Raw genomic sequence first — 288,358 nt, 5'->3', positions numbered from 1 at the left:
TTTAGTTTGTTTTCTTGTCCTTTCCTCTGTAATTTAGAATTATTTGATTTGTTATTCAGAATGGTGAATTAATGGTCATCAGGTTAGTCTGGTAAATAACATATCTGTTTGACTTTTTATAATGAAGCATTTACATGTGGTCACCTAAAGTCTTCTCGTCCTGCTCCCAAGATCCAAGCCTGTAGCTAAGTCTACCCCAGTCCACTGTCCCTGGTAGGCTGGTGCCAGAACCAGCCACCAACACGGCTGCGGAAATTGGGGAGGGACCGTTCATAGAGGCCTCACAGACCTATTTAGCCTGGCCCCAAACCTCTAAATATAATGAGAACATGTCATACAGACATTAATAAATGTAAACAATGGTATTTAAGTTCCAACCCAGGAACTTCTACTTGACCACTCTTTTCACTCTAGGGGATGTTTTAATATCTGCACTACCTAAACATGTACTGTGTTTTACCCTGAGAATATTTTAGTCCTATGATTTAGGTCGTGAATTTATGTTCAGTCTCAGGAAGGGTTTTTATAAACTGGGTAGATACATGGAAATAGAGTCACACATTAGTGAATGAGATCATTGCTAGCTATTTATTTCATGGTAGAACTGAATAATTTAAGTAGATTTCTTAGATTCAGAGCTAGTATAAATTTTTAAGATCCAGAGCTATGAGTTCAAGTATTACCTTCCAGACACCGAGGAGCTGATATTCTAAGACTTATTCTACTATAAAAATAAAGCACATGGGTGCATGCGCCTACATATGTACATAACACAAAGAGGGTTCAATTATGAACAAACGTCCTTAATCGTTATTTCACTAGAGGGCTCACTTTCCTTATAGAAAGTGATCTTGGTTTCCATAAGAAAAGAAAAGAAAAGAAAAGAAAAGAAAAGAAAAGAAAAAAAGTCCTCAGATTAAGAAGACTATATCCTCCCAAAAGATAAGGCTGCCTTTTTTAAGATTGACAAACACTTTAAGGGCAACCCATTCCTGTAAGTCAGAGGAAAACACAGATGGACAGTGATCATCAGACTGCCATAGAAAAACTGCATATGAGAATACTTTGATCATGTCTATCTCCAAATCTCCAAAGTTTATAAAAATTTTTTCTGTTAGGTAACAGAGGACACTAAATTGAAATTAATTGAAACAAAGAAGTGAACTGGGGGTCTAAATAAATGGGCCCCAAACTATACCTAACACTGGAGTTCCACTCGTACTTTGAAGATTTGCTCCCAGGGGCACCTGGGGGGCTCAGCTAAGTGTCTGACTTCACCTCAGGTCATGATCTCATGGTTCGTGAGTTAAAGCCCTTCATCAGGCTCTGATGTTGGCCCAGAGCCCACTATGGATCCTCTGTCTCCCTTTCTCTCTGCCCTTCCTGACTCGTTCTCTCTCTCTCTCTCTCTCTCTCAAAATAAACAATTAAATAAACTGTAAAAGAAAAAAAAAAAAAAAGATTTGCTCCCAAACACCCCTTGTGGTGTATTCCCAGGGTCACAGAAGATGGGGACCCCTACGTGCAGCCAGAGGATGAGGACTATGAAAATGACTCTGTCCGGCAGCTGGAGAACGAGCTCAAAATGGAAGAGTACCTGAAGCAGAAGCTGCAGGATGAAACCTACCAGGTATGGGGAGCCAGGCCCAGCCCCCAACCCCCGGGCCCTCACCCCTCGGTGGCTGGGTCTTTGACATGACTCAGAAAATCCCCACCCACTCCTTTCTTCCACCTTCCCTCTCCAGAATATTCTGCGTGCATTTCTTACTCCACATATTCTAAACAGTAAGAACTGTAAATGCTGAGAGCTACAGCTCACCATTAATTCTTAGAAATTCTGACCCGAAAACTGAAAAAGACCTCATTGCCTTAGTGGAAATGCATGGGGATGGATGGAAACAATCCATCTTCCTCCAAGATCGCTGGGAAAGATGTTTTTTCTCATGGATTAAAAAAAAAAAAACAGGGCACAGGGCACCCGGAAACTGAATAAGCATAAATATATTTCCTCCCTTGAATCGTTTGCCCTCAGCTTCCCCCACTGCCCACCTCATGTCAAAATAAATATGTGGGAGAGTATCAAATCTCATGGAGAAATGTGGTGGGGGGGAGAACTGTAGGCTCCATGTTCAGCAGGGTGTGGATGGGCAGATTTTCATATATACTGGGGTATACTATTAATCCACCTGAGAATTTACTGGACATAACACATGCAATTGGGAATAAGTGTTGATTAGTAAGTCATCCTAAAAGGGATGCGTTTTCCCCATGGAGTAGTTCTACTGCAGTGTTTGTCTTGCTTGAATATTTCTCCTCCCTGTAATTCACAGGTGTTTCCTTGAGGCTGTGGGAGTTCAGGGATGTTTGCGTGGTTGAGACCTACTGCCTCCCCCCCAGGTCCCCTTGGGATAGTTCTTCATGTCAGGCTTTCTGTCCATTAAGCAGACGAGCCTCTTCCACACTCTTAGATGAGCAGCGTCCCCCTCTTAGTCTGTTAATGAAGGAAAGAGAAGCAGAGAGGGGGCGCCTAGGTGACTCAGTCGGTTGGGCGTCCAGCTTTGGCTCAGGTCATGATCTCACGGTCTGTGGGTTCGAGCCCCATGTCAGGCTCTATGCTGACAGCTTGGAGCCTGGAGCCTGCTTCAGATTCTGTGTCTCCCTCTCTCTCTCTGCCCTACCCCTACTCATGCTCTGTCTCTTTCTGTCTCAAAAATCAAAATAAACATTAAAATTTTTTTAAAAAGAGAGAGGCAGAAAGAACAGATTACCTCTACTTCTTGTATGTTTATGGATTGTTTTGAAATATTTTCCCAAGAAGAATGTAGCAAGAGAAAAACTGGAGCCTACCAACCCCACCCCAATAGTATCAAATAAAGTTTGGCGCCTTTGAAATGTTCCATTAGCCTTTTCAGTTTAACAACGTTTTAGAAGCAACTAAAATGTAGGCTTAGTCATAAAAAAAAAAAGAAAAAGAAAAAAAAGAAAAAAAAATCAATGATTGTGTATGTAAAGCCATGAGTCAATGTTACAGAAACAGAAACGGTCAAATTTGCCTGAAGGGGAGACCCAGGGAGAATGCTCTCACTTTGCCACTTCTATGACCCGTCCACGGAGGGAAATTAGCCTGGATGAAGAAGCTGCCAGGGTGTCTCTGGGAACTCTGAAGGATGGCATTCCTACACGTATTTCATTTGGCTCTGCTGCACAGAGGGAGAGAGGGATGTGGTTAAATAATCAATGTTCTGGTTGATGCTGTTCAAGGTGCCTGTTAGGCCTCCCTCTTTGAGCCCATATCAGTTTCTGGATTTGGGTGACAATGGTAACTGAAATTCTAGATTTTTTTAAAAGGGAGACAGTCGTTTCATATAAAATATTAGATTTTTATTTACATTAATGAATTAGGAACTTAACCTTGTAGGAGTAAAATGAAGGGAAATTCTATTAATGGCTTAAGATCCAACTGGAGTTTTCGCCGGTTAATCTTAAGCTCTTTCTCTCCTTTCCTTTCCATGCCCAGTGGCTTCCAGGGAAAGGCAAAGAAAAGGTGTAGGAGGACATAGTAGGCCCGTGGGTTCCCACTCAAAACGCATGCCCTAGAGAACGTTGAAGTGGTTTTCCTTGACTACTCTGTGAGCACATGCTTGCTTGAGGGGTCGGAATGCTGTTTTCGTTCGTTGGACTCTCTCTGTCTTTCTGCATGGCTTCCAACCAAATAATTCACCAGCTTGACCGCGTCACAGACTTGACATGTCACCTTTCTTGTTTGTGTCCTTTGTCACCCGCAGGTCAGCTTGCAAGGTTGAATACAATATCCTTTTATCACTCTCCTCTCAAGTAAGTACCGTCTTATTTAGGAGGAAACGTGGCCACTGTATACTGAACTCCAATGACTTGTAACCTAAATGCACAATCACTCTCTCTTAGGTGTTTCTGTGTTCTGTGTGATAAAATATCCTCCTTCCCTGCTGATGTCAAAGAATCATCCTGGCCTGTGGAGCATTACATTATAATCCAGTGGAGATTTGGCAGACAATCTTGGGAATTGACTTTTTACTCTATTAATTAGGAAAATTGGCACAGAGACTTCTGTAACACCAGAGATGCCCCCGAAATCTTCTATGGCTATGAAGCCTCATCACCAATCCACTAACAGCATCTGAGTTTGCAGCCTCTCTGTCCCTTGAGAAGGAAAAGTCCAGGCTTGCTCATCACGTCCAGAGATGATGGGTCAGCTTCTTATCATGCTGTATTCAAGACCCAAAGATCAAATGTGTGTACTTTAACAAGTAAAGGCAAAACCATGTATTATTTAAAAAAAAAAAAAAAAAAAAAAAAGCAAAACAGAGAGGAGAAATTCTGCAGCCTTATATTTTTGGAATAGTTGATCAGATTCACTGTGGAATTCAGCAAGATACAGCTTAATTTAAAATATCATATACATGGCATGTGGTTCCCCACCCCCGAGGACCTACCTACATACATGGGAAATCCTCAGCAATGTGTTTAATATAGAGAGAATAGCACTGGATTGGCAGGACCACTTGAGTGTAGCCATCTGAAGCTTAGACTCTGGACCCTAATAGACCTGATTTCAAATACGGATTCCGCCAAATCACAGCAGCATAACCTTGACAGATTATTAAACCTCTGTGAACCTCTGTTCCCTCTGCACAACATATATCACGCTACTCACCTCACAGTGGAGTTGTCTTCACCGGGGTGTAGCTTTTAAAGAGTTTAACATGGTGCCAGACACACCATAATTTATTATGAGCACACACATACGTGCCTGGAACTATGCTTAGTGCTTTACAAGCAGTTTCATCCTGGGGAGCTGCTATTTTGTAAGTGTATGGGAACCTCCGGGACTCAGAACCAGCTTGCTCTCTGTATTTTTATAAACAAAGCTAGGACTCAGCTATGTGCACATAATTTTATACACCTTTGGCCACACTGTCTCATAAGTCTAGCTGCTTTCTCTGGCTCCAGCCAGTGGCCCTTTAGCTGTACCCCATACGGTTCAGAGTAAATGCACCTCTCACAGTCTCTGGCTGGCAGGGCCCCGGGGACTTGTATCTACCCGAGTGATATAGTCTTTCCCACCCATAGATTTCATAAGTCTATCCGACAGATGGTAGTAAAGTCCACTCTGGCTGCTAAATTTAAAAAGGAATATATAGCTCTTAAATGACAAATCAACTTGAAAAGAATACATCCTAACTCACGCATTACTGACTGACCCGTCTCAGTCCTCAGGTTAGGATTAAGCAAGTAGAAATCGTGACATAGCTGCTGTTAGGGAATATACTTTAGGAGCTTTGAGGCCTTTTTGGTGTGAAAAGAAGGATCTGACTGTCTGCATTCCAGTCTACCTCCCTTGGATTTGAGAACGCCACACCACATGCTCTCCTGATTCATTATGACCACGGTGAAAAAATTCCCAGGAGCTGTTTCTGAAAATATCTATTCCGGTTATAACAAATCTAGTCCCAAAGGAGCAAGCCTCTCCTTTAGCAGCATTTTCTGTCTCTTAGTGCCAGCGATTGGATCGTTTTTATTCCGCACATTATTTAAACATCAGTAACTAGTTCTTAGAAAAATATTTTTCTTAAAAACTAGTGAAATGTCTTGACATAAACTCAGATAAGAAGTGGCATTTGGGTCTTCTACCTAAAAGCCAAAGATCTCAGTTCGCTAAAAGTTCTCAGGCCTTTTTTTTTTTTCATCTTTTGTTGTCAATCTGGCGGTGAAAAATTGAAACAGTCGTGGCCTCTGCCATTTCCTGCCTCCCCAGCGGGCATTCCACAGGACTCTAAACATGAACCAGCCTGTCACTAAATCAGCTCCTTAGGCCAAATTTACTTAAAATCTTCTGGATCAGTCCAGAAGCCAGTGACTTTTCATCTTTGTGGCTAGTTCTAGCCTAGTATAATTTTTCTTGAGGCAGCCAAGAAATACAGCTGAAATCTTGGAACCGTTTATGCTATTGAAATCGATTTGTCTGGGCTTTCTGATTGTGCTGCAAGACCAGAAATTATCCCAAAGCCGTGCCTTTCTTACCCAAGAGTCCTGAAGCCAGCTTCATTGCTGAAAGTTCATTAGGGGTCCACCAAGGCACAGCCCTACATGGGTACGGGGCAGAGGGTGGGACGCCAAAGAAATAAACGACCCATCCTCTGCTCAAAAAGAGCTTCAGTCCTGTTTGAGGATAAGAATGCACTCATCAATACTAACAGGGGTGAATAGAGCGAACCTTGCTTTCCAACGAGCCTCTTTGGAAGAAACAGTGTATGTAATGTCTAACACTAAATTTAAGAATCCACCAAAACACCATTTGGGCAGACTCAGATCTTGGATTGGGCCCTTTTGCCTCCCTCTGGCCACATGATACCCCGCTCTCCTTGGCCAGCCACATCCTAACTTCAGAAACCGGGGGCTTGGACAATCGAAAGTGGGTATTTTTTTTCTAATTATGATGTCATTCTGATGGTAGGTTAGGGGTCGCATCTGCTGGCCGGCTGAGGACAACACAAATATTCCTGTTTGTGTGGCTTCAACCCTCCAGATGCCTCCAGTGCCCGTGAAGCAAGAGACTCAACACAGAGGATTCCTGTCCTCACTGCAGCAATAGCAGTAGCCCATAGTGTCCCCGGACGTTGGTTTCGGATTGTCAGAGGAAGGGAGGACAGAGAGAGAGTGTGTGAATACGTGTGTGTTGGGGGAGGCGGGTGGGGGGAATCTTAAGCTTCATAACCCTGATTTAGAGGACAGTTTTCGTCTTAAAAAAAGAAAAAAATCACACGTTCCTTATTCCCAGGCAAGCTATAGTCAGACAGATGATGAAGGTAACAGGAAAGCTGGTGGTGAAGGAGAGCCCCGCACCCACCCACACAGAGGAGAAGACGCGGCCTGGCAGCAGCCTCATTGGAGACAGAGGAGCCGCCCGCACAGCAGCTCCTGACAGACCCCCCCACCCCTAGAGACGCGTTCTGCCAACCGGAGCGCAGCGAACTTTTCGTTCTAAGATTCCTAGTTCTTAGGTGTGTGTTTTGAGAAGGGAAAAAAAAAAAAAAGACTTCTGACGTCTGTTCGAAGCTAACTTTTCAACCACATCTTCTGTAACATGGCTGACCCCTGGTTAACAACAAACAAAACAAACCAACCACCACAAGGACAACAAAAAAACAGAACTACAGCCACACACGCGCACAGATGTATCCCACAGGCTGAAAACCCACGCTGCTGTTACTCACGATGGCAGTGTTAACAAGCATTTTCAACCTTTGCACATGATATTGAACCTGTTCCGTTTACAATGACAATATTAATACTGTGTACAGCTGGAAGTTTGATTTCTGAATTCTTTGAGATTTTAGCGAAACAGTTTATTATACACTGTACATTTTTTTTTTCCACCACGGTTGGGAAAAAAACAACCACTTGCAATTATTCACTAACCCCGAAGGATTTGGTACCTGAGTGTCCAGACTCAGAGCCCGGAAGCCAAGAAGGGTCCTTGGCCCGCACGATCCGCATTTGTCTCTAAGTCTCTGTGAGCAGTGACTTGAACCAATCACACCAGGATAATCCAGTCTTCGGGGCTTCTTTCCAGCTTGGGGTTGTTTTCTTTCAAGATACTCTAACAAATCAGCCATAGAATTTAGTGTAAATATTTTTTTTCCAAATAGTTATCATACTCAAAAAAAAAAAAAAAAGGCAACATTCAAATTATATAGAATCTAGTTTTTAAAATCAGCACAGATCTTCTTAAAAACTGTGAACTATGTTTTGAAATACTCGTTACTAAAGCTGTTTATAAACCACAGGTGCCATAAGATCCCCAAACGGACTAAAGTTCTCTCAACTCTTCCACGGGCTCGTTCCTCTTGTTTTAGCTTTAGGGAGCATGTCTAACCGCACCGCTCATCCACAGGTTCCCCTATCAGGCCGTTTGGAGCCCTTCAGCTTTAAATGTACAGGCTTAAAGTGCGCTTCCAAATGCTCACTCTCCTTTTATTTCTGAATGTTTATTGCCTTAGCTGGCTTACCTGGTGTTCTGCATGCAGCCTTCTGTGGTCATGTGCGAGGAAACAGGCTCTTCTAAGCTGAGTTGGGATTTTGCACTCAGTGAAAAGCCAGTGTGCAAAAGAACTGTCGAAGAAGGAAGAATGAAAGCCTCTGTTGACGGTCCTTTATGAGGGCCCTCGTTGGGGAGCGCTTAACGACCTCCCTTAGGGATTCTGGGGAAATGAAAAAATAATCCACTTGTTTCAAGATTTGATGAGACGAAAATCCTGCTACATATTGAATAGGTTATACTTAAGTTGGCAACTTCTCTGGCATTCCTGTCTCCTTTAAAAGAAGGAAGAGAACATCCGTTTAGAGCAGTGGCTCTCGAAGTGTGTTCCCTGGATCAGCAGCATCAGCATCACTTGGGAATTTATTTAGAAATGCAAATTCTTAAGCCCCAACCCAGGCCTGCTGAATCACAAACTCTGCATATTGGGCCCAACCAGATGTGCTCTAATAAGCCGTCCAGGTGACCCCTGATGCACGCTAAAGTTTGAGAACCACTGCTTTAGGGTAAAGTTGCATAACAAAATCTCTAACAAGGCCTTATTCAGAATAAGCGAGAAAGGCTCTGAGTCAACCTCAAAGCTTCAGCAATTCGATTTTGCTTCCGGGGCTGGCAAAAACCTTCTCCCCCACCCCAGGTAGTCGATAGTTGGTCTGTGCCCAGCTGAGAAGAGACATCAGGACACCTTCCAGGTCCCTCTCCAGAGGGCTCTCAGCTGTTCCCGTCCCTGCATTTGGTCACAAACCATCTCCTTGGCTGCCCTTTGGAACAAAATCGCTTGCCTTGGGGACCGTAAAGCTCTCCGCCGGCATTACTAAGAAGCCCGTTCTGTCCGTTGATGTACTCCATCATACTTTCCCCAGAGAACCAGCCTGACAAATGTCCCTGAAAACAGGCTGACACCAAAGTGGCGCAACTGCACGGTTGTCAGATTTCTTTGCACAGATGGGTTTTGTTCTGGGTTTCGTTGGTTTATCGTAACGTTCATCTCCTTTCCACTGCCCATCGTCTGTGAAACCGTACCTCTCTAGATGGAGCAGGTGACCCCTCGTGCCTCATACTCGGTACTTAAAACCACTACATCCCAGCTACCTACATTGCTGTCAGCTCTCAATCATAGCCAGGTAGTTCTTGAACTCGGAACTCTGATCCTGCAAGTGGCACTCAGCCACCGACTGGACCGAGCTGACCTCTGTTGTCACTTTGTGTTTCTCCATCAAAATATCTGTCTAAGGTATGAACTATTGGGCTGATAGCCTTCCCCCTTGTCATAGCTTTCATTGCCAACTCCATCACACGGTTGTCGATAGCGTCGTACAAAGCCATTGCAAGGACTCTGCAAACTGCCACCAATGACCAGTTCCTGACTAACCAGCCACCTTTTCTTTCTCTTAGCACCACGTCAGCACTGAGACCAGACTCAAGCACCCCTGTCCTGTAACCGAGACAAAATGGCGTGTATTGTTTTGGGTTTTTGTGTTTCTTGGCGGGTTTCTTTCCCTGGCTCTCCAAATTTACCTTTGGGACCTGTTCTAAGTGCAAACCCAGCAGGTTTCGCCTGTCCTGTCCATTAGCTACAATTATATCTCGCAGGGGTTGTTTCTTTCTTGTTCCACAACAAATTGCACATCCATCTCCGTCGGGGATGATGGCCTATTAATGAGCACTGGTCTAACACAGCCAACCTCCCTCCTCCACTGCACCATGTGAATGGAGGGAGGGAGGATGGAGGGCAGAATCTACTGTATGAGATTTCAGGAATCAGTTGTGGTTGGTCAGGACGCAAGTCGGGGTAAGTTCGGTTGGTCAGAGGGAGATGTGCTGGAGATTGGGAAAAATGGATTCTCGAATGATCTCTATAAGGCAGGGAAGGTTCATTTGTAAGTAGTAATGTGAACTGAATTGCATAAGAGTGTGGCCTTTGTTGTGATATACTATGTATTTTCTTATATGCATGAGCCAAACTGTTGCATCATAATTTAGCACTGATGTCTGCTTTTATTTTGGTCATCCTTGTCCACCCTTATTAGTTCTGGGCTGTTAACTGTAGATAGACCTTGTAAATACGGCAACCTTTGGTTGCTGCAGTCACCTTGGTTTGATTCCGCCCAAGGAGCCACAAACAAGAACTCCACTGTGTCCTCAGAAGAAAGGGCATTTTTACTTTTGAACCAAAAAGAGGGGGAAAAAATCAGAAACGTTACATCTGGAGGCTAATTAACTGCAAGACATTTTTAATTATGACTACTGTAATTTGACACCATTTGAAATAACCAATTCAGAGACACTAAAGCTTTCACACTATTCATTGGTATTGTAACAAAACTACTACTGTATGGGTTTTTTTGTATTGCTGTTAAGTATTGTTTTGTGTGTGTGCGTGTGTGTGTTGGAACCTCCTGGGGACATGTTATATTTTGAAGTGATTAAACTATTTAATTGTGTGTCTATATTTTGGAATGGAATTATTTCTTCATTAAAAAATGTTTTTAAAAACACTATATCCGTGTATTTTATACCTTTGTTTCAATGAAAACTTTCTGGAGTCTGTCTGTTGACAGAAGAAAGACAAGTCAGCACTTGCAGCAGGAAGCGGGACCTGTCAGTTGAGTATTAAACAACTAGAGCAAAATTTCTCACCTTTCCCTGCCTTTGGAGACACAATTTTTTTTGAAGAGGGAAAACCTTGTTGTACTCCATAGGGGATGAGTGTGAGAACAGGAATAGCTAACATACAGCTTGCTTTCTATCTGACACGGTTACAAGCAGTTTATGTTACTTGACCCGATCCTTTGAATCACAGCATCTAGCCAGGTACTTGGCAGTTATAAGCTCCACAATTATTTGTTGAATGAATGAATAAGTGAATTCGTGGCTTTTGTTTGGTGTGTGCTAGAGCTGGTGAGGAAGGAGAATCGGCACCTCCTGGAGGTCAGTGTGCTGAGAGCAACAGGAATCAAATGAAGAGTTCCAAAGAGCAGACAGAAACTCAGGGTCCGCAGAGGTAATCACCCCCTACATTCTCGCCTCTCTCCGGGGAACCTCTGGATTCCCATGCAATGTTGGGTTGTGTGTTTTGTTTGCTCAAGGAGCCGATTCCTTTGCAGAGCCAATAGCAGAATCTGTGAGTCTGGCTCCAACACTTCATGAATGGCATTTTTGGGAACTCTGAGCTGGAATGTTGCTGAAAGTCTGTGCTCACAGAGTCTGGGGTTGATTTACAGTTCATGAAAATGCTATAAACACTCCAGAGGCACTAGAGAAAGAAACCAAGAGGCTCTGCTCTACATCAAGTGCCGGGGCAAACCCTGACCTGATACGACCACTAGTGGGAGCTCAGACACCCCATCCCATTTGGAGGTGAGAGACCAACGCATGTCCATGGGTGTCTTTCCAAGTCTCTTTCAGCTGCATCTTAATGTCTCATCCTCTCATCTCCTAGGAGCCACATGTAGCTCTGATCCCTACCTCAGCATTTCCTAAATTTATCTAATTGCCAAAGTCACTTGAAGAATCCATTTACCAGACTTAGCAGGTCTAGCCTGGGGCCAGGGAATCTGTATTTTTTAACAAGTGCCTCTGGTAATATAGTCTGACAGATTTTAAGAACTACTCTCCTCTTGCTACTCAAAATGTGGTCCAACGACCAACAGCATTGGCATCACCTGAGAGCTAGTTTCAAATGCAGAAGCCCGGGCTCTAAACCGGACCTACTGAATTAGAGTCAGCATCTCCTCAAGAGCCCCAGGGAATCTGTGTGCACTTTAAAATTTAGGAGGCACTTGACCTGGAGATCAGCTTTAATCCTAGCCTTCTAGGATTAGGTTCAGTTGGGTCCTCGGGGCATAGAATGACAAGCCAGGAGTCCTCCTTAAACTAAGTGTCATGCTTCTTGAACGTACAGTGTTTTGATTTAGTAAGTCTGGGATGGGGACTGAGATCTGCATTTCAAATAATTTCTCAGGTGATGCTGATACAGGTCTGAGGGCCACACTTTGAGGTGCAAGGCTATGGGTTTCTTTTTTTTTTTTTAATTTATTTGTTGTTTTTTTTTTTTAATTTACATCCAAATTAGTTAGCATATAGTGCAACAATGATTTCAGGAGTAGATTCCTTAGTGCCCCATACCCATTTAGTCCATCCCCCCTCCCACAACCCCTCCAGTAACCCTCAGCCCTCAGTTTGTTCTCTGTATTTGTGAGTCTCTTATGTTTTGTCCACCTCCCTGTTTTTATATTATTTTTGTTTCCCTTCCCTTATGTTCATCTATTTTGTCTCTTAAAGTCCTCATATGAGTGAAGTCATATGATTTTTGTCTTTCTCTGACTGACTAATTTCACTTAGGATAATACCCTCCAGTTCCATCCAGGTAGTTGCAAATGGCAAGATTTCATTCTTTTTGATTGCCGAGTAATACTCCATTGTATATATATGTATATATACCACATCTTCTTTATCCATTCATCCATCAATGGACGTTTGGGCTTTTTCCATACTTTGGCTATTGTTGATAGTGCTTCTATAAACATGGGGGTGCATGTGTCCCTTTGAAACAGCACACCTGTATCCCTTGGATAAATGCCTAGTAGTGCAATTGCTGGGTCATAGGGTAGTTCTACTTTTCATTTTTTGAGCAACCTCCATACTGTTTTCCAGAGTGGCTGCACCAGCTTGCATTCCCACCAACAATGCAAAAGAGATCCTCTTTTTCCACATCCTTGCCAACATCTGTTGTTGCCGGAGTTGTTAATTTTAGCCATTCTGATAGGTGTGAGGTCGTATCTCATTGTGGTTTTGATTTCTATTTTCCTGATGATGAGTGATGTTGAGCATTTTTTCATGTGTCAGTTGGCCATCTGGATGTCTTCCTTGGAGAAGTGTCTGTTCATGTCTTTTGCCCATTTCTTCACTGGATTCCTTTTTGGATGTTGAGTTTGGTAAGTTCTTTATAGATTTTGGATACTAATCCTTTATCTGATATGTCATTTGCAAATATCTTCTCCCATCCTGTCGGTTGCCTTTTAGTTTTGCTGATTGTTTCCTTCGCTGTGGAGAAGCTTTTTATTTTGATGAGGTCCCAGTAGTTCGTGTTTGCTTTTGTTTCCCTTGCCTCAGGAGAAGTGTTGACTAAGAAGTTGCTGCGGCCAAGATCAAAGAGGTTTTTGCCTGCTTTCTCCTTGAGGATTTTGATGGGTTCCTGTCTTACATTGAGGTCTTTCATCCATTTTGAGTTTATTTTTGTGTATGGTGTAAGAAAGTGATCCAGGTTCATTCTTCTGCATGTCGCTGTCCAGTTTTCCCAGCACCACTTGCTGCAGAGACTGTGTTTATTCTGTGGATATTCTTTCCTGCTTTGTCAAAGATTAGTTGGCCATAGGTTTGTGGGTCCATTTCTGGGTTCTCTATTCTGTTCCATTGATCTGAATGTCTGTTCTTGTGCCAGTACCATCCTGTCTTGATGATTACAGCTTTGTAGAATAGCTTGAAGTCTGGGATTGTGATGCCTCCTGCTTTGGTTTTCTTTTTCAAGGTTGCTTTGGCTATTCGGGGTCTTTTCTGGTTCCATACAAATTTTAGGATTGTTTGTTCTAGCTCTGTGAAGCATGCTGATGTTATTTTGATAGGGATTGCATTGGATATGTAGATTGCTTTGGGTAGAATCGACATTTTAACAATATTTTTTCTTCCTATCCAGGAGCATGGAATCTTTTTCCATTTTTTTTGTGTCTTCTTCAATTTCTTTCATAAGCTTTGTAGAGTTTTCAGTGTATAGATTTTTCACCTCTTTGGTTAGATTTATTCCTAGGTACTTTATGGGTTTTGGTGCATATGGGTTTCTTTTAAGGTAAATTCTAGGGACCTTGTTACTGGTAAGTCAGATTTGTGCATTTCTATACACAGCAGGAAAGATACTCAAGTCTAAGGACATGAACATAATGGAAGCTCAGTTGGTTGGATCCCCATGGGTAACACCGCAGCAGTTAAACTATACAGTGAGTACTGGAAGCAGCTGCATTTAAGTATTCTATCAAAGAAGAATCTTTTGCTCCAAGAATTGAGGCCTTTGTCTCCATGATACAAAAAATCACCAGGGAGTAGGACTCCATGGTCCTAGTGGTCCGAGAAGGGCGGATTTGCAAAGTTGGGATAGGGCCACGTGTGGTGAGAAGAAGCTGGCAAAGTTTCAGATTCATTATTCCATCAGAGCACATCAGCTACTGAGACACGCAACACCCAGGAAGAGGTTCTCTGGGCACCTTGGAAACCTAGACTGGGACTCTGATGCCATGGACTATGCTGGGGCACTATGTTGTGATGGAGCCACCTCCGCTTTTGAGAACCCAAAGATACATAAACAAGTATGTTCATGCAGCCTTATCTATAATATTAGAAGATAATAGACACTAACAGAGGAACACTTAAACTACTTATGGCAAAATATGGTAGGCTGGAATACTAAGAAGCCATAAAAACTGATGATGAAGATACATATTTATCACCAAGGAAGATGTTTACATAAGTCCGGCCAAAAGCCAGGTTATAAAATAGTGTAAGAATGATCCTGGTTTGATAAATATTTGAGTGCTGGTGCATGGAAAAATATACATCAAAATGTTGATGATCTAAATCATGGGATTGTGGGTGATATTTTTATTTCCTTCATCAGGCTATTCTATCTTTTCCAGGTTTCATGCCATAAATAGAGTAAATGGGAGAATGGCTGGATGGATAAGAAACACCAGGGTTGGACAGTTTCTTCAATTCAGTAACAAGGCTACTTGAGTTAGCCAACATCTTTGAAGGGCATGTCTAACAGTGAGAATTTTTCTATGCCTTCAGTAAACAGAGGATTCTCTTTTTGCCTGAAGAGATGCTCAATAACATTAGTATGCCACAGAGCATTGGAAAATAAGTGTATGCTTGCTTTAAAGAAAACCTAATAAAAATATCAGAGGCTTATGAGTCAAGTTAAATAATGACAGTTCATCCTCTTCCCAGTGCTAATTGGTTCAGTAATAGGTAGAAACAAAGCAAGTGAACCAGTAATGTTCCCCATGTCTGGTTCTCCTGTCTCATGTGTAAAATGGGGCTAAATCACACTGGTGGTTGTCTCCTTTGCTTTCCAGTCTCCTAATTGTGCTCCTGAGGAGGAGGGCTGCTAAGGATAAATCTTGGGCAAGAACATCTGTTGGAACACAGATGGCAGTAGGTAAATGGTTTCTCTGGCATTCCATTTTTCTGGAAGTTTCTTTGTAGCTGCTCTTTCTTGAGAACAGATACTCTCTGAAAATATCTGGGAAGGGCCAATTAGACCAGCTCTCCAGCTTGAGGTGGCTCAATCAAGTGGCTCATTGCATGTGTGTCGAATTGAATTAATCATATTCAAAGAATCTCTTTGCTGGTTCTTGACTCCTGTGTTCTCAGTGAAATCTTGAGAAACACTGAGTGGAAACTCGTGTTTGTTTTTCCTCTCAGGGCCTTAGGGGATTAGTTGTGTGGCATAATAAATGGACAGTTTGACTCTGATTTCCATCTCCACACTCCCTTATGGTCAGCTCCCTACCTTCTCTCACTTGGGGAGATCAATCCACAAAGACAACACTGAAAACTTAGAGACTATGTTAGGCACTCGATAACAACCAAGTTAAGATAGAAAGCATTTCCTTATTGACCCTTCAAAATGGCTTTTTTTTTAATTGTTATTTTTGGAAAAGGACCATTTTATTGATTTTAGGACTTTGCCTCAGTTATATTTCTGAGAAAGAAAGGCTAAATTATAAAACGCTTCTCCTGGTCTCTGGATGTGTAAAAATAAAGTTTAAAAAATGGCTCTCCCATTTTATGGCACTATGTATCTATTTGACACTATCTGTTGGTAGCTTTGAGCGCCAAATTTAAGGAAACAATACATGTAAAACACCGAGCCCGATTCCTGAGCATGCTGGAAGGTCAGCTTACATCAGTTCCTTTCCCTTTGTCCCTTGTGAAGTTTACAATTCTCGTTGTAAATGGGGGTGGTAGTTTTAGTTTTCAGAACACTCACGCAAAAATAAATTTAGCTTAAAAACAAATATAAGGAAATCTAAGACTAGAAATTAAAATATTGTTATACTAGAGGGATTTAGTGATCCTATAAACACTAAATTCTGAGGCCCTCCAGCTGGCTTTCCCCACTCAACACACAGAACACTGGCAGCCAGGAATTTACTCTTCAGATAAAAGATGAAAGAGCCCTCTCTGGGAAATCTGACTAACCCCACTCCTGCCCCCAAAAAAGCCCTAACAATACTGACATGGGGCCAACCAGAGTACCCTACAGAAAAGGTCATATGCTAAGACTACCAATTAGCTCCTTATGAGCAGATAACCAAGTATAACCAGGCACTTGAGAAAAAGCCTTTACCATGAGTGATAGAGACCAAAACAGGAAAAAATAGCACCTTAGAGGAAGAATGGACTATCATAAGGAAATTAAATAATGTCATGCTAACTGCTAAAACAATCAAACCCATATAGAATGATGATTATGTATAGCAAAATGCCCAAAAGGGAAATTCCTGATACGTGGGTGGCTTTCCTCCAAATACTGATTTAGGGATCCTGGCTCCTTCCAACCTTTTGAAAATTTGTCATTTGTATTCTATTTTGTAGTGGGTTTCCAATACCGTGTAATGTCCATGCTGACAAAACCTGGATCTATTCATTTATACCTAGAAAATAAATGAGAAAATCAGGAAGATTATTATTACCAAGTTGTTCAAAAAAAGGAAAAGCAATCATAGTATACCACATAGTTCAACTTTCAATCTCACCTTTAAATAGCATACATACAATAATAACGTAAGCACAAAATAACAATCAGCTAAAATCACGCATAATCATTTTGGGAAGACGTGTACATGTGCGTTGTGGAGGGGGAGAGCTAACTTCTCGTTTTCCATAGTGGGGAAGTCATAGATGATCCCTAAAACATAACAAGAATATATACAAACATATTATTTAGAGGTAAATACCAAAAGAATAAAAAAATATGAAATTAGTTGTTTCCAAGAAAAGGAATTTAGAAAGTGACAAACTTTTAGACCAAGTGAGCATAATTTTGATTTCTTAAAAGAAAAAATGGTAAGCAATACTTTAAGGTGTTAACAGTGATTGTCCTTGGATGATGGATTTTTGGACAAACTTTTAAAATATTTTTCTTCCATCTGTATTTCCTGCATAATCTAAAATAAACATGGACTACTTTTATGGTTGAAATATTAGATAAAGTTTAAAAGTAATGTGTTTTTCTATCTGAAAAGGAGTTTTCATGGCATTAATTTGCTCTTCTAATTGATGGAAAACTTGCATACATTTGACACTTTTGTAAACATACCAGATATGACCCTCTTCCACTTACTTTCTTAACTACCTTGTTGTTTTCTTTTTCTTAACAACAAAATAAATGTCTCTCTAGGAAGGGTTGCAATTTTTAGGACCATTTCAAGGCAAATTTGACCAGTAGTAAGAATACACAGAGAGAGAGAGAATAAGAGTGCATGCACAAGCGGGGGAGGGGTAGAGAGAGGGAGAGAAAGAATCCCAGGCAAGGCTCAATCCCACCAACCATGATATCAAAACCTGAGCCAAAATCAAGGGTCTGACGCCTAACTGACTGAGCCACCCAGATGCCCCTCTTTGCCACAATTTATAAGAATCTCAAGGTCAAAAATCTATATACTTTCTCTCCTTCCCTTCCTCTTAGCCTTTTTTCCTCCCAAATTCCATATATTGGGGAAAAATAACTAACATTTGTATAATCCTTTACACCTTTCAAAAAGCCTGTGTCATCTACATTTAATCCCCACAATACCCATTTCAGGAGTGCTTAGTCATCCAGAAGTATAACCTAGAGAGTTGTCTTTGTTGTGAAAACATCTGCAGCCAAGGTCAATATGGGGGAGAAGACTGGGCATTCAATCAAACAAAAAACAGAAGGGACACACAAGAAATTTCCTACTATGATAAGATGATATGCTTCTCAGAAGAGTTTCAGAAAGCAGGCTTCTCTCCCTTGATCCAAGGCTAAGCAGACTGCAACTCACCTCTGCTAGATCTGGCACCAGCCAAGACTAAGAATCACCCAAGGAGTTGTGCTCAGTTCCTTGGCTTTGGTTTAATTCCTGCAGCTCTCTCTGGTTACCCTAGCAACACATATTAAGCCTAGAGGTTTTTTTGTTTAAAATATTATTTGAGGTAGTAAAGCAGAACTGGGAGGGTAGGAAAGGTGAAAGGAGATTTTAGGACCAAATTTTTCTAAGACTTCAGACTGAAGTAAGGCTATAAAATACACCAAGAACCACTCCCCACCCATGAAACATTTCCCTAAGACTTCACCGGCCAAAGTCAGGAGTAATGGGGCAGGTCTGGTTGTAGAATATTGAAGAAGCCTAGGGCAAGAATCTTTTCCCTGGTTCACAGCCAATTTGGTAACAATGGTCCTCTGAAACACAAAATCCTTTCGAGTCTTTTCAAAAATACTGCCTTCAGAGGGGTTAGTATATGAGAAAAGAGCAGTATTTCCCCTGTATTGTAAAGAGAGCCAGGAAGCCTCCTTGATGGAGAGAGATACAAATATTTTTACCAGGATAATAAGAACAGTATAATTTTACCAGAAAACCTAAACCAAGGCTAGAACAGATACTGAAAACTGCCTGTAAAACTTAGCTTCCTAGCTCCCACTGTCCACCACAAGCATCATACTTGTTCAACGGCAGAGACATGTTTTTCCAGCCATTGTAAAGGTCTCTGTATTATGAACACTGGGCGGTGCCAGGGACAGTCTTTCCTTTTTTTCCGAAAAAGCACAAAGTCATTCTTCACGTGACCAATTCGCATAATGCTAAATTGCAAGTCTGTGATGGTGAGGAGTATAAAGCTAACAGGATTTATTCCAAGACCATAGCTCTGTCCTGGCCTGGCCTGATGAAGGAGCAAAGCTTTGTAAATAATTGCTCGTATACTTATTTGCCTTACCGGACTCTATGCCTGTGGTGAGCAGGGTCCACCCTCACTTACATCACTTACCCCAATGCCTGGTGCTAAGGGGTTGAGCAATAAATATAGAAGAAATAAAGAAAGCAGGGAGAACACACCATTCCTCAGGCTACTCTTCTAAATATGTAGTCATGGCCAAGATTTTTCATGGAAGCTTTGGAAGAGATGAAAATCTATCTGGAATAGACTCTGGTAAGCAGGAGGTTGAGGAGATGCCCCCGGGTGCCGCAAAGCTAGGAAGTGGTGTTGCTTATTCTCAGATGTGGAGATGCTGATTTGTGCCCTGACCTCCAGACTGCAAAAATCCCTGAGAGCAGAGCCACGACTTTTCTCAGAAGGGGATTAGGCAGTTTGCCTGAGACTGACCCAGTTTTAGCACAGAAAGTCCGGAGCCCGGAGGAATGCCTCAGTCCCCATCAAGTCAAGCAACTGGTTGCCCCAGAAAGCATGTGAAGAGACACTCAAGCACCCAGGCAGGTAACAGATCTCAGGTGAATTCTGCATCAGAAAGCAAGATATCACTCTACAGTGGGACATTGGGAGAACAGAAAATGCTTAATCTACCATGAACATGTCTTTTCAGTCAAAAGTTTAACTTTTTGCAGGACTATATTCTGATGTCCTGCCAAGACCGTATTAGCTGCAGAATTCCCTTGGGGTAACTAAAATGACTTGTGGGTTCACTGTGGGGTTATCTGAGATAGCCTATAGATAAGAATTGTTTACACATCTAGATGCTAAAGAGAGTCTGCCGTTGTGAATTTTGGCATAATATTGAGCTTTAAAAAAAGCGACTGACTATATTAAGCAATTTGTTCTTGAGGCTACCTCAGAGGTTTTGAGTAGGTCATTAATTTCCACTCCCGTTTTTTTTTGAAGAGAGGACATTATTTTGTTCATCTAAGAGCAAATCAAATTTGTTAGACCTGAGCTCAGAGAGAGTAGCTAAGACTCAGCCCTATTTTCTCCATTTTGTTCTTCCACCCCGTGCACATTCTCTCCAATATGTCAATGGGGTGTTGGAACAGTCTGGAAACAAACATATAAGCTTGGACTCTACAGACGGAACATCTATACAGACCTTTCCATTTATTAAATAAGATACATGCTATAAAGGTTTGTGTTCTCAACGAAGAAAAAAAAAAGCCAGCTTGATATTTCTGGAATAGTTACTAACATTTAGTGGGATTTATATATGGCATGATAGAATTGCCCCTATCCTGCAATTTCTGGAGGAAGCTTGTTCTGACATATTTTCTTTTTTGTGCTCTAAATATTTCGAGGTTTAAAATACGTAACAAGCAAATTTGACAACCCAGAAAAACTACAGAACACGCCACAAATTACACAAAAGGTCCCCAAGATTTCCTGGGTAAGATGCTTCAGCAGTTGCCGAAAGAGTTCACCTCTGGATGAACTTGCATCTCTACCAGTAGTTCATTACTCATTCAGTTGAATAGTAACTGCCAATGAAGAAATAGTAACTGCCAAAAAAATACGTAGTAACTGCTAGAGATTTAGACAAGTACAAACTGGTCATACATTAGTTTTACTCAGTTTGTTGTTCCAAATTGCATGTATTCCTTGAAAGCAAAAAAAAAAAAATCAAAAATCTTGAATATTTTTATACTAGACGTAATATTCTCCTAATGTTATCAGTACACACCCATTGTAGCAACCAAAGGCCATTGTAATCAATGTTGACATGGAACACACTGTATTCTTTGTTTATAAGTTATCAACAAACTTGGCCCTTTTGGAGTTTTGTGTTTTAATTCCACTTTTTTTTTTTTTCCTGAAAGAGACAATATACAAGTGCAAGGAAGAGGGTTTGAAGTTTATATATGGATGCTAGACTAGTGATTGGAAAATTACTAGGATCCGTAAATTACATACATATGGACATGGGAGCTATTGCAATGGGGAGGGGGCAAATATATGACAACTCCTCCCTGACTATACAGAGGTAGGAAAGCATGAATTAAAACACGAGAAATGCCGGGAGAGAGCAAAAAATGTTTTGGAGTAATCATGTTTATTCTCTCTGAAAAGGTACATCTCTAGTGAGTTGCTTGTAACCATAACCTAAATCCTTGTATTTCCCATGAATCAGCTTTTACTGAACAAATGTAAGAGGATAAATGATTACCATTCCCCTTCCAGGAACATCTGCTTCCAAAGGAATTTTGGCAGAGTTTACAAGTGATGTCAGACTGCCAGGCACAAAGATTACAATCTGGTTAATTCTTGCCCTGGCATTCCTACCTCCAGGGGAGCCTTGTTTAAATCCATGCAAACCAGAGTTTGAAAATGGATTACTATACATTCTCACTGGAAAACAAACAAAAGCTTGGAAACAGGAAGTGCTTAGAATTTCAGTTTTACTGAGTCTCTTAAATATTTATATTCAGCATTCCACAAAATATCATTTTATAAAGATGTTTGGGAAAATAAAATCCCAATGAGAAATACTTCCAGTCCTGTTGTTCACCATCAACGAGTATTTATTGAATAACTATCTTCTTCAAGATCTAAGGAGTCACCAGGTCCTTTCTTTATAGACCAAGGCTGTTATTCACAGAATAACTATACTTTAGCCATCTAGTGGGCTGATCTGAATTTCATAGGATCCTACAGTTACTTTCTTCAGCTTTCACTGGGTCTTCTGAAATGTGGTTAAAAAAGGATTTTGACTAGTTTCTCTAGGCCAGGAGCTCCAACACCACTTTGGCTGAGATGATTCATTATTGTGAACATTTTTAATGGGGATGAAAGGAAATGACTTTTGGGTTTGGTTGTAATCTACAAAACAAAGGAAAGGCAACTCCTTTGAATGTAAGCTTTGACAGATAAGAAAGATACCCTAAATTAATTCAAGACAGGATTATGTGAAAATATCCACTGAAGTCAAGTGACAATCAGATTTTAACAGCCAAAATAAAGTGGCTGGGTGTGGGGATGGTGGGGGAGGGGGGGAGGGGGAAGGATGTAGGGGTGGGGGCAGGCAGGTAGAGAGGAATGTACTCTGTGGGGCACACAGGAAGCAGCAATGACTCTTGCCAACATTTGTTCAGGTCAGAACTGAGTTGAAGAACAAGAATGTGCCTTATAGATTGTTCAAAAGATGGCACGTTATCATTTTATTGTATTTTAATGATTGAATCATTTTTTTAATATTTATTTTTGAGAGAGAGAGAAAGAGAGAGAGGGGCAGAGAGAGAAAGTGAGAGAGCATCCCAAGCAGCCTCCGCAGTGTCAGTGCAGAGCGCAATGCAAGGTTCAAACTCACGAACTCAGATCATGATCTGAGCCAAAATCAGGAGTCAGACACTTAACCGACTGAGCCACCCAGGTGCCCCTCAACTGTTGAATTATTATGTTTGGGCTCTCTGTCAACATTTCATGAAGTCAGTTGATACAATGAAAAATAATGTGGCTTTAGTAATCAGGAGATTGGGTCAGTAGACTGGCTCATTAGACCCCAGGCTAATCTCTTAACTTCTCATTCTCAACATTGAGAGTGCAGATACCTATTTTAAGTTCTTTACAGATTTATTGTGATGATCAAATAAAGTAATATAATAAAATATGAATGTAGCTATGTAGTAATTTGAAGTAATATGAATGAAGAGCATTGTGAAAAACCATAATTCACCATTCGAAAAGAAAGTATGATTATCCCACACATCAGTTCTGGCAGTTTATCTTAGTTAACTTTTACATTCAGAGAACTCCCTGTCATCAATTCCCTTCACCTCTTCTATGAAGTCAGCAGCACTGGATTATTTTAACGAATGAGGATATTCTTACATTGATCACCGTAGAAAAATGGGTCTGCTCTGTAGACACCAATTAACAGGGAAGTGACCCTTGCCTGTTGCCAGGTTACCAGAAGCTCTCAGTCACCCTGCCTTCAAGTTCTCATTCACTCTAGCAGTTAAAGGTTACAGGATGCCATCAGTTTCCTCTGATGTTCAAGATTAGCTTAACTTTGTTTCCCCTAGACCAGAGGCCTGATGGTACTCTTAACCAAGAAGCTGAAACGAACTATGCAATGATTATACTCCCCCTTCTCCTGCAACTTGACAGGAACTGCCCAACTAGAACCACAAAGAGTGCGAGCACGAGCACAGGAAAATCTGACCCAATGGCAAAGGAATGTCGTCCCCCTCCTCCAAGTAAATACAAATGTGTATCTAGTTATCAAAGAACTGTCCAGGAGGGTTAGCAGGCTCTGGTGTTAAGGAGCCCGCTGACTTGTCACTCAGCAGCCCCAATGGCTCAGACAGGAACTCCAAGGACATATGAATAGAAATGATAGCCGGATTTTGGGGTTTGTTTTTTTAAGAGTGAGATATTGGAAGCTGGCTCCCATTCCGTGGCTATGGGCCTTCCTTTAAATACAAACAGCAGCGAGAGCCGAGAATGACTGCCATACGTGAATGCCAAATAAACACAAAATGACAAGCACAGATTTTTGGCTTTATATTAAAGCTTGGTTTTTCAACAACCCCTTTTGTTGCCTCTAAAGACAATGGTCGCAGTGTTTCTGAGCCAGATCCTGGGCTTCCGAGCATAGCCTTCCTTGCCGCACCCGAACCCAGTTCACTCCACAAGCAGGGCGCGTGTCCCCTTTGGGTTTGAAAACAAGCCATCTCTCCCCTCCTGGCTGGCTGTTCTCGAAGTACTTGTTTATTGAAACTACTGAGGAGTGGTATATGAAACTGGGAATTTGCAGGCCAAGCCCAGGGTAGTCTGATGAGGGATGTGCTGGTGATTTCTACTGGGTTGGGAAACAGTAGCTTAAATTGAGAGCTGTACAATGTGAGTCCCCCCCGACAGAGTAGCTGGAGAGAGTTGAGGATTCACACATTTGGTTCATTCATTATAGGTTTAGTGTTTTCTTTTCTTTTCTTTTTTTAATGTTTATTTATTTTTGAAGGAGAGAGAGAGAGGGAGAGAGAATGAGTGGGGGAGGGGCAGAGAGAAAGGGAGACACAGAATCCAAAGCAGGCTCCAGGCTCTGAGCTGTCAGCACAGAGCCCGACGCAGGGCTTGAACTCACGAGCCATGAGGTCACAACCTGAGCCAAAGTCGGACACTTCACTGACTGAGCCACCTAGGCTCCCCTAGGTTTAGTGTTTTCTAGTTAGTGTTTATCATTTGTCTTTATGTCACTGAGGGGTAACAATAATTGATTTAACTGGGTAGAACTGGTGGGCTTTCTACTCTCCTTCTCACGTAGCAGTTAAAACAGTTCCAGAATTCTCTTACGTGGCTGAATAAATATCTCAGATGTTTACACAGGTACGTGTCTAAGTGCAGACTTGTGACCCACCCCAGTAAGCCCCCATCTGGTCGTGTATGTCAATTCCTCCCCAGACATTGCCTTTTTGAGACTTCACAAGTTCTGCTGTATGAGCATTTCAGCACTGGAATACATATTTTTTTACTCTTTCCCATAATCTCACAAAGGGTTTTTTATATTTTGTTTTGCTTTGCTCTTTGCTGATTTTTTTAACCCCCAAGGAGAAGGATTGGATTCAAAATTGTGCACTGATATTTTTAATGATTATTTCCATAACGTAAGTAATTTCTCCTTCTAATCCTTTGCTTCGATAAGCTTAGTAAGTTCTGAAGAGGAATGATTTAAGCATAAATACAGTGGCACTCACTACCAGTTTTCTGTCGCCTCCAAGTCTGTGACAAAAATGACTTAATGGACTCCACGCCAAATGTGGCACCTTCACATTTTGTCTTTGTGAAAAAGTGATGGTTACAGCCCCTGACAGTTCCTCCTATCTCCATAGTTCTTTGCCTTTCACAGTACCCTCCAATAACCATTATCAGGCTTGGTCACCAGAGCCATCCTTATGAGGGGATTGTCATCATCTCCATTTTATACAGGAGAACACGGAATCTTAGAAAAACGAGATTTACCAACAGCCATGCTATCTATACACGGGGCAGAATTGTGATCCAAGCCCACATCTCCTTATTACGAAGTCAATGATCACTTAGGTGGCGAACGCTATATGAGTAACAGGAAAAAGAAATAGTACAATGTTTGTAAACCACCTGGTAGAGCTGGACATATTATTGCTTATGGAGGCTCAGGGAGGAACGCGTTTCTTCTTCAAACAGCCACGTTCTGCCGAACGTGGCTTCTTACCCGTTCACGGTATGAGACTTGAATCACTCTGAGAATTATCTGAACAGGTCATGCTCAGTGTACCTTCTATTTATTTATTCATGCTTTTAGTCGCTCACTCACTTTTCTACGCATTTGCTTATTTCTTCATCTACTTATTTATATTGGGAAAATGTTGCTTTCTCTCTTACTTGCACTATTGGCCTCGGTAAACTTGGTAAAATCGTCTAACATTTAAAGAATAAGAAACAAGAATTGCAGGCCACTTCTCAAGCATGTTGTGAAGGATAACTAACGAAAATTAATGTGATGCTTAGCAGTACATTGTTCTAAGCAGTTTTAAGGACATCTATAGCTGGTTTCAATGAAACGTGTTTGTCCCTTTCATATTAACCCATTTCCAACGCAAATTTCAATAGGTCTAAAGAAGCTAAACGCACTCTAAAGAAGACATTGTTTATAATTCTCCTACTTTCAACATTTGTGGTAGAATCAAAATAATTCATTTCACAAATGCAAAGAATCATATTCATCAAAAATACGTTGAAATTTTAAAAATGGTACTTCTATATAACTAGAAGTCAGTTTACTACATCCTTAAATGAAGGCTTTCATGATGGAGATCATTTAGTATCAGAAGTTTTGAGGGGCGCCTGGGTGGCTCAGTCGGTTAAGCGTCCGACTTCGGCTCAGGTCACGATCTCGCGGTCCTCGAGTTTGAGCCCCGCGTCGGGCTCTGGGCTGATGGCTCAGAGCCTGGAGCCTGCTTCCGATTCTGTGTTTCCCTTTCTCTCTGCCCCTCCCCCGTTCATGCTGTGTCTCTCTCTGTCTCAAAAATAAATAAACGTTAAAAAAAAAAATTAAAAAAATTAAAAAAATTTTAAAAAAAGAAGTTTTGAATATTCATACATTAAGTTCATGAAGACCAAGAGAAAACAGAAGCTGATATTAATAAAAGATATTTATTCTTTGCTGACACATTCTCTCCTTTTGTTGTTTGCACACAAACTAAATTCTGAATCTGGTGGAATTCAATGAAAGCTGAAGTTTCTACATGAGTCCAATGAACTCTGGACCAGAAGCTTCATTGAAGGCCAAATTCTTCTTCCGTGTACATTTAAAAAGTACTCTATTCATTGTTCCCTAGACAGTGTTTTCTGAACAAAAGAGAACAGCAGGCCCCAAACCACAGCCATGAGCTAGGATTCCTCAGATTTAATTTGTTCAAAGGCCTGAGCGGGGTCAAGTAATCATCTGTAGATAAACTTCACATTGGATAAAACGCCAATTTTCAAAACAAAATACCAAGAGAGGATGAGAGAAAAAAATCTGAATGCTGGCTAGACTTGTCATCATCGATGGCATAGATTTAATACATCTTTGGGCCTAGAAAACTTCAGTGAGTCAACAACATTTTCCTTAGTTGTGGCTTATAATTAACAAGGTGAGGTGACAATTTAGGATTCAAGCAATCACACCAATAATCTGAAGAAGAAAGGAACTGATGAGGCCATTACTTTCATTTGTATTAAAATTCTTCTTTTCCTAAATGCATTCTTTCAGACTAAGCCTAATTTTGTTTACTTCTAGGACTCTCCATTTTGCACTTATTAAAGAAAATTTATTATAAAAGTGCAACCAAAGAATAAAGGATAATCTTAAGGAGAACAGCATTCATTTAGGAGATGCTAGGAATATCACTTAAGTATCATTTTGAGGAGAAAAAAAAACCCCAGAGAATCAACATGTGTCTCTTCCAAAATTGTTCTCACGGATCTAATATGTAAATCCAGGCTTTTTGTGTCTTTTGTATTAATAATACTCACTCCAAAAAGGAAAAATAGACCCCCATGTAACTTCTTTTTTTCCCCACAGTAACCTAAATCCTAGTAAAATTGAATTAAACTTTTCTGTAAATAGTTTGAAAAAACAAGGGGGGGGGCTGTGGCGGTGGTCAGCTATGAGGCAAACTTCCCGATGTTCCCTACCGGGCACTTGTATTTGAACCTGTGCCTCCAGCAGTTTCCTATTATCTTTCTTTCTTTTCTTAGAAATTCTCTTCAGAAATCCCTTCAGATTCCCTCCCCTCCCTGCCATCTCCCATTTGCTCGGGAGCCCAACCTGTCAGCCTCTGCTGGTGCTCTGAGCTGCTCAGTCAAGTCCTATTGGTTCATGAGTTTTTTAAGCAAAATACTGGGAGAAACTGTTAGAGGTTTTGTTGTTGTTTTCCTTTAAGCTCAATAAGACAAAAAAATTTTTCTCCCAGTAGCCATATAGAAATAAAAGAATTAGGGGCGCCTGGGTGGCTCAGTCGGTTAAGCGGCCGACTTCGGCTCAGGTCACGATCTCGCGGTCTGTGAGTTCGAGCCCCGCGTCGGGCTCTGGGCTGATGGCTCAGAGCCTGGAGCCTGCTTCCGATTCTGTGTCTCCCGCTCTCTCTGACCCTCCCCCGTTCATGCTCTGTCTCTCTCTGTCTCAAAAATAAATAAATGTTAAAAAAAAAAAAATTAAAAAAAAAAGAAAGAAGAGAATTAAACTGATATTTTAAAAAAGGAAGAAAACTATGATCTTTTCATTGTATTCCCTTTCCTGGATACCACTCCCAGCAAAAGAATCTCAAATCTTAATCTCAAAATCTCTTGTGCTACCTCACCTAGGGTTTTGTAGTCCTTCTGTCACAGAGCTTCTTCCACCGGTTTCCTGGGGCTTCTTCAACGGCAGAAAGCATTCCTTTGATCAGAATTTGGGTTCAACTACCAGCTGGATGCACATTCCCAACTCCCCAGTGCTTTGCTTTACAGCCCAAACTGACCCCACTGCCCAAAGAAGGAAGCAAGGATGTCAGAGCAAGTCCTGGCTCTGTTTGCAGCAGAGAGAGTGCTTTCTGGTATCTCACACTGGAACCCTGAAAGATCTCCCCAGAGGGAAATATATCTACACACACGCATGTGCACATGCGCACACACACACGCACACACACACACAAATGACTAAGACTAGAATAGTTTAAAGAGAATTAGGAACTCTAAGGAATTATGTTAAGGAAGTATCATTCCAAAAAAGCATAAGCAAGAGCTAACTTTGGTTAAGTGAGTGACTTAAATCTTGATCCTACTCTCTTTTTACTGTATCCTCCTTCTGAGTGGAGCTGGCGTGCAGGGGTGCAAGGTCATTTGGTTCCAGGAGTCCCAAACAGACCAGGCTCTGCCACTCGCCTTCTCTGACAAAATCCAAAGGCAGAGAAAGGGGTGGTGGTGACCCAAGAAAGGAACTTGTTTCAGCGAGGCCAATATGGGGAAGACAGCAGACTAGCGTCTCAAAGACCGTCTCCAAAGTGCCGAAAATACTTACAGGTTTATATAAGGAAAATGTGGGGCAAGGGTGAGTGGGCAGTGAAGGTCAAGTCCATCATGGTCTTTGGACTCCATCATGGGCAGGGTCTTGCTGGGCTCCTGGCAGTCCTTATGCCAGGAGGGGGCATTGCTGGTTCCCAGCAGGGGGTGCTTTCCCCTCAGGGTCTTCCACCTCAGCCAAGAGACAAGCTGGAAAGACCCAACTAGAAAGTTTGAAGTCAAAATGGAGGCAGGCAGAGTCCTCTTTCATGAGCACTTGACTCCACACAGTTAACTTCATGGGCATGTTTTTTAATGTTTTTTTTTTTTTTAATTTTTTTTTGACATTTATTTATTTTTGAGACAGAGAGAGACAGAGCATGAATGGGGGAGGGTCAGAGAGAGGGAGACACAGAATCTGAAACAGGCTCCAGGCTCTGAGCTTTCAGCACAGAGCCTGACGCGGGGCTCAAACCCACGGACCGTGAGATCATGACCTGAGTCGAAGTCGGCCGCTTAACCGACTGAGCCACCCAGGCGCCCCATTTTAATGTTTATTTTTGAGGGAGAGAGAGAAAGAGAGAGCTGGGGACGGTCAGAGAGAGAGAGAGAGAGAGGGAGGATCCAAAGCAGGCTCTGATATCAGAGCAGAGCCCAATGCAGGGCTCTAACTCACGAACCATGAGATCATGACCTGAGCCAAAGACAGAAGCTTAATCGAATGAACCACCCAGGCGCCCCTCCATACAGTTAACTTCAGTGCCCATCTTTGATCTTAGCTTCATTTTAAATCTTCTCAGGTTTTTGGCCCTAAGTTTGCCTCGACCCTCTCTGACTTGGCCTGCACTTCTGTCCCAACAAACTCCCTGCACTCCGTGCTTCCATTTCTAACCTCACAGACACCCCCACACACCAGGGCCCAACAGGCTCTGCCTCAGTCTCCCCATCCTTTTGGGGATGCCCATCACCCATGACCCTTCTGGATGCAAAGGGAAAACTTTGCCTCATACAACAAAGAGAAGATGTGGCTTTTTACTTAAAAGAACCTATAAGGGGCGCCCGCGTGGCTCAGTTGGTTGAGCATCTTGCTTCAGCTCAGGTCGTGATCTCACAGTTCATGAGTTTGAGCCCTGCATCGGGCTCGCTGCTGTCAGCACAGAGCCCACTTCAGATCCTCTGTCCCCCTCTCTCTCTGTCTTACCCTGCTTACTCTCTAAATAAATAAATAAATAAAAGAACCTATAACCGCAGAAGAATGAGGGGGCGAGGAGTAACTGCTAACATGTCTCTGTATAGGAATGGACAGGGTATTTCTTGAAGTTGCCCCAGGGCACCACATTTGCTTTCTCTGCTGTACTCTGCGTACCCATCCATCCTCTATGCTGTTAAGACGTCCCCAAGTCACCAAATCTACCACGGAAAACCCACTGCCAAGTATTTCAAGTTAAAAGGAAAATCTCCAACTTCGTTTTCTGGTATCTGGTTGAAGACAGCACACTTCTCTGCTGTGTGCAAGAGAGAGCTGCAAACTGCTGATATGGACACCGAGTGGCCAACAGGGAAACTATTTTTAAAAATGACAAGCCACTTGTGGGAGTTTTGGCATCATTTCCTCCAATGACTGGTAATTATTTAAGGAAAAAAACATTAGAAATAGTACTAACCAAAAACCTGGTAACAATGAATTCTTAATCATTACCCATGAATGGGGTCATCAGCCCCTGGATAATGAAATCTAACACTTTTGTTAGAATGGGGACTTTTTTCTTTCTTTTTCTTTCTTTTTTTTTTTTAGAAAAGACTAATTAGACTTTAGAATGGGTCTATCCTTACAATGCAGCCGTCTTCTTAGAGAAAAACACATGAGTGTGTTGTTACAGGAGGAGAACTTTGACCTGGGAAGGGTGTTTAGGCATTCTCCCAGACAAGCTGTTGACTTCCACATAAAATTGGCAAAGGAGAGAGCCATCTGGGATAAAATGTTATGCACATTATTGGTGTCTCACTCTTAGAAGTGCATTTCAGTCTTGTACCACAAAAAAAAAACATGATATTATGCAGCTAATAGAGGCCATTTCTTATTAAATCACAGATGGATAAGGAGCCCAGGATAAGTAAATTAGTTTTACCTATTTCAAAAATCTGAACCATTACTTTAAAAATTTTTTTTAATGTTTATTTTTTTGAGAGAGAGAGAGAGACAGAGCATGAGCAGGGAGGGGCAAAGAGAGAGGGAGACACAAAATCTGAAGCGGCCTCCAGGCTCTGAGCTGTCAGCAAAGAGCCTGATGTGGGGCTCAAATGCACGAACCACAAAATCATGACCTGAGCTGAAGTCGGATGCTTACCGACTGAGCCACCCAGGCGCCCCAGAAACATTATTTTTTAAATGAGCATTTGGTACAACTATCTGCTTACTTAGTTTTAGAGTTTCCTATAAAATGCATCCTCTGCTCCTAGATCCCATGGTGCCTTGTGCAATGGGGACCATCAGTACACTTAGCAAGGGGTTATCTGGGTTCTACTCATCTCACTATGGGATACTGTGCAAGACACTTCATATTCCCAGATGTATTAGTTAAAATAAGACTACCTGTGTCACAAACACCAAAACGTCATTGGTAGTAAAATATGGTTACTTGCTCATGATGGTTCAATGTAGATATTACTAGTAAGCTAGTAATAATCACTAGGAATCCTTCCCATGGTGATTGAGGGATCCAGTCTCTTCCTGCTTTAAAACTACTCCTCTCACGAGAGCATCAAAGTCCTCAGCTTCTTGGCTGATGGAAAGGGAAAGAGAATATGGGAAAGTCCTACCCACTTCGTGATAGTCTGGCCCAAAAGGGACACATCCTCACTTCCCCTCTTATCCAACTTCAAGAATGGGTCATACAGCCATGCAGACTTAAGGACAGGAACCAGGGACTGAGAAATACCATTCAGCCTCAGAGGGCATGAATTTGGGGTGCATAGCTATAAACATTTTTGCCATACCAAACCTCCCCTTTTTCGTGTGTGAAATGGTAATAACAATTTCTAACCCGGCACCTGACAGAAACGCTGTGGGAAAAACAATAATAAATGTTAGCATGCAGGGCGGCTGGGTGGCTCAGTTGGTTAAGCGTCAGACTCTTGATTTCAGCTCAGATCATAATCTTGCAGTTTGTGGGATCCAGCCCCTTGTGGGGCCACAAGTTGAGCTCTGTGCTGTCAGCTTGGAGCCTGCTTGGGATTCTTTCTCTCCCCCTCTCCTCCCCTCCCCTGCACTCTCTCTCTCCCTCTCTCTCTCTCTCTCTCTCAAAATAAATAAATGAAAACTTAAAAAAAAATGTTAACAAGCTTTGAAAATAGTTCCAGAGAATCATAGCCCCACAAAAGATTATTTTACCTACTATCTGTGAACTTATTTGTGCTTTCCAGTATTTCAAGATTCAAGTCTACCTTCAACGGATAGAGTTATAAAAGTGCACGCTTTTGTCTCCGCGTCCATTGCCCTCGCCCTCACCCTCTGGCAGCTTCTGACATAGTCCATCCCTGAATCCACGAGACAATGTGCTTTCTTGGCGTCCATATCCTGGCATTCTCCTGGTCTCCCCACTTCTTCACTGCCCCTTCCCAGTCCAGCCTGATGAGTTCTCAACCTTCACCCAAACGCTTCTCATCGAAACACCTCGAGATTCTGCCCTGGCCCTTACTATGTTTTACTCCTTCCTTTCTCTCACTTCCTGTTGGTAAATCTTACTGGCCTTACCACACCTTCCCCAAAAATGAAAGGTCTTCTCTGTGTCCACTTCTATCTATGTGCTGTCTCCCTAATACCAGCCACCATCGTATCTCACCCCGATTGCTACAGAAATTTCTTAACTTGTTCAAGTAATCCCACACTTGCACCTTATAATCCATTTGCCCCAGAGCAGCAAGAGTAATCTTTTTAGGACATGCATACACAGGAAAGCAGAGGTATGAGGTGGAGAGTGGGACCAAATGCTGACTGAGTCAGTTGAGCCTTTGACTCTGGCCTTGCCCGAAACGTGATCTGCCCCTGGACTGGCTGCTCAGAAGAGCCCAAACTCCCTCTGTTTTTGCTAGTTTGAGTTAGAGTTAGAATGTGCTCTTTCCTCTGCCCAGGATGCCCCCCTCCTCTCTTTTCCCAAGATTAAGTCCTGTCCCCACTAGGTCTCAGTTTAAATGTCACCTCCTCTTAGATACCTTTCCCAAACATCCTGCTTGAAGATCTTCTCTTAAAATCTGCTTTTCCATTTCTTAGTCCATTGTTGGTTTTTGTGGGGGTTTTTTAGGGGTGGGGGTACGAGGCATCTTTACTGCCTCATCACACGTAATATAACTTGTACCATTTCACTTTTTTCATGTTTACTTCTTTTTTTTTAAGTTTGTTTATTTACTTTGAGAGAGAGCGTGCGCAAGCTGGGGAGAGGCAGAGAAAGAGAGAGAGAGACAGAAGGAGAGAGTCCCAAGCAGGGTCCACGCTGGGAGCCTAATGCGGGGCTCGAACTCATGAACCATGAGATCATGACCTGAGCTGAAATCTAGAGCAGGACGCTTAACCGACTGAGCCACCCGGGCACCCTATCCCCCATTTGAGAGAAGCAAGGGATAAGGTAGTCTCTGGCTCCATTGCACCCACAGGGCCTGAGATATGGCCTGATCACATAGCACCCACCCACTATTTATTAAATAAATGAATACGTCTCTTTTCCTAATCGCACTATGTCTTTGGTGAATAATCTATGCTGCTTAAGAGAGGAAAAAAGAGGAGTTGGCATATGACTTTTAGGCCTAGAAATGACTTTACTAGATTAAAAACTCCTTAAGGAATGCTTTGCTGTGTTGTCATTTTCTGTGCACCCCAAATATCTTGCACAATGCCTTACTTATAACATGTGTACGATAATGTAAATTTTTGCTCCCAATTATAGTGCCAATTAAAGCAGCAAAGAAGCCAGGCAGTGCTGAACTGACAGTAAGTAACACACCCAAAGCTGTCATCCTTCCTTTCACAACTTACTATGAGAATGAATGGGGCTGGGCTGGCACAGGGGGAAGAAATATCCCAGGCAAGTGGGTGAGAGCACTGTAAATATTTATTGAGTGTATCATACGTTGCTGTAGTAAACAAATTCCAGAAATAGAGACAGAAAATCTAAAACCCTCCGTCAGTGAGCCAGATGAGTAGAACCCGCAGCACCTGAATCAAAATCTGCGAAGTCAGTTACGAGTCCCACACTTAAAGTTTCCAGGTGTCGAAAGTAAACTTCCAATAATTTATGACAGTGTTACCCAGCCCTCTTCTCCTCTTCTTCTGATTGTCCTCTGTCTCCCCACGAGGCCACAGAGCTGGGTCTCAGCAGGGGAGGAGGGTCAAGGGCTGTAACACAGGAACTATGAGATTTGAGTCAGAACACAAAATGTGAGTGTCCAGCTGTCTTGGTCAAGTCATGTAATCTCACGAGATTACCTCGTCTGTTTCCTCGTCTATAATATAGGAATTAACAACACTCATTCTCTGTGCCTCACAAACCGTTTCTATAATATACTAATGAAAGTACATTGCGAGTAACTTGTTCTGCAAATGTCCCGCAAGACGAGCAAACATTTCTAATAAATTTTAACTTGGTAAGTGAGCGAGGTCTGGCAATGCGAGTAGTACGTGATGCCGAACGTCACATGATCACAACTGAGCCAATGGTTATTCTCTCTCTCTCTCCCTCTCTCTCTGCGGGATTGTGGGTGATCGGCTCCCATACCCGGATGCTCTGTCTCAGGCCACCGTGTTTGGCAGAAATCAGTGATTCCTCTGCTGCCTTATTTCCAGTTACATTAAACACAGTATATGACAAGAGTTTATTAATACTGCACTGTGGTCAACATCCGTGAGAGCATATACAGTGGCCTCCATGCAGAAAATGATTCCACTGAGACAATAGATAGCAGTGATTCCGTTAGTGATAGTGAAAGTCATCCTACACAACCCTCCTCTCCCATCTGCCTCACACCAGCCATGAAGATTTTCAAAGGTAAGTGCATATTAATTTGTTTGTGTCTTTATGTTTTGTATTTTCTTTATTATTTTGTATTATATTACAGTATTGTAATCATTTTTATATGAATATTTTGGGGTCTGTGGAATGAATCATCTGAGTGTCCATTATTTTTTATGGGGAAATCTGCTTTGATATTTAAGTGCTTTGGATTACAAGCATGTTTCTGGAACAAATTATGCTCGCAAACCAAGGTTTTATTATGCTTTGTAAATTGTGCAACTATTATCAAAATTCAGTTGCTACACATAATCTGTTATTTTTATTATCTTTTATGAAGTTTTTATCTTAATTGCAAATAGTTAGCATGCTGTGTGATATTAGTTTCAGGTAGAGAGTATAGTGATTCAGCACATCCATACATCACCTGGTACTTGTCAAGACAAGTGCACTGCTTAATCCCCATCACCTAATTCACCCATCCCCCACCCACCTCCCCTCTGATAATCATCGGTTTGTTCTCTGCAGTTAAGAGTCTGTTTCTTGGTTTCTTTCTCTCTCTCTCTTTTTTTTCCTTTGCTCGTTTGTTTTGTTTCTTAAATTCCACATATGAGTGAAATCATAGGATATTTGTCTTTCGCTGATTGAGTTGTTTCCCTTAGCCTTATACCCTCTAGCTCCAGCCATGTTGTTGCAAATGGCAAGATTTCGTCCATTTTAATGGCTAAATAATATTGCATATAGGTGTGCCACATCTTCTTTATTCATTCATCTATCAAAGGACACTCAGGCTGCTTCCATAATTTGGCTATAGTAAATAATGCTGCAAAAAACATAGGAGGGCATGTATCCCTTTGAATTAGTGTTTTTGTATTTTGGGGGGTAGATACCCAGTAGTGTGATTACTGGATCCTAGAGTAGTTCTATTTTTAACTTTTTGAGGAACCCCCATACTGTTTGCCACGGTGGCTGCACCAGTATGCATTCCCACCAACAGCACACAAGCGTTCCTTTTTTCTCCACATCTTTGCCAATGCTGCTGTTTCTTGTTTTTTTGATTTTCACCACTCTGACCGGTGTGGGATGATATCTCCTAGATTTTATTTGCATTTCTCTGACGATTAGTGATGCTGAGCATCTTTTCATGTGTCTGTTGGTCATCTGTCTTCTTTGGAGAAATGTCTCTTCATGTCTTCTGCCCATTTTTAATTGGATTATTTGTCATTTTTATTGTTATTCATACAAACCCATACTCTGTTACAGAGCTCCCTAATTACTTACATTCACTACAAAGATAAAATTGACATAATTATAGAGTTCTTTATAGACACTTAAGGGCTATTGAAAAAAATACACGATCCAACCACTTGTGCTAAAAGCACTTTCAGAAAAGAATTCCAGATATTCACTAAACCTACCCAGAAATCCAGACTCTGTTTTTTTGTTTTTTTGTTTTTTAACGTTTGCCTGAAAACATGCAGTCTCTTTAAACTGTTATCGCACAGAGACTCATGAAAAAATTGATAGATATCTGGACAATGCAGCCCACACTCCCCCTCTGAATAGTAGGGACAGTAGGTAGCTTATGTAAAGTCCTCATTCCCCAACCTTAAGCCAAAACCAAAATTCAAGTTGTGGGTAGTAAAGGATCCTCAGAAAAAGGTGTTCCCTCCAGCCTCCCAACCAATCATAGTAGATCAAGGAGTAAAAGACTTTCTGACAGAAAAGTGCTCAGAGAAATGAGCCCTGCACTAGCCCAGCTTGTCCTCTAGCCTAGGACACTGTGAAGAGAGTAGAGGACCACATCTCCATTCAAGAGAAGACTGTGTGCTATTCAGGTTAAGTATAGGGCTCTAGAGTCAACTGGTAACCATGCAGCATTGTGACATGCGCAATTGACTTAACCTCTCTGTGCCTTAGTTTCCTTGTCTGTAAAATGGAGATAGTGGAAGAACTCTCAAAAGGACATTGAGATGAATTAATAAGGTAAAATTTGTACAGAGTTAACAGCATTCCTGGTACACAGCAGAGGCTCAATAAATGCCCATTTCCACTAATATTACCAAATGGAGGGATAAAGATGTGTTTTTTTATTTCCCTCTTAGAACTTAGGGTCACAAAACTTTAATGCTACTCAAGTTGACATTACAATAAGAAATGTTGAGAAGTTATTTCCTGAGATAATCCTTTTGCCTGAAAGGATCCATCAGTGACCCTGAATTTAACCTGTTGCAATAAAAATAAGTCAAAGTTTCAACGGATTCAATTATCTGAAGGCTCTAACTTATAAAGAAAACCTTCAGTTGCATTATTTATTTCTATCTGATTAAACAGTATATAATCCTAATGTAAACTATTAATCCTAGTGAAGCACCAATGAGCACTTTTGTTTTGCTATTAGGTTTTAAGCTTCTACAGCATTGCCCTTAAGTTACATAAAGAGGTCTAATGTCTCCTTATCATGAAAAAATTAGATCCTTGGACCCTTGCTAAGATCCCGAGGCCATTTCTGTCCATGTCCCCAGTGGTCTGAAATAGCGTTTTCTAGGCACCAAGGGGAATTTTCCTTGAAAAAAAAAAAATCCTTTAATGCTCTTGTATCGCTTTCCCCCTTGGGTCACATCTGAATATTCAGGCCAAAGGAAACATCTGATTAAAACTTGCTTTGAAGATGAAGCCTAGAAATTTTAAATAAATTTTCAGAGTCATTCTCAAGCTTAAGAATCTTTTACGTTTTAACTGTAAAAAAATTTTTTTTTCTAATTTCTTATTTAGCGTTCTCTCTCAATCATAAGAAACAAAAAAACCTCATATAATTTTAGTCATTTATTCACTGATTTGTTCATTCAATTATTCAACCATTCATCATACATTTATTTTTAAAAAAAAAAATTGTTTTAACCTTTATTTATTTTTGAGACAGAGAGAGACAGAGCATGAACAGGGGAGGGTCAGAGAGAGGGAGACACAGAATCTGAAACAGGCTCCAGGCTCTGAGCTGTCAGCACAGAGCCCGACGCGGGGCTCGAACTCACGGACCGCAAGATCATGACCTGAGCCAAAGTCGGCCGCTTAACCGACTGAGCCACCCAGGCGCCCCTCATCATACATTTATTGATGTTACAGACAATGTACAAGCTTGGGGAATATAAAACTGAACAAGACACAGCCCTTGTAACATATGTGACGATCCAGACACAACAAATACTTACAGTATCGTGTTATAAGTTTTTAGCTAAAGATATGTACCAAGTGATAAGGAAGCTCAGAAGAAGGAATGACCATTTGTTTCTCTAGGAGCTGAGAAAGGTATCACAAAGTAGGGAGATGAGGTGGGTATTCACAATGAGTAGAAGTCAGAAAGGTAGAAATTAGGGAGAAAGTCATCAGTTACAAGTGAGTTACAAGTGGAATAATTACATGAGTTAACATCTAGAAAGGATTTAGACCACTGCTTGGTACACAGCAAGTGCCATTGTGATGTTAACTGGTATTAGTATTCCCATCGTCACCATCATCATCTAGACAATAGGAGTCACTGGAGTGCATATCAGCTCCAGTCTGGGATAGTTGGTGACTGCCTGGGCTGACATCATGTTGCCCTCGATGCGTTCATATTTAATAAATATGACCTACTGCAGTCTAGCACACTTTCTTTGTCCAGATAAAATATTGGGCCCTAAGTAAAGTCTTTGTAATATGGGAAGGGTTTAGATAGAAGAGATTATGATGAAAACCTATATTTAATGCACAAGCAAAGGAATTGAAGAATGGAGGTCAACATGCTTGGGAGTTTTGTCCCAGGAAATCTGATGGCAATAGCAATGGAATGTCAGATTTTGGCTGTTTCGTAGTCAGCATAGAGTTAGCTGTGCTGTAAAACCAACAGCAATGAGCTCTCCGTGGGTTAACACATAGCAAGTCTGACATGAGTTTACAGGCTCTCAGGGCAGCTCCCTTCAAAGTGGCAATTTGGGGACTCAGTCTAATTCCCCGTTACAACTATTCCATCCAGAACACATGGCTTCTGGGTCACCACAATAGGGGAGAGAGACCTGGAGAGTCACACACCTGTTAATAAATGCTTTGACTTAGAAGTGCCCCACATCAATTCTACTTCTACTCCCAACTCATTGACCATAACTAGTCATATGACCTTATTTAACTAGTACGAGGTATTAGGGAATTTGTGGGAGTACATAGGTGTTTGGAGAACAGAGACTCTGCACAATTAACCACAATGACTTGGCTATATTATAATTTTTTTAATTTTTTTAATTTTTAATTTTTTTTTGCAGAGGTGGAGATTGGGGAGAACATTGCTGTTTTTTCCCTTATGAATGCTTTCTGTTTGATTCACTCTTCTCAGTAAGCTGAAAAATAATTTATTTTTTTTAATTGTGCATCTTAAAATTTAGTACTTAGGTGTTGAATAAAAAAATGAATGGATTGATAGACCCATTAGACAGAGCCAGTACAGATTATCCATGTTTTTGCAAAACAGCCCAGAAGTCTACCAGCACTTTCTTCTGGTGATGAAACTGATTTCATTATTAGATAGGTAGGTAAATTCATTTCATTATTTGAGGAATTACCTGAGGGAACAATCAAACTGACTCATTCTTTCATTCTTTACAAAAACGAGTCAGTACTGTATGTCTCTACACTGTACGTTAAACTACCTAACGCATCACTTACCATTTTATCTACACACGTATTTTCTTTTGTCTTTATTTCTGTCTCATTAAAAGTCTTACTTTTGCCCTAAAGATGTTTTATAATAAGGAAAAAAGAAATAAAGCTTACATTATTTCTTCTATATATTATTACCTTGATTTATCATTCCTGCTTCTGTAAAAGCTGAATTCATCTTAAAGGAAAATATTTAATTCAGCTATTTTTAAGGCAAAAATAACACTCTTCCACTTTAAATATTTTCTTAAAGTATCTTCAAATATTTTTGTTGTTGTTCGATTATTTCTCTGCTGAAAAAAAAAAAACACTTGAGAAATGCTCTTCTCCTTGTCTTCACTGTCTCCATTTGGCTGATATTGTGATCATGTCATTGCATGTGATCATGTCTTTATAACCTTTATACAGCGTCTCAGTTGACAAAGAAAAACAACCCTTCTCTTAATTCTAACAAAGACATATATAGCACGATTCCTGACATATAGTATTTATTCAAATATGTCCAAGTTCTAATTCTCCAGACTCTCCAGTAATGATACCCAATCAGAGATTCTGAAAAATCCTGATTGATGTAAATGAAGTACATTCCATTATTCTTATCCATAATTCATCAAATTATATGCCCAGATGGGTCACCATCACCTCCATAAAAATGACAAATGATTTCAAGTCCTAATGGAAATAGATGTATTGATTTCAAAATTCCATCAAAGCATTTTTCTTAGAAACATAATCAATAGTGCTGTTGGTGAACAGCTCACTCCAATAAAAACAGTATGTTGCGATTAATTCAGGCCTTGAATTCCACTTTTCAACAATAATAGTGAAATCAGGATAATTCATGATGTTCTCCCTAGCCAAAGTCCTCTAGGCCAACAGTCATCAAACATGCTATCAGAGCAGATTGGTGTGCAACGATCAAGCATGAGGCATGCTGCAATGTATTTGCTGCAAACAGTAAAGTATCAACGTTTTTAAATTATTTTCTTTTTTTAGATACAATACAGAGTAAATTCAAGCATGTCCTTATGTCTTTCTTCTTCATTTCCTTTGCATATGTGAGAACTGTGTATAACCACGGCTTATCCTGAATAGCAATCCAGTTTACCGCGATGCCAGTAAATGTTAATAGTTGTAGCAATTAGTCAAGTGAAAAAATACTGAGAATTTCTTCAATATCTGGGTATTTCCATGGGAATCTATCACACATGTGAGTGTCATGGATATCACAAGAGAGAAGGGGTTTGGAATCATTGCTCTGGGCAAGCCTTGGTGAATATTCCTGAAACTCATTTTCTGCTACATTTGTTCTAAAGCAAACACAAATTTTCTCTTGGCTGTAATTCTGTGGTATAAACTTTCCATATTCAGCCACTTAATAATTCATATCTAAGATACGAAGAATAAGTTGATAGTTTTTCTGTCACCTTTACTGAAACCATTTTTTAAAAAATAATTCAAGTTCTTTTACTAATATACATCCCATTCACCCCCTTGAAGCAAAGCAACTCAATGCCCTCTACCAACAACTCAAACATTTGTATCCACTTCAAATAGCAAACAGAAAAAGAGACAGAATTTTAATTCAAATGTATCAATTGAATGACTTCAAGAAATATTATCCCAAATGCTCATTTATGACCATTATGTCATCAAACTGAAACCACAGGGGCATTGTGAAAAGGCAGTGACATAAATAACACATTGCTTATGAACTACAGCACTCTTCTGCAGAAGTTCTAGGAATTCAGAGTTCCCCTAAAAACAAACAAACAAAACTCACGATGATATTTCTTAAACCAATAATAAACTCTGGCATCTAATATTGTGCAATATCCCTTAGCAAGCTCCTGTAACTGGCAAATGTAGTTTGACCATATATTTAAAATACTGTTCTCCATTTTGTTCACACTTCCAGTCCACAAGTCAGAGAAAATGGCTAATTTAATATGAAATACATGACCATGTAATTCATATGCAGTTCTCTAAAGAGCCCCCAACTGCTTTCAAACAATGTGTATGGAAAAACTAAACAAGCAAACAAAAACAAACAAACAAAAAACATTTAGGCAGTTTTAAACTGTCTTAAAGCAAACAAGTCTCTAGTTACAAATAAGTATTCTCTAGATGGTGTTTAAATAAATGTTGAAGAATAAAAAGAATTCCCAACACATCTGAAACCACTTATATCTCCTATTTCATAAACGAAGCACTGATAAACCAATGTGAAATTTATTTGAGTTAAAATAAAGAACACTCCCAAGAAGAGTATTCATCCAGAGTGAATATTTATAGAAAAGCTCCATTCCTCAAAAAATCTATGTGTTTATAATGTCAAGTGTTGCCAGAATCCATAAGTTTAAGGCTATCACATGAAAGTTTTCTAACAACCTTGCTTGGGAGAAGAATACTGGCTTACAAAAAAATGCCCAAGGATTATAAAAAAATACTTTAGAAAAGCTAATAAATAAGGATGTTAAAAATTCACCCCAAATTCTTTCCTTCTGACAAATTGTGTTCTTAAATGATCCTTGTGAGATTTCTAAAATACTTTAATAATAGCAAAGATCTCTTTTTTTTCTACCTAACACATTTATAAATTATAACCACTTACTTATTATGTTTTATGACCATTCAAACTTTAAATAGATTCTAATTATAATCAAAAGTACGAGGATGTGTAATAATTTAAATAAATGAATAACAAATGCAACTTCTAGAAATATTGATATTACAATTTTAATGACAATTATGCTAATTATGATATAAAACTTTACACAGGACAAATATAAGAGCAATCGTCCCAACTGCTGGTCTTAAAAACATAAGGCGACATAGAATAGAGTAGCTGTTTTCATACTGGTTTTGGCGAGCAATTGTATATGATTTGTGTCTCTGGCCCTTGGCACCATCTAGAATTCCCCTCCCAGCCAGCTGTTCCTAGCCACGTTGCCTCAGCCAAGCTCTTTTCTCTATGAAACATCCAGGATTGGGTGTGAAGCTTCCTCAAGGCTCCCAGGCCCCCTAGGCTTATCCTACCGGACCACTCATCACACTGAAACGTAATTTCTTCTTCATGTATTTCCACTGACTGAAAGATTCTTGATGGTAATGGCCATGTTTCATTTACTATGTGTCTCATGTTCCTATCACCTAAGAGATGCTTGGTAAATAATTGTCAATTACTGCTAAGTGGATCACCCCCAAAATACAATATAGGGAGAGGTACTTGAAAATTACATAAACAGTGTTTTAGTATCAAGAGCATGTACTTTTCACCTAAAAATGATACTTCTGCCACCACACATCCAATTTAGATGCTGGGCTAAGGGCTTCGAGTAAACAACATTATTTTGAGAATATTCTGCCTTTTTAAACAAGCTACATAATAGTTCCCACAAAATCTGCTTATGAACCCCCATGTTGGCTTAGTTGAAAATAATCACAAACTAGGGATGCCTGAGTGGCTCGGTCGATTAAGCATCTGACTCTTGATATCAGCTCAGGTCTTGATCTCAGAGTCATGAGTTCAAGCCCCATGATGGGCTCCACACCGGGCACAGAGCCTACTTAAAAAATGTTTAAGTAAATAATAAAGAAAAATTTTTTTAAAAAAGAAGCTATCAGTCCATGAACAGACATGAAGGAAATTCAAATGCATATTACTAAGCAAAAGAAGCCAATCTGAAAAGGCTGCATATTTGTATGATTCCAACTATATGACATTCTAGAAAGGTAAACCTCTGGAGACAGTGAAAAGATCAGTGGTTGCCAGGGGTTAAGTGGTCTGCGGGGAGAGAGATGAATAGACAGAGCACAGGGAATTTTTAGAGCAATGAAAATATTTTGTATAGTACTATAATAATGCATACATGTCATTTGTCCAAATGGACACATTTGTCCAAACCCACAGAATGTATAACACCAGGAGTGAACCCTAATGTAAGCTAAGGACTTTGGGTGACTATGATGTGTCAATGTAGTTTTATCAATTGCAATAAATCTACACTGTGATAGGGGATGTTGATAGAGGGGGAGGCTATGCATGTGTGGGGGGCAGGGAAAATCTGTACGTTCTACATAATTTTTCTGTGAACCTAAAACTGCTTTTAAAAAATCTATTTTTTTAAAGAAGGGAGGGGGACTCATAGGGGTTTTTATTTAAAAACATGAAGATGAAAGGTAGCTTAAGGTTCATAAAGTCCAAACCCCACATTCTATAGCCAAGCAGAGGGAGATCCAGGGAGAGTAGGGGCTTGTGCAAAATGAGACAAGACTCTAATGTGGGGAAAATGTTCCAAGCTTTGCTCTCATTTTCCCAAAAGTGGAAAAAGTGTATGTGTAAAACTGTGCATTGGGGTGCAGGCAAACAAGTCCAGCTTGCACATGTCTATACATGTGCATGTCTATACAAGATGAAGCAGTATCTTCATATTTTATACCAAAAGTAGATTTGGCCTGAACTGTCCAGGTAATTAAAGCCTTGTAATTTTTTTTTTCTTGAATCATCTAGACAATTGCCCCAATTCTCTGCTTCACTTTAACACGTGGACACCACTAGAAAGTACACATTTAAAATGCTCTGCCTTTTAGACAGACATGTCCTTCTTTAGAACCTATTAATATTTATGCTTCGATATTAAATCTCCAGAGTCTAATTAGGTGGCAGATGGAAGCCATGTCTGAAAAAGGAACATATTAAAATATAACCGACCCATCAGCAAACCAAACATAGAAAATCTTCTCTAAAATTTGTGAGTTGACTCTGAAGGGCAGTTCTGACCTGCTGAGTTAATAGCTGCCACTCAACTCCCTTGCCCGCCCTTTTTATCTTAACACATGTGGAAATTTCCCAAATTTGCCATACGGTCATTTATTCATTCTGTCACCTATACCAAAGACTAGCATGCCTATAAAAAGGCGGACAGAAAATACCTCGTCCATCTCCCATCCATCACCTACCCAAACATCCAGGAGAGATTATACTCTCTCCAATTTTTCATGTCATTTAATAAAAGCACTGGTGCATCTCAAATAGTAAAGAGCATCATTCAACCATCTTTGGGATGATGGTGAAACCCTGCCTCTAACCTCCCAACTCAGTATAATTTAATAATAGAGATCATGAATGCTTGGTGTCCCTTCATCGGAAAGTAAACACCTTGAGGGCTTTTATTCATTTTATTTCTGAAACATTTCAAGCCTGCAGATGAAAGTAGAAAAATATAGACTCCCATGTCCCTACCACCAAGATGAAACATGTTAACTTTTTGCTATATTAGTTTCAACGTCTATATCCAGCCATCTGCCTGAGCCCCTCTCATGTTTCCTCTTCTTCCACGGAAGTAGAAAGTAATGTTCATGTTCCCAGAAGTGAGGAGAAGGTGGAAGAGGAGGAGGAGGAGGAGGAGGAGGAGGAGGAGGAGGAGGAGGAAGAGGAGGAGAGAATGTTTTCGTATTTTCCAGATTTATTATAATTAGCTTACACTACTTTTGTGATAGGAAAAAAAATCATTTTTAAAATAAAAAATTTAAACTACAATATTACTTTTCATTTCAAGGAGTACAGATGGCAAACATTCTTGAGAAAATTGTTTTCCGTCACAGTGTGGAAAAGTCTGGGCAGACAGACCTGGTTCCCACCACCTGAACAGGGAGTGTGCAGACCCTGGGCTGTTCCTGCCATCCCTGAACACGCTTCCCTCCTCCAGTGGGTGGTGGCTGAGGCCCAGGAACCTCCTCCAGCCTCTTACCAGCCAGGTGCATGAAGCTGGTAGGAAGCACGCACTCCACACCAACACATATGGGCCACTGTTCCTTTGATCAGGAAAACAAGCCATTGGCAACCTTGGTGAGAACCACTTTAAAAAACTGAGAGGAGGAAAAGTAATCTTGTCAACAAATGGTACTAGAATAATTGGACAATCACAGGAAAAAAAAAAAAAAAAGACCTTAACCTAAACTTCACATCTTATAAAATTTCACTCAAAATAAACTATAGATCTAAAAACAAAATGTAAAACCCTCAAATGTTTAGATGAAAACATAGAGAAAAGCTTCATGACCGAAGGTAGGCGAAGAGTTTTTTGACATGTCACCTAGGTCATGTGGTCCCTATGATTACAAAATCAATAGGGGCGCCTGGGTGGCTCAGGCAGTTGAGTGTCTTAATTTCAGCTCAGGTCATGATCTTGCGGTTTGTAAGATCAAGCCCCAGGTGAAGCTCTGCACTGACAGTGAGAGCCTGCTTGGGATTTTCTCTTTCTCCCTCTCTCTGCCCCTCTCCTGCCCATGCTAAAATAAATAAATAAATGAATGTCCCCCTCAAAATAAATGAATAAGCTTTAAAAAAAATCAATAAATTGGATTTATCAAAGTTAAAAATGCTTGTTCTGAGAAAACCCTGTGAGGAGAATGAAAAGACAAGCCACAGGCTGGGAGAATATATTTGCAAATCATATGCCTACCAAAAGACTTGTATCTGAAATGTGTAAAGAAGTGTCTAAACTCAGCAGAAAATAAGCAAACAATCCAGCTGGAAAACAGACCAAAGATTTGAGCAGAGATTTTATCAGATGCTATAACAAATGTCAAGTAAGCACATGAAAAGATCTTCAATATTTTTAACCATTAGGGAAATGCAAACAAAAGCTATAAGGAGATACCTACTAGGTATCTAATACCTAATTAGGCCAGCTGAATTTTTTTTTTTAATGACAATACCAAGTGCTGGGGAGGATACAGACAACTCTGTACTATTTTTGCTACTTCTTGTGAGTCTTAAACTATTTCAAAATTAAAAAAAAAAATTTATAAAAGGTGGTGAGAGAGGAAGCCTGATTGCAGAATTGACCAGAGAAAGGGAGGGGAGGAAGTGGAGTAAATGACTGACGATCACTCTGGAAAATTATCTGACTGATTGTCTTCATAGAACATGGTCCTGAACAGTGGAATTTGTCTGGGCAGGCAAACCCCCAGGCAGGGAAACAGCAGCCTGTGTGGGCTTAGCACAGTGCTGAAAGGTGTGAACTCTGGGGCCAACTTCTCAATTGTGATACTGACTAGAACATTTACAAGTTGACCTTAAGAAACAAATGTGTGCCTCCATTTGTTCCTCATCTGAAAACAGGAAAATCCATTTTGAGTGTCATTTTGAAGATTAAATAGAAAACATTGCACACGTAGCATTATAGATGTCTCATCCTTGTTTACCTTTGTAATTGTGATTATCCTAATTCACCTATATTTTGCCCAGGATTGGCAACTCTCAAAGATCCTCATTCATTTGTTTCTTCCTCTCTACTCCCCATTTTCAAATCCTCTCTCATTACATCACAATCCCTATCCCCACCTGCCTTTACTACATACACTGCTGCTATTCTATATGATTTATACTTTTTAGTGTTTTTAAAATTTTTTTTCTAAACTCAAATGCATTGGATTTTTTCAAATGTAATGATCTAAAACTGACCTTTTAAAAATATTTGATTTTAAAATCCATTTTAAGCCAATTATATTACATCATTATATACCTGTGGGTGAATCCACATCAAATTGGTAGAATTAAAAACACGTTATAAATATAATGAAAGAAAAAATGTTTGCCTGAGATGATTACACTATGAGAAAACAGATTATATGATTGTGTGCTGACCTTTTCTGTAAGAGGTGAAATTATTTTCTTGGTCCATCAAGGAGTTACTCTTCTTATTAACAAAAAGCATTCCTTTTTTTTCCTCCAAGGCCCCAAACCCTCAGGACCCGTTAAGCATGATTTAAGTTGTCAGCAGATTAATTCAAACTTTCACCAATAAATTATTCATATTTTTTCCTCCAATAATGACTAATGGAATACGTAGGAAATGTGGAGTGTGTTCACATTTTGACAGTCATTTTTATTAGAACACTGAAAGCACATATTCTTAAACATTTATCACTAGGCTACATTAAAATTGGTAGCAGACAGAAGAAATGAGAGGAGACTCATTATCTAAATTCCTGAAGAACAGAATGATGTGGTTGTGACCTTTAATTAATATCATGCTCCACACACGGGGAAATCTGACAGATATGCCTTATATTGTATAAGCTGCAGCTAAGTGTTTATTAAATCAACAGTAAAAACCTAAGTACATAAGGTGCTCGATCACATGTATTTAAACTTTTTGATCTTTGACCGAGGGAAAACTACATTCTGAAGGACAGATACACTGAAGTATGCATAGAATATGAAATGTTGTACTTTTCCTCACACTTTGTAGAATTTCTTCATTACTACCTTCGCTGAAGTAAAAATAACTAGCTGTTCCAAAACATGGGCTGGTTTTGTGAAGTGATCTTTCACCATTTCAAGGCAGATGGCCCATGATCTCAACTGACCTAAAGCAGGCTACCACTGAGGACCAAACATGGGGGCCAACCGTTCAAGTAGAGCAACTCCGGGGAATATTAAAAGATATCTGGACAGGGGCGCCTGGGTGGCTCAGTCGGTTGAGCGTCCGACTTCGGCTCAGGTCATGATCTCACAGCTCGTGTGTTCGAGCCCTGCGTCAGGCTCTGTGCTGACAGCTCGGAGCCTGGAACCTGCTTCAGATTCTGTGCCTCCCTCTCTCTCTGCCCCAACCCACTCGCATTCTATCTCTGTCTCTCTCAAAAATAAATAAACATCAAAAAAATTTAAACAAACAAACAAAAAAAAGATATCTGGACAAAGTCTTTATTTTTCCCCTTAGATGAATCTACCATATTTCAAGGTTCGAGTGGGGGAAGGGGGTTGGAGGAATAAGTCAAAGGACTGCTCCTATGTCTGGCAAGCAAGCACAGTATGTTAACGAATGTCTAACTATCAGGTTATCTTGCAAATTAGATCCCTTTCCAATCTAAAAATGTGGTATTGAACAAGAAAGGGCTAGCTGGTAGAGACTCGTGTTTAAGTAAAAGCTTTTCCTTAAAGAAAAACTCATTTGGGACACCTCTGGATGATTCAGTCGGTTGAGTATCTGATTCTTGATTTCAGCTCAGGTTATGATCCCAGGGTCGTGGGATCGAGCCCTGAGTCAGGCTCCTTTCTCAGCATGGAGCCTGCTCAAGATTATTTTCTCTCTCTCCCTCTGCCCCTCTCTCCTGCTCACATGCTCTCTCTCTCTCTCTCTCTCTCTCTCTCTCTCAAATAAAATAAAAATAAAGAAATAAATTTTGATGAACTTTGAGTTCTCAAAGTACACACCAACATGTAAGTACTAAACAGTTTACATTGAATGCAATACATAGGGAGAAGATACTTTATCAAGGAGAATCTCAAAAGAAAAGTATCGTCCAAATATTTTGTTAGCAGGGACACTTTATACTTTATTTATATGTGTTATATCTATCCATATTTACCATATTAGAATTTAAAACAGAAATGTTCTTAAGTGTTTATTTAAAATAACAACAGTAAATCCATTACATGTTAACATAAATAATGTGTTTTTATGAAAAATAACTATATTTTCCAAGACAAAAAATATTTAGAGAGAAGAGTAGCATTGTTTCATCACTTTGCAAATCTCCTTAAGATTTGACTTGTAATAGAAAACATCTGGATTCTTAAAACTGCTCTTCATTCTATCTTTTGCAATATGTTGTTTTAGTCGAAGTATGGAAGAAAATTCTGCATCTCACAGATACGCATTTTAAAGGATTAATTTCAAAATCTTTTCGGATAATTATGGATATTTTTCTCTGATATTATGCCCAAATTTAGCAAGTGCTACTTTCTTAAACACTAGTTGCCAGGTGGAATATGAAACCATGTCAGTGAACATTTCTGCTGTTAAGATTAAAATCCGTTGGTCTATCTTGCCCTTTGAATATATAATATAATTTTGTAATATCATGCACTGCTCATTTGGAAAAAAATATTAGCTGAATTATGCAGATCTTCCAAATATTGACACATTTTATTTTGTGACACTTATGAAAATCAGATTTGTTAATATCACCACTGATCTCGTCAAAAAAGTATTGGAAAGTTGTCGTGCACTTAGTAGCAGATTCCAGTTTCCCAAAATTCTAATTTGCACTTGAAAGACTGGGTTTTTGCATTGTCAACAATGGCAAATGTCCACTATTTTTCTTAAGGTGACAGATTCACTCATTCATTTTTGAGAAACACGTATCTAAATAACTATATTTGTCCAATAGTCATTGTTTAAAGTAAAAGGGTATACCACCGAAAATGAAGAAGTATAGTTCAGTTCACAATTCAATCACAGGAGTGCTTTTCCTCAGGACAAACACAATTCTTCAATATGCAACAGAAATATTTTTTGTGTTTCCCAGCTGACCACATAAATGTGTTCTCAAGGGTCACAATTTAATAAAAGGAATCATTTTACTTCATTATTGATTGAGTGAAATCGATCATTCTTTTACTGGGAGTGTCCTTTGCACCATTGAAGCAAATGCCTACACATTGATAAAGGCAAACAATGCCTTGGTGTTGTTAGGGAAATGATTTTATCAAAGTGTTATGTTGTACACTTTGAAACTAATACAGTGTTACACCCCAATTTAAAAAAGTGGTTTTGACCTCACAGACTGAAAGGGTCTCGGGGACCCACAGTGGTCAGCAGACCACATTTGGAGAATCATGAACAGACGGAGAGTTTAAACTGATGGCATTGATGTGCGCAGATCTGTGCCCTGGAAAAACTCACAGGATAGACGGGCAAGGACCGGAAGACAGAAAATAAGGTAGGACTCAGGATTTGGTGTCCTGACTGACTGTCTACTATCGTCCTTGTACTCAACCCCAGGCCTGAAGTCTCTGATCTGCATGATCCACGTCTTCTAGTTCTTTGTTCCTAGGTGTTTCTTTTGGACAGCCATGGTAGTTGTAAAGGGCATGAACTTTCTAGGCAAACAGACCTGTGTTGGCATCCCACCCCTACCCATTATAGGCTTCCACTTTCCCATCCATGATATAAAGATAATACTAGGACTGAGATGATTGTGAGAATGAAATAAATTAAGATTCATAAAATGCTTAGCATAGTGCCCAGAATATCATAAGCATTCAGTAAAAGTTAAATATTATTATTACTGTAGCAGTTCTTTATGAGTGGTAAGTTAATGGCATGTATGGATCTACTCTCTTCCCTGAAGCCCTGAAAACAGCCAGCTTCCCTCTTTAGCCACATCTCGTATTCTGGATCTCACCATCTGGCCAACAATGCCGAACTGCTATATTGTATTTTCCGCTGTGAACCAAACCTCTCTGTCCACTGTGCCTCCACTCTGTCTCCTCTGCTTGTATGATACCAACTTCTCTAAGAAGCTTTTCCTCACCAGTCTCTGGTCCACGCTGAACAGGTATCACCTTCTTCTCACTCCCAATGTATATATTCCTATGGCTGCAGTGCCACATTGCTGTAACTAACTGTTCATTTACCACTTAGAAGGATGTGCTTGTAACCCCAGGACCAGTGACAATGGATGTGTATAACAGTCACTCAATAAATGTGCGTGGAATGAGGGAATGAATCAATTACCTATCAGCCAGGTTTAGAAATTGCTACTAGTATCTCGCATGAGAGGCAAAGCCCCCTGTGTATTCTCATCCCAAGTGTATTTGTAAGGTGAGCAGGCCACCTGCCACCATCCTTCTCTCTACATCTTCTCCTACCCTCCCATCCCCCAAACCTAGAAGAACGTCCTCCTACATCGGATTGCGGTGTTTGGACCATCAAACCCACACTTGCTACTGTGTCTACTGCCTCCAACCTTGCTCTGTCTCCCCTGTGACTGACAGGGGAGCTACTTCCCACCCGACTCCAGCCCACCCCATTTTACAAGGGCTGAGCTCTGCTCTCCTTCACCCCTACCTTGCTTCAAGCAAGATCCTTGGCATAGATCTCGACCTGAGCTGTCTCGCTCTTTCATCTCTTTACTTCCAAAGCTGAGTGTTCAGCCCCATGTTCTTTCTGATCAAATGTTCCACCATTCTGGACAACAGACCACAACACGTTATGGTCCTAGTTGGCATGGCATTTCCTTTGAGTGTTGGTAACTTTGTTCTCAGTTCCAGAGTCGTTGCTAGATTCACTTCCTATGTACATAGTTGGGGGTCCTTGACTCACAACACCTATCAAGGTGGCCCAGATAGCCTAACCTCCTGCTGAAGCCAAAGCCTTGCACTTGTCAACGGTGATAGAGCACAAGGCATCTGTTTAGCCCGATATGTACCAGCTTGTGGCAAACGCACATCAATAATGTCAGTGCAATATGAAGCTTAAGAGTATTTGGAGAGCACCTATCTCAAACTGGGGTGTGATGTACCCACATCAGTTGATTTGAAGATGTAAGTAGGGTCCAGAGTTTGATTCCTAGTGAAAACTGAAATACAGTGGTACTGCTTTTCACACCAACCAATGTACTCTAGTCTGAATAACAGATTCCTCAGATTAATAGTTTGGCTCGCTCCTGCCCCAAATGTGCTGATTGGCCCACTTTCATCTGATCATTCGTCAAGGCACAAATACAGATTATGGTCTGGGTTTTGTTTTGCCTCTTAACAAAAAATCATACCAGAAAGGTAACTGAAAGAAATGTTAGCTTTGCCTTCGAATTAGATTGAGCTTTGTTTATTGTTCTTTTGAAGGCATATTAACCATGACTCATTTGTTCTCTGCTTTCTAAGCAGTTCTATGGGTGATAACAGAGAGGATGAGCCTCAGACCTGGACTGTGTTCAGGAGACAGTTTGGGGGAAGTTGTCGTGACAGTGCAGAGAAGTTCCTCCAGGCTTGCTATGATGACACAGAGGGCTGGCAGGACTACTGACTCCCCAGTGATCTTTCTGATCTGAGAAAGTGGATAATGAAGCAGCTCTGTTCACTGACCACCATACAACCGGACCAGGACAGTCAACTTTAACCACAGCTAATGGCTCATATAAATTGGCTTCATGCTAACCAAGGATCTAGAAGAGATTCAGTTCATTTCATAGAGTTTATATTTGCCAAAGTATACTCAGTGCTCCTGAGTATTTGTAGGGATCTCCATCCCACATCTGTAGCCACTTAGAGACACTGTGAAGGGGAGGCTAGCTTCTTTCCACATGAGAAGCATGGCCTGCCTAAGCAGGCCTTCTTCAGGCTCTATCTAGCAGCCTTCATGTTTTAAAGGGCTACTCAAAAACCCTTCTCAGGGGTTCCCATTCACTTTTCTAACCAAGCACAGCCAACCATTTCTTTCAGCAGCTGGTGAAGTTTTGTTCAGCATCTAATTTTATGGTGGAGTCACTAGCCCCTCCTTTGAAGTCAGATGACCCTTCTTCTCTATAACATCTGAAGGATCCCCATTGTATTATAACTCACTGACTTGGGGTCTTCTCTCCTACTCTCACAAGCAACATGCAGGCAAAAACTGTGGAACTTGACTTCGTATTATCCACAGTGCCCAGCCGAATGCTTCACTCATAAAAGATACCAATAATAGATCCACATAACTGATGAATAGACAGACTTCAAACAATGGAAAACCTAATGCTTGATGGGTGGTAGTGAAAACTGCCAATTTTAGAAATCAAAAGAAAGGATTCTCCTTTTCCTACACACACACACACACACACACACACACACACTCATGCACGCACATAACACACATTTTCTATTGTCATTGCTATTGTTTAGTCAGAATATCTTACCACAATTGTGTGCCTGTACTATATCATCAGAATACGATGTATGTAATTCAAAAGTGGTTCAGACAAAAAAATTTTGTTTTAAGAAGTTTTCTGGGGGCGCCTGGGTGGCTCAGTCGGTTGGACGGCCGACTTCGGCTCAGGTCATGATCTCTCGGTCTGTGGGTTCGAGCCCCGCGTCGGGCTCTGTGCTGACAGCTCGGAGCCTGGAGCCTGTTTCGGATTCTGTCTCCCTCTCTCTGACCCTCCCCTGTTCATGCTCTGTCTCTCTCGTCTCAAAAATAAATAAACGTTAAAAAAAAAAAAAGTTTTCTGGACAATTGATGTCATGCTCCTCACTTTAGACTTTGGTGTTTATAAAATTTCAGATAACCAGAAGTTTCAACATGGTTATCACATTAACACAAGACCTTGTTCATGTATTATCAGCAATAATTTCCTTGAATCTCTACAAAATGTGTTCTTTATTTTAATGTTTTTTAATTTTTGAGAGAGAGAATGGTGCAGGAAAGTGTGTGCTCATGCGCAGGAGGGGGAGGGGCAAAAAGAAAGGGGGACAGGGGATCCAAAGTGGGCTCTGTGTTGTCAGCAGAGAGCCCGATGCAGAACTCAGGAACCTTGAGATCATGACCTGAGTGAAATCAGATGCTTAACCAACTGAGCCATCCAGGCGCCCCTACCAAATGTGTTCTTTAAAAAGGAAGGAAGGAAAGAAGGAAGGAAAGGAGAGAGGGAGGAGAGGGGAAGGAGGGAGGAAAAATGCAAGAAGGAGAAAAGAAAACTTAATCATACTAATTATTAAAATAAAACTTGTCTATTTCCATTGTTACAACCTCATCGTACCAGAAGAATCCCAACCTTCAAAGCTAGCTTGTTTACTTATTCTAAAATAAGTATATTAATGCCCAGCACTGCTAATTCTTCTCTAAACAAATCCCTGTCTGGCTATATGCACATGACTCATATTCTTTCCTTCCTCTAGTGATCCAAAAAACATGTTTATTCTATTCCTTCACATCTACATCTGGGAGTCTTATTAGCAAAAGTAAAAAATAAATAATTTAGCTCAAATAGCTCAGCTTAGCAAATCTGTCTTCCCTTATAAATTCACACTTACTCTCCAGCCCTCTGAAAATGCTTCATAGTTGTTTAAAAGGCTTTGGCAATTTTGGACATTCTAATTTGTTCAATAATCTTTAAATATTCTCATTTTATATAAACACCTAACACCAAATTGGAACAAAAACCTTAAGGGGTACCTGGGTGACTCAGTTGGAAAAGCATGCAACTCTTGATCTCAGGGTCATGAGTTCGAGCCCCACATTGAGTGTAGAGAATACTTAAATAAATACAACTTAAAAAAAAAAGTCTTAAGAAGTGGGAAACAATGGTATAAGGGATACCAAGAGTGCCCCATAAATATCCCCTTGATCTTACCACCTTGGTACATGCAGGCCAGACTTCAACACCCACCACCCAGCACCTGCGTTACCTTCCTTGGGGGCTTTTTCTAGCCACTTTGCAGCAGATCAAAAATGCCAGGGAATTAGCATGCTTCAGTAGGAACTGTCCACCAGTGCAGAAGGGAGGTAGTAAGTAAAATCCCAGACTCCTTAGCCAAGGGGGGTGAGATAATACTGAAAGGTGTGTTCTACATAGGCTCCCAGAGATCCCCCAGTGGATTAAGCCCAGCAGCCCACACTGGTGTCTGGCCAAACATACATTTTATGGACTGGCTTCCCTCCCTGTCTTACTGCCCAACTCTCCTATTTATATTTGCTTCACCTTCCCAAACAAACTTTTTGCACTCCAATCTGTTTCTCAGAGTCTACCTCTGTGAGAACCCAAATTAAGACACTCAGTGAGATAAGAAGTCCTGAAAAGAAGATCCTCAGGCTGGGACTCTAGAGTTGAGTGAGACCAACCAAAAGACCCCAAAGGCTCCATTACCGGTAGTAAGTAGAGTGGTAACAATCCCAGGCATGCTGTGGTAACCCCATTACTAAGACGCTCACCTGTGATAAACTGGAGCACAGTGCATGTGAAAGAGGATGTCTTGGATTATGCAGTATCTCCAGCATTTGGGAGACTTGAAGGTAACAGTAATCAAGTGTGATGAAATCAGCATGTTGGTGGTAAGTGTAACTGAAGCTCTAAGGAAAGAAAATGACCCGCACACTCACTCTCCTACCAATTCAGCCCCTATATTCCTTTTCCTGACGGTATTCTCTGACCACTGAAGCCACTTTGCCCTTCTGAGTAGTGGGCAGAAAGTGCTGGGAATTAATTACCTCCAGAAACGGCATGCAACATAGGAGCAACAGGAATTGGCATATAAATACCCCAGCTCCCTTACTTCTTGGATGAGATGACTCTGAGACACATGTTTCATGCTGGCTCCCAGCACTTCCTCATTCACCTTAAGCTCCAGTAGCCCGCAGTGATGACTGGCTTGATAATATACTTCTCATCGGTTGGCTTCCATCCCCATCTCACTTCCCAGTGTTTGTTTTACTGTAACTCTTGTTCTTGTCTCAAGGTCTACTTTGGGAGACACCCAAACTAAATCAAATGGTTTTATCCATCGTTAAGGTGACTTCAGTGTTGTAGCTGAAGAACCAGGTAAAGCCATGAGGAATGTGCAGAATCCAATCAGATAGCATTTAAATATTTATAAGAGTTTAGGCCCTGTCAGGTTAGAAAAATATTAAATAAATTCAAACCAGGATCAAGAGATGAGATTAGTTGAATCCTGTCAACTGGTAAAGCAATTGCAAGGAAGAAGAATCAGATTTTGCACAAACTGAGTCTTAGGGACTTGAGTGGGCTAAGAGTCTACTTTTTGTCAGGACCTAGTAAAGCCACTATACAGAGAACTCATGCTGCTCCAAGGCCTTGGCAGTGTCTTAGGACAGTAAACCTCCTTTGATCCAAATAAAATTACCAGCAGATATGCAACCTATCCATCTGAGAAGGTATTAAAAGAGTAACCCCAATTTACTAGGTACAAATTTCCCCCTTTGTTCCCCCCTCCCCCCTCGGGAAAAATTTAGATTAAAGGAGAGAGATGAAAAAGAAAATTAAATATATAATATTCTTATATTAAATGTTAGAAAAGCATATGCATAATTGGCATTAAGAGTATACTCATTAAGAGAATAAAAGATCAATTGAGTTCAAAATGGCAGTGTAGAAAGATCCTGAACTCACCTCCTCTCACGGACACAGTAAATCTATAGCTACATATGGAGCAATTCCCTCTGAAAAAGACATGAAAATTAGCTGGACAACTCCTCCACAGCAAAGGTTAAAAGGGTCACATCAAGACTGGTAGAAGAGGCAGAGATACAGTCTCAGCAAACCCCCCCCCCCCCTTTGGCATGGCTACACAATTGGGAGGGATCTCACACACAGAGAACTTCTTCCTGAGGAACAAGGGATTGGTATCCCACAACAGGCCCCACAACTTTTGGGACCTGAACAAGAGACACAAGTCCCCCAAATATCTGTCTTCAAAAACCAGCAAGGCTTACCTCTACAAGAACTAAAGGGGTATAGGGAACTGGGATTCTGCTCTTCAAGGACTCATACACAGATTTACTTGCCCCAGGACCCAGTGCAAAAGCAGCAGTTTCAAAAGCACCTAGACTATATGTGAAGGAGATTCACTCGTTAATCTTAAAGAATCTGCTGGAGGAATGGGGCAATTAGGACTCTGTCCAGGGGCAGAGGAGATAGTGGACACCATTTTTGTGCTCTCCCTCTATCTTGTTGGTGCTGAATTGCACTCTCCTACTGCTCCACTAAAGCCAGCAGGCATGCCCCATCCCTGCACTCCTATTTCCTTGCTAAAACCAACCAACATGCCTCTGTCTTGCACTCTTCTACTGACTCTCTAAAGCTAGCAGGCATGTGAAGTACACACAGGGGGTGCACCTTGATTGCCTGGCTCTGGTGGCATGGAGGGCTTATGTTCCTGGGCCTCACAGAACTGAAGGAATCAGAGAAACAGTTCTTGGCAGGTTACCACCCCCTTCCTCCCCCCGGGAATAGAGAGCAGACTGAACCACACCCCATCCTTCCTATGAAAAAGGCCTCTTTACTTGTCCCGGAGCTGCAGCTTCAGGAATAGGCTTCAAATTTTTCACACATCTAGAGACTACAGAGGTGCTCTCAGGAAACATAGGCCAGGAGATGCCATCTTTGTGCTCTCCCTTGGCCTCACTACGACTTACTGGTACCTCCCAGAAAGGAGCTTTTGCACTCATCTGGAGACCCAATGGTTTCAACTGTCACCCACATTTCCTAGTCTGGAGACCAGCAAGGTTTAGGGCGGTAGTCCCACAGGACTATATATATGCAGACTTTAAAAGATGCTGCCTGAGGGTCTGGCTTTCAATCAGCCTGAATCTAGGTACTGACTGAGATCCAGCCCTTCCCTTTGGAACACTAAAAGGTCTTGACACACCCTCAACAACAGGGAGCTATCAAGAATAAATCAGGCTGCTTAGACAATCACAAAGTTTCAGGAGACAACCAAGAGCTAGAACAAGGTTGAATGATAAGTTTCATCTCCTATCCAGGGCCACTCCCTTAAGACTGGGAGAGGTAACTGTTTTACCTAATATATAGGAACAACAGAGTCAAGCAAAGTGAAGAAACAGATGAATATGCTCCAAATGAAAGAAAAAGATAAAAAACTCAACAACAACAATAAAACTTGAAAGAAACTGAGGTAAGTTCCTTACCTGATAAAGAATTCAAACTAATAGTCATAAAGATGCCCACCAAACTTGGGAGGAGAATGGATGAACACAGTGAGAATTTCAACAGAGATAGAAATCATCAGAAAGTAACAGAAGTCACAGAGCTGAAGAATACAATAATGGAATTGAAAAATACACTGTAAGTGTTCACCAGCAGACTAGATGAAGTAGAAGAAAGGATCAGTGGGGTGCCTGAGTGGCTCAGTCAGTTAAGCATCTGACTTTGGCTCAGGTCATGATCTCACGAAATCATGAACCCTGAGCACAGGCTCTGTGCTGACAGCTTGGAGCCTGGAGCTTCCTTCAGATTCTGTGCCCCCCTCTCTCTCTCCCTCTCTCTCTCTATCTCTCTCTGCTCCTCCCCAGCTGACATTCTGTCTCCCTCTCTCTCTCTCAGAAATAAATAAAACATTAAAAAAAAAATTTTTTTTTAAGAAGAAAGGATCAGCAATCTAGAGGACAGGGCAGTGAAACTCACCCAATCAGAGCAGCCAAAGAAGAAAGGAATTTTTAAAAATGAATGTAGCTTATGTGGAATCTGAAACACACACATACACACCAACAAAACTCATAGACACAGAGAATAGATTGGTGGTTCCCAGAGCAGAAAGGCGTCTGGGGTGGGTGAAATGGGTAGAGGGTGTCAAGAGATACAAAATATGTATAAAATACATAAGTCATGGAGATGTAATGTATAGCATGATGAGTATAGTCAATAATATTGTATTGCATATTTGAAAGTTGCTAAGAGAGTAAATCTTAAAAGTTCTCATCATAAGAAAAAAAAAAGTTTTGTCCTATGGTGATGAGTCATAACGAGACTGATTGTGGTGATCATTTTACAATGTATACAATATTGAGCCATTACATTTTACACTAAAACTAATATAATGTTACATGTTGATTATATGTCAATTAAAAAAATATTTAAAAAATTAATTTAAAAAAGGAAAAGTCTGATGAATCTTGTGATTCCTGTTTGAAATGTATGATTAGGTAATTCACTTAGACTTGTAATTTCAAAGGGAAATACAAAAGAATTATGGGCTTATAAGCAATACTAAGATATTTAGAATAATATATATATAAATTATTCATGTTTATAAATATGATTTAATACATTTTAAAAATAATTTGAATGCCTGGGAAGGTATCTGTTCTGATACTTTAACTGCTTTTTAAAAATCAAATATATTAAATTTATATCTATTCCTTGAAATTAATTTTCAAAATAGAGATTTGTAAATAGAATAATTAGACTTACAAGTTTAAATTTTTTTAAGTTTATTTCTTTATTTTGAGAAAGAGAATGCATGCACGAGTGTGAGCACGAGCTGGGGAGGGGAAAAGAGACAGGGAGAGAGAGAATCCCAAGAAGGCTCCATGCTGTCAGCACGGAGTCTAATGTGAGGCTTGATTCCACAAAGCGTGAGACCATGACCTGAGCCGAGATCAAGAGTCGGATGCTTAACCGACTGAGACACCCAGGAGTCACACGTTTAAATTTAAATCTTAAGGAAAAACTAGATTTGGATTCACAACTTGAATAAATTAAGTATTAGTTTCTAAAAATCAAAGCAAGTACAAATAGTCTTTTCCAGAAACAAAAGCTGCCTCCAAGGACAACCAAAAGACTCACCTTTTAAAAAGCTAGAATGCAGTAAGCCTATGTTTAAAACCACCATGTTACTTCTTATCTTAAAAGGGGGCAGTCTGGTGGCCACAAGCCCTCTGGATTACCAGTTCTTCACAATGATTTGTGTTTTCAACCTTTTCACCTTCTTATCTGAATTGTATCTGTGTACTGCCTGGTGCTTTCTGAAATTATTTTCATCTTCTTCCTGTCAGAGCCAGAACTCTCAGAGATAGTAAAATGACCTTCAGTTGGATTTCGCAACTGTCTGTACAGTCACGGTAAGTAGTCATGCTGATGACCTTTATACCTCAACCATTCACAAGGTAAAGAGAATGGAGAACTTTGGATCTCCATTGCTTCTTTTCCCACCCCCTTTAAAATAATCAGAATCATGTCCTTGGTCTATCTTTCCATTATTACGATTGACTGAATAGTCACAATTATATGAGGTAAAAGTATCAATTTCTTTAAATAAATAAAGACTACTTTATGTTCAGGATTTGAGGTATTTGTCAAGATTTTCTCTTTGTTCTACTTTACTGACTTACCTAAAACATCGTCTTACCTTATTAAATGGAATCCTTCCTTTGGTGAATTTCCTAGAAATTTACAGGGCATATTCCAGCTAAATAAAATAAGTCACTACATTGTCCTATCTTACTAGGTAGTACTAAATAGCCATAGTTGTGTTTACATAAATGATCTTCTCGAAGAAAGTAAGAAAAATGCTTAGGCTTAAAATATGTTGGTTACGGGGCACCTGGGTGGCTCAGTCAGCTAAGCATTCAACTCTTGATTTCAGCTCAGGTCATGATCTCACGGTTTGTGGGTTCAGGCCCTGCATCAGGCTCTGTGCTGATAGCACAGAGCCTGCTTGGGATTCTCTCTCACCCTCTCTCTCCGCCCCTCCCCTGCTCCCGCTCTCTCACTGTCTGTCTCAAAGTAAGTAAATAAACTTAAAAAAATTTTTGCTGTTTACTGCCATGAATCAGTGAGGAAACTGAGATCACAAGACCCAAATATCCCATCTACCTGAGTCACTGCCGTTCTCTTATATAAAATGGAGGCAGCAAGCTGTTGATAATCCCCCATCTGCCCAAATCGGGGGGCTGCCAACCTCACCTGCAATCTCCCATCCCCAGAAATCCTATGATTTAAACTCAGAAATTTCGCTTTCACACTTACGGGTCCCCAAACCAGATCCTACTCCTTAATTTTCAACACATGGGCCCACCGACTTCTCCAGGAAATTAAAGACCACCCCTGCTCTCCTCCTGCTCTCCCCCTGCACAGCCATGCAGCCAACATGTTTTGAGCATCTGCTATGTGCCAGGTGGTATGCTAGAAAGAATATGCCCGAGAGAAAAGTAAGACATAGTCCCTGCCTTCCAGAAATGCGTCATATAGTGAAGAGGAGGATGTGGGAAAAAAATAACTAAAACAAAATATAGTAAGTGTAGCTGGATAAGATGGGACCATAATTCACAACAAGCAGAGATTTTTATAAACGGGAGTAGAAGGATAAGTTTTCCCTGAATTCATTCTACTTCCTGTATTCTAATTTGTCATTATTTCCCTGTTCATCGTCTATAACTTCTGCCTGATCCAGTTTAGGAAAATGTAAATGCAATATACAATCCAAACCATCTTAAAAATTCAAATTAATCTAATAAATTATAATAGTGCTTAAGACCTTAGTTCTTGGGATAGTTCGCTGCTCAATTATTTACAATATAGTGTGAGTTAGCACAAAATAAATAGGATCTTTTCAAGACAGGGGAATCACAATGGCCTCAGTTAAACAATGATCATTTTTAGTGAGGAATATACATGAGAACAGAAAGATAGTCATGAATTGATGACCTTAACCTTGAACCAGCGTTTGAAAAAACTCTAAAATTGTATTCTATCTTTGCTAATGACACAGATCATAACTTCAGGCAATAAAACTTCATTTATCAGCCTTTCCTTTCTAGTCCACTCAAAGTCCCACCTCTACCAACTACTCTGTGACACCAAGCAAGCCTCTTAAATATTAAAAAGATCACAATAACCTGCATAACTCACAGAAATATTACTGGAATCAAATCACATAATATATCTAAATTTTTTTTCAGGTTTTAAAAATACTATATATAAACAACATATGATATTGTTATTAATGTATTAGTCGTATGTTGGGATGCCTGTGTGGCTCAATTGGTTAAGCACCCGACTTCAGCTCAGATCATGATCTCCAGTTTGTGAGTTCGAGCCCCACATCAGGCTCGCTGCTGTCCACTTGGGCCTGCTTCAGATCCTCTGTCATCTTCTCTCTCTGCCCCTCCCCCACTCACATTCGCCCTCTCTCTCAAAAATAAATAAACATTTAAAACAATTTTAATGTATTAGTCATATGTACAAGAGCCTGAAATAGCATGATTGAGGGAATTGATTTTGAAACCATTTGAAACCAAAAGTAATACCAAACCGTAGAGTCCAAGAAAAAGAAAATAGACATTGCTGGGGCACTTAGGTGGCTCAGTCAGTTGAGCGTCCGACTTCAGCTCAGGTCATGGATCTCACGGTTCATGAGTTTGAGCCCGCATCAGGCTCTGTGCTGACAGCTCAAAGCCTGGAGCCTGCTTCCAATTCTGTGTCTCCCTGTTTCTCTCTCCCTCTCCGCGTCACATTGTCTCTTTCTCTCAAAAATAGATAAACGCTAAAAAAAAATTTTTTTTAAATAGACATTGAAAATGTATTGGAGTCTTCGAAAGGAGAAGATTTGCTCCTATTTTCAATATTGAGAACCAAGTGTTCTCTATCAGTCAAGTTTGTATCAGTCTTTAAATATTTAGTACAGCAGGGCCAGGTTCTAGGTTATTGATTTCTTCTTAGACCCTTCCAGAAATGTAGAGGCACCCAGGTCACCATATGATCCCAGGGGTATATGGCGCATCCCTCCAAGTATCCTGGTCAGTTGCATTCCATCTCTCTTAAAAAATAACTTTTATCCAGTTGAAACCATCATATTTTTTTATCAAGTCTAAAACATTACTGAACATAAGACACATCATTGTTTGTTTTTTTATTTTTTTAATGCTTTATTTATTTTTGAGAGACAGAGAGTAGGAAAGGGGCAGAGAGAGAGAAGGAGACACAGAATCCGAAGCAGGCTCCAGGCTCTGAGCTGTCAGCATAGAACCCGATGTGGGGCTCAAACCCACGAACCATGAGATCATGACCTGAGCAGAAGTCCAACACTTAATCAACTGAGCCACCCATGTGCCCCAGACATCACTGTTTTTTATATATGCTACAAAAGAAAGCTCTATTAAGTTATGACATGTCGTGACACATCCCAATTTCAGAGGTTTTAAAATGCAAAAACGTTTTCCTTAGAATCAATGAATATAGTAAATTGCTTCCTTATAAAAGTAATCCATATTTGTTGAAAAACTGGAAAAGACAACATATTCACAGAAACATGGTTGTACATAACAGAAGATTGAGATGAAATAAGTAGTTTGTGTAACTGAAAATTCAGAGGAAGGATGGAAGTTAGTGTTGGTTTAATTCAGGGACTGAAGGCCATCTCTGTTCTGCCTTCCATGGGGTCCATCTTGCAGTTGCCCAGCTGTACCCCACTCCACCCTGGAGTTATAGCTGCTGTCCTAGCATTCTGAGCAAGAATTCCAAAATTTACCTGCACTCCTGGGGCACTGAGGCCACCTCACCCCCCTGAACAGTGGTTGTTGGGAAGATGAAAATGTACATGAAAAGCTCATGGCCAGCCTGGGAAAGGACGTAACACCCTCCTGGAAAATCTGCCTATTTCTAGAAAGAAAGAGGGCTGGGAATTGCTTGAAAGCTGTGATGGGTAATCTGATGTGTCCTCTTGTCTAGGCTATGATGCTCAGTTGTTTGGCCAAACACTAGTCTAGATGTTCCCATGACAGTATTTTTCAGATGGGATTTAGATGGGATTAACCCTCCATAATGTGGGTGGGCTTCTTCCAATGAGTTGAAGGCTTCAAGAGAAATGACTGAGGTTTCCCAGAGAAGGAATTCCTCTCAAGACTGCAACATCAACTTTTACTTGAATATTCAGCCTACGGGCTAGCCCTCTGACTTGCCAGCCTCCACAACCATCCTACAATTGTGGGAGTCAATTCCATAAAATCTCTCTCTCTGTCTCCTCTCTGTCTCCCTGGCTGTCTCTATATCTATATATGGATATAGATCAAACTGAAAACTACAAAAATAGAAATTCCCTGTAATCCAGAAATACCGCCACTTTAAAATATTTCCTCCAATTTTATTTTCTTATTTACTTCCCTATGCATAGAAACATATGGAAACACTTTACTCAAATGACATCATACTGGATATACAAGAATCAAACTTTTGAATCTTGTTTTTTGTCCCTTAATATATTAAAGTATGATTTTTTCCATGCTCTTAAATATTTGAACATTTTTTTAGCAGTTACCAAATAATCCATCAAATAACTGAACTATAATATGTTGTATACTATGTTAACTATTTGACTATATCTGGGCTTTTTGATGATTTCATTGTATTCACAGCACTTTCTCCCCACATGTAAAGCCATCTAGGTGCTGTCTCTGGGATCTGAGGTCTCTAGAAGTCAGGATCAAAAGTGTTGCATTTAATGGCAGATGTACACTGAGTATTTCCAAACTCATCAAATTATATACATTAAATATGTACAGTTTTTTGCATGTCAAAAAAAAGTGTTGCACTTGGTTCCATTTGGTGCTGGCTAGAGTTTGTTACAAATAAAGAGCTTATTCCCAATTCAGAATTTAGCCAGAGTGAGTCTGACCTGGCATCAAAAAATACCACAATTCTGTAGATAACCACGAAAATCTATACCCACCATAAAGGTCCTTGTGGCAGTGATGTGGGCTCCTGGTCCCCGTTTCTGTATCATCATCACTATGAAGAGCATGCATCTGTTTGCAATTAACATAGCAATGTTTTTGACTTGTCCAAAATTTGTTTAATCCTCTAAGGTCCTCAAAAGAATGAAAATAAAGAAAATAAGAGGAGGAAGAAGACTTGTGAACGGGCCTTAGGGAATCTCAATGGGAGCATATTCTGCCCTCTGCATCTACTCGTTTACACTACGAATTATGAGATAAAACTAAACGTGCACTCATGAGTGGTGAACAGAATGGACGTTCTTGGAGAACAAAGAGACACATGGTAGCATGGCAAAACACATTAGTGTTTCTCAAAGCACAATTGACTGGGGAGTTTCAGGGCCTGACTCTCCTCCCACCACAGATCTCACTCCTCATCATTATCCTCACTGACAGGGGGCCTTGTCCGAATCCCCAGAGCCAATGACAGCTCCCAGCAGCTGGATTTCTCGGAGACAGTTAAGTGGCATTTTTTCCCAATTACTCTTCTCAGACTTTAGATGAGGAGAAAAACGTTTTGCGAAATGGTTATGGTAATGGCAAGAATGAGTTCGTGGATGTGGTTAAATGCAATTTTAGCAACACCTTGAAATGTACCATATGCTGAGAGCTTCTCTGGTACAGGCAGCTATTATCTTTAAGAAATTGATTTCTTGGTCTCATGTTCTATTATTTCAATATATTTTATAGATTTCTCTTTTATTTATTTCCTTTTTGCCATATTCTGGAAATAACTGTTCCTTATGAATGCTAGCTTTTAATTTTAAGACTAAACTTAAACCTTCCTACTTAAATGTTGCTGGGGGACTCCGTAAGATGTATTTGCAGTCTTAAGAAAACCTATAAGCTGAAAGAAGATTAAAAGATTTTTTTCTCCTAGATGCTGAAAAATTAAAATTTGTTGTGTATGAAAGTAACTGTCTCCTAATAAACTTATATTAAGCTGAATTTTTAATAAAATTAATGGAGTTGCTAAATTACAGAGAAATAATATAATATAATATAATATAATATAATATAGATTTTTAAAATGGAAAGATAATTCAATTGAGACATTTCTGATTCCATCCTGCTTATTTATGTATTCATTTGATTATTCAAAAATATTTCTTTATCATCTGTCATGTCCCAAACACAGTTCTACACACTAAAAATAGAAAAGTGAAACAAAATGGACAAAAATTCTTGCCCTCATGGGGCTTGCATTCTAGTGGGCAGAGACATGTCTTTGCACTAAAATTAATTCCATTTTAATAAAGGAGACAATGTATAAGTGCTTGAGATATTAAATAATGAGCTGCCACAAGACCATGCTGTAAGAAATTTCAAATTTTAAATAAATACTTATTTGGTATTAATTACAAAATCTTATTCATGAGATAAATGGTCAGAAATAGAATTGTATGGGTGCATCTGGGTGGCTCACCCAGTTAAGCGTCCGACTCTTGATTTCAGCTCAGGTCATGATCTCATGGTTGTGAGATCGAGACCTGACTCAGACTCCGCGCTGAGTGTGGAGCTTGCTTGAGACTCTCTCTCCTCTACCTCTCTTCCCGTTTCTGTTCTCCCTCTTTCAAAAACTAAAAAACTAAAACTAAAATTAAAAACAAATAGAATTATAAGGAGTCTGAAAATTAAACAGGTAAATTATCTGTAATTCTTAGTAAGTGCAAGGTAAGGAATTGGGGGAAATGGCATGGTATGAAAAGCATCCTTATAACTTAGCAAGAATATGCTTTGACAGGTCGGTCAATGAACAACACAGAGAGGACGGTGGCCATGGTTTCACAATGCTTGTGATTCCCAAAGAAGGGACATGTGTACAACAGAATCAGAAACATTCCCAATTGCTCTGATACAATAAGAAAAAATAGATGTCTGGCTTGAACAACAAGGTTTCCAGTGTGAAAAGATAGAATGTAGTATGAAAAAGAGTGACTATCTTATAACAAACTATAGTCTAGATAACATTTGAGAAAGAACCAAAACAGTACGCACAGAAAACCAGCAAAGGACAAGACACTTCTGGAGAGGTCCAGCAGAATGCAAAATTCATCTAAATGCCCAATTAAAATCCTAAGAGCGTCTGCTGAGGGATGCCTTCCCATTATGCATTGGTAAGCTGATTCTTAATTTTTTTTTCATTTTATTATAAATAATTATAAATGTGAAGCTGTTGTGTTAATTTGTCTTAGACGAAGGGGTGTATTTTAAGACCAGCACTTGTACGAAGGGCTGCAGATGGAGAAATTAAAGCTATTATAAACTCTGTATCTCTCAGCTCTCCTGAGCTTCAGAATTATATTTAAAACACCCTCTAGTCATCGCCGTGGAATCCCTTGGGCACCTCTGACTTAATGTGTCCTAAACTGAACTCTGTATCTTGTTCAATATCCCATTTCTTCATCTCAAGCAATGGTTTCTCCTTCTACCCAGACGGGCAAGCTGCAGACTTGCAAACCCTTCCCCGCCCCCAATGTTGTTCCCTCCCTCCCCTCCCCCACCACACACATCCCTTCCTACCGAAGACGGAAGGTTTTGGTGATCTCTCCTCTCCAGGTCCTCACCAGCTTTCCTCCAGATCAGGATACTAACCTTCTGAGTGAACTTCCAGAACAGCCTCCATGCCCCAGTGGTACCAACAAACCTGATCATAGGCACGTTTGCTCTGGCACCTTTTCTGGCTTGTTTCTGCCTCCGCACTCCTCTAAGTACGTTTCTTATTTCACACATGCATATTCATTTGTAAACAGCATAGATATACAACTGCTGCATTAATATACACATTAGAAAACATAAAACTGACATTTTAAAGGGTGAGGTAAAGATGAAATATACACTATTTTATATTCCATGTATTAATGATAGGCAAAATATTCTGTTATCACTAAAATGCTGTTTAGTGAGAATAATGTGGTTGAAAACACTTCATCATTTTTAGACAGTTTTACTGCCTTGTGATAAAGCAACTTGAAACCTGGTCCCAAGTGCACTTTATTTCCATGTTTGCTTTGATGGTTGGCTGTGCCACACAGCACATCTCACAGAGAACCACATGTACAAACACAGGAAGTAGATCATTGGATGAGCTTATGAAATTACGATACTCGTTTTTCAAAATCACCTACCAATTTTGCAAGGGCTTTTGTGAAAACCCACTAATGTTTGTATCATTCATGTTATCTTTAATCCTTTTAAGTCATTTATCCATCTTTTGAGTCTTAGATTAGTCAAACGAGACAATACACATAAATGCACTTACGCAAGCACACATAAACTACTACCAAATTGCAGTTTGCTTTGAGAACGAGTAAGGAGGTTAGGGACACCCCCTCAGTGTGGTGGATCCCAACCCCTCCCTCGCAATTCCTTGCACCTGGTAAGTCCCTCTGTCTGTCTGACTTGCAGATCAAGCAAGAGCACCAATGTCAATCCATATGCCGCTAAGTCCCTTCTCGTATTATAGATAGACATCCGAGTTTTCGCCCTTCCTTCTCACACCCAGCATATCACCTCACACAACTCTAGAGTGTTCTCACCCCACACGGAGGCCAGTGGCCAATATCTTACATCTAAACATCTCAGCTGGACACACCAGGCCTTCTCTTGTCTACCCCACTGACCTTTCCATTCCACACACCCTATTCTTCAGCCACATTAAACTCATCATTTGCTTTCACATTCCTTCTCTGGAATATATGCCCACAGACTCTGCCTTACCCCAAGCCATCCTCACCTGGTACACTCTTCTTCATCCTTCTAGACCCAACATAAATGAGAGCCCTTGTCTGACTTTCTTCCTGACTGTCCAGTGTTCTCTTAGCATTTTATTTATACCTTTTATTTTTTTTTAAGTTTATTTATTTATTTTAAAGAGAGTAGGGGAGGAGTACAGAGAAAGGGAGAGAGAATTCCAAGCAGGCTCAGTGCTGTCAGCACAGAGCCCACTGAAGGGCTCAAATCCACGAACCATGAGATCATGACCTGAGCTGAAATCAAGAGTCAGACACTTAACTGACTGAGCCACCCAGGTGCCATATTCATAACTTTTAATATGCCTCAAGCCACACTATGCACACGTCCATCGTTCCCTATACTCTAAGGCCCTTAAGACCAAAGACCATTTGGGGAAACATAGCACCTAACAGAGTGACTGCCCAGAGGAAGGCATCACAAAACTGTTGAATAAATTACAACTTAAAAAGGTTGAAGCAATTTTAAAATTAGAAAGGCCAAAGATGAGCAAATTTCTGCTGATGAATCAAAGACCATTAGAAATAAGATTCTAAAGAAATGCAAGGAATCAATTTCCTGATATTGTCACACTGGCTGACCAACTCATGGACAGGATATAGGGAAATGACAAAGAAAATAAAATTGTCACGCTAATGTTTAATAACCAAGGAATTCATTAAAAAAACGGCTATACTGTGTCCCAGGGGGTCCCAAAGTGAGTTGGCAGTGATCCCCTTGGTCTCTTAGGGGATCAAAGCATTTGGGGCTTCATGGAGCTACAACAGGAAACTTAAACAGATTTCATCTCTTGGTCTCAGAGACCAAACAGGTAAGTTTGAAGATAACTCCACCACATAAGAGATAATTACTAATCAACAAATTAATTTTATCTGCTGTCTTTTGTTTAAAATACTGAATCCAGAAAGAGTTGATCCTTCTACAACTGGTCTACATCTGTTCTAAACAGCATATAAAAATATTCATGTCCAACTTATTTTATTTTATATGAGGGATTTTTTCTTTCTTTTTTTAAAAAATTTTTGTAATTACGTTTGTTTGTTGTTTGTTTGGTTTTTTTGGTTTTTTTGTTTTTTGTTTTTTGGTTTTTTTTTTTTGAGACACAGAGTGAGACAGAGCGCGAGCAGGGGAGGGGCAGAGAGAGAAGGAGACACAGAATCCAAAGCAGCCTCCAGGCTCTGAGCAAGAGTTCAGCACAGAGCCCGACGCGGGCCTCAAACCCACAAACCATGAGATCATGACCTGAGCCAAAGTCCAACATTTAACCGACTGAGCCACCCAGGCACCCCTTCTATGAGGGATTTTTTTCAATCTGCTATAAAATCATGGACACCTCTAACACACAGTGTTGTACGAGTCGGGGTAACATTTTGTTCCTTTTGATCTACATTAAACATAGCCTATGATGTATACACCAATGTATATTATATAATGAGTGTATTTGTCCTTCTGGCATTTTGTATTATGTTATGGAGACACAGTTTTTGCTAGTGGACATAACTAGAAATTGGGACTTGGGTGAGTCATTTAAGCTCCTTCCTTAACTTTACCTGCAGAATACTTTCTAGCCAACTCACCAATATTTACTCAAAGCTCATGCAGTGCCTCGAAGGTGGCATTGTTTCTTATTTCAACATTTACTCTGTAACTAAACACTAGGGTCCTCACAAGGCAGCGATCCCTGCCAAGCTGTCATCTTGTGCCACCTTCACTACTCATCTTGATAAATGCCATCACATCTCAGTAATGAACACCTCCATCTCAGTCTTACATGGTCTAACTGATACATTTATAAGTGGTTCACTGTAGCATATCTCTTGAGGTTAAGATTTATACTTAAAGAGGTATTACAGTTCAGCAAGGGCTCCGAGCTAAAAATAAATCAGATAAAATGAGAAGGATTTAAGCAAACGGTTTAAAATATTCACTGATAAGCTCTGCTTCTCCTTTCTAATTCCTCATTTTCAACATTTGTGGAAACGTGTGATTGAGGCTCTCAGAATATTAGCTTTAGGAAGATGCTGACGTTATGTAAAAATACTTATTTGGGAACAGTTTTATGAGAGGCAAACGTTTTAAAGGAAGTGCCACTGATAGATGTGAGCAGAGACAACACACAATTGTTGTGATCCAAAGCACTGCTCAGTGCCCAGCAACACGTTATGATAACCCGTGTGTGTAGAGCATTCTAGAGCTTATAGCATTCATCAGTGCTTTATCTCTTTTATGCGTGTGAAGTGTGGGGAGATGAACAAAGCAAGTTGAGCTGATGTCAACTCTGCTCTCTGGAGAAAGAAGCCCCAAAGCTTATTGAAAGCCATGATTTTATTTTTCTCACACTGATATTTACTCACTAGGCTACACTTCAACATTCCTTTGAATATGTCAAAGGCATGATTCAGGCAATCGTAGGAGAAACATGGGACAATTTGATCCTGCTGAAATATTCCATTCTTCACACACACGTATTCAACCCTCAAGCAGAGAGTGACCATCAAGGTCAGCAAAAGTAGCAAATTTGCTTGTGTTGATGTAACCTTACTTATTTAATGGTTGATGTGCCGCCTAGGATATAATCAACATGGAAGATATCTCCGAGCCCCTGTGTCACAGAAGACTTTGGATGATCGATGCCTGGAGTAGACTGACCTTGGTTAAGTGATAAGGTGACCCTGACAGGCAGAGACACAAGTTTTTACTTTTAAGTGTCTCCCTACATAATTATATTGTATGATAACAAGAACAATAATGCTTTTCCAAAGACTCCTCACAGAACTTGGTACCTTCCTCAAACTGGCAATCTCTGCTCATCCTCTATTGTCACTACCCTATTTTCCATTTAATTTTATCCCCGAGCCCCCTGTGTTAAATGGATCCCTATGATAGATATTACTGCTGTTCACCAAGATGTCTACATTTCCATCTATTTCTAAGTACACACCCCTAAGTCACAGGAAGGAAGCGGGCTAGAGCGATGAGTCACCCTGAGAGCTGCCTGGAGATTTTGCGTGAGCAGGAAATTAACTTCCATTGTATTAAGCCACGGAGATTTTGGTGGTGTTTGTTACAGCAACATAATTTAGCCTACCCTGACTGATGCACTTTCTCACCAGCTCAAGTCACGTTGATCACCATTTATGCAGCAACCCATAGCTGTTTATGTGGCTGTTACACCAGTAAGCTGTGTTTATAGGATGAATCTGCCTCAGTCACTACTGAAGGCCAAGTCTCTGAGAAATAGCTGGGGGCAATAGGAAGGTACTGGAATGATCCCACAGTGTGTCCTACACCCTTGCCAGGTCCCTGAATTAACACTGAGGGCTTCTCAATGCAAATTACTATCTTGATTTATTCCTTAGGAGATATCAATTTTATGAGAAGAAGGAGTTTAATTTAGAACACACTGAAACTTCTAGGCTGGTGGGATAGTCAGTTGGAAATGCCTCACAGGTGATTGGTAATGCAGAAACGGGGCTGGGAAACAGGCTAAAAATGTGGGTACATACACTTGAAAGTTGAACATTAAGCATGAATAAAATTTCCAAAGGAAATGACAGAAAAAGTGAGAAAAATAAAAAGCAAACGCACACACACACACACGCACATGCACACACAAATGAGTCTTAGGAAACATTCATATTTAGGGCTAGAGAGAGAAGCAGCAAGCAAGAGAGACATGAGAACTCTGATGACAATACCCATTCATTTCGAGAGCTAAGAATACCGTATCTTCATTAATAAATTCATTTAAATTTAAATTTCAAGGTTTTTAATGAGGATAAAAAATGTACTACTCCTTAACAATCCATTTACTCTCTCAGATATTAAAATAGATTACCCATGTGACAGGCAGCTGGACATTATCTGTAATAAAAAGCAAATGATTTTTTAATTCAATGTCCCAGAACTAATTTATCAAGATTTAAAGTTTTACAGAAGAAACAGAACTTTTAAACATGTATGACTTGCTCTGCATTACAGTCCTCCATTTATTCAACAGGATTGTTCTTCTACACATCTGTCCGGGGCTCCACACTATGGGGTGCTGCGGTCATTCTAGGCTGGCTGCCTCCACTCCCACTGTACCTGCTGTTCCCCCTGTATGTTCAGCTTTGTGCCAGCTTTGCTCCTGCAAGGATGACCCCAAGAGTTAATTAGCTAACATTTTCTGAACCCTAGGTGCGTGTGCCAGGCACAAGGTACTTTTTTGTTTTACAGGTTTTTTTTCATTTAATCTTAAACCCTAGGAGGTGGATATTAGGAGTATTTCCGTTTTACAGCTTGGGGAGCTCAAATTGTTAAGAAAACTTGCCTAAGGTCACAGAGCTATTAAGTGATGCGGCAGGACTCAAACTAGGCAGGCCAATGCCAAAGTGAGTGTTCTAAGCCTTGCTAGAGCAAGCGTGTGATCCTCAAACCAGCAGCATTAACTTTACCTCGGAGTTTGCCAGGCATTCAGAGTATCAGTCCCAATTCCAGACCCAATCCATCAGAATGTGGTTTAAACAAGGCCCTGGGGTGATCTGTCTGCACATTAACGTTTGGGACTCACTGTGCTAAGTCACTCCACTATACAGACTTCACTTGAAAGGATGCTTCCAGAGCTGGAGGTAAACTTTCCCCTGAGTTCCAATAGGAGGGGGTGGGGAGGGGGGGAAGTAATGTATGTGTTCTCCAAGGGCAAAAGAAAGGATTCAGACAACAGGTTCTTTGAGTCTCAAACACTGGAGATCAGCGAAGGTCAGGAACACTTCCAAAAGCAGCAGATACTGAGCCGGGTCTTGAAGCCAGAACATTTTCTCAATTCATTTCATTAAAAACAAGTATTGTTCCAAATGGACCGGTGCCCACATCAATAATCTGGAGTTAGCTTCTCCAGCCTGGATTCCGTTTTCCAAATAGAATCCAAATATCAACAGCACCAAAAAGAAGATTTGAAACCTCAATAAAATGTGCCATGAATGCAGTTATCGTATTATTCGGTTTAGAATTGCCTGGTTTGATTAATAATGTTCATGACAAATTAGTTTGCCCCTTAGTATTAATTGTTCCCCAGGTAGGAGTACAAACACTTGGTATAAAAAAACGGAAGCACGCCCCCAGCTACAGGTACTTAATTCAGGTACTTAATACTACTACAGGTACTTTTCAAGACCCCTCTTCTCAGCAGTGCTGGCCTCCTCTTTCTTGGTGGGGCCCAACAGTCCTGCTCTTTTGGCTGGCACTTTATCCTAAGTGACCCGCTCTGGCTTCCAAGGGCCCCAACCTGAGCGCAACCTTCCAACCAGCCCGCCGACAGGTCACATCGGACCTGCCGCGACCTGTGCTCGGCTGGGGTCTCTACTCTCACTCCGCACCCCTGGAAAAGGGTGGCGCGGCCAGCTCTCCAGGGTGGACGAGCCGAGCGGCGGCGGTGGCAGAAGGCGAGTCACGTGCGGCAGTGGGGGCGGAGCGCACCCGGCCTGGTGGGTGGAGAAAACAAAGCCCCCAGCTGTCAGTAGAGGAAGGAGGCGAAAGCGCCGGAGCAGGTGAGTCAAGTGCATTTAAAGCGGTACCGCCCTGGCGCACCCCGACACCTCCTGCCCGGGCGCAGTCCCTCCCAGGCCAAGCGCTGGCCGCGCCTCCTCCCGCCGCCGGGGGGCTGCAGTCTGCGGGTCGCGGAGCCAGCGGGACCCCGGGGTCCCTGGTGCCCTGCAAGAAGTTGTGCAGGGGTCGGCCCCGCGGCCCGGGGATGTGCACCCGCCAGCGAGCGGCACCCCTTCTTCGTAGCCCCAGCGCTGCGCACCCGGGAAGAGGGGAGGGAGTCGGGCTGCCACGCTGGCAGAAGCAAAGTGGACTAGCTCTGGGGTGAGGGCCGGGACTGTCCAGGACGCGGACACTTGGCGCTGGTGCCGAGGGGGGTTTGGGGGTGCGCTCCCGCAGCGCGCAGACCTGGAGGCGCCAGAGTTGGGGCGCAGGGACCGAGAACCGAGGGAGCTGGCAGGGGCAGCGCACTTCGGGCAGACCAGGAAGTGCAGCTCGCTGGCGCCGGCCTGCTGGGGATCAAACGCTGGACCCCCGGCCCTGCCGCCGCCGCGGGTGCTTGCCCTCCGGCGGAAGCGAACCCCACAGCTCCCCATTCCAACTCCGGCTCCCGCTGGTGCTCCTGGCGCCCGGGACCTGGGAGCCAGGTCTGGGGAAATGAGAACGGGTTGTTATTCTGACCCCAACGGGTTCTTCTGCAGAGATCACCCTGGGCGCAGGGCGAGGGCTACTCGGCGACTCCTCACTCTGCTTCCGTAGGAAATTCTTCAGTCCACCCTTAGAAGGGTTGCGCGGAAGCCCAGAAATCCCACAAAGGGCAGGAAGGAGGGGTGGGCACAGAAAGACCTTCCCCTCTGAGTCTGGAGCGTTCGGTAATGCAGACTTTCAGATAGTGGATCTGGCCACCCCTTGAGTCACTTTGCCAGTGCCTTGCCAAGTGCCGCCTGGCGCAGAAGGCAGAGCTATAACCTCGGAGGAAGGGGCGCTGCAGCCATTTGATCAGGAGGAGCCTTTGTCTTAACCCCCAGTCCCCTTCTGCTAGTCTTCGCTGGGTCAGTAGCGCGTGGAGTAATTAATATTCCGAACATTAGCCATCCCTTCACTTTGGCACCAGCCGACACTGCTGTCCCCTCCCTGCGGGTTTTCGCCAGCACTTGCTCACGTCCTCTCTTCCAAAAACATGGAACGTGGTCCAGACCCGCTAAGCAAGAGGAAGTCACTAAACGCACTATAATGCAGTCACGTAAAATCAAGGGTTAAGTGTTCAAACCTGCACCCGCCCGCCAGCGAGGAGACGGAAGAACTTTCTCGATTAGCATAGTATCTACCCTGGGGCCGCGCTGAGAGGCGGCGGTTCGGTCCCAGCCCAAGTGAAGCGTGCAGTACCGTCTTGATTGTGCTTTGACGCAGCATCTGCTTCTAATCTGAGAGGACCCGAGGCTTACAGCTTTGCGGAGCAAGACTCTGTGGGATGAAACAGAGCAGAGATCAAAAGGTAACAAAAAAGAATAGCAACATTTGAGACGCTTCTCTTGAGCACTAAATGTAGCCAAGTTTTTGGTAAGCTAAGAGGGAAGATGGTCCTTGACTAGCCAGTATCTCTTCTGAAAATGCCCCCTTGCTTTGCTAGCGTTCTTTGTGGCTGCCAAACTAATTAAATTATCAGGGGCTGTGTGTCACTAGATCTCCAGGATGGTTTGGGAGGCCACCAGGTGGTCATTAGTGATGCTTAACTGGTAAGTTTCACTTGCATGGGAAGAGTGACCTTCTCCATGCAAAGGTTCCCAAACTTTGCTGTCTGTTAGAATTACCTGGGAAGCTTTGGAAAATCCTGATGTCCATATCTCATCCCAACCCATTTAAATCAGCCTGTTTGGAGATGAGATCCAAGCATCGGGTTTGTTATTTGTTTTATTCATCTTTAATCGCCAGGTAATCCCATTGTGGAGCAAAGTCTGAGCAACACTGACGCAAAGGAGTTCAGTGGCCAGCAGCTGCAAGGCTTGCAAGACAAGATGCCAGTTTAACTACTTGGGGTGGGGGCGGGGGAGAAGCTGGAACTGGAGTGCCGCCCACAGACGCCCTAGGGCGGGGACTGTCACCGGGCGGCTTGGCTGGCGGTGACACCTGCCACATCATCTTTCACCCCCTCTTGCCTTAGGTCCGGTTCCTATTGGAAAGATCGAAGTTCACTGTCAGTGTCTGGTTTCTGCATGGTTGTTAAGGAGCCGGTAGAAACTTTCATTCCCCGTGATGACTCACGTGCACAGGCAGTGGGGAAACCCAGCAGAAACTAACTGGGAGCAGCCTGGTGAGTCAGCAGACTTCAATCTAAGGCGGAGCCCCCGGGGAATAGGAAGTAATTACATCCAGTAGCTTTTTGACGCGCGCTATTCCACTCCTTTGAAAGCGTGTTTGAATATCTGATCAGGATATGTTTGCTCGTAGACGCTGGTTCCTTTTCCAGCACCCTGTTCCACTTGCTTCATTATAATGCGCTCTCCTGTTAGAGGAGGAAACACAAAACCAACTAGACATCTTGTAATTTCCTTGGTGGAAGACATATGCATATAAAAAAAAAACAACACCTGGAGAATGTGAACTGGTTTGGGTTATTTCAAATATGTGAAGTAGAGAGGATGAATTAGCAGTGCATAAGTTTTGAGTATAGAAAACTCAAATACTGTTTGATCACACGCTCAGTGGTGGATTAAAGGGTCTATTTAAATAGAAATGGTTATACCTAACATTTTGCATGAATATGTTTGCTATTAATGATTTCTTGCTTTAAAAAAAAATCCCTAAGACTCGACCCTTATAAGATAACTTGTTTCAAAACGTACACAGGTTAGGGGGCGCCTGGGTGGCTCAGTTTAGTGTCTCACCTGGGCTCAGGTCATGTTCGACAGCTCAGAGCCTGGAGCCTGCTTCAGATTCTGTGTCTCCGTCTCTCTGTTCCTCCCTAGCTCGCACTTTGCCCGTCTCTCTCAAAAATAAATAAACATTTAAAAAAAGTTTTCAATGTACATAGGTTATTAAGTATACTTATTTTTCTTTTTTAAATTATCATTATTATTATTTTTACACTTAGCTCCAAGTTAGTTAACATAGACTGTAATAATGATTTCAGGAATAGAATTTAGTGATTCATCACTCACATATAACACCCAGTGCTGATCCCAAAAAGTGGCCTCCTTAATGCCCCTTTTGCCCATTTGGCCTTTCCCACCCCCCCACCCCCGCCCCCCACAAAACCCCTCCAGCAACCCTCAGTTTGTTCTCTGTATTTAAGCCTCCTGTAGTTTGTCAATAAACTTATTTTTCTTATTTTTATTACTCTTAACTTCAATCTTTATACCACTCCTCTCTTCATTACCTTTTATATCACCATGACTGAGTCTACCTGCTTCCTTCCCCATTCTGTTTCTTTAAGGGGGAACAACAGTGCCTGGCACACAGCAAGCATTCAATATTATCAGCTACAGAACTTTGTTGGAATTTCTGCTAGCCCCTATGTACCCTGCTTGGTATTCTCTCCCAGGAGCCTTTCTGTTTGCAGCTCCCATAGCACAGAGCATAATACTTTTCGTGTTGTGAATGCTATTTGTGTATGCTGAACATTATCAAAAGGTGGGGAGAACATTTGAAAGCAGAGCATCCTGAGTACGTTCAGTTGTTATTTTCCGAGACGGACATTCTGGATATGTGGGAGCTAAAGGTCCGTCACAATTCTTAAGTGCTATGAAATGGTAGCTCATTTGTTCATTTACAGTTTTATATAAAAAAACCCTAGACTTCTGAGCATAACTAGTAACTGTTAGAATACTTAACTACACTCTCATGTGAAGATTCACTTCACAAAAGTTTGCTCTCTGCCCATTATGATGGAAAAATCACATCCAACTATCTGGATGCCTAAAGGAATTCATCAAGCTAGGAGAGTTCTTTCAGAGCATTGCAAGTTAATAGTTAACCAGCTTTTATTGTCATCGGCCTTGATTAAAACTAGCACAAGTGGGGCACCTGGATGACTCAGTCGGTTAAGTGACCAACTTCAGCTCAAGTCATGATCTCATGGCTCAAGAGTTTGAGCCTCGCATCAGGCTCTATGCTGACAGCTCAGAGCTTGGAGCCTGCTTCAGATTCTGTCTCTCTGCCCCTCCCCCACTCACACTCTGTCTCTCTCTTTCTCTCCTTCAAAAGTGAATAAACATTAATTTTTTTTTTTAAAATAGCACAAATATATTTAAATAGCCAGCATATTTTAAAATGAGAAGTTGGATATATTCTTTGACACATAACACCAGAAATAAGTGTTAATAAGAATTTCCAAAGGCCGAAGTGATGGAAATGAGCCCATTCTCATTTCATTTCTGTGTAGCTAAGAAAAGGCACTGGGGATACATTTCTGAAATTCCAGCCCCTTTCCTGGGAGTTGTAAGATATTGAAAGGCTGAAACGTAGTCTAGAAGAATGGGTCTAATCCAGATTAACGAGAAACTGTTCATCAGAGGATGGTGTAGACCTAGTTCTGTAATAATTACAAGTAAGCCAGAAGCGGTGACGTAGAAAGAAGGGGTATCACCTCAATTTTAGAAACTGAAGTTTTTGGGATAGATCAGAATCATTCAGGTTTTTTGTTTGTTTGGTTTTTTTTATACAGCCCTTTGGTCTCCTTAGTATATCAGGGCATAAACATAACTCTGGTAGAGAGGATTCCCATGCGCCAAAGAGCACAAATCCCAATATCAAATGATACTCTAAAGTGATGAGAAACCAGGGGTACCGACTCTATCATGTAGCTGTTTCTTGAATAGAGTGGAATATAATCTTGCTTGGAGGTTTTGGCTAGACAAGTTCAGTTCTAACACACATGATGATCTCACCAACTTTATTCTGAAGTAATCAACCTTTGGACTAGACCAACCCCCAAAATCTGAGCTATTGTTTGCTTCTTATCCAGATAACCAAAATAGGAAGTTTTAGAATCTTTGCCCAAATCATAGAAACATAAACTCTCTTGTTTGAAGGGCCCTTACAGGTTAATAATAATCATGCCATCCAACAAAAACTTAAACTTCCTGTATAGCTTCTTACTAAATAGTCCTTCAATTTACATGTCAATGTCTCCCTCGCAGCACATTACATCCACAGAGCATTGTCTGCACCCTCTGGAGACCACAAAGAATAAAATCCAACTATCTTACATATTTACCTGCAACCATCTTAGATGCTTACAGTGAATTTATTCTCCTTGATCAGGAAGATCTGGCTATAGTGTTTCAAATCTACTAACTGCACGATTTTTTTTTTTGCACCAAATTTGAAACCATAAACTTGAAGAGAAGCATTCAAAATTGTGATTTGTTACCCCAGAGTTACAGAAGATGATTATTGCTAAAGTTCCTTCCAACAAACCTAATAATCTACACCCTTCAAAAGTGACTCCTGACAAACTCCACGTAATGGCACTAGGCTTGTGTTGAGTTTGAAAGCCATGGCTCCGTGTGTTTTGGAGATCAGCAAAACTATGACCCACTGTCTGTGGTTGTATGTCCTGTGAACTAAAATTGGTTTCTGTGGCTTGCTTAATGGTTGAAAACATATCAAAAAAAAAAAAGAAAAGAAAAGAAAAGAAAAGAAAAATATGTTGGGACTCTTGAAAATTATACAAAATCCAAATTTCAGTGTTCAAAATAGTTTTACTGGGCTACAGCCATACTTATTCACTTATATTTTGTCTATGGCTATTTTAGTGCTACTGAAACATGGTAGTTTCACCAAAGACCATTCAGGCCACCAAGCCTAAAATATTTACTAAGTATTTAGGTACAAATTGGCACGCCCTTGATTTACTCTCATTCAACATACTTCGGTTCTGAATGAGAATTTGCTCACTTAGTCTTTTTTCATTTTTTTTTTTCCCTGTTAGAGAAGGCAAAAAAAGTTGTTTCCAAACATAGGTAACTCACTAAAAATAGTTTCGTTTCCTGTTTCCCTTTTGTGTGCATGTACTTTGCAAAACAGCAGTACTTTTCTAAAGCATATGTGAATTTTTGTGAATGGCGAACTATAAAACTTCTGAACCTTAACAGGCCCAAACAGGGCAGTGCTGACTTACGTTGAGCCAATGTCAGTGTTTCCAATGCTCCAGGAGATGGGAAAACACACCCTTGACAGTGAGCCCAGGGTGACACTTGCCTTAACTCTTTAGCAGTAGGAACTTCTTTTTCTCAAACCTGTGAGGGCATTTTTTGCTTATTTCATTGAGCGTATGAAGACATAATTTGAAGATGTATTCAGATTTGAAATTTTTCATTGACTGTCATTTTACACACTTAAAACATGATGTGGAAACTTGCCGGTTTTGAAAATCGCACTACTCCTCTAAAGTATACATTTAAAATAAATTGCTCTCTACTAACAAAGGCAAGGATCATTAAATAGTAAGCAGTTTTAGAGTGTCTGGGTGGCTCAGTCGGTTAAGCATCCGACTTCGGCTCAGGTCATGATCTCAAGGTTCGTAAGTTTGAGTCCTGCATGGGGCTCTGTGCTGACAGCTCAGAGCCTGGAGCCCGCTTCGGATCCTGTGTCTCCCTCTCTCTCTCTGCCTCTCCCCCACTCGTGCTCTGCCTCTCTCTCTCAAAAATAAACATTAAAAGAAATTTTTTAATAATAATAATGAGCAGATTTACAGTCACTTACATCCCTAGAAGCTGACATTATGCCATAGACAATTTAGTTTGAAACTTCCAAATTCAGAAACAGATCAGATCATGATCCAGAGATGAAAATTATTTGCCTTCTTCCCAAGGATAGCGAGATTACTATTAAGATTCTAGAAAGAATCTTTGAAAGAGCAATAACAACATTAATGAGACCTTGTCTTAATTTTTTACTTTAAGCGTTGCCTCATGAAATTTCCTTCAGTTAAGAGAACTTCCTCTTTCGTTAATGCCACCGACTGTTTGTAAATGAGTTTCACTTAGATTAATAGAGCAACTTCAAGGGTTATATATAACTCATCCTCTTCCTCCCTTCCAGAATCAGTACACCTGCAATTCAGAAACCAAAAAATGATAGTTTGGGCTTCTTTTTTTCACTACATCAAACAATGCATTGCAGATAATGTAAAGTTTGAGGAACCTGAGATCAGCTAAATAATTTCTAAAAACAAAACAAAACAAATTATAAGGGCATTTAACCCCATCCTAGGACTATTGGCAGTAATGGCATATAGATATCTAACTCCTGAGGGGACTCAACTTACTCTTGCTCATGATGGAGTATTTGGGGGGGAAAGATGAAGGGGGACAACTGAGGACAGATCGTGTAACCAGTTCAAGTTAAAAAGCAACTTTCCTCCCTTATCATAATGCAGATTTCATATTTTGCTAACAAGATTTTCTTTAATATAACTTGTGCCATACATATATCACATGTAGCTCTCCCCAGGAGAGTTCCAAAATTAAACACTATGGAGGGTTCTCAAAAAGTTAAAAATACAGCTACCTTATGATGCAGCACACTGCTGGGTATTTACCCAGAGGATACAAGAGTACTAAATCAAAGGGATATGCGCACCCCAATGTTTACAGCACCATTATTTACAATAGCAAGATATGGAAGCAGCCCAAGTGTCCATTGGGTGATGGATAAAGAAGATGTGGTACACACACACACACACACACACACACACACACACACACTACAATACTATTCAGCCATGAAAAAGAATGAAATCTTGCCATTTGCAATGACATGGATGGAGCTAGAGAGTATAATGCTAAGTGAAATAAGTCAGAGAAAGACAAATACCATAGGATTTCACTCATATGTGGAATTTAAGAAACAAGCAAGCAAAGGGAAAAAAATGAGAGACACGAAGCAAGAAACAGACTCTTTATTTTCAAGTTTAGTTATTTGTTTTGAGACAGAGAGAGAGCAAGCATGAGCAGAGGAGGGGCAGAGGGCAGGGGGAGAGGGAAAGAGAATCCCAAGAGGGTTCTGTGGGGCTTGTACTTGCAAACAACGAGATCATGACCAGAGCCGCGACCAGGGGACGCTCAACCTACTGAGCTACCCAGGCGACCGAGCAGACTCTTTCTTAAAACTTTCTTTAAAGTGTATTCATTTCAAGAGAGACAGATTGAGTGAGAGGGGGAGGGACAGAGAGAGAGGGAGAGAGAGAATCCCACACTGTCAGTGTGGAACCCAGTGAGGGGCTCAAACTCAGGAACCGGGAGATCATGACCTGAGCTGAAACCAAGAGTCAGACGTTTAATTGACTGAGCCACCCAGGCACCCCCCAGCGGACTCCTAACTATAGGGAACAATCTGATGGTTACCAGAGGGGAAGTGGGTAGGGGAATGGGCTACACAGTTGATGGGGGTTAAGGAATGCACTTGTTGTGATATGCACAGGGTGATGTATGAAAGTGTTGAATCCCTATATTATATACCTGGAATTAATATAACTCTGTATGTCAACTAACTGGAATTAAAATAAAAACTTGAATTAAAAAAAAATAGTTCTAAAATGAAGATTTACTGTATTTTTCCAGAGTAAGAAATTCGTAAGTTTCAATTGCTTGAACAGGGGCAGAACACTCAAGCATTTTGCTAACAGGTAAACCTTGGTTTTAACTTAGAATTAATTACAAACAATGTGGCAAGAACAACTATTGGTATTTGGAGTTAGTCAGAGAAGGTAAAATAAGCCAGAAAAAGCAGGTGGAAAATGAGGTGACTTCTTTCAGTTTTGCTAAAGCGTGCCAAACTTGTTATGGGATGCCATGCATGAAAGTGAAACCAGAGGACTCGATTATCCTCTTTATTTTTTCAAACATAATTTACTGTCAAGTTAGCTAACATACAGTGTATACAGTGTGCTCTTGGCTTCAGGAGTAGATTCCCACTTACATACAACACCCAGTGCTCATCCCAACAAGTGCCCTCCTCAATGCCCATCGCCCATTTTCCCCGTCTCACCCCTGCCTCCGCCCCATCAACCCTCAGTTTGTTCTCTGTATTCGAGAGTCTCTTATGGTTTGCCTCCCTCTCTGTATGCAACTATGTTTTCTGCTTCCCTTCCCTCATGGTCTTCCATTAAGTTTCTCAAGTTCCACATATGAGTGAAAACATATATCTGTCTTTCTCTGACTTATTTCACTTAGCATAATACCCTCCAGTTCCATCCACGTTGTTGCAAATGGCAAGATTTCACTCTTTCTCATTACCGAGTGGTATTCCATTGTGTATATAAACCACATCTTCTTTATCCATTCATCAGTTGATGGACATTTGGGCTCTTTCCATGATTTGACTATTGTTGAAAGCGCTGCTATCAACATTGGGGTACAAGTGCCCCTATGAATCAGCACTCCTGTATCCTTTGGATAAATTCCTAGTAGTGCTGTTGCTGAGTCATAGGGTAGTTCTATTTTTAATTTTTTGAGGAACCCCTACACTGTTTTCCAGAGCGGCTGCGCCAGTTTGCGTGCCCACGAGCAGTGCGAGAGTAGATTCCCTTCTTTAAAAGCTGGTAGAGGCTGCTTTCAAACAACTGATGAGCAGGAAGTGGAGCATCCCTGCAACCACCTTATGCATTCTTTCCTTCTTTCAATAATTTTAAAACCCAACCAGCTTGCCAGAATTTGATCCATTGCAAAGAACGTTTCATGATTCTAACCAAGAAACCAGTCTCCATTTTCCCACTGATCTTCAGTCTCCAAAAGAGTGGGAGCTAGAAGGAAAACCCTCCTGCTCTGCTCCCCCTGGTCCTTCCCCAAAAGGAAACTATTGACGGAAGATTTTTTTGCTAGTTTCCAGCTTGCCTTCTATCACAACTTTTTTCTCAAGTGGAGTCTTCTGGGCACAAATCTTCTAAAAGGAGTTTCCACAAATCAACAGCATAACAACCAAGTGCTGTATGTGTTACTGGCAAATCCGGAAAGCAGTTCTCGGTGCAGTTAGAGTATTGAAACAGCACTGTCAGGGGGTCTGTTCGTTCTCCACGCTACCTGTTCTCTCAGCATTTCAGGGTAAGTTAGAATTGGGGGGAACGGGCGTTTCTCTTGGGTTGCCAGGTGAAATACAGGATGGCTAATTAAATCGGAATTCTAGATAAGCAATGATTTTTTTTTTAGGTAAGTATGTCCCATATATTACATATATGTATTACATGGGGTATACTCATACCAAAAGAATTAGTCTTTTAGCTAAAATTCAAACTTAACTGAGCATCCCATTTTTTTGGTTGTTTGGAATTTTGTCTAGTGTTTCTCCTCTCTTTTTTGTTTTCTCCAAATTTGCAACCCTACTTTTATCCCATCATAAATTTCAAAATGCCTAGCTTTTCTGGTCTGTAACATATCTGATCTGAGACTCTATGTCCAAGGTAATACATTAAAATGTCTGCACTGCTTTCACCTACTAAAGAAAAAATCAAGCTATTATCTGCATTATTCTGCACAATGAGGGGAAATAAGTAGAAACTAGAACTAGAAAATTGGCCATCTTATTTTGTAAGCTATTGAAAGGTACCTTCTATTTTTTTACAGACCTTCTAATTCAATAGATACATTGATAGGTAGATTGTTAGCCTGACATTGCGAATAAAAGTTGATGATTTCTAGTGATTCCAAGGAAGTTCACTCCCAGGGGATTCCAAGGATGCCTTGTTAGTTGTGTGAGGTCCCGGGCCTGCAGCTTCAGTACTCCAGAGGAGTGTCTTAAAATGCAGGATTCGGGCTGACCCCAGACCTTGGCAACCAGTCCTTAGGTTAACAAGATCTGTAGGTGATTCACATGCACATGAAAGGTTGAGAAACCCTGAAACAGAGGATTCACTTTTTCACACGTAAAGTGGCCTTTTGATTTAATACCGTGTTGAAATAATCCTTAACAAAATTCCCTTTTAATTTTTTTTTTCAATGTTTTTTATTTTTTTTTTTTATTTTTGGGACAGAGAGAGACAGAGCATGAACGGGGGGAGGGGCAGAGAGAGAGGGAGACACAGAATCGGAAACAGGCTCCAGGCTCTGAGCCATCAGCCCAGAGCCTGACGCGGGGCTCGAACTCACGGACCGCGAGATCGTGACCTGGCTGAAGTCGGAGGCTTAACCGACTGCGCCACCCAGGCGCCCCAAAATTCCCTTTTAACACCTAAGAAGAAATAGTTTCTTTTGATCAAATATCTTTGATAGGCAATTATTATATTTCTGTTTTCTTATGAGAATCTTTTTTTTTTTTTTAATGTTTTATTTATTTTTGAGACAGGGCAAGACAGAGCATGAACAGGGGAGGGTCAGAGAGAGGGAGACACAGAATCTGAAACAGGCTCCAGGTTCTGAGCTGTCAACACAGAGCCCGACACGGGGCTCGAACTCACGGACCACGAGATCATGACCTGAGCCGAAGTCGGCCGCTTAACCGAATGAGCCACCCAGGCACCCCTCTTATGAGAATCCTAAATGACCATTTCTAATATTGTTTTGTAATCTACATATTTAACAAAATAAGACAAGTATAAGTATGAAAAAGACTCTCATGGGATGCCTGGCTGGTTCAGTCGGTAGAGCATATGATTCTCGATCTCAGGGTCATGAGTTCAAACCCCACACTATGGCAAGCTCCAAACTGGTCTGTGAAATTCTGAGTTTTAAAAACTCAGAGAAAACGTTCCATAGATTTTGATTCCTTTCACGTTCAAAATCCTCACATCCTTTGCCTGCCCACCTGTTTTTTGTTTTTGTTTTTTTTAAGAAGTTACAGTGGTCTGGAGGCACCCGGGTGGCTCCGTCGGTTAAGCATCTGACTTCTGCGCAGGTCATGATCTCGCAGTTCGTGAGTTTGAGCCCCGCAACAGGCTCTGCGCTGACAGCGTGGAGCCTGCTTGGAATTCTCCCTCTCTCCCCCTCTCTCTGCCCCTCCCCTGCTTGTGCTCTCTCTCTCTCAAGATAAATACATACATTTTTTTAAAAAGAAGTTACAGGGTTGTGTCACAGCAAAAATTCTGGAACTGCAGCAAGAACATCGGACGGCCTGAGGCTTAAAACTAGTTCTGCTGCTGACTGACTGGTTGTCTTTGGAGATGTGACTTACCATCCTTCATCAATGCCCCTCCAGTTAAGTTTTCTCATCTGTCAACTTGAGACACTAGAGCCCGGCATTGTCTCACAGGATTCTTGTAATTACAAATTACAAGAATTTGTAATACATTGTACACTACATTGTACACTACATTGTAAATATTACATATGTAGTTTCCTACAACACACCTAATTTGGGAGAAAGGTGATGTTAATTTTAAGAGTTCCATGTATGCGCTGGGAATGGAACCACAGAGCACGTATCTTAGAGACATATAGCTTTTGGCCATATATCCTTAGCAATCACAACCTTCCCTTCCGACCCTCAGGAACTTAAAAGTTCTCCCCCTTTCCTGTGACAGCAAGGTGCTCTGGGACACCAAGCAATGAATTCCTCACCGGGGTGCCACTCTTTGCTCTGTGAAGTCGAAAGATACAACGCTTGGTGTTTTTCTTCTGTCCAAATTCTATATAATTCCTCTCGCATTTTTTCCCCAGGTGAAATTTTATGGATGGACTATAAAAACACGCTTCAATGTTTTTAATTACTTGACTCCTTCTATAAAATATTATTCCTTCAAAAACACAGCTTTTTCTGTAGTGATCATAACCTTGTCACTACATAATCGTTGCCATCAGTCACTAAGTAACTGTGTATCTTACTTAGCCCATCACATAATCCCAGATTGGAGGAAGCCGTGTGGTCATTTTGTCAAAAGACACCCCACTACAGAATTCCCCTCACCAGCACGTGGAAGAGAAACGAATGTATCCTTCTGTGGTTGTTTTAATAAATGCCACACAAAATTCATGAGCGAGAGTTTGACAACGATGAGGAAGGGGCGTGAGGGGGACCATTCCCAATCTTACCACCTCTGTTCAACTATTAAAAATATTTTTTTCCCATTTTTGTGTAAAGCTTTTATTGACTGTATTCGCACTCAACAATGTTTCACATAAACCTCTCCCTTACCATGCTGAATGTTGCTCCCCACATCCAGCATGATCTTTCTAGCTTCAATGTCTCTGAATGTTTTTCTGCCCAAGGCGTCTTTCCTTGGTTAACTCAAGCTCAGCCTTTGTCTTATGTCAGGTGTTCATTCCTCGAGGTCCTTGCCACTCAGAGTGTGCTCCCCGGACCAGCGGCTGTGGCATCACCTGGAACATCTTATAAATGCTGAAGCTTGGGCTCCACCCCAGACATTCTCAATCGGAATCTGCACTGTAGTAAGATTCTCAGGTGTTCTGGATTAACATTTGAGAAAGGCTGTTCTGGAAAGCCTTTCCTAACCTCCTAGCCATTACCTCTCCCCACCTCCCACAGCCCCACCCATCCAGGATAGGTCAGGTGACTCATTGCAGTTTGCCTTTAATTCCCCACACATGGGCCTCCCCAGCACATAAATTGGTTGGCGGTCGGGATGGACTCGTATTCATCTTTACGTCCCCCAGGTCCGAGTGGAGCATAATTGATACGTAAGCATTCAATATTTGGAGTTGTTTTGTCATTTTCCGACCCCACTGCTTTGTAGATGAAAAGAGATAGGTGGAAGTTTTGTTTCCGTGCTGGGAAAGTGGGTATTTAGGTAGGACTCTCAGGGTCACTGGCTCATGTTTGGGAGTCTTTTGTTGCATAGTAAAGACTGTGGAAAACCTACTGGGGGTTGAGGGGGAGAGAAATGCTTCTCTTTCTGTGAATAATTCCAGAAAGGCCACTGTTGGAATTTCATCTTTTTTCGTTTAAGGCATTTAATATTTTTTAAACACCAACATCTCTGAGGGAACCTGCACTTTACATTTGGTCTAAGGTGTAGCAGGGGCAGATTCTGGTAAGCGTTTGGTAAGACCTAGAGATAATGGTTCTCTGATGGAGTATACTCGTAGGTGTTAGGAAAGGTAAATGGTGGAATGCTGCAAAACCATTTCTAATCCTGATAGATGTTACAATGTGTTTTATCATGAATCCTACCATAAGTCACTTTTCCATTAAAAAAAAAAAAACCTGGGGGCGCCTGGGTGGCTTGGTCAGTTAAGCGTCCGACTTCATCTCACGGTCCGTGAGTTGGAGCCCCGCGTCGGGCTCTGTGCTGACAGCTCAGAGCCTGGAGCCTGTTTCAGATTCTGTGTCTCCCTCTCTCTCTGCCCCTCCCCCACTCATGCTCTGTCTCTCTCTGTCTCAAAAATAAATAAGCGTTAAAAAAAAAATTTAAAAAAAAAAACCTGTTATCCAAAAAAAGTCTCATGATAGAACTCTTGTCCACCATCCTGCCTTTCCTCCAGCCCCACTTTCAAAGTGAACCCCTGACACCCTGAGGACTTTTTTTCTTTTTTCCAGATACTGGTTTTAAAACTGTAGACAAAGAGCAAGTACTTCTACAGTGATGTTTCTGAACTCCTACTAAAATGAAACAGCAGCTGAACAGGAGCTTTCTCTGTGTTCAGGAACCACTTGGTCCTTTCATTGTGGAAGGAACGTCTTGTGAACTCAAGGGTGAACAATCTGATGGAATGAGGCTTAGCCTGGGAGGCTGCTGTTTTGAATTAGCAGGAGACGGATGAGGGCTTTGGAATCAAGTTGTACCCAGAAACAAGAAATGTCTGTCCTGCAAGGCTATTGTTTGTCTTATTTGAAAGGAACCAGAGGCTCCTGGTACTGCTTACCAGCGGCTCTCACAATTAGCCCCATAGACCACGGGGAGTATAACTATATTGAAGAATGTGTGGCTTCTTTTCCCCTTTGGGAGCCTGTCGCTGTGCTGACCCATCACCATGGACACCAACTTGAGTGTGCATCTGAGTGTGGCTTCTCTTGTGGAAGAGTGTATTACATTGTTATTCTGTCCTAAACTGCTTATCTGCGTGTCTGATGATGCTATTCATCGTAATTTCGCCCAGACAGGGAACCTTGGGTGGGGTTTTTAAGAGTCATTTGACACCTTCAGAGTGTACCTTGTTGAGCAATCTGACGCAGGTGAGCCATGCAGGATGGGGAGAACAATTGTGTTCTGTACACTGTGACCTCAAGCCCAAGTCCTTTTGAGTCATATTTTCCCATGGGGTTTGTGGCCCCTCCCAAAGGAAAGAGACCTTTAACACTCAACTCGTATGAGGCTTTGTGGTTTGAGCGTTGCTCTTGGAATCTAAAAGCCACGTGTATTTTTTGGTTTTTCACATTTTGGGGAGTTTGTTTTTGAAAGTTAAGTAGTTAATAACTGTGTTATTGTTACTTTTGTATGGCGTGGGGAGACTTTCATACTTTGATTTCCCTATCTGAAAAAATTATCTTCTAAAGATCATGAACAGAGGCTCTAGAGCTTAAAAAACTAAGAGGAAGTTAAATTCCATTGATGAGGAATTAAAGTTTTAGAGAAAGAAGACACTCAAAGAGGAAGCAGTAATATCTACCAAAATCTTCAAAAGACAAATAAGCATGAGTTAGGAGTTAAGACCAAGAATGCTGGCCTCTCCTCTGCTTACACAATCTTTGCAAGTTAGGCACCACATCATTCTTACTGTTCTTATTAACAAGTCAACTTAAATTGATTGTGGGGGGACATGGGTTGTGTCCCAACTCTGCTTTAGGTGCAATGCAAACAACTCAATTCACCTGTGACCTCTAGCCTCCTCGATTAGGAGGGTATCTTCCCTTTCCCTCTGCTTCCCCCACAAGATATCCCAGCGCTCCAAAAGGTAGTTGTGAATCCATCTCTTAGAATGAACTATAATAGGAAATGTAATGGGAACTGTACTTCAGAGAACCCATGAGCTTTTCAAAACATGAGGAAAATAAATCATTTCAATAGCACGTTAGCACTGTGAATTATTTAAATTGCAACAGGGCAGAAGTAGTGGTAGGATTTAAGCTTCTGACGTATGAGGCCATTGTAGATCCAAATAGGAAAGTGGTGGGATTTCTGGCAGAGCAGGCACATTTTAAAGAGCATCCACTCAGATCGCCTGCTGAGCTCCCTTTTCCCCACACGCCTGGTTGTCAGTATTTGGTCCTCTCTCCCTCAGTGGGCCTGGGCTGAGCTATACACAGGTCGTAGATCTTACCCTGTTAGAGATCAGGGAAGACCTGGACAAGCGGGACTACTGATCCAGTCCAGCAGTGAGTTGTACTGAGCTGCCCCAAAGTACAGGCAGACACAAGAGGCCCTCCTCCTCCTGGCTCTCCAGCACCTTGTGCTCCTGGGAAGACCAGGGGGTGTGGTAGATCTCCCCATGGGGAGCAGAAAGGAAGCACCTTGTGGGATGGGGAGGAACCAAAAGGCAGAAAAACTAGCTTCTCTAGGAAGATTTGAAAAGATTTGAAAGAAAGAAGAATCTTAAAACCCTGCATTCAGTGCAGTCATGTCTGCTAAGCGTGAAATCCCTACAATGGCCTGATCTAACTAGCATTTGACCTAAAGCTAACAGGGAAAGTTCTACTTGTGATCAAAAGACAGCTTTGTGCTTTGCTTTTTTTTTTTTTTTTTTCCCTCCCTCCACTGCCAACCTTAATAGATCTGTGGTCAAGCCGTGGAACCTGCTGAGGTCACGGACTACAGAAGAGGCAGCACAAGAGGCTTCACCTATTGTGAGTGAGGGTCCTGCTCAAGGCCACACCCACAAGATCCCTTCAGATGGGCATTCTCTCCCATTCTTTCCAAGCCGTTGGTTTTTGCCATAATTGATTGTACTTCAACTTCCTGATCCTGTAACTAATATTCAGATCCAATTGACAAGGGAGATGTGGTTCAAACCCAATTATTTAATAGTGATGATGATCATGAGTGTTTCCCATTTACAGAGAAATTTGCAGTAAAGGATGCTTCTATGTAGCACAAACACTCTAAGTAGCTGCACTTGACATGAAACCATAAAAACTGGAGCCTGGAGTTTAAATGGTATATGCACAGTTCACATAAGGGGGAGAACCTCAGTCCCAGGGAATTTATTCCAGGTCCAGTGCCCTTTATACCAGGCGGATTTACAAAGGAGAGTTGGATTCTCCACGTAGCCCTCAAAGTTCCCTTTTGTTCATAAAGCTATTAAATTGTAACAGCCTCCTATTTCCCATGGAAAGATGAATGGGGTTTCAAAAAATGGGTTGATAAGTCCATTTTGGTATACAGCCCATCACCGATGAGGACTCTTACCATTCATGTCAGAATATTTGCTTCTTTTCCCTCAGTTTGAATATGCAAGTTAAAATTTAAAAAGGCGGGGGAGGGGGAGGTGCACCTGGGTGGATCAGTTGGTGAAGCATCTGACTTCAGGTCTTTTGGTTTGTGAGTTCAAGCCCCACATCAAGCTCTGTGCTGACAGTCAGAGCCGGGTGCCTGCTTCAGATTCTGTGTCTCCCTCTCTGCCAAAAATAAACATTAAAAGTTAGGAAAAAAAAAAAAAATGCAAGTGCACCTGGAGAAGTCATGACTTGTCCAGGAGTGTTGTTAGAAAGTGCTGGCAATCTCAAAACCTACTTTGAACCTGATTCTTTTAGGCAAAATGACAGTTCAAGTATACTAGAGTTACCAAAAGAGTTAGCTTCTGCAAACTTAAGTGTTTTTTTTTTTTTTTGCTCCCTTTTTGTTTTAGAGAGACTACTTAGCTCACCTGAGCATCCTCGTGTGTCTCAAGCACACTGGATGTATGTGCAGTAAATTCAGCTGAGTCCCTTCCCTATGCAAGGGAAGATAAACATGGCTTCATTGAGGGCACCAGTGTAACCAAAGCCAGAACCAGCCATTTGGGTCAGCAGGAGAAGAAATAACAAATGGTTGTGATTAGCACTCCCCAACGCATTTGCACAGATTAGTTAATTAGCTACACATCCTCTTGGAAAGCAGAGAACTTTCTCTAAGGACCTGAAACTCTTGATAAGTACGTGACCACTGGGGGATTAGGGATGTTGGGGGGGAGCAGTGGAGCAAGGAAAAATGTGTCCCAAGGATGGACTTTACCTCCTAAATTTTGCTTTGATCCATCTTTGGTGACAAGGTCTGAGCTATAAATGAGTTTACATCAGTTGGAATCGTCTGAGTGGATGGCCCATCTAAGTGCAGCCCCGATCAGCACATAGCAGATTGTGGGAAGAGCTCTGAGAACAGATTCTGTGCAACTCAGAGTGTGGTTCCTGGACCAGCAGCAGCATCTAGAAGTTTCTAGAAAGACAGAGTCTCAGACCCCACCCCAGGCCTATAGAATCATAATTTGAATTTTAAGATTCCTGGCTGACTCGAAATCTGAAAAGCACTGCCATAAAGGAACCTGAGCAGGAAAATACTTCTTTTTCTCTAATTTTCAGAATGAGGAAAACAATGGCCTTCAAATCCTACAGATCATCCAGGAAACAGCAGTCATACATTTTTCCTTTTTGTTCTTGACCCTCCCTGTCAATATGCTTGCATTCACAGCCTCATGGTATAGTTATGAGTGTGTCTATTAGCCCCTGGATGGCTGCACTGTAAATTTCTCACCCTTTAGAGCCCCGGCACCTAGCAGGGTGCCTAGGACATAAAAGGTGTGTAACATGATGTTCACGAGGTCCCAAGTCCTGGCCCTGCCACAAGCCTCCATGTAGCTGTAAGATGAAAATAAGAAATCACATCCCTCAGAATGTTACAGCGGAAGTAAATGAGCTGATTCAGGGAACACACTTAGGACCGCACCTGACACATAGAAGCCACACGTAAGCGGTAACTGTTCTCATGGGTTCAATAAATGTTACACAAATGAGTGATTAGGAACTGCATAAAAAAATTATGAAGATTAAAATGTGGTGCTCTGTTGCTCCAAAAATAGGAAATTGAATTTTAAAATGCAAAGAAAGCCTGAGCTAAGGGGAGAAAAAAGGAGAATGGGTCAGAACAGATTCATAGGAAGAGCATGTGATTTGAAACTCAGAAGACCAGAGTTTGGGTCCCAGCTCTATCCTTGATCAGCTGTGTGATTTCCTACAATAAGTTCCTGTGATTGATGACTCTTTTTAGGGGTTAAGCAAAAAAGGGTTTTGTATCTAACCGAGTAGGAGGACAGGGCCCACCTGGTTCCTGGTTGTATCCCTACATCTCAGCCCAGAGACGTTGCGTGATATTTTTGTTCAGTTGGATTGGAGCATGCCCTCTCAATGGGGACAAAAATCAGATATTACAGTGGTTTGTGGCCGTCTAAAGCTCTACCCTAACAGATAAAATCTATTCGGTAGTATTTAATTTCTTTGAGGTGGAGGGAGATGACCAGGAGGGAATGTCTAAAAACACCCCCTGGAAGGCAGAGAGTGAGGGGCACCATCTGGGGAAAAGCTGATTTAGAGGGCTCTGCAACTCCATAGCAGATGAGAGTTTCTAAGGAAGAAAAATCAAGGAGCAAAAGGCAGTAGCCAAAAGGCGAGCACAGTGAACCTGTGGAGAAAGAATTGAGATTTCAAGATCTGAGTGAGATGATGTCTGTGAAACATTTTTACAAAATGGAGAGCCATCCTCTTCCCCGGTGCTGCCTGCAGGGGTAGAAGCCAGCTCCTGGTCGGGACCACTGCCGCCCCCAGGCCTTTGGTGAAGCCCAAGTTTGGTAAAAAGAGGGCCAAGAAGTTCATCTGGCACCAGTCAGAACGAGGTGTCAAAATTAAGCACAGTTGGTGGAAATCCAGAGGCACTGACAATAGGGTACACAGAAGGTTCAAGGGCACGATCTTGTGCCCGACATTGACTACAGGAGCAACAAGAAAACCAAGCACACGCTCTCCAGTGCCTTCCACAAGTTTCTGGTCCACAACATCAAGAAGCTTGAAGTGCTGCTGATGTGCAACAAATCTTACTGTGTAGAGATTGCTCACAACGTCTCCTGCAAGCACCTCAGAGCCCTTGTGGAAAGAGCAGCCCAGCTGGCCATCAGTCCCCAATCCCAATGCCAGGCTGCCCAGTGAAGAAAATAACAGACTGCTTATGTGCATGTCGTATTCGTGTTAATAAACCAATAGACTACAAAAAACAGGAAGAGCTATAGACCTGCATAATTGTGGAAAGAAAAGTCTTCAGGAAACATTTCAAGTTGGGTATTTGGCCCAGATTTAGTTCTTAGAATAGATGGGGGTTTGTTTCCCTATGCTCCACAACCCACCCACCCAAGTTTGATCCCTGATAACATAATCAGTACTTCTGTTCTGGAGCGTCACTAGATTCCAGGTGAGTGGAATTCAGCCTAAATTTCCCCATTTAATGATTACTGATCCAGCCCCCAAATATTTTGTAAGTGGGTCTCTTCTAGAAAACCCCATAGTAGGACCCCCCACCAAAACAGTGTTGGTGGTGGTTACATGAGCGTTATAGGATGCACACCAGCACCAACAGAAAACCTGGGGGTAGAGGCTAAGCAAATAATCCTACGTATTTCAAGAAGTTTCCATCCACTTAACACTTCTAACAGACTGCTGAAAATGTTAGTTTGAAAATCTTCCCACACAACGCTACAAGTGGACAATGGCTATCCACCTTTTGAGAGAGGTCTTAGCAACCCTTCGTACCTGGTATCCTAACCTTCTTGCTATGACCAAAGTCTTATTAAATTTCCTGTTACCCTTTCAGTACTTCCACTTTGTTATTGTATTTCTTCTTTGGGTGGTCAAAAGAATAAGACCATAAAGACAGGACACATGTAAAGGGAGGATTTAGCTTCTATAACCCAAAGGCTAAATTAGGATGCTGGGCTCTTAAAATGAATCTGATCCCATTCACTGTGCTACTTTCTTTATTCACGAACATTCTGCTACGTGTTATTAGCAGTCAACTTGTGAGGAAAGGAGCCGTTCTTCCATTCCAACTATTTTCAAGGGTATCTGATTACAAACAGATAAGAGGATAGTGAAGTCATGTAATTATTAAGAACCTTTCACAGAATTAATACATATGGCATTTCTCATGTAGTTTCTCAGGTCTGTCTTTTTTATTTTACTTTCATGCCTTGAGCACTGTGAGTAGTCTATTCTAGAATAGAAAGGGCACTCTCAAATTATTTTAATCCTGGTTCGCATGGGAAGTAGCAGATGGATAAAGGAGGATTCTAAGAGGGGGTGAGGCTCCATTTGTATGAAAATAACTGAATTTCTATTTTATTATAGCTATGACTTAAGACCGTTTGGGGGGATTATATTTTATTTTTATAGAAGCCTAAATCACACGACCAAAAGAAGTTTTAACATCATTACCGTTCTTAATGTATTCCACCAAAATCCCTTTATCCGCCAGCTATAATTTTTCAAAAGCACTTAAATATACAATATGGGTCATTTTGTAGTCTGCCTTGCTTAAGGAGAGGAATGTGTTGTACCACACTCAGTGCCCAAGAGTCAGTGTAATTTGACCTCCTTTACTTGCCAGATAATCTCATTTGGTTTTGGTTTCCCTGGTGTGTGCTCAGTTCTGTGCTTCCCGGCAGTCATGCCTCTCGGTCCCCTGAGATAGTTGAACTGGGCGGGCTCTTGACCTCCTGCTGCTGCTCTGGGGAAGGCCCTGAGTCCAACCCACCCAACCGAGGCCAATAATTGAGGTGGTGCTTGGCGGAGGCAGGACTCTTCAGAAGGCTAATATGGAGTAGGATCAGCCTAAGGATTAATAGTCTGTGACTTTCTGTTAATGCTTACATTCTGCTTTATTCCTAGAAAGTTGTGGACCTCCCACACTAAAGCATGTGATTTATAACTGGAGTGATTCGATATCTCACAGCAGCACCAGGAGTTTGGAATTGAGGATACAGCTCATTCTGAAGGTCCAGAGATCACTTGGCCCTTCTCTGGAGGGGAAAACCTCGGTTCATGTCCCAGCAGTGTCCCCTTCCCAGAAAATACAGCCAGGAGCAACTGGAGAGGCTGTGACTCCCATCTCTTTTGTGCAGAGAATGCTTTAACCTTGCACTGATCAGAAGCCTCACTGGTTAGATACAGGGCACTGAAGAAAGAGTGAGATCTTTCAATGGTGGGGCATGATTGGAAAGTCTTTACAACCCCTTCTTGATTCTGAGACCTCTTAAGTGCCTATGGCTATATGGCCAGACATGGAAGCAGTCTCTAGAGGGGACTCTCAAGCTAGGACAGATGCTCTATGCCCCACACATGGGATGCCAGAATTCCAAGTTTCTTCAAAGAAAGAGGATTTGAAATTGCTAGAGGATGAAGGAAAATAGACTTTTATAGTAACTGAGAATGTGCTCTGTTAAAGAGTTTGGCTGTGTCGTGACTCTTACTCTAACAAAGACACCTGCTCTCTGCAGTTAAAACCAGCAGGCCAAGAGACCGCGGCTGGCTCATTTCTGAGAAGCTGCCTAGCGCTTAAAATAGGAAGAGTAGAAGTCAACGTGGTCTCTTCTAACGTAAAAGAAAACCCTGTAAGCTCATGCTTGTGTAGGGGTGGTTACAGTTGTGCTCTTCTGTAGTGTGACCCGGTTTAGAATACAGAACACCTACCTTGTCATCTACGAGAACCGTGGGAGATGAAATGCTAGTCCTGAGCCAATAAGGGTGGGAATTGGAAATTCTTGGATCGCCTGAACCTGAAGGTAGGAGAGATCGTTTCAAAAATGCAGAGCATAACAAACTACTTAGAAGTTAGTTCCGGTTTTGAGTGTATTTGTATCAACACTTTGACTTTAAATGAAAGTTTATTAAGGTTAATGTGAAAAAAGGGGATGATAGAGAACTCTAAGGTAGGCAAGAGTGAACTGTTCGCAGTGGTTTCTGCATGCTAGAACCGTGGGTGAGCTTTTTTCTTGGATCTGTGCGAAGTGGGACAAATTCCTAACCCCATCTTGCCCACTGTTTTGGGGCTTTTGTTCTTCTCTAAAAAGGTAAGAAAGTAAGAGAGCTTCCCCCTCAATTGTAATTACTGGCCAATCTTTTTTGAATTAAACTTTTTGTTTTTAGATCATTGTGCATTAACATGTACTTGTGAGGATTGATATGGAGCTCTCTCCCATATACCCTTTACTCTGTTCTCCCCCTCTGTGGTAACATCTTAATATTTTTATGTTGGTCATTTGGGGAGGGGGGAGGTGCAGAGAGCAAAAGGGAGAGAGAATCACAATCAGGTCCACACTGTCCATGCAGAGGCCAACAGGGGGCTCGATCCTATGACTGGGAGATGACAATTGGAGCCAAATCAAGAGTTGGACACTTAACTGACTGAGCCACCCAGTTGTCCCAACAACTTACAAACTTATAACATCACAACCAGGATATCGACACTAATACGTGTTGAAGATACAGAACATTTCTATCACAAGGATGCCTTATGTTGCCTCTTTATAATCACCCCCTCTTCCTGCCACTCCTGCTTCTCTTTCTCTACCCCACAACCATTAATCTGTGCTCCAATTCTATACTTATTTTGAGACTGTCAGATAAATGTAATCATACAGTATATGGCCTTTGGGGATTGCCTTTTTTTCACACAGGATAATTCTCTGGAAATTGGTCTAAGTTGTATGTATGAATTGTTCTTTTCTATTGCTAAGTAGCATTCCGTGGTAGGGATGTGCCACAGTTCGACTAACTGTTAACCTGTTGAAGGACGTCTGGGTTGTCTCTGGCTTTTGACTACTGCTAAAACCAAACAAAACCGCTGTAAACGTACATTTTAATTTGGAAAAATGCCTAGAGGTACAATTGGTGGATTGTATGGTAGTTGTGTGTTAAAACAAAAATGTTTGGCAGGGTAGCAGAACCCTTAGACATTCTTATAAGTGATGTGACTGCTCTCGTTTCTTCACATCTTCATCAGTATTTCAAGTTGTCACTATTTATTTTAGCCATTCTGCTATGTGTGTAGTGATATCTCATTACGGTTTTTAATTTTCACCCACATAGTGGCTAATGTTAAATATCATTTCATATACTTATTAACTATATATCCCCTTCAGATAAATGCCTGTTCACATCTTTTGCCCACTTTTCAACTGAATTGTTTTAATTGCTTTCAGAACTCTTTATTCTAGAAACTAGTCCTCTTGTGAGATCTATGGTTTGCAAATACTTTCTCCTAGTTTATACCTTGTATTTACATCCAATTCACAGGGACAAAAGTTTTTAATTTTGATGAAGTCCAGTGTATTTAACTTTACCTTTTATAGATTGTGTTTTGGGTATCAAGGCTAAGAACTCTTTGCCAGGCCCTAGGTCTCAAAGGTTTTCTATGTTTCTCATAGTTTTCTATTTTGTATTTATACTGTGCTCCATTTTTAATTTTTACATAAAGTATGAAATTTATGGATAAGAACTGCTTTGCTGCTGTCGCACATCACAGACACACCTTGCAAGGTTGTGCCTTACTGAGCACTTCTCTGCCACGAGCAGAGCAAAGACTGTCTGTGGCCTTCAAATCTATGGCGAAGGCCTGGTTTTACAGTGGCACATGCTATGGGTGAAAGGCTGAGCAGACACATGAGTCCGTCAGACTCTTGTCAGAAAGGGTCACTTTCTAGATGCATGATATGGACATCTATCCACCATCCTGGATATGGCACCACCACCCTGAGCCTCAGTTTCTTAATTGGTATTAAGATTTTGAAGATTAAATTAGATAAAATGTGTGAAATGATCGGTGCATAGTTTTCAGTAAATGATCCCATTCAAACTGACCCATTACAGCTGTTGGAAAATGAGCAATGGGTCATTGTCAGCAGAAAAAGACCAATTGTATATAGCCAATCCTGAATTTTCAAAGGGTGAATTATCTAGTTTATAGGTAAACTTGGAACTTTTGTACTCTTGCTTCCTAGCTGGGTGGCCAGTCCTTTCCCTGGTAACATAGTTAAATAAGGTAAATGAAAATCTTAGTGTAATTCAATTAATTGCTGGAAGATTGGAGGACTTAGGAAAATGACATGGATAGGAACAGATTTTTTTGTCTGATTTTTTTTTTTTTTATCAGCTATCGTTAGATTTATGGAAAGATGTGAAATACCTATGCAGTTAAACTCTGCTCTAAAATATTTAAAGAAATTCTACTTGTTCTCTTGGAAAGAAAAAATTGTTACCAGAGTTGGGTCCTCAAGACCATGTATATTAAATTTTCTGATTTTTTTTTTTAAACAAGCCAAATTTACAAATGCCTTTTAAGCTCCATTACTGAAGAGTATAACGTTGAAAAATCAGCTCCTACCTTTACTTCTCTCAGCACCTACTATCTTGTTTCTATTTTTTTTTTTCCTTGCACTGTCTTACCATCTCCATTTTGCCTTATAGAAAAGGTGTAAAGTGCCTCTTTTTTTTTTTTTTTTAAATCTCCTGGCAACATCTCTAGAACTGTGTCTAGGATTAATCACATTGCATCGGGTGTGCCACAAATACTTTATTTTTATGCAATTGACTTTTTAAAAAACCAAGTAGGCACCAAAGGCATTTGTATTTTCTGTTACAGGACCATTTCAGAAGAGCAGTGTGCAGGGTTAGGGCCTACGTGGAAGGCAACAGTCATTTCTGATGTGTTCCTTGGGGAGGTGGAAAGACCATTAAGGCTTGTGCACATATACATCTTGGGTCCTTTTCAGCAGCACCAGCTTGAGCCATAAACAGTCTCCCCAGTAACCATCCACTCCCCACCCTGACACTGGAGCCTCAAAATCTGGAATTGAGACACATTTCTTAGCCTCAAGAATTAGATCCGTCCTCCGTCAGTTTACTGTCTTTTCACGTAGCGAGAGCATGTTTGGAAGAGAAATAGCTAATTGACACAAATTATCATTTGTTGGTGTATATATTTTAAAGTTGGATCCTGGCATTGTTTAGAATGCCTAGCCTCTCAAAATCTTCTGACTAGGGGTACCTGGGTGACTCAGTAGGTAAAGCGTCTGACTTTGGTTCAGGTCACAATCTCAAGGTTAGTGAGTTCCAGCCCTGGATCGGGCTTTCTGCTGATAGCAGGGAGGCCCCTTCTGATCCTCTGTCTCCCTATCACTCTGTGCCACTCCCCCACTGTGTGTGTGTGTGTGTGTGTGTGTGTGTGTGTGCATGCATGTGCGCTTACATGCTGTCTCAAAAATGAATAAACTATTGAGGCACCTGGGTGGGTCAGTCGGTTAAAGATCAGGCTTCGGCTCAGGTCGGGAACTCGCTGTTTGTGGGTTCGAGCCCTGTGTAGGGCTCGTGGTGACAGCTCAGAGCCTGGAGTCTGCTTCAGATTCTGTGTCTCCCTCTCTGTTCCTTTCCTGCTGGCTCTGTCTGTCTCTCAAAAAGAAATTATTTTTTTTAATTTATTTAAAAAATTTTTAAACTATTAAAAAATATCTTCCGATTAGAAGAATAAGCCTGTGTTGATACTAGATCTAAAACCTGAAATAGGGATGCCTGGGTGGCTCAGTGGGTTAAGCATCTCCTGATCTCCGCTCAGGTCTTGATCCTCAGGGTGGTGAGTTCAAGCCCTGTGTTGGACTCTGTGCTGGGCATGGAGCGTACTCTGAAAAAAATAAACCCTGAAAATAAGCTGAAGTTTCAGGAAGTTTGATGTTGACCTTTGATACCCCATAGAGGCTCTGCTTCCTGCTAACACATGAATTCTCATTGCTTCAGACTATCACAGGGAAAGGTGAAAAGATAAGAAATTACTTTCATAAAATTGACATACTAAATACTCACAAACCATAATCAACCTAAAAATTAATCTAAAATAGAGACTGAGAACCCTATTGCTTGCCTAACTTAATCTCTCCCCTGTGGTAAAACCAACTGTGTTTTGTTATTGTGTGTGCGTTTCGATGTCCCTTTCCATAGCTAACTACACCCAATGAACTCAATTATAACTCTTTGCTCCCATGTTTTCATCCTATTAAACGTTCTTTTTCTCTTTCTTATTATCCCAGAATCCCACTTCTCAACGGTACGGTTCATCTCGACAGCCAGGGAGAGAGCCTGGATGCTCAAGGTAGGGTTTAAATATAAAATAGTGTGGGAATCCTTGTCTACTGATGGAATTGAAGTATTGGTGCCTTTGTAACAATTTATTTTCAAAATCCTATTTTACAGTTAAAGTATTCCAATAAACATTCTCCGTTAAAACATTATTTTTCAATCTATAATGTATCTCTCAAGTGTATCAAGGGCTAATTAACCGCTATCAGCAATTCCTCTAAAAATGGCCAAGCAAATTAAAGTTTACTTTTGGAGATATTGTTAGTGATAAGTGAAGGGAGAATATCAAGATGTAATCAAGTAATCTCAGGACATTCAGTATTATTTGTGAACAAATATTCTATTTCATTTATTTATAATCAAAATCAAGGCAAATTCTCAGACTTTACAATAGGGAGCGGAGAGGATTTGGGAAGGAGACAAAGACTCAAAGCCTCATTTTTTTTTTTTTTCAGTTTGGGGTTTGTGTTTGAGACCCTATCATTTGAACTTCACTTATCTCTCACTGATATTCTGAGTCTCTCTAATGCCTTCAAGGTTCACTCACCTCCAGCAGCTCCCTAGAACAAAGGAACAATTAACTGAAATTCCACCAGATGGCAATCTTTGGAAAGCCATCCACAGAGGTTTCAAAGCTGTGAGCTACTGTTGTTCAGAGAACAGTCTGAGTAAAACGTCCAAGACTTCACCAAAAATGCTCTAAACATCTTTAGTTTTATTTCTTTCCCCCAACACCAAAAATTTTTACCAAAAAAAAAAAAAAAAAAGTTTCAGTACTAAAAGCTCAAATCAATGGATAATATATTTGGTTTGGGGTGTCATTGTGATAAATGCTGTGATTAATGGTTATTTCTTAATTATTTGAGAAGAGAAAGCTTAAATACTAACAAAGGATAGCATTTTAAGGAGTTATCTTGGTATCAAACCAAGTGAAATTTGCAGGTATAAAATTCTTACTTGTAGTGATGTGAAATAATTTATTTAAATGAGATGAGTAAACTTTTTTCCTTTTGCTCTAATGAAAATGGAGATCCTGAACTCTGAGTGGTATCCAAGCAGCGGGGCTTTTCAAGGACCAGAGCTGGGACAGAAGGAAGTAGAAAGGCGTCTGAGGGCAATTAAAGTAGAAAGAATCAAGGAGACCAGGAGAGTCACCTGAGCTTGCTTCATACACCTAAAAGCAGACCTTGAGTGTTCTTTGAAACTTCTTTTGCTACCAGCCCTTATGGTAGAGGGCCCATGCGTCTGGGATAGTCCTGGTTTACTTCATTGTCTGGGAGCATGGTCTCATGAGCACCCCCTTTCACCCTCAAAAGTATCTGCATTTGGATGATAAATTCTATAGATGCCTATCTCCTAGACTGGTATGTTCAAAGAAAAAGTAATAGAAAAAGGTACTCCGATGCCTAAATGGGGTGTCTATTTATAAATGTCTTTATATCTAGGACTACAGGACAAATGCTCCCTTTTCTGTAAAGAGCCACATCATGAATATTTTCTGCCTGGTGGGCTATACGGTCTCTGTCACTACTATTCAACTCACAGTGTGAAAACCGCCATGGACAATACATAAATGGCTTAGCAATGTTCCAATAAAACGTTATTTATAGAAACATACAGTAGATGGCATTTGGCTGGCAAGCCATAGTTTATAGAACCTTGTGAGATAATAGTTCTCCACCATTTCCTATCTCCTTAACAAGAAGACCACTGTTCTTAATTCCTCTCCTTGCTCTTCATATCCCTTCTGGCTTGAAGCCTCCTTACTTAACCCTCTCAGAAACTAGTGTTAATAGTTGCTTGAGTGAGTCATCTCACTCACTTGTGTGGTTCCTGAGAATCCTTGACTGAGTCTAGCTGCTTGCTCCTTATCCAAATCTGTTTCTGCACTATGCCCAACAATGCCTGTACCTTCTACCTTATGACCCAGAATAGCTTCCCTAGTGAGGTCTCCTTTGAATCCTGGAGTTAAATCCTGGAGCATAGCTGTTTAGTAGACAATTCAATTTTATGCTTTGGTCCTCACTAAATAACTATCTATGGAAAATATAGCCACATTACAGAAAGATAAATGTTGATAATGCCAAACTTTTATTATAAAAATGATACATTTATAAGAAAGTTTGGAAAGAAGAAAATCACCCATAACAACACCATCCCAAAATAACCTCAGTTTTTTGCATATTTTATTTTCTCACAAGTATTCCTGTTTTTCTATATTGGATGTGAACTTTGTGTTTTACTTAGTGTTAGTCATAAGCTTCTTTGAAGATCTTCAGAACTATCCTTGGAACACTATTATATCAATTATACCGTAGTAGCCTCCAATTTTGTTGTTGGTTTGGTTCAGTCTAATTTGTATCTTTTTGTTGTTGTTGATTTCCTTAGTACAAAATCCTAGAAGTGGATTATTCAAAGATATGACCATTCTTAAGACTTTTAAACTAGTTTATCATATTTCTTCATGAAAGGTTTGGAGTCCTTAGCACACTGAGAGGACTAGCCTCACCACAACTTGATCAGAAAGAGCATGTAATTCAATAATACTTGAGTGTCTCCTCCTATATGTAAAAAAAACAGTGCTAGTTGCTTTGATATACATATAAAAATGATAAGCTTTTCCCACATTTATTGAGTGCCTGCTCTAAACTATATATTGTAGAGTTTCCATGGTGAGCAGAAGACAGCTCATGTCTCAGAGTCTGACCTTATTGGGAAGCTAAGATAGATAAATGTAATCTCTATAACTGTATACAAAATGAGATACACCATAGGAGAAATACCGAAAGATGTGTCGGGAGCCTGGGAGGGCAGGTGGAAGGAAAGGTTGGGGTTGGAGGGTAGAGGTGGCATCTGAGCTTAACCTTGGAGGTGAGTTGGATTGGGATACTCATGTTGGGGAAATTGGCCGTTCATACCATAAACATTTATGGATAGCTAACTATGTGCCAGGTGCTACACTAAAAGCTAAGGTTATAAGGGTAAATAAGATAGAGCTCTTAAAGGTTAGCATCTAATGGAATTGACTGTTTTTTTTAAAAAAAATACACTAAGTAGGATGGCTTGTCTAGCAGAGAATCCACTGGGGGTAGGGATAAAGCCAGGTCCTCTCTGGAAGTGGAGCTTTTACTTGACTCCTCTTCTGACAGTCTTCCTCATTAGTTTCCTTTTCATAATCTGCGGGAGATCTGCTTCTGTAAATTTGAAGGTTATTCTAGTTGGCTGACCCAACATTCCAATTAAAATTGGCCTAGGGGCTCCTGGGTGGCTCAGTCGGTTGAGTGGCCGACTTCGGCTCAGGTCATGATCTCGCAGTCTGTGAGTTCAAGTCCCGCGTCGGGCTCTGTGCTGACAGCTCGGAGCCTGGAGCCTGCTTCGGATTCTGTGTCTCCCTCTCTCTGCCCCTCCCCCGCTCATGCGCGCGCGCGCTCTCTCTCTCTCTCTCTCTCTCTCTCTCTCTCTGTCAAAAATAAATAAACATTAAAAAAATTTTTTTTTAATTGGCCTATACTTCTAGCCCCATCCCCACTCAGTCCTCAGTGAGTATATTCACTGAGAATACACTGAATACACTGAGCTAGGGCTGGGATCCCTGGCCCTCACCAGCTGAGGACTGGAGCAAATCACTAAGAATTAAAAGGGTTTCATTTACATCTTGTTCTTTAAACAGCTGGAAGGACCCTCAGTCTAATCCAACTCCCCCCATTTTAAAGATGAACGTTCTTGGGTGAGGAGAGTTAAGTGACAAACCTACCATTGGATGTTTGATGACCAAGTCCAGGCACCAGACCCTGACTTCTGACTCACTCACTGCTTGTTCTGTGCTCAGTGCTGCAATTTTCCCTGCCTACCATAGGGGTAATAAGAACTAAAAAGAGAATTAGCCCATGCATTTTTTTTTCTGCATGTAGAAGCAATATGTGTCCTATCCATTTCAGACCACTGCTAACAAACTTTAAATTCTAATTTTTACATTACATTTTTAATTTAAATTTTAAATTTTAATTTAATTAAACATTTAATTTACTTAGCTAAATTAAATTTTATTTTATTTATTTATTTTAACGTTTATTTTTGAGACAGAGAGCATGAACAGGGGAGGGTCAGAGAAAGAGGGAGACACAGAACCCGAAACAGACTCCAGGCTCTGAGCTGTCAGCACAGATCCTGACGCAGGGCTCGAACCCACAGACCGCGAGATCATGACCTGAGCCGAAGTCGGACGCTTAACCGACTGAGCCACTCAGGCGCCCCTAATTAGCTAAATTAAATTTTAAATTAAATTTTAAATTAAATTTTAAATTAAATTTTAAATTAAATTTTAAATTAAATTTTAAATTAAATCTTAAATTAAATCTTAAATTAAATCTTAAATTAAATCTTAAAACAGTGATGGATTAGTAGAGAGGGAAATGTGGAACAAATTCCTACATCTGCCATTTTCCTCCTTTAGCATCTGGACAAATAACTTGGCCACATGAGTTTTTACATCTTGAGTTTGTTGTAAGAACACTTGGAAGAAACGTAAGTGTGGATACATCATGGGCACTCAGCAAGTATTTTTCTTTCTCCTTCCCACCTAGAGCTACAGGTTCTTGACAGGGGTCCTTTTGTGTATTAATGAGGTTACCCTTTAAAAATCAGGACAATAAATGATGCAATGAGAATACACTTTATTTATTTATTTACTTACTTACTTACTTATTTATTTATTTATTTATTTATTTATTTATTTTAGAGAGCGAATGGGTGAGGGACAGAGAGAGAGGGAGACACAGAATCTGAAGCAGGGTCCAGGTTCTGAGCTGGCAGCACAGAGCCTGACGTGGGGCTCAAACTCAAAAACTACGAGATCATGACCTGAGCTGAAATCGGACGCTTAACCGACGGAGCCACCTGGGAGCCCCGAGAATACATTTATAAAAGTATCTGGTATAGAACTTAATATTCTCATTTCTGAATTTCACTTAATTATGCTTAAGGAGCAATTTAGAAGGTTTTATTCATGGTTCTTCACTCTTCAGTACTTATTTCATATGGTCTATGCACATGGTAGTAAGGCTAATTTTTAAAAATTGTATATTAAAGATTAAGCCTTGACCATGGCCCCATCACTGTTCAAGGGGCAGAGGGTACATTTTGGGCAAGAAATTTAGAGTCTCCACCCTGATGCAGCTATGGCCCAATGCAGAGAACAGTCACGGATCAGGCAGCCCCCGACAGGGTACTAAGCAGGGCCTCCTGCATAGGGAGAAGTGCAGGAGGCCACGGGAGCCCCCAGCAGCGACAACGAGACCACAACTGGAGCAGGGAGATGAGACGAGGCTTCCAAGAGGCAGGGACCTCTTCTCTAAGACCTGAAGGAAAAGGAGGAGGCAGCAGATGTTGAGAAGGGGACTAAAGGGAAGGGAGAGTTGTTCAGGTAAAAAGACTAGCAGCCTCTTCAGAAACTTGGAAAGAAAATAAGAGAAGCGTATGGCATATTGGCTAAGTTAAAAGAGGTTCAGTAGTGAGCAGCATCAGTAGTGAGAGATAGATGAAGATGGCCCGTGGCAGGCCAGCAAAGACCTTTGGGTTGGCTTTGTGTGTGTGTGTGTGTGTGTGTGTGTGTGTGTGTGTGTGTGTTTATTTTTGAGAGAGTGAGTGAGCCCACACCCACTAGTGGGGGAGGGGCAAAGAGGTGGGGGTACAGAGGATCTGAAGTGGATCTGTGCTGACAGCTGTGAGCCCAAAGTAGGGCTCCCGAATGGTGAGATCATGATCTGAGCCAACATCTGATGCTCAACTGACTGAGCCACCCAGGCACCCCTGGGTTGTATTCTGAAAGTGAAAGTAGAGAAAACTGCCAGTTTCATATCTTAAAATGGTCCCTCTGGCAGCTGGGGTAGCGAGGTGGGTGGATTTGAATATAACTTAGAAGGTGAGATAGACAGGATCGGGTAAGGAAGAAGTCAAGGGTTAACTCCTTGGACATGTGCATTGAGGGTTTGCTATGTGGTAAGCACTATTTCAGGGCGGAGAAGGAAAATAAGGTAAGAGCTCTAGGGAGGTGTTAGCATTTCATGTAGAGGGGACTTATGAAGAGAGGAGTGTTTCAGAGGAGCACAGACTGACCCTTGGAAACCCCATCAGGGGGTCCTGATGATGCCACAGTGAGAAACTGTCCCCTGGTGACCATGGAATTGAATGGGCTCCCTAGAAGCTCTGCCAGTGGCAGTGTTATGGTTGCCAGAGGGTGACAGCCAGGTGCCTGGTATAAGTGGGAGGTTTGATGGTATAACTTGCTGAGATAGAAAACACAGGACAACGGAACATTACTAGAGTGATGGCAAGAATCTGAAGCTTAGCATTGAACATGTTGCGTTTAGGGTGCCTGTGACATCTAAATGAATATACGTGGAGTTTGGGATCTGAACCCCCAGAAGAGAAATGAACCACAAATACAGCTTTGGGAGTCACTAACAGCTTTGGGAGCTGCAAGTAGAGCTAAAATTGCCCTAGTAGAGTAGAACCTTAAAGATAACCAGTATCGAGGTAGATCAAGAAAAAGAATACACCCATTCTCATAGCAGCATTATTGACAATAGGCAAAAGGTAGCAGCCGTCCAAGTGCCCGTTAACAGAGGAAGGGATAAACAAAGCACCGAATATACATAGAATGAGGTACTCATGTGCCTTAAAGGAAATGGCAGATGAACGTTAAGGTTGAAGGAAATGTCAGTCCCACAAAGAGAAATACTGTATAATTCCACTCATGAGTTACCTGGAATAAAATTCATAGAGGGGAGAAGTAGAATGGTGGTTTTCAAGGGCTGGGAGAGGGAGATAAAGGGGAGTTCCTTAATGGGTATAGAGTTTGTTTTATCACACGAAAAGCTTTCTGGAGTTGGATGCCGATGATGGTCACACACAACGTGAATGTACTTGACGTGACTGAACCGTACATTTCCGTGAAAATGGTGAAAATAGCGAAATTTCTGTACCATTTGTTCACTACAATGAGACAGATTAATCATGAGACAGAAACACAGGAGAAAGAGCATTTGAATATGTTGTCGTGGAAGCCTAAGGAAAATAGCATTTCAGGAATGAGCAAGTCCAAATGCTCTGCAAAGGTTAAGTAAGATAATGACTAAAAAGTGCCTACTGATTTTTAGCAACAAAGAGGTAGTTGGTGATCTTGATGAAGATAATTTCAGTGGCCTAGTCAAACTGGAATCCAGAATGCAAAAAGTGGAGTCAAGGGCAAGTGGAGAGGGCAGGTTTAGATAAGCCTTCAGATATTTGGCTACAGACATGAGAGAAAGGGGAATCTATGGGGAAGAAAAGTTGATTTAAGATAAAAGGGGGGGGGGTGCCCAGGTGGCTCAGTCAGTTCAGTGTCCGATTTTGGCTCAGGTCATGATCTCAAGGTTCATGGGTTCAAGCCCCACGTCAGGCTCTGTGCTGACAGCTCAGAGTCTGGAGCCTGTTTTGGACTCTGTCTCCCTCTCTCTGCCCCTCCCCCACTTGTACTCTGTCTCTCAAAAATAAAACATTAAAAATAATAAAAGGGACTGTAGAGTTCATTGCTGCTGGGAAGGAGCCAAGAGAAAGGGGCACATAAGGTCTGGTAGAGAGTGACCAGGCAAGTCGTTGAGAAGACAAGAGGCAACTGGCCAGGATATACCTCTTCACTGTTCACTTCACTCTTCAGCAAGCAAGAAACAGAATGAGAGGGCTACCTTGTAGGTGAATGTGTAGGTTTGGGGGCAGGAAACTTAAATCCTCCTCTAATGGCTTCAATACCCTCTGAAGTCAGAGGCAAGACCATCTGCTGAGGGAGGGGAAGGTGGAAGGGTCAGAGATCTAAAGAAACTGAAAGAATATTAAAATGTCTGGTGTATGAATAATGACAGAGTGCTGACGAGGAAGACAGAGGGATGATCCGGAAGCGGTGACACCCACTCAGGTTGGGAGACCATGAATTTATAGTCGTTCTTGTCTTCTAGGCAGAGCGCCTCCCCCCCTCTCCAAGAGGTCTTAGCAGGGCTCAGCAGTCCAGATGAAGCACATGTGCCTGAGCAAATGAAAACTTCCTAAAGGCTCCTTTGTGGCAGAAACGTGAAAATTTGATCATGAGGACACTACATGTATTTTATTTAAGTGGGCTAATGCTTTATTTAAAATGTTGTAGGTCCCGGGTGACTGGCTGCTAATGTTCTGGTTTATAACGGGTTCGAGGTGACTGCAGGGATGGTAGCTCATGAGGGCCCCCTGTTGACAAAGTAGATTATTAGGAACCAGCCTTAATTCACAACTGATTCGCGTAATTCAGAGTGAAGCTGAACAGTTGGGAGTTTGGTGTCCCCTCCCCGCCCCTTGCCCATCATAGATACTTGTAGCACCAGAGTCCACTACTCTATTGCACAGAAACAAAAAACTGCCAACTGCTTAGGAAACCTTTAACTGCTGTATGTCTTCATAAGGTATTTCTGCTTTAAAAAAAAAAATGCTAGTATGGTTACCATACAGTGTTCTATTAGTTTCAAGTGTGCAATATAGTGATTCAATAATCTTATCTGTGGCAATGGGGGTGGATCTAGAGATTTCAGCCTCTTGCACAGAGCACCAGGATTTGGTTAAGGATTTGGTACTCATCTTTGCTAGCAAAAACGTCACTAAAATTACTCTGAGGTTTACCTACCTTATCACTTTACAACTGGACTGTGGTATGTGGGAAAGAATGCTATTGATGTCTCATAGGCTGCTGCTGCCTGGAATGCTTGTGTCTATTGAGACCCCTAATCAAGTGTTTCTTCTACCCGCCCCCCCCCCACCATGAGTATCAGAGTTTATTTTTCCAGTCCAAAAGATGCAAAATAATGAATATGATGGGCACTAATCCCAGGACACCTCTTATTCCCACTGATAGCTTCAGAACTTTAGGGCAGAGTTCTAAATGTTCTGCAGTGATAATGTTCTATATCTGTGCCACCCGATTCAATAGCCATTAGCCACATGTGCCCACTGAGTGTTTGAAACGTGACTATGAACATTGCAAATGCATTTTCTTTATTCTTAATGAGCCCCATGTGGCCAGTAGCTACTGTATTGGGCGGCCAGCTCTAAAGGCCAGATTAGATAGAACTGAAATTTTAAACACAGCTTACAGATACAGCCAACCCAGGAAACTCATTCTGGTCTTTGATGCCCAAACAAGTCTGGCCTGGCCTCATTCTGCCATCAAGTTGGTTGTAGCCTGGAGTTTCTGGTATGTGTTCAGGGTAAATATGGCAGAAGGAGCAAGATGTGAAAACAACCTACAGCTAAGGTGGATTCACCTCCATTTTACCTAAACTGTCTAATACTTGAATACCAGAGTCCTGTGTACAAAGCGGGGGAAAAAAGATGGGTAGAGAACAAACTTGAATGGCTAATGTACAGAAGTACTGTGTTAGCAACTTCACACAGGATGTCTTGGGAATCTTTATACGTTCTGCATGAAATTTGTTTATGCTTTTTATAAGTGAGAAAATCGAGTTTCAGAGCTTACTAACTTGTCCAGGCCTCTAGCTTAGTAAGTAATAGAGGCAAGATTAGTACCCAAGCAAGTGTGAGTCCAAAGCTATTTCCACAAGCAGTATTCACAGCTAGATATACATGTTGGGAACTACCAGAGAAGCAGAAAACCTTCAGGGTAGGATTGGAAATGGAATAGAGGTAATAGGAAGCAAATGACTTTGTGTGTGTGTGTGTGTGTGTGTGTGTGTGTGTGTGTGTGTGTGTGTTTAATTCTGATTATCTCAAGCTGTATCCTATATTCCTTCTCCCCTGTCTGCTTGCCCTCCCTACCCTCCCCCACCATTTCAGTTATGTTGATTATAGGTGACCCTTCATGGAAATACAACTGTTAGTGCCATAGATGATGTACAGTTGATCATTTGAATTAAAATTACTCAAGAAACAGACCTACACCATCATCTTTTACCATCTAGGCAAAAGTCACTTGGTAATTAAGTATACTTATGGCATATCTTATGAGACGTAGATTATCTACACTCATTTAATCAAACATCTCCCACGGTTCCAATGTTGCCTGCCTTTCTTAAAGCTGATTTATTTATTTTTAGAGAGACAGAGACCGTGCAAGTGGGGGCAGGGGCATAGAGAAAGAGACAGGGAGAGAGAGAGAGAATCCTAAGCAGGCTCCATGCCATCAGCACAGAGCCTGATGTGGGGCTTGAACCCATGAAGCTGTGAGATCATGACCTGAGCCAAAACCAAGAGTCGGGCACTTAATGGACTGAGCCACCCAGGTGACCCCTGCCTTTCTTCTTCAGTGTCTTACATATATGATGTTCTACTTCTGTGGTCTTTCCAAAATTTCCATTATTGAAAATAATAGTAGAAATCCTGAAAAGCAAGTCACCTATAATCCTACCCTAATGATTTATTTTTCTCTTTTCCTTCTAGGTCTCATGTAATTTTACACAGTTGTAACAATACTATGTGCATACTTCAGTATACTGCCTTTTAATCTCCTTTTATGTTGCGAGCAGTTTTCCATGCTGCCCAACATATATTCATGATTATAGTGTTAAGGTCTATAGAATAGTCTATAGAATTAACCTACTATTATTATTCCAACCTGCCATTGTTTGACTTAAGTAGTCTATTTCAAAGCTAACTTTGGTAGGTTTTAAACTTATGAATCTTAACTGGTTAAATAATCCCCCTGACTGGAAGTCTTATGCCTGTGTGTTACCACATCCCCTGAGAATAATTCCTATACTAGGGAATTCCGGAGTGTGTATTACCTTGGATTTAAAATTTTTTCACGTGTAATTTTTCCCAAACATAATATTCTAAAGAAAAGGAGGTGATCCATTCTGTTTTAATTATCATTCCCATCCCAGACATTAAGGACTTAATTTATACTTCGTGAATTCTGCATAAGCTATGAAACTGGCTTGGCATGAGGTTGCTCAGCGACTTGTACTGGGGATGACAGATTTTCAGCCTTCCTTACCTCAAATATCATTCTGCTTAAAATGCATGCACTGACGTGTTTGCCTCTGTTCTAAAGTTAGTCATGTTTCAGTCTTCAGGAAAGCAGTTCAAATGAATCCGAGATTATCAGGTTAACAGCAAACTACGTTAGGGAACATGAACAGTAAAGGTCAGGATAAGCCTCAGTGTCTCCCTAGAGAACTACATTCTAGGTCATGAGGATTTTTTTATTTTCCAGTACTTCATGCTCCTGTTTTGGAGTATGGTGTTAGTCCTTCACTGGACCATGATGTTTCAAAGTGCTGATGTGTTCTGTTGTGATTTTCCCAGGCAATGACTAGGCTACATAATATCTACTTGGTAGAGTTTCTCTCACTCTCACAGGATTCTTGGGCTTCAAATTTATTTTTGCTCTTGGGGAGGGATACATTTCAAACTCGTGTGAGGTAATGCCACTCATACCACATGCTTTGGCTTACAAATTGGACTTCACCATTAGCATCCTTTTCTGGTGCCCAGCTTAGAGAAAAGCTTTGCTTCGTTTGTCAAAAAAAAAATAAAAAAAAAAAATATATATATATATGAATTGAGTGCTTGGAATGTTATATGATGACATTATTGCCTCCAACCCGGATAACAATTCTTCTAGAAAGGTGTCTTGAAGTAAGAATACCTAATCGCTATTGCCTCCTGCTCAAAACAAAACTTAAGAAATTGCCTAGCTCAGGCACACTCCTCGATTTTTAAAAAATTAACACCGGTATAATATTAGTTTCCAGTGTACAATTTAGTGACTCACCACTTCCATACAACACCCAGTGCTCGTCACAAGTACGCTCCTTAATGCCCGTCATCTATTTAACCCATGTCCCACCACCCTCCAGTCTGGTAACCATCAATTTGTTGTTCATAGTTAAGGGCTGTTTATTGGTTTGCCTGTCTACCCCACCCCCCTCACAATTGCTAGTTTTGTTTCATTTCTTAAATTCCATATGTGAGTGAAATCCTATGGTATTTTTTTCTGACTTATTTTGCTTATTAAAATACACTGGAGCTCCATCCATGTCATTGCGAATGGCAAGATTTCATTCATTTTTATGACTGAGTAATATTCCATTGTGTATATGTACCACATCTCCTTATCCATTAGTCAATGGACATTTTGGCTCTTTCCACAATTTTGCTATTGTAGATAATGCTGTAAACATTAGGGTGTATGTATCCCTTCAAATCAGTATTTTGTATTCTTTGGGTACATACCTGGTAGTGTAATTTGGATTGTAGGGTAGTTCTATTTTTAACTTTTTGAGGAAACTCCATATTGGTTTCCAGAGTGGCTATACCAGTTTGCATTCCCACCAACAGTGTAAGAGGGTTCTCATTTCTCCACATCCTCACCAACAGTTGTTGTTTCCTACGTTCTTGATTTTAGCCATTTTGACTGGTGTGAGGGGATATCTCACTGCAGTTTTGATTTGCATTTTCCTGATGAGTGATGTTGAACATCTTTTCATGTGTCTGTTGGCCATCTGTAGATCTTCTTTGGAAAAGTGTCTATTCTTGTCTTCTGCTCTTATCGTGTGTTTTGCACCTTATCAAAAATTCGATATCTTATTGTATGGGAAGATAACAAAACATGAAGCATTTGCTTTTAAATTTAATTCCACTTAGGTAAAATTATCTTGTATTTCAGGGTAAAAATGGCAGAGAATTCGGATTGAAAAAAATTGATATTGCTGGCACAAAGAACAATTTACTCAGATGGAACTCAATAAATGGTTTTATTTTTTTAATTAAAAAAATTTTTTTAATGTTTATTTTATTTTTTTAATTTTTTTTAACGTTTATTTATTTTTGAGACAGAGAGAGACAGAGCATGAACGGGGGAGGGGCAGAGAGAGAGGGAGACACAGAATCGGAAGCAGGCTCCAGGCTCTGAGCCATCAGCCCAGAGCCCAATGCAGGGCTGGAACTCACGGACCGCGAGATCGTGACCTGAGCTGAAGTCGGACGCTCAACCGACTGAGCCACCCAGGCGCCCCTTAATGTTTATTTTAGAGAAAGACTGAGCGTGAGTGGGGAAGGGGCAGAGAAAGAGAGAGACACAGTCTGAAGCAGGCTCCAGGTTCTAAGCTGTCAGCACAGAGCCCTACATGAGGCTCGAACCCATGAACTTTATGATCATGACCTGAGCTGAAGTTGGACGCTTAACCAACTGAGCCACCCACGCACCCCAATAAATGGTTTCAAATATAACTGAATTTTGGCTATCCTAGGATGGTCATAAAGGCTTCAGAAGAGATGGACTTTGAACTGAGCCTATACTTGTAAACCCAAATTTGTAAAAAAAAAAAAAAAAAAAAAAAAAAAAGGGGGGGGGGGGTTAGATGAGGAGCAAAAAGGCCATTCCAGGCAGCAGTCAGAAGGTATAAGGAACAGCAGAGACCTCTCAAGGAAGGTAGGAGGGAATGACTGACTCTTTAATGTGATTACTGGAGGATTAAGGAAGAAAGATGAACTACGATCAAACTGTGCTGAATCCCAAATATCAGACAAAGTCATTTAAACTTTGTATTTAAACTTTGCATTTTAGATAGTAAAACATACTGAACACATTGCAATTACCTGGAAGCGCTGAGTTCTAGAACACTCGTCTAAATCTAGATTTGTTTCCCTTCTCTCCAGATGATCAGTTGAAATAAAAATTTTATGAAGAAAAAAATTCATGGCAGTTCTGGAAATGGGAGTAAGGACCAGAAGTGGACAAACTTCTAGAACATGGAAAGGGGACAGGATTATACTGCTAGTTAAAAATGTTTAAAGACAAAAATATGGGGAAAGAACAGTTGAAATGATTCAAAGAATTTTTATAATCCAGATGAAATATTTCTAAGAATAGAAGAAAACAAAATTCAATCCTTGGCATGAAAAGTGTTGCATTCATCATATACTACCCATTTCCTTAAAAAAAAAATGGGGCACCTGGGTGGCTCAATCAGTTAAGCGTCCGACTCTGGTTCAGGTCATGATCTCATGGTTCATGTGTTACAGCCCCACATCCAGTTCACTGCTGTCAGCATGGAGCCCATGTCAGATCTTCTGTGCCCCTTTCTCTCTGTACCTCCCCTGCTCATGATCTCTTAAGAAAAAAAAAAAAATAAACATTGAAAAAATGAAAAAAAATCAAGAGGAGTCTTCGTGAATGTAAACAAAGAGTATTCCAGAGTATAAAGCAAAAAACAGGTGGAAAATAAAGAGTATCCAAAGGATGATCTAGACGTTCCAACATAGTTTAAGAAGAGTCTTTAAAGGAAAAAACAAAGACAGCAGAAAGAAAGGCCTAAAGATTGAGATGAAAAGAGGCCAGACCTTTACCCATCTTGGTGAGATTGCAGGATAAAGAAACTCTTAGGGCTTCTGGAGTGGAAAGCCAGACAATAAGAAGATTATCAACACGAGTATTTACCTGAATGGCATAAACTTTGGTACATAGTGTTGGAGGCTGGGACACCATAGAACCAGGCTTTCAAAGCACTGAGGGAATGGATTTTGGAACCATAATTCTGTACTCAGCCCAACTATCAAAGTATGAGAGCAAGGAGACCTTTTCTGACCTGAAGGCTTGAAAATTTTACCTCTCTTGCTTCTCAAACAACTTGAAGATCTAGTCCAGGAAAATAAGAGAGAAAAAACGTAGAGGATAACATAGCATCTAAAAACTATATACTAAATACTGGAAGAGTCCGATTATAACAAATACCAAGATGCCAGCAATAATATCAAGCAATTGGCCTAAATTAGTTCAATGAGGAAGGTCTTGCAGAAAAAAGTCAGATTCTACATAAATTGAGAGTTCAAATCTGAGTATTCTTTATTAGATAATGATGGAATAGGTTTCTTCTGTCAGGAAATAAAAACAGTTAAAATCGCTAAGAAAGACAAACTTTCTTAGATAGATCAAATACATAGATAGGGTAAAATTCAACTTTAATCTTCAAATGAGGCAAGCTTTTGAATAATTAATGGCCCCCAGAAAGATAATCCATTTGACTTTCATGGTTTTGTTAGAATATTCTTCTGATGGCAAGATTTAATGAGCTATTTCTTTCTCTATGAAAGGTGATACCATTTGATTTTGAAGAAAAGAACTGACAATCATAAGTGCCATCTACTAGACTTCAAATTTAGAAGCAATCTATAGTCAAAACAAGGAAGCCTTAAGTATAGTCATAGATTATAATGTAAATACAGAGGATAAAGGAGACATAATGGTAAAACCAAGAAAATGAAAAACAGAAAAGGTTGAGAAGAGACCTAAAATGGAGAGTCAATAGGTCACCTTCCTTGGAATAAGTCAAGAACTAGGATTTTAAGAATGTTGCTTAAAATTATAACGGTAATCCCTGGAATAATTCACAAGATTACCAATAACTGAAACAGGCAAGAAGCAATAGAAAGGTGTTGGATTTCTTTCATAGTAGAAAATACTGTGTTGATAAATCAAGAACAGAACATTCCTGAATTTTTAGGGCTACAATTGTAACCCCCCGGAGAATTAAAAACAAAAATAGTTCAAAAAGATTAACTATTTAAAATGGGACTCTAGGGGTAAGGGACAGTAGTAAGAGCTTTGTTTTTAATGTTACGCATTCTGTATGTCTTCAAACTGTTCTGCATATTCTATGAATTACAAACAGTCACATGCGTTAAATGGATTGAAAGGAGAGCACTGATAGACTCTTGGAAGTTTTCCACATTTGTCTGTATTTCAGATGACAGGATTATGGAAACAAAAATTGAGAGGCAACTGGAGTAGAATGGGTAGGATTTGGTGATTTGGTAGATAACTGAACAGCATGTTTTTTGTTTTTTGTTTTTTTTAAAGAATAAAACAAAGATGTATGATACTTCAGACTCTTTGACGTGCATAATCTAAACTGAAGCTACTGACAAAGTGATACCCAGATAGTATGCTTCTTTTCTAATTTACTGATGCCTTGGTGTTCCTTAGTAGTATTTCTGTGGGCTGGCCAAGATATGAAAATGTGGCCATTGTATTAAGTGATATTTGTCATTAGGTCAAATATTTTTTATTTAATCATAAATGTCAAATATATGACATTTGACACCATTGATCACAGGAAAGAATAACCAAGGTAGCACTTTTTTGGTCAAAACTTTCAGGTCAACGAAGAATTGATGCTTCAGGTTAACAGTGTGTATACAGGCTCTATCGTATCTTTCAATGATTTGACTTGTGGCTGGGGGGAAGTGCCCAGGTTTTATTGCATTAGGAACTCTCAAAGCTCCAGGGCTCTGAATATTTGAGTTTTCAGTGAGCTTCTAATCCTGCTCTGCTACCTTGAGCTGGGATTTTAGCAACTTCCCAGGCTTGATCCTATTTACTTGATCCTGTTTACTACAAGTTTTTTTTTTTTTTTTTTTTTTTTTAACACCTAACTTGAGGCTGGGAAGAATAGAGCTCTTTTGAAACCTCTTCCTTGACTTTGAACTCTCCAGGTCCTCCTCCCCATTCACAGCCTGCATCATTCCTCGCTCCTGGAGTATCTGTTGGAATTATTTGCTGAAGGCTTTGCTACGAAAATGCCACTTTTTTCATACTGCAATTAGAAGAAAGCATTTTACACAAATCTATTTCAGTTTTTAGAACTACAGAATTTGCTTTTCTTTAGCAAATGGAAACAATCTCGAGATCAGTAAAATTTACAAAATCTTTGGAACAGAATCCAAAGGTTCACTGAGCTTCCATTTCCCATTTTGCAGAGAATGATAATTATGTGTAAAATCACACAGAAAACTTGGTTCTCACAATTGCCTGACTGATATTCCAAGGGAATCCAAAAAAGATCTTTTCGGGAACCCATCTTTTCGGGAACCCTAATACTCAGGGATGGCAACAGCTCCCCTTGCTGGAGGGCATTCTGTTTTGCCAGGTAAAGTCAGTGTTTTTGTTTTGGTTTGTGGTTGGGTTCTTGGCTTCAATGTTGTGAATGGCTCAAGTGATGGTTTTAGATGAGGGAAGTCAATTACTATTTGTTTATTCGGAGGAGGGGGATTGGAGAAAATAAAATATGAAAAAAATTGTAAGAAAAGAAAAGAAGTAATCCAGGTTGAGTATACAGCCTCGAATAGGATTTATAGGAATAGGAAGCAACCCCCCAATAGGTTGTTATTGTCATCTTAGTGAAATAAAGGCTGCTCACCTTGATGAGCACTAGCAAAGCCACATTGCCTTTCTCGATGTGAATGTATCCTTTATAGAGTATTTGTACAAGGCATGACCTAAGTGTGGATTTGCAGCTGTTTCATAACCACTGTGAAGTTTGCTGGCTCGGCTCCACAGACTGTGTCCAAACTTCAGGAACTCTTCTCAAGTAATGTGAATGTGGGAGGAGGACCACTTGTGGAATGATTTACTTTACCCAGAGTCGAGTGTTTTGCGTGCAGAATGCGAGGCTGCTGTTCAGCAGGTTGTGTCCAAATGGAAGTAACGGCCAGAGACACTTATTTTGGACTTGACGTCCAGCCTTAGAACTTACCCTCTGCAGAACTTTGAACCTATGAATTAGCAATACTATGCTGCCTTATTTCTTCCAAGCAAGAATTGCCTATGGATTTAAAAATAATTTTTTTAATGTTTATTTTATGAGAGAGAGAGAGAGAGAGAGAGAAAGAAAGAGAAAGAGTTGGGGAGGGGCAGAGAGAGAGGGAGACACAGAATCCAAAGCAGGCTCCAGGCTCTAAGCTGTCAGCACACAGCCCGACACAGGGCTTAGGCTCACAGACTGTGAGATTACAACCTGAGCCGAAGTCAGACATTTAACCAACTGAGCCACCCAGGCACCCCAAGAATTGCCTATCAATTTTTAAGCTCATCGTTTAATTTGCTGAAAACAGAAATCCTGGCTTTCATGATGTAACCTGACTAGTCAGTGCAGTTGTGAAGATGAGATGGTGGTGGCTGAATGTTCCTGGCTTTCTCTCCTCGTCCTGAATGTCCTGGATGGACAGGGACTCTAAAGAGAGGACAACTCAGATACTGTTACACTCACATCATAATTCACTTGACCTGAGTTGCTATCCTCTTCCTCGCTTGATCCTGAGGCAAGCTGAAGTTATTTTCAAATGGTAGTCTAGAGGTCCAGCAGTCCCACTGAACATGGTCCAGTACAATGATCAGAAGGAAAAATCCATTTCTGCAAGGGCCTATGTGAAGGATTCAAAATAGAAATATTGGGGTGCCTGGGTGGCTTAGTCGGTTAAGCATCTGACTCTTGATCTCCACTCAGGTCTTGATTTCAGGGTTATGAGTTCAAGTCTTGAGTGTGCTCCACGCTGGGCACAGAGCCTATTTAAGAAACAAACAAAAAACAAATATTAACAGGCTCTTCTCTCGACTCATCTCTCTTCTCTCGATATGTAGAGAAGTCTTTTCCTAGGCTGACAGCAGAAGGCAGGACTAGCATTCCAGGGTAAGAGGTAAAACCAAATTAAATCCCACCCTTACTGTATATGGTGAGGGATATGTTTCTAAAGGCAGTTTGATTGTATAGGGCACGTCAGTGTCAAAAGCAAGACTTGGAACGTTTAACCTGAAAGTGATAGGAAACCAGTGAAGGCATTTGAAAAAGGAGGGATAAATGATATCTCTTATGGTGAGAGGTCAAAAGATATCTCTTATGGTGAGAGGTCTTATTTCTTGAGAAATAAGAGTAAGGAAGTAAGGAAACCTCTCAGGAGTCTCCTCATCTAGGCCTGAGGTAGGAGGTGTGCAGTAGGGTGTGAGGTAGAAGAAAAAGAGGGGCCTCCATGCCTCGGGTCTCACTGAAATGAACAGATACGGTGACAGAATCAGAGATGGGGATGGGAGGTGGAGATTGTGAGGAGTCAAAACTGAGTGCTGGGTATGGGTACAGTTCAAGCAGGAGAGGTGACAAGGAGGGGAGCCGAGTGAGGGAGCTGCTTCCTCATTGAATGCACCGAGCATCATGCAAACCAATGGCGCCAACCTAATTTCTGCTTCTGCCTCTGGCCTGCATATTCAGTGAGGGAAGGCAGCGATGACCGTGGACACCACACCACATTTTTATAAGGTGCTTCTGGAAACCTGAATGAAGATCTGATTTTTCGAGTTGCTCTCATGGCAACTCTCCCTCAGGAAAACCTGCTTGGTCAGCAGACCACGTCTATTTTCTGCTAATGTTTCTGTGGCTACCACATGGGGTCAGGTGTGTTCTCCCTCTCTCCTCAGAAATATTTGGCCTTTCTGCAGAAAAATCCATATCCTGCTAAGCCATTCAGTCATATCTATCCCCTCATGTTCTGTGTTGTGGTGAGTTAGAAACCTCTGTGTGGCTTTTCCTTCCCTTAGGGTTCCAGACATAAGGCAAAGGACAGGTTCTTTCTACTTGCAGATTCCCATTGGCTTGAGGCATGGCTGGGAATAGGAGGGAGGGCAGGATCCCTTCTCAGGGTAACTCATCAGCCTCCTACCTCAACAGTCTCCAGCTAGTCATGTGGTCTTGTGATTTATAGCATGAACTTTAAGTTCTGAGTCATTCAAGGATCTTAAGCCTTTAATACTTGAAAATCAGACTTCTGAGGCTCACAAATTTTTCTTCAGGTTATTTTCCATGCCAGGGGCTTTGAAGTCTATTTTGAAACTCAGTACTTGAGCACTGATTTTTTTTTTTCTTCTCTCAAATTCTTCAACAACCCTGTGAGGAAGAAATGGGGAGTAAGGAGGTCGAAAAAGATGTATGTGTGTCAGAATCTATTTTTCATAGACGGCTACCACACGTTTCTCTTACAGTGTGCTTTGACATCCTCCCATTTATGGTTCTGATGGAGTCTGTATCCCTCCTTGCAACTGGGTTACCAGCGAAGTATGATAGAAGTTACTCTTAGGGCTTCTAAGAGTAGATTCTGAAATCCCATCCTCTTCTGCCTGTTCTTTAGGGATGATCATGCTTGGAATCCAGCTCCATATTGTGAGGGAGCCCAAGCCGTGTGGAGAGGTGTGTGTGGGTGTTCCACAAGAGCTCCAGCTGAGGTCCCAACCAAAAGGCAACATCAACCATCAGTTGGGAGGCTGAGAAAGCCATTAAGATGTCTTCAGTAGTTGGCTACCTTCTTTTTTTTTTTTTTTTTTTTTAGTTGGCTACCTTCTAATTACAACTGCTTGAGAGATCATAAGTCACAACCTGCTACTTGTGTCCAGTCAGCCTGCAGAATAAAAGATAATGATTGCTGTTTTAACTCACTAAATTTTGGAGTGATCCTTTATGCAGCAATAGGGACTCAGTAGGGTGTTGCTGTTATCTATATTCCTGTGTAACAGGTGATCCCCCAACTCTTAAACTTAACCATTTTGTTATAGTTCATGGTTTTGTGGATCAGGGATTCAGGAAGGTCTTGGCTAGACAATTTATCTCTGATCCACATAGTGGATCACTATTAGCTGCGGTGGCTGGGACCTTTGGTCATGAGCCTTGGAACCACCATTCCCTATCGCTCCTTTTCTTTCCCTGCTCTCTTCCTCCCCATGATCTGTTCCTACAGGGCCTCTCCACATGGCTTATACTTCCCACAGCATGGTGATGAAGGATAATTAAGCTTCTTACAGGGCAGCTGGATTCCAAGAGACCAAGGCAGAAGCTGCTAGTGATTGTAAGGCTAGGAACTAGTTGGCATAATTTTTATGCCAATAAAATATACTGCTAAAAATCTATCCCTCAAAGCTTCCACAGGGCCTGCCTAGATTCGAGGAGAGGAGAAATAGATCAAACCTCTGAAGGGAAAAGCCTAAAAAAATGGTGACCTCAGCAGATAAAGCAAGAACCTAGCTTTATATCTCAAAGTGTTACTTTGTAAATCTTCGTATGCCCCATTTTATGGACGAGGAAGCTGAAAGTAGGGAAAGTAATTTGTCAAGATTACTCAATTTTGAAGGACCAGCATCTAGATTCAAATTTGAGTGGTCCATTAATCTTAACTATGACCTCTTTCAACATCTACTCCTTGCAAAAATAGTAACTATACAATGTATACTATATTTTCTTTTTTAAATTGAGATATAATTGACATATAACATTGTATTGGTTTTGTGTGTACAACATAATGATTCGATATCTGTATATATTGGAAATGATCACAAGAAATCTCGTTCATATCCATCACCACACATAGTTACAAATGGGTTTTTTTGTTTGTGAAAATGAGAACTTTTAAGGTCTACTCCCTCAACTTTGAAATGTACAGTATTACTATTGTCACCATGTTGTACATTATATTCTCAGGACTTACTTATTTTATAACTGGAAGTTTGTACCTTTGGGCTCCCTTCACCCATTCACCTAACTCTCACCCCTCACCTCTAGTAACCACCAATCTGTTCTCTGTATCTCTGACTTAGGGGGTTGTTTGGTTGGCTGGCTGGTTTAGATTCCACAAATAAGTAAGATCATTTGGTATTCCTCTGTATGACTTATTTCACTTTGCATAATGACCTCAGGGTCTATCCATGTCGTCCCAAATGGCAAGAGATCTTTGTTTTTTATGGCTGAATACTATTCCAATATGGGGGGAATTTTACCATGTTTTCTCTATCCATGCATGTGTCCTTATACATTAGGTTGCTTCTATGTCTTAGCCATTATAAACAATGCTGTTATGAATGTGGGGGTGCAGATATTTTTTTCATTTTCTTCCCATTAACAACCCAGAAGTAGAATTTCTGGATCATATGTTACTTGTATTTTTCACATTTCGAGGAAACTCCATACTACTTTCCTGAGTGGCTGTACCAATTTACATTCTCACCAACAATGGACAAGGATTACTTTAGTTCCACATCCTAGCCAACATTTATTTCTTGTCTTTTTGCTACTAGTCATTCTAATAGGTGTGAGGTGACACTTCATTGTAGTTTTGATTTGCATGTCCTTCATAATTAGTGACGTCGAGCACTTTTACAAGTACCTGTTGGCCATTTGTATATCATCTTTGGAAAATGCGTTGAGTTCCCTCCATTTTTTAAATCAGATTTTTTTTTTGCTATTTAGTTGTAGGAGTTCTTTATGTATTTTGGATATTAACCCCTTGTCAAATATGACTTGCAAATATTTTCTAATTTATGGGTTGCCTTTTCATTTTGTTGATGGTTTCCTTTGTTATACAGGAGGTTTTTAGTTTGATGTAGTTGTTTATTTTTGCTTTTGTTGACTTTGCTTTGGTGTCAAATCCAACAAATAATTTCCAGGACTGATACCAAGTAACTTTACCCCTATGTTTTCTTCCAGGGGGTTTAAGGTTTTAGGTCTTCTGTTTAAGTCTCTAATCTATTAGGCATTTTTCTGTATGATGTAGGGGTCCAGTTTCATTCTAACATATGTTGCTGTCCAGTTTTCCCAGCACCATTTATTGAAGATACTGTTCTTTCCCCATTATATATTCTTTGCCTCCTTTGTCATAAATTAATCCTATGTATTGGTTTACTTCTGGGCTCTCTATTCTGTTCCACTGATCTATGTGTCTGTTTTTGTGCCAGTACCATACTGTTTTGATTACTACTGTTTTGTATTCCAGTTTGACTTCAGGAAGTGTGATGCCTCCAGCTTTGTCCTTGAGATTGCTTTGTCTATTCTGGATCTTTTGTAGTTCCTTACAAAAGTTAGAATTGTCTGTTTTTATTTGTATGAAAAAAATGCCATTGGAACTTTTATAGGGATTGCATTGCATCTGTAGATTGCTTTGGATAGTATGAACATTTTAACAATATTATCCATGATAATGGAATATCTATTTGTGTCTTCAATTTTTTCATCAGTGTCTTATAGTTTTCAGGGTACAGGTCTTTCACCTACTTGGTTAAGTTTATACCTAGGTATTGTATTCTTTTTGATCTCATTATAAATGAGATTGCTTTCTTAATTTCTCTGATAGTTGATAAGTATCTAGAAATGCAACAGATTTCTGTACGCTGATTTTTGTACCCTGAAACTTCACTGAATTCATTTATTCTAACAGGTTTTTCATGGAGTCCTTGGGATTTTTCATATGTAATATCATGTCACAGGCAAATGGTGACAGTTTTACTTTTTTCTGATTTGGATGCCTTTTATTTCTTGCCGAACAATTTATACCATGTTTTCTCAATTCTAGAGTGCTATTTTCAATAAGGAGGCTGTTATCTCTGCCCTTCCCCAAGTACAAGGGTGCGCATGTGTGTACACACACACACACACACACACACACACACACACTGCGGCTTTAATTTTTTTTAAAGCTAGAGAAATATTCTAAATAGCTTGATCATAGGCCTAACTCTGAACCAATCCTTAGGGCCAGGAAGATGAAATATTGTAATTGTCAAACTCAGCTAGAATCACAAGGTTTGAAGGAATTGTTCCCACAAGGATGGAAAGACAAAAAATAATAAAAATTCACTAGCCATGCCATTGCTTCTTGTTTATAATGATCCCATTGCATTCTTAAAGGCTGATAGGATCTTCCCTGAAGACTGGAATTTAGGGGCTTGGGGGAAAGTATGAGAGGCAAGCTGTGGAGGAGATCTAATCTGAAGAATTGATTGGAGTTATATCAGCTGATTTTTAACTCATTGTGGCTTAGTGTTGAGACTAAGATCCTTTTGTATTTCCTAAGAATCTGATAACTTCATTTGGAAATTAAGTGGAAGCTAGCTGAAGATGACTCTTTGTTTTCTTGTGCTCTGCTGTGTAGTTGGACCCTTCAAGTTCATGTTCTGTAGATGTTCAGTGAATGTGAATTGAGGACATGAAGGTACTTGGCTTTATGAGCTCTTGGTTAAGCACAGTATAAGCTCTAATTAGAACACTTCTGATAGAAACTTAGTCTTCATGATTTCCAGTTGCATTCTTTTTTTTTTTTTTTTTTTTTTTAATGAACTAAGCTTCTTTAATTTTCTTCTTAAAAATTTTATTCGGATGAGGTCAGAAATTGGGGAATTTCTCTTCCATTACTCACACTGCTTCCCAGCTGCTGGCCTCATGTTCCCTTGACAAGCTGTAGAGGAGACATTCGTGAGCCACAGCTCGGCTGTCATGAACATCATACTTGACAGCGAAGCCCCACCCTCCCAGTGTCCCTGGTTGCTGCTGGTAGCCCAAGTTCTGGGTGCCTCTGAAATTTTGAAGGCCACCGGTGCCTGTTAGAACTATTGTCTCTTCACTGCACAATTACCCTGCCTCCTGGCTTCACAATTATATTAATGAGTCTCTTGACTCAGTTTGAGCTTTTTTTTTTAATTTTTTTTTTTACATTTATTTATTTTTGAGAGACAGAGCACAAGTGGGGAGGGGCGGAGAGAGAAGGAGACACAGAATCCGAAGCAGGCTCCAGGCTCTGAGCTGTCAGCACAGAGCCTGGCATGGGACTCGAACCCACAGAGCGTGAGAGCACGACCTGAGCCAAAGTTGGACACTCAACCAACTGAGCCACCCAGGCGCCCCTGAACTTCTTAATATCAAAGTCAGAAATAAAGCCAAATCGGTTAGTTGACTTTTGGGAGCCCTAGGGAAATCCTCTCTTGAAAGCTTCTGAGGACTTCTGGAAGATTATTTATTAATTGTACCTATAGGCTCATCATTTCTCTTGCCACACAGTTGAGCCTAAGATGCCTTTTGTCCCCTCAATTCAGCAAGATGTGCTTATGTAAACATGGAAATAAAATAGGGGAAAGAAATAAAGGAATTTCATGAATTTGGGCTCAGACACATTTCCATGAGAGCACTCAAATAGTCATGTCTACAGCTGGATGGTTGAATTATAATGATCTTGGCATAGTGAAAATGAAAGCAGATTTTAACTTCAGAAACAAGTACCAAAAAACAGTGCCTGTGGTTGTCTTTTCCCCTCCAGAAGATAGCAAAGAAATGGACATTGATAGTTGAGGTTTACTCAGGGGGGAAAAGTTAATTACTATCAATAAAGGGTAAGAAAATACTTTGTCTCTATTAATCATGTATATCGCTAACCCCAAATCCTGGTATCTCTTCCTACTACACCCTGCCCCACATTTCCTTAACCATAATTTTCAACTCCTATCCTTCCACTTCTTCCAACCTCTTCCCATGGATAGTGCTGTTCTGTAGAGTTTACCATCCCCTCCTGGCTGTCCCTGCCTTCAGCCTTTTTCTGGCTTTACTTCTTTGCCCCCTTGACCGAATTAATTGCCTTCAGGGTAGCAATCTACATTCTCTTGCCTCTGTGTTCTTCTGCTGTCTCATCCCTGCTACTCTCCAACCTTAGATTCTGCATTCTTACCCCCCCCCCCCACCACCACCAGGTTTTATCAGACTCCAGTGGAAAGCAGGCTGTTTTTAATGATTAAGAATGACTACTTTGACACCTGGCAGGTACATTCCTGCCCAGCTTTGCCACTTCCTGGCTGGTGATTAGGCTAAGTTATTTTTAACTAGTTACCTCCTCTAACGAGTGAGGTTTAAAGTTGCTCCTTCCTCATAAGCTTCTGAGGATTAAAGTACCTGTTCAATTAAAGACTAGCACTTGGTCCGTTAAATATTCAGTAAATGTTAGGCGTTGCTATTGCTAATCATTGCCATTGTTAGCATTCCACATCTGTGCCAGCAGACGCTGCTAACGCTGCTACAAATAAGTAGCTTCTAACTTTAGTTTTAAGTGCAAGTCTTTACAACGGCCATTCAAAGCCCTGTACATTCTGGTCCTTCTGTTACCTTTCTGAACTCCTCTCTTCTGACTATCCCCTCAACCACATAACATAGGCACTCACTCAAGTGAAAATTGCATGAGGGCAGGAAATTTCACCTAGTTTTGTTAATTTCTGTATTTCCAAAACCTATAATTGTTCCTAGTGCATAGTAGGTGCTCTATAAATATTTGTTGAATGAATGAGCCCTGATCACTGCCTTGGTCAAAGCTTTACCTGTTTCCCCAGGCATGGTTACTTTATTTTCTATATTTCTGGGATACTTAATACATTTTTCAATTATAACATTTATAACATTGTATTTTTATGGAAAGCATACTTAAGGCTCTTAAATTTAGCCAGCTGGTATAATTCAAAAGCACATTTTTATTTAATAGACTGAAACCTCACATTGCACAGATTTGATTGAAAGATTACAGAAATCATAGTGCTGAGTGTTTTTAAATTGCATTCCCATCATGTTCTATGAATTATTCCACAAAGTTAAGTCCAAAGCTTGAGAAAATCCAAGGAATCGCAAATCAGAAAATTCCAACACACAAGACATCTTAGGCAGTGGCGATGTTCTGTCTTTTGACATTATGGAAACCTTGCTATTTTACCAGCAGATAGGAGGCTTGCAAAATTCTATATGAATATATCAGCGTAGCTATAAATATGGCTGATAAGTAATCTCCAAGGACAAATAATCTCAAAAGTCCATCACGAATGAGCACACCTTTTAAGTTGGCTTTAAAGGGAGCTTCATGTAGGGGGAAAACCTTATGCACCAATTTTAAGTAAAAGGTTATTACTAAAATCAGGAGGCGTCATATCATAAAACTCTCATCAGATCTAAAGAAAGAACTAATAAAAATCTTTGATGCCTTGGGATTAAAAGTAGTGAGCAAGAACCAATCCCAAATACACTTCTATGCCACCAATGCAATTTCAGGACCAGCACCACTGGCTGGCCAATTGTATATTCCACTGCTATTATTTTAGATGTGGAGCATATTTTTAAGCCATTGATTGATAACTTGTCCCTGCCATTCTCTGCTGGAAAATGTCCTAGGACATACACATGGGAGATATTACTTGTCCCAGGGCAGCAATGTGACTGCTAAGTGGAATCTTCTGTCTACATCCGGAGGTGATAACAATCTAAGGAAGCCCCCCATCTAAAGTGGTGTGACAGCTGTGAATGCCTTTGACAGCAGCGATTATCAGCTTCAGTGAACATGTTTTCACCTGGAAAAGGCATTTGTGATGAGTAAGGGCTTCTGGGATGGAATCAGGATTAATATCCATTCCTGGCTAATGATTTCAGATCTTCTCTGTATGGTCTTTTGATTTCTCAAATCCAAGATAATGCAAAATCCCTGTCCTAGATGAACTTCACATGTTAGAAAAGTAGACCAGGATTTTTGGCAGTGCTTGCTGGCTGAAGTCTCCAGAGAAATGCGATTGTGCTATAGGCTAGGAACTCTAAAAATTAAAATCTGTTGTGGTACCCAGTTTGATCTTCCTTGAGTAGGCCTGTGTTTGAGACATCTGATGGTTTCCTTTTTTTGCTTGTTACTCTCATGGCTCTGTGTCCTCTGGGTCTGACTTAGTAATGCTGTTCTCCAAACATGCATTTTAAATATGTTTTATCATTCTGTTGGGATGTGGGTCATGACCCCCCTAGAATGGGGGCTCACAGGAAGGGTCAGTTCATCTGGTGCCTAACAGGTGCACATTAATGAACATATTGGCCCCTCCAATATTGCTGGAAACTTTTTAGTGCAAATACTTGTTGATTCCAGTTAGTTTCCAGTACTACGTATGAACCTTGATTTAATATTTCCTCCTTCCTTGAATATCTTGGTTTAGTCAGAATATTAGTGACTTTGCAGAGAATTATGGTTCTCCATACTTGATTACTTCTTTATTTTCTTCAGTTATCATTAATGGGTCTGATCTGAAATCCAACCTCTTAAAACTACCTTTGAGAACACCTCAAATCCAGTAAACCCTTCTCTGCCCTTATGTGATTCAAACTTTGTGACATTTGTCTTGAGAGATTTCTTTTTGAAATTCGTTTCTCTTCTGGGCACAGTGAAACCACTCCCTCTTTGAATAGCCCCACCAAGCAAAATCCCCCTGTCTTTTTTCGCAGACTTCTCTTTTATTCTCGGGCTTTTAAAGAGTTCTACGCCAAGCCTTCTCTTTCGCTCTATGGGCACCAACACCCACAGCTTCAGTTCTCACCTATGAGATATTTCCTCCAAATCCTATGTATATCCAAGTCAAGCATACCAAATAAATTCAAGGACCCATATATTCCTTTATTCAACAAATATTAAATGAACACCCACTATGTGTGAAACCCAGTAACCACTCATTCTCATCACTTGGGTGTCCTAGAGGTACTTCTCTCTATACAAACTTTTGACAGCCTTTCTTCCAGAAGGGCGATTCCATCTGTATTTCCTAGTTTGATAAATGATCCCATTATCTATTTGGTCAACCAAGCCATAAACTTGAAATTCATTTGAAATGTCTTTCTCCTTCACTAACTACCCTTAACCTCCATCAACAATGGTGCCCACACCCATTTAGTCAGAAAATCCTAACAATTACACCCTCTGAAGATCACAGATCTGTGCTTGCTTCCACAGCCCCTTGGCCACTGATTTAGTTGAGGCCTTTATTGCTGACTCATGTTAGCCTTCTCCAATATTCTCTACACTACAACCAGCATCAGACCTTTGCAATCCGCAAACTGCACCATTAATTTCTCTCCCTACAACACTTCATGCTTCTAAAACACCTTCAGAATTAAGTTCAAGCTCCTTCACTGGGCCATGGCACCTTTCTGTACCTGGTCCTTGCCCTGTCTTTTGGTGCTGTGTACTCTGCTCTTGGTCCATACTAAACAGATTGCTGTTTCCCAGAGACTTCACTCCCTTTCCTACTTCTGTACCTAAGTAGATCTGCCTGAGAAATCCTTTATCTTCTCACTATACTACCATTCTGTTTTTTTTTTTTAAATTTTTTTTTTAACGTTCATTTATTTTTGAGACAGAGAGAGACAGAGCATGAACGGGGAGGGTCAGAGAGAGGGAGACACAGAATCTGAAACAGGCTCCAGGCTCTGAGCTGTCCGCACAGAGCTGGACGCGGGGCTCGAACTCACAGACCGCGAGATCATGACCTGAGCCGAAGTCGGCCACTTAACCGACTGAGCCACCCAGGCGCCCCTACCATTCTGTTTTAAATGCGATACAGCCTAATGGATAAGCATATGAACTTTGGGGCCAGGAAACCCTGAGACCCAATACTGGACAAGTGGCGTTTCCTCTTTTTGCCTAAATTTTGTCATTAGGGTTTTTGGGAGAATCAAATCAGATATTGAATAACTGAATGAATTAGGTATTCATTTAGTGCCTACTACCTGCCAGGCTCCATTCTAGGAGATCCAGAGATAGCAGTGAACAAAAGATTTGGAACTCCTACCCTAATGGATCTCACATTCTATCTTGCATGCAGGAAGTGAACAGAAAAGGTTATAATTATTACTCACCCAAAGCTTAGGAGATAGTTCCTTGGGGGAACTTTTCAGACCTCCTTCCTAATTTCCATTCTAAATTAGGTGCTCATCTTTGATGGGTCTATGTCACCCTGTATGGTACCATTATTACAGCATTATGTTGTATCATAATTGCTGGTACTTTTATCTTGCTCACTACAACCTCATGAGTTCCTCAAGGACAAGCCTAGGACCTTCCCTATTGTACCAGCTTCTCATACACGAGAATATGCCTTACCTATTATTTTATTTATTTTTTAATGTTTATTTTTAAGAGAGCAACAGATCACAAGCAGAGGAGGGGGGAGAGAGAGACAGACAGACAAACAACATGAAGCAGGCTCCGGGCTCTGAGCTGTCAGCACAGAGCCCCATGCGGGGCTTGAGCTCACAAACCATAAGATCATGACCTGAGCCGAAGTTGGACACTTAACGGACTCAGCCACCCTGGCGCCGCCTTATATAGAACATTTACCACTAAGGAGCCTTTGTCATATGCCAGACACTGTGTTAACTGCCTTAAATATATTCTGTAACTTCATATTCACAGCAACCATATGAAAGCAGTATTATCACACCTACTGTCTAGGTGAGGAAAGTGAGGAGCCTAAATCTTAAAGATGCAAAGTAACTTGTTGTGGTCACATAGCCAGCAGGTAATGAAACCAAGCAAGGAACCCAGATCTGACTGGCTCCAGAGGCCCAGTTTTAATCCTGATGCTTGATGAAGGAGCCGTTTCTCCGTGGGGCAGTTGGAAATGAAAGACAATGGTCTGCATATATTTTATTTTAGAAACACTTGGGTACATAAGATAAAACCTTAATCCACACTCAGATATTCATAGATACTTTTGCATAGTTATTTTTTTCTATAATTGATCTATGTGGTAGTCCTTACCCTGATGAGAGGTGGGAAAACAAATGGTTTTAAACTTGTCAATCCACAGAATTCTAACCTATTGGAGTTTAGACTATCTTTGAATAACTCTGTCTCTTGGGTGGTTGTTCAGTTTTTTAGATGTCCTTCCTTCCCCCTGGCCCTTCTGCCTAACCATACCAAGCCACTGATTTTAGTCTTGATTGTGCTGGGACTGTACCTTGCTTGGGGAGGGAAGTGTTGGGGAGACGCTCACTGAGGTGGTTATTTCTCAGAGTCTCAAATGGGAAAGGAGGTCAAGGTAAGTCCCAGAGGCTGAGAACAAAGCCAGACCTCTGTAACATCTCCCTTTGGGGACGTGATTTTTCCTCCTTTCATCTCCTTATACTCAGTCAGGTTTGGAAGGGGTAGACTCTTTCCTCCCCCTCCCTGCCTTTTTGGCACTTCCCCTGTATCCTACAACCACCTTCCCAAAGTGGAATTTGCCCTCTCCTTTTCCCTAGGGCTGAATGGGAGAATGGCTGCCAGGCTACTTGATTTATGGGGAAAGGAATGAAAACACATCTGTTTAGTATTTTCAAATTATTACCCCGGTTACCCCAGTGTCTCCGAGGGTAATCACAGGTCTCTGGAGCTCTCTGGGTCCCTTTATAGTATCATGGCTCACAGCAGTCTTAGAAGAAGATTTACAAGGATTCTTAGATACCTCCCTCACCTGACTCACCACCCCTCCCTTTTAGCCCATCAACCCAAATTCTTGGCCATAGTCCTCTCCTTCATAAGCAGCATAGAAACAGTGGGACTATAATTTCCACAAAATAAGATGGGATAGTCAATGAGCTATACATTCAAATTCTGACAATTTTAGTCCCCATGATAACACCAATTATTGCTTAAATATGGGATCGTGGAGAAGAAAGCTGTACTAAAGAACCCAAAATGAGAGGATGTACTCTAAAAACATTAAATACTTGATTTGTAGACTGTGCTTTTCACCTCCAGACTATCCCCAAAGAAAGGGGAAGCTTTGGTGAAAGGGAACAAATTAGTAAGGAAATTGACAACTGTGGGGCCAGTAACAGAAATAGTAAGAGGAACTGTGGATCTTTGTAGCAATGACTACACACACTCACAGGCCTCATTAGCTCACTGTGCAGTGTGAGGCTTGCTGTATATCTCTTGTACTTAGATATGTTTGTGTACCTTGCAAGTCTTAGGTCAGAAGTAGATCCTTACTGTACGAGGGGGAAAAAAATCTCATGTGATGAGATTCACTGGAGTTCACTGGAAAAGCAGAAAACAAAAACTTCTAAAATATGGCCCCAAAGAAGAATATAAAATAGAAAACAAAAAACAAAAAAACCCAAAAAACCCTGTTTGAGATTATCATTACCATCTGGGTTGCGAACTTTTTGCTTCTAATTCTAGAAGCTTGGTGCCAGAAATAACTTATTACCACGGAGATACACTGGAGAATTGTCAGGAATGACAAAGTTGTGGGTTGTTTTTTTTTTTTTAAATGTCTGTACCACAAAATGATAAAGCTGATAAACCATACAATGATGTGAAGGGATGAGCCATATAGCCTCGTACTTTCTGCTACATACATTTATGCTGTCTTTTATACCCCGGTTCTTCCCTTCACACCCACAAAAGGTCAGAGACCACTTTTGATGAGCAGAGATCCTTTAAAGTCTCTTCTCCTCTCTGAAGGAAAGCAATGGATGCATCTGGGGTCTGTGGAGAGTTTATAATCTAATCCATCGACTTTGCCTAGTACTAGCAATTCGGCTCACAGGTCTGTTCACAGTGGTCATGTTGCGAAGGTACATAAAGTACTTGATTCTTACTTACCTTGATCTATATTTATGAGCTCACATTAAATATAGATCAGTACTGTCCAATCACATTGATAAAAAGCACGTCATTTTGATGTTCCAGTTCACCACTTCCTAGCTCTGTGACCTTGAGCAAGTTACTTTAATCTCACTAGTTTACTCATTTTTTTTAAATATATGAAGTTTATTGTCAAATTGGTTTCCATGCAATAGTTTACTCATTTTAAAATAGGGGTGATGATAATCGCACTTGTCTCATAGCCAATGTATTTGAAAATTGCATGGCAATGACACAGAACAGCTAGAATGTGGGGAGCTTTCAAATACTTGAGTGTTGACTTGTTTAATACAAATGAAAATAAATGAGTTAATTATCGGTATCTAGAGGCAGTTGAAGAATTGGAATTGGGGGCTCTTGGGTTACCCTGTGCTAAAAGGGTAGCTATTTTTTTAAGCCCTCTTTGAGAATTCTTTTGTGCAGATAATCTCTTAATTTGCAATCTTTAATCTTCACATTATAAAGGAAAGGCTACATTGATTGGAAGGAAAAGCAGTTTTCTTTTATGTTTTCAGCTTTGGGGCTTCTTTTGGGAAGGAGGTTGCTGCTGTTGAGAGAATGGGGGAGGAAGCCGATAAGGTGAACGTTTTCTAGAAGCAGGCCACCATATCTTTCTCTATATTTTTTTGAAACCAGACCGGGCTTAATTTGAATGCTGTAAGAACTTGGTATTGAAGGAGTTAAAGGGTCTCCCACACCCCTCTGCCTGAATCGTTCTTTTGTGTACACAGCTGCAGTTGGAGCACGGGTCGGAAAGGAAATGGTTAGAGGAAGAGCTGGTTTTCAGACGAGGCGAGTCTGCGAGGGGGGCTGGGGGTGGCCTGGGGTTTTACGTGCCAGATGTAGGCCTGCCCCGGTGCCTGCCTGGAGCTGCTGGCATGGTCACGCCTCGGCCCAGTGCGAATTGAGGAGAGGTGATGAGTTAGCGGGTTGCTATGGTGACAGGCCCGGCCACGTGACCCGGTGCTGCTGCCGGCGCTTTGACGTCAGCAGCCGGGAGGGCGGGACGCAGGAGGGCGGGGCGGGAGCCGAGCGGGGAGAAGGGAGCCAGCGAGCAGGCGGCCGGCAAGGTCTGCGCGAGGAGCAGGCGAGCGGGAAGACGCGACGCAGCCACCTTCCTCACCAGCCAGCCCGCCGCGGTTTGTTCCCTACCTCGGGAGTGCGCCAATGCCTGGTCCGACCCAAACCCTGTCCCCAAATGGCGAGAACAACAACGACATCATCCAGGATAACGGGACCATCATTCCTTTCCGGAAGCACACAGTGCGCGGGGAGCGTTCCTACAGGTAATGGGGCTGGCACCGGGAGCGGCGCTGGGCGGGGGAGCTCGGCGGGGGCGCGCGGAAATCCGGCCCGTTATATAATGGAGCGGACACTGCGCCCGGACCGGGCTGCAGACGTGCGTTCACGAGGGCGCTTGTGATCATTTGCTGTTTCCATGTGTCATGTTAGCCGTGCATTGAGGCTTCATGATTGCAGATGGAGAGCATTTTGTGAATAGGTTTGCTGCCTGCGAGGGGTCTCCTTCCATCGCCTTCCTACCACACTGGTAAAAACGCAAGCAATTTCTTCCCTTTCTCCAAAGAGAGACACGCTGTAGCACTTCCTTTTCTCCTTTCCTTTAGATTTTAAAGGAACCATTGGGTAGGCTGTGCCTAAAGGCAGAGAACGGGAGGATGGCGAGAAAAATGTTTGCGCTTGCCCTGGTGTGTGTGCAGGAAAGATGGAATCCTCTAGATTAAGCTGCAGTCTGTGATGTTAAACCGCCAGATTGATGGAGCTTTGTAAGAATTCTGCTCGCTGATTGGTGCAAGGATTGACAGCAGAGGTCACCGTGTCAGACATTCACCAAAATCTTTTCCATAGAACCCGTGGTTTATTAGAAAGAGACCGGACTGCAATGGACCTGAGGGAAACCGGGTGCCCTTATGCATTTTCTTAGGAGTTTATAGCCTCCGCATGGGTGGGGGAGCCCGCCCTTATTTAAACAGTAGGAAGGTAATTCCTGCTATTTTGCTGAGGTCTGATGTGAGGCTGGGACTGATCTTGGTCATTGTATTGTGAGCTTTTTGATTAATGAGTCGGACTGTAAGGTTGGCATCATTTTTACATTAGCATATCTGGCAGTATGTTCTAGTAGATAAGCTCATTAAAATTGTTTGCATTGTTTGATAAGGATAACAATGTAATGGAGAATGCAGCTAGAGCCTAATGCAGCTCAAGGCCAGACTTGAGGGGAGACTGATAGCTTCCCTCATATTTCCTCTGAAGTTCTTTTGTACTAGGGTAGTTATTTTTAAATGTTACCTTGATAACCACTAACAATGCTTTTGCCTTCAGGCAGAGCACACATACCTCTAAAGCGCATCCTCTCAGCTAGTGAGCAACAGGAAATAACTCTTTTTTTTTAACGCCTTCATCTAAACGTTTGTTCAGATGGTATTGTGGGTATTCGGTGGTGTGTATAAATATGACATAATTACAAAATAGGACCACGAGGACCCCGACTTCCTCTTTGGCCAAAGAAACCCTATTTGCTGACTCAAAAAAAAAAAAATCATAAGCAACCTTTGCCCTGTCATCTCTGGCAGTTACATAAATACTTGGAGTTAATTTTGGCTGTGCCCATGAGGTCACCAAAATCTCATGCCTTATGGTTCCAGCTAATAGGTTGACATGGCATCCTTACAGATTCCAAGCACTTGTTATTCTCTTAATATAAACCAAAATTGGTCCACAGCTTCTGGGACTGTCTCCTTTTGAAGATCCTTGTGATTGGAACATTGGGTCCCTTCTCTCCCTTACTCATCCACCTTTCCCTGTGCACATTCCAAAGCCTAAAATAGAATTGAAAAACAAAAAACCCAAACCCTGAGTTGCTTTTAAACCTCACTTCTTTCAACTGTTCTTACGGATAATAAATTTGAAACCCTCGTTTCTTAAGTGATTTAATCTCTGCCATATAAGTAGCAGTTGCTTGTAAGAGTTCGAATTTTACCACATACGCCAAAGGAAGTTGCCTAGTTGGGTTTTATTAGTCATATAAACAAACTTGAAATGGCAATGGAAAATTACTTGGTGGTGGAAAGGCTAAATGCTACCTTTTGGTGGCAAACTATTGCTATAAAATGAAATCTTATTTACCTTTTAAATTCAATCTAAGTTATTTCCATGTCCTAAATTATTTCCAGTTTGTTTTGAGTCCCTGTAATGGTACCTGAAATTCTATGAAAAAACTGAATTTAAAGAAGATCTGACTGTACAAAATTCTGAAGTCAGTAAGAGCATTATTGCATTTGTATTTTATATAATAGGATTACTGGACACCATAGTGAGAGATGTCATAGGTTAAATGAAGAAGGAATCCTCCAAGGTGGCATTGGTATTAAATTATACAAAGGGTGTAGGCTAAGACAGATCCACCTTATGTTTTCTTTGGTCTGCTTTCCTTTCAAAGTGGATGGCCCATGTAGGACAACTCTCACTTATTTTTTTGGAGGGGCATAGGGGAAGGAAAAATGTGAGACATTTTTCTATCCAGGAAGTGTTCCATAATTACTTTGGCATCTTGAGGCTGGAATAATATTGCCATGTAATTGCTGAGGAAACTTGGAAGGTACTGTGAAAGCCCAAGTAGAGAGATTTAACCAAATAAAGTCTACTTTGGTGGTGGGTTCATTATAGCCCTCAAAAATTATATGTGCTTAAGAGTTCTTTTTGAGTCCCATGGAGTGTCTGGGTAAGACCGGAGTCCTAGGACGATCAGAGGGAATTCTTTTCCTGATTCCGTTGCTGACTTCTTTACCAGCAGTTCCCTTACCTTTGGCTTCATTTTCTGTATTTGCTTGTTAGCTTCAACCATTTAAAACAAAGACTTTCTTAAGCGATCTATGTAAATACGAGAAGAATGCCATTACTACTGCAAAGGGATCTTCCCGGAGCTCCAGGACAAGAGCTGGCATAGGTGAGAAGAGGAGAGGACACCTAGGGAACAACACTGTTCTTTCCAGCACTGTCAACTGGACAGATGGTCACTCTTCCCAGCAAGAGACATTATCGTCATGACATTTGCACTGGATTGTTTACAGATAAGGGTCAAATATGGTTCATGACCCAGATTATCTTAATCCAGGTATCTCTTTGTGTAACCAAGCCCATTTTTGTAGCCTGGACTGGAGAGGGTGGTACACCATTATTGAAACCCGGGTGCGCTTTTATAGGAAGAGCAAGTTACCTTTCGGAAATTATTCTCATTAGTAATTTCAGTTGAAAGGAGCCGGTGCAAAAATGGCTCAGCAGGACTGTGTGGATGTTTCCACCGTTCATGTTCACTACTGTGTGAGTGCCTTGGACCCAGCTTCCTCAGTGCATTTATGAGCACGAGAAATCCATATATTTTAAGAGCTGCTTAAAAAATAAATGTGGTGTGGGCCATCTGAGGTGACACTGTTTAATTCACAGAGCGAATGAGTCGTGCTCTGGCTCTCCCTGGAGGAGCTACTCCCTATAGCTCTGTTTCATGCAGATGCTAGTAGGAAATGAGATTTATTAACTGGCCTTCTGCCCACTGCATCTTTGTTTGCATACTCCAGTGTTTTAAGAATGAACGTATAAGTCCAGGGGACTGTTTCCACATGAGTGTTTGAACATGCAACTACAGTAGCATATGTTTCGGAATACTTAAAAAAAAGAAAAAAAAGGCTTGGCCCCAGGAAGTGGACTGTAAAGGAAGGCAAAACTTAAAATTTAAGCCTCAGACCTTGGCCCTCCCACCCAGCATTGCCAGTTTTGCAAAATGAACTCTTAACAAAAATAAAAAGAAATATCGTGTGTGTATGAAAGAGTTGTGAAGGCATGTTCCATTTCATAGAGGCTGTCATAACACAGCTTTCTCTGACCAGAATGTAGATTTCTGATCCTTACTCCCCACAACAGCAGCTGCAGACAGCAAAAAGTCTAGCTTCGCTTGTCTATTAGGTATGTCACAGTATCATCTGGGTTTACTTATCATAGGAACTTTTCGGAAAGAGTGACTTTTGTCCTTAATATTTTTCTTGGTATTTGTAAAAATCAAAGGATTACTTGATGCTTGGTAGGTGCCTAATTTTCAACTTCAGGGTTCTTTGTCAGAACTTCTGTTAAGGGGTTGGTCTTCTGGGCACTTGTGGTGAGATGCTCACCTGTATTCAGCAGTGGGTGTCACTGGTTGTATCTTCTTACAGGGCACAATCCTGGCAGAACAGTGGCTTGAAGTGGTCCTCTGAGTTGAGAACGTTGATTTCCATATGCAGTATCTTTTCTGTATTGATAGGACCTCTTGAAGCTTCCATGAATAATCCCTTAGATTAATGGAGCAGGAAATACTGGTACTAATCTAAATATTCCATTTGGTTTAGACAGTTTGACAAGTTCCTGAGATAGGTCTGAAATAGATGCCCCTTAAGGACTTTGAGTTGGAGTAAAGTCAGATGTACAAGCAACTCCTTGTGTAACAGATTTACCTTGTTGTGAATACTTGGCTTGATCTAATAGTAAACGTGGTTTGCATTTCCTCAGTCCACAGTGATTCAAAGTAGAAAAAGATCCCCTCAAAGCCAGTGTGCTCTAGGAAACTAAACAATACTGCGGAAGACCTTAAGTCTTGGTGAAAGGAGTGTAGGCTTTAGAATCAGAATTTTCATTGGCCTGACAAGGTGTGCATATTGGGCAGTAGTGGAAGATAAGGCAGAAGCATTGAAAGGCAGGCAGGATAGTCAGAACTTGAAAATTGAAGGCTAATGAAAACTCATTAATGGAAAAACAGCATAATGAAAATAGAAATGCATGCTGGCATTTATCTCTTGTTTTGAAAGGAAATGGGGAGTCCTCCAGTGCCCCACCCTAGAGGGCCAGAATTGCTAGAGAATACTCAGTTTGCCCTGACTGAATTCTCAAGTCCCGCCCTAGAGACTAGGTGTATGTTCCTGACTTGAGTCCTCCTTCCGGGAGTAGAAGCAATCAAAGCAGCTTTGTCCCTTCACAGGACTGGCAGTTAGCTCAGACAGTGACTTCTGTATTTGTAGAAGCCCAGTTCATAGTTAGCTGTAGAACTTCAAGAGGTAGCTAGCATATAGCTTCAAGAGGGCGCTGTTCTAATCCTCCCAAACTCAGAAGCAGGGTGGATGATGCTTCATTGTGAAGGATCCTTCTGAGTCATTTAAGGCCAGAAAATGTACAGATATTCTCAGATGAAGCTTCCTGGAGCACTCCAAATGGCTCCAGAGCCAGTTCCTTATACGGCTAGAAGGTGATCCCCTTGATGGCAGGTTCTAGAGTAGACTGAGCATTTAACCTGGATTGAGTAGATTTGCTTACTTTTGAATTTTTTACATTTCACTTAAAAAAAATTGATTTGTTCTTTTCTTGTGAAAAGTATGTTTCTTCACAATGAAATATGTTAGAATATATATAGTTAGAATAGTTTCATTCTTCCTGACTTTAGGCTGCCATTCAGTGTCGGCCTCTGTGATACTAAATTGGATGTGTCCTACTCCCCTGGCATCTTACGCACAATTCCAGCAGCCCTTTTTCCTATAACACTCCACACACATGCCACCAGTATGACAGGGACCTTGCTTCTTAGTTCATTTCAAAATTCTGATGGTTTATCTCAGTATTTGGGGCCCTTAGAATTTGTATTTTCCTGAGAAAATTCTTTCAAAATGGAAATGTATAATTCACATAGGCAAAAACTGAAATTACCCACCTTTCAACCTGTAGTATGAATCAAAGAAATTTCTCCAAATTTTTTTTTGTTAAATGCATCCCCTAAGGGTGATCATTCATTTTAATGAAAATAGCGGGATAAAGATTAAACAGTTTTTGTAGGCCACCAAGAAATGATTTCTTAGTAGGTTACTTAAAAAAAGAAGAAATACTTGTACGTTTTCAGTGTCAGATCTTCCCTGGCTAATTAGAATTTTACTCACTTGAACCAGGACAAACTTTCCTCTTTAGGCATGACTTTTTTGTTTGTTTCTAAAAGAGCAGAAGGTGGTGATATATACATAGGATAGTCAAGTTGATATGGCTCCTTTTAGTGATGGTGTACTTTGTGTAGTTTGTCCAGTAAAGAAAATATGGCTAGAGCTCAGTCTTTGTTATTTCTAGACCTGACTTGCTAGAGGCAAGAGGCATCAGATTTTGGCCATGACTTGGAACAGAAAAGAAAAAGGGCAAGAGATTTGAGAGCGAAAAGTAGGAGTTAAAAATGTATAGTGTACTCAGGGGCGCCTGGGTGGCTCAGTCGGTTAAGCGTCCAGCTTTGGCTCAGGTCATGATCTCACGGTTTATGGGGTCGAGTCCCACTGACAGCTCAGAGCCTGGAGCCTGCTTTGTATTCTGTGTCTCCCTCTCTCTCTGCCCCACCCCTGCTCTTGCTGTGCCTCTCAATAAAATGAATAAAAACGTTAAAAAAAATTTTTTTTTAATGTATAGTGTGCATTGGTAGTCTATAAGACTTGTCATCTATCATAGAGAATTGATCCTGGAGTCGATGGTCAGTGTTGGTTGTTGCATAAGCCTGAAATTTCTCTTCCACTGTTCTTCCTTAGATTTCTGTGATCCCATTTTTCCCCCCTCAGAAGTGGTGTTTTTGTTTTGCTTTGTTTTAAAGACATTAATTTTTTTCTTGAGTATAATCCTATCCTGGCAAAGCCCTGAGAGGTAACTTGTCAAAATTGCCAGAGGCATGAACATTTCGGGGACATTTTCCTATGCTAAATAGCAGTATCCCTTTATTTAAGAGCCCCCAACCCTGTGATTCCTTGCAGGGTTTGCATTTGGTGGGTCCACACATCGGGAGAAAGTGAAACTTCCAAAGTGGGCTCTACCCCCTACCACATCTATTTCCTTTTGTCATTTTGAAATACCAAAACATGTTTTCAAGTTGTTGCTAATGTAGCTTTTTAAATTCCCACTTCTGGATTTTACATAGGAATTGAGATTTAAGCCCAAACTCCCACAGTCGCTCAAGAATCTATTCTTTAGGCAACCTTACTGACTTCTTCTCCACTCCTGGGCCCCCAGAATGCAGAGGGAAATATTGCACAGCCCCTCCTCCTAAAACCCCCAGGGTCAGGGACAGCAGGCTGTCGAATAGTACTTGGTAGGAGGCATCTGAGAAGGTGGGGGGGGACCCACACTTGACCCCGATTTTTGTGATCACTGTCCAGCAGAAGTGAAGTTATCAGTCCTGTAATTTTCACAAGCTTTCAGAAATGGAGCATTGTAAATAAAAACTGTGTGTGTGTGTGTGTGTGTGTGTGTGTGTGTGTGTGTGTGTCTCCCTTAGTATGACCTCTGTAAGTAAGTTTTAATACAGCCATGAGGCACAAGTCTGAGCAATGTTGAGGGACCTGCGTAGGAAAGTTCCTTTATCCTAACAGAAAGTCACATGGAAAGAGTAAAGCCTTATCTCTTTGATCTCCAGATTTTTATGGTAGTTGTGTTGACCATCGCTAGGTTAAATACAGTACAGTATACTGTTATACAGAAAGGAAAATAAGACTATTCCCACTTACTTGATGTGCACAGAGAAACAGAGAATAATAATGGTGGCAACTGCACAGATAAGTACATGTGTACCATTTTGTTTTTAAATTGGAATTCCATAAATGTATTGCCTCATCAATGGTGGTTCAGTTAGTACTTTAATAGCACGAATTTTAAAAATTAGTTTTTGTTTAGCGTTCTCTCACAGTTCGTGGGTTCGAGCCCCGCGTGGGGCTGTGTGCTGACAGCTCAGAGCCTGGAGCCTGCTTGAGATTCTGTGTCTTCCTCTCTCTCTGCCCCTCCCCAATTCGAGTGCGCTCTCTCCCTCCCTCCCTGTCTCTCTGTCTCTCTCTCTCTCTGTCTCTCAAAAATAAACATTAAAAAATTTTTTTAAATTAGTTTTCATTTAAATCACGAGGTTTACGGGCTGAAATATGTTGGGAAGCATCTCAAAATAACAGACTTAGTGAAGTCACATGGATGATGGTAAAGAATTGCCTGATGCAGGTACTATTCTTACATTAAAAAAAGGTCACAGATCACAAATGAAATGTGCTCCTCCAGTATCTGCCCTGTGAGGCTGCGCACATAGCAGCCCATAGCCCAGATTTTGTTTCATTTTCTCCCGGCTGCTCTGGAGCCGCCGCCTGTGTTGATCTGTAATGCGTCCGGCCTGCTTAGTATGCTCCAGGAATATTGTACTAACTGCAAAATAATCCTCTGGGAGATTTCTTTCTCGATACCCCCTTGGAATTTTTGTTTTCTTCTCTTCGTTTGAGCACCTGCTGTGTGTGTGAGGTGCTATGTGGGCCCCTAAAGCTGGAGGTACCATGTCAGTGCCATTTTTTCAGCTGCAGACGTCTGGCCTCCCCAGCTCTTCGACCAGCTTCCTACCTTCTGGAAGTTATTGAGCAATATCTGGCCTTAATGTGACCCCTGCGATAGTGCCATGCCGGCAGGAAACCAGCCATCTGCATTCACGGTACCTCCCTGCTCCAGCCCCCTCACCCCCCAGTCTGGATGTAGGCTGAGCGAATCCCCATGGAGACTGACCAATTAGGAATAAACAAAAGGGAAGCTCTGAGTGCATTATCCCAGCTATAGGAACCTGCTCACCATCAATAACCATGAAATAGAAAGCTTGTGGAGTTTGTGGGCTGAATGTCTTGTTAGTAAAGGAGGATGGGGAAGAGGGGGTGCTCGGTGGGTACAGTGTGAGGGCTTCCCAGACGGGTGTGCCAGCCTCTCCCTCCTCACTCTTTGACCCCTGTCTTTCTGTGTCTGGGAGCAGAGTGAATCTGCCCCTCCAATGCCAGCTCTCCAGAGAGGAGGAGAAAGAGATGAGAGCCATCAGCCAGCGAGGCCAGGGGGCTGCTGGCAGAGAGAACAGGGACCTGTAAGTCTTTGCAAAATCCCCTAGTGGGCCTAGCAGTGCCTGGTAAATTGAAAAGCAGGTTTGGTGTTTGAGAAGCCAGGTTTTCTCTCCCTGGGATTTCTGATCTGCACATAGCATTGTCATAACATTGACTTAAAGGTGTCAGCATGAATAACAGCAAACATATTTCTAGCCTGTGTGATGACTGTGTCACTGCTACCTCAACCCCAGTTCAGAACTTGGACTGGACTGAGCAGATGGTCTGCACCATCCGGCACCTCTGTTCTTGGTCCACCTTCAGAACAGTCGGGGTTCTCAAAGTCTCAGGTTGCTAGAGAGACAGACTCACTATGCCAGCTCTACCCTTTTCTAACCAGATGATCTAGTGTAAACTTTTTAGCCTCTTGAGCCTCGTTTTTCTCTTAGCCTCTTAAGCAGGTGGAAATAATAATAGCATCAGCCTCACAGAGTTCTTAATGAGGATTTAAATGAACTATGGAATATAAAGTATACCAAGCAGTGACTGGTACAAAGTAAACATCTCTTAAAATGTCAGCTAGTAGGGGCACTTACTAGTAGGGGCACTTGGGTGGCTCAGTCTGTTGAGCACCCGACTCTTGACTTCAGCTCAGGTCATGATCCCAGAGTCATGGGATCGAGCCCCACATCAGGTTCCATGCTGAACATGGAGCCTCCTTAAGATTCTGTCTCTCTCACTCCCTCTGCCCCTTTCCCCTGATTGCATACATGCTCTGTCCCTCGCTCACAAATAAATGAATAGAATAGAATAGAACAGAACAGAACTGTCAGCCAGTATTGTTGTTAGGAGTTCCAGTCTACGGTCACCCTTTCTCTATAATAATCTATTATCTTTGTGGTCTCAGTACCTGTTACAATACCTGGCGTGTAGCAGATGTTAGTTAAAAGTCTAAATTGAATCGGAGGAAAAAATTCAAACAAATTACATGGTAGCCCTTTCCCTCTTATCAGCTTTATTAAGAATTAACTTAGATGCACTAAACTGCATCCATTTAAAGTGTATGATTCAGTGAGGTTTGGCCGTGTATTTGCCCTTGAAGCCATCACTGCCAGAAGATGGCTGGTACCCTTTGTCTGTAGCCCGAGGCAACCACTGCTCTATATTGGTAATTGCTTACATGGTCACCAACCAGTAGGTTACATTTGATCTAAATGGAACCATGCAGATTGTACTCTATAGTGTCTGACTTCTTATAGTCAGCATAATGTTGAGATTCATCTAGATTGGGTTTATCAGCAGTTCGGCACTCTTGGTTGCTGAACAATCCATTGTATGGTTGCACCATATTTTATCATTCACCAGTTGATGAACATTTGGGTTACTTCCAATTTTTAGCAATTATGGATAGAACTTCTGTGAATTGTCATGTACAGTCTTTATGGAAATATATGTTCTCATCTCCCTGGGGTAAGTACCTAGGAGGGAAATGATTGAGTCCTATAGTCAACCTTAAGAAACCGCAAATGTCCAGAGCGGTTGTGCCATTGTACATTGCTGCCAGCAATGCATGAGAGTTCTAGGTGCTTCACCTCTTTGGCAACACTTGGTGTTATCAGTCTTGTAAATTTTGGCCATCCTTAACAGATGTGTAGAGGTATCTCATGGAGATTTTAATTGACATTTTCCTGGAGATGAATGATACTAGCTGTCTTTTTGTGTGCTTATTTGCCTTTTTGCGTATCTTTAGTGAAGCGTCGGCTTAAATCAGTTGCCTGTTTTTTAAAATGAGGTGTTTTATCTTCTTGTTGTTAAGGGGATTATAAAAAATGTATTATAGATATTGTAATATAGTCTTGTCTTAGATTTTAATGGATACGGGTCTTGTGTTCTTCACCTGCATACAAACTCCTCAAGAAAAAAGAAGAGTTGATCTACCTGGTCTTTGTCTACAGTGCCTTTTCTAGCAGTTAGGTCCAGCTCTCTGTAGGTATGTAATAACAGACTCTATTAAAATAGACTTTTAAAAAGTAAGGTAACAGGATCATTCTTCTACTTCGGGGGGTGGGCAGAACGACTACTACACCCACTTTAAAAGTTGCATATGAGTGAGTTAAATTTAAGAGCTAGGTTTTCCTTGGCATCTGGATAGCTAGGGGATGTTTTTTTCTGTGGAGAAGAACCCAGTAATTATGTAGATACTTTTTTCTTTGCATTGAGTGTCCCCTTGATGTTGGATCAACTTTTCCACTCCTGTGTTTGAGGAAAATGTGTGTAGAAATGTTTTCTCTTTTAAAGGTAGCAAAGAACAATTTTCATACTTTTAAAAATCAGGGTATTTAAGCATAAGATGCCCTCCGTTTTCTTTTTTCTTTTTCTTTTTTTTTTTTAACTCAGAGGCAAACATCCCGCAGTTCTTCCTCGATGCATTCTCTTAATTTGGAAGCTTTGGTGTTGTTAGTTTGACTCCAGACTTCTCTAAACCCCCAAGGAGAAATTGCCTTAAGTAGAACTGAGAAACTGGGAAGCAAATGTCCAGTAAAATCTTTGGTTTACCTGAAAGGATCAACTGAGGGACCTTGTGATTTTTGAGAAGAGTGGGGATGCTTAGCTTCCAGAATCTTCGCAGCTAAGGGCCAAATTTTCGTAACCACATATGTTTCAAAATCTAAAGATATTATAAAATCTCTTATGACTTCACAAATGCCCTAGGTCTCCTAGTACATTTTGTGAGCTTAACTTATTTCCTCTGTCGTTTATTCATCTTCTTGCAAAACCTTCAGGCCAAATTCCGGATGAGTTACTGCTTCCATGATAGCAGTAATCTTGCAGTCTAGGTTATGGATGATTATTTTCTGTGGTCTAGTTGGGACAGAGCAGGTCACAGCCACTCAGATATCACTTGAGAATTGAGTGTGTTCTTTTTGCTTTAATTGAGCTTGTTCCGTGAAAGGAAGCCAAATACCATTAGACAGGACGTCCTGTGATTCCCTTAGTTTACGATGGCCAAGGACATGACTTTTTTTTTTTTTTTTTTTATAAGATGATTGCTTGTTTCCTTTCCTGTTAACACAGGAGCCCAGAACCAGTAATGTCCATTTGGCTTAAAGGACTCTAACTAGCAGACACCTGAACCTCTGCCAAAAATCACCTGAAGAATTCTGGAACGTGAAAAAACGTCCTTGTCTTTTTATGTGAGCCAACAATGATTTGGTCGTCATTAGCATTTAAGTGACCACCAGTTCTGATGTCTTGAAATAATAAACTGCCAAAAGAGGAAATGACCAAACTACAAGTTCTTGGAATTAAACAGGCTACCATAAAAATTCTGGAAGCCAGTACATTGTGGTACACCTATACAATGAAATGTAGCACACATATTGCACATGAAGAAGATACAACAGCTTTCACAATACGTTAAGAGGAGCAAGTCGATCAGCACAAAAGTGTGTGTGGACTGTATTGATTCCCAGGGCTGCTGTAACCTATTACCACAAACTGGGCGGGTTGAAATTTATTCCCTCAAAGTTGTGAAGACTACAATCCTGAAATGAAGGTGTTGGAAGGGCTGTGCTCCCTCCGAAGCTTGTAGCTACCTCACTCCAATCTCTGCCTCTGTTATTCCATGACCTCCTTCCCTGTGTGTCTGTGTCTTTGTTTCCACATGGCCTTCTTAGTATAACTTCCAAATAATTACATATGCCATGACTGTTTCCTAATAAGATCATATAGTAAAGTTTCAAGTGGATGTGAATTCTGGAGGGTCACTGTTCAACCGTGTGTGTGTGTGTGTGTGTGTGTGTGTATACATACCCATTTTAATAAGTGCATATAAAATTCATACACATACCCCACACACTCCTATAAAAGGTAAAAGACATCTTTAATTTCATTTCTACTTTTTCTATAGTGAAAAAATACTGACTTAATATAAAAAACATTTTTTAAAGTAACACTTTTGACATCTACCTTTAAAAAAAATGAGTTTTTTGGGGGTACCTGGGTGGCTCAGTTAAGCATCTAACTCTTGATCTCATGGTTCATGAGATCGAGGTTTATGTCAGGCTCTGTGCTGACAGCTCAAAGCCTGCTTGGTATTCTCTCTCCCTCTCTCTCTCTGCCCCTCTCCTGCTTGTGCTGTCCCTCTTTCTCTCAAATTTGAAAAAAAAAAAATGTTTTTGTTTTTTACTAATGTCCCATTTTGAGTTTTACTTTGTCTAATCAAACGACAACACTTAATCTTAAGACTCTTTCATAGCATATATACACACACAAATACATATATGAGTCAATATTTTATGGTATTAGGTTTATTGTGTTTAGTATACTATCAATAGCCAAAACTGAAATAATGTAAGCTACGTCTTGAAGACATTGGGTCAACCAGCGTAATATCAGGTGTTTAAGTCGAGAGGCAAAAAAAAAAAAAAAAAAGTATGCTCAGTTGTTGAATTCAAATTTAATTTCTTAAATGTTTTAAAGTCTCTAAGTCAAATTAATTCTAGAAACTAAACCCAGAAACTAGGCATGGGGACAAGATGGGGATGCACTTGACCAAATTTCATTCGTTACATTGGCTCAAATACTGGGTAACTCCTAACATACAACATCTATTCTAGAACTAACTTTATCCACCAACTCTTCTTATTCTTCAGACTTTGTCTACAGTAATAGCTCTAGTTATTTAGTCAAAACGTTCATATGGGCTTCTCTTAAGTAATTTGCTTTCCCTTAATTATGCTGAATGCTCATGAATTGCTTGGGTTTTTTTTTTCTTTCTGTAGTTTTCTCAAGTTTAACAAAACATTCTAAACTCTATAGAGACCATGATCCCCCACATTTGTTAAATGACAACAGTATATTAAATTTTGTCATTTGCTCCTGTAAATCCTCAGACTGAAAAAGTGCAAATAAGAAAAAGGAGGCTTCAGGCTTCAGAGGCACCTGGGTGGCTCAGTCGTTTGAGCATCTGACTTCAGCTGAGGTCATAATCTCTCGGTTTGTGAGTTTGAGCCCACATCAGGCTCCTGCTGCCAGCGTGGAGCCCACTTCAGATCCTCTGTCCCCCTCTCTGTGCCTCCCCTGCTTGTGCTCTCTAAAAAATAAACATTAAAAAAAAAAAAAAAAAAAGGAAAGGAGACTTCAAGAAACTTCTGTGCTTCCACTCTTTACCAAACCTGAGGGTTTTACCATGAATCTGCTCCTGTTGTTGCTGTACCTTTTTCAGCTTGGACATGGCGCAAGTTTTATCCACTCTTGACTCAAATGCTCAGTATCTGCACTTCTCTTGGGGAATTATAGTATTAACACACTGATGCATGAAGTGTGATAACTTTTGATCTGTAAGAAAGCAATAGAGTGAAGAGGTATTGAAAGGTGTGTGTGTAAACTGATTTTTGTTGGGTACATCTGATACAAAAGTCTGTTAGCCTCTTCATTATAGTGAGTAAATGGCAAATGAGTTCATTGATTTAAAAGCAAAACAAGGGGCGCCTAGTTGGCTCAGTCAGTTGAGCGTCCAACTTGAGCTCAGGTCATGATCTCACAGTTGGTGAGTTCGAGCCCCACATCGAGCTCAGTGCTGACAGCTCGGAGCCTGCTTTGGATTCTCTCTCTCTCTCTCTCTCTCTCTCACTCACTCACTCTATCAAAAATAAATGCAAAACAAATAACAAACACCTCTTCTACTCCAGTATCATGGAAGATAGGATTGGTATCTAGTTGCCCAAACGAGTAACTAGGGACAGGAGAGAAGGATGAACTGTGATTCTAGGGTAGAATTCGGGGAGATGGGAAGAAATCCATTCTCTGAACAAACTGTGAATCCTTTTACCTGGGAAAGGAAGTTTTGGGAACGATGGCCTGGTGAACTGGTGACAAAAGTGTGTGCCTGATTTTGATAGCATTTCCCTATTGAAACACCCATTTAGCTGAACGTTACTAATCTTAGCTTAAATAACTGAAATTTACATTTCCTGTTCTCCTAATGTGCAGCCATCTTGTATGTAATTCACAGGATGTTCTCTGGGGCGGGGCATGAGTTTGATGGAGAAGTTCATCAGTACCTTGTCACATTTATGTAATATTTATGAAGTTTAATGTTATACTGTTTTGCCAATTGGCCATTTTGGTTCTGAGTCTACTATGAGAAGAATTAAGACTAAACCGCATGAACAGGGCTGGAGGGAGATGGAGGTACATTAGCCACTTTGAAGTCAGATTTACCAGAATATATTTTAACACTGGTGTGCACATCCCTCATCCTTTTAGTCTTAATTTTATTGGTATTTCACTTTCCATTTCCATTTCAAAATGTTCTCATGAGTTTAAAAATGAATTTTACCATAATAAAGAGCTTTGGATAGGCACCAGCCTCTAAGAGTGAAATACCAAGAGATGTATTTTTTCAAATAGATTTCTCTAAACATGTAGTCAAGACACTGATGTCTTTTATTAGGGTTGGAAAAAAATTGTAAGTGGTAATGTACGTGCTCTCTATCCATTTTGACTAAACTAATACAAAAGCATATTGAGATAGTTGAGTCTGAGATGAGTAGTAACCAGAAATGCAAAATATGGTGATTCCTAAAATATTAGCATAGCATATTTATATGTTACAGCTGGCAGGTTTTTGAGCCAAAAATTGTTCCCGGTAATAAACTAAGTAGTCACCCAAATCTCTACATTTTGGGCTCTTCTTCAGGAAAACTCACTTGGTTAAAGTGAAAATGTACAAGGAGGCCTTGGTAGAGCTATAAAAAGGAAAAATGGTTTTATTGAAGAACACAATTGTATGCCGTTTGGAGTTCTTTTTACGTCCCACTTACTCTAATGACAGAGTAGAAAGGGGCTTTGTTGAGAGAATCAAGAATCCTAGAATCTGCCCCGGCTCCAAATCCCTGTCCTTCCACTCAGCGGTGAGTGGACAGGTCACTAGACCAGAGTCTGTGTGTCTTTTCCTACCTCATGGCATGAGAGCAGTAGCTATCCCGTAGCACTGCTGTGCAGACGAAAGGAGAAAATGTGTGTTACACACGCCGGTGAAGAAAAAGACATCTGAAGAGACGAGGCACATGTGTCCCAAGTTTACGAACCTGGCTCCTAGAAGCCAATGCCCCTGCTTCCTAGATCAGTGCGCTCAGTGAAGCTGCAATACAGCTACTGAGCTTTTCATATCCATGTTGGAGACCTGAAAGATGGCACATTTCTCTGCATGATTCTTTCTTTTTTAGACCTAGAACACTGAGGCCTTGAATCCGATCAACCCTAATGCATTCCCTCCTAATTATCTCACATACTCTGCCTTACGAGGTATGATTTTAGGTACCCTGTGAATTTCCCCTCCCCACGAAACTCTCCCACACATACATTCATTGGGCATTTACTTTTTGTTGTGCCCCCACTATGTGCCTACTTTAGACAAAGGAGATACAGTAGTAAACAAAATACATTCTATAAAGGATCTGCCTTTGCAGAGCTTACATTGTGGGGGCAGGAGGTAGTGGACAGACAACAAACAGATGAGATCATGACAGACTGAGTTAGTAGCACAAAGACAAGAACAGTGTGATGTGGGAATACTTGGAGGAAGCCCCTTCAGAGAGAGGGTGGTCAGGGAGGGCTTGCTTAGGAGTTAGATTTGAGCTGAATCTGAAGCACGAGATGCAGATGCTAAGTGCTGGGAGAGACCTCTTCCTTTGCCTAAGGTCTTGAAGGTTTGTCCTTGAAGCTATCATCCCTCATTTGCTTTTTTCTTAGCAGAAGGTTTAGAGAAGGCAGACAGCTGAAAGTGGTAAGTACCTGAGGAGGGGTCAGCACTACCAAGAGCACACAGTAGCTAGGAATCTGGAAGGGGGGAGATGGACAATACCAAAGAAAACAATTTACCTAACACACAACTTTGCCTAGTGTTGGCATATCCATCACATACTCTTTGGTATATCTTATGCACCTAATAGTATGCATGATGGATTAATGACTGAGCATGATCGTCCTCCATGGTGGGTGCTTCACCCATGCCCTAAAGGGTTGGCCTGGGGTTATGCTGGGGGGAGTGGTAGGGGCACTTGGGACCTGACTGGCAATGACTTGGATCATGGGAGAGAGCTAAGGTCAGGGTGAGAGGGAACAGGGCCAAGTAGGGCTGGGAAAATAAACAGAAGGCATATGGTCAAGAACGAGTGGATGGACTGGGAGCCAAGTTGGGGGCGGGGGTAAGGGGGAGCACTGAGCAAAAGTTGGTGCCCTGAGGAAACCAGCCAAGCGCTGTGGCATGGGAATGAGCTCTGGGTCATTGAAATTATTTTCAGAGCATGGACCAAGCCACCCACTGTTTGAAACAGATGGACATTTAGGCAAATAGAATCAGCTGTAATCATCTGCACTTCTGAGCATAAGAAGAAATGTATGCCTGGTGTGTGTGTGTGTGTGTGTGTGTGTGTGTGTGTGTGTGTGTGTGTAAGGCCGTGGCCTTTTACTCTTTTGTTATATGCAGCTGAGTTTCATATCGGTGAACATCACACATGCCACCAAGAACTGTTTTAGAATTCAAAAATTTCTTCATTCTTGGGATAAAAGCCAAGTTTCCAAGTCATTTCAAGGCTATAACTATTGACTCATTAATTCCAAGTTTAAAAACATCAAAACATATATATGCTGTTTTGAAAGTCGTATTTATTTGTTTTGTCTACTTAGAATATTGTGGGCACTCAGGCTAAGTCAGGCACCTACTGAATAGTATCTAATGGGGTTCAGGCAGGTAATGACATGGCTGTCACAATGGAGGTGGATTTTCAAGGCTAGTTATAGAAACTCCTTTCACAGGTGATTGGAGAAATCTTTTAATCATTCTATTTTTAAATTTTTTTTAATGTTTATTTCAACAGAGAGATTGTGAGCGGGGGAGAGGGGCAGAGAGAGAAGGAGACCCAGAATCCAAAGCAGGCTCCAGGCTCCAAGCTGTCAACACAGAGCCCGACACAGGGCTCAAACTCATGAACCCATGAGATCATGACCTACGCCGAAGTCAGACCCTTAACCAACTGAGCCACCCAAGTGCCCCTTAATCATTCTATTTTTTAAAAAAAGGTACTTGGGGGACACCTGGGTGGCTAAGTCAGTTAAGTGTCTGACTCCTGATTTTGGCTCAGGTCATGATCCCAGGGTCGTAGGATTGAGCCCTGCATCAGCCTTTGCGCTGGGTGTGGAGCCTGCTTAAGATAGTCATTCTCTCTTGGGGCACCTGGGTGGCTCTGTTGGTTAAGCGTAGACTTCGGCTCAGGTCATGATCTCGTGGTCCGTGAGTTCAAGCGCCACATCAGGCTCTGTGCTGACAGCTCAGAGCCTGGAGCCTGCTTCAGATTCTGTGTCTCCCTCTCTCTGCCCTTGCCTTGCTCACACTCTGTCTCTCTCTCAAAAATAAATAAATGTTAAAAAAAATATATAGTCATTCCCTCCCCCTCCGCACTCATACACATGCCCTGGAGCATTCTCTCTCTCAGAAAAAAATTGTACTTGGGATACATGGTGGTGATACGGCAAGAGCAAATTGAATCTGTTTTTAAAAGTAACAGTTAATTGTAAAAGATAGGAGCATCATGAAAGAAAAGAGTATTTTCTGTTCATATTTACTGAGAGGTGGCAGTTATTAGCTAGAGTTAAGACTTCAGAGTGTCAGACTAAGTGAAACTTTGTGCACACATTAAAAGCATTATTATTGAGTGGTGACTGATACCGAAGAACACATTAATAATTGCGGGGGGCTGCCTAGAAAAGCCTGGAATAACAAGCAGGCAACTCCGGCCTCTGATAAAACTCATGTTTGCTCCAAGCAGCTTAATAGTAAAGTTTTCCTTTCGTTGGTTTTCTTCACCGGCTCTACGTGGTGAATAGCCTAATCTTGAGAAAATACATCGCAGTATCCGTTTTAACAGAATATGTGTGTTTTATCATTGTGGCCATGTCCTGGTGTTTCTGTCGTCCTTGTCTGGGGTCAGTACTGCGCTCAGCTCTGCTTCTCAGGCTGGTGGAGCTCTCCAGGGAGGGTCCGTGCCTGGAGGAGTTAGTCTTGTGTTGTGTGTCTAATCCCATAACAGTCACAGAGCCCCGTAAAAATAAAACAGATGCACATCTGCCCACAGCGGCTTAAGTGTGTTATTATTACCTGAAGACAATAAATGACCTCTTAAATTCTCATCCCAGCCCTACAATTCATGCATCCGTCAGTTACTCCACAAGTTAAATGGAAGCTCTAATACCCAATTTTAAATGAAACTCAATATGGTTTCTCTGATGTCTCTCCAGGGAGATTTCATCTTGTCAAGGTTTGTCTTTCAGAGATACCCTCTTTGACTCTAGCTTCACCAGGTCCTGATCTCCCTCCTCATACAAATAGTGTGTCCCTGCCCCCACATTTCAGGTCACAAGTGAAGAGAAAGTGATGAATTGAGAATTATCTGGAGATAGTCTTTCCTTGGTGGAATGTTTAAATCCTACTCCTCATGGTATTGAATCTAGAGAATGAATTATGCACAGCTGAAAAGCAGGGAAGTTTCTGGTTCAGGGGACACATTTACACGTCACTCCCTGCTGATGCCCAGTTCATTATGAGGGACAGCCACGGGAGATTTCACATCCGCCTTTTGTTAGAGAGGGAGCCAGGAAGGAGGCACTCAGGCAGAATCGTGTCGTGTTGATACAAGGCTTTTCAAATGAAAACTCCCTGATTTAAGTGTCTGCTGTGGAACTGAATCTCTTTTTCCCCTCAGATTGAGTTGATAACACAGATTCTAATGCAGAAGTGGTCTTGGAAGAAAACTTGGGGTTTCTTCCTTGGGCTTCATGTTTTCAAAATATTTATAGGTTATTTTAGAATGATGCCACTTGTAAGAGAAGGAAATAGAGCCAACGATTGGCTAAATCTCTTTGTAAACGTTTATGGTATTTGTGAATCCTTTGAAGTATTTGCAAAATGGCCATTTCTGTTAAAAGGACACAAAATTACTTCTGAATCAAAAGCTATGTTTGCAAGTGTGTTTGAAGTTACATACCCCCACCCCCACCCTTTCTTTACCTGGTAGTAGGAACAGGCCAACCTTGACAAACCTTAAAAACTGAAGGCAGAGTAGACCCACCCATCATGTGAGACAAGAACTAAAAGTGAGGCCTTGACCTGGACCACGTGTAAGTCCAATGGTTGGTAAACAAAAGGTGTTCTTATGGCTCCCTGGTGCTTCTTCCACCTTGGCACATATGGAGACATGGTACAAACGACTTCTGAGACACTTTGAAATGAACATTAATACCTGGTCAGCGGGACATGGCTTCCTGTGAAGCAGTGAAATCTTTAAATGTCATTGAGGAAACCACTTGGGTTATGGATTATTATAAGGGCTTCAGGAATCCTTATGTGCTCAAACTAAAGTAAGTTTCTCAGGTGAAAGAAAAACCCCCATTATTCTTTGTACCTCTTTCCCAGGCTGCTCTTTGTTTTCATTTATGTGAAACAGGGTGAAGGGTGCATTGCATGTGTTTAGCCTAGACTGGTAGAGGTATATTCTCCCAGTGATGGGGGAGCGTGTTGCAAATAGAGATTGTTATGAGAGAGAAGACAGACGGTCACAAATATGGGTATAGCTGTCAGATGTCAGTATAAAATGTGTGAATGGAATGTATTGGCATAGAGTGGGTTGAATTTTCAGAACCTTTTATGTTGCATGTGAAGTTTCCAGTTGCATTCAGACTCCTGTAGTCAGTGGCATGAAGAAGGTAACTTAAGTCAGGAAGGTGCTTTAATGGTTCTGCTTCAGAATGGGTTTGGGTTCAATCTAAGCCAAACGGAGCCTCCTTACCAGAGCAGCAGACTACAGTAGTCAACCACTTAGAGAGGGCTGTTCTTCTGCAGATGGTCGTGTCTAAACTTGGGAAGCCTGGCAGACTCAGACGTTAGTTGTAGGGGGAAGAAATCAAAATCAAAATAAGTTCCACATGCTTCCTTTCCAAAATTAATTTCTCAGACTCCTCTCCTTATAGCCGCACACCCAAAACAGGACCAGAGCCAGGATCCTGGGACACCTGGCTTATCCTGAGCCTTGCCCAAAGAAACACTATTTCCTTCAAAAGGGAGTGATCGGTCCATGTGTGAAGGGAGGAAATGAGGAAACTCGCTGCCTCCCACCCCCACCCCCCACGTATGGCTGTGATTTATTTGTAAGGGTTAGGTTGGGGCCCAGAGAGAAAATGAATTATGGAAGAAATAATTTCACTTAAGGGCCACACATGATGCTAGAGGACATCTTCTGTATTTGTCAAAATTTAGAGAGACGCTCCTCTGCAATAATTCACAAACCTTGCCAAATTTATTCTTGGACAACAAAATTGTAGGATATTTTGTAATGGGTTTAAGGGCCCATAACTGGTAAGGTGATAAAATTCATGCTTTGATTTCCATGGTGTGGGGCTTGCCAAGTCTTTATCCAGGCTTTGCTCAGTAGGCGAACTCAAGTCTGTCCCATAAAATTCCTTTTGTTTCAGTAAGCAGAAATGCACTTTCTAATTTATATGGCTGAATAACGGCTGCAAAGCATAGACTGGCTGTACTTCTTTGTGCCCTGCCCACCACCACGTGTTGAATACAGAGACAAAATCAACACATTGGCCCCGGCCTGAGGCTGTCCTTTTTCTGAAGGCACTCTCCATGGGCAAGTCAGAACTGTGACTTTGTGTGCTGGAGGTACACAGGGATTTCTGTTTTTCTGTGTTTTTCTTTCTCCTGATTGCAAAATAGATTCATAGCCAGCTTTGCAGAAAGACCCTCCAAATATCATGAAAACCGTGTATTAATATATTGTGGTTATTGGTTTATTTTTAAGTAGGAACAGTGAATGCGAGTTCATTTTAAAATTTAAATGCCAGTCAAAATATGGTGTCCCAAAGACCATCGTGCTTCAGAATTGTCTTCTGTCTACTTTCAGTGGTGCTGTACTTACTAGGTTTTAAACACACAGTGATCTGGTTAAAAATCTGACTGAAAGCCACCAAGTAGAGGGCTTCCTTTTCTGCACGGATGGCACAAAGAGAAGTGTTTCTGGCCCGGAGGCCAGATTGCAGGTTATGGAAGAATAAACTGTTGTTTCTGTGTAGAAGACATGCTGACGATCCAAACAGAATAAACCTTGCACAGTGTATTCTCTTTATTTTGTAGAATTTGGTATTACTTACCTTTCTTAGCCATTTATATTTCTTGACTGAGTCTTTGGAAATTAGTAAACTTTAAAATTAGTATTTTGAGGGGTGCCTGGCTGGGTCAGTTGGAAGTCTAGGTATTATCTGTCACTGTGCAGAATTAGTACAGTATTATTAACTGTATTCCCCATGCCATATATTACATCCCCAGGACTTATAACTGGAAATTTGTACCTCCTGACCCCCTTGACCCATTTCACAGGCACCCCCTCTTTCCCATGTAGCAGTTATCACTGTGTTCACTCTATGAGTCTGGGTTTTGTTTTCTTAGAAGTGAAATCATTTGTCAATCATTCTTATAAGTGAAATTGTTTGTCTTTTCTGTCTGACTTAGTGTGAAACTCTCATAGTCCATCCATGTTGTCACAAACGACAAGATTTCCTTTTTTGTGGCTGAGTAGCTCTGGTGTGTGCGTGTATGTGTGTATCATCACATCGTTAAGATTCATGGACACTTAGATTGTTCCATGTCTGGGCTATTATAAGTAATGTTGCAGTGAACATAGGGGTGCATGTGTCTTTTCAAATTAGTGTTTTTGTATTCTTTGGCTAACCACCCAGAAGTGGAATTGCTGGATCATATGATAGTTCTATTTTTAATTTTTTGAGGAACTCCATACTATTTTCCATGGTGGCTGCGCCAGTTGATGCCCACCAACACTGTGTGTGGATCCCTTTTCTCCACGTCTTCATCAACACTTGTTATTTCTTGTCTTTATGACGCTGGCCATTCTAACAGGTGTGCAGTGATACCTTTTTAAAAAATGTTTTTAATGTTTTTGTTTATTTTTGAGAGAGGGAGAGAGACAGAGCACGAATGGGGGAGGGCAGAGAGAGGGAGACATAGAATCCAAAGCAGGCTCCGGGCTCTGAGCTGTTGGCACAGAGCCCGACATGGGGCCGAAACTCACAAATTGCGAGATCATGACCTGAGCTGAAGTCTGACGCTAAACCGACTGAGCCACCCAGGTGCCCCGGCGTGCAGTGATATCTTATTGTGGTTTTGATTTTCATTTCCCTGACGATTTATGGTGGGCATCATCAAAAAGGTGGAGTACCTTTCCGTGTGCCTGTTGGTCATCTGTATGCCTTGGAGAAGGAATGTCTATTCAGTTCCTCTGCCCATTTTTTAATTGGATTAGTTTGTTGTTACTTAGTTGTAGAAGTTCTTGATATATTTTGGATATTAACCCCTTATTGCTTAATTCATTTACAAATGTCTTCTCCCATTCAGTAGATTGCCTTCTCATTTTGTTGATGGTTTGCTTTGTTGTGCAGACGCTTTTTAGTTTTATGTAGTTACACTCAGCTATCATTGCTTTTGTGGTCCTTGTCTTTGGAGTCAGATCTGAAAAAAACATTAAGACCAACAAGCTTACCACCTGTTTTCTTCTAGGAGCTTCATGGTTTCACATCCCATATTCAACTCTGTAATCCATTGTAAGTTAATTTTTGTATATGGGTAAGGTAGTGGTCCAGTTTCATTTGCAAGTAGCTGTCCAGTTTTCCCATCACCATTCATAGAAGAGATGGTCTTTCCCTGTTGTATAGTCTTACCTCTTTTGTCTTAAATTAATTGATCATACATATATGTGTAGGTTTATTTCTGGGCTCCCTATTCTGTTCCATTGCTTTATGTGTCTTTTTTTAAAAAATTAAAAAAAATTTTTTTTTTACACTTTATTTATTTTTGATAGAGACACAGCACAAGTGGGGCAGGGGCAGAGAGTTGGAGACACAGAATCCAAAGCAGGCTCCAGGCTCCGAGCTCTCAGCATGGAGCCCGAGGTGGGGCTCAAACTCACAAACCACGAGATCATGACCTGGGCCAAAGTCGGACACTTAACCAACTGAATCACCCAGACCCCTAAAAAATTTTGTTTAATGTTTATTTTTGAGAGAGCATGAGCAGAGGATCGATCCTAAGTGGGCTCTGTGCTGATAGCAGCGAGCCCACTGTGGGGCTCAAACTCACAACCTGTGAGATCAGGACCTGAGCCAAAGTCGAACGCCCAACCAACTGAGCCACCCAGGGGCCCGTATGTGTCTGTTTTTATACCATTACTATTCTGTTTGGATTAATATAGCTTTGCGATATAGTTTGAAACCAGGGGGCATGAGACCTCGGGCTTTATTCCTCTTTCTCAAGATTGCTTTGGCTATTTGGGGTCTTGTGTGCATCCATACAATTTTTTATGTTCTAGTTCTGTAAAAAATGCCATTGGAATTGCATTGAACCTGTAGATTGCTTTGGGTAGTATGGGCATCTTAACAATATTCTTCCAGTCCAAGAATATCTCTCCATTTGTCGGGATCTTTTTCAATTTCATTCATCAGTGTCTTGTATGAATTATTTTAACTCCTACCTTCAGAAAGACTGGGTATCCACATTTGTCAGGGAAGACTATAATTCCTGCCCTGCTTTCCTCATAGGATTCTTTCAAGGATCAAAATGGGAGCATGAAATCATTTAAAAATAATAGAAAAATTCCTTGTGTTATCCAAACATTTCTGAATAATCAGGAGCTGGTACTTGTGTATTGTAATCTAGATTGACAGTGAAAAAATTATAATGAAATCTTAGGATTTTAGAATGTGTCCACAGAAAAGCTAAGACCAGTAAATACACTCTCACCAGCCCTGAGTTTAATACTTGGAAGATCAGTTTCCTTCCGTGAACTGTGTGGTCACCTGAATAAATTAGGCTTGAATATGTTGAAGTTGCGCCTGTAGGAAAAGTGGGAGCTGAAGGAATTGGGAAGAGCAAAGCATGGATGGCAAAGCAGGAATGGAATTCTTTTTGCATTTTGGAGCCACCTCACTTCCTAGGGGTTAGGAAGAGCACCAGCCCTTCTGCGGAGAGGGGGCCTGGACCCAGCACTCTGCCTCAAAAATCAGAAGGCTTTGCACCTTGAGATGAGAACTAATAAAGGGAGCAAAAGACAACCACAAAGTGAAATGAATTGTGAGTATCTTGGTGACATTTGGAGGAAGGTAGATAAAAATATTCTACTCAGCATGGATTGTAAATAGAAATTATCTGTATGGTTCCATGGCTATTAGTTTGAAGTAGGTATGGAAATCTATTTATTTGATGCATTGTCGTTGTTTTATTTTAGAAAACCTAATAGAAGCTTCTGGCTTTCTGAGTCGGTAGAGCATGTGACACTTGATCTTGGGATCATGAGTTCAAGCCCCACACTGGGTGTAGAGCTTACTTTAAAAAAAAAAAAAAGAAGGAAGGAAAGAAGGAAAACTTAACCTTCCTTCCCTCACCCTCACTCTTGGTCTGCCCTCCATTCTGCTTTTCCCACAGGTCCCCTAGTGCCGGTTGCTCTTACTGTCACTGTTGGGGGTGGGGTGAGTTGATTCTGGGGACTGCAGCTGTGTTGGTTAGAGAGGGGATGTGGCAGAGGCTAGAGTGGTGAGTCTAGTAACTGATTAACAGTTTTTCTGAAGCAAAAATCAGGTGCTATTTCATTGTTTGTCTGGTCTTCCCAATTTTACTTGCTTTTGTAGATATGAAAGATTGTTTATTTAGATATGAAAGATTGTTCCCCTTAGGTGAATGTTATCAAGAAACACCCAGAGGAGATGTGATTCATTGACAGCACTTGTAGCAAATGAATGACCTGCTTCCCTCTTCTCATGGCTACCTGTTCCTTTGTTGCACATTTCTGTTAGGAAACCACAGAACATCTCTACTCACTTGTATATAGATTATCTGTCTAAAACACAGACCTGACAGTATTGCTCCTGCTTTGTGGTTGGTTGTTTTTAAATCATCTGGACCAAAAATATTGTCCCAATTTGGCTAGATGTCACCTAGCACAATTCTGGACCCCGATGCCTCATCCTGCAACAATACATTGCATGGTAAAGCAAAAGCTTTGCAGTACTGCCTAAAGAAGAAGCCATCAGAAACATACATCAACTGCCAAAAGTTATACCTGTAAAAGAAAATTAAGCAGTTCAAAATGTTCTAAATTTTGAATTATCTCTACTGAGATTTTACATAATTTACATAGTCATACAAAGTTGACTAGGTATTAAAAGCAAATGATTTTGTGTAATAAATGATAGACTAAAACAACACACGTTATTAACCAGAAACTCAAAAACCTTTCATATGTTGTATAAAAGTAGTAACAATGGTCACATTATCTGAAATGCCAGTATCGTGAGGTTTTGTTTTTTGTTTTAGGTCTTCAGGGGAAGAGAATTTTAGAGATAAGAGTGCTTCTGGGGATGGATGAATATTTTTATTTAAAAATAAAATCTTTCGCACTGCAAGTAGAAAGCAGATCTTTATTGCTGTAGGCTTAATAAGCACTCCAAATAGAAGCCTTTTATAAATTCAAAAATTTTTGTGTAAAACGAGATTTTTCTGTCATATATCGCCGTGCTTAAAAATATTTATCTCTACCTTTTGTGACTAAAGAAAGAAGGAACGCTTGGAGAAATTCCTGGTTTTAGGCCTAAGGTGAGAAATGTCCAAGTTGGGCCTGGAACATTTTGCCATCCCAGAAAGCAAAGAAGTTATCAGAGACTCCCAGGACTTTGTCAGCAGAACTCAGAAACCAGCTTGAATAAGTTCTTACAAGCTTACACATCAGTAAAGACATAGACTGTGGTGGGTTGAAACGTGGATTGAAACCTACTTGCTAGGAGTTCCTAATTATACTTCAGAATTAAAAACCTCATTAGTCATGTTGGGAGACTATTAGAGAACTACCTCGTTGTTTTGAAAAAAATGGTCAATAAAGCGAATCATTTGTTAATATGACCAGTACCTCAGAGGGGAAATTTCTCTTTGTAGAATTATGCTAGGTAGTAAATCAAAAATGAGTGACAGAATATCACTTTGAAGTCTCTAAACAAATGTCATTAATGGTTAACAATATCCCAAAAGGAGTCAGACATTATGTGCCTCCTGATGGAAGTTCAAACACTGCAAGTAAGTAGTCCTGCCTCCAAACCCCCAATTAGAACTTGAATCATATCTGGCCTCTAGATCAAATGACCCATTTATAGAATGGCATGCAGTGAGCAAAATCCAGATTGTGAAACTGTACAAGACAACCCACTTCCTTCAACTATGTATATATGTATATTTTTTTAATTTATATGTATATGTTTATATGTATATATGTTTATATTTACATATATGTTTACATGTATATGTTAGAAATGGAGAAGAAATTATAAGATGATGCATATTTGATATTAAGAAATTATTTTTACTTTTAGATGTGATAATGCTATTTGAAGTTTTTTTCAAATGTCCTTATCTTTTAGAGACACATACTGAAATACTTGTACACAAAATGATAAGCTTGGTATTTACTTCAAAATAGACTGGCGTGGGGAATGGAGGGTAGGCTTTGGGATGGAGAGTATTGACTGTAGCTTAAATGGAGTAGGATTGGCCAATATTAGTAATTGTTGAAGCCAAGAAGTGAAGACAACTGGTTTGTTATTCTGTTCTGTCTACTTTCATATGTTCAAAAACTTTCAAAATAGGATTTATATATATATAATTTTTCAAAATGAAAGTTTATGCACACATTTTGCATAAAATTATGTCAAGTGTTAATATGTTGCACAGAACTAGTAAAATCACAAGGTTTCAACCAGGTTTAAACATTAAAATTCTTTTACTAGAGTACAGCTGTTAGAATGCCAAAATCTAAAACACTGACAGGGGCGCCTGGGTGGCTCAGTTGGTTAGGCGACCCACTTGGTGTCAGGTCATGATCTCACGGTTCATGGGTTCGAGCCCCACATCGTGCTGACAGCACAGAGCCTGGAGCCTGCTTCAGATTCTGTGTCTCCCCCCATCTCTACCCCTCCCCTGCTCACGCTCTATGTCTCTGTCTCAATAATAACTAAACGTTAAAAAAAAAAAAATTTAAAACACTGACAGCACCAAATGCTGGTGGGAATGTGGATCAACAGGAACTCTCATTGATGGCTGGTGGGAATGCAAAATGGGCACAGCCACTTTGGAAGACATTTTAGCAATTTCTTATCAAAGTAAACATTCTTATCATATATTCCATCAGTAGGGCTTTTTGGTATTTATCCAAATGAATTGAAAACTTATTTCCAAACAAAAGCCTGCACATGGATGTCTGTAGCAGCTTTATTCATAATTGCCAAAATTTGAAAGCAACCAAGATGACCTTCAGTGAGTGAGTGGTGCCTTCACACAGTGTAACAGAGCTCAAAAGAGATGAGCTGTCAGGCCATGAAAAGACGTGAAGGAGCCTTAAACGCACATCACTAAGTGAAAGAAGCCAATCTGAAAAGGCTACATGCTGTATGATTCCAACTGTATGATATTCTGGGAAAGGGAAAACCATGGAAACAGTAAAAAGATCAGTGGCTGTCAGGGATTGGTGGGAGGAAGTTATGAATCAGCGGAGCAGAGGATTTTTAGGTGGGTGTTGTGTTTCCCTAAACTACTCCGTGCAACACTACAATAGTGGTTACACGTCATATATGTGTGAAAACCCATAAAATATAGGACACCAAGAGTGAACCCTAATGTAAACTATGGACTTTGGGTGATAATGATGTATCAGTGTAGGTTCGTTGATTGTAATAAATGTACCAGCTGGTGTGGGATGTTGATAGTAGGGGAGGCTGTGTGTGTGGGGGGACAGAGGGTGGGTATATGGGAAAAGTCTCTACTTCAATTGAATTTGGTGTGAACAGCTGTAAAAACCAATGACACAAAACTATAGATAACAAAATATTTTGAACAAAACCTTTTCTGTATATGCCACTCTGATGAAAAGTTGGGGAAATCGGTATCATGAAATGGTCAGAGAAATATATTAACATTAGTCTTCTTTCCCAGTTTCATAAAGGGGAGATCTATGCAGTTAGGCAGTACATGTCTTTCAAATTATTCAAATGTTTTTATACTTTTTGTAAAGGCTTTGTCCAAAGCTTTGAGAGAGAGAGAATGCTAGGTGAGAATTTTTTTCTAATGAAACCTATATGAAGCCTGTTTCTGAAGTGGGTTTTCTTTAAAGCTGATTAAAAAAAGTAAGTTTGTAGCTTACCTACTGCCCTGCTTATCTTACATGGGATGGGGGGAGTCGGGGAGCACATGCCTGCATTCAGCAATTTTATCGAAAGCCTACTCTGTCTGAACTGGACTAGGCACCAGGGGTATACAAAGAATAAAATGGACAAAATCCCTGTCCCCATGGAGCTTCTGTCCTGTGTCTGCGAATAGATAAAAAGAATAGGAGATAATGATGATGCCCCTTAATGAAGTGGCATTGAGGGGAGCTTGAAAGAAATGAGGGAGAGTGCACCTCAAAACTGGGGAATGGTCCTGGCTGCAGCCATAGCAAATGCAAAAGCCTTGAGGAGGAAGTGAGGAGAGTCCAAGCCAGAGTCACAAGGCTGGTCTGGATGGAGTGGAGTGAGAGACAGTGACTGGGAGCAGAATGTAGAAAGCCTTGTAAAGCTTGGTAAGAACTTCAGATTGTGCTCTGAGATGAGCAACCAGTGGAGGATTTTTATTTATTTATTTTTTTTAGAGAGCACACAAGCAGGGGAGGGGACAGAGAGAGGGAGAGAGAAAATCTTTAGCAGGCTCCATGCTCAGCAAGGAGCCTGATGCAGGACTCAGTCCCATGACCCTGGGATCATGACCTGAGCCAAAAATCAAGTGTTGGACACTCAATTGACTGAGCCACCCAGGAGCGCCTGGAAGGTTTTAAATTAAGAGAAAGCATCTGATTTTTGCCAGTAGGATAGCTCTGGCTGCTGTGTTGAGAACACGTGGTGAGGGGGCAAGGGTGCAAGTTGGGAGGCCAGTGAAAAGACTATTGCCAAACATCAGGTGAGCATTGACCAAAGTTTGAAAATACTTGGAAGGTAGAGCCAGTAGAATTTGCTGGTGGATTGGATGTGGTGGTGAGGGAGACGGAGGAGGCAAGAATGGGTGTTGTGTTTTTAGCCTGACCAACTGGATACAGTGGAGCTCCCATTTACATCCCCAAAGAGGAGTGCAGGAGGAGGCACTGTTTGCAGATGCTTGTAATGAAAGTACAGTGAAGTTGTGTACAAGATAAAGGGGACTGTAGCGCACACGGTTAGGGACCTTTTTAATACCACACATAGACTTAAGGATGAAAATGAGACTTTAAATTACATCAGAAAAATCGGTATCTCAGAACCTAAAAAACATGGGAGTCCGGGGGGGGGGGGGGAGGTGTGGGATAATACTGCATGAACAACACATGAAATTTAATGGTATCATAACAAATATGTAGAAGAGAGAGAAAGAAGAGAAAAGACTCAGCCAAAGCAGACATTTTAGAGTCTGGACCAGGGTTCCTGACCTTGAAATGGGTATCTTTTATGTTCCGGAGTTAATTTTTTCCTTGTTTGTCTTTTTCTAGTTGGGGAATGGCGGTCAATGTGTATTCTACCTCGATAACCCAAGAGACTATGAGCAGACATGACATCATCGCATGGGTTAATGACATAGTATCTTTAAACTACACAAAAGTGGAACAGCTTTGTTCAGGTAAGAGATTATTTTATTAAGCCTGTATTTACCTAAATGTTTACTGCTATTATCTGGAATATTAGTTTATGAACCACAGATGATACATCTTGGGTGGGGAAAAAAGAATTATCAGTATTGATACATAATTAAAGGGACAAAACTCAGATATAACTAAAAAATGTGTGTGTGTCGGAGGGGGGATGATAACGGGCATCTAAGAGCATAGAGGCGTCCCAATGCATATTATGAACGGTTTCTGTAATGCCTTGTAATTGGATTTATAGGCTTCTTATCTCTCATCCCATCAGCCACCACTCTTGCGTTCCTAAAACACAAGTTGGGTCTTATAACCCCTTCTTTAAAAACCTGGACACCATGTTGTCCTTCCTATAGGATAAAATTCATTCTTTTGCATGGCTGATAAAGTCCTTTCTGTTCTTGCTGCATCCTGTCTCCTCAGTTTCTACATCTACGTGCCCCCCATCCTGCCTGCTCCCCCTCCCCCGGTGCCTCAGTCCCACAAAATACTCTTTGTTCCCTACAGATGGCCTTTTGCATCCCATAACTTGTTTTCATGCTTCTTTTGCTGAGAAAGTCTTTCTTGTTCTTTTCATTCATGTTAAAATCTCATCGACACTTTAAAATCCAACTCAGTTGTTGTCCCTCGGAAGGGTTTCCCAGATTCCCCCAAAACACGGTGCCCACTCTTCCAGAGTAACACTTAACCACACTGTGCCAGAAGGTCCAGCTCCCACTCCTCTGAAGGAACCAGGAGTCCTTGAGGACAGGACTGTGTTTTATTCTTTGTCAGATGCCTAAGGTGGCACCATGCTTGGTATAAAGTAGGTCTGTGGGGAATAGATGTTGAGTTTAAGAAAAAAGTAATTAAGATTTAACATCGATGATAAAGCAGGAGCATGTTACAAAAACGTGCCACTGATAAAGTAATTCATTCTTGGAATGTTTATCAAAGAAATAGTCTTCCTTTGGAAATAGGAAGTGTATTCTACTTGTGAACTTACAGGTAAGAGATTTCCTCCCTGGCTCTGACATAAAAATGGTGTTAGAAAATATTCCTGAACTGTGTTCATGTGAAATTCCACAAGGCATAACAGATACAAGGGAGTTAGCAGGTTTAGCTGCCGTAGTGCTGTCTGTGCAACAGAAAGACCTTCTCCTGTCTTTCCTAGGGGGTCATGTGTAAAAGGATTTCATGAAGTGTAGCCAGAATTTGGAAAGCCCCCAGTGGTCACCCGCAGATAAGCCTGAGTCCAATGCCTCCCAGGGAATATATTCTCCTTTCTCCAGGTCAAGATTTGAGAACAGACCAGAGGACAGTCTTTCACTACTATTGACACCTCTTCTCCCGTGATCATTTGTCCCCCAAGGAGGACAGTGAGGTTGGCTGGAACCTACGCATTACCTTACTCCCCCTCTCTGTGCCCAGGCCTCAAACAAGTCCTGTGATTTGTGAGGTCGATAATGGATGCTCACCAGCCAGTTCTTTGCCCTTGAGCACAAGCTAAGAAAAGCTAGCTTGGACTGTGAGAACGTGCGAGGTATATATTGTTGGTCTGTTGAAATGACTCCCACAGCCACAGTCAGAAACAACCCCTGTTGCATCTAACTCAGCTGCAGATCTCCACTCAGATTTGATGGCACTCTTCTTGCTGTGCATTCTGGAGCACTCCGGTGTTTTAGTTTTGACTTGCTGGGGAAAAACTGTCGTTAGCGGTTCGTTCCCTTGTTACTAACCCAGATCCCTTCAGCCTCGTAATTGCTTGGAGTTCGTTTCTCCACAGCACCTGGCACATAACTGTTGCCTCAGAAATGCTCCTTTTAGGGGGAATGAAAATCAGTTTGCAACTGCTAGGGGCAAAGACAGGAATGTGTCTTACTCTCAAAGTGGGTGTATGCACATGTGGATAAGGGGAACGGGGTTGGTTATATAGAAAAGAGGCCAGAAGGAAGGAGTTAGGTAGTAAAGGAGCCCCCTAACAGCTTTCTCTCTGATGACCACGGAGAGGTTTTGCTAGCAAATGCAATGAGGGGCCATTTAGGATTTTTAGATAGAGTCGTAATAGATGCAATAGATGTTTGAGTAATATATGTAGTTTCTCTGCAGATCTTTCAGATTTGTAGTAAGGCGAATTCAACAAAATTTTAAGCAGAATTTTGGAAAGATTCTTCTACAGTTATCTTCAAGCACTGGTATGCATTTTGCAACCATTTGTACCCACATTGCTATCAAGCATGGGTTGATGGCACACCTGTGGAAACCATTTGGCTCCCTACCGAACAGATAATTGTCATTAAGAGGACTCCCTGGCTACCTAAGGTTACAAGGCTGATGATTTGTTCAGAAGAATAAAGTAGGTTTAAAGGTTCCTTTCTGCTCTGAAACAGGTTTTACTATGATCTCTGTACTACAGAGGGTCACGTGTGTGTTTGTTTGTTTGTTTGTTTAGTTGTGTTTGCTTAAATCATGTTAATCCGTAGGGTACAGAAGAGGTCTCTTATTTTAGGCAGTAGTTGCCTCAAACTGTGGACCATACGCATGTATCTCCTGTGGGGCTGCTTAAAAATGCAGATTCTTAGGACCCTTGACCTGGCAAACCAGGATCTCCAGATGTGAAGCCTAAAATCTGCATTTTAACAAGCACCCCAAGTACTTCTGTGCTGTAGCCAAGGGCTTGCAGTGCATTTTAGAGAAACCCCAAACCACTAAAAATGAAGTTAAAATATCCAAAATCTATCAGGCACGGTTTCCTCATTCATAATTTAGTCTCTGATTCTTCAGCAGTGGCATCTAGCAGGAAGATGCTGTCTTTCTATTTATTTATTTATACCCTTCATTGTTCTAGAAGACATTGAAGACAGCTAGGACAGTGCTATTAGGACAAGAACAAACAAATACTGGTGACCTAAGTGATTTCTCCTCATCATACTTAAAAGTAATCAAATTCTTGGATGGTATTTTTCTCTTCAACTTTTATTTTGATTACTTCAGTTGTCTATGTGTGATTGTATTTTAGTATGCTGTGGTAAAATATAAATTAAGTTCACGTATTTATGGGGCGCCTGGGTGGCTCACTTAAGCGCCCACTTCGGCTCAGGTCATGATCTCGCTATTTGTGGGTTTGAGCCCCACGTCAGGCTCTGTGCTGACAGCTCAGAACCTGGAGCCTGCTTCAGATTCTGTGTCTCCCTCTCTCTCTCTCTGCCCCTCCCCTGCTTGCGTTCTGTCTCTATCTCTCTCTCTCAAAAATAAACAAACATTAAAAAAAAATAATTTCATGTATTTAAACTGATTTTTTTTTTCTTATTCAATAAAATTATTTCTTTTTACCAAAGACTTATGCTCTAATTCTGGCAGTCCTCCTTTGGCATTTTTTCCCCCATTTGCATTGTTTTCTATTTCTTTTTTTATTTCCAGCTAAAAGATATCCATCCAGCTAATATTAAAACAAATGACAGCTTTTTTTTAGCTCATAGAAAAGTAACATACGGCTTCTTCATGTTTGTGTTCCTTTTTCTTCAGAATTTTCTGCCTTCATATAGCTTTTGTTTCTTATATAAGCATTTTAAAAGTTCTTTAAAGGAGAGGTGTTGTGAGAAGGTCTAATACTTGGAAATAGATTGTGGTAAGTTGCAAAACAATGGAAGTGACTCACTCTTATCTCCTGTTATTTTATCCCAGCGATGTCACCTTATGAAAGTTTGCTCTGAACGGTAAATCTGGGGAGGCACCTAGGTGGGTCAGTTGGTTGAGCATCCGACTTCATTTCATGATCTCAGGGTTCTTCGGGCTCTGTGCTGACAGCTCGGAGCCTGGAGCCTGCTTCTGATATATTCTCTCTCTCTCTCTCTCTCTCTCTCTCTCTCTCTCTCTCTGCCCCTCCCCACTCATGAGCGCATGTGTTTCTCTCTCTCTCTCTCTCAAAAATAAACATTAAAAAAAATTTGAACAGTAAATCTGGGTCATACAAATCATGTGCGTATTTAGTTGGCATTCGCTTCTTGTGAAAAGCAACCTTTATGTCTCAAGTAAAAGATTAGGCTGTATAAAATGGAGAGCAGTATATCAGTGGATATGAATACTACCTATAATAACAGGACACTATACTGCTCACCTAAATCTGTTTTAAAGATGAACAACATATGTGGCTTTCCCCATAGTTGAATACGAGTTTGAACCACATGAAGTACTAGGTTAATTCAGCTTCAGAACACTTTGTTGTATACTTTGTAAAATTCCTAATGCTTTTAGTGGGGTTGAGGTACCTTGTGTTTACTTTCGTACACAGCTCAAACCAGTGAACTGAATATTTTATAAGGTACTACAGAGGGAGGATGGACAGCATGGTGCTAAAAATCCCTAAAAACAACTTTAACAACTTGAGGTGATAGGAAAGGTGGTAGACTATATGGAGGGGAGGAATGGGAAAAAATGGCTAGAGGAGTTTGATGGGGGTGGAAGAAATGTACCTTTTCCTCTCCACCCCTCTTCCCCTGTTCCAATATACCAAATCTCCTTTGAAACACTCCTTTGACATCCATTTTTCTGTGTTGCCATCGTCTCCTATGAACTGGGACCTAAAGCAGCAAAGTCATTGGGTCCACTGCTGAGTCACTGCCTGTGCTTGACCAGCAAGCACGTGACCAGTGGCTCTCCCATACCTCCAAAGCCTAGTGCAAACTGCCCTTTTCTCTCTGTGCAACCTTCCCTTCCTCCTCCTCACCCACTTCCTAGGACAAGCAAGCCACTGACTTGCAGATTCAGAGCTACAAACCCCAGTCAGGTGGACACTGCCTGTAGTGTTACTATACTGGTTAACAGTTCATTGATCTTCCTGAGCATTTTAGTAAAGTGTAATTTGAATTAAACTATTTTTTTTTTCCGATGGAAAATTTAGGTGTTTTTTTCCACCAGCTTAAAAAGAAAGAGAAATGACCAGTATTTGACTGAAGTTTCAATTTGTGCTTCTCCAAATTGTTTCAAGCCCTGTCTTGGATCAAGTTTCTGGTATTTTTTCTCTTCTGGGAAAACTTGTGGATTCACCTGGTCATATTGCAGTCACTGTAGCCACATTCACAATTCTGGGTCCTTGATGGCTCTCTGGAAGGAGCGAGGCTTCAACAGAAACACTCTGGGATTCACAAAGGTGTGGCTGTCTGCCATGCCCCGGGGCCTGTACAGGTGCTGTGGACCTTAGCAGAATATTCTTTGTGACCATTTTCGGCTGCAGTCTGTGCCTGTTAAATAGGTTAAGCCCATTCTATTGTGGTGTCCCCTGTGCCTTCTTTTTTTTGTCCTCAGAGACCTCTTTCAGGAGGACAGGTTAGTGATGAAATCAGCTCAGAGTCTAAATTTAGTAGACCTTCTCTTGTTGGCTCTCTTGAACTGAAACCAAGTAAGGATATTTCATCAGTGTCTGATAGCTCAAGAGCTTACTTAGCTTTATAACATCAGACTATTATTTGCTGTAAGAAATTTAAGTCATCCTGGATTGTGTTACTATTATAGATGTAATTGTATTATAATGGAATATTGTTCATATTGGTGCTGTATTATGTAGAGAGGTAGGGTTTTTTTTGTTTGTTTGGGGTTTTCTTTGGTGACAGTTTCTTTCTCCAGTTCTATTTGACTTCATTTAATTTTAAAATCCATTTACTTTATATCTCCGCCTACTGACTAATTAAAAGAGTAAGGGGGCAAAAAATAAGTTGGGTAATGGTAGGGGTGGTCCAGCCTCAGGTTCTATCACTGCAGTATCCCAACTAATGCCTAGGATGAAAGGGAGTTTGTTTTTTGAGCAGAATATGAAATACTCTAGTTTTTTTTCCCCCTTGTAAATTTGTTTACATATATCTTGATACTTTGATACTGAAAGTAAATATGAGTTGGTGCTTTTGTGTTTTTGTTGGGGTGTTTGTTGGGGTATGTATGCATTTTACCTTCATTGATCAAACTGCCCCTATAAATTTTGTTTTTTATGTATATGGAAGATACATCTTTGAAAGCAGTCAGCCGCATCTTCATCTAGCTCATACTAAGGAGTATTTGGTTCTGATAATCAGTTGAGTTTTATTTGGCACACATGTTTTGAGCCTTTCCTTGGGCTGGGCCCTGGGAACCCAGGTATATAAGACATAGTCACGGTCTTCTAGGAGCTCAGTACAGCAGGGCACTGTCCTTGCAAAAGATTAGAGACAACACTGTGGTAAGTGCTGCTTTGGAAGAGCTTTGGGTATACAAAGAAGGGGTGGGGGTGGGTCATGAGTTTGTGGAGAGAGACCTTCCTGCAGGTTCTTTGGGAGTTGGGTGGGTGCTGCCTGGATGACTTAAAATGGTCACAGTTTGGGAGAGACCTCAGAAGTCCTCCCTCTTGAGTCAGATAGGGTGACCAGTAGATAAGATAATATGTGTTTTATTAGGTACAGCCCTTAAATACGTGAAGCATGTTGTTGTCTCTAAGAAAAAGAGTTTTTCTTCGTGATCTCATCATAGGAGTATGCGAAGATTGTTTTTACTCTATTTGAAGCAACTATGCATACATGTGAGATGTTCTCAGGAAACCATAGAATTGCTCATTTCTTTTCAAGAAAGGCAATACGTACTTCAATTTTTTTTTTTTAATTTTTATTTACTTAAGTAATCTCTATACCCAGTATGGGTCTCAGGCTCCCCAACCTGAGATCAGGAGTCACATGTTCCTCTGACTGAGCCAGCCAGGTGTCCCGCAACGAATATTTTAAGTTCCATAATGCCAGTCCTCTGTGATGACTGTTCAGGTCCCTAACTAGATAAGTTTATGTGACTCCATTAATATTTTTCACAAACACAGATCTACAGACACGTCCTTTGTGTACTTAATCATTTCTACTGGAGTCTCTCATAGGTAATGACGAACACTGGGGAAATAGGCTAGGGAAAACACATCACCTGGAACGTGCTTATTTTATTGAAGACTGGCAGTATTTACACTTAACAAAAAACCAAGGCACATGTAATCACAATGAACTAAATATAGTATCTTAACAGAAACAAAACTAATTAATGACATATTATTAGAAACCCAGATGATTACCTTTGAGAATTCTAACCAAATCACAAAAACTTAGTAATTATATGAATTTGTACAAAGTGATCCCTTCAATTCTAGACTTGTATCTCATTATTTTCGCTTACCTGAGAAAATTCTCAGATGTCATAGATGAATGCAGTCTGAGTTCTTAGTAAGTATATTGCTATTCCAGAAACTCATTATCATGTAATTTCGTGGATTCAGGTTCTTTTTTCTTCTAATCTATAGTAAGCCTCTACTGAGTTTTACCTGCTCAAAAACCATCAGTGAACCCATGGTTATGAATCTAGAGATGAGCACTGTTGTAATGTGGGTAAGTCCATCTGATGAGGGTGGTACTGATGGAAGTAAAGGGCCTAGACTACGCATGCATCTCAGAAGCCCCAGCATTGATTAACTCCGTCAGGTACACTGCCCGGAGTCCTGACTCCATGATCCCAGGACTCTTGGTGCAGAGTTTGGGAAACATCAGGCTGGAGTCCAAGGACATGGCAGATTTTAAGGCTCCTTTGTAATTCATAATTCTAATATCAGAAACCTGTAGAGCCCCTTCTCCTTGGATTTTTGTCTCTGTTTTATAAGATGTTTGCTTACTTTTAAAGCGTGTGTTTATTTTGAGGTTAATCACCAAGATGTATAAAAACAAGTATCTTAAGTTTTAAGAAGTGTGTTCCAATATATTGTGAGCTGTTTTGATTTTTCCAAAGCTGTCATTTACTTTACAAGACGGATATGTTCCTTATAAAACATTATTTTGTATTCATATTGCTCTTTTTCTTTGCCTTTTCAGCTAAAACCATCTAAAGACTTTAACAGGAAGAGTATAAAATTGGGGAAAAATAGTCATTTCCTTTCATAAATGAACTTGTGATTACTTAAGCGCTTCATATGTTTATCTGGGGAAAGACTTCAGGCCTGGAGAAGCCCTCGGATGTTTTTGAGTAGATAAACTGGAGGATCTTGGGAATGTGTTCATAGCCTTCCTGTGCTGGTGGGAGGCCAAGGACCTCCTTTTGTTCCTTGGTTCTTTGCCCTCTGAATCTAAAACATGCATTTTGGAGATTCATATTTCATATCTGAAACAATCCAATCCAATCCTGTTCATTCTTATAGCTCCGATGATCTTAACCAGGAACATAATGCATAGTTGTATACTTGAGGGGCATGATAATGCTGTCCTAAGGCCTCAGCTTTTATATATTGCTCTTGACCATTTTCATTGTGCTTTTATGTGTATTTACTTTAATTCTTATAACAGCCTGTGTGGAAGAATAGGAATGTTTAATTTCTATTTTACACAAGAGGATACCAAATGTTCACATCTGACACTAGAACTGGGATGTCCTTGGATCACAACCTTATGCTTTCCTTGCTGTATGTATGGCAGCTGTGGGTGTGATGGAGAGCTCACTGTGTGCACATGTGTGTGTTTGATTTTTTTTCTTCCCATATCCATTAATCAGGAACCTATTAAACATCTCTAGGATGTTAGAGAAGGAGGAGTTCGAAGTCCACATCCTAATCCTTTCTATTACTGCTTGAAGAATTGAGATGTATCTGGTAATTCCTCTCCTCCTCTGAACTCTTTACCTCCAAGGAAGACACGGTGGCTCTGACATTTCACCACCCGCTTTGGAAGAGCTTGTTCAGCTCTCGCAAAATTATCCTTGGCCAGTGAAACAGTAGCCTGGATAATGCCTCCTTAGAAATACACTTAAGCACATGGGTGCACAATCCACCATTTGAATCTCAAAAATGTAGCCCTTTCCTCACATTGAATCCAGGCTTGATTTAACAAGCTTGTACCTGAGAGGACCTCACATCCTCATTTCTTCCTTTCTGTGCTCTTGAGGAAAAGTAACATCTTTGAGAAAAATTTTGTTACAGGCTTGGCCTCCCCCAAAGGAATTAGACATCAAGGTATCACTGTTTTCCCAGTATTGCGCTGAGTTCAGCAAACCTGGGTTGCAACAGCTACGCTAAGAGCCTCTGTCAGTACTTACCCAACCCCTTCGGCATGGAAGGTTGATTTTCTTAGCCTTTTATGAAGGGACATGCTAATGCAACATTGAGGAATATTCACCCATTTCCCGTCCAGTTCTGTCCCCTTATTCCCATATCTGTTTCCCAACTCCACCCAGGCTGCAGCTCCTATTTTCCAAATAGAGATTCTAGAGCTGTCAGTGGTCTATAGTCATAGTAGACATCTACTAATGCAGTAGAAAGGTGGATTGGCCACCATTCCCAGTCTTAATGAGTTACTCACCAGTCAGTTAGGAGAGAGATTGTTAATTAAAATGCAAGTCAACCTGCTGTTGGGCTCCCATACCCATTATAATAAAATAGTGAAGTCTGTACAAAGAACAGAAAAACTTGATAGAGGAAGTGATATTTGGACTAACATTTAAAGAATGAGAAATTTCTATTCAAGTGTAACAAGTCTCAAAAGGACATTTTAGGCAGAAAATGTTACTGAAGGCAGAGAAAAGATGCAGGGTTTTATGCACGCACATGTGTGCATAAGACTCTGGAACATAGATTGGGATTCAAGGCAGCAGAAAAGGGACAGGAATGTTTCAAGTAGTAAATGCTGTGGTATTCAAAGAAAGATTATTTTAGTCTAGAAAAGGTTTTTGTCTTAGCCTTGTTTGGGTCTTTGGCCAAATAACCATGCAAATTTAGTGGATGGTAAATACTTATGAAGCATAATTTAATTGAAATGTCATTCAAACTAGGTTTTTAATATGGATAAGATTCAGGACAAGAAGAGGAAGATGGGGATTTTGAGTAAGGGTACCATTTAAATTTTTTTAAGTTTATTTATTTTGAGAGAGTGAGAGCACAGGCAGGGGAGGGGAGGGACAGAGAGAAGGAGAGACAGAATCCCAAGCAGGGTCTGTACCAACAGCACAGAGCCCTATGTGGGGCTTGAATTCATGAACTGTGAGATCATGACCTGAGCCAAGATCAAGAGTCAGATGCTTAACCCACTGCGCCACCCAAGGTACTGCGGTACCCTGAGTAAAGGTACCGTTCAGATGTCATTTTGTTGTTTAACATATGGCTTTGTATTCCCAAAGACAGCAGACTTATCGAGTGCCTACTACAATGTGTCAGATCTAGGGATGTGGGGATATAGGCATATAAAAACAATACAGATCGTATCCAGTGGAGACCAGTTGATTCCTTTACTGCTAAAGTTCTCCTTGATAACTTTTGTAGCCAGAGCACTCAGATTCCTTTTTTTCCAGCTTCCCTAAGTATAAAGCAAAGGTGGAACATGGTCCCGGGAGAAAAGTAAATGTCTAGCCTGTCTCCCCATTCAGGTGGCCACAACTCTAATGGGCAGTTTGTGCACAGGAATATCTGAACCATTAGTAAACTGTCTAGTTTCCACACAGTTAAGATGATCAAACCAGTAGCTTCGAGTTTTCTTGTTCTTCAAAGGAGAATACTTTTTCTAACCTATTTGTTTTTCTAAATGATGTTTTTAAATACACAGCTTATCAACCATGTAGACATTATAAGAAAGGAGTGTCAGAAGCTGCCCTCAAATACTTGGGCATGTTAGGATTGCTTACCTGGAAAAAATAATTGAATTGCTTGGCAACTCTGCATGGCTCTGCACATTGGGTTTTTTCCACTCTGTAACCATTACGTAATTCAGACAGATTGCAAATTACCTCTCTGTATTTGTCCCCTCCCTTCCAAGGGTTTGATCTTACCCAAGTATTAACACTCATAAGCTTTTATGACCAAATTATTTGACAATAAGAAGCATGTAAATGGGAAACTCATGCCAACACGATTTCCTGCAGTTCCTCCCCTCCATAAGAGAATCGTTCTCCACTTTGATTTCTTCTAGATTACATTGTATGACAGTTCATGGAAGAACTTCAGGAAACTGGATAAGGTGCCAAATTCTAATGAAAATGTGTATGTCAACTCTAAAATTATATGTAATTGTGTGTGTGTTTTTTTTTTAAAAAACTTGCCTTTTTTTTTTTTTTTTTAATTTCTCCTGTGGTCCTGTAATTGAATCCCTCAAGTAAATGCTCATACATTCCTCATACTAATTTAGATTCCTCCCAACACTAGAATTGTTAGAAAATTGTTAGAAAAGCAAAAGTGTTCTGAGATAAATCTGTGAAATAGAAAGAAAGCAATTCATTATAGAAAATTCTTGAATGTGTCACAGTCCGCATGAACGTTAAATGGTGGTTCTTCTTTTGGTACCACACCTGGCCTTCTGGAGTTTCTCTGTCCACCAGGCCTCTCCTCCGGGAGCTGTGGGGGAAGGGAATGCTTGCTTCTGGAAAGTAGAGCATGTTACTGGCATTGGTGAGAGCTGGTAGACTGGATTTGTTGGGGTCGTGCTGGTAAGTAGGGAGGCCTCACCTGTAAGTCTTGGTGAAACAGATGAAATAACTTAGATCTAGGAAGAGTTTCCAGGGACACTGACCTCAGCCACAGAAAGAGCAACTGTAGAGAGTGGTCTGTTGTGGAGAAATGGACTCTGGGTTTGTGCCGCTCAATTCCTATCACTCCATCTTGCACTGTACTAAAAGCTGCTTCATCAGCTGACGACACCTAGTATTCACATAGTGGCCTAGCATGTTGAACTGTTGATAGAATGGTATGGGCAGTGGGGCGCCTGGGTGGCTTAGTGCATTGAGCGTCTGATTCTTGATTTCAGCTCAGGTCATGATCTCATGTTTCATGAGATGAGGCCCCGTGTCGGGCTCCATGCTGACAGCGTAGAGCCTGCTTGGGATTCTTGTTCTCTGTCTCTCTCTGCTCCCCCGCCCCTACTCGTGCGCTCTCACCCCGACACCAAATAAATAAATAAAACTTTAAAAAAAAACATGGATGATGATTCAGTAGAAATTCCTTGAAAAATTGGGAAGAGTGTATAGGCTTTAGGTTTCTTGCCATTAATCTCATTTTCCCTTAAAATAGATATGTTCTAAAAAACTGGAGCTTAAAAATGGCATACGTTAGGAGGCATTTTTCTATAAAGACACTTATGCCCAGAAATAAGCATTGGTTCTCCACTACCTGTCAAATTAAGTTGCTTCTCTTCTTGGCTTTTAAAGCTTTGAGCAGTTGCTACAAACAGTCCTTGCAGCATCTACCCCCATTACACCCTACCCTTCACCTACATTTGCCTCAAATCCTCTTTCATCAAAGGCTCTAATTCCTTATCTTTGCTTGGAATGCTTGCCCTTGAGGTCCATCCCCAGTGCCACCTTCCTCTTCTTCCAGGTCACCCTCAACAAGATGTGAGCTCTCTCTCATGTTAATTTTCAGGGCTGTACAAAATCTTAGGGTCATTATAACCTCAACATTAAAGGTTATTAAACGATTTGAGGACTGGAAATGACCATGCAAGCTGGACTTGACTTCATCTGTTTGAGAATATTGTTTACTCTTTCTTGGCTTTCTCTTGGGCAAAATTTTTGAACTAAGCGCTCTAGTATTTCTGTCTCTACCATATACTTTAGGACTTCCAGTTTGGTGTGTTTGCTCATTTTCCTAGGTCTCATCTCTCAAAACTAAGTTACTTGGTTCTTTAAGTAAGTATTCCTCGATAAGTATTTGTTGGTTCACTGGCTTTTCATTGATTAATCAAGTGAAATCCCTGTATGTCACCTATGGATTGGCATTTTTTTTAGCAGTGATCTATAACCACAAAAATTAGATACAAAACCCATCTTTTCCAGATTCCTGCTGCCATCTCAAGCTTTCGTTAAGTAAAATCTTCCATTTTTAAATAGGTAATTTCAACACTTAAACTGTCCATTGAAGTAGAGGAGGTGATACAAAACAACGTGAAAATACCGAATGCACATGTAAGAAAACTGTGTCCCCTGATGTCACAGCTTTACAGAAGTTTCTGTTTTGATGACCCTAATAAGAAAACTGACCCCTTTAGTGTGGGTTTCAAATGTACTTTTCTACCTTGTTTTTCGTTTGTAAGAAAGCTTTTTGTGCTTCCTTTTCTCCTGTGTCTGGAATGCCAAATGCTAACTTTAGCTCTATTCAGGGAGTTAAGCTATTGGGACATCTCGCTGCCAGTTTCAGCATCAGACTCCCTGGAAGCCAGTGACCTTTTGTCCTGCACACCATGCCTGACTGTGCTCCAAGTGCTTCTGTTTCCCTCATTCTTGATTCCCATGTAGAGGCCAGATCTTTCTGTATGAAGCTGGGTATGTTAGACAGCTTGTTTTGGTAAAAATTTGAGTCCATCACCCTAAAGGAAATCACTGGTAGTGGAAACTAGAAGTGAAACCAGGTTCCCAGCACTGGATTGTCAACTAGCAATGAAAAGTATTTCAGATCAAGAAGATGATTCTTCATCTCCCACTTCTTTATTCTTTTATTTGGCTGAATCTTTTTTTGTATCAATAGGCAGATTTGAAATTTTGTATTTTTTCCTAAAAACTTTGAAACACAAGATGACAAGTTACAGGGTAATCACCATTTAGTTGAAAAAAGCAACCAGAAATAGTCCAGTCATACTTTAGCATTCTTCACATTTTAATTTTCAACTGAGAGAATAGTTTCTGCAACAATTATTTCACAAATACCGCCCTTAAAATAACAGCTCTCTTCTGTGTATTGTACATTTCTATCCATTATAATCTCTAATTATTTCTCTAAAATTTACCTTTTATTGAAAAATAATGATATGTAGGGGTGCCTGGGTGGCTCAGTCAGTTAAAGGGCCTGACTTCGGCGCAGGTCATGATCTGACGGCTCGTGAGTTGGAGTCCCATGTTGGGCTTTGTGCTGACAGCTCAGAGCCTGGAGCCTGCTTCGGATTCTCTGTCTCCCTCTCTCTCTGTCCCTCCCTGGCTCATGCTCTGTCTCTCTCTGTCAAAAATAAGTTAAAAATGTTAAATTTTTTGAAAAAAAATGATACATAAAATCTTAAGGACTATTTCACATGGAGATTTTTGCTACATTGACAGTCCTTTTGAAAAATAAAATCTTTATTCTTCCATGGCTTTTTTGGTGAAGAAGCACTTTGAAATCAACTTAGTACATTAATCTTAATACCTGATCAGTTTTTTCTCTACAGCAGGTCTCACTTTCAACATTGCTCTGTAATTTTCTTAATAGAAGTACAGTATAAAGGTAACATTACCTTTTAAAAAGTATTTTTGCTTCTTGAAGGCAGGCTGTAAGCAAAGAATGTTAACACCTTTAACTGCAATTTGCTGCAGCCTTACAAGATTGTAATTTTCCATTTTTTATTGAAATAAAGTATTCTACAATATTAGTGTCAGGTTACAACATAGTGACCAACAATTACATACATTATGAAATGCTCACCATAGTAAGCATACTTCATCTCTTGCTGTATAATTATTTTCGTCAATATTTCTTGTGCGGTACTTGGCATTTCTGTTACTTAGTATTTGGAAGTCACAAGATGCTTCAGAAAGTTTTATATCCTCTAAATTAGTAAAAACCTGAGTGTACCTATCAGATGAGAGCCCAGCCACATGGTTTGGCAAGGCCTTGTAGTCTATCTGCTGATGCTCTTAAAACTCCATCTGCCTGAATAGCGATCGCTGGCGTATTTCTTGTTGTGTGAAAGAAGAGATGAAAATGTCCTTTGACAACTTACTCTGTATGTGGAGAAGGGTAAGGATGGGTTGCTTTTCAGCACTCGGCACAGTTCACGTGAGCCTTCTCTGTGTCTGTGGGAGTTGAAATCTTCCTGCTGGTTATCGCTCCTGTTCCTCTTTATGGAATCCATTTAAAAGTTACTTGTCTTTGGGACTTATTTAAAATATGAATAAAAATTTGACATCACTCCAAACAGTGGGAAGAAGCGGGAAGCTCAGTGGAGGACCATGGGAATTCCAGAGAACAAGCTCCGTTGAAAGCAGATTTCTGAACCTCTGGATCTTTATTTTTTTGCACTTGTGACTCAGGGCAGGTGAAATAGATGGTGCTCTAAGTTCACTCTAAGGGAGTTAAATCATACTGTGGTAACTGAAGTTATCAAGCAGCTGTTCGTGCCAGGAATGGGGGAGATTCCTATAAAAACAAAAACAAAGCTACTACTAACGTAATCGTACTTTTGTTGGATTAGAAAAATGCAGCCTAACTTGAGGATTTTTAATTCCTTTAAAACGTTAATGTTTCAAAGCATTATTTTCAGTTACCATTAAGCTCCTCAAGACTTGTCTTTGTGTAGGTAGGAAGATTTCTGCTGATGTGCTGGAAATCTGTAACCCTGTATTTTGCAGTCTCACTTTCCTTGTTATGAGGCTCTGATTTCCCAGAGGGGAATAGAATACTGCCTTCAACATGAGATGAGAGCTTTAGTTACAGCCATGCTTCTGCAGACCATGTTCAAGGAATGACAGGGCCGAATGCTCAAATAGAGCCGGAATGATCCTGTGATGATTGTGTAAAAACAGTATTCTAATGTGAAAGCTCTTTAATTCAACTACTGAAGGTGACAGAACACAGTTATGTTGCTGAGAATATAAATGTCAAGAGCTCAAGGAGAAATACATGGAAGAACTGTCATCTAGAAGGGGTGTGTGTTTGTGTGTGCCCCTGGGAGCATTACCCCAGACGCAGTGATATCCTAGTGTCTCCTCCAGCAACCATGACAAAAGATGGCAATGGCTGGGAGCAAGAGCTCTGACAAGACTTAGTCATATGATAATGAAGCATTGTTGTCTCCTAATTAGCAGAAACATCAAGTATCCCTTAAAAGAGAAGTTGGTGACCGAATTGGAGAATCATTTAACTTTAGAGCTTAGAGATCTATCCAAACCTGATGTCTTGCAGACAGGGATTACTGCTGTTTTAGAAAGGTGTGATGCCTGGTCAAGGTCTGTTCAAGATGATTAAGGCTTAGATCTAAAGACCAACAGCTCATTTCTCTATCCTTCTCTGCCCACTTTGTGGTCCTAATTGAAGCAGCTTTGTTAGAAGTCCTTTACCTATAATGACAGAATTGTGTGGATGTGTCCGGTAAATTAAGGTTGTCTTTCTTCTGACCCTTCATCAGTACCACCTAAGATGGTGGAAAGTTGAAATTGAATCCACTGATACAGACATTTGTATATAATAGTTCTTTGGCCTGTGAGAACATCAGATGGGCAATTTGAGTAGCTCTTTGTGGCAAAACCCAATATATCTGAAGGTCTTCTCTGCAGACAAGGTCACATTTCTAGGGAAAGCGCTATGAGATAATAATGTATATGTATTCTGTTTTATCTACATTTTTGTATATACATTACATAAACATGTAAAATGAAGTTCTTATGAGTGTATATGTACTAAAAAATATAAAATCATGACACAGGGACAGGTAAATGAACTATGTGTCCAGCCCAAATTCTTCTATAACTAGGAAAGGTACAGCTGGCCCTCTACCTCTGACATCAGTCTGAAAGGTTCATATGTTCTCCAGTTCATTTTATGACTTCTTACAGAATTATAATCTAGAAATTTTCCAAATTTTCTTTGAATTTTTGCTTATAATTTCCTAGAAGCAGCATAGAGAAGAGGAAGTATTTAAGAAAATGAAGTTCAGATCAGAGTATAAATTCCACTTCTGTTATTTTCATTAGCTGGATGACTTTCTGAACTTTGTTCCCAAATCTGTAAAATAGGATGGTGATGATAAAAATACCTCTGTAAAAATTGATAACGAATGTTTTAACAGATTTTAAATAAATATGGGTATTTTCATTTATTTCTTGGCATGGTATAATCTATAAATTAACATTTCCTTTCTTGTTGTCTGAACATTTCCTTTTAAAAATGTCAGTTTATCCTGATACCCTAATACTAAATCTGGTAGAAATGAGATTATTTATCTTCTCCTGCTTTTCTTGATTACATAGATTTAAATCGTACATCCTTGAATCTTTGGAGGGTTAAGGTATTCATTTTTGAGTTCTGCCTTTATACAGTGCCTCACCTATTCATTTTGGATTCCTGTCCCCAAACTTTTTAGCTCCATTATGTCACTTTTGATTGTAACAACTGGAACCATGTGCAGGCATAGCATGGCACAAAGACAGAACATTTTCCTTACTTTCTAATTACTCCCTCATTTTCAGAACTTGACCCTCATAACTGCACTAGTGCCTTGAGTTCACAGGCTCAGAACATGGCCCATCGTGATCTTGTTAAACACAACATCCTACAATTTGGATTGCTTTTTACCAGAGTGTGTTATATTTAGCCTTTGGAGGCTTATGTTTCACCTTTCTGCACACTTAGTTTCCAGAGTAGTTCTTAGTTTAGATTGCTTTTTTGCTTAATTTTTACCCCAATGAGTTCTTAAAATATGTAGCAACTCTTTTTGTACTCTTATTTGGGACTTTGGTAACATTAGAATTTTACCATCGACTAGCCCTTGTTGGGGTTCAGCTGCTACTATCGGTAAACTGATTCATTGACCAGATATTAAAGGCCACACTATCAAGGTTCGGGATACAGAAGGGACCTGGACAGATAAAGTGCAAGCTCTCTTGAACCTTCTATTGCAGCAAGGGAAGGGAAGCCACAGAGTAACATATTAATTAATAAAATAGACCTAAAACAGGGTGACGTGATGAAGAGTGACAAGAGAGTCCCTTCAGATGGGATAGGATGGGAGGGCCTTTCCTGGTAGGTGACATCCAAGCCTTGATATGAATGGCAAGAAGAATGTAAAGTTCCAGAGGAAACAGCCTATATAAAGGTCATAATGCAGAAACAGACCTGAAGTGTTCCAGAAACAGCAAGGAAGCCAGTGTGAAAGGAGCTTCCTAAGGGGAAGTTAGACAAGGGAGAGGTAGACAGAGGCCATGTCATAGGTCACTATAGAGTGGGGAAGGAGTTCATAGTGATTTCATAGGAAAACATGTTAGTCTCCTTAGTAAGGAGTGGTATGTGTTCTGAATAATGGCAACCTTAGCGTAAATTGATGGAAGTGGGATCTGTGCAAAATGTAGGCCATGTTACTGCAAGGTTAAGGAAATGGCCCAAAAATCTGTATGCCTGTCAATGAAGAGCATTCCGGTTTGTGGCTGGCTGAGACTTAAAGGGCAAAAGTAATGATTGCTGAATTGATCAGTCCTTTGATACCCATTCTGTCTAAGGAGGAAAATACAGAATTTCAAGAAGGGATGGGCAACAAGACAGACAGTATTCAGAGGTGTTGAGTTGGATGAAGAAAGACTGTTAGTTTTGGTAACAGAGAAGCTATTGATGACCTTAACTGGAACTTGGTAAGATTGGAAGACACTAGGATTGGTTTGAATGGTAAACAATGGAAATAAGGACAACTTTGTCAAGTTTTGTTGTGAATAGGAGGAGACAAATGATATAGTAGCTAAAGGATTACGTGAAATTAAGAAAGATTTTTATTTTGTCAAAGTCAGATGATAATTGGCGCATTGCAATTTCTGAGAGACTGAGAGTAGCTGGAGTCCATGACCTCAATGAGAGGATGAGCAGAGATGGGATCTACAGCACAGCTGGAGGGGTTAGCCTTTGATAGAAAAGAGAATACAACAGCCTTATTCAAGTTATGCCATGATTATAGTTTTTTGCCCCAGTAAGCACCCTTAACCATGTTCTTAGCAACAATTAATTTCAAAGTATCCTTTTCATAATGTGTCTTGTGCAGTAGAGATTTGGGGAACTGGAAGTTGAAAATACCCATAGTGGACATACCCAGGAGCAATGACAACAAATCTTAAGTATAGCTCCCCAAGGTCAATAAGATATTTCTTAAAAATTTTCAGGGGTTCCTTTGACTCTAGAAAATCTGACCTATGATAGAATACCTTAAATGATCACATAATGTACCTGAAATTACCTGAAATGCTAATATTATCTATTCTTTCCACATTGCCTGTTGGAGAAAAATTACTCCACCTGTTTGATACTTACATGGTTCTGAAAGCATAGAGAAGAAAAAAACTGAGGGTATACAGCTAGCAAACTGTGCCATGAGCAATCTAATCAAAGCCTTTTTTTTTATGTGCACAAGCTTTTAGACTCCCAAAATTATGAAAATTTCCCCAATGTATTTTTTAACTTAAAAGAATAATCAGAACCAGGACAAAAGCACACAAAGTTGCAGACAGCCTCACAAGTATAGGGGCAAAAATCATAAAGTAGTTGTGAATCTAAACCTGCACTGTAATAAAAACTTTGTAAATATCACGAAGTAGGACTTAAGTCTAAGGATATAAAGATGATTCAACATTAGGAAATCCATGAACGTTATTGGTCAGTTAATAGATCAAAGGAGAAAAACTTTTATTGTCTCCATGATTGCTAAAAAGGTAGTTGGTAAAACTCAGGATCCCTTCCTGATAACAACTGTTGGTAAAACTCAGAAAAATACTTCCTTAGGATCAGAAATCAGTGGTCAATAACTGACTTAGAGGAAGGACATGAGATACTCTTGTTAAAGAAAAAGTATGTAATAAACATATATATATATATATATATACACACACAAAAATACAGTACAAAAATGTATCACTTTATTTCTCCCTAGAAAACTAAAGAGAAACAACTGAAAATTTATTAGAACTCATAAGTTAGGAAATGAATATTTAAAAACCAAATAGCCTAGGTAAAGTGGATAAAAACCTAGAAAGACATAACTACTGAAACCTAAGATAAAATAGAAATTCTTAATAGATCTATATAATAAGAGATGTGATTGGTAATTTTTAAACAATTCCAGAAAGAAAACCCTGAGCTCAGATAACTTCAATGGTGAAATCTACCAAATGTTTAAACAAAGAAAGAAAAAAACACCAACCCTCCACTAATTCTTTCAAAAAATAAGAGGAAGAAACACTTTCGAACTTATTTGTGAGGTCAGTATCAACCAAAACCAAAGATATCACAAGAAAACTATAGATCAATATCTCTTATGAATATAGACACAATTTCTCAACAAAATACTAGCAACATGAATCTGGCAACATATAGAGAGGATTATATGCCATGATCAAATGGAATTAATACAAGGTTAGATCAAATGGGATTAAAGAAACCAGTATAGTACACCATTTAATAGAATAAAGGACAAAAGCCATGTGATAATTGCAGAAAAAAAGCATTTGACAAAATTCAACACCTTTTTATGTTAAAAAGATAAGTAATAGAAGGCAACTTCCCCTGGGGCACCTGCATGGCTCAGTTGGTTAAGCATCTCACTTCGGCTCAGGTCATGATCTCACGGTTCATGGGTTCAAGCACCACGTCAGGTTCTGTGCTGGTAGCTCAGAGCCTGGAGCCTGCTTTGGATTCTGTGTCTCCCTTTCTCTCTGTGCCGCTCCCCCCATGCTCTTTCTCTCAAAATTACATAAACATTGGGAGGAAAAAGGCAACTTCCTCTGATAATGAGAAACTTGAAGCTAACATCATACTTAGTGGTGAAAAGCTAGATGCTTTCCCCCACTACGACCAGACAAGGATGTACATTGGCAGCTCTTCTATTTAACATACTACTAAAGGTTCAAGCCATGGCATTTGGACAAGAAAAATAAGCATTCACATTGGAAAGGAAATAGTAAAATGATCTCTATTTACAGATGTCATGATCTTGTATGCAAAGAAATCCTAAGTGCCAAGAAAAAACTGTTATAACTGAAATGAGTTAAGCAAGGTTGTAGGATATACAAGATAATATCCAAAAATCAATTATATTTCTATGCATTAACAATGAACAATCCAAAAATAGAATTAAGAATACCATTCAACTTATAGTAGAATTGAAGAAAATAAAAATTTTAAAGTGGAAGGCTTATATACTGAAAACTTTAAAACATTATTAAAGACATCCCATGTTCATGGGTTAGACTTAACTATTGTTACAATGGCAGTACTTTCCAAGCCTCTATCATCCACTCCCTATCAGAAATTGACAAGCTGATCTTAAAACTAATATGGAAATGCAAGGGAACCAGAATACCTGTTTGGAAAGGAAAAACAAAGTTGGAGGACTTCTACTTTTCATTTCAGAATTGACTACAAAGCTACAGTAATCAAGAATGTTACTGCACAAAGTTAGTGCAGTAGAGAGAGAGTAATCAAGACTGTTACTGCACAAATATAAAAATGAGACTCCAGAAATAGTAAACTATGCCATTGATAGCAATTGATTTTCAGCAAGAGTGCCAAGACAATTAAATGGAAAGGATAGTCTTTTCAACAGTGGTGCCCCAACTGAATAGTTACATGCAAAATAACAAAGACCCAAACTTTACACCATATATAAGAAATAATTCAAAATGGACCATTGACCTAAGTGTATGAATTAAAGCTATACCACTTTTACAAGAAAATGTAGGTATAAATCCTTACGATATTGGATTAGGCAGGCAGTGGTTTGTTAGAAATGACAAAAATACAAGTGATGAAAGAAAGTAATTGTGCTTCATCAAAAGTAAAAATGTGTGTGCTTCAAAGGATGCCATTAAGAAAGTAAAAAGGCAATCCACAGACAGGAGAAAGTGTTTGCAAATTAGGTATCTGATAAGAGACTTGTATCTAAAATGGAGATTTTTCACCTTCCCAATAAAAGGAAAAATCACCCAATTTAAAAATTGGCAAAGGATTTGCATAAGCATTTCTCCAAAGAAGATATATAAAAGGCCAAAAGGCATATGAAAAAGATGTTTAATATTATTAGTGTTTAGGGAAATTAAATCAAAATTTACACCTATTAGAATGACTAGAATCAAAAAGACAGTAAGTGTTAGTGCAGATGTGGAGGAATTAGTATCCTGGTGTGTTGCTGGTGGGAATGTAAAATAGGAAACCGTGTGACAGTTCCTCACATGTTAAACAGAGGTGTACCATATCCCAAGAGAATTGAAAACTTAAGTCCACACAAAATCTTGTACATGAGAGTTCATAGTAGCATTGCTCCTAATAGCCCAAAAGCGAAAACCCAAATGTTCACCAACTGATGAGTAAATCAATAAAATGTAGCATATACCTACAATCAAATGTTATTAAGCCACAGAACAGAATATGCACTTCCGGTACACGCCACAACACGGATAAACCTTGAAAGGATTTTGCTAAGGTAAACCAGACACAAAGGTTACATATTTTGATTCATTTATACGAAATATCCACAATAGGCAGATCCGTAGAGACAGAAAATAGATCAGTGATTGGTTATCAGGATCCGGGCGGACAGGAAGGGAGAGAGTGGCTGCTAACAGGTATGGAGTTCATTTTGGTGATAATGAAAATCTTCTGGAATTAGATAGTAGTGGTGGATACACGATTCTGTATCTTCAGAGGCACAGAATTTGTTTACAGTTGACCCTTGAACAACACAGATTTGAACTGTATCAATCCATTTACATGTGTGGGGTTTTTTTTAGATAAATACAGTACATTTTCCATTTAATTTTTTTTTAATGTTTGTTTATTTTTGAGAGAGACAGAGTGTGAGCAGGGGAAGGGCAGAGAGAAGGGGAGACAGAATCCGGAACAGGCTCCAGGCTCTGAGCTGTCAGCACAGAACCGGATGCGGGGCTGGGACTCACGGATCGTGAGACCATGACCTGAGCCGTAGTCGGACGCTTAACCGACTGAGCCACTCAGGCGCCCCACTACAGTACATTTTCTAAATGTATTTTTTTCCTTAGGATTTTCCTAACATTTTCTCTAGCTTTATTATAAGAAGGTAGTAATTGGATAGAAAACATAACCTACAGAAGGTGTCAACTGTTATTATTAAGTCTTCTGGTCAATAGTAGGCTATTTGTAGTTTGGATTTGGGGGAGTCAAAAGTTACATGAAGATTTTCAACTGTGCAGGAGGGTCAGTGCCCATAACCCCCATGTTGCTCAAGGATCAACTGTACTTTTAAAAGGTTGAATTTTATGATAGATGAGTTATATCTCAATAGAGCTGTTACTTAGCAAATGACTAATTTTCAAAGAAAATTTATTTTCTATATGCCATGAATGACAAATACAAAAATAGAATAAATGCATGATAAAGTTTAAGACGATTTTGAGAAAAGGGAAATTATTCTATAAAAAATAACACATATTGTAGCATTTAATTAGCAAAGAGTATGAGCTATCCCTGGGACAGACCAAAATTATTTTAAGTCTGGAAAGAGACCTGAATGCCTGTATTAGGAAAGCAATATATAGTAAAGATAATGCTTTAACTCGGAAAAACATAAATTATTTATGAAATGATGATGATCAACACCTAGGTTACTTTAACATTTGAGATTTGTGGTTGAAAATAGCAGAAAATGAGGGTTGCTAGTCGGGAATGGGTTAAATGGGTGAGGGGCATTAAGGAGGGTACTTTTCAGGATGAGCACTCGGTGTCATATGTAAGAGATGAATCTCTGGATTCTACTCCTGAAGCCAAGACTACGCTGTGTGTTATCTAACTTGAATTTAAATAAAAATAAAACAAAAAGCTGCACTCACAAACCCTCCTCTCCCCCCCCCCCCCCGCCAAAAAAAGAAAAGAAAATAGCAGAAAATAATCCTGGCAAGCTTAAGCAGAGACAAACTTATAGGAAAGATATTTAGTACCTCAGAGACCATGGGAAACCAAGCCAAAGCTGGAAAGAGAGCCTCCCTTGTGCTACTGGACTAGGATGCCACTGTGTTGCTGTCCCAGGACTCTAGATCCCATCAGTGCTACCATGATTAAATTCTAGTATCCCCTGTGTATTTCGGTCACTGTCAAGACTCTGAGACCCAGGCATAGCCCAGGTCACAGGCCTGCATCTTGACTGCTGGGGATGGGGAAAAGGATATTTGCCCCCTGTCCATACTGGGATGGGAGGTAGGGCACTGTAGCATCAACCAGACAGGAAGGTGCCCAAGTGTTGGGATGCCAAAAATGACAGATTCCCACCAACATTTGGAGTAACTAAAATTAGAGCCATCCTTTATGTCCTAGACCAAAATAAATTCTGCATGAATTCAGGATGTAAATGTAAAACTTGAGACCACAAAATACTTGAAGAAAATGTATGTGAATATCTAATCTTGGTTTGGGAAAGTCGCTTAGCATGATATAAAAATCAGCCATTAAAAATGTCAGAAAGTATTAAACGTGACCCAGAAGGGGATCAGTCTGTTAAAATTAAATTAATTAATTAATTAACTAATTAATAAGTGGTATATACCAGGTCATTAAAGTGGTTCTCTTTAGATGAACTGGAGATGACTTTTCCTTTTTCCCCTCTCTGAATTCAAGTTTGCTTTTTATCCAAAAGCTGTTAGTACTTTGGAAATTTTGGAAGTGAGGGAGTTGGTTGGTTGGCTTGTAAGAATGCAGAAGTATCTGGATCTTCATAAGTACATTTTATGCTAAATGCTAGAGAAAAATAACTCTACAAAAAGCAGGTGATGAGACAGTTGTATTTATAGACATCTCCATCTCTGGTAAAAATAGTGTTCGAACGTCTACTGGAATTTGTTCCATCTGGTGGTACTTGAAAAGGGAGACCTGAATAATTACGGCTATAAGAATGCCCCCCAAGATCATGATGTTTCTCTTACCTCCTCAGTGGTTTTTGTTGGGGTTTGTTTTACTTAGTTTTTAAGAGAACCCATCTGCTTGAGTGGGAATATTACTAGTTTGCGCTCAGGGTGTGGTCATCTAAGGAGAAACTTCATAGATGCAAAGATTCTGGAGGTGGTTTTTTTTTTTTTACTGCAGCCTGTATTTCATGATTTTATAGTATTACCTCTGAATAAGGAATTACCTCACCACTTCCTGTTGAGGCAGCCCTTAGATCCCGGATACTTTGTGTTCGTTCTCTCTCTCTCTCTCTCTCTCTCTCTCTCTCTCTCTCTCAGATTCCTATCTCAGTAAAGGATGCTCAACATCTGTGTGACATAAGAGATCATTTAGCTTCTTCCCATGTAAAGGTAAATCACCCAAATACAGTAAAGAGCTTCTCACAGAAACCTTGATACCAGAAGATGGGGGGAATTCCTTCATGTTCCAGAAAGGCCAACACGGGCACATTATAGAAACAGACCAAGAGATCTGAAGAAGGAAAAAAAAAAACACAACAAAACACAGAAATGGCATCTTGTTCCCATTCTTGCCACTCAATTACTGTTTCTCCTTCGGGCTTTGAATTTCCTTTTCTAAATGCCTGCAGCCTTAACTATTAAGAAGATATGAATCCGTAAACATGATCTTGCTGGGATTTTCTAGTGGAAATTGTCATGATGTAAGAGTTCTTCATTAAAAAAATACATATGAAAGACTTAATCTTTTTTTCTCTGACCATTTCCTCAGGGGACTCATTGAACATTTCTGTTATTTTTATTTCTCAGTCATAAACAGCATGACTCTGAACTTCTGTAAGTTTCAGAGTCTCCTTGTCTTCATCCTTCATGTTAATATAGGACCCCATTGCTCTAGGCTGGAATTAAATTGGTATACAACTGTTTTGGGTATTAGGTGGTTTAGTTATCCAGTTTAACCTAAGTCATTTTGCAAGATGGATATGAAACAGCTTGGGCAAGGGCACGCGGGTGGCTCAGTCGGTTGAGCGTCTGACTTCGGCTCAGGTCAGATCTCGCAGTTCATGGGTTTGAGCCCCGCGTCAGGCTCTGTGCTAACAGCCCGGAGCCTGGAGCCTGCTTCGGATTCTGTGTCTCCCTCTCTGCCCCTTCCCTGCTCATGCTCTTTCTCTGTCTCTCAAAGATGAATAAACATTAAAAAAAATAAAAAATTTAAAAAAAAAAAAAAGCTTGGGCATATTTGTATTTGCATATTTATTTTTTGAGCTATGCATTTCATGAGAAATTTTGTAGTCTTCTTGTGTTTAAATTTTCTGTTTTTCTCTCAGATCTGTGTATTTTGATGACTTGGAGCAGGTAGCATCTAGAGGGAAGAAAATGTTCCTTTTTTTCTGATAGAAGCTAAGAAGAGTTATTCTTATCCTGAGTTCCTTGGCATTAAAATATCTCTGGGGGCGCCTGGGTGGCCCAGTGGATTAAGCTTCCAGCTCTTGATTTTGGCTTAGGACATGATCCCAGGGTTTCGAGATCAAGCCCCGCCTCTTTCTCTGCTGGGTGTGGAGACTGCTTAAGATTCTCTCTCTCCCTTTCCCCATCCCTGACTGGTGCGCACATGCACACTCGCGCTCTCTCTCTCTCGCTCTCTCTCTCTCTCTCAAGAAGTATTGGGGTGCCTAGGTGGCTCAGTTGCTTAAGCATTAGACTCTTGGTTTCAGCTCAGGGCATGATCTCATAGTTGGTGAGTTCGAGCCCTGCATCGGGCTCTGTACTGGCAGCATGAAGCCTGCTTAGGTTGCTCCCTCCGCCCCCCGCCCCACTCACACTCACCACTCTCTCTCTCTCGAAATAAATAAACATTTTTTTAAAAAGTATTTCTGTTCATTGTGGAATGTGGGGATGCTCTGGTGAACACAGCATCACTGTCACAGTGGTTAGGAATGGGAAAAGTGGTGGGAGGGAGGCATGGTCCCTTCCCTCTCTGGCTCCCAGCCCAATCGAATAAGGATGTGTAAGCACATGGGGGAGAGGAGCACACAGCTGGGGGGGGGGGGGCTCCTTCCTGCCTAACAATCCTCAGTCACACCTGGGAACAGTCAGACTTACATCAGCCTTTTTCTCCTTTCTTTCCAGGGGCTGCCTATTGCCAGTTCATGGACATGCTCTTTCCAGGCTGCATTAGTTTGAAGAAAGTAAAATTTCAAGCAAAGTTGGAGCATGAGTATATTCACAATTTTAAACTTCTGCAAGCATCGTTTAAGCGAATGAATGTTGATAAGGTAGGAAACTAACTTCTACCTCCATAAAATGCGTGATCTTTCCTAAAAATTGGTTTTTGTGCCAAAATGCAAAAATCCGAAGGCGTATTCCTTAATATGGTCAAAATAGTTTGGGGTCTGTACCTAGCATAAAGCATCAACCCTCTCTTCCTATATTTGTATGAGGCTCTTATTTAAGGAAATTTCTAAATTTAACAGCCATTATATTAAACACTAAAGGTAATTACAGAGGTTCAAATGTTGCTGTTCTGTTTTAACATTGCAGGAGAGAAATTTTTGTTTGACAGATGCCACTGTGGTTCTTTGTGTATTTTGTTCCTTTGGGGAAAAAAAGGCAGGTTACAGTGGAAATGGCATGGGTTTGTATCCCATGTCCAAGATTTGAGCAGGTTACTTGAATTCTTTGAGTTACCCACTTATAAAGTGAGACCATAACCCCTTTCCCATAGTTATGATGTGAAAGTGAGGGAATGTGTATCAAAATGTTGAGCATAGTGTATACACTCAAATTCTCCGTCTCCATAAACTGCCTTCCCCCCACCCCTTAAATGTGAGAATGTTGTGCCAGTGTGGTACAAATGAAGTAGACTAGAGTCCTTTCTTCTCCCATAAAGGACTGTCACTGAAGTCCACTCAGTCTCTGCATGGTTCCTGTTACTCAAATACATATTTAATCCATATTCTTTACCATGGCTGTATATCTTATAGGGAATAGGTTTGGGAAGAAATGAATTTTGAGTAAGGGGAAAGAGAAAAAGCAGCAGGGGAGGAACAGATAACTTTGCATCAATAGTAGCAATAAGTAGGCTACATGGAAATGAAAATTTTAAATAGTGTTTTATAAGAGACAGGTTAAAGGAAAAGAGAAAAGTTTGCTAAACTGCACGCATTTTAATGCAATTATTATCTTCCTAAATGAAAGCAGTCTTACCAAAATATTAAAATCTTGCCTTCTTGTTTTCTCAGAACTTTTATTTCAAATTAACCCCTTAACAGTTCAGCCTTTTTGGAGTCCTTTCAACTTTGTCCTTTGCTGTGGTTAATTTCCAGTTAGCTCCTTCTGTAATATTCGAAATCAGAGCTGTATAGGTTCTCCTTACTTATTAACAGCATTATTTCCCTATCCGTTTCTGTATCTTTTCTCTATACATGCTTCTAGATCAAAAAGAAAAAAACCACTCATAACTTGCTACGTAACAGATTAGGGGCATCCATATGTCCGTGGAAGTGTATACGTAGAGAGGAGATGAGCCACTGTTGAAGAATGTTTAGGATAAAATTCTTGTAGTGAAGGGAGCTTGGCCTCAATCACCTTTGTTGGCCTCTCTAACGTAATATGCTATGATTCCCCCAAGGATCCTTGTTTGGATAGACAGTGGTCCCTGTGTGTGTTTGTCAGAGCAGGACAGCATCTGTGTAAAGATTTGCTTGCCACCCCAGATTTTGAGCTTAGGCCCCAAAACTTTGATTTTGATGGGAAATGTGTAATTAACAGAAGTAAGTGCTTACTGTCAGTGGTTAATGTAGCACCATCATCTAAAACTGTTTCTAAATTTTCATGTTTGGCAGAAAACAAAAGAAAGTAGCATGTTAATTAAAGGGCCTTATGCTCTAGGAAGGCACTTAAAAATCAGTATCAGCATAAGCAAAAGTTATACATATGAAGACATGAAAATATTTAATAAAACAAAAAGTCAAATATTAAGTGCATGTGTGGAAGGAATTCTTCCCTGTGGGTGGACTTCAGTGAAATTTGGGAAGAGAGAGAGATCCACACCCAAGTCTCCCTCCCTGGAAGAGTCTTCACAAAAGGGTGGACTTCAGTGAAATTTGGGAAGAGTCTTCATGAAAAATGTAGTCTCCTCCCAAAGTTTGTTTCTCTTTATTTTGCTCTATTCTTGAGTTCGTTTCAATTTTAGCTTTATCAAAAATATTTTTAAAAAATGTACTTACTGCTGGGACACCTGGGTGGCTCAGTCAGTTGAACGTCCGACTCTTGATTTCGGTTCAGGTAATGATCCCAGGGTCATGGGAATCAAGCCCCATGTCAGGATCCATGCTGACAGCTCAGAACCTGCTTAGGATTCTCTTTTTCTGTTTGCCCCTCCCTGACTTTCTCCTGTGCACGTGCACTCTGTCAAATAAATAAAACTTTAAAATAAAAAACATATTAAAAAACATTTTAAAAATGTACTGCTAATGATTTAGTTTAATGGCTTGCCTAAAATGCTTCAGTTGGTGTATTTTCTTCAAGTGGTCATTGATAGAGGTTGTTCTCTATTTTTTAAGTGGTTCTGATGATCCATTTTAGGGTATCAGGGGTATCTGGTTCCAGAGATGGCAAAGCCTTACTGAAAGTTTAATTTATATGGCTTCTGCTCATATTAGTCAGTGAAGCTGTGCCCTTTCAACCCTAGGTTTGTGTCTGAATTGTGTGCACATCATCTGACTCACTCCCTAGCTTTGTAACTCCCATGGCCTACATTCAGCTAGGATTCCGACTCAAAGATGAGGAAGTCAGAATCTGGTAATGGCACAGTTTGCATAACTAAGTCCTTTTCCGTTTTCCTTCAAAAAGAGCTGCCCACTGAAGTAAAGCTAATGAGTCACCCCACATTTCTTCCTGTCACAATTCTGAAAGTTCTCGTGTGACCTCTAAAGCGGGGGGGGTACCTATTGGCTGTCTAGGATGCCAGTAGAAAGGGTTACTCTATGAAAAGCTGAGATTTGTCTCAGAAGTGGAGGTGAATACAGAGTACCTCCTCCTCCAGAATGCCTTCGGTGCCTCCCCTAGTCAGACCCCATTTCTGTCCCTGTTCACTCCCGTGGACATTAGCCGTGTTTCTGTGCAGCCTGTGAACTCCTAGGCCCTGTATTTGTAGTTGTTTATAATGCTTGTCTCTCTACATTGTAAACAAACAAAACAGGAAAATTTGTTTTGCTTCCTACAGACCGTTAGATATGTGTATGTTTGGATTGATTTGAGTCTTATTCATTCACACCCTCTGGTAGCTATAATCCTTACAGGAAGGAGTTTATTCCAGCACAGCAGGAGCAGGTGTTAGAAAGAAATACTGAAGGGGCACCTGGGTGGCTCAGTCAGTTAAATGTCTGACTCTTGGTTTCTGCTCAGGTCATGATGTCATGGTTCGTGGGTTCGAGCTCTGTATCAGGCTCTGCACTGACAGTGCAGAGTCTGCTTGGAATTTTCTCTTCCTTTCCCTCTCTGCCCCTTCCCTGCTGGCCCGATCTCTCTAAGAATAAACAAATAAACATTTTTTAAAAAAGAAATATGGAAAACTCATCAATCTTGAACTAGCACAACATCCCAGGCCCATTTTTGCATGGAGATGCTTGTGTAATCAAATACATTCTGAAGAGAATCAGCCCCTCTTGACAGCTAAGGTACTTTTTGTTTCATCTCATTTGTTCAGAGGTGTGAAATAATTCAGAAGAACACCTACAGCATTTTATTTTAATTTTGCTTGCATATGATGAAAAAAAAAATAGGTGAATTCTAGAATACAGCTGGCCAAGAAGCTGAGGGGGAGACCAGTAAATAATCCCTGACCCGTAGAAGATAGTTTATAGGAAATGCTTCAGTTGTGCCAAATACTCATAAACGGGTTCACGACTCACATGGCGATTTTATATTGCAGGTGATCCCAGTGGAGAAGCTGGTGAAGGGGCGTTTCCAGGACAACCTGGATTTCATTCAATGGTTTAAGAAATTCTATGATGCTAACTACGATGGGAAGGAGTATGATCCTGTAGAAGCACGGCAAGGGCAAGATGCGATCCCTCCCCCCGACCCTGGCGAACAGATCTTCAACCTGCCAAAAAAGTCTCATCACGCAAACTCCCCCACCGCAGGTATGGGAACAGTGAAATCGTATAGTTGCTTGCATTTTGGGAAGTGGCTCAGGCTCTTGTGTGCTTTCTTGTGTTTGATTCTTCCCAGCAGTCAATCTCTTTAGGCCTCTGGATGATTTTTATTGTCGTCTATTTGACCACATTTATCTTCATAGCAGGGCCTTATCTGTAATAAGTCTAATGATCACGATTTAATCTCTTAAAAAGGCAGAGTTACTCACTTTGGATCATTGAAGCTATATGTTGAAATAATACTCCAGGGATAGGTTTCATTTTCTTGGTACGTTTTTCTGAAATATGTCAAGTCTGCTTAGATTTCAGCTGAAGTATTTTTACTACCTAATTACTGGTCATACAAACCAGAATATGAACCAATTTTGCTTTTAAATGTGAATAATCCTCTACATCCTTCAAAGAAAAGTCACTGAAATATGCATCCTATTTCCTGTATGGTCAGTGCCAATATTTACGTGATAATATTCAGCAAGACCTCCTTTGTATAGCTTGGTCCAAAAGTGAAGTCATTGAGGTTGAATACCTAGAACTTTAAAATTTGTTAAACTTTGTGGATAAAAACCTTTTAAAACTACAAACATCCTTCCATAAAACACAGACTTTATCAAGCAGGAGGGTGTTCTTGTAAAACTGCAGTCATTGTTACAAACACCAGTTGTGGTACTAGACAGTTAAACAGTGAGATCGTCAGAAAACGATTTGTTCCATTCTGAAAACCAGTGTTCACACTTGTTAAATCAATAACATTAATTTTGTAAATGACACAAATTCCCTATTTATGCCCAACCTCCAATTAGAATGGATAGGAGATGGTTATAACAATACTAATGCTAAACAACACCAGCATGTTGTGTAGACGATCAGTATACATTTGTGAGTCTTCCATATGTTCATGTAATTGAAGCCGGAAGTGAGCTCTCAGTTGGAAGAGGAGAGACTGACATGAAGAACTGTAACATTTAATGTTTGGACAGAAAAGCAAGGGTTCGCACAAGAATCAGGGAAGGTGCCAGAAAGATTAAAGGAAGTGATGGAATAACATGTCAAAGAAGCAGAAGGAAAGGAACACAGTGGCCAACAATGTCTGAACCTGTGGAAGGGAGTCCAGTAAAATGAGGCCTGGACGAGCCCATTGAATTTCTCACCTTAGGGGTCACTCGGTGCAATGATGGCACCCAGAATGGGGAGAGGAATTGGAGGAAGGAAATTAAGACAGCATAAAAGTCTAGCTCTGAAGCCATAGAATGAATGAAATTATATAAAATAAGCTAAGGAATAAGGAGCAAGAGGAAAAAGAGGAAGCTAAGAAAAAGATACAAACATCAGGGAAAAAACTAGGAAAGCTCAGCATCAGAGAATGAACAGTAGGAAATTTCTAGAAAGAGGGGTCACCAGCAGTGCCGAATATTAATTGTGGAGAGATCAAAGAGGATGAAGCCTGAAAATAGGCCAAAGATACTGGACTCCTGGGAGGTGATGAACAATCCTTTAGAGAGCTGGTCTGTTAAAGTGCTGAATGCATACGCCTAGATCACAGAGACCAGGCGAGGGCGTGATCTGACAAGTGGGAAAGTCCTGCAGTGAGAGGGGATCCCACCTTCACCAAATTTGTCAGGAAAAAAGTTGAGGAAAAACATTTAGTTGTGGGGGAAAGCAGACAGCATCGAGAAGTGAGATTGGAAGGCGAATGGTAGTGTCCTTGATCTGTGTTTGTTTGCTTCTAGGACAAGGCACAGTGAGCAAGTTTGTAAGATGGGAGAAAGGTCCCTGGAGGAGAATTAGTTGACGATAGGAAAAAGGAGGGGAAACTTGTGGAGCAGGACCCTGATGCTGGAGGAAGAAAATAAGGTCAAGAGTGTTGATAAAGATTTAGAGAGGCAGGGAATGTTTTGTTTTGTTTTGTTTTGTTTTGTTTTGTTTTGTTTTGTTTTGTTTTATTTTATTTTATTTTATTTTATTTTATTTTATTTTATTTTATTTATTTTATTTTATTATTTAAACAATCAGAAGTGCTGGGGAGAGGTTGGGTAAAAGGCCACAAGGAGTTTGGGGAACAAAAAATTATAGCAGTTCAAATTGGGCTTTAAGTGTGGTCAGAAACTTGGATCAGTGTAGAGATGGGGTAGAAGAGGGGTGTGTTTTGTCCGGATCGGGGGTTTTGGTGGGCAGCTGGAGTTAGGAAGACATGGGGGGAGAGGCGAGACCCAGGGTAGCTGGCATTTCTGGTCTTGGGGTCTTTTCCTATAGCTGTTATTGATGTACAGATTCATCTTAAAACTCAGCTGCCACTTTTTTTATTCAAGTGTTTAGTAGTGAAATTGGACAGGCCTCAGAAGTACATTTTTGTTGCACAATCACAGTGTGTCCTTGAATCTGCACCACTGCCCACGGTGCTGCTTTGGCCTCGTTTTCTAGCACTTCCTCCATTGGTCTTTCACAGAAGCCACAGAGAAACGTGTGCCATTTTGATAGAATGTCTGTGAACCTGGAAGAGAAACCGATTTCTTCCAGAGCTTAACCTCTTGGGTGACAGAGCTCAGAAAACACATTAAAGTCAACAGGTAATAAATAGGGTTTTTACTTTTTTTTTTTTTTTTTAATAAATAAGGTTCTTAATGTTCCAGAAGGCACCAGTTCTTTTAAGATGCGTGTTCCTGGGGTGCCTGGGTGGCTCAGTCAGTTAAGCATCCAACTTCGGCTCAAGTCATGATCTCATGGCTCATGAGTTTGAGCCCTGTGTCGGGCTCTGTACTAACAGTGCAGAGCCTGGAGCCTGCTTCCGATTCTGTGTCTCCCTCTCTCTCTGCCCCTCCCCCGCTTGTCCTCTGTCTCTCAAAAATAAACAAACATTACAAAACAATTTTTAAAAAAAGATTCATGTTCCTGTTACCTTGACCATGTTCATTCACCTCATTGGTCTTAATCAGGGAGAAAGGATATTTTCAAAAGTCAAACTAGTCATACCCTTTTTAATAAAATAGGTTCTGTCTCTTGGACATTGTGGGGTGGAAAAACTATACTGTGGAAAAAATTATAGCAAGGTGTACATCGCATGTAGAACACTGTTTTAAAAGCTATAATAGGTGAAAGGCTCCTATAAATACAGTGAGACCTCATTTTTCTCAAGGTCCAGTATCCAGCTCTTGGGAATACAGCCAAGAAAATATAAGCCAAAATGTCTTCTAAAATCTGTGATACAAAAGTGTAATTCTAACAAACATAGGGATATGGTTTCTCAGCACATAACTTATAAGGGCAAGGAGTAGACTGATCGCAATAGAAAGTACAAGCATCAGTACAAGAAGAGCCAAAAAAACTTCAGAAAACCTTACCAAACAGCCCATCAGCCTGAATGCTTTATTAGACGATCAAATAGCTCCATGCCTCTCCTTATCCCTCAGGATCACTGGGACACCAGCCTACACTAATTGATCCACTCAGAGTTCCCTTCTAATACTTAAGATTCTGTTTATAATCATCTCCCCCATGAACTATTTACAGTCTTTAAACTGGTCACCTGCCTCTGGTCTGAAGCCATTCAAAGCCATTCTCTTCACAAGTCTGATTTTGTCTACCCAGAATTTAAGTGCTTAATGATGAGGTGAGGGTCAGCTCTCTGGGAATTCTCCGATGGATAGCACAGTTACCCAACAGTGATGTCCTATCAGTAATTTCTTTTTTTTATTTTTAATTTTTTTTCTATGTTTATTTTTGAGAGACCGAGTATGAGTGGGGGAAGGGCAGAGAGAGAGAGAGAGAGAGAGAGAGAGAATCTGAAGCAGGCTCCAGGCTCTGAGCTGTCAGCACAGAGCCCAATACAGGGCTCAAACCCACAAACTGTGACATCATGACCTGAGCCGAAGTTGGACGCTTAGCTGAGTGAGCTACCCAGGCGCCCAATTAATTTTTTTTTCATGTTTGTTTATTTTTTTTGAGAGAGAGAGACCATGAGTGAGAGAGGGGCAGAAAAAGAGGGGGACAGAGGATTCAAAGCAGGCTCTCGGCTGAGAGCAGAGAGCCTGATGTGGGGCTTGAACTCACGAACCATGAAATCATGACCTGAGCCAAAGTCAGAGGCTTAACTGACTGAGCCATCCAGGCGCCCTCCACCTCTAAGCCTTGTCGTTTCTCAACCATCTGCATTAGTAGAAACGAGCAATGGCTGGTAGAACTAAAAGCAAGAGATGGTCTTTATTTTTTCATTTGGCCATGGAATACTTGATTGATTTTGCAGTGCATTTCTCTCTCCCCAAATATTTCTGTAGGCTAATAACAAATTAACTTGCGTGTCCTGACTATAATACATTAAGAGCAGCGATAAGTGGCAAAGGGCCCGTATTAGAGTGGAAATGTGATCCTGGAATGGATTCTCCACTTAAGAAAGTACTGTCTACATTGGCAAAATAATAATAATAATAATAATAATAATAATAATAATAATAATAATAATGTTTTTCATCGCACAGACTACTTCTGTAGGCCTGCACCATGGGTTGTTTGCTTTTTTATAAACTAGATACACTCCACATACTTGGTGCATTCAGTTGTCATGAGAATGTGCCAGATTTTTCTGCCATTTCAGTACAGATCCAAAATGTCCTCGTGTAGATTCCGAGAAGCCATAGAGCCCATCGGTGTGCGGTTGGGTGACTTACCTGGACTGAAACAAGCTTCAGCGTAAGCAGAGGCTGTCACATAAGGGTGAATGGCTGCCTGGCAAGTCTTCTGCCATCTGCGTTCTGAAGCATTGTATCTCTAGTTGCTTTTGATCTACCATTGAGGCGCATGTATTAAAATATCTGTTTCCTGGGGGGTGGGAGGGAGGGGAGGGTGGGTGATGGGTATTGAGGAGGGCACCTTTTGGGATGAGCACTAGGTGTTGTATGGAAACCAATTTGACAATAAACTTCATATATTGAAAAAAAAATATCTGTTTCCATAATGATAGATACCTATTAAGTGCATCTATCATTGTGAGTCATGATGTTTGTAAGCTTATTGCAGTGAGCCATATCCGCAACTCAAGATAGCTGGGGGGGCGGGAATCCGTTGTCAAGTGTGAGCATTTACTAAACTTAAAAGGAAATTTGAAGTTGCAGTTCCTATGGCAACTACAGCTTAGACACATTGCAAATTCACATATATTAATATATTTAAATCAAATTCTCATATACAAATATAATGTGATGGATTTAGAGTTGCTATGGAAATTGAGGCTGTGCTTTCTCTTTTCCTCAGGGACTTGAGTGTTCCAGCCTTAAAATCAGATCAATAGAAATATTAGAAAAATGGTTTCAAAAAGGAAGCAACCTAAGAAGTATAACAGAATAAAGTACTTGCACAATCACACTTAAATCCCTAAATGTAAATAGAAATAAATCCTAACAGTGTATTTCCAAAACTATTGAATATGTAAATACTCTCCCAATTAACTTTAATTTGGGTTCTCTAAGGCTGTTCATATAATCTTAACAGGGTGTTCATGTTTATTGGCGTATTTAAGTGTTTACACATTTGTTGAGCACCTGTAATCTAAGCACTGCCTGTCACCTCCTTTGGGGAAAAGAGTTGCTTTTAATTTCCCAAAAAGTTTCTGTTCTGTGTTTTTAGGAGAGGCGGTGAAATGTGGCAGTGTATAGTGATTTTGTCCTTGTTCCAACTTTAATTTTATGGCCCAAAGTATGGTCTTGCTTGGTCAGTATACCTTGTTCATTTGAAAAGAATATGTATTCTGCAGTTGTTGGTTGCGTAGTGTTTTAGAAATATCAGATCAAGGTAGTGGATAGTGTTTTTCAGATCCTCTATGCTTTTACTGATTTTTGTTTCTGTCTAGTTCAAATAATTGCTGTGAAGAGGGTGTTACATTGATTGTGGAATTGTCTTTTCTCCCTTTACTTCCTCTCAGTTTTTGTGTCCTGTATTGGGGCTCTGTTGTGAGATACATACATTGTTATGCTAAATCATTCCAATGAATTGACCTTTGTATTTTATGAGATGTCCCTCTTTATCTTCGTTAAAACTCTTAGTCTTGAAGTCTATTTTATCTGATACTAAACAGCCATGCTAGCTTTCTTATGCTTACTGCTTGCATGGTATATCTTTCCCCATGATAAGTTAAACTTCTACCCGTCTTTGAGCTCATATTTAAAGTGTGCGGCTTAGGGGCGCCTGGGTGGCTCAGTCGGCTAGGCGTCCGACTTCGGCTCAGGTCATGATCTCGCCGTCTGTGAGTTCAAGCCCCGCGTCGGGCTCTGTGCTGACAGCTCAGAGCTTGGAGCCTGTTTCGGATTCTGTGTCTCCCTCTCTCTCTGACTCTCCCCCATTCATGCTCTGTCTCTCTCTGTCTCAAAAGTAAATAAACGTTAAAAAAAAAAATTGAAAAAAAATAAATAAAGTGTGCGGCTTATAAAAAGCATGTGATTGGGTCTTGCATTGTTATTCATCCTCATAATCTCTGGACGTTGGACTCTCCAGTCTGTTACAACTTAATGTAGCTGTTGATTTAGCTGGATTTAGGTCTACCGTATTATCATTTGTTTTCTGCTTATCTCCTCTGTTTTTTCTGTTTTCCTGTTGTCTTCTGGATTTTTTATGATTATTTTTTCAAGTTTTATTTGGAAATAACTTACATCGTTTATGAGTTTCATGAGTACAACATAATAGTTTGATTTAGATGTATTATGAAATGATTACCACAATAGGTTCAGCTAACATCCATCTTCTCATGGATACAATAAAAAAAGAAGAAAACAATCTCTCCTTATGATAAGAACTCTTAGGATCTACTCTCTTAACTTTCCTACAGATCCTGCATCAGTGTTAGCGGTCACCATCATGTTATACATTTCATCCCTGGTACTTACTTATCTGATAACCGGAAGTTTGTACCTTTTGGCTACCTTCCAGTTCACCTCTCCCTGCTCTCTGCCTCTGGTAACCCCAAGTGTGATCTCTTTTACTGAGTTTATTTGTTTGTGTGTTTGTTTTAAAGAGACCACATGTAAGTGAGATCATACAATCTTTGTCTTTCTGTCTCATTTATTTCACTTAGCATAATCCCTTCAAGGTCCTCCTTCCATGTTGTTGCAGATGGCAGAATTTCATCATTTTTTATGGCCTAAAAATACTGTGTGCGTGTACCACGGTTTCTTTATCCATACATCCATCATTGGACATTTAAGTAGTTTCCATGTCTTGGCTATTGTAAATAATGCTATGAACATGGGGGTGCAGATACCTTTTGAGTTAGTGTTTTCATTTCCTTTGGATAAATACCCAGAAGTTGAATTGGTGGGTCATATGGTAATTCCATTTTTAATTTTTTGGGATCTTCCTTACTGTTGTCTTAGTGGCTGCACCAATTTACATTCCCACCAATAGTACACAAGGGTGCCCTTGTGTACCACACACATCCACACCAGTATTTGTTATTTCTTATCTTTTTGGTGATAGCCATTTTAATAGGCATGAAGTGATATCTCATTGTGGTTGTTGGTTTTTTTTTTTAATGCTCATTTATTTTTGAGACAGCGTGAGCGGGGGAGGGGCAGAGAGAGAGGGAGACACAGAATCTGAAGCAGGCTCCAGGCTCCGAGCTGTCAGCACAGAGCCTGACTTGGAGCTCCAACTCACGAACCGTGAGATCATGACCTGAGCCGAAGTCGGACGCTTAACTGACTGAGCCACCCAGGTGCTCCACTCTCATTGTGGTTTTAATTTACATTTCCCTAATGAATGCTGACGTTGAGCATCTTCCCATATACCTATTGGCCTTCCATATATCTTTGAAAAAATGTCAATTCATGTCTTTTGTCCATTTTTTCACTTTTTTAAAAAAATATGAAATTTATTGTCAAATTGGTTTCCGTACAACACCCAGTGCTCATCCCAACAGGCGCCCTCCTCAATACCCCTCACCCACCCTCCCCTCCCTCCCACCCCCCCTCAACCCTCAGTTTGTTCTCAGTTTTTAAGTCTCTTACGTTTTGGCTCCCTCCCTCTCTAACCTTTTTTTTTTTTCTTCCCCTTCCCTTCCCCCATGGTCTTCTGTTAAGTTTCTCAGGATCCACATAAGAGTGAAAACGTATGGTATCTGTCCTTCTCTGTATGTTTGGTCCATTTTTTTAAATTGTTAATTGAGCTGAGTTATTTCGGTTTTTTTGCTCTTGTCCTGTAGGAGTTCTTTATGTATTTTGGATATTAACCTCTCATCAGATAAATGGTTTGCAAATATTTCTCCCATTCTTTAGGTTGTCTTTTAACTTTGTTGATGGTTTCTTTTGCTGTGCAGAAGCATTTTACTTTAATGTAGTCCCACTTGTGTTTTTGGTTGCTTGCACTTTAGTTGCCATATCCATATTCTGGATTTTTCAGATATTGTATATTCCAACTTACTTGATTGCCTTTCTAACTATATCTCTTTGCGTTAATTTTTTCAATGGTTTCTCTAAGAATTACAATATATATACTTTCACAGTGTACTTAAAAATTGCATTTTCTCTTCATGTAAAATGCGGAACCCTGGCAACCCTTCTCCCACTTTTGTTTGTCCCATGTAGTTTGTATGACTATTACACTCGTCACATGTGCTACATCCACATACATTATAAATCCCCCAGGACAATGTTACAACTTTTGTTTTAGACCAACACTGTTTTCATAAGTGGCTTTTGAGCACTCGAAATGTGCTTATTCTGCACTGAAATGTGCTGTATGTATGAAATGCATGCTGGATGTAGAAGACTTCGTATGGAAAAAAATGAATACAAAACCTCTAATAATTTTATTAATTACATGTAGAAATTATAATCTGTATATATTATATGTATTTTTGCATACATTACATTTCACATCTTAAAAAATTTTTAATTGACTGATTAACATATTTCTAGGAGGCAGTGCTGCTTTAGGCAATCGTGTGTGTTTAAAAGAAATTGAGAGAAAAAAGAGTGGGTTTTCCCCCCATTCCTACCTTTTACCATTTCCAGTCGCCTTCATTCGTCCCTGAAGCTCTGAGTTCCCTACTGATTTCATTTCTCTTCATACTGAAGAACTTGCTTTAGCATTTCTTATAAAGCAGGTCCATTGGCAACAAGTTCTTCCAGTTTCCTTCTTCTGTAAATGTCTTTTTTTCACAATCAAAAATTTCCATAAAGAATTCCACCTGATCTTGCTTTATGTGCTTTATTTTTTTTTTAACGTTTATTTATTTTTGAGACAGAGAGAGAGACAGAACATGAACGGGGGAGGGGCAGAGAGAGAGGGAGACACAGAATCGGAAGCAGGCTCCAGGCTCCGAGCCATCAGCCCAGAGCCCGACGCGGGGCTCGAACTCACGGACCACGAGATCGTGACCTGAGCCGAAGTCAGACGCTTAACCGACTGAGCCACCCAGGCGCCCCTTGCTTTATGTGCTTTAAAGATGTCATTTCAGTGTCCATGGCCTCCAGAGATGAGAAGGGCTTGCTTGTTCTAATCGTTCTTCCCCATGTGCAACATGTTTTTCCTGTCTGGGTGCAGTCAAGAGTTTCTTTATCTTTGGTTTTCAGTTAGTGGGACTGGGATGTGCCTAATCATGGTTCTCTTTGAATTTCTCTTGTTCTGGAGTTCATTAAGCTACTTTAAATCTGTTGAGTTTATGTCTTTTACCATATTGGGGAGATTTTCAGCCATTTTTCAGCTCCATTCTCTCTGTCCTTCTGGGACACATTTATCCATATGTTAGAGCTTTTGAAATTCTCCCACGGGTTTCTGAGGCTCTGTTCACCTTTTTCTCAGCACGCTCTCTCTTCTTTAGATTAGATGGTTTCTATTAATACGTCTTCAGGTTTACCCTCTTTGTCCTCTGTCATTTCCCTTCTATTGAGCATTTTTAAAATTTCAACCCTTGTATGTTTTCAGTTGTTAATTCCCTTTTTTTCTTTCTCTGTTGGTACTGCCTACCTTTCATTTATTGTGAACATCCTTCACTTCCCTGGGCATGGTTATGATAGCTGCTTTAAAGCTCCTGTCTGCTGATGCCACCATCTGATCGCCTCACCATTGGCATCTGTTGATTTTGAGAACATGTCACATTTTCCTGGATCTTTGTATGTTGAATAATTCTGGATTATATCGTAGACATTGTAATGTTTTGTTGTGGACGTGGAAGCTTTTGGTGTATTGCTCCAAAGTGTTCTGATGTTTTTGATTTAACAGGGACTCCATTAGAGTCCACGTAAAAAGTACCCACGAAGTTAAATTTCACTCAGAGGGTCCTGACCTTGGTGTCAGGCCTGTGCCTTCATGCAGGACTTCCTTTTCCTTATTACTGACAAAACATATGTGTTCATTTGCCTTTTGAGAACAGTCTGCCCTTTAAACACAAATGTTGCTCTCACCCCAAAGCCATTATTTGTTCCAAGAAATGCATTTTCCCTTGTCTTTTCTTTAGACCAGACCAGTCTTTGATAGCATTTGACTTCTCAGAGCCGTAGGGTATGCACAGGCATCCTTCTTGGCCCTTTGTGGTCTCAGCATCAGGATGAGTCATGCCTATTTATTCTCTGCACCTTCCCAGTATGCTCCTGCTGTTAACTGTTCTCAGAGGCCTCAGTCACCTAACCACAAACTATACCTCCATATACCTGCTTACTTCTTCAAGGATCAAATATTCATTTTAAGAGATCATGTAATGTCAACTCAAAACAAGGAAGAGGTGCATTTTTCTTACCAGTCCCATAATTAGCAAGAATTGTCTTCAAGCAAATGCTAGCGGTTGTTATGTAAACGATGTATCTTTCACTCAGTCCCTGCCCCGTATCAGCATTGCATCCCCTTGACCTCCTCATATTAAGAAACCATCCCACTGCTAAGCTGCAAAGCAGGTAATGGCTGCTCATGGGAAGGAGAAGGCTGTTGGTAGTTTTGTTCCTCCAGTTATACATCTGTCTTATGTAAGATGTATAAGATATACCACTGGGCATTAGGATACTTTTCTCCTCAAACAATAATTAAAACTGTATTTCTCAACCTGTAATGATAAAACCACAGCAATACAATATGAGCAGTGCTCTGCCTTGCCAGGATACTGAGTATCTGTGAGTTTGGAATATTGAGAGCACAGTGAGGAACAGAGACATGAAGAATTCAGGAGCTTTGGATAGGAATCTTCTGGCAGTATCTGTGGACGAGGCTGAGGGCCTTCGTCAGAGGAACAGCCATGCATTTTTCATGGCCATCCAATGTGCTTGCTTACTGAGACTGCATCTTTGATAGAGGATTTACTAACTCAGTTTACAACTTTTAGTTATTTTGGCTTTTTGGAATCAAACCCTGACCTAGTTTTCTGTAAAACTAGAATATTTGAAAGCTTAGAGATCAAAACCTACAACTATAACCCCTGTTGTAGAGGTGGGGAAACTGAGGCACAGAGAGGTTCAGTAACTTTCCAGGGTCATACACTAGAAATAGGGGGCCCAAAGTTTGAAGCCTGACCTTGTGATTCCAAAGCCTACTCTTTAAACCATTATATTGCCTCTGACATATTATGGATGTGGTCTTGTTTTATGTTCTGATCTTCTCCTTACACTATGCTGAACCACAGTACATTTTCACAAACCAGATTCAAATCGCATAGTGTGTGGAGGAAATGAAAGTCTCTGCAGTGGCATAAAGGCTGGAACCAGAGCACATGCTGTTGCATTTGAATGACCTCCATTTTTATTTTTAAAACTAGCAGCCACTTTTTCAAGTTTAAAAACATTCTCATTCATCCTTGCAGCAGGTTCTGGGTGAGAGTTGCTGTCTTTTGTATAGGTTTGTAAAAGCAGGAAACCTTGAGTCACTTGTTCCAGGCCTCTTCACAGCCCGGAAGCAGACATGTACGTGAAGCCTGGGATACTGGGTCCTGGATTAGCGGGATTCCTCATCTCTGATTTCTTAACCCTTGGATTGACCTCATTCTCTGAATGGATGGTCTAGGTGATTTCAAAGGGAAGAGTAAGCCCTTCAGACACAACTGACATGTATTTTGGCCTCTTGGGCTCTGTTCCCTCACTCACGGCCTTGCAGGAGAGGACCAATGGCCTCCATTATTGTCCCGCCTGCACTGGGAAGTTAAGCATCGAGGCCTCTTTTAAACAGCATTGATTCCTTTCATAACTGGTATTGGGTCATGTTCACTGCTCCCTGTGTATGTTGAAATACTCATTGGTTTTGTGCTAAATCCCACGTGTTACTCCCATCATCGCTTTTCTCTCTGTTGGAATAATAACTTGGCATCTGGCTTCTCCGCCTCACGACAGAACTTAGGAGGTCTCAGAGGCAATGATTTAGCATTTATTCTCCATTTCCGTAAACAGAGTATCACAGGTCACCCATGGACCTATTTTTCTTTTTTTCTTCCTCCCTCCCCGCCCCCTGTAAGAGAGCAAATGTACACTTTTATTTACTTTACAGTAAGTTTAAATCCTTGAAGGGCACAGCATCACATGGATTCTGTGGCCAATGGCTTTAGCACGAAGGTGGCTTTGGAATTTGGCATGAACCACGGCACTGTTTCCATGAGCACGAGTTACTTTTCCCCAGATTACTCCGGTTTTGTTCAGTTTGCCACCAGGAGTCACTGTGCTCTTCTTTGCTTTGTACACATAAGCACATCTCTTGCCTAGATATAGTTCTGTTTCATCTCAAGCATAAACATCTTCAATTTTAAGAAGAACTCTGTGCTCTCTCTGGTTCTGGAGACCCCGCTTTCTCCAGCAAAAATGGCCTTGGACCACAGCCTTCCAGACATACTTGGCATTTTAGGAGTCCTGCTCCCAGCAGGCCTCCACAGGTTCCAAGATGGCAGAACGAGGTCTGTTTTTCTTATTGGTGCCATTCTTTGTCACTTGGTATGTTGGGCAGGAAGAGAAACATTTGTTTACTTTGAAGAATTTCATTTAGAATTTGTTGAATTGATTTGAATTGAATCACAGCATGTCCGTTTGGATCCAGGAAGATGCAGCACTGAAGCCCACGTGTATGGCTATTTTCGGCATCCTCTCCAGTCCTCTCTATCACCTGTGCTGTAGCTGCGGAAATAGTATATGATGTACTACACAATAGCTCAGAAAAAAAAATTTCTTAAACAGCTCCTGTTTGCTGGAGTCGTTGCTCTTTTTATGAAAGCTTTGCTTGGATTTTCGTTCAGTCTCTCAACACATATTTGTCAGGGCACCGTAAGAAGTTCTGGAGACACACATGATTCAGGGAAGTTACAGTCTTGTGATGAAAACCTGGTAATAAATAGACAATAACAACAAAGTGAGGTCTGTGCTATCAGGGTGTGTAGGAAGACCATCAGAGCTGGTCTTGTGGATTCTAGAAAGGCTTCTTGGGAAAATGGGGGTTTTGACGACGAGTCACTAAATGAGTAGAAGTTAGCCAGGTTAAGAGTATGGACAAGAGCACTGCAAACAGAAAGAGTAGAATATCGATGTCAAGAGAGAATATGCTGTATTTGGTAAAGTGGGTGTTATTCTGCATGAGTATTGAGAAGTAAAGCTGCAGAGGTGAGTGGGGCCCTTGTATAATGAGTGGAGAGGTGATATTCAGACTGTGTTGCTGCAAAACAACTACTACAAACTTACCAGCTTAAAACAACACACATCTATTGTCTTACACCTTCTGAAGTCCACGCCAGGCCTAGCTGTGCTCTGTGTTCTAGGGTCCCACCAGGCAGCAATCCAGGTATCTTCTGGGGCTGTTGTCCAATCAGAGGCTTAACTGGGGAGAGCTCTCGGGTTGTGACAGTTTCCTTGAGGCTGCAGAACTGAGGTTTCAGTCTCCTGGTGGCAGCTGCTCTCAGTTCCCAGAGGCCACCTGCGCTTCCTTGCCACATGGGCTTTTCCAGCATGGGTGCTTACGTGGCATCTTGCTGCTTCTAGACCCATGGGATTCTCTCTGGTGTGTATGCTAGCCAAACAGAGTTCTGTAGAGTACCGTAATCATGAGAGCGACCTCCCATCACCTTTGTCATATTCTGTTGCTTAGAAGCAAGGCACAGGCCGCACCCATACTCTAGAGGAAGGGACTATACAAAGATTAGAATACCAGGAGGTGAAGATTATTGGGGAGAGGAGGTCACCATAGGTTCTGTTGGTCACAGAGGTTTATACTTTAAAGGGAACAGTTGGGAGTCACTGAAAAGTTTTAAGCACAAGTTTGCTGTTTGGTGTAGAAAATACATGGCGGGTGGCACAGTTACAGTCCAGAAGACTAGCTAAGAAGCTGTTCCAACAAACCATGTAGGAGAGGAGGTTGGCCAAGGATATACGATGCACATTTTTCTGGCTTGGTGGTTGGTTGGTGAAAGCAGAGAAGCTGGAGCCAGGAACCAGTTGTAGTAAAAGATTCATATGAGGCTCAGCTCTGGTTCTCGCCTCCCTGAGCTCCAGCTCTGTGGCCTCAGACCACATCTCTCTGTTTGCAAGGGAGTCTGGGGAAGATCATGTTAATGGAGCACAGTCAACTTGCCACCACCAGAAAAATAACCTAAAATACTGGTCTTGACAGTGGAGTCAGGACTGTATCTGTCCATCATGAAGTATTGAGTGCTCGTGTTCCTACGCAATAGCCATCTTAATTTGAAGACTTTTGGCTTAAAGGGCTGCTGTATGCCAGGAGTACAGTGATGCCGCGATGTCATGGTGATGCCTGTGTGTTTTAACTCTTGATGGTCTGGCTAGGTTTGTTGGGCTGTTTCACCCACTAGCTTTTCTTCCTCCTGCAGTAAACAGGCAAGGGGGCGCCTCCCTAACTTGTTGGGATTCTGGTGTGTATTGTTTTCATGGGAGTGAGGGATCCTTGCCATTTCTAGAGAGAAGTTGCCCTGAGGACAAGTTAAAAACGAGAATTTGAACTAAGACAATGATTGCTCGGCACCTAATGTGTTTCAGAGCACCCTTAATTACCTACCAAGATGTGAGAAGAGTCGGTTTATCATAAGGAAATACACGCCACATTCAAACAACTATTCAAAAGTTAGCTATTTTAATACTTGAGCCATTCTAAGAGGAGAAGTTCTGTGCATTTTTTCCCACTATGAAAAATTCTCAGAAACCATAGTGACTCAGGCAGAGCCTGGAAAATACTGGAGAATCACATGATGGCTAAAAATAAGCACATCATCTCCAGCAGGGACAGTAACCAGGGCAGAAGTAATTCAGTTTTCTGAGTGCTCATGCTGGCCAGCCAAGCTCAGGTCCTCTTGGCCACCGTGGGGGCAGGCTTTGTGACCCCTGGCCGGGGAAGGGGAGCCTTCAGGCACTGAGGCTCTGGGTGCAGAGGCAGCCACGCCGTCCCAGGCCTCTCACTCTGAGTGTAGTTCCCTGGCTTGCTCCCAGGGCAGAACCAGTTATCACACTGTGTAATGACCCTGAGGAGTGAATTGGGAGGGACACACGCTGACTCATAGCCCTTGTCACCACCTACTTTTCTTCAGCCTTCCTCTCGGAGTCAATAGCAGAAGCTATTGATCACAAAATGTCTTTTAGGTTGCTGTTAACATTGCAAAATGGAAGCCATATAAAACAGCCAGACATTTGGTGCCTATTTTATAGGGTACATGATGGGGCTTTCTGAACTGGTGCGTTGTAAATGATTTACCATAAAGGAAACTCGTCTTGAGCACTCACTACTCATACCAGGAAAATCACGGCAGTGGCCTCCTCTCTGGCCACTCTGCCTCTGCCCTCACCCTCCTGCAGCCCATTCTCCACACAGCAGTCAGACCATGTCACTCCTCAGCTTGGGACCCTGCCGCGGCTTCCCTTTCCCCTCAGAACGAAAGCCCACCTCCTGACTGCGGCCTCTGAGTCCCGACGATCTGCCCCCTCCTGCACTGGCCCAGGCTTGCTCTGCGGCAGCACTCCAGCTGGCCCCTGCCCCAGATGAGGTAGGGCCTTCGTGTGGGCATCAGGCCTTGCCGTTGCCTGGAACGCTCTGCTCCTGGGCTGTCCAGGGCACCAGCTTCACCCCTCCCAGGCCTCTGTTCCAATCTGACTTTCTTAGGCCTGGAAGTAAGGGTTCCTCCTGCACCTGGCAAGTCTCTTTCAGGGATTCTGGAAGGTTATGCCTCTGGAGCTGTCACAAGAGACGTAGGCTTCTGTGAGGAATGGGACTTGCGGGTCAGGGTGACTGCCACGTGGGCCTGGCGTCCGTCTCGCCTCATGTCTCTGCTAGCCTGCGGCAGGACTCGCATCAAGAGGGCTCCGTGATCTTGACCCCTGTCCTTCCGAGGGAACCTGGGTCTAGTGAGGCCCATGGGAGGCTCCTGGGTCTGCAGAGCTGAGACTGGAGAAAGACACGTGCTGGGCACTCAGACACCCGGAGCTGCTACTGCAGATGGCTGCTCACCCTCGCCCTGCTCCGCCGGTCTCTTCTCCATAGCATTTGCTTGCCGGTTTATTATGGCACTTAACTAATGTATCATGTTGTTTATTATCTCATTTCTGCTGTTAGAATGTAAATCCCACAAAGGCATTTTCTATGTTTCATTCATTGATTTATCCCAACTGCCTATAGCTTGCCAGGTACACAGTAGGAGGTCAGTAAATGTTGGCTGCTTGAATGAATGAGTCAGGGTAATTTAAGAAGGAGCACAGAGACTCCAGCTTGCTGATTTTCAAGATAGAGGGTGAATGGAACTGGAGAACCGAGGCCTTGGTGCCCACTGGTGGTTTATGGGTTAAAATTTTTATAGAGATTTCTTGAAAGAGAGTCTGATGTTCTTACTACTTTAGCACTTTAGTTTTTATCTTGCTAGTGTCTGGAAATGGGAAACCTGTGTACTTCATCATTGGTCGGATCAGATTCGCTGAGTAACAGCACTACTAATGTGAGCTCACATTTATCGAGCACCTACCATGCGCCAGGCTCTTAAGGACCTGTCCTGTGCTGTTCCCGACTCTGGGAAACAGGCTCTACTTTTGCGGTCTTCGGCATCCAGGGGTCCAGGTAGCAGCACCCGGACTGCCGTGAAGGCCACCTGGCGACCGGGCCCCCAAGCTCAGCCACTGCCTCCCTAAGGGCAAGCCGAAGGATTACCACTTCCATACCCCATCCCCATGCCCACACGGCTGGTGTGCTTTCCCCTAGGCTCCAAGGTGCTCAGAAAAGGGGCTGCCCACTTTTACAAGCTGACCCTGAAGTGGCGAGAAAGAAGAGCCAAACTTGGCCGCGGGCTGCACTGGTGACAGAAGCCCTAAGGGCCGTGAACTAGAAATTTCAGAATATACGAACCAGCCTCTTAATAACCTGCTGAATCAGAGCATCCTGGAGCCCCCGTTGATGTTCCACGTGGACTGGACTCTGGCCGCAGAGGCGCTTTCCTTTGTCTTGCCCTCAGAGAACGCATTAGGAGCCTACAAAGGGGAGGCGTGGAGCCATTTTCCAAGAAAAGGGTCAGACCCCGAAGCCGTGAGAAGGGTGGGGGCGCAGTCGGTCATACCGCAGTGCGGCCACTCCGGTGTCCGTTTCGGCACTCAGGAAACCCTCTCGCTGTGGGAGCTCCATCTTCGCGTCACTCCAGCCCTATACTCTATCCCCAGCAGTGGCTTTATTTACTTTTATTTTAAGTTCATTCCCATTCCCAGTTAAAAAATAAAATCTGTTGACCAAGGTAAAAAGGATAAGGAAGTGATGGCAGATCATCCACAAATAACCAATCAATGTAGGTACAGTGCATCTTCTGTCATGTTTCAGGTCTGTGGGGTTTTGCTTTTGACATACGGCATAATTGACATACAGCATAATCGTTTCAGGCATAAACATGATTGAATATTTGTATATATTGCAAAATGATCACGACAATAAGTCTAGATTAACATCTGTCACCATATGATTAGAATTTTTTTCTTGTGATAAGAACTTTTAAGATCTACTCTCTGCAACTCTCAAACATACAGTGTTGTTACATATAACCACCTTGCTGTACATGAGTTCCTCAGACTTACTTTGTAACTGGAAGTTTTTTTTGTATTACTTAGATTCAAATTAGTTAACATATAGTGTACTATTGGTTTCAAGAGTAGAATTTAGTGACTTATCACTGACATATAACACGCAGTGCTCATCCCAGCAAGTGCCCTCCTTAATGCCCATTGCCCATTGAGCCCATCTTCCCATCTACCTCCCCTCCAGCAATCCTCAGTTTGTTCTCTGTATTTAAGAGTCTCTTATGGTTTGCCTCCCTGTTTTTATCTTATTTTTCCTTCCCTTCTTGTGTTCAGGTGTTTTGTTTCTTAAATTCCATATATGAGTGAAATCATATGATATTTGTTTTCTCTGACTGACTTATTTAGCTTAGCAAAATACACTCTAGTTCCATCCACATTGTTGCAAATGGCAAGATTTCATTCTTTTTGACTGCTGAGTAATATCCCATTGTATATGTACACCATATCTTTATCCATTCATCAGTCAGTGGACACTTGAACTCTTTCCATAATTTGGCTATTGTTGATAGTGTTGCTATAAACATTGGGGTTAGGGGTGCCTGGGTGGCTCAGTCAGTTAAGCGTGCAACTCTTGGCTTCCGCTCAAGTCATGATCTCACAGTTTGTGAGTTTGAGCCCTGCATGGGGCTCTATGCTGACAGTGTGGAGCCTGCTTGGCAGTTCCCTCCCTCCCTCCCTCCCCCCCTCTCTCTCTCTCTCTCTCTCCCCCCCCCCCCCCCCCTCCCCCCCCCCCCCCCTCTCCCCCTCTCCCTCTCCCCCCCTCTCCGTCTCCGTCTTTCTCTCTGCCCCTGCCCCACTTGCGCTATCTCTGTCTCTTTCAAAATAAACAAACTTAAAAAAACAAATAAATAGAAATAAAAATAAACATTGGAGTGCCTGTGCCCCTTCAAATCAGCATTTTTGTATCCTGGAGACAAGTACCCAGTAGTGCAGTTGCTGGGTTGTAGGGTAGTTCCATTTTTAACTTTTCAAGGAACCTCCATACTGTTTTCCAGAGCTGCTGCACCAGTTTGCATTCCCACCAACAGTGCGGAAGGTTCCTTTTCTCTGCATCCTCGCCGACATCTGTTGTTTCCTGAGCTAATTCTAGCCATTCTGACAGGTGTGATTTGGTATCTCATTGTGTATAACTAGAAGTTTCTACCTTTTGACCACCTTCGCCTATTTCACCTACTCCCCAGCCCCAACCTCTGTGGGGTTTTTAACTGAGTGAAAAGGACCCGGGGGTGGGGGGGAATATGCTCTCAAATTAGGGAAGAAGCTGGGGATGACCAGAAGATCAGTTGCCTCCTGAGCGTGTATGCACGCGTGCACATGTTTTTAATGTCTCTGTGGCTCTTGTCAACAGTTTTAATGTCATATTTTTAGCTCCTCTGTTTATGACTTTGGCAGAAGGAATACAGCAGATTAAGTGAGAAGAATGTTTAAATTCCATCAGAGCTCCGGCCATGAAGGATAAAGCCTAGTACAATGCTTTTCTTTGCTTTATCGTTATGAATTCATTGGGCCTCATATGGCCCAAATGTAGCATTTTCCATAAACATTAAGCTACTAATTATTGACATTAGACACAGTGATGCTGTGGCTTCACTAAGACAGTGAATAAGGCTACTCTTTGTTTTTTTACAACTATGGTTAAAATGTCTTAGAATCATATTTAGACACCAAATCCTAAAGGCATTAATTAAGACACAACTGCTCAAAGACTAGCATTGTAAATCACGTCTACATCCAGTGAGTAAAGTCAGAGAATTACAGGGACTTGTACAGAATTTATGTCTATTTTTCTCTGCTTCTGAAACTCCTTTTTATTTTGAAAGGGAAAATTAGGGAGAGAGAGAAAAGCTTGAGGGAAAAAAAATTCTTGTAAAACAGGACTACCACTAATTATGTTTTCAGGACATCAAATACAGCTTCAAAAAAATTTTTGGAATGGTTGATAGCTGCGAGGAAAAAAAAAAATATCTGCCGTATAGCTGAAGGAGCTGCACTCTCTTTAAAAGCCCTTATGTAAATGTTTTTCATGTAAGCATCACTGAGCACAGAAGCATGGGAAGGCACAGAAGCGAAGTCACCGTGGCCCTGGGTGCTTCTTAGGAAGCAGGAAGGCAACTACTGAGGACCCCGATATCTGAAGCCGGGATAGATGCTATCCAGGACATTATTGGGTCATTTCACAAAATGGAATGTACATGGTAACTTACATAAAGGTAATAGATCAATGTTAAATTTGCTGATATTCATAATTACAATTTTCTAATAACATCCTTATTCTAGTAGCCCGGGTAAATGGCAGAATAATATCTGGCACCCCAGAAGCTGGGTACACTTTGGAGTATGTTTGCTTGAAAGGAGACAGCAAGACTTTCAGAGCAAATAAACAAAAATACTGTTCTTAACAGTCTAATGGGTGTCATATACCTTAGGATATCGTTTACTATTCTAAAAAGTAAACCATGGAATCATTAAATAGAATGAACAAAAGCCTTCATTTTTACTTTTATGAATTTTACTATTTAGTATTTCTCAATGTGAGAAATAGCTGTGAGGGATAGATTACTTCCACATCAGATTATAGCTTGTGATGATTTAAAGAGCTCACTTTATCTTCTTTCGAAAAATGAGCTTTCAGTTTAATGCTTAATTGTCTAGGTTTTAAAACTTTAAACCTCTGACGATACTAAGATCTTCCGCACAGCCTTCCTGTTCTTTAATTTCTTCATCCCTTAAAAGCAGTGTAAATGCACAGTTGACGGGACACCTGGGTGACTCAGTCCATCAGGCGTCCGACTCTTGATTTGGGCTCAGGTCACGATCTCATGGTTCACGGGATCAAGCCCCACATCAGGCTCTGCGCTGACAGCACAGACCCTGTTTCGGATTCTCTCTCTCCCCCCCTCTCTCTGCCCCTGTCCTGCATGCACGTGCACTCAAAACAAACATTTAAAAATAAAAGCACAGTTGACTAGCACTGCCCTCTCACACCTCATTCATTAGACATTTATTTCCCTTTGTTATCAGTTTCTTTCCAAACAATTTAATCACAATTTCAAAACCCCTGATTTTAAATTTCAAATACTAATTACTTCCTCTGTTAACTCAGTTTTTCAAATTTATTTTCCATTCCTTTCTCCAGCCTGTGAGTGACTGTCCGGGGCGGGGTGGAGGCGATTCCATTGTTTTCATCTCTGTCATCTTGAGAGAGCCACAAGCTGCATGCATGTGTACCAGGTGAAAGATGGGGACTGTGTACCCCAGCCAACCTGGACAGAATCCATGAGACAGGGGGAAGAAGCCGTACCTGCCGCTGCAGCATCAGTCACTGCAACAGCTCCGGCCTGTCCCCCGGGAGCCACGTAGGGTCTCCTGTGGCCCCCTGTTCCTCCCCAGCGAGCTTCCTCTGCTTATTCATAGTTCTCTGCCTGATAACTTGATCTCGCAGGGGGCTTTGGCTTGCCCACGACCCTTCCACTTTTGCTTCATTTCAGGTTTTTTCTCAAGCTGCATTTGATGATGTCCTAAAAATATAATTAGTAGTGGCTTTTACAAGCAGTCAGGTTTCTATTCCTTCCGTGTTTTTCTTTTAAAGTTTACGTGGGGCTGGATAGGGCAGGGTGTGAGAATGAGTGTCTGATGAACATAGGTCAGCTGTTGCAACGAGCCACATCCTAGCCGCCGCCCTGCTTAGGGAGAAGTGCCCAGGGTGGGTCATGCACTCTAGGGAAGCCCCTTCTGCAGGGCGCTGTTTGCTTCAGAAGAGGTAATGAACATGGCCTTGACTTGGACGGCACAGTACAAACTAGCTTGCCCCTGCCTACTCAGACTTAAATGCTCACTGACTCGATTTCCCTACGTGAACTTTGTCCTGGTTCCATCTAGAAGGGCCCAGGTGATAACAGAAGAGGATCTGAAAACCAAGTAGGAGCTCTCTGGGGGAACTTGATGATGTTTTGTTTGGTCTCCTTCACGTATTGTCAGCTCTTGCTGTCAGTGACTTGGACGTTGGCCTCAGCCCCTTGAGCTCTCCCCGGTTTGTTGACCCGGATAGATACCTCTCCTTGGAGTGGTTTTAACGTTATTGATAAAAACGTCTATTGAGCATGGCCTCTGGGTCAGGCATGGAGCTTGGCCTTGGGAACATTAAATGGTAAAACAGCTGCAACCCCTACCTGTAGACTTGAATGGGAGAATAGGCACAAACGGCTGTGCGGTTACAGGGGACAGGTGCTGCGGCCTCCCGGAGCGGCATCGTCCAAGCGGATATCTGCATGGCACTACACTTAGTCCCTCAGAGGAGAAGAGGAGTGTTTGAGGTGAGGGGGTCGCAGCATGAATCATGCTTTGTGGTCATGTGGTCGGGAACACTGCCTTGTCCCTGGGTACGGTGAGTGTGGCCGTGCCTGGGCCTTTGTCCACAGCTGTCGCTCCATGAGATCGTGAGCTCCTGGAGAGCAGGGATCTCCAGTGGGACGTGGTTCATGGTAGGTACCGGGTAAACCTGTATTTAGTAAATAAGAGGTGTTGAACTTCCCTCTGGAAGCTGCTCTCTGTCAGATATGATGGATATTAAAATATGACGTATTGCTGATAAAAAGGCCTGAAGTAACTTGATTTTTCAGAAGCTTCTCCCTCAGCGAGGCTGGCTGGTAGCTGCCCTCAGAGGAGGCACTTTGCCAGGTCAGCATGCCCTCACCCTGCCTCCTCTGCTGTTATCCACACGGTTTTCTCTACCCTGCCGGCATGGCCTGTACAGAGCCTGGCCAGTGGGGCTGGAAGTGGTGTTCGAGGAGTGTTTTCTGTGGGCTCCTGCAGAGATGAAGGGTTCTTGCAACTTGATGTGAATCAGAAATGAAGCAGAGCATCAGCTCTCTAGAATCCTTGGGAAGGTCTTCTGCATGGGCCAGGTTTGCGGGTCACTGAAGATTTACCTTCGGATACTCAAATATTTTAAGTCCTTCCCAATTTAATGTTTCGTTTTAAAATATATTAGGCCTTTCCCTGTATTTTTAGAAGAAAATTCTCTCTTTTCTTTGTAACGGATTTTAAAGGGTATGATGTTGTCAGTGCTTCCTGAGGGGGCGTATGACTTCATGTTTATAACTGATGACTCCAGGCACCGGAACTCTTCCTGTTTGCCACTTTGTAATTAGGAGATTAGTCGAAACTTGTAACTGCTGTCAGTATACTTGGCTTCATAACCCCCTGCCTGTTTCTGATCTGTTGGTGCTGATAAACCTTGAGACTGGAAACCGCATAACCACGTTGTATTTACTTGTTCATGTATTTATTTCAACATTTGTACCTTCACTAAATACCGGTTCGGCCCAGCGTGGTGCTAAGTACTGGGGTTACAAAGGTGATGAACACTGGCCCCTGTGTTCCCGGAGCCTTCTGGAGGAGGAGTGTGCAGGATGTGGTGGGGAATAGGGCTAATGGAAATACATAAGAGGAGCCTCTCCACCAGCCTGAGCTACCACATGGTCGAGACTGTGTTCAGAGTAGAAGGGCCTGGGTGGGCCGCGGGTAATGACCCTGATTTTCTTAATCCACAACGTGTGTAAATTTCACCACATCTACCTTGTTGCTTCTGTTTTGGCTGCAGAAGCCATTGCCTATGTCTGTGTCATGTTCTAGGTTGTGATCACCTATTAGGAGCTGAGCTTCTGGTGGGTGAGCTCTTACCTGACGTTAAGGACCTTCTTTCCCCTAGCTTCTATCATCATTAGTGATGCTATTTAATCACTTACGATGCTGAGCCCCAGACAGCGCCCCTCTCCGGCCCCTGCTGTAAAGGCGTATCTTTCTTCCATCGTAGTAAATAAATCCTAGGCCAATATCTTGACACACATGAATGTCTTTTTCCCTCCAGACTTCCCACTTAACGTTTCAGAGTCCGTCATCGAGCCTTTCCTGGATCAGTTATGCTTGTTGTAATTGTCGTGATTTTTCAAGTTCTAACATTTCTTCTACGTTTACTAGCTGTGTTCTGTAAAGATCTTTATACCCTCCCTCCCTCCTTTCTCTGTCATTATAGACTGGAGTTTTATTTATTCAGTGTGTTCTAGCACATGAGAGCCATTACACTTTTGACATGTAAAACTGTCCCAGCTGTGGCTATCTGGAAGGGAAGCACCTTCAAACTGGCCCCTGTTCCCGTTGACCTTGGTCCTGAGCACATCCTTGCTTTGCGACACAAGAAGGTGTCCCAGGCTCACGCCATACCTTTCCTGCCCCACCCACGGAGTCTGCCATCTCTCAAGAAGCTCTTTCTGCAGAATAAAACGTAGACACCAGCACGTAGGCACCTGGAGCACACGCTGCTATGGAGATGTCATTGCTCCTAGGCGCTTTCAGTGGCTAAACTAGGAAACAAAAGAGAAAAAAACCTACACTTGCTCTGAATTTTTTTCTAAAGTATTCATCTGTTATAAACTTTTTTGTTGTTTGTTAGAAACTCAACTATGGTGATGCTTTGAGGTCATCTCAGAACCTTTCCTCTTAAAAAAAAAAATCTTAAAATCTCTTAGTTACATCAGTTTTTCTTCTCTCACCAGAGGCACAAAGGACAGCTTAATCTCCTATTAACTTGAGGGGGGGAAAGTCCTCAGAAAGATTAAATAAGCTGCCGAAGATGGCACTGTCCTTTTAACGTCGGTGCTTTTTCTAAGTGTATGTCGGCTACTTTTGTGATTGGACAGAGTCCTTGGGGATAGCTTTTATACTTCTTAGTAACTCCTTTATACATTTGCAATGTATCTAAAAAGCATTTCTAATGTTGCCTGTATTTATAATCTATTCTGGTTACTTTCAGGTGCGGCTAAATCAAGTCCAGCATCTAAGCCAGGATCTACACCTTCTCGTCCCTCATCAGCCAAAAGGGCTTCGTCCAGCAGCTCAGCATCCAAATCTGATAAAGATTTAGAAACACAGGTCATACAGCTTAATGAACAGGTAACCCCTCAGCCCTGGCCCTGTCTCTGAGAGGGGAGGGACCAAACACCTGTAGGCCTGAGATAAGGGAGGGCAGGTGAGGGAATCTGGTTCCAAATGAGTAAGAATAAAAGGAATCGTTCAGGCAGATGAAATCAGCGGTCCGCCAGGAATATAAGACGTTAGTCAAAAATCCCAAAGCTGTACATTAAGACGGAAGGACAGATGACTCAGCCCCAGGTAAATGCAGGTTTGTAGGCAGCATCCCCCTCCCCCACACCTCAGTGCCTGTCCGGAGCTCCAGGCCAGACTCTGGACTGTCTGCCCACTTCTGGCCGGTCGAGATAGCATTCATGACTTTAGTCTCTCTTCCTCCTTCCTTTCCTGCACAAGCTATTTGTTAAGCTTGTTCTGTGTGACAGACTCGGTGCTTGGTGCTAATATAATGGTAGTGAGATAACTAACCCCCCCCCCCCCCCCCCCCCCCGGCCCCGGAGCTTACAGCAGTTGTATGGGGTAGGTGATCGTGCAAACAAAAGCGAGAACCTAATGCTTGCCACGACAGCGGATGTTTCATAGCGCAGAAGCACTGACCCCAATACTGGGGGATCAGAAGGCCATGGTTGTGGTTGAAGTCGAAGAACTTTCCTTCTCATCTAACATTCTTCATGGTTATGGTAGATCTAGCTCTGCTGCCTTTGAAAATTTCCATATAAAAGTTTAGGTATGCTTTCTACTTAACGATAGCTAATTTTGCCTGAGATTATATGTAGCTTAAAGGTAATAAAACGATTGGTAGCATGAGGCCCACTGAAGAAGCCACCTGCCCTGACCCTGAGGTGCAGAGTCTTTTATCCTGGCTACTCCCACTACCCGGAGAGGAGCCTCTATTCAAGGTTCTTAGGCTGTTCCCAGCCAAGTGGCTGGGCCATTCCCAATGATTAATCGGATTCCTGATGAGCCAGCAAGAGTCTGGAAACCATTTTTGAGATAATTGTATATTTGCAATCAAGAATCTAGTTTAAAAGCAGGCAGCTGCTTAGCTAGGGTATTTCTTTACAGTTCTGATCACTTCAGTGAAAATAGTGAAACCTTAAGTTATCCAATGGACAGGACTTTGATTTAGAAACTCTGGAATGTTCTAATTACCTGCTCATTCTCAGTTGAGAATGGTATTCCCAGTAATGAGTTTTTCTCACATAAAAGGCAGGTACGACAGCCATAATGAGCCTTGGGCCACATGCCTAAGGCTCAGAGCAAATCAGAGTAGACCTAAAGAGATTCAGGCGTGGGTCTATAATGCTTTAGATTTATAACCCTTTTCTCATAGAAACCCAAGTTCTTTTGATATCTTGATTATCTCATGTTTTGTCATGATTTCTCTCCTCCCTGTTGTTTCCCCTCTACCACACCCTGGTCTCCAAACTTCCAACCCAAAGTATAACCACACAGAAACCTCAAGACCCTTCCTGCCCCTCTGCCATTCAGCCTTAGTCCACCAGACCCACTGCCTCTCCTTGGGGCTGGCTCTACACTCATTAGCTGTCCACTTACACAAAGAGCCTCCCATCCCCAAGGAGCCCAGACCTCATCCTACCATCCAAAATGTCACTCTAGAGAGGGGAGAGGGAGAAGAAAGGAACTTCCCCAATGGTCCTGTAATTTCTTTATTACTTCCAAAGGGCTTCACTCCCCCACCTATCCCCTGATGCATTTACATCAAGGAGGAGTGAGTGTGCCCATCTTCCCCTCCCCAGTCCCTTAGAGCGAAGGTTATACACACCCCAGATTGTGAGCATTCATTCAACTGTTTACTGAACACTTACCCAGACCCATTTCCATGGTTATCTATTATTGCCCCCTCCATTTTCTGCCCTTGTAACCTGCAGGATGGCTCCCTAAAGCTGATGGGTAGCCGCAGAGGCATTGCTATGTTGGGACTCAGGACTCTAGGACGAGGAAATGCCTAGGCTGGAGAGTGAATTATATGTCGTAATAGAGAAAGTGACGAGTGCCATAAACTTGAAGAATTCTCCTTTTCTTGGCCTCCTGCCTCTATTCAGGCAGTCTCCCATGACATGCTATAAAAGTACCACTGTGCTAGACAATTCCAATGATAGAAATGAATCAAAAGACAGGGGAGAAAAAGACATAACTGAAATAATTAGGGGCCATTTATGGCAAGTGGGTTAGCAAACAGGAAGTAGGGTGGAGTCACCACTGCGCTCAGCGACCCCTGGGGGCTGGAGAGTGGGCGTCAGTTGGCTTGGACGGATGCTGGGGCTTGGGCGGCCTCCCTAGGAGGACGTGCAGTGTGCAGACGCTGAGGGAAGGGAGAACTGGGAGAAGAGAACGTCCCCCCTCTTGTCTCTTCCTCTTGACTTACTCAAGGGTACATCCCCAGCATCCCCTCCACCACTTAGGCTTCTGGTTTGATACATGAGGGTGCGGGTGGCATCACTCTGCATGAGTGCGACCGTGAACATGGACTCTCCTTTGCCAGTTGGCTATCCTCATACACTTGGGCCTCTATCACTTTTTACCGGGGATGTCTATAGCTGTGTATCTATTGCCTGGCGATCTGGAATACCACCCAACGCCAACCTTGACTGGATATTTCTACAAAAGCCTCACCTCTTTGCACATTGTACAGACCAAAGCACCCTCAAGAGGCAGACAGACCTAGTTTCCATGGGTTGAAGTACTCCAGAGACCCTTCTTGCCTCCTTCAGGGAGCGCTGACAGACTCAAGACTCCTCAACTGCCAGAGATCTGTCCACTGGCACCAACGCAGGCTTCAGAGGGATTCTGTGGCCAAGCCTGGGGAGGAGGGTGGTTTGTTGTAAAGCAAGGAAGGATTTCTAGAAAAAGGGAAGTTTTCTTTTTCCTGGACTTGAGGCTGCTGGTTGCCTTCCTTTCTTAGAAATATCCCAACCATAGCATCATCAAAAATAAAAGTGAAAGCTAGGGAAAGCTGCTTTTTGAGCAGGGTGTGAGGGAGGCACTGAGGTGAACTCTGAGGGGCCATATCCCCGAGGCCTATGCCGGGTGTGCAGGAAGGGGACCGACACTGCAGATGTTTGGTAGGCGTTTGATAAATAGCATGTCCAAAGGCTCAGGGTTACTAGAGAAGACAATTTCCCATTCCAAATGTCATTTTTGGAAATTCCGTTAGGGTGATTTTTTAATACACCGAATGAGAGATTTCAGCTGATGGAGACCATGAAAGATTTAATTTACCTCCTGACAAATATTGTCTGTGTAAATATAAATGCACAAGGGGCTTAAAAAAAGGGATTCTCGGGAAGCAGGAGCAGGGTCATGGTTTAGGCCTGTGAGTAGCTACTGTGCTCGTAGGAGTGGGGCACTGTCAGCTTTCCTTCAGCCCGGGTGACACTGCCTCACTGCTGGCTCCTTCCCTGGCGCCATCTCCGTAATCACTGTTGAGAGGCCACCCAGCCCTGGGAGGTCCTGGAACCAGCATCCAGGGAAAAAGGGAACAAGGGCTATTATTCTGAGGGAATAGGGCTTCCTTCTTGTAGTCTTCCCCTATTTCCTGCGATGTCCCCAAAGCTAGAGCCAGAGGAATTGAAACAGATCCACTGAACCACGCTTTCAGTCTTGCCCAGTTTCCCTCATGTAGCTAAGACCCAGTTTCTCAGTAGAAAGACTTTGCCTAGTGTGGCTCAGGAACATTTACGAAGGGCTCCACAACAAAATATGGTTACCTGAAGAAAGTAGGGTCCTCAAAATACATCTCAAGTAACCACAGTGCTAGCCCTCTCCTCTGCTTCCTGTCTTTGCAGAGGCTGAACAGAGTAGAAGGATGTGCTCTAGTCTGTGTTAAGAGAGGAGGAAAGCTCATTCAGGGTCTGGATGCAACCACCTTGAGCAGAACAATCCCTCGGACAGTGGTTATGAACACTCAGTTGGCAGAGGGAAGGACTAGTGTGTTGTTGAAGTTGGACGTTGTGGCCCAGGCTCAAGCTCCATTGCCTAGCAGTCATTTTGGCACACCTGTCTTTGCATGTTTCACATGTTATAGGCAGGTGTAGTTGGTCACATTGTTTATACTGGATTTTGGGGGAATTTTCTTTCCACCCTCACTCCCTTGCAGGTACATTCATTAAAACTTGCCCTTGAAGGTGTGGAAAAGGAAAGGGATTTCTACTTTGGCAAGTTGAGAGAGATTGAGCTACTCTGTCAAGAGCATGGGCAGGAAAACGACGACCTCGTGCAGCGACTAATGGAAATCCTCTATGCTTCGGAAGAACACGTAAGTGTGAGGAGAGCCCTTGACTCTTGGCTTCTAAAGCGATGCTCTTGGTCAAGGTGTAGCAGTCTGTGTGTCTTCGGGTGCTGCCCTGGGATCCCTGAGGATTATGACTCCTCCTGTGCGTGTGCTATTCCCAGAGGAATAAGTGTCATCATCGTCGTCGTGATCCATTGACCCCTGCTTGTGGGATGTGCGTTCGTGAATTAATCTGGGAAGAGATGAGTGGATGGGGGTGGGAGGGGGAGAGTAGGAGGAATGATTGAGAAAACTAGGTTTATGCAGCCAGATCTTAAGTGGTTTGCAGCTCTGAGCAGATGAGCAATAAAAGTAGATGTAAGGATTCTTCATGACAGATCAGAGTATGGTTAGAGGAGGAATTAGTCTAAGTGTTTTTCGCATCCCCGCAAGCCCGACAGTTTTTATTTCAGAGCCGGTTGTCTCGGTTACTCATTGCCAGTACAGACCGGTGCTGTACAACAGCCCTCAGTTGAAAAACGCTTTTAGAATTCACTGCGGGGAAGACCTGGCTGTCGGGCTTGCTACTAAGGAGCATGAGGAAGGCGGGGACCCGGGAGGTGGATCCATCCTGGTGATGGAAAGCAGGTGTGAGGAGCAGCAGAGGACCAAAACTCTCAAGAATCAAGGAGGGGGGAAGGGAAGGCAAGGCAAGGCAAGGCAAGGCGGGAGAAGAAGTCTGCCAGTGCAGGGAGTGAGGGGCCCCGGCACCAAGACAAGCCTGGGAGCCTGAAGGAGCGTCACCTTCTACAGGGCGGCCCTGTGGAAGATGCAGAAGAGTAGGCGGGGGTCTCAAGCTCTTCCTGAGGCCGTGTTGAAGCTGGGGGAAAGAGTCTGACTCTGTTGGCCCAGGAGACCTGGGGCCGCACCCAGAGCCTGATGGTCGAGTTGCGTGTGTTAGCACTTGGACAGAATGGAACGAGTCACCGGCAAGGGTACTTTATGACTTATTCCAGCCCAGTACCAGACAAATGTTTACTCCACATAAGATTTGGAACTCGAGGGATGAAATCCAAGGTTTGAGGCCTCTCCACTTTTTTTCATTTCCCACCCTTCCCCCCCACTTTTTTTTTTTTTAAGCTTCTTTCTCAGTTACCATTGGCTCAGACTATAGATCTTGAAGTCCTGGGACGCTGCCTTGCCAGGTCCCAGAGGCAGCGATGGCTCCACAAAATAAGGTTCTCCGTACTTTCAGATCTGATGGCAGAAAGCTCCGGTTGATGTCTAGTGTGCCCACACCACCCTGAGTGCTTCGTAGTCTGTCAGGTACTATGTGAATTACAGTTATTCTCTTCACAAGCTTGTGGGAGGCCAAATCCAATGCAGTCTCCCCAGCACTGTGTAGCTGAAGGACCAGGCCCACTGAGGGAGGACGGCAGCGTGCAGGGCCAGATCTATCCCGCCCTGTGCTGTCGGCAGGAGGAAAACCCTTGCGATGGTCACCTCAAGCTGGATCTTGTCCCCAGTCTCCCCAGACGGAGTCCTTGTACAGGGGCGCTCTCAAACTCCAAATTCAGAGTTGACACGGGCCACTGAATGCTGGTGGCAGCAGCCGATAGGCAGGGCTGCCCCAGGGGAGATTCCTGCCTTCTTAGTGTGCTCCTGCCTGAGTGCCTGTTCTTCAGGAAAACACAGATGAGCCCTACGTGGACATTTCAGGTGCAGGTGTTTGCTGGAGAGGCCTCTTTAAGTCTTTATTTGATGGTGGCTGCCCTTTGATTCTCTGAGTCAGACGATCCTAGAACAGAATGTTTGGAAGATACAGAAATGCAGATAGCAGGGCGTGTGCAGCAGTAAACAGGCGCAGTTCAGTTCACAGTTGTAGAAACTTAATGGAAGGTTCCAGAGCAGATCACCTGACACCTCTCCAGTGCCTCTCTTTATCATTTTCAGGACCTTTTCCCTCACGGGCCACAGGTATCTCGGCTTATTCATTGGTTAACTGCCGCCTTGTCCATCTGTCAGCTGAGGTGTACCTGCTGATACAAACAGGCAACTTATTTCCTGAGGCACTGTCACAGAAGCCACTGTTAAGTGACCTAACAATTCCTCCCCCCTCAACCAAAAGCTCTTAGGAAGAGCTTGTGTTTCTGTCACTGGAGGAAGCATGGGGTGTGCGTAAAGAGGACAGAGCCACTGTCTCAGTGAGGCAGGCAGACGGGGCACCACTGACTGGAGTATGTTGGAGTAGGATACATGTGATCACAGACACATAAACTTGGGTGGTGATCATGGACAAGGAGCCTGGAGAGACAGCAAAGACTTACTTGACAGAGAAGAGAACGTTTGTGTGGGCTTCAAAGAACGACTAGGACCCTCAGCAGTCCTGGAGCTAAGGCAGGGAGAGGATTTTTCAGGCAGAGAAAACAGCATGGCCAGAGGCCAGAGGAAAGAATGGCTGGATGAGGCTGGGGTGCGTGGGGGCAGCTGAGCCTGTGCATCTAGGAAGGAGGGGGTTTTTGGCGCTTCTTCAAGACCCTTCCACCTTTCTTTGCCCCCATTTTCTTCCTGTTGTAGACAAGAGCCTTCTTCAGTACTGCCTTCCATCTTCTATAATTATCATAAGAATAAGGAACTCTAAGCATACAGCTAAACATTCAGAAAGATGTGATGGATTGATATGCAAATATTAGAATTAAGCAGGTGGCACTCCAGGGCATTGGTCATATATCTGGCATAAGTTTTGTCTGGCCTCCTGCTTACATGTGTGTTTGTTTTCTTGTATGGGGTGTAAGAAGACAGTTTTTTTTTTTCTGCGAGCCAGCCTACACGGTATCGTGTGAGGTGGGAGCACTCAGCTGTGCAACTGCCTCAGAATTAAAGATTCGTCTGCAGACTTTCAGACCACCTTAGCTTGTACCCCTAGCATTAGCAATCCATTGGTAAGCTGGGAGGTTTGCTCTTTATCCCAGTAAGAGGGGCCTGGGGTCTGCAGTTCCTGCAGATGGAGGGCATCACAATGGGGCCCTGTGACTGAGGGAACTGCCCTCGACGAGCTGGAGACCACAAGCCCCCTGGCTGGGCAAGTATAAACGGGAGGCCAGGGGTGAGGTCTGATCTTAGCTGTAGCTGGTCCTACAGCTTGGTACAGGTTCACTATTTGAATCCAAGCTTTGACGTTCCGTCCTGGGTTAACTCCCAGTTGTGACGTGAGCAAATAAGATTTTCTGTAAAATGTCATACGGATCCTCCTTTTTGAGATCTTCCATGCAGCCTAACACGCGCAAAACAGGTAAGAAAAGTACTCTTGAGACCTGCTGAAATCCTAGCAGTGTGAAATGAAGGCACCACACTAGCATTGAACAGTTAGGATGATGGATGAATTAACATCCCTGACCCATAGAGGGGATGGGAACTCGGCCAGAGAGGCAGCTGTGCAGCCAGCCAGTGAGCCCGCACACACGTGCATACACTCAGGGCTGCAGCGTGTAACCTGATGGAAGCATGAACAAGGATGGAAAGCTTAGAGGAGTGATTGGTTCTGGGGTGAAGGCAGGGAGAAGAGGGGTCAGCCAGGAACAGTGGCAGAACAGACACTTGCAAGTTCCCAGGTCACCAGTCTAGGTAAAGTCCCACGACCACCAGATTTCTTTTTTGCCCCTAGACAAGAGCGAGAGCACTTACTGGGAAAAGCCAGTGACAGTCCCCGCAAGAACTACTCCCCTACTCCCACAAGAATGGCACTCGCCGTTGAGGCACGAACTTTCGGAGCAGAGAGGAGCAGGGCAGTGGGCAGCTGCCATGAGGGCCCGGGAGCAAGTGGGGGGTGGGTAGGGCCAAAGGATGGCATTGTGCAGGCAGAGTAGGGTGTTGGACCTTCAAGCTTCAGAGGCAGGCGAGTGGTGGGTGCTGCTGATAGGGTATGGTCCTGGGCCCGGAGAGAGCTGACCGTTTGTAAGTAACATGCCTCTGGACACTGAGCCAGAAAGGGACAGAGCTAGATTTGAACCAGGGTCTTCAGTGTGATGGCCCTTTGTACTGCTGTCCCAGAAAAGGTGACTTGTTAAAACTTTTTCACTTCTAGAATATATTTCAGAGAGTTCTCCCACCAAGAAGTAATAATTGCAGCTCACACAAGTATGTGTTATGAACCAAACACTGTTCTATACGTACCTTGACTTCTCTGTTGAATTCAAGGACTCCACTGACTCCTCGATCAGTGAAACTTATGGAAAACCGTTCAACGGGTACTCCTGTTACAATCCCCCATTTTACAGATGGGAAAACTGAGGCACTGGGCAGTTAAGTTACATGCCCAGAGTCACCCAGCTGGTAAAGAGCAGAGCCAGGATATGAACTCCAGAGTCTGTGTTTAGAACCTTGACATTTTACTGCCTCTCAGAAAATATGCAGCATGGAACCTTGGCTGAGAGTCTCAAATCCTCTGTTGTTTTGTCCTCAGGGATTTCTTCCTTTCAACACAACCCGCATTGAGTTCTGAAATAAGTGAGGTAGGACACAGATGGATGAGTCCCTCTTAGTGCCTTGAGTAACCTCAGGACCCAGTGGCAGAGGCCACAGTGTGGAGACAAGATGACAAGCCCGTTTTATAGCCAAGCTGGAAACAAAGCACTACAAGACCGGGGAAAGAAAGAACTGTGGCTCAGGGGAGAAGACTGACTATGGTCGGTTGGATTGGCTTGTCCTAAGCGCAGGGAACAGACCTGAAGGCAGGGGTCTCCGGCTAAGAAAGGAGTGCATGTGCCTGCTGTGAGGGGCCACATGCGTGGCTCTAGGCCCGTGCGTGCCTTCTCGAAGGAGCCATCGGCAGTACTTAGCCACACTCCCTCTGCTTGGGTAATAAGAGCAGCTTATTCTTTGTGAGGTCACAATATCAACGAGCTGACCAGGGTTGATGCTCCCTGGAGTTGGCGTTCGTGGGGTTAGGCAAATCAATGACTAGGTCTTTTGGAGCCAAGCAGGACACCTCACCCCTCCAGGTCCTGGTCAGTGAAGGACGCACCAAGGCCTCACTTTCCCAGAGCAGAGTCCTTGAGCTACAGCTGCTGAGCCCCCCTGGTGGAGAAGCCCCCCAAACCCGCATGTCTTCCTTGCCTTACCACCGCAACCAGCCGGGTCCGTGCATCAGAGTAGTAACAGATCACAGCACAGTGTCTGCTTCAGGTGGGCATACTACTAGGGCAGGACAGGGAAGGAATCAGAAGTGCCACGTCCCCGGCCCGTGGGGTTGGGTGAGACCCGGGGCCCAGTGCTGTCTCACAGTGGGTTCCCTCGTGGTTGTCAGGATGCTTGTGAGGCAGTGCATTCAGTTCTCTTTCACAAGAGCAGGAGAATAGGAAACGTCTTCTATGAAGAGGTCTTTCCAAGACAGAAGGAGTGTTTGGTGCGCAGATCCCAAGTGTGTTCTCGAATGACCCGTCCGTTGAGCAGGGAAGCAAAGGAGTCTGGGTGCACGCATTGGCTCCTGGGAGCGGGGAAGCGCCTGGGGTGCCGGTGTGCCTACGCCCATGCCCCCTCCCAGCCTGAAGATGCCGTCCTGGGCAGGGGTCGTGGGGCTGTGGCCTCTGCAGGGCCACCCACACATCCATCATTCCAGCCGAAACCTCTCCCCCTGTGCTGTAGGAGGGTCACCCGGAAGAGCCGGAGGCAGAGGAACAAGTCCACGAACAGCAGCCCCAGCAGCAGGAAGAGTACTGAAGGGTCCTGGCAGCTCTCAACTTCGACTTCGCGTGGGAACTTTTCTTCTGGAGAAACGTGTGGCCTCCAGCTCAACAGAAACCAGTTGTTCCCAGTCTGCCGTTAACACCAACGCACTGTTGCATACGCCCGCCATGGCGCTCGGTTCCCGTTTCCTTTGCCAAGACCCATTAGCAGCCGGCCGTGTGGTGGCCTACCTGAGAGATCGTGGGGTCACACATCTTCTACTCACTTGGCTGCTTGAGATTGATTCTGCTCTTTTCATTTCTTTCCAGAACAACTCTCCCCACCCCACCACCACCAACACCCCCTTTTTATCCTGGTGTGAAACAATGGTAATTTGATATATGGTATTTATATTGGCATTTCTCAACCCAGTGTCACTAGATGTCACACATTTGTGGTGCTTTGATGTTTGCAAGTCTAACCTCTGAACATAAATTTGGTCAAATAATAAATTGGAACAAAGGGAAAGAGATACTTGATATGAAAGCCATAAGGACAGTGACTTGTTTTATAGGGAAAACCAGTTTCTCCCTCTACTCCCAACACTTAAGGGAAAAAAAAGAAAGAATCAAAACTAGGACTTCAGGGCCCAGTGTTTCTCCCTGAGCATGTTAGACACACTCACAGTTAGGTTTGAAAGACATTCACTCAAGGACAACACCATCTCAACTTAGCTCTCCATCTGCTTGCCCCACCCCACCCCCCCTCCCAGGTTCTCATGCTGTTTTCTTTCTCAGGGTCCTCTTTGGTGGGCAGCCCCTCTCCCTGTGAGCTGTCAGTAAGCTACAGTCCAGAGGGGGTCTGCGTAGGTCCCGGTCCTCCTGCCTCTCTCTGGGTCTCTGCCCAAAGCCTGTCCTCCACGCTAGGGGACTCCTCCTGTAGAATGCCCTGAGGGTGTGCGGCCCAAGAGCGTGAGCGTCAGGGTTCCGCAGTGAGCTGCACACTCGCCGGAAGTGAAGACCACCTTACTAGGAGCATCATTCCAAGGGAGACGCCAGCTTCCCAAGTCTGGTGTTGACACTGGAATGACAGCACAGGAAACTCTAGGACTCCCAATACCTTCTGGAATAAGGAATCTCCCCTCATTCATACTGTGGCCCTCCTTGTCATTGACCTTTGATAACCTTGGCAATTCATAAAGAGAGGAAACATTAATGAATTAAAAGCATTCCTTATTTTTTTAACAAATATTTGCACATTTTCTTAGTATCTTTCCAAATCTGCCTCTTTTATTCCTTTGACAGATGGTATCCCTTCCTGGATCATTCATTTCACTTGGTTTCTAACTTCAGATTTACTTCACTTGTTATTTGACTTAGCAGGTGCAAGCCAAACAAGTGTGCCCACCCCACTTGCCTCCTAACTGAAAAGCTTAAAATAAATTTCTGAATTATGTATCCTAAAGCTTTGACATTTCTTTATTAATTGATGAACTAATTCTCAATTCCACCATTGAAGCTTTCCACCAAAAGAAGTCTTTTCAAAATCTTTTGCAGCAACGTGGTATCTGAGTTACATGTGAAAGAGTGCTTGTATTTTTGAGGTTATTACAACACACTGTGCAGAATTGGACAGAGGTTCTGTGGTATTTGGTTTCCCTTTCTTCTCTCTCCTGCTTGCTCTGCACAACAGCGGCAGCTCATTTCTCTCAGGCTGGAAAGCCTGGCTCTCGGCAGTGACATCCCTCCCACACCTGGTTACAGGTAGTGGTTGTGCTATACGCGGCATCATGCTTAATGGTGTGGTCCCCTCCTGGCCTTTTGTCCTGAGTTTCCTTGTCAAAAAATAGCTTTTGTAAAGATGCACAGTAAGTAATACCATGCCGATGATACTCCAGTGGTTCCTAGGCAGTTCCTGGCCGGCCCTGGACATCTCAGTAATACCCAGTGCCACGAGGAGTGAGACCCAGACTCCTGTCATGTGGGTGATTGTGTGATCATGTGCAACTGGCCTCAGCCTCACAAGTGACCACTGCTCTGTCCCCAAAAGCCCCAGCCTTCTCAGCTGGAAAAACATACTGGCCTGATACCTTCCCCTTCCCCCGGGGTCATACTTCATTCTCCTTGAGAGAGCCTTGGAGCCAACTATTCATTGATTTAGAAAAGAGCTACAAGTTCCTCTTTCTGTCTCCATCTGAAACCTCTTCCATTGTGCCGTATCGCACGTGACATCATGGATGTTTCAGGAAACCTTTAACAGCTAGCTCTGTCTTCTTTGGCTGCACCCCTGTTTCTGTGCAGACCGCGTCTCCTTTACCAGGGCTGCTCCTTCCTCCCTGAGGACTGCACCCCATCATTCTCCCATCCCAGCATCCAGGGCATGCCGTACTCCACGGCCCCCTATCGCGCATCCTCACGCTGGGCTGAGAAGTACCCCTTCGTGTGCTCCCCCTCCCTCTCAGAAGCCAGACTTCGTTCTTAGTCACACACCTGTGGCTGGTTATAGCACTTCTGCTGCTCATGTCAGATAGGAAGTGATTGAAGCAGGGGGCAGAGAGAGCGAGCCCCTCTTCTTTCTAAGCAGAAAAGCAGAAAAAGAAAAGACAAACACCTTGTTGACCAGAGAGAAGTAAACTCCAGAAGGGAACCAAGAACTCCTCCCTTCCCTGGTGAGTATTTCCATTATTCCGTTAAGGTTTAATATGCATTCAGATTACTTTTACTAAATAGTACACCATAAAGCTTTTGTTATATATTAAATGTAAACTGAAAGGAATGTAAACATATGTATTGTTAATTATAAATATAGATAAGTAATGACATAATAGATGAAAAAGTCTTATTCAGATGTATCTCATTCATTTTACATTACCCGCCTATTGTCGCATGGTAGAATAGTTTTTTTGTCTCTGAATATGTGAATAACTTGACTTGCGTTTATCTTTTTACATATTTAATAAAAAAAAAAGTATATGTTAAAAGGACTGGATTTACAGATTCTTAAATTTTTATGCTAGAGTTTGCTTCTCAGTGAGCATGTGTGTATGAATAGGCTGTTTTCATGGATTCACACAACTGCCCACATTTTAGGATGATTTATAGGGGGTGGGGCAGGGGCGTGTCTTTGCTTTTATTGCTGGCAAAGGTTTTAACAGGAATTAAAGGTTAGTACCTGATATCAGATGTAGCAGCTGTGATCCCTTTTTAAGAACTTCATCCAAAATAAGGATAAGCCGTTCCCTTAGTCAATACTCCACCTGCAGGCAAACGGAAGCCTGGCCCCTGCAGGCCCAGCCTGCCCCATCTGGGCAAGACTGGGCTGGGCAAATAGGGAACCATGACAGAAGCAGGCAGATGTTTCAGAGTAAGGCTTCGTGGCAAAACCACCTCGGATCAGCAAAAGCTTTGGGGTTCAGTGCATTCTCCCCCTCTAGTTTGACAACTTTGGCTAACAGTGGTGATTTATACACAAAAATAGAATCCAAACTTATAGGCCCAGGAAGAGGTGAAAAAAGAAATGCATTAGAAGCGGCCCAGTGAGCCACCTGGAGAGGCTAGAACAGGTGATGGAAGTCTGTTGGAGACTCTGCCCAGGAGCTGGCAGGTTACTCAGGCTCAGCCGACCTATACTCTTCACCCTGAAGGAGGCCAGCCTTCCCTGAACTGCTTTCAAGCACCACCTAGAGGCCAGTTTTGTTTCTATACTATCCTTTGGCGACTGTTTTCCATTCACTTGCCTTTAGGCCCCTTTAAAAGCAGAGAAGTGGGAAAAGGACAGAAGACAAAGATACCGCCACCCTTCTTCATCTGCACTCATGTCTACACCGGGTAAGTTTGTGACAGAAGTCTGAGCCATAACCCGGGTTGGGAAAGCTCATGCTCAAAACCCACGTGCTTCCATCTCATCCACTAACCCTGGGATTTTAAACACTAGGTATTAGACATCTGCACACAAATAGTCAAGAATCCATGTAATTTCTCTTACTTACAGGGCACACCGGTGGACTCTGGTGAACCCATCACTGATGGTACAAGAGTGGTGAAATAACATGTTTGCTCCATTGATTCAATCTGAGATGGTCTCTAAAAATGTAATGCGTTCCTACCGGCATTATGGGTAGGCCCAGCAGTCTGGGGGAGGTGGGGGCAGAGAGGAGTTCATGTAATTCCACTAAGTTGTAACATGCCAGTTCTCTAAAATGAAACACATGACTTCATTTCTGGCCTTCCTGAGTCTTCCTCTTTGCTCTAGAACACAGCTACTGTGATCCTTACAGCTACCGTAACTAGTAAATACCCACCGACCCAGCTTCTCAGCACTCACACACGCCACCCGACAGCATCGGAGTGACAGCAGGGCACCTCCCTGATGTGCAACAACTACTGTTTGTGAAACCGGGAATTCACTGGAAACATTCTGGCTTTATTGCCTAACAAAGGCAATAGGCAAAATCCATTGAGCCCTGGAGGACTGTCAGATGGCACCAGGACTTCAGCTCACATGACTGCCCAAGAGCAGGACCCCCGTTCCCCGCTCTGACCTAACTAGACCCCCCCCCCCCCCCCCGTACAGGTAGGGTTCACACAGGGCACTGGTTAACGCCTTGCTGCCTCCTGTGTTGGCATTAGGATTGTGATCAATGGAAGGCCCAGCTGAAGCTCATTTGTTGAATGCATCTTTCTTTCTCCACCACAAATGTTGCATCTTTGTAGCCTGTCACGTTTTAGCTTCTTCAGGTTTCCTGGGGTATTTTAAGACTGAGTGTAAACAAAGTGTTTTTCAAGGGTAATAATATATCGACATACCTCTGAATTCATGATATTCAGAAGGAACTAGCCCAGTACCTAAATGTGTTCTTTTTTCAGAAAAAAAGCTATGCAGCAAATGTCCCTCATATTTTTATACTATTTCTCTAGGTTTTGAAGTTTATAACTTTTTTTTTTTTTAAATTGTGTTTATCTTATTCACTAAAAATTTTTGGTCCAGTCTCACACCTTAATTTCTAACCTTTAGAAATTAGAGAAGTAATAAAAATTCCCATAAATGTATTCACAGTTTTAATCTGATCTAAATTCACAGTTTTACTACTATGACACTCCCTTCGAATCGGATACATTTATCATACAGATGAAATGTGACCTTCTCCCAATGAAACAATTTTTTAACGGCTTTTCAAAGTTCTTCCCGAGAGACATTACAGAAAATTACCTTAAATGTCAGTCTCTCATAGGCTAAGCTCTCTCAATGATAGGTTCAGGGATCCTCCTGGCCTACAGATACAGACATTGCCCACCCCACCTCACCCCTTTTAGCTCACGTGATGGGACAGAGAAGGAAAATGTGAATTTTACCTCAGAACATTTTCCATTTTTCTTGAGTGATTTGAAATTAATGTCACAGAATGCTGACCAGTCACAGCCAAGACATTATCACTACAACATCCAACGTCGTTTAGTTTTCCTTTCTTTCTAAATTTTGATAACATTTACTTAAGGAAGAAAAACATATTCCTTTTAAAGACTTAATAAACAGAGTGAACGCTTGTATTTGTCATACCTACAGATCTATAAAGGATCAAATGTAATAATTTTTCTCTTCTGAGGACATAATGTTGGAAATTGCAGACATGTGGTTGTATCTCTGCTGTTTTTACTAAGCAAAGACTTCACAGCATAGGTAACCCGTAGTTAGAACACACGATTTTGTTAGCCTCTGAGAATGAAAAAGAGGCTCCAGACTTTTATTTGAAAACACTAATAGTCAGTTTACACACAACTTAAAAATGGTATGCCTGGGGGCGCCTGGGTGGCTCAGTCAGTTAAGCGTCTGACTTCGGCTCAGGTCATGATCTCGCGGTCTGTGAGTTCGAGCCCTGCGTCGGGCTCTGTGCTGACAGCTCAGAGCCTGAAGCCTGCGTCAGATTCTGTGTCTCCCTCTTCTCTCTGCCCCTCCCCTGCTCATGCTCTGTCTCTCTCTAAAATAAACGTTAAAAATTTTTTTCTTTAATAAAAAAAAGTTTGTTGGTAGAAAGGCACTGATAAATATTTATCAGGCATCATTCCCTTTATAAATTCAGTCAACTCTTGAAAAAAAGAAAAGCTGATTTTATGCCTATATTAAGAATTTTTAGGGGCGCCTGGGTGGCTCAGTCGGTTAAGCGGCCAACTTCGGCTCAGGTCATGATCTCGCCGTCTGTGAGTTCGAGCCCCGCGTCGGGCTCTGTGCTGACAGCTCAGAGCCTGGAGCCTGCTTCGATTCTTTGTCTCCCCCTCTCTCTCTCTGCCCCTCTCCCACTCAAGCTCTGTCTGTCTCTCTCTCTCTCTCTGTCAAAATAAATAAATATTAAAAAAAAAAAATGGTACGCCGGGCCACCCAGCTATACAGTCAGCACGTAACATTGAGGAAGAGCCTCATCTAAGTCCTCGGTGTCCGAACTGATGGGAGCGGTGGGCCTACGCCGGCATGCTGCACGGTAGTGTTCTGTTACCCACGCCGGTTTCCAGGCTCTGAACGGCCTCTCCCATTTTCTTACAGGACTACACTGCATGCATTCCACAAAGAAAAACAAAAGCGGTGGGTTTCTATGTAGAAGGGCCCCCAAACTGATGTGCTGTGCTGTGGGGCTGAACCTGCTGAGGCTTTTTAAACCTACAAGGAGGACTCTTGAACGGTTGTACCTGTCAAAGCTGGGCCTACAAGAGCTTTCAGCTCTCTCGTCACTCGCTAGTTTTCCAGCTCAGTGGCAGTCCCCTTACACGATTTCCCCACTGAAGGAGAGAGAAGGGAAGACTGCAAAGGGGACAATGATGTAAGAGGTGATCCCTCTTGCCTTTTAAGATATTTTAAGAATAATCCAGTATCCTCAAGTCACTTGTTCCTGTTTTGAAAATCGCTTGGGGGGTGGGGAAGGGGGACTTGATGCCATCATCAACCCAGATGCAGCTCCACAGCAACACATTACCTTGAGGCAGCAGCTGTGCGCTCACTTCACAGGACAGGCAAGGTAAGAGCCCAGACCCTGGGTGGGGGGGCAGAGGGCACCAGCAGGACTGGCGGCCCAAGGCCAGGGGAGGCGGGCAGGAGGCAAAGGGCCGGCAAGAGGATTCCACCAAGCTTGCAGCTTTGGCGCAAGAGAAGCCCACGGCTCCAAGTATCTTGTCCGTGGAAGATCTTGGTCAGGGGTTCCATTAACATTGCTCCTGTGGAGAAACCATGCCCTAGAAACCATGGAGAGAACTGGCTGCTGATTCACAGAGAGGGTGTTTATTCCTGGTCACGTTTCTGTACTAAAAAGATGTTTATGAATATGCGTTGACTTAACCGTCCTCCCAAGAAGAGAGGGAAATATCAGCAAATATAGACACTCTTTAAAACGATATCCAGGAAGGCTGCTCCTACCACCTCAGACCCAAAAGAGATTTTTAAGCTAAAGAAGGGCAGAGGGAAGCGAGGGTGTTTTTGTTTTCTCCTCTAATGGTTTTCAAAAGCTTAGCACCAATAATGGGTAAAACACAAATCAGTAGTGACTTTTTTACTCCTAATATCACATCAGTATCCTTCAATTACTCTAATGGAACTCTTAAAAAAAGGGGGGGGGGGTTGCATTTTGAATCCATACCTTCCTCAGTCCAAAAAAAAGTACAGCAGTTTATTTTTTTTTAAGCAGTACGTTACATTTGTAAGTGAGGAAATCAGAGCAAAGGCAAATGAGGAGGAGGGAAGAGATGAAGCCAGAAGTATGGTCAGGAGCCTCACACATGCCCTAAGGTCTTCTAGAATTTGCTAGGATGAAGGTGAAGAATTACCACTGAGCTTCCTAGTTGCCAATACCAAGAGGTAAGCAAGCATGACTCAATTTAAAGAGTCCATAAGCTAGAAACAGTTATGTCGAGTAGATGTACTTAGGACTAAGAGAAGTTTCTCCATGGGTCCTAAGAAGAAATTAAGTGAAGTAGGGAGCCTGACCGTCACAGCATCTCACAGCTAATACAGGAACCTTCTAGGGGGCCTGCTCCTATGAGTCACCAGGCCTACCCCAGACGACAAGGTGTCAAGACGCAGTGCAGTAAAAACCAGTCCACCAGGGACCAAAACTGTCTATGCCCGGAAAATTGCTCCCAGAGTTCCAGGCTTCATCCCAGGATAAAACGGTAAAATGGGGGTGGGTGAGGGGAGTTGGGGGCGGTAGGGTCGGCAGTGTTAGCAAGTTAGGGAGTGGGTGTTGGCGCCCCACTGCTTCCCCCGGTGGCTGTAAGTTTATGCTCGGGGCGGGGCGGGAAATGCTCTAAGTCAGCCCCTTGGTTCCTGGAGGGGTTTCCCAGCAATCTCTGTCCCTCTAGTTACACTCTGGGAGTTAAATAACTCTCCCTGATGGAGGCCCCAGGCATTTTTCAAACTGCTGCTTTGATGCTGTATCTCCACAGGCTGTTCATTGCGCTGTCTCTTTAAGGGTGGATATTCATTTTCCTCTCACAGAGCAGAGCCCGCTGAGTTTTAAAATTCCAGATTTTAATCCCACTGGTTTTAAGAACTCATGAAACTTGGCCCAAAGCCAAGTGTGAGGGATGCATCTTCCCCATGTGGAATCCCCAGTCGACAGTCTGTTCATGTCCCCTCTTGGTGCCCACAGGTCCCTTCCTCTAGAAGACAGGCCTGCAGGTCCATTTCGCTCCCTATCCCATCTCCACCCTTCCTCGCCCTCTTTGATGTGGCCTTGTCTCAGTCTTGGGGTCATTGTTAAGGGTGTCACAGATGTCTTCCACTCTTTTCTCAAGTCCAGTGAATATCTTTACGCTCACTACCCTAAATTCTCTGTCAGGCATACTACTTACTCCATTTCGCTGAGGTTTCTTGCTGTGATTTCATCCTGTTCTTGATTTGAGGCGTATTTCTCTGTCTCTTCATTTTGTCTGACTCTTGGGTCTGTTTCTGCATTAGGAAATCAGCTGTGTCTGCTCTTGGAAGTAGTGGCCTTATGAACAGGAGGTACTGTAGTGTCCCCTATTCACCAGAACCTGATGCTTCAGGCATGTCTCCTACGTGTGTTGCACGTATCTGGCTGCTGTGACTGAGCCGCTTTTTCCTTCAGTCCAGTCATCAGCAGGAGCTCTGTTTGCCTGTTGGGCGCAGGGTTTAGTCCCTCTGGTGTTAGTAGGTCAGCCTGGGGCTGCCTTGGGCTTGAGTTCAGTGGGACCAGGCATTTGCCAGGGATGCATTAGCATCCAAGTGCAGGGTGCTTTCCCTATGTTGTCCCCTGAGAAGCTGTCCTTGGTGGACAGGGCCTGCAGTCAGACCAGCTGCCTGCCTCTAGCCCACTGCTGGGGCTGCAGTCTGACTGGTGTGTGTGGTTATCTTTCCCTCTCCCCAGGGCAGGAGTCACTGTGGCGTGGTGCTGGCTCCTGTTGGTGCTGCTTGCACACTGCCATGCTTGTGGCACTGCTTTGGAGGGTCGCGAGCCAAGAGTGTAGCGGAGGGGACAGATCCATAATGCGCAGGTAGTGGACACACTGCACGCAATGTGTGTACTGCCCATACGGTGGCAGCAAGGTTTGTGTGCTGGTCCTCTGCGAGAGAGGGCTTGCCACTGCCAGAACTAAGGCAGGCCTGGCTGGAGGGGGCGGATCTGCTGCAACCGAATACTCTGTTCGGCGAGGCTGTCGCTCAGAAGGTGAGATAAAGGGTTTCCCAGACAAGCAAAAGTTAAAGGAATTCATCACCCCTAAACCAGCCTTATAAGAAACGTTAAACAGGATTCTTTGAATGGAAAGGAAAGACCCTAAGCAGGAGTAAGAAAAGTGGGAAGCACAAAAGATGTAAAATTAAGTATATCTGTAAAAATCAGTCAAGAGATGATGGCAATAAATACATACCTATCAATAATTACTTTGAATGTAAATGAACAAATGCTCCAATCAAAAGACACGGGATGATAAATAAATAAAAAAATAAGACGTCTATATGCTGTCCACAAGAGACTCATTTCAGACCTAAAGATACATGTAGATTCAAAGTGAAGGCAGGGAAAATCATTTACATGCAAACGGAAGTGAAAAGAAAACCAGGGTGGCAATACTTAAATTGGATAAATAAAAAACAAAGACTGTAACAAGAGACAAAGAAGGACATTATATAATCAAAGGGAACAATCCAACATGAAGATGTAAAAACTTTAAATATTTATGCACTGAACATGGGAGCACCAAATACATAAAGCATTTAGTAACAAAATAAAGGAAGTAATCAATACTAACACAGTAATAGTAGAGGACTTTAACACCCCACTTATATCAATGGACAGATCATCCAAACAACATCTACAAGAAAACAATAGCTTTGAATGACACATTGGACCAGAGGGATGTAAGAGATATATTCAGAACATTCCAGCCTATAACAGAATACACATTCTCTTCAAGTGTACATGAAAAACTCTCCAGTATAGATAACACATTAGGGCAGAAAATAAGTCTCAAATTCAAAAACATCTAAGTCATAACATGCATCTTCTCTGACCACAACACTATGAAACTAGAAGTCAACCAAAAGAAAAGATCTGGGAAGGACACAGATACACAGAGGTTGAACAACATGCTACTAAACAACAAATGGATCAACCAAGAAATCAAAGAGGAAATTTTAAAAAATACATGGAGACAAATGAAAATGTAAACACAATGGTCCAAAATCTTTGGAATGCAGCAAAAACTCTTCTAAGAGGTTACTTTATAGCAATACAGGCCTACCTCAGGAAGACAAATCTCAAACGACCTAACCTTACACCTAAAGGAGCTAGAAAAAGAACAAACAAAACCCAAATCCAGTAGGAGGAAGGAAATCATAAAGATAAGAGCAGAAATAAACAAAATAGAGACTAAAAAAAAAAACCAGTAGAACAGATCAATAAAACCAGGAGCTGATTTCTTTGAAAAGATAACAAAATGATAAACTGTTAGCCAGACTCTTGGGGAAAGAAAGAAAGATAGAGAGGACCCAAATAAATGAAAGAGGAGAAATAATAACCAACATCCCAGAATTACAAAGGTTGTAAGAGAATATTAGGAGAAATTATATGCCAACAAATTAGACAAGCTAGAAGAGATGGACAAATTCCTAGAAACCTATAACCTCCCCTAAAACTAAATCAGGAAGAAATGGAAAATTTGGTAATTGGTCTCAATTACCAGCAATGAAATGGAATCAAAAGTCTCCAAACTAATGAAAGCCCAAGACCAGACAGCTTCACAGGTGAATTCTACCAAACCTTTATATAAGAGTTAGTACCTATTCTTCTCAAACTATTAAAAAAAAAAAATAGAAAAGGAAGGACAACCTCCAAATTCATTCTATGAGGCCAGCATTACCCTGATATGAAAACCAGATAAACATCTTACAAACGAGAGAACTACCAATATCATTGATGAACGTAGATGAAAACTCAACAAGATATTAGCGACTGAATCCAACAATTCTTTAAAAACAAACCTCATTCATCACGATCAAGTGAGATTTATTCTAAAGAATAAATTCTAAAGGATGGTTCAAAATTCACAAATCAACAAGATACATCACATCAATAAGAGAAAGGATTAAAACTGTATGATCATTTCAGCAGATGCAGAAAAAAGCATTTGACAAAGTGTAATGTCCAGTCATGATAAAAACCCTCATCAAAGTAGGTTTAGAGGGGGCATATCTCAATATAATAAAAGCCATATATGAGAGGCACCTGGCTGGCTCAGTCAGTGAAACAACCAGCTCTCGATTTCAGTTCAGGTCATGATCTCATGGTTCACAGGATTGAGCCCCACATGGGGCTCTGTGCTGACAGCATGGAGCCTACTTGGGATTCTCTCTCTGCCCCTCTTTCTCTGCCCTTCCCGAGCCCATGCTCTGTCTCTCAAATAAATAAACTTAAAAAATGTTTTTAATGCCATATATAAAAACCCACAGCTAATATCATACTCAGTGGTGAAAATTTGAAAGATTTTAATATCAGGAACAAGACAAGGATGTCTGCTCTCATCACTTTTATATAATAGTACTGGAAGTCTTGGCTGCAGCAATTAAACCACATAAATAAAAGGCATTCAAATTGGTAAAGAGAAAGTAAAAGTTTCACTATTTGCAAATGACATGATACCAAATACAGAAAACCCTAAAGACCCCACCCCCCCAAAAAAAACTACTAGAACCAATAAATGAATTCAGTAATGTTGTAGGGTACAAAACCAATATATAGAAATCCATCGCATTTCTATGCACTAATAATGAAGCAGCTGAAAGAGAAAATAAGAAAACACTCCCATTTATGACTGCACCAAAAATAACAAAATACCTAGGAATAAAATTAACCAAGGAGGTGAAAGACCCATACTACCTGAAAAATATAAAACATTGATGAAAGAAATTGAAGATGACACCAAAAAATGGAAACATATTCCATGCTCCTGGATTGGAAGAACAAACATCAAACTGTCCGTATTGCCCAAAGCAATCTACACAATCAGTACAATCCTTATCAGAATACAACAGCATTTTTTTACAGAACTAGAATAAACAATCCTAAGATTTGTATGGAATGACAAAAAAAACCAGATAGCCAAAGAAATTTTAAAAAACTAAGCTGGAGGTATCACAATCTCAGACTTCAAGTTATATTACAAAGCTGTAGTAATCAAAACAGCATAGCACTGGCACAAAAACAGTCACAGAGATAAATGGAACAGAATAGAGAGCCCAGAGGTAAATCCACAACTATATGGTCAATTAATCTTCAACAAAGGAGGCAAGAATATACAATGGGAAAAAGACCATCTCTTCAACAAATGGTGTTGGGGAGAAATGGACACCTACATGCAAAAGAATGAAGCCGGACTCCTTTCTTACACCATACACAAAAACTCAAAATGGATTAAAGACCTAAATGTGAGACCTGAAATCATAAAAATTCTAGTAGAGAGCATGGGCAGTAATTTCTCTGACATTGGCCATAACAACATTTTTCTAGATGTACATCTCCTGAGGGAAGGGAAACAAAGGCAAAAGTAAACTATTGGGACCACATCAAAATAAAAAGTTTCTGCACAGCAAAGGAAACAACTAGCAAAACTAAAAGACAACCCTACTGAATAGGAGAAAATATTTGCAAATGACATTTCCAGTAAAGGGCTAGTACTCAAAATAAAGAACTTATACACCTCAACACACACACACAAATAACCCAATTAAAAATGGGCAGAAGACATGAACAGACATTTCTCCAAGGAAGACATATAGATAGCCAACAGAGACATAAGAAAATGTTCAACATCACTCATCATCAGAGAAATGCAAATCAAAACTACAATGAGGGATGCCTTGAGTGGCTCATTTGGTTAAGCATCTGACTTCAGGTCATAATCTCACAGTTCACAGGTTCAAGCCCCATATCGGGTTCTACACTAATGGCATAGAGCCTGCTTGGCTCTCTCAAAATAAATAAATAAGCTTTAGAAAGAAACTATAATGAGATACCACCTCACACATGTCAGAATGGCTAAAGCAACAAATGTTGGCAAAGATGTAGAAAAAAAGCAATCCTCTTGCACTGTTGATGGGAATGCAAACTGGTACAGCCAATGTAGAAAACAGTATGGAGGTTCCTCAAAAAGTTAAAAATAGAACTACCATATGATCCAGTAATTTCACTCCTGGGTATTTATCTAAAAATACAAAAATACTAATTTGAAAGGATATATACACCCCCGTTTATTGCAGCATTATTTATAATAGCCAAATTATGGAAGCAGCCTAAATGTCCATATGTCTATGGATAGATGAATGAATATTTTGTCTCACAAACACACACACACACACACACACACACACACACACACACACACTGGAGTATTACTCAGCTATAAAAAAGAATGAAGTGTTGCCATTTGCAATGACATGGGTTGAGCTAGAAAATATAATGCTAAGTGAAATAAGTCAGAAAAAGACAAATACCAGATGATTTCACCCATATGTGGAATTTAAGAAAAACTAACAACAACAACAAAAAAGATAAGCCAAAAAACAGACTCTTAACTATAGAGAACAAACTGATGGTTCCCAGAGGAGAGATGGGAGGGGAGACAGGTGATGGGATTACAGAGTACCCTTGTGATGAGCATTGAGTAACACAGAATTGCCAAATCACTCTATTGTACACCTGAAACTAATAACACTGTATGTTAACTATACTGGAATTTTTAAAAAAGTAAAATAATCCACCATGCAGAGGAAAACAAGAACAGGCTTTGAAAATGCACTGACCTGGAGTCAAATCCCAGGCACATCATTTCTAGTTGTGTGATTTTAAGCATTTCTTAACCTGTTTCCTCATCTGAATACATAGAATAGACCTACCTTGCAAAGTCATTCTGAAGAATAAAGGAGATAGCATGGATAAAGTACCTTGCATATAGTTTTAATAAATAGTCGCTATTATTACTGATTTTTCTGTTGATAGTCTATGAGGGAGGTGATCCAGATATTAGAAGACCACCACTACCCTAGTACTAGACATCTCAGCACTGCCCACTGCTCCCCCCACCACGCACCTGCAGAAGGAATAGCCCTAAGCAGTCATAGATTGTAACCCCAAGATCCTGTCCCCACCCAGCCATAGCTGATGGTGAAATTCTAACCCAGGGGCACTTAGTCCAGGGTTGCCGGTGACCACATAGCCTGACTCTACAAACTGGACCACTCACAGGGTCCCCTGCCCTCCTCTCCGTCTCATTTGTACTAACGATTGAGGACTGAGCAGTGGAAACGAGACTTAGATGCAGAATGAAGGGAGCCCTGAGAAAGCATCATGGCAAGTGATGTTACACATAAAGAAGATGGTCTGAAACAGAAAATAGAAGAAGCGAAAGGAAAAGAAAACAGACAAGCAAGAACCAAGGAACAACATTTTAGCTAAGATCCATAAACATCTACTGCTTGCTTGAACCCTGAACGACTCACCAGTTAAGTTTTGCTCTTGAAATCCAGTTGATCAGTTTTATCGATGTGACATGTATGTGTAGTCTTGAAGTCAGAGAAGTAACTTAAATGAATTTCTTCCTTGCAACCTAAGATATTCTCAAAAATTGAGGCTCTTGACAGGGACTAACTTGCCCAAGTTTACAGAGCAGAAGGGACCTTCGAGACAAGGTGATCCCAAGCCCAGCAGCCGGGCCTCATCCGGTGGCTATGTGTGTGAAGTGTCCTGGGCATCCAGCCCCTTTGAGGCTTCAGAGGCTCAGACCTCTGAGCATCACACAAGCAAGGGGAGACCCCAAGCAAGAATTGCCCAGCTGGCCCACAGAACCACGGAAATAATAAACTGGTTTAAGTCATTAAGTGCACGGTGGTTTGTGATGCAGCAACAGATAACCAGTGCAGTGTAGTTAATAGCAAAAGACAAGTTTTATGTTGTTGCTATGTGCAAACATCGTGCAGAGGGAATGTGATTTCAGTTGCGTTTTTGCTATGCCTGCGCTAACATAATTTGGCACCTCACTTTTTTGAGTTTCATAAAATGAAAACGTAAAATGGGAGAATCAGACGACATGATCTTTGAGATCCCTTCTGGTTCTAAAAATTCTGACTGCCAGCAAATGACACAGTCAAAACATGGCCCTAGAGGGATGGTTCCCTAGGCTTAACATCTGAACTACCTTATTAAAAAAAAAAAAAGTCAAATGCAAAATAAAACTGCTTTTAGAGGCACAGTAGGTGCTTAAAATTTGTTTGAATTGAAATGCCACCTTCATGGGTACTTCAACTTAATTTAAATTGTCTTTTCTCACTCACTTGACCTGAGGTCACTTCCTAAGCCAATGGAATAAAAGTAAACACAGATCCAAAGTGAACTGTCAACACAAAGCAGTTAAAGAGTGATCTCAGGTTTGTTCTTTCACTCTCCTCTAGAGCCTTGTACCAAACTTCCCAGAGCTCCAGCCAAAGAGCATGTCTACCCAACCTGCTGCCTCTTGGGGTCATTCCAACCCAGGGCAGCTGAGCAGGTGGAAACTACCAGCCAGTCACCCCTTACATACCACACCCAGCTTGCACATGAGCCCCTCTCTTGGCAGTAAGGACATGTCCTCCTCACTCACCTCCATCCCATTCCTGGCACTTTTTTTCCCACTCCTAAGAAGGAAGAAAAGATCCTATATTTACCACACCCTGTGCCCCAAACATGACACGGTGAACAGGAGTGTCAATTCCTCCAGGCTTTCCAGAAGCTCTATAGCTGCAGAGAGGAGCATGGCACCGGAAGAAAACAGAGCCAGTGGAAGGGCTCTGATGTGATGTCACTCAACTGGCAACCATCCTTCCTCACTGTGAAGTAACAAACAGGTACACTGTGAGGTCGTTGGTGAAAGGAAACCCATTACAAGTGACCGTTATCTAAAAAGTTCTTATTCTTCCTGCCCTGCTCTCTCCCCAAACTTCCTTCTCCTAAAACTGCCTTCCTTATCCTAAGGACAAGAAAGCCTGGGCTATTTCCAAAGGGGAGCTTAATGGGAAATGCTTCCTCTAGATAGATTTCTTTATTGGTTCTGATTTTAAAAACAGCTCAGGAATAATTTTAAAACCACATTTTACTGGACATGCCCTTCACTTTCAACATAGAAATCACACTATCCACCTGTCTCTGTATTCCCAGCGTCCAAATAAGGGAGGAAACGTAGCCACTGCCACATTCACCATGACACTAGCTCCCAGTGGCCTGATGATACAAGACTGCACATTCTGCTTTGGTTACCTCTGATGAAGAAAATCGCAGCAAAGACAGTGACCCCACAGATGGTCCATCCTCTGACATGTCCACGTACACTTGGTGACTCATCTACCAGCGTGATGCATAAGGACCTATCCTTGCAGTCTGGCAAGTTACTAGGCTATTGACTGAAACTTATTCAATATGCTTATCTGGAACAGGGATGATAACAGTAGCCTTGCTGTATGCCCACAGGCTAGCACATCCGCAGGGCTCAGTAAGTAATAGTTACACGTGGGGTACCTGGGTAGCTCAGTCGGTTGAGTGTCCAACTCTTGAGTTAGGCTCAGGTCATGATCTCATGGTTCATGGGATCGAGCCCCGCACTGACAGTGTGGAGCCTGCTTGGGATTCTCCCTGTCTCTCTCTCTCTCTCCCCCTCCTTCCCGCCCGCCCTCTCTCTCTATTTCTCGCCCTCTCCCTCCCTTCCCCACTCAAGCTCTCTCTCAAAATAGACATTTTAAAAAAAGATTCTCTCCCTCTGCCCCTCTCCCCAGCTCCTGCTCACTTGTTCTCTCACGCGCTCTCTCAAATAAAAATTTTAAAAATAAAAAAAAGCACACAAATAAGTAATAGTTACATGCACGCATGTAAACAGCTTAGCATTGTGCCTGGGACAAAATTAGTACTCAGCACATTTGTTGCCTCTGCAGTTAGCAGGAGGAGTAATAGTGGCGGTAGTGATGGTACTTTTTCTCTCAATCCGTGCTGAACTGAAGTGTGGCATGAAAAGGAGATACTCTCTCTGCTCTCCAGGGACACAGGCTGTTATACAGAGATAGTACCTATGCTACTGCTCCTTTTCAGATCCCCCATTGCCACCATTTTCCTTTCTAGCTCTAAATTCCTGCCTCCTCTCCCCACAATCCACCCACTTCTATACACCCAACTCTTCTAGTTTATGTTCAGACCTAAGAAGAATCAAAGTTTCCATAGTTAAGTGGAAGATGATAAGCTTTCTGCTTAATACTAAGTGCTGGAAATCTTTAGGGCTACACGTTCTAAATGGTCTCTCTTGACAGAAATGGAACTGGAAATCATTGGTCACCTAGCAGGGTCCCAGAGACAATGCACCTTGCATTGTGTCAACATAGGTTTCTCTTAAAGGAGTATGTCTTCTCTGTTAACACATTATATTGTGATCACTGGTGTTTAAGCTGTGTTCATATTGGGTATGATATTAGGGATGGACCATTTTGTCTACAAATTTAATATCCCCAGCATCCAGGATTTTAAGCACATAGAAAAAACTCAGTATGTTTACTAAATAAAGAAGACGAAAGGTACAGTGATAGAGTTTAGAGGTATTTTCTATATATCCATCTTACTCTCCATTAACACAAGTAACAGAAACTTAATTCTCTATTAAAATTACAGTCCATGTGGTCAGAGGAATAGATCAAAACACAGAACTGGAGAGAACAGTGAAAAGTCCCAAGTGTGTCCTAGGCACAATGCTAAGCTGTTTACATGCATGCATGTAACTATTACTTGTTTTTGTTTTTTTATTTTTTTAGTTTTTATTTGAGAGACAGTGCAAGAGAACAAGTGAGCAGGAGCTGGGGAGAGGGGCAGAGGGAGAGAATCTTTTCTTAAGATGTCTATTTTAAGAGAGAGCATGAGTGGGGAAGGGAGGGAGAGACGGAGAATCCCAAGCAGGCTCCACACATGTCAGTGGGGCTCGACATGGAATAAGCATGGAAGTATTACATCATGATCTTTAAAAAGCTACCACTTCATCATAGAATATATTTTCAAGCTTTAGAAATTGAATGTTGTTGATAAATAGTAGATTCTAACTACATGATTGCGTTTAATTTTGAACTTTTCTTATGTAAATTTCAAAACCAAAATTGAAAGGTCGTGAACAAGAATAAAATGTTGAGTTAGAAAAAGACTTAGCATGGGGTGCCTGGGTGGCTCAGTCAATTAAGCGTCCGACTTCGGCTCAGGTCATGATCTCACAGTTCGTGGGTTCGAGCCCCACGTCGGGCTCTGTGCTGACAGCTCAGAGCCTGGAGCCTGCTTCAGATTCTGTGTCTCCCTCTCTCTCTGCTCCTTCTGCATTCACGCTCTGTCGCTCTCTCAAAAATAAATAAACATTAAGAAAAAAAAATTTTTTAAAAGATAAAGACTTAGCAACTCTCTAGGCCAATGATCCTCAGAATGTGATCATAGGGCCTTTGGAGACCCCAACAACCTTTCAGGGAGTCCTTAAAATCAAAGTCATTTTCCTAATGATACTAGGGCATTACTCGTCTTTTTCACTCTCATTCTTGCACCATGAACAGTGGATCTTTCCAGAGTTTACAGAATGTATGATATCACAGCAGACAAATGCAGAAATAGATTTAACAGTCCAACTGTCTTCTATTAAGCCAGACCTTAAGAAAGTTTGCCAAAAATATAAAATAGTATCACTCTTGTAAGTTTTTGTTTTGAAAAATAGGTATTTTTCATTAAAATGTGCCATGTTCATATATGAGCTCACTGCTTTTTACAAAGAATATTTTTAATTTCCCACTTTTAGTTTCTAATATGATAAATATTAATAATTATAATCCATATAAACAAAAGTTCTTTGGCATCTTCAACATTTTTTATGAGTCTAAATTGGGTCTGAGACCATGAAGTATAAGAACCACTGCTCCGGACCCATGATTTTTAACCAGGGATTGGCATTCAAGTCAGCAAATCAGGTCCTGGCTCTTCTCTGTGGTAACTGATAAAGAGGGCAAAGAAGCTCCCTGGCCTCACCTATAAACTTAGAAAGTCACAGTTAAAAAGAGTGCTGGGGTCAAAAAACATTGTGAATTAGCAGTGATCATTCCTAAGAATCTGGATATAGGAAATGAAAAGGAAATGAGAGCCAAAGATTCAAAGGTTCTCAGGTTAGACAACTGACAGACGAGTATTGCCTCTGGTAGTTGAAAATAACCGGACTGGAATTACAGGAGAAGGTATGAACCCAGTGTTAGATGGCAGATCCCAAAAGTGGAGATGCCCTGTCTCCACCTCTTCTTGGAGACAGAGAACTGCAGGGAGGTGGGCAGTCAGAACCAGCAATATAGATTTGAGTTTTAGCCCTCCCTCGTGACAGGTGGCATCCAGAGGTGAAAAAGCCCATCAATGAAGTGAATGTGGAACATGGAGCTGTTCAAAGCAGAACTGGAGGTGAGGCGCTCATTTTAGAACGAATTAAAGAAGAGCCCAGGAGATGCTGGGAAAGGCCGACTCAGAGACCAGAACAATGCAGGGCTCTGAATAGTATCTTGACATGACATAGCCAATGGATGGGTGGCAAGATGGAAGCAAGGACAAAAAAGAGAAAGAAAAGAATCAAAGGGGACAGCTTCAAGGAGGACTGATTGGTCAACCATATCACAAGGAAAGACACAAATGATAAACTCTGAGACACTAATGGATTTGACAAGAATTGGGTCATTGCTTCAAACCAAAATTTTTAGTAGAGGGGTCAAAACAATACGTGAAAATTGTGTGAAAAATATAAATGCATAAGGAAGGAAATAAAGAGGATGAAGGAAAGAAAAGGAAACCAATCCTGCAAAGACTTTTGGTATTTAAGCCAAGATCACTTGTGTACAGCCGGGATGGAAATACCCAGTGGCCTCAGTGCCATTGCACGTGCTCAAGGCAAAGAAAAGAATGATGGGTACCATGACTCACAGGATCTCATCATCAAACCACCCTCTCATAGGACTATTTTCTGGTCGACCAAAATACAGTCCTAAGAAATCCTGTAATTCAGAGGTCAAAAAAGGTGAAGGTTAAAAGACCTAGTCTGATCAGATATTATTTAAAAAGAAATATTTAGAATTGAATAGGTCTTGAGTAGGGACACAAATAATAAAAATCCAACTATCAGAGTTTCATATATAAAAAGGAATTGCTATGACAACCACAATTCAACCTCCACAGAAAATATAAATAGGAACCAGAATGAGAAAATTATAGAGAAATGTGGCTTTTCTGATTTGGAAACCATTTCAACTACTATTCTTTAATGTTTTGCTCATTTGGCTCTGATATGAGAACATGAAAATAGTCTTCCATTTCAATAGCTTCTTTGTATTACAAATTAAAATGAACAAACCGTCCTTTAATGAAATGAAACTGGAAACTAAGACCATTTTAATGATTTATGCCACTAAGATGCCCTGTCCCCTTCATTGCTACCTTCTAATATTCAAAGGACCACACCAAAATTAAAGAATAAACATACATTAGATGCATTCTATTACAGGCCAGATAGTAAGAGCAGATACCAGAGAATGTAGAATCAATACATTTTTAGCTGCCAGAGTGTAAAGTTTCAAACCAGTTGTAAAGGACCAGTTTCCCACCTCTTCTCCAGCATTTTCCTTTAACCATGACACTTCCTGAGACCTGCCATGTAGTTTGCTATTTATCTGATTGGTGACAGAAGGTAGAATAGTGCAGGGTCAGATATCCCCAGCTTCTCCTAGGATAACCTAGTCATTTTCACTCTCCTGAAGCCAGAGTAATCAGCTCTTACAAGCCCAGGGATCCTGAGGATTCAAGGTTAGAGAATCCAGCAATTTGACCTTTTGCACAGTGCATATGCCTTAAGACATTTTCACTGTAAAGGAAGCAAGCTGGCTACAGGTGGCTCTTTAATGAACTCGGCTGCCTGACCTTGTCCAGGCACCTGTAGTGTTCTGCCTCCTGCCTGCCCTTATATCTTCATTTCCTAGGTCTAATGCCCTCAGTTTCCTTGCTGTAGCCTCATGCCCAGTTTTCCTCTCTCTGCTCTGGCTTCTTCAGCTAGTCTGGCACCCCACTTGAGCTTTGCCCTGGATGCTTGTCATTCAATCTCCTATGGCTCTGCTCTACAGCCCAAGGGCCAGGCCAGCCTGCCCTTGCTCTAAACCCATCTCCAGATCCAGGAACCTCATCTGTTGCAACTCCAAGCCTGCCAAGTGGAGTGGTTTGGACATGAATCAGTTCTAATCACAGAAGGTCTCCAGTAGCACTGAGCTTCCTCTCATGTCACCCAACTTCAACACCTTCCCAGGGAGAAGGAAAGCAATTCACTATTCATTGTGCCTGACAAAATCAATCACATGCATGAGAGTCCTTATGATGCTGCTGTTGAACTATAAGGCTTATCATCCCCTGTATTAACCAAATTGAAATCTGTCAGTCATACCATCATAAATTAATTATAAATTAGGACATCAATGTCACCATATTCAGAGTATATTTTGCTAGATCCTCCAGAAGTAAACTTATATAATAATCTGTCATTGTTAGCAGGTAAAAATCTCAAAACACACAAGTTGTATGATCTAAATCCAAGTTCTTTGCATCCAAGAATTTTAGTTTTTAAGAATCTTCTATATACAAATCCACGTAAACTCCAAGTCTCTATATAGCATCATCAAAGCTGGGAAGGGCATCCTGAAATCAGGTTAGCTATCCCCAGCACCTGAAGCTCTTTCAAAGACCTGAAGACCTGAAGCTCTTTCAAAAGATGGGTGGTAACTGGGATGCCTGGGTGACTCAATCAGTTAAACATCCGACTTCAGCTCAGATCATGATCTCACAGTTCATGAGTTCAAGCCCTGCGTCTGGCTCTATGCTGACAGCTCAGAGCCTGGAGCCTCCTTTATATTCTGTGTCTCCTTCTCCCTCTGCCCTGCGCCTGCTCACACTCTCTTTCTCTCAAAAATAAACATTATAAACATTTTTAAAAACAATAAAATACAGATGGTTATTAAGTGTGCAATGTATATATTGAGTGAATTTGTCAAAGCAAACTTGGTTCATGGATTCACACCTCCACTTTGGAAGGGTCTGTACCAGGTACATGACACTAGTGAGGATTTTAGATCCTACAGTCATACTGGAGAAGGCAAGACATAAGTATAAACAGACATAAATATAAACAGGCTAGATTGCCTGATCAACATGTCACATGGAGTAAGACCACCCATAGAGTAAGGAGGGAAAACGAGGGCAGGAGATACCAAGGGGAACAAAACTTCCTGAAAAGTATCTTTTTTCAGGGTTTTCTTCCACTATGCCCTATGACATAAAAATACCTATGAGAGACTTTTTAGCTATCCCATAACTCTCATAAATTCAGTATGCTTTCATCTTTGCCATACAGAATTATTTGTGCCAAATGCTAGTTTTCGAGAATATCAAGATCTTCGTTGTTGAGCACACTCTGGTTTCAGTGCCTTGCTGTTCTTTCCTCCTTCCATTTTTCATCTACCTACTGCTGAACAAGGTACAAGCCAATAAAATAGAAAAGGATGAGAGAAGATCTGATGTTGCCTTTCATCTACTTCACTCCTTGCTCCCATTAATGCCCCAGGTCCAACTGGGAACAACGGTCCCTCTCGTGAAAGAAGTCTCTCTCTGGGCACAGGACCTGTATCAAGCAGGTTTCATGGGGCACAGGGCTTTTTTCTAAAGAATCTAAGAGAAGAAGAGGTTGCAAACTATGGGACACAGCTAGTGAGTCTCACAGCTGAGTTTTGAACCAAGGCTAATCCATACTAAAAGCTCCTTACTCCTTTCTCCGGTGCCTTCTAATTTACCTTCTTAGGCTTAAACTGACATTTAAATGTTATTCCAAGTCTCCAGGAAAGAAACATAGGGCAGGATGGGGAGGCAGGAACAGACATTCATAAATGAATATTTGTTATAATTCTACAACAATAAGGTGTATCATAGTGACAACAATAGAAATCTTTTACTATCTTATTAGAAAATAATATAGTTCTTGACCAGGTACATAAAATTGCTGCCTGCTGCAACAGAATCACTAACATGATAACTGGTTTTGTTATTATAGTCTTATGCATATGTTATTTTAGAAGTAAGAGCTAACACAGGTTGTCTGGGGTTTTTTAAACCAGATGCCCAGCATTCCTAATGAGCACATGATAGAAAATTTAAATTTCAAAGCAAATGTCAATGCCAAAATAATAAATTATTTTAAATATTCCTCCCACAGAACCCTGATTCTACATGGCCAAGCGTACACATGTAATTATTAGCAGGTTCACTGGCACAAAATGGGCCAGATGTGAACATGACTCCAAATTGCTCATTTACAACCAAGCCCTCCAGATACCCAGTCCTGACAGCATTGAATCAAATGAATTGATCAAAACATCTAGGAGTGAGAAGGGACTGGACCTACTGCTCATTCAGAGTATTTGTCTCTTTATAAGATCCCCACCATATAGACATCTGGCTACATGCCAGAGTCATGCCCTGTCACCTGGCTACACTGACCAAAGAGCTCACTCTACCCGAGCAAAGGTCACTGTTCCATTTTGGACAGCTCTGTTTGATGATGCATTCTGTCAGAGTAAACAAATCAGTGACCAGTCTGAGGACATGGATACATGTTTATTTTCCTCTGTAACACAAGTCAACAAGAAAGTCTGTAATCGAGTAAATCAAAAGAGGTTACAAAAATTATGACACATATGTTTAGACTAGTTGAAGCAGATCAGGTCACTGAGCCAACGAAGAAATGGTACCTAAACCATATGAGTAAGCTCGTATTACACATCTACATTATGCAGTGGTTTTAACTCTTAAATAAATTCACCACCACCAAAAAAAAAAAAAAAAAAAAAAAAAAAATCACACTGTTGGTTGAGTACTGATAGATAAATACAGCGCTTTAGCCAGAGGAGGCAGGTTTTATTGTTTCTATCACAGTCACTGGACACACCAGGTCTTTCTCTGACCTAGAGAGGGTACACACAGCATGGAGCTGAAATAGCAACCTCATAATTGCTGAAATATTCAGATGGTTTGACAATCCTCTAAGTAGTGCAATTTAGGAGAACTAGACTTCTAGATAGAAAACCTAGGCATTATAAACTTAGGATGCAGAGTGGTAAAAAGTGACATCTCACCCTTATTACAGACTGTTCAGGTAATGAACTGATACTCTGGTCAAAACAAAACATGTGAAGATCTACTTTTTCAGTCCTGAAATTAATACTTTCCTAATATTTAACATTTTGTTTGTTTTTCAGTGTCTTTCTCTTGAATGGGAGGTTTTTTCCTCAAATAGTGAAACAATGTAAGGGTTTGTAATCTCAGTAAATAGCCTGAAAAGATCTTCTCTCCATGTACATTCTCAAGATTACAATTTGGATTCTTTGAGTTTAATGAGGACTAGAGTCAGACTGTTTCCCATTAAAAAGAGAAAGGAGTAAGGACAAAATTCAATAAGTGTTCAAGTAAAATATAGCCATCCTAACATCTGTGTTATATTAGAGGAGACACAAGACAAAACATTGACTCTTGAGGTTAAATCTAAATTTCCTGCTGCAGTTCTCAAAGAGTTTGAGAGTTTAGATGAAAAAAGGCAACAAGGAAAATGGAACCCCCCCCCCACAAAAAGTCCAAAAGTGAATTTCAAAAGTTATTAAATGCCAACACTTAGTTATTTCTTTGAGGGACCAATTTAGTCAGCAATTACCCAATAGCCACAAACAAAAATCAGTGAAAATTCTGCACTGTGCTCCAGTGTTCTCCAGAGTTAGGGCTGACACACCTGTGATCTGTAGGTCATGGGAGATGCCAAACCACGGCCTCGGAGTCTTCATCTCTCTTGCGGGATGTTGTTGAATATCCACATCTTTCTCTCTAGTATATTTTTACATTACACTTGAGTTTCCAAAGATATTATTTCAGTCTCCTTTGGAATCTAATGGGCTTTAATTTCAGAACCTATACTGAAGAAAACTCAAGCTCCCAAGTCAAGGTCAACAAGCAAGACCAATGATCTCAGCAAAAACTAAAGAGCATGAGATCAGAACCAGGATTCAATAAACTCCATCCTCAAGTCTGGCTTTCAAGCCTGAAGCTCCTCCTTTATCAAGCTTGTGAGTAAAACTAAGTTTTAATAAAGTAATGCTGACCTACTGGCTTTGGTGACTCTGGGGAAGCCTCTCTAAAATCCCACTGATCGGAAGTGTGTATGTGCACGCGCACACACACACACAATGTAGATGAAGGATCTGTTACTCTGAACAACTCAGAATGAAATATACTCTTATACCAAATTCCATGATAGAATGAGGTGCCTATCTCTAAACATTGCATATCAAATTTCTTTTTTCAACCACAAAGATTGCGATTGAATTGAGGAAGTAGGATTAGAAGGACAGATTTGCCATGAATCATTTTAGGCAAATCTTCTATCAATTCATACCTCACTTTCAGCATCCAAGAAATCCAGATTCTGTTTGGTCTTCAAGACCTCTTCCCAATGTATCCTTTTTGTCCTGTCTCAACAGATGGTTACCCCTTGGCTACAGCCCAACAAACCCTATTACTGTTCATTCTACCTCACTGATTCCTCCCTCCCAGTCTCTTTTTCTGGTTTCTCCTCTTAATGTTGAAAGCTCCCGGGGCTTAGTATTTGGCTCTCTTTTCTATCAATACTTTCACCCTTGGAGAGCTCATCCAGTCTCTATATGCCAGTGACTCAAGTTTGTATTTTCAGCTCAAACTCTCTGCTGAGCTCCAGACTTATAGATACAGCTGCCTGTTTAATATTTCCATCTGGCTAACAGACATCTCAAACTTACATATCCCAAATTTAACACCCAATTTCTCTCTACCCCACCCTTCAAACATACAGACCCTACAGACTTCCTGTTTTCAGCTGGTAACAACTCCATTTTTCCAGTTGCTCAAGACAGGTCTCACTGTCACACTTGACTCTCACTCTCCACATTAAATCCATCAGAAAATCCTCTTGACTACATGAAAAGTCATCAAGATAACAGTGTATCCAGAGTCCAGTCCATCACTTCCAAAGCTACTACCCTGATCCAGGCTCCATTGTTTCTTACCTGGGTTACCCCCAATGGCCTCTTAAATGTTCTCTCCTTCTACCCTTGCCTCCTAGAGAGGCAAGAAGATTCTTTTTAAACATTAGTCATATCATTACATTCCTCTGGTTTAGCTCTGCAATGGCTACCCATATCAGTCAGATGAAAACAAAAGTCCTCACAATGGACTCCTTTTCTACTTCTCCCCTTTGCTGAACCTGTTCCATTCATAATGGCCACGTAGCTTTTCCTCAAACATATCAGACACATTCCTCCCTTAGATTCTGCCCTGGTGCTTCTTCCTTTGTAGAATACTCTTCCCTCAGATAGTCACATAGTTCCCTCACCTCCTTCACATGTTCCCTTCTTAGTGACGCCTGCTCGGAACACCTGTTTAAAACTGCAACCACCCTCTCTCTGGTACTCCAATCCTCTTTCCCCTACCATACGCTTTTTTCTTTCTCTAAAATAATTACCACCTTCTAATATTTACCAATTAGTTTATTTTCTGTTCCGTCCCAGCACACACACCCCAAGAAAGTAAGCCCCATGAGGGCAGTAACTTCTAGGTTTTGTTCACTGAGATATTCCAAATGCCTAGAATATAAGCACATAGTCAGTACCCAATAAATATCTATTGAATAAAGCCCACCACACCGCCAATTTGAAGTTTGATTTGTGTCATGTTTCCCTCTTTAACTTTCTTCAAACTCTATAGCAGGGGAAATAATTCTTTCCCCCCTTTCAAGCTCTAATTTAAAGCCTCTGAAATCTTTTCTACATTAGCTCTGCTCTACTGACCATGGATTTTTATGCACTTAGTCAACAACAACAACAAAAATTTGCATTAGCATTTTTGTTTGCCAACTCTGAAAATCTTAAGTCATGCGTACTTACAACTAAACTCTCAGTTCTTTGTCAAACAATAACCTTTGTTTTTTAACTAGTGATTTGATACCTTTAAACACATTACATTATCATTTAAATAATGCATACAGGATAAATGTTGTTACTTCTCTCTACAGATTATAAAAAAACAAAATAAGTACAAACATCAAGGACCTTCTCAGACCTGAAGGAACTATAGCCACTGGAATTTGCAAATGTTTCATGCCTTTTAGACCTGCATCTCCAAAGATGGTTCTCTATTCCCAAATCAATCAATAGGATACATCACATCAACACAAGAAAGGATAAAAACTGTATGATCATTTCAATAGATGCAAAAATAGCATTTGACAAAGTACAACATCCATTCATGATAAAAACCCTCAACAAAGTAGGTTTAGAGGGAACATACCTCAACATAATAAAGGCCATATAAGAAATACCCACAGCTATTATCATACTCAATTGTGAGAAAACTGAAAGCTTTCCCCCTAAGATCAGGAACAAGACAAGGATATCCACTGTCACCACTTTTATCCAACATAGTCCTGCAACTCCTAGCCATACCATTTAGACAACAACAAGAACAAAAAATAGCAGTCGTCCAAATTGGTAAGAAAGAAGTAAAACTTACACTATTTGCAGATAACACAGTATATATAAAAAAACCCTAAAGACTCCACCAAGAAAATATTAGATCTGATAAATGAATTCAGTAAGGTCATAGGATACAAAATCAATATACAGAAATCCATTTCAGAGTGCCTGGGTGACTCAGTCTGTTGAGTACGATCTTACTGTTTTTGAGATCGAGCCCCCCCCCCAACTTTTAAACTTTTTTTAAAAGTTTATTTTGAGAGAGAGAGAGAGATAGGCAGACAGAGAGAAAGTGAGACAGAGAACCCCAAGCAGTCTCCTCACTATCAGTGCAGACAGAGCTGGACACAGGCCTCAAACCCATGAAACCATAAGATCGTGACCTGAGCCAAAACCAAGAGTCAGATGCTTAACCAACTGAGCCACCCAGGCACCCCAAATAAATAAACATAAAAAAAAGAAATCCATTTCAGTTTTACATACTAATAGTAAAGCATCAGAAAGAAATTTAAAAAAAAAAAACAGTCCCATTTAAAATTGCAGCAAAAATAGTAACTAGGAATAAAGGTAACCAAAGAAGTGAAAGACCTGTACTCTGAAAACTATAAAACAATGATGAAAGAAAGTAAAGATGACACAAAGGAAAAGACATTCCATGCTCATGGATTAAAAATATTGTTAAAAAGCCCAAAGCAATCTACAGATTCAATGCAATTTCTATCAACATACTAACAGCATTTTTCACATAACTAGAACAAATAATCCTAAAGTTTGTATGGAACCACAAAAGACTCCAAATAGCCAAAGCAATCTTGAGAGAGGAGAACAAAACTGGAGGTATCACAATCCCAGATTTCAAGATGTACTATAAAGCTATAGTAATCAAATTGTATAGTACTGCCACAAAAATAGACAAAGAGATCAATAGAACAGATTAGAGAGCCCAGAAATAAACCCAAGATTATGTGGTCAATTAGTCTATGACAAAGAAGCAAGAATATGCAGTGGGAAAAAATCTCTTCAACAAATGGTGCCAGGAAAACTGGACAGCTACACGTAAAAGAATGAAACTGGATCACTTTTTTATGCCATACACAAAAATAAAATGGATCAAAGACTTCAATATGAGACCTGAAACCATAAAATCCTAGAAGAGAATACAGTCTCTGACATCGGCCATAGCAACATTTTTCTAGATGTGTCTCCTGAGGCAAGGGAAACAAAAGCAAAAATAAACTATTGGGACCACATCGAAAAACCTTCGGCACAGGAAAGGAAACAACCAACAAAACCAAAGGCTATCTACTGAATAGGAGAAGATACTGCAAATGACGTACCCAATAAAGGGTTAGGATCAAAATATAGAAAGAACTTACAGAACTCAACACCAAAAAAACAAATACTCCAATTAAAAATAGGAAGAAGAGGGGCACCTGGGTGGCTCAGTCAGTTAAGTGTCTGACTCTTGGTTTCAGCTCAGGTCATGATCCCACAGTTTGTGAGTTCCGGCTCCCATGTCAGGCTCTACACTGACAGCACAGAGCCCACTTGGGATTCTCTCTCCCTCTCTCTCTGCCCCTCTCCTTCTCACTCGCTCTCTGTCTCAAAATAAATAAACTTAAAAAAAAATTTAAATAGGAAGAAGACATGAACAGACATTTCTTCAAAGAAGACATATGTATAAGCAACAGATACATGAAAGGATGCTCAACAACTCATCATCAGGTAAATGCAAATCAAAACCACAATGAGATATCACTCACACCTGTCAAAATGGCTAAAGTAAAACACACACACACACACACACACACACACACACACACAAAAACAAGTGTTGGCAAGGATGTAGAGAAAAAGGAACACTCCTGCAATGTTGGTGGGAATGCAAACTAGTACAACCACTGTGGAAAACAGTACGGAGGTTCCTGAAAAATTTTTAAATATAATTACCATATCCTGTAATTCCACTACTGGGTATTTACCCAAAGAACATAAAAACACTAATTTGAAAAGATACATGCACGCCTATGTTTATTGAGGCATTATTTACAATAGCCCAATTATGGAAGTAGCCCAAGTGTCCATCCGTAGATGAATGCAAATACACACACACACTGCAATATTACTCAGCCATAAAAATGAAGTAAAATAAAATCTTGCCATTTGCAACAACATGGATACATCTAGAGGGTATTATGCTAAGTGAAATAAGTCAGAGGAAGACAAATACCATATGACAAATACCAATTCCACTCATATGTGGAATTTAAGAAACAAAAAAAATGAACAAAGAAGAAAAGAAGAGACAAACCAAAAAACAGATTCTTACCTATAGAAAACAAACAGATGGTTACCAGAGTGGAGGTTGGTGATGGGATGGATGAACTAGGTGAAAGGGATTAAGAGTACACTTATCATGATGAGCACTGAGTAATGTGTAGAACTGTGGAATCACTGCATTATACACTTAAAGCTAACATGATACTGTATGTTAACTATACTGGAATAAAAACATTTTTAAAGGCTTGCTGTGAATATTAAAGAAAGAAAGAAAGAAAGAAAGAAAGAAAGAAAGAAAGAAAGAAAGAAAGAAAGAAAGAAAAAGAGAAAGCAAGAAAGAAAAAGAAAAAAAGACATGCATCTCCAAGAGTGTGATGGAGAGAAGGATTATCAAAGAGTTCCTTTGTCATAGAATAAATACAGTTGACTCTTGAACAACATGGGTTTGGATTATGTGGGTCGACTTATATGTGGATTTTTTTCAATAATACAGTACAGTACTGTGAATGTAGTTTCTCTTCCTTATGATTTTCTTAACATTTTCTCTAGCTTACTTTATTGTAATATAGTATGTAATATATATACAAAATGTATGTTAATTGATTATGTTATAGGTAAGGTTTCCAATCAAAGCTCTTAGTAAGTTTGGGGAAGTCAAAAGTTATATAGGGACTTTGACTATGTGGGGTTGGTGCCCCTAACCCTGCATTGTTCAAGGGCAAGCTGTACTGAAAAGTTTGTAAGTCTTCTTTAGTAAGAAACCTAAACCCATTTTTATGGGTTGAACTGTGTTCTCCAAAAAAGATACATTAAAGTCTTAAAGTCCAGTACCTCAGAATGTAACCTTTTTTGGAAACAGGGTCTTTGAGGAGGTAATCAAGTTAAAATCAATCATTAGAGTGAGCCCTATTACAATGCGACTGCTATCTTTATTTTAAAAAAAGTGGGGGGACATTTTGACACAGAAACACACACACACACACACACACACACACACACACACACACACAGGAAAGGTAATACGAAGACACACAGAGAAAATGCCATGTAAAGACAAAGGATTGGAGTGATGGATCTTTGAGCCTGAGGCCACTAGGACAGGGAACAGATCCTTCCCCAGCACCTTCAGAAAACACATGGGCCTGCTGATACTTTGAGAGACCAGATTTCTGGCCTCCAGAATTGGGAAACAATAAATTTCTGCTGTTTTAAAACACCCAGTTTGTGGTACATTGTTATGGAAGCCCTAATAAACTAATACACCCATTATTTGTATCAACAAAGTGAAAATATGTTATCTAGTCAGGTCTCAGCTCAAAGTATTCAGGTTGTAACATGTGCCCTAAAACTGAAGTTTTTGCAACTGAGTGTCTTGCTTCCAGAGTAACTTTGTAATTGTTACTTTATAATCATTTCACTGACTAAAATACTTAACTAGGGGTAAGGGAATTCTCTTCTGCTCTAGTATTAAAAAGATCTTGTGAGTACAGGTGAGGATCCTTCAGTGCCCTTATTATTTCTAAAGGCAAGCTGGCCTGCAAAGCTGAATGTCAGAAAACATTCTGCACTACTGATTGACAATTATATGTTTGATTGATCTACATGGAGGAGAAACAATTTGGAAAATTATTCAAATTGTAGGACTAAATTCAATCTCAAAAATTCAGATTAAAAAAAAATTTTTTTTCAACGTTTATTTATTTTTGAGAGACAGAGCGTGAGTAGGGAAGGGGCAGAGAGAGAGGGAGACACAGAATTCAAAGCAGGCTCCTGGCTCTGAGCTGTCAGCACAGAGCCCTATGCGGGGCTCAAACCCACAAACCGTGAGATCCTTGAGATCATGACCTGGGCCGAAGTCAGATATCCAACTGACTGAGCCACCCAGGCGCCCCAATCAACAATTCAGATTTTAAGAAAATGTCTGGTTTTAGTTACCTAGACCACTGTCTACGCCTTGTTTTCTGGCTTGATATACAACCAACCTCTGAGCTTTGGCCAGAGGGTTTTTTTTTTTTTTTTTTTTTTTTTTTTTTTTTTTAGTTTATTTATTATGAGAGAGACTGCATGAATCGGGGCGGGGTGGAGAGATAGGAGGCGGAGAATCTCTGACACCAGGGAAACTGCTGTGGGGCTCAAACTCACAAACCATGAGATCATGGCCTGAGCCGAAGTCAAGCATTGGACACTTAACCAGCTGAGCCACCAGGTGCCCCTGGCCAGCAGGTTCTAAACTGTATTCTAAAAGGGAACAAGTGGGGCACCTGGGTGGCTCAGTCAGTTAAGTGTCCGACTCCTGATTTTGGCTCAGGTCATGATCTTGCAGTTCGTGGGATCAAGCCCCACATTAGGCTCTGTGCTGACAATGTGGAGCCTGCTTGGGATTCTCTCTCTTTCCCTCTCTCTCTGCTCCTCCCCCACTTGCATGCACACATGCACATGCTTTCTCTCTCAAAATAAAAATAAACTTTAAACAAAATAAAAGGAAAATATAAGAGCCACTGTCTTCAAGTTCATATTTCAGGTATAAACTCAGTTCCTTTGCAGGCTGAGAGAGTTATTAGACTTTTCCTAAATGGGAGGGTGAGGACCACGCCCACTGTCACTTCTGAGCATGAAGGTCTTTGAAATGTTTCCCCAACTGTGCCTTCAGATCAGATACCTACTGCCCAGCCTCATTTCTTGCTTGAGCTAAAAGTCAAAAACTAAATTGTTCCATTGCTGCAAATGTTTACAGGTCTAGGAAGAAAACAAAGTTTAAACACTCCTATCAGCTATTGGATATTTTCTGGTAAATGAAGAATCACAATAAGCAAATGAAACACACAAATGACTTACTAATACCACAAATTACGATAATAATCCTAGCATCTACTGAGCAGTTTTACTTAAGTGGCAAGGATAGACTGTCACAAAACCGTGCAAGGAGGAAGTTATCCTCCATTTTACTAAAGGGAAAATGGAGTTCAAAAGGGCTAAGTGGTCAAGTTAGGGCTTAAACTCAGATCCACGTGGCTGCAAACTCAGCCACTGAACAAGCAGCATTACAAAGAGGCAGTTCACACTACTTTCCAGAACTTTACTTGTATTAGTGTTAATTTTCAGAATAATCCTCATAGATCAGTGGTGCTTTGATCTCCCTGTCACATCTGAGAAGACTGGAGCTCAGGAAGGTTAAGTGACTTGTCCTCTGGCCATAGCTAAAGGCTGTGAAACAGGATTCAAATTCCAAAGTCTTTCCTGCTAATAATTAAAAATAAATTCCCTGTATTGAGCCCTGTCCTATATTACATACAGTCACTCTAAACCATCCTAAAAGGTAGAAAGTTATTATCCTCATTCTCCACATGAGGAAGGTGAGGTTCAGAGAAGGGACTTGACTTTTCCTATCACCAAGCTATCAGGTGGCAGAGCTGGGACCCAAAGGCAGGTCTGAGGTCTCCGAGCCCATGCTCCTGCCACTGTGCCAGGCTGCCTTTCCCAGGTCCTCCTAGCAATTAAGCCAGTGACACTGAATCTCTAGGCTAATTTCCAAGGGCCCATGAGAGCAAAGGAGAGCACTTGAGATAGTACAAAGGATTAAAGTAACATTCCTTGACAACCCTGCAACAGGAAGAAAATCAGAATCTGAGGTTCCAACAGCCCCATTCTCACCATCAATACACAGAGCAGCAAGCGCTCGTTCTCGATTTTCCAAGTAATTACACTCTTAATTTTATTTACATAAATAGAAATAACTAAGTTCATATAAATGGAAACCCCAGCAGCAGGAGAGAAAAATACATTGCCAAGAATGAGCTACGTATCAAATGAGAAAGGCCAAAACAGGGGATTTCTATATGTTTTATTCATTTTACCTCGTTTTTCAAGGCTCCTCCCTATGTATGTTCTCTCCACTGCTTTCAGTGATGGTATTCTCCTGTCTCTAACTGAAATGTTGGTTTGGCAGGAAATGAGAAGGTTCTTTTTGAAATCAGACTATTACGCTGTGATTAAGTCTTCTCCCCTAGAGCAGAACCAGGGGTCCCTTTGCCAAAATGGCAAAGAAAAGATTAAGTTTACAAAACAATATCAGTGTGATATCTACGACATATTACATTGTTACAAAACGCTTCCACATATATTCTCTCATTGGATCTTCACATCAGACCTAGGAGGTAGGCAAAGTCCACATCATAATCCTCATTTTACTGAAAATAAAACTAAAATCCAATTAAGTGACTTGTTCAAGATCATACAACCAGTAAAAAACACAGCCAAGTATTTTGTTACTAAATCTCAGGCTCTTTGCACAACCCCATCATGTTCTAAAATACTTTAGCACTATTTATTTTACTGTGCAATGCTGAATAGCTCTGTGGCTGCTATTACAGTTATCATACCATAATTTCTTATTTTGATACACTTTATTTTTTAGAGCAGTTTTAGGTTCACAGAGAAATTGAGCAGAAACTATAGAGATTTCCATGTACCCTCTATCCACAAACATGCATAGCATCCCCCACCAGCAACATCCCCCCAAGAGTAATACATTTGTTACAACTCATCATTTTTTAACTATAAAGATCATCAAGTGATAATTCTATTAGCAAGTTCTCATTAGCTAAAAACTCATATGACACACAGATAATGTAGCTACCTTTATGGGGCACATGCTATGCACTGAAGAAGGTACTAGGTGTTTGCGTATTTTTTGACATTTAACTCTCACAAGGCTAAGGAAGATATTGATATCTTGATCAGAAAAATAAAATCATAAGACAGAAAAATCTCATGAAAGTGAGGCTCAGAGAGGCTAAATGACTTGCCCACACCTACATATGAAGAGCCAGGATTCACAGTCCTCCAAAGTCTATGCTATATCAGGGGAAAGACTCTGTACCACATCTCATCCTCCAATTAAGACAGGAGCACTGCTAGAACAATCCCACGTCTACTGGCTTCCTTAGGAAACTACCCCAACGTTTAACAACCCCAAGTCAACCAGCTGTTCACTCCCTAAACGTAGGAAACGCCAGCACAACAGGGGGTGCTGCTGAACAAGGATGACAGAGGCCACGTTAACGCTGACATGAGGAAGCAGTGTGAGCCTCACCTTCCACAGTGCAGGTGGCAACACGCAGCACATCAACAACTCTGTTGGCTTCCCCCACCCACACGTGAACCTCAACCTCTAGCCCCAGGTTGAAGTGATTTCCTTTTTCTCATGGGATGACATCCATAAGACCCGGTACCAAAATAGGAGAAGGGGGAGAAGAAAAAAGGAAAGGAAGGGAGAGGAGAAGGGGAAGCAGAGGAGGCAAAAGGCATTTCCCAATATTTTGAGAGCCATTCATCCCCACTGGATACACTTACCACCAGCCTTTCCATTTCATCCCTCAGTGAACACATGAAAGAACTCGAAGGGTGAGCCTCCCAGGCCCTTTTTCCTAGCTAGCCCGTCTCTGAAACACCCCCCATAGTTTAAACTAAGCCTGAATGATCAGGGAAACTGAGGAACATTTCTAACAGGCCTTCAACTTTTATCGTGTCACGATCACTACAACTGCTACGTGATATAAATACTAATGCTGAGGCAATGAGTAACGAAGACAAAAATAAAAACATTTTACGTATTCAATCCTCTCCAAAGACTTACGATAAAAGGTCCCCAGTTGTTGCCCACAATTCTAACATACAAAAAGTTCTGAAAATCCAGATGTTTATTCTTAAGTATGCAGCAAAGTCTTTTGGTGGTAAAACCCAATCTGAACCAATGCTGGGTTTTTTATAGTCTTTATTTATCCACTTAGTATCAACAATCATATATTTCTTTTTTTTTTTTAATGTTTATTTATTTTTGAGACAGAGCATGAATGGGGGAGGGTCAGAGAGAGAGGGAGACACAGAATCTGAAGCAGGCTCCAGGCTCCGAGCTGTCAGCATAGAGCCCGATGTGAGGCTCAAACTCACGGACCGTGAGATCATGACCTGAGCTGAAGTCGGACGCTTAACCACCTGAGCCACCCAGGTGCCCCAACAATCATATATTTCACTGCAAAATGGGTTGACATGTTGGACTCAGGAGCACTAGGATGTGTTTTCATAGTCCATGCTCAATTTTTTTTTTTTTAATTTGGAGTAGTATAGCCATTATAGCCACATATAATCAATAGTCATATTTAAGTGGATCATTTCAACATATAGCCCTATCCAAATTGTGATAAGTGCTACTGGCTTGTGGCTCATCTGAGAGAGCTAAGCTTGCATTTGTTGCCTCTTGTTACATTGTCCAGTCTCTAGTGAGGAAAATTCAGTAACATCTTTAAGAACAAGGATTTACGGGGCACCTGGGTGGCTCAGTTAAGCAACCAACTCTTGATTTCGGCTCAGGTTATGATCTCAAGGTCATGAGATTGAACCCCACATTGGGCTGTGCACTATAGTGGAGTCTGCAAGTCTGCTTAAGATTCTTTCTCTCCCTGGGGCGCCTGGGTGGCTCAGTTGGTTAAGTGTTCGACTTCAGCTCTGGTCATGATCCCACAGTTTGTGGGTTTGAGCCCTACATCAAGCTCTGTGCTGAAGCTAAGAGCCTGGAGCCTGCTTCAGATTCTCTGTCTCCCTCTCTCTCTGCCCCTCCCCTTCTTGTGCTCTGTCTCTCTCTCTCTCAAAAATAAATAACCATTAAAAAAATTATTTTAAAAAAAAAAAGATTCTTTCTCTCCCTTTCTCCTCTCCTCCCCCTCTCTAAAAACAATAAATAAAACTCTCTCTAAAAACAATAAATAAAAATAAAAATAAATAAAAAAATAAAGAACAATGGGGTGACTGGGTGGCTCAGTCGGTTAAGGATCTGGCTCTTGATTTCAGCTCAGGTCATGATTTCATGTTTTGTGACATCAAGCCCTATAGTTAGGCTCTGCACTGACAGTGCAGAGCCTGCTTGGGATTCTCTCTCTCTGCCCCTTCCCTTGCTCTCTTTCTCAAAAATAAATAAACTTAAAAAAAAGAAAAAAAGAACAATGATTTACTATGTACCAAGCACTGTTCTAAGTGCTTGATGTTATAAACATTTAATTGTCAGCCCCACACTGAGATGGTCCTTACTACTCTCATTTTACAAATGATGAATCTGAGGCAGGGAGTTATACTGTCTAGCTAGTAAAAGTGGCAGATCCAGGATCTGAACCTCAGCAAAAACCAACCCAACAAAAATGCTTTTCTTCACTGCACTTGTGAGGAGGAGGAGGAGGGACAGAAGGGAAATAAATAAAATAAATAACTACCATATAGCCTATCAGAAGGTTGAGGAGAAACAAAACCTGAGCTCTTAACTACTACAATGTACTGTGTCTCAGGGAAAGGAAAGCCAGGTCTGGTGTCTGAAGGGTGAAAGAAGAGAATAAGAGCAATTTTAGGATAAATCAACAGTGCACTCCACAATCACAATGATGCCTGTAAATTAAGATGTATCTTCAAGAAACATAAGAACTTGGGAATGCAAGCTGGTGCAACCACTCTGGAAAACAGTATGGAGATTCCTCAAAAAACTAAAAATAGAACTACCCTACGACTCAGCGATTGCACTACTAGGCATTTATCCAAGGGATACGGGTGTGCTGTTACAAGGGGACACATGCACTCCAATGTTTATGGCAGTACTATCAATAGCCAAAGTATGGAAACAGCCAAATGTCCATCGATGGATGAATGGATAAAGAAGATGTGGTATATATATATACGATGGAGGATTACTTGGCAATCAAAAAGAAGGAAATCTTGCCATTTGCAATTACGTGGATGGAACTGGAGGATATTATGCTAAGTGAAATTAGTCAGAGAAAGACAAAAATCATATGACTTCACTCATATGAGGACTTTAAGAGACAAAACAGATGAACATAAGGGAAGGGAAACAAAAATAATATAAAAACAGGGAGGGGGACAAAACAGAAGAGACTCATAAATATGGAGAACAAACAGGGTTACTGAAGGGGTTGTGGGAGGAGGGACTGGCTAAATGGGTAAGGGGTACTAAAGAATCTACTCCTGGAATCATTTTTGCACTATATGCTAACTAATTTGGATGTAAATTTTAAAAAATAAAAAATTAAAATAAAAAATTAAAAATTAAAAAAAGAATACATAAGAACTTCTACTTGCAAGCATCATGGATTAACAAAAATTGGATTCACCCTTCTACCTGAAAAGGCCAAAACAAAACCAAAAAACAGGCAAAATATATGAAAGAATGGTTTTCAAGATAATGGATATCAGACAATGGAGGAGAAACAGGAAACAAATGAGGCGAGCCCTACAATCTACTTAGTTTACTGACTTGAGAGCAATTCCAGGTCATGGTGCAGGGAAGGGTAACTGAAGTAGAACTCTGTCATGGAATGTCCCTAAATCAATACTTACAGGGATGTATAGCTCTAACTGCCTATAAAAGAAAAGGAATAAGTTCTCACATCAATCACCTCAGCTTCCACCTTAACAAAACAGAAAGAGCAAATTAACCCAAAAGTGAGCTGAATAAAGGAAATAATAAATATCAGAACAGAAATTAGTGAAATAGATCATGGAACACTAATAAAGAAAAAAATCAATGAAACCAAAACTCAGTTCTTTGGGTAGAGCAACAAAATTGGTAAATCTCTAGCCAGGCAGATCAGGGGGGACAAAGGGAAAAGAATAAAATTATCAACATCAGGAATGAGAGAGAGGATATCACTAGAGTCTATGTATATTTCTAGGATAATAAGCGAATATTATGAAAAACTTTGTGCCAATAAATTCAACAACTTAGATGAAATAGACATACTGCTTGAAAAATACAAACTACCAACATGCACTCAAAATAGAGATAAAGATACAGACATAGATACATAACCTGAATAGCCCTGTAACCACTAAAGAAATTGAATTTGTAGTTTAAAACCAATGCAGTAAAAAAAAAAAATGACAACAACAACAACAACAACAACAACAACAAAAAACATCTAAGCCCAAATGGCTTCACTGATGGTTTCTATCAGATATTTAAGGGAGAAATAATATGGAAGTCTATGTGAACCCTTTCAGAAAATTGAAGAGGAAAGAATATTTCTGGCTCGTTATATGATACCACCATTATCCTGATATAAAAACCAGATGGAGGCAATAGAAGAAAAATACAGAATAAAATTCCCTCATAAACAGAGATGCAACTATTCTTTTAAAAAATTAGCAAATCAAATGCTACAATATATTAAAAGGATAATGCATCATGACCAAGTGGGATGTCCCATAATGCTAGGTTAGTTTAATATTTTAAATATCAATGTAAATCACCATATTAGTAAACTAAAAAATAAAAACCACATTACCATCTCAAACTAGACACAGAAACAGCATCTGATAAAATCTAACATTCCTTCCTGATTAAAAAAAAAAAAACTCTCAGTAAACTAAGAATATATGGGAACTTTCTCATCCCAATAGAGGTATTGACAAAAAATCTACAGCTAACCTTATACTTAATGGTAAAACACTGAATGCCTTCCCCCTAAAATTGAGAGCAAGATAAGGATTTCCACTCTTACCTTTTCTATTCAACATCATACAGGAGATTCTGGCCAATTCAATAAGAAAAGGAATAAAAGGCTTAGAAAGTAAAAAAGTAAAACTGCATTCATTTGAAAAGAAAAAAGGAAAAAATTAGAAAGTAGAAAGCAGAAAGTAGGGGTGCCTAGGTGGCTCAGGTGGTTGAGCATCCGACCACAGCTCAGGTCATGATCTCACAGTTCATGAGTTCAAGCCCTGCATCAGGCTTTGCGCAGAGCCTGCTTTAGATTCTCTGTCTCCTTCTCTCTTTGCCACTCCCTCACTCTCTCTCTCTCTAAGATAAACATTTTTTTTAATAGTATGAAAGGAAAAGAAAGCAGAAAGTAAAACTATCACTTGCATGTGACATGATTATCTATGTAGAAAATGCTAAGGAATACTTTTAAAAGCTTCTAGAACTAGTAAGTGAATTTAACAAGGTTGCAAGATCTAAACAATATACAAAATCAATGATATTTCTATATACCTACATACTAGTGATGAATAATTAGAAACTGAAATAAAATATCCTTTACAAAAGTCTCAAAAATATGATAAATCTGACAAAACGATTATAAGATTTGTACATGGAAACTATAAAACATTGCTGAAAAAAATTAAAGAACACTTAAATAAAGGGAGATCTACCCATTATTTATGGGTTAAAAGACTCAAAACTCTTAAGATGGCACTTCTCCCGAAATTCATCTATAGATTCAGCATAATTCCTATCAAAATCTCAGCTGGCTTTTTGTAGAAAAGGACAAGCTGATTCTAAAACTCAGATGGAATGGCAAAAGACCTAGAATAACAACAACAACAACAAAAAAAAGGTTTTAGAAGAACATTAAAGGATTAACACTACCTGATTTCAAGGCATGTTACAAAGCTACAATGCTGAAGACATTTGTGGTACTGCCATGAAGATAGACAAATGCATCAATGAAATTGACTGAAGAGTTTCTTTTTTTTTTTTTTAATATATGAAATTTATTGTCAAATTGGTTTCCATACAACACCCAGTGCTCATCCCAAAAGGTGCCCTCCTCAATACCCATCACCCACCCTCCCCTCCCTCCCACCCCCCATCAACCCTCAGTTTGTTCTCAGTTTTTAACAGTCTCTTATGCTTTGGCTCTCTCCCACTCTAACCTCTTTTTTTTTTTTTTCCTTCCCCTCCCCCATGGGTTTCTGTTAAGTTTCTCAGGATCCACATAAGAGTGAAACCATATGGTATCTGTCTTTCTCTGTATGGCTTATTTCACTTAGCATCACACTCTCCAGTTCCATCCACGTTGCTACAAAAGGCCATATTTCATTCTTTCTCATTGCCCTGTAGTACTCCATTGTGTATATAAACCACAATTTCTTTATCCATTCATCAGTTGATGGACATTTAGGCTCTTTCCATAATTTGGCTATTGTTGAGAGTGCTGCTATAAACATTGGGGTACAAGTGCCCCTATGCATCAGTACTCCTGTATCCCTTGGGTAAATTCCTAGCAGTGCTATTGCTGGGTGATAGGGTAGGTCTATTTTTAATTTTCTGAGGAACCTCCACACTCAGAGCGGCTGCACCAATTTGCATTCCCACCAACAGTGCAAGAGGGTTCCCATTTCTCCACATCCTCTCCAGCATCTATAGTCTCCTGATTTGTTCATTTTGGCCACTCTGACTGGCGTGGACTGAAGAGTTTCTAAATAGACCCACACATATTCAAACAACTGATTTTCAAAAAAAAAAAAAAATGCAAAGACACTTCAGTGGAGAAAGGATAATCTTTTCAACAAACAGTGTTAGCATACAAACAAAAAGTGAACTTAGAGCAATACCTCATGCTATATAAAAAGATTAATTTAAAATGTATCAAAGACCTAAATTTAAGACCCCAAACTATAAAACTGCTAGAACAAATCATAGATGAGAATCTTCATAACCTTGAGTTAGACAAAGATTTCTTAGTTACAACACCAAGAATATGATCCATAAAATAACTGACTGACAAACAGGACTTCATGAAAACTAAAAGCCCCTAAGAGATTAAAAGACAAGGTACAGACTGGGAGAAAATATCCGAGAAGCACATATCTTACAGAAGATTTGTATCCAGAAAATATAAAGAATTTTCAAATTCTAAAATGAAAACAAAAATTCTACAAATATATGGGCAAAATATGTAGATAGATACCACTGAAGAAGGCAAATAAGCGGCAAATAAGGAAATGATAGAATGCTTGACATCATTAGTAATTGGGAAATACAAAGCAAAATAATGAAATACAACTACTCACCTCTTAGAATGGCTAACATTACAAAGATTCACACCGTAGCAAGTGTTGATGATGGTATGAAACAAGTGTAACTCTCATAGGCTGTTGGTAAGAATGGAAAATGGTGTGCCCACTTGTGAAAACAGTTTGTTGGTTTCTTAAAAAGTAAAATATACACCTATCACATGATCCAGCCATTCCACACAAAGACTTGTACACAAATGTTCACTGTAGTTTTATTTGTAATAATCAAAAACTGGAAATAACCCGATGCCCATTAATGGGTAATTGAGCCAACTGTGATCTATCCATATGATGGAATATTCCTAAGCGATAAAAAGGAATGAAGTAATGATACCCATAACAGCAAGGATCTTAAATAATTATGCTAAGTGAAAAAGACAAAAAAAGAATATATACTGTATGATTCCATTTATATAAAACTTTAGAAAATACAGAGGTGCCTGGCGGGCTCCATCGGTTAAGCGTCCAATTTCGGCTCAGGTCATCATCTCACCATTTATGGGTTTGAGCTGAGCATTGAGCTGTGTGCTAACAGCTTGGAGCCTGGAGCCTGCTTCAGATTCTGTGTCTCCCTCTCTCTCTCTCTGCCCCTCCCCTGCTCATGCTCTGTCTCTCTCTCTCTCTCTCTCTCAAAAATAAACATTAAAAATTAAAAAAAAAAACTTTAGAAAATACAAAGTAATCAAAAAGCAGATCAGGTGGTTGCCTCAGGAGGGACAGGGGGAGGTGGGAGGGTCAGGAGGAAGAGATTACAAGGGCATAAGGAAACTTTTGGGGGGATGATGAATATATGTTTATTATCTTAATTGCAGTGATAGTTTCATCAGTATGAACATATCTCAAAATGCATCCATACTATCTGCACATACTCTAAACACAAGCTGTCTATTGTACATCAATTATACTTCACTAAAGTTATTGTTAAAAGAATAATGTGTAAGCAACTGGAGACTGACCTCCTGCTCAGATATGCTGATATTATATCACTTTTACAGATAGACATAACTAACTGCAGATAAACAAGTCAGTCCTGTACAAAAAGCTGAGGATTTAGTTTCTCAAAACAGTGTTATTAATGGGTCTGATTCAGAGACCACCAACCAATTCTAGTCCAAGAAGGAGCCATTTTGCTATCTTTTTTTGCCTTCTTCATACAAAATCAAAGTTTCAAATATCTTACAAACAGCTTTTAGTATAACCAGTAATTCTGTTTATTGTGTGTTCTGATGATCTATTACAACATCAAAAATCACCCTAAAAGTATGTGTCTTAAATGCAGTTTGGAGGAACAGTTTGTCTCTGCTTCACTCAGAGCCATCTTGGAAGGCGCAAAAGCTGAGACCTGTAAAAAGCATCTGAAGGTTCCATGACTCACAAGTGTGCTGGTTGCAGCCAGCTGGTGGTTGGGAACTTAGCTGGGGCCAGAGTCACAACACAAAGCTCCCCCCTTGTGGCTTGGGCTTCCTCACAACATGGTGGCTAGGCTCCACATGCTAACATCCCAAAAGAGAGCCAGCCAGAAACTGTCACCTCTTGCCCTTAGCCTTTTAAGTCACACAGTGTCATTCTACCATACTCTATCCTCTAAAATCAAATAGTAAAGGGTAGTCCATACTGAAAGAGGCAGATTAGATTCCACCTTTCAACGGGAGGAATGTCAAAGAATTTGCAGATGGGTTTTTAAATCACCATACTGTGCTTACTGAATATGCAGATTCCTTGCTGTGCCTTTCAAATACATGGCCAGGAGCTTTAGTGGAAGGAATGCTACACTGGGACTCAGGGAAACTAGATTCAAATTCTTATACAGATTAGAGAGTCTAATACAGATGCTAACTTTCCATGTTAAAAACAGGGACTAGGAACTAGTGTACAGAGGAGGTCAAAGTGAGATAGGAGAGGACAGAAAGGGGAAAGAGCCTATATGGTTGAAGCATTTAGCACAGAATGGCAGTGAAGTCACCCATGCTAGACTCCAAAAAGAATGCTTAAAGCTACTGAGGGGTCAGTCCCGTGGAAGCAGAGTAGAGAGAGAATAGTGGTGGGCAGGCCAGCAACCACCAATAGGGAAATCTTATAGCAGGCAGCAGGTGGCTTTAAGGCCCGAGTTGGGTTTTGGTGATGCTGCTCTTGGGCACAACTCTTCCTCTGGACAGTAAACATTCTGCTACTGTTGCATCAAATCATATAGAACCATCATTACATGCTTGCATGACCAGCTCAATTCTCCTTGCATGGCACCCTTTGCGTCCAGGACCAAGTATTCATGAATAAATGGGACTGAACTATGGAGCAGGAAACCGGTCTTAAGGACGTAAGAGTTGAGAATAGGGTATCAGGACAGGATTTAGAACCCAGGAAAATAAAGACCCAGTTATTAAATTTTGTGGTGGTCTAGCTCCCAGGCAGATGATTGAGTCTGAGGTTCTGAGTATGACTGGCCACAAGGCTGACCAGCCTGAGCTCTTAAACAAAAGTTTCTTAATTTCCCCCAAAGATTAATCTTCAAGCCTAGGGGGTAGGCCCTTAGGAAGGAAACAAGTGGCAGGGACAGAAAGATCCATGGCTGCGCCATGTAAAAGAGAGCACCAGGCAGTCTGTGAGACCTCTTTCTGCCTCTAAATCAATTCTGCTCACAGAAGGGAACTGCCCCAGGTTCCCAAAGGCATCAGACAGGGCTCACCATCATCCCCAAAACACCGCGTTTCTCCTGTTTTCCCTGACTCTGCACAATAGAAGCACCACCACCCAGGTGGCCATGCAGGAACCAGGCCTTGTCCTAGATGCCTCCCCTTAGTCATCTCCGACTTGCAGTCATGTCCCGTCCATTCCAACTCTATATTATCACTCAACATTCTTTTCCAAGAAACCCTTCCTTGATCCTAGAGTCCAAACAGTCCTCTCCCATCTTCCCATGGTCAGACCCTGCCAGACACATGCTGTACCCACCAGGTAAGTAATTTCAGATCCTGCACTATGTCACTACACTGTGCAAATGGCATGGTTATTCAATAAATGTTTGCTGAATGAACAAATTAAGTAAACCCACAGCCATTGTAAACAGTGTCCTATACCCAGCAATTCCTAACCCCTTCCCCTTTTTTTTTTCCTCTATAGCACTTATTGCCTCTAACATTATATAAATTCACTAACCTTTTTAACTTATTATCTCTCCATTCTGAACATCCTTCCCAAACATAAGCTTCATGACAAAAGGGGTTTCTGACCACTGGTTTATTCCTATATCCCATGTGGCATTCGTTAGGCACTTAATAAATAATGACAAACATCCACTGCTTAGCTGGCTTCAGATGGCCATGGGATTTTCTAGGCAGTGACCCACCGGGTTTCCCTGGCAACCACGGCTCCCGGATATGCCACCCTCTCCCTACCTAGGACACACTTTATGCATTTGCCTGGACAACAGCCTATTTTGGGGGCAGCTGCTGCTGAAGCAGAACCAGCTACCAGAACCCTTCCCATTCCGCCATCTGGAAAACCCACTGAGAAAGTGGTTCAACCCTCATGTGCCAGGGAAAGTAACTTTTCATACTTTTTACAAAGTAGCCGAGGAACTATGAAGTATGATTTCCAACACGCATTTAATGAGGAACTAGTTGGTTGTTGCTTAAAAATTCAGATGCATGAGGCGTTCCTGGATGGCTCAGTCAGTTAAGCGTCCAACTTCAGCTCAGGTCATGATCTCACAGACTGTGGGTTGGAGCCCCACATCAGGCTCTGTGCTGACAGCTCAGAGCCTGGAGCCTGCTTCAGATTCTGTGTCTCCCTCTCTCTCTGCCCCTCCCTGACTTGTGCTCTCTCTCACTCTCTGAAATAAATAAAACATTTTAAAAAATTTAAAAAAATTCAAATGGTTATGAAATTTAAAAATTTTTTTTAAAAACTTTGTTTCAGAAAATATTAAATTTGGGGTCATTTTTCTAAGCAGTGATAGAGAAAATCACCTTTATTTTTATAATAATAAAGTCAAGGTTAGGGGCTACCGATAATCAGCAAAATTATGTTACTGTCTTTTCTTTCAATCATACGGGGTTTGTTAACAATCCACTAAAGTGATTTATTCATTACTGTTTACAAACAATGCTAATGTTTTTACGCATTTACCATATGGCAGACCCTTTAGATACATCATGCTGTTTAATTCTCATAACTCCAGGATATAGATATGATTAGACCCATTTTAGTGTAGAAGAAACTCCAGATCAGAGCAATTAAGTAATTGCTATAATGTTTTATTTCTTAACAAAAATAAAGAGATCTGAAATTAATACAGCAAAATAAGATTTGACAAAGTTAAATGTTGGGTAAACAGATGTTATTGTATACTCTTCTTTGTGAGCTTGAGATATTTCATAATAAAAAATAAATCATTAAATGATGGCAACAATTTACCCATATTACTGTGCTAATTAAGGGCAGAGCTCAGATTCAAATTCACATCTGTTTGTCTCAAAAGTTCATGTTTTTTTCCCCACAATATTGTGCTGCCTCTCCAAAATGGAGACTATTTGCTTGAACTAGTATTTAACCCAAGCTAGAAGACCTGCAAGGTAGGTCTAACTGGTCATTAAATAGAGTTATTTATTATTACCAGGAACAATAATACAATTGTGACATATACTTTGGATTTACATACTCCCTTTTTCTCAAGTGTCCTTAGGTTGATTCAGTAACCCTAGACCAGGAGGTTGAAAAAAATAATCCCTTATTCCCAAATATTCGATCTCAGGATATAGCCCACAAGCTTAGAACCACTCTCTTGTTCTTACACTCCAAGACATAATTAAAAATAAGGAGCATCAGGGGTACCTGGGTGGCTCAGTTGGTTAGGCATCCAACTTCAGCTCAGGTCATGATCTCACGGTTCACGGGTTCAAGCCCCACATTAGGCTCTGTGCAGACAGCTCACAGAGCCTGGAGTTTGCTTCAGATTCTGTGTCTCCCTCTCTCTCTCTGCCCCTCCCCTGCTCTCTCTCTGTCTTTCAAAAATTAACATTAAAAAATTTTTTTTAATAAGGAGCATTAAACTCGGAATACTAGGGATAAAGAAAGAAAAGGGAGGAGACCAAAGAGAGTAGGTAGGTGGGCAGCAACACAACAAGCTCTGGAAGAGGAAGAGGAGAGAGTCCAGAGACAAAAGCTCTTAGGAGAGAGAAAGGAGTCTATAAAGAAAGGAGGCTTAAGAAGAGGCAGGAACGGAGGTGAAACCTGGAGATAGAGAAAGACAAAAGTTAGGTAAAGTGCAAGGAGTACAGAACAAGATTAAAAATTAGAGAGAAGAGGGGGACAAAGAAATCATGGGGTCAAATGAATGGCATACAGGAGAAGGCAGATGGAGCCTTCCAGTCATTTCATAAATTAGTTCCATGTCCTTCCATGCAAGGTTTTCCCTCCCTTTCCTGACATTAACAGGATCAGCAACTTTGAGTGATACATTTTGAAATAGCAGGGTAATAAATTGAAAGCATCAGTGAACAAACAGACCCCTCACAATGAAAATTAAGCGCCGAGGAATGCAAATTAAATTCCAATATGACATAGTACTTAGAAACGCGGCGCGTGGCACTGAAACACGATGTTCTGGAACCATTTTCAATTCTGCAGAAAGCCTCCAGACCGCAGGCTGCTGTTATGGATTTAATTTCTTCCCTCCTTAGTCCACCAAATTGTAGACTGGAATCCGACTCCATCTTTACTACTGAACAAGCAGGAGGAATCTTCACAAACGTGCCTCTAGACCCACACTCTCACCTGCCCACACCTTTAACCAGCACGACGAGGGGCTAGGCATCAAGCAGAACGGACACATACCAGAAAAAAAAGGTGCATTCTCCTGAATGCTTCTTTCTTCTCTGTCCTTTCCAGGGAATTTCAAAAATCACATTCGCTGTGTTGTGTGCAAACCATTATGTCAGAGCCTTTTTAAACTTGCAGCTGTAATCTATTTTCCTTCCAGCCAGATTCAGGAGGTTCCTTTTTTGTAGGTAAACATTTCTTTCTAAAAAGGTAGGGGTTAAAATCCATAGAGCTGCACAGGGAGATTTAGTAAAAGCATTAGCTTTTATCATCCAAGTAAGCACTTGTTCTTCAAACGGAGATTCGTTTTTTAAAAATATTTGGTAGCTATTTCATCTGTTTATAGTGAAGCTTTAGGTTAATTCCAGTTAGGTTAATGAAATAAGGACTTAGGTTAAATCCTTAATGAGTGCCTATTTATATCAAGGCACTAAGGCCCAATCCACACAACATTATAATTAAAACATCAACCATATGCCAGATGATCTATTAAAGGTCACCTTTACATGGAGGCAGTTCCTAGCGAAAAGTGACCTAAACATATCAACAGCAAGCACAACTCACCCATTCTGCAGTTATTTCAACCTTCTACCACTGAGGACCACCAATTGCCAACCACCCACCATGACTCTGGGAACTACCCTAAACTATACCATTGCCCTTAATCTCGGCTTCCCATCCCCTTTCTTCGTTTCTGCTTCCCCATCAGCTCTTCAGTACCCCCATCTCCAGGACTGACCTAGCCCCCCACATGCACAGCATCTGCCTGCTGGCCCCTCCATGGGACACCCTGGTGTGCGAGCTTTGAGGGTTTCATTACTGCTACAAGGTCAGTGGAGGAGCCGACACCGGCTTCAGACTCAGAAGATTGGGTTTGAGTCCCAGGTTTCCACCTCCTAACTGTGTGGCTAAGGATAATTTATTGAACCTCCTGCAGCTTCCATGTCTTTACTCGTAAAATGGGGACAGGATCTATCATCTTCATAGGATTGCTGTGAAGATTTTGTAAGCCTAGTGTATGGGAAAGCATTTTCTAAGTGTCACAGTGATATATAGTTATTCCGAAGTAACTTTTTAGAGATATAAGCTGGTAAGCAGTGGTACGTTTTATAAATTACAGTACCGTAAGAAAGATCATGGCCCAAAAGTTGGGAGATATGGATCCAGTCCTGGCTCTACTACATCACAAGTCACTTAACTTCTCTGATCCTTTGTTTTTACCCAACTTGAAGAATCTCTGACGATCCTTCAGGTATTAACAATCTGCAAATCTAGAGCAGCACTGTTCAATTGCACATGTGTTCAATCAGCTTTTAGAAGCCAGCCTGGGAACAGAACACTGTAACATTGCTTAGATGGAAAAATGAATTCTGAGCAATGACAACTGGCTGACAAGTAGACTTTTGGAACAAAATTAATTCACAATTTGGAGACAGTTTGAATCACTATCATAGATTTCACTTAGAAAAAAATCTTTGGTGAAGTTAGGAAATATCTCCCATGCTCCTCTAGAGTTGATTTTCCACATTTGTGCTTCAACACGGGATAAGATCTGGGGTGTACTTGGGTTTTCAGTTAACCAAACCATCACCATTTCTATGAAATATGACTGATTTCCCCTCTGGCACATGATATGTGTGAGTATGCATGTGAGTGAGTGAGTGAGTAAGTGAGAGGTAGAGAGAAAGAGAGAGAGATGGATGAGGGAAGGGGATTGACAGGTTTCACTTAACATGTGATATCATGTGAAATTATTACACTTCATGAAAAGTGTTCTGAATTCTTAGAAAAAGGAATTTGCAATATTGACACATACTTTGATTTTTACTTTTATTTTCTTCCTTGCACCATTCTGACATTGTTTGAAGTGAAAAAGGAAGTGGACAGTGTATCCCTTAAGCACTGCTAACAAAAGCAATGGGTAACTAATACTCTCCAAAATTAAAAAATGAAATGAAATGAAAAGACCTACCCACTTCAACTACCCTTCCCAAAGCAAGGAAGTCATAGACACATATTAACCCTAGGGTCCCTGAGTGGAGCCTGTTATAGTAACCTATTGATGGTATAAGGGAATACAGAGAGATCATGGGATTTTGTTTCCATAGAAGCTCGGGGTTATATAATAAGAACTTTACTTGCCAACCTCTGAATGGAGAACAGCTCAGATGGAGACAGAGCCAACAGTCCCAGAGACCCAACTTTAAAACCCCACATAGTGTGTTCACTGGCTCAGCTCTCATGTTCCCAGATTGAGGCTTGGAATATGTTTTTTATAAAAACAAATACAATCCAAGAAATCATCATTATGACAATAGGTTACTCTAAGAAATTCTCTCACACTTCTTCCTTTTATGATGAATTAAGCTGTGTATACTGTCAGGAGGGTAATGTTTTCCTATTCAATGAAATTTCACTTTCCACTCATTTTGTGTTTTATCATGAGAAGCACATATGCTTTTTCTGAAGCCATTTTTAAAATACCACACTTCTAAACAAAAATAAAATGAATTGCCCACAGTTAGGCGCCAGAAAAAGTTCACACACGATTTTTCAGAAACTATTCCAAGGATCCTGGCAGTTAACATATTAAAGTAATTACCCTTTTCCCAATGATGGTGGCATTTTGTGTCTCATGAACTTTCCATGGTTATTACTAGACAGTAGACATGAGCATTACTACACTTTGACAATATAATGTATTCATGTAAAATTTTAAATTAAAAACCAAGATGAAAGATAAGCATATTGTGATAGGATCATTATGATGGATAGACCCCTGATAGGAATCAGATTGGGGGTTCCAAGATCTAGCTGACTGGGACAATGCTGGGCCAAGGGACAGCACAAGACACTGCTTCCCCTTTGCAGAGGACTGAAACAGTCCCTGGGACCCTTGTCTTAGTCAATAGATCCTTGCAAGATCAAGGCCACAGCAGGCATGCATTAAAAACATATTCTTTAGAGGAGAAGGAGGAGGAACAGATAAAGAGGCAGGGAACGATATGGTAATAATGAAATAGCATTTATTGTTCTTTTCTACAGGTAGAGCATTATACCCAGGGCTTCCTATAAACTACTCACTTCATTCTTGCAACAACTCTCTGGGATAGTATCATCAAGCCCATTTCACATATGGGGAAATGAGCTTATGATGACTGAATAATATGCCCAAAGTTATACGCAGTGACTCAAATTCAGATGGATCTGAGTGCAGGACCTCTTCATTTACCAAGTCTGCTTTCCATCCTAATCTCTGCACCAATTTTATAAATTGTGCCAACTTTATAACCAGGTGGTTGGCCTCTATGAATCACATCAATGGAATTCCTTGCCTTCTGGATTATAGTTGTTTCAGTTGATGGGAACCAAGGCAGGAGGTGAGAGGGGAGGAAGGAGACTAAACCTGGGGTGCCTATTCTCTGGGGTCCCTCCCCATAGCATCACCTTCAAGCTTCTGTGTTCCTTAAGATCACCACTGTTCTCAAGATGCTGCTCTCCATACAACTGTCTCTCACAGCTCCAGAAACCGGTTTCTACCACCCTCTCATTCCATCAAGCCATTGTTATAAGTTCTAAGGCATGCACTCTGATGAGAGTTCTGTCATTATAAATCATCTCTGAATTAAATCCCCTTCCAAATAAACTTCATTTGAATGTATTAGAATATATCATTTTATTTCTACTGGGACCTTGTTATAGCGCAACTCCAAAAATCATGCTCTCAACCACCATGTTAAACAACTTCCTAAATTATTTCAGGAATTCAGGTTTTCATCCTCTAGGATAAATGTAATTGGACTCCAGTATTACTTGAGAATACTTCTGGAATCAGTGAGGCCTATTAAAATCAAAGTGTCCATTAAATGATTTCTCACCTTCCCTTTACTACTTTATTCCCTTCTATATCATATTACAGGTTATAAGTAATTATCAGTTTAAGTATTAATACATATGAAATCATTTCCAAGGCAATTTTGATCTAAAAAAACTGCATGTTTTTCTTCCTTGGTCTCAGCTGTCTAGGACTTAGTCTTTCTGTTTTGAGAATCTAAGCAGTAAAATAAAGACTGTTATAAAGATTTCTGTTCAAGTTGTTTAGAATGTTGAAAGGTAAAAATGCTGGGGGGAAACACCACCTTTGTTTCTGAAGCCACTATACCATTTCCCAAACAATACTTTGGAATGCTCTGATGTATCATAATGATGGTCCTGGGATTTCATGAGACCTAACAGCCTATTTTTGTCTAGACATATTACAATGCAGGTCATTATCTACCGCTGGACAAGGAGAGTTGGGAAGAACCTGTACATGTATCTCTGTGTGTGCATGTGTGCCACATGCATACATGTATACATATGTGTGTATTTACATACACACACAGTCCCTATGTCTCCGCAGGAAGTAGTGCCCCTACACTCAAGAGACCATAATATGATTCCAACATTGCAGCCTGGAATGTAATTCCCCTTGAAATTAATCTTACAGAATCACAGCTAAAAGACACCTTAGAGATAGAACACAGAGATGCCCAACCCCTTCATTTTCCAGATGAGTCAAAATATCAGGGCAAAAAGTGATCTCTTAAGATTCCCAATCTGAGAGTCCAATATCCTTGATCAGAGTCAGGTGGGGAGGGAGGCTTCCTTCTGCTCCCCCAGGTAATGTCCATTACCTACTATTCCATTGCATCCTTGAAACTACCCAGAGATTGACAGATGACACAATGGCTGAAAGCAGTTACTCATTAAGCATAATCTATTATAAGCAGTTCTGCATATTATTAAATATTTTACATGATTTTTAATGACTGCATAGCCTGTTGGCTTTGGGACGTACTGCAGTTTAATTCCTCAATCCCCTGTATTTTATTCACCCCCTCTTCACCCCATTGGTAAGAGAGGGATTTGCAGCCTCGGCTTATGGGGATAGGCAAACATGTGACACTAGACAGATGAGATGAGGAACAGTTTATGAATCATATACACTCACAGTCCAGAGGAGGACAGTGCATGCCACACAGGGGCATATGAGGGTCACACCTGGGAACAGAGTGAATAAGCAGAGTTTGTGGGAGGCAGGCTTTGTAATAATAAGAGGGTGAGGTGATCTCTGCTTCCTGAAGGAGGATGGTATTTGAATTTGACTTCTTTGAATAATTTTGCAGACTAGCAGGGAAGTGAATGCTATTACTCAGGGATAAAGAGCACCATGTTTGGTCCCCATGATGAAGAGGGTTTTCTGGCCAGGTTATCTTACCTATGGGAACAGAATAGGGAGGGGAACTTGCATTTAGGCCATTCAAGCCCCCACCTCACATATGCAATTTTAGGTGTCAAGGCAACACATAATTATTGAACCTTACTTTTAGGTCTTACACCATACCTGGTTGTTGAAATTCCCAATATTTCATTCTCAAACACAGCCGTGATAGGCACCTTTGAGCAACTATCATTTTACCCATCTCTGGTCATTTTTTAGGGTAAATTCCTCAACACTGAACTTAGAATGGGAAAAAACAACAAAACAAACACTGTTTTATAAGCAGATACATTGGTGGGAGCAGTATTCCATCCCATACCTGTTGAATATCTATATTGTAAGCAGAATGCTCTTTTATTTTAACTACATGCATTATTATTATAACACCTATACATTCTTTTTTTTAATTTAATGTTTATTTATTTTTGACACAGAGAGAGACAGACTGTGAGTGGGGGAGGGGCAGAGAGAGAGAGGGAGACAGAGGATCCGAAGCAGGCTCCAGGCTCTGAGCCATCAGCACAGAACCCGATGCGGGGCTCAAACTCACTGACTGTGAGATCATGACCTGAGCCAAAGTCAGATGCCCAACTGACTGAGCTACCAAGGCACCCCCCTCCCTATACATTCTTCTAAAAACATTTAAAGAAGACAAAATGGTATGTAATGAGAAATGAGAATTTTCCTCACTTACTCTCAAGCTCTACTACCAAGCCTCTCTCCAAAAGCAGCATGGCACAATAGCTCTTTAAAAAAATTTTTTAAGCCAATAAATGGGGGTACAGTATACCTGATGTTGAAACTGCACAGTACTTCATTAGATGGATGTACTAGTTTGTTAGGGCTGCCATAACAAAATACCACAGAGTGGGAGGCTTCAATCACAGAAATTTCTTTTCTCACAGTTCCAGAGGCTAGAACTCCAAGATTAAGATGTCAGCAAATTTGGTTTTTTCCTGAAGCCTCTCCCCTTGGCTGGCAGATAGCTGCCTACTTGCTGTGTCCTCATATGGCCTTTCCTCTGTGTGTGCCTGCTCTCTGGTGTTTCCTCTTCTTATAAGGACACCAGTCATACTGAATTAGGGCACCATCCTTAGGACTTCAAAGTTACTCTCCCCTTTAAAGGTCCTGTTTCCAAATATAGTCACATTCTAAGATACCTGGGGCTGGGATGGGGGCAAGGGGGCGGGTGGCTGGGGACCTCAGCATATGAACCTGGGGGGTGGGGAGGAACACAATTCAGTCTATAACAGAAGCATTATAGATTTTATTGTCTCCAGCTTCTTACTATTATAACAATGGTATAATGAACATCATTGTATAGAAATCTTTGTACATGTTTGAGTATGTCCATAGAATAAACTCCTAGAAGGAGAATTGCTGATCAAAGGAATAAATTTTCATATATATTGCCAAATTGCAAACCTCCAAAAAGTTTTGTCAAATTTAAACTTCCACCAATAATGTAGGAGAGTAGTTATTTCCCCTCACACCCAACAAATTGGCATATTATGAAACTTTTTCATCTTTTCCAGCCTTTAAGTAAAAAACGATATCTTATTTTGGTCTGTTTCTTTTAATTGTCAGTGAAGTTTTATACAGTATGCTTTTTTATAATAAGATGATTATTGTTCTTTTTTCATACATGCTATTATGTTTATAGTGATTAAATGCTTATATTATTTTAGTGAATCAAAATTGCCAAAATATCTTTATTGGAATCTATAGTCAGGTAATTGAAATACTGGTTATAATATAACTAATGCAATTTAGTTGGCTACACATGGCCATACAGAACATAGCCTGTCCAGAAGACCTTGCTGAATGAAACTGACCACTGATGGTATTTACTATTCACCAACAATGATAATAAAACCAGCCCCTAACTGACAGTGCATTGCAGAGTGGTCATAGATCCCTCAATAATTCTGAGTTAATTTGAAGACATATTCTTTTTTTTTTTAATATATGAAATTTATTGTCAAATTGGTTTCCATACAACACCCAGTGCTCATCCCAACAGGTGCCCTCCTCAATACCCATCACCCACCCTTCCCTCCCTCCCACCCCCGCCCTCAGTTTGTTCTCAGTTTTTAAGAGTTTCTTATGCTTTGGCTCTCTCCCACTCTAACCTCTTTTTTTTTTTTCCTCCTTCCCCTCCCCAATGGGTTCCTGTTAAGTTTCTCAGGATCCACATAAGAGTGAACACATATGGTATCTGTGAAGACATATTCCTTTACCATTTCTTTTCTAGTTGACATGCAGGCATGACTTAGCCTGGTCTCTTCAAATTGGGTTGAAAGAAAGTAGGTTGTTTTCAGTTTTAAAGTTACCTAGAAAAGTTTGATAAACAAATCAAATCTAAATTGTAACCTAGAACTAATGCAGACTTAACTTTCCTTGTACACTACTGTGCTTTGGGAGCCTCGGAAAGATAGGACACCAGGGCAACCTCAAGATAGGTGTTCATAACAAAATGAGTAGGCGCTCTGAATGAGGACAGGTTTAGATGAACAGGAAAGATGCTGGGAAAAGATGACCATGTTTTCTATGGAACAGAAACTTTTAAAAAGAAAAACTGCCTGCAGGACTTTGGTATAAGTGTATCCATTGGTATGGGGCCCCCATAGCAAAGGAGGAAATCATTTTCGTATTTAATAGAACTATATCGGTTTCCCAAGTACCTTCTAATAGCACCAAGAATATTTATGAAGGAGATACACTAGTAAATTCTGTTTGCCACATGTAAATCTAACAGTGCACATTAAGTTTGCCATATTTCAGGATTTCATCATGTTTTTGGCAAGAGTGTGTACACATAAGGAGACCTTTTGTTAAACCACATAACTCTGATCTTGTTTATGAGCTCTAAAATTAAATTATCTCGCATAAATACTCAGAAGGTAATTTTCATATTAGTTTCAATGGTCCACAGTACCACCACAAAAGATCCAGTCACAATTCATTCTGTGACAGGGGCGGCCTCTCAGCTTGGAACAATGTGCTACTTCGTGGGAGTTTCATGACCTACAGACTCTCACGCATTTAAAGAAGGAAAGAGTAGCTGGAAGCACTTTTGCTGGCTCTATGGCCAAAGCATTACTCAAGGAAATATATCAATGCAAATGAATGAAAACTATAGACCAGAGCTTGTAAACTCTTTCTGTGAAGGGCCTAATGGTAAAGATTTTCGGTTTTGTAGGCCACTGGGTCTCTGTCACAACTACTAAACTCTGCTGTTTTATCATAAAAACAGCCATAGACAACACATAAATGAATAGGTGTAGCTGTGTTCCAATAAAACTTTATTTATAAAAAGTGGGTGTTCGGCCCAATCTGGCCTATGGGCCATAAGTTATCAACCCCTACTCTAGCCTACGTTGATCTTTCTCTTCTCTGGTATTTTCTTTTTTAAACATATACAGCTACTATATTCGACTTTTAAAAATTAACTCATTTAATCCTCAAAACAATTCTACTGTTATTATCTTCCCATTTATAAATAAGAAAACTAAGGCACAGAGAAGTTGAGGAACTCTCCCAAAGTTGTACAGCCAGGAAGTGGGAGAGCTAGAACATGAACTCAGGCAATCTGACCAGAGAGACCACAGCTTGCCACCTATTACTGTGATTCCAATGTGCTAAGAGTTCTCAAAAATCCATCTACCCTTCCAGGCACTCCTGAAATTCTGTAAGTCTGGTTTATGCCCAGAACAAATTATTTCTGCTATTCATCCAAGTAGATTCCCAGGGTTAATTCCAATTCCATATTAGACTTCTAGCAAGAGAAACACAAGGAGATCCTGAAGCTCCCAAATCCACCCTGTCATTTAGAGGTTTTCAAATGCTTTATTAAGGCTTCTAGAGGTTCACCCACCATCTTTTCCCAATTTGCTATAAGCCTAGAATTCACTGTGTCCCCTAAGGAATAATTTGGAATGATACTGTGCTACCAAAATATGCTATTTAAAAAAAACAAGAGTAGACACCAAAAAATTGCCATACTGCATGTAAAATTAATGACTCTACTATAGAAATAAAAATTTAGCCCAAAGGTCTCTTATAACACAAAATTAAGAGTCATCTGGTTGAAAAGAGATGTTTGTCACTGCAAGTAATGGGATACTACATGAGGCTTGGAATTTCTCTTGTACCTCTGAGTAAACAAATCCTCACTATTGGTAGTCTCCTAGAACTAAGGACAGAAGTTCAATTTTGAGTTACTACTTGCCTAGCATTCTTCATGATTTATTCTTCCCTCACTATCCTATCATACTATCTAGATTTTTTTCTTTCAATCAAAATTTACCTCACTTGATAGGGTTAAAACCACCATCTCATCTAATTAAAGAAAGTAAACTGAACATTCTCTTTTAGAACATGGAAATTTCCTGTGGTTGCCAAAAAGAACTTGAAATGCTTTAAGATTATACATTCAGCCAAATCAACAATTATAAATTAGTAGCTTTGTGCAAGGATTTAGAATGTAAGTAGAACGAGAATAGAGGTTTTCTCTGAAACAGCCTCTGGGAAAAGCGAAGTGGGTGTTTTCATGTCCCATTCATAAAACCCAAGGACGAATCCATAAACTTTTCTATGGCCTTTATTGCAGAGCAAAGAAAATCCACTGTTTCTATTTGTTAAAAGGGTTCAGCTTTCATATCCTGGGAGAACAGAGAATGTTTGACTCTGAAGAGGCAGGATATTCTTGTAAGTTAAAAAAAAGAAAGATATTTTATCATGTAAATGTGTTTTGTTATTCATTAGAAAACACCACCTTAGTACTGGGGCAGGGGAGTCCCTAATGAGCTTGCAATTTTCATTGGCAAAGGAAAACATGAAAAGGCAGGGGAAGGAAAAATATGTAAAGTCTACTCTGCCAGGCTCCATGCTAGGAAATTTAATACAGTTACATTAAGGAAATAGCTCATTTTAAATGTTAGTTTCTGTCTTCAAGTTTTAAAGATTGCTGATCATTTAAAATATTTTCTCTTATCTGTAACCATGTGTGGTGATGGATGTTAACTAGACTTAACTGTGATCGTTTCACAATAAACAAATGTTGAATTTAGATGTTGTACATCTAAAACTAATGTTATAGGTCAATTATATCTCAATACAAAAAATAAAA

At 41.2% G+C, this 288,358-nt stretch overlaps 2 protein-coding genes and 1 long non-coding RNA gene across 20 annotated transcripts in view; 2 read left to right on the top strand and 1 right to left on the bottom strand.

The window, feature by feature from the left end:
• DTNA (dystrobrevin alpha) overlaps positions 1–6,907 on the top strand; it is a 351,322-nt gene extending 344,415 nt beyond the window's left edge. For 6 of the 9 annotated variants that reach the window (XM_049620207.1, XM_049620208.1, XM_049620213.1 and 3 more), the window contains one exon: positions 1,498–3,779. In XM_049620207.1, coding sequence (XP_049476164.1) covers positions 1,498–1,699 — 202 coding nt within the window. In that variant the 3' untranslated portion in view covers positions 1,700–3,779. The other 3 variants (XM_049620219.1, XM_049620211.1, XM_049620212.1) reach the window with 2 other exon arrangements.
• Positions 6,908–73,565: 66,658 nt separating this feature from the next.
• MAPRE2 (microtubule associated protein RP/EB family member 2) lies at positions 73,566–231,308 on the top strand. 6 transcript variants are annotated; one of them, XM_049620223.1, is made up of 9 exons: positions 74,990–75,078; positions 75,745–75,894; positions 100,502–100,563; positions 164,170–164,297; positions 191,029–191,174; positions 194,834–195,047; positions 219,855–219,994; positions 224,091–224,249; positions 229,848–231,308. In XM_049620223.1, the coding sequence occupies exons 4-9, from the start codon at positions 164,177–164,179 to the stop codon at positions 229,920–229,922; spliced, it is 855 nt and encodes a 284-aa protein (XP_049476180.1). In that variant the 5' UTR covers positions 74,990–75,078; positions 75,745–75,894; positions 100,502–100,563; positions 164,170–164,176; the 3' UTR covers positions 229,923–231,308. The 6 variants fall into 6 exon arrangements, with proteins under 6 accessions (XP_049476181.1, XP_049476178.1, XP_049476180.1 ...); XM_049620224.1 differs by lacking the exons at positions 74,990–75,078; positions 75,745–75,894 and adding an exon at positions 73,566–73,588; XM_049620221.1 differs by lacking the exon at positions 75,745–75,894 and having other exon boundaries at positions 74,965–75,078.
• Positions 231,271–246,188, bottom strand: LOC125914678 (uncharacterized). 5 transcript variants are annotated; one of them, XR_007455388.1, is made up of 4 exons: positions 246,063–246,188; positions 244,863–244,925; positions 236,830–237,067; positions 231,271–232,443 (listed from the first exon to the last, which is right to left on the bottom strand). It is a non-coding gene; the product is annotated as an uncharacterized LOC125914678 (long non-coding RNA). The 5 variants fall into 5 exon arrangements; XR_007455387.1 differs by lacking the exon at positions 244,863–244,925 and having other exon boundaries at positions 236,830–237,085; XR_007455390.1 differs by lacking the exon at positions 244,863–244,925.
• Positions 246,189–288,358: the final 42,170 nt, after the last annotated feature.

This window comes from Panthera uncia (genome assembly GCF_023721935.1).
Source record: "Panthera uncia isolate 11264 chromosome D3 unlocalized genomic scaffold, Puncia_PCG_1.0 HiC_scaffold_8, whole genome shotgun sequence".
NCBI lineage: Eukaryota > Metazoa > Chordata > Mammalia > Carnivora > Felidae > Panthera > Panthera uncia.
This window is presented reverse-complemented; position numbering and strand designations above follow the sequence as displayed.

Bases quoted from the DNA above. Each gene is read 5' to 3' on its own strand.
- MAPRE2 (XM_049620220.1), top strand. From the start codon at position 133,785: ATGCCTGGTCCGACCCAAACCCTGTCCCCAAATGGCGAGAACAACAAC. The intron at 133,904-164,169 runs GTAATGGGGCTG...GTCTTTTTCTAG, and splicing joins CGCGGGGAGCGTTCCTACAG to TTGGGGAATGGCGGTCAATG. The intron at 219,995-224,090 runs GTAACCCCTCAG...ACTCCCTTGCAG, and splicing joins TCATACAGCTTAATGAACAG to GTACATTCATTAAAACTTGC.